The sequence below is a fragment of the Delphinapterus leucas genome, chromosome 3 (assembly GCF_059928025.1).
Source record: "Delphinapterus leucas isolate spDelLeu-1000000601 "Yukka" chromosome 3, BTC_Dleu_Yukka2, whole genome shotgun sequence".
NCBI classification, from domain to species: domain Eukaryota; kingdom Metazoa; phylum Chordata; class Mammalia; order Artiodactyla; family Monodontidae; genus Delphinapterus; species Delphinapterus leucas.
Window position 1 is genome coordinate 113,553,599 of NC_143131.1, and position 272,594 is coordinate 113,826,192.

At 47.9% G+C, this 272,594-nt stretch overlaps 4 protein-coding genes, 2 long non-coding RNA genes and 2 pseudogenes across 14 annotated transcripts; 3 read left to right on the forward strand and 5 right to left on the reverse strand.

Moving 5' to 3' along the window:
• The first annotated feature begins 6,789 nt into the window (after nt 1–6,789).
• TXNDC15 (thioredoxin domain containing 15) lies at nt 6,790–29,021 on the forward strand. Of its 3 annotated transcripts, none has more exons than XM_089908468.1 (5): nt 6,790–6,994; nt 15,116–15,603; nt 24,132–24,295; nt 26,231–26,361; nt 28,259–29,021. In XM_089908468.1, exons 1-5 carry the CDS (start codon nt 6,805–6,807, stop codon nt 28,453–28,455), a joined length of 1,170 nt encoding a protein of 389 aa, XP_089764594.1. In that variant the 5' UTR covers nt 6,790–6,804; the 3' UTR covers nt 28,456–29,021. The 3 variants fall into 3 exon arrangements, with proteins under 3 accessions (XP_089764594.1, XP_089764595.1, XP_030618601.1); XM_089908469.1 differs by lacking the exon at nt 28,259–29,021 and adding an exon at nt 27,765–28,252 and having other exon boundaries at nt 6,794–7,037; XM_030762741.2 differs by having other exon boundaries at nt 6,823–7,037.
• A 115-nt stretch (nt 29,022–29,136) lies between these two features.
• Nucleotides 29,137–82,029, forward strand: PCBD2 (pterin-4 alpha-carbinolamine dehydratase 2). Its single transcript, XM_022588841.3, has 4 exons — nt 29,137–32,682; nt 35,499–35,630; nt 80,499–80,579; nt 81,771–82,029. The coding sequence occupies exons 1-4, from the start codon at nt 32,599–32,601 to the stop codon at nt 81,864–81,866; spliced, it is 393 nt and encodes a 130-aa protein (XP_022444549.1). The 5' UTR covers nt 29,137–32,598; the 3' UTR covers nt 81,867–82,029.
• Nucleotides 48,274–48,696, reverse strand: LOC149749645 (small ribosomal subunit protein uS8 pseudogene; annotated as a pseudogene).
• An 89-nt stretch (nt 82,030–82,118) lies between the features above and the next one.
• CATSPER3 (cation channel sperm associated 3) lies at nt 82,119–126,408 on the forward strand. Its single transcript, XM_022588845.3, has 8 exons — nt 82,119–87,647; nt 89,270–89,423; nt 108,700–108,939; nt 120,788–120,970; nt 121,673–121,813; nt 122,170–122,289; nt 123,186–123,343; nt 124,185–126,408. Exons 1-8 carry the CDS (start codon nt 87,547–87,549, stop codon nt 124,285–124,287), a joined length of 1,200 nt encoding a protein of 399 aa, XP_022444553.1. The 5' UTR covers nt 82,119–87,546; the 3' UTR covers nt 124,288–126,408.
• On the reverse strand, nt 105,111–107,327 carry LOC111182337 (proteolipid protein 2 pseudogene; annotated as a pseudogene).
• Nucleotides 126,409–139,664: 13,256 nt separating the features above from the next.
• On the reverse strand, nt 139,665–146,295 carry PITX1 (paired like homeodomain 1). Its single transcript, XM_022589006.3, has 3 exons — nt 145,769–146,295; nt 143,212–143,444; nt 139,665–141,182 (listed from the first exon to the last, which is right to left on the reverse strand). The coding sequence occupies exons 1-3, from the start codon at nt 145,935–145,937 to the stop codon at nt 140,640–140,642; spliced, it is 945 nt and encodes a 314-aa protein (XP_022444714.1). The 5' UTR covers nt 145,938–146,295; the 3' UTR covers nt 139,665–140,639.
• Nucleotides 146,296–150,870: 4,575 nt separating this feature from the next.
• LOC149749646 (uncharacterized) lies at nt 150,871–153,366 on the reverse strand. Its single transcript, XR_016392475.1, has 2 exons — nt 151,621–153,366; nt 150,871–151,069 (listed from the first exon to the last, which is right to left on the reverse strand). It is a non-coding gene; the product is annotated as an uncharacterized LOC149749646 (long non-coding RNA).
• An 8,274-nt stretch (nt 153,367–161,640) lies between these two features.
• On the reverse strand, nt 161,641–179,669 carry LOC149749647 (uncharacterized). 7 transcript variants are annotated; one of them, XR_016392468.1, is made up of 4 exons: nt 178,816–179,053; nt 177,604–177,758; nt 176,036–176,886; nt 161,641–173,835 (listed from the first exon to the last, which is right to left on the reverse strand). It is a non-coding gene; the product is annotated as an uncharacterized LOC149749647 (long non-coding RNA). The 7 variants fall into 7 exon arrangements; XR_016392469.1 differs by having other exon boundaries at nt 161,642–176,394; nt 176,720–176,886; nt 178,816–179,517; XR_016392467.1 differs by having other exon boundaries at nt 161,643–168,957; nt 170,449–176,886; nt 178,816–179,669.
• Between the last annotated feature and the right edge of the window lie 92,925 nt (nt 179,670–272,594).

Below are 272,594 nucleotides of genomic sequence, written 5' to 3' on the forward strand. Positions count from 1 at the left end.
GAGTCACGCAGGCTCAGTAGTTGTGGCTTGCGGGCTCTAGAGTGCAGGCTCAGTAGTCGTGGCGCATGGGCTTAGTTGCACTGCAGCATGTGGGATCTTCCTGGACCAGGGCTCGAACCCGTGTCCCCTGCATTGGCAGGCGGATTCTTAACCACTGTGCCACCAGGGAAGTCTCTGGGATCTTTTTTAGTTGCGGTGTGCGGGATCTTTAGTTGTGGCATGCTGGATCTTAGTTGTGGCATGCTGGATCTTAGTCGTGGCATGTGGGATCTAATTCCCTGACCAGGGATTGCACCTGGGCCCCCTGCATTGGGAGCTCGGAGTCCTAGCCACTGGACCATGAGGGTAGTCCCTGCGCAGTTATTCTTGCTTGGAAGACTTGACTGTAAGGATACTTCCAAGACTTGAATGATTTTATTTGCCTTCTTAAGAATTGCATGTACTGTTTTTTTGTTTACTTGTTAAAAGACTGAGATATAGTTGACGTACAGTATTATATAAGTTACAGGTGTACAACACAGTAATTCACAATTTTTAAAGGTTATATACCATTTATAGTTATAAAATACTGGCTATCTTCCCTATATTGTATAATATATCCTTGTAGCTTGTTTATTTTATACATAATAGTTTGTACCTCTTAATGCCCTACCCCTGTCGTGCCCCTCCCCCTTCCCTCTCCCCACTGATAACCACTAGTTTGTTCTCTGTATCTGTGAATCTGTTTCCTTTTTGTTATATTCACTAGTTTGTTTTATTTTTTAGATTCCACTTATAAGTGATATTATACAATATTTGTCTTTCTCTGTATGACATATTTCACTTACCATAATACCCTCCAAGTCCATCCATGTTGTTGCAAATGGCAAAAAATCTTTTTTATGGCTGAGTAGTATTCCATTGTATATATATACACCATATCTTCTTTATCCATTTGTCTGCTGATGGACACTTAGGCTGCTTCCATATCTTGGCAACTGTAAATAATGCTGCTGTAAACATTGAGGTGCATGTATCTTTTCAAATTAGTGTTTTTGTTTTTTTCAGATATATACCCGGGAGTGGAAGTGCTGGGTCATATGGTAGTTCTGTTTTTAGTTTTCTGGGAAACATACTGTTTTCCACAGTGGTTGCTCCAGTTTACGTTCCCACCAACAGTGTATGAGAGTTCTTTTCTCCATATCCTTGCCAACATTTGTTACTTGTGGTCTCTTTGATGACAGCCATCCTGTCAGGTGTGAGGTGATATCTCATTGTAGTTTTAATTTGCAATTCTCTGATGATTAATGACATTGAGCATCTTTTCATGTGCCTGTTGGTCATCAGTATGTCTTCTCTGAAATGTCTATTCATGTCTTCTGCTCACTTTTTAATTGGGTTGTTTGTTTCCTGATGTTGAGTTCTATTAGCTGTTTATATATTTTGGATATTAATCCCTTATCAGTCATATCATACACAAATATTTTCTCCCATTCAGTAGGTTGTTGATGATTTCCTTTGCTCTGCAAAAGCTTTTAAGTCTGATTAGCCCCACTTGTTTATTTTGCTTTTATTTCCTTTGCTTTAAGAAATAGACCCAAAAAATATTGCTATAATTTATGTCAAAGAGTATTCTAGCATGTGCTAGAAAGCATGTTTTAGTTTTTAAAACAAAAGATATATAGCCTATTGTCCTTTTGGGTTTTTTTGGCCATGCCGGGGCTTGTGGAATCTTAGTTCCCTGACCAGGGATTGAACCCCAGGCCATGGTAGTGAAAGCCCTGAGTCCTAACCCCTGGACCACCAGGGAACTCCCTGTCCTTTTTTATAGTCACCATTTTGATGTCAGTTTTAATATTTTGAAGGTGGGATTAGTGAATCAGTAACTCCAAATGCTATGTTGGTTATACTATCAAACACAGTAAGTTGAATCATAATTTATGGATTTCTTTATTGCTTGAGGATTTGGCATTTCCTAAACAGAACTTCTCGAATTTGTTGTAAACTCAAGTACATCTCAAAAAAATCAGATTCAGTGAATTGAATAGGGGAGGAAGAACATATTAGGTAAGTAGGTAATTGACCATTAGGTAATGGCTTGGATAAGTAATTTTTATGTTATTTTCTTCTTATTATAACATCATCAAGTATTAATACTATAGGTATTCAAATCTTATTACTCAGTTGTGGTAAGCCAGCCCCATATGGCTCCTAGTGATCCTCACCTCCCAGTATTATGTCCTTGTGTTGTCCCCTCCTACATGATAAAATGTGTAGCCAATAGGATATTGCAGAAATGATGATGTGTGATTTCTTTTTTAAAATTTATTTTATTTATTTATTTTTGGCTGTGTTGGGTCTTTGTTGCTGTGTGTGGGCTTTCTCTAGTTGTGGCGCACAGGCTTCTCATTGTGGTGGCTTCTCTCGTTGCGGAGCACAGGCTCTAGGCACATGGGCTTCAGTAGTTGTGGCATGCGGGCTCAGTAGTTGTGGCTCGCGGGGTCAGTAGTTGTGGCACACGGGATTACTTGCTCTGTGGCATATGGGATCTTCCTGGACCAGGGATCGAACCCATGTGCCCTGCATTGGCAGGCAGATTCTTAACCACTGCACCACCAGCGAAGTCCCGATGTGTGATTTTTGAGTCTAGGACATAATGGACTGCATTTAGCGTTGCTCCCTTGGATCACTTGGTCTGGGGGAAGCCATCTGTCATATCATTAGAACACAGAAACTCTCCTATGGAGAGATCCACATGGTTAAGAACTGAGCCATCCTACCAACAGTCAGTGTCAACTTGCCATCTTGGAAGCAGATCTTCCAGCCCCAGTCAAGCCTACAAATAACTGCAGCCCAAGCCAACGTCTTGATTGCAATCGCATGAGAGATCCTGAGCTAGAACCACCCAGCTAAGCCATTTCTGAATTCCTTACCCACATAAATGGTGTGAGATAATAAATGATTATTACTATTTTAAGACAGAGTTTTGGGTAATTTGTTATGCAACACTAGATAATCAATACACTGATTGTACATGATTGTTAGGTTATACTAAGTACTCATGTACCTAAGGAATAACCAACTCATAAGATTTCCCTTTCAAAATGATGTTAAGACACAACTATACCGATAAGGACATTAGCAACTACCATTATCTTCAACTAACTCCCTCCTACCCCCCCGCCGCGGACTTTCCATCATGCAAGCCTGGCAAAACACTAACTCTGGGCTAATTTTGGTTCCCTTTTACTCCAGAGCTGCTAAATGCTATTGGAGAAAAATGCTTAACTGTGCCATTTGCCACTATAAATTCCTGCTTTGCAACCACAGCTGGATCCTCAACACTATCTCAGTAGTATCCTTAGTCAGCTCTCATGCCATTCTTTATTCAGGTTATTTCAGATTTCCAGTCTCCACTCTCCTTAGATACTTAGATCACCACATGCTCTCTCTCAGCAGACCACCTTTCTTCTTGACAGAGAAAATAGCTTATCTGCATTCATTCTTTCCTCCTATTACAATGGAGGAAATATTCCTCTTACTGTCTCTAGTTTATCCCTCTTTGGATCCCACCGTACTTTTTCCTCAGAAATTATCCTCTCTCCTGTGTCTGAAACCTCTCTCAGTAGGATCCTTCTCATTAGCTTTTAAACACAATCAATTTAGTTAAATCTAATATTTATTACACAAGCTATTATGAAGTATTGGTTAACAGTGTGATAACATTTGAAACGGGTTACTGGTTGTATATCAGTGTAAAAAGTTTTGAATTCAGATTGATATTGTAGCTTCAGCTCTGTCAGAAACTCCCTATGTGACACTGAGCCATTTTCTCTGGCTTTAGTTTCCTAATGAGTCAAATAAGGATGGTATCTCTGGGAGAAAGCCATCTGAGTGAAATCATAAATGCCAAAGGCTTAATACCCAGATCAGAAATGTAGAGGTCGGGCTTCCCTGGTGGAGCAGTGGTTAAGAATCTGCCTGCCAGTGCAGGGGACAGGGGTTCGAGCCCTGGTCCAGGAAGATCCCACATGCCGCGGAGCAACTAAGCCCCTGCGCCACCCACAACTACTGAGCCTGCGCTCTAGAGCCCGTGCTCCGCAACACGAGAAGCCACTGCAATGAGAAGCCCGCGCACCGCAACGAAGAGTAGCCCCTGCTCTTCGCAACTAGAGAAAGCCCGCGCACAGCAACGAAGACCCAGTGCAGCCAAAAAAAATAAATAAATTAAAAAAAAAAGTTAAAAAAAATAAAGAAATGCAGAGGTCTCCTTGTTTTACAGTTGAGGTTTATACTTGTGATTATACCAGGTAGCATCTCATGTACATCAAAGTAAAGCATGGTTTTGATTAGGAATGAAACTTAGGGTATGACCTGTGATTTTTTTAGAGTTTTCTTAACTACTATACATTGCCTGATCTACCTTGTGCTTCAGGACACAAGTCTCTTAAATATCTTGGGAGGCTACTTAATTATTGAAGGAGCTTAGTTTAATCTCCTTTTGTTATAACTGCAAAGCATATCCAGTATTGATGAAATAATAATGAGTACATTGGGTCATCTTAAGTCCATCAAAATACAAAATTAAAATGATAAAGACAGGAAAGGAGCTTGGAAGAATAACTATGTGAATACATGCCCAAAGTATTGATTTATTAAATTAATTAAATATCCTCTTCAGATTAAAGGTATTACATTACAGAATAACACAATCCAGTTATCTATTCTATTTAAAAAATCACCAAAAACTTAGTGACTTAAAATAGCAATTTTTTTCAACATCTTTATTGGAGTATAATTGCTCTACAATGGTGCGTTAGCTTCTGCTTTATAAGAAAGTGAATCAGCCATACATATACACATATCCCCATATCCCCTTCTCTCTTGTGTCTCCCTCCCACCCCTCTAGGTGGACACAAAGCGCCGACCTGATCTCCCTGTGCTATGCGGCTGCTTCCCACTAGCTATCTATTTTACATTTGGTAGTATATATAAGTCCATGCCACTCTCTCACTTCGTCCCAGCTTACCCTTCCCCCTCCCTTTGTCCTCAAGTCCATTCTCTACGTCTGCATGTTTATTCCTGTCCTGCCCCTATGTTCTTCAGAACCATTTTTAAAATGACATTTAAAAAATTTCTGTTTCTGTGGGTCAGGAATTTGGAAACAGCTCAAGCTGTGCATCTCTGGCTATGGACTCTCAGGCAGTAGTAGTCCAATGGTTGCCGAAGCTGCAACAGAATGGGGCCAGGCTCAGCTGGTGATGGTGGGCATCTCTCTTCTTGAAGTGTCACGGCTTCCCTATGCAAGCTAGTTTGAACTTCCTCAGAGCATACAGCCTCAGGACAGTCCATGTACTTACTTCGTGGCTCAGAACGCCTGTGCAAACCTTCCAGCAAAAAAGGATAAAGCTGTGTCGCCTCAGAAGTCATACAGGATCATTTCATACACTGCCACATTCTCTTGGTTATATGTGAATCACAGGACCACCCAGATTCAAGGGGAGGGGAATTAGATTCTACCTATTGATGGGCCAGTGGCAAAATTACGTTGCACAGCAGCATGTGGGATGGGGAATATTTTTGTGGCAAGCTTTGGAAAATACACTTTGCCACAGTGATCTAAATGAAAGTAAATACTTGTCTGTTGAGAGAGAGGGAGGGAGAGAGACAAAGAGGTCCTCATGACTCAATAGATTAAAAAAATTTATGCAAACCTATCAGGGGAGACAAAAACCAGGAGTGCAGGTGTGTAGCTGTGAAGAACAATTCCAATTATTATCAGCTTCTTGTATGAACAATCCCCGGGCTGTATGGTGTTGGTGCATAGAGTTCATCTCAGCCAAAGGAAGAGGATGATGTCAACTTTTTTACCCCCTAGAAACGAAAGTAAAATCAAAGTTTCAAACCTGAATGCAATTTTCTCACTGCAAATAAGTGCATGTGCCACCTGGTGGCGAGACAGTCAAATTCGCATTCTATTCTGTTGGCTGTATTGAGTTTCCATCAGAGTGTATATATAGTATTTATCGAAAGGCAACAGTCTAACATCTGTAAGTGCATCTGTCCAAACAACCAACCAAAACACAAACACAGAGAGGGAAAAGGACATAACAAAAAGGAAGGAATTGTAACCACAGAGCATCCACGTTGGAGTGTCCAGATGAGTCAAATCAGCCTCCTTTTCATTAAGCCTAAATCCCCTTAATCCTCTGCCCCATTGGCTTTATCATGACCTTCAAAACCAGTATGGAGGGTATGGGAGAGAATAATTTAAAGAAGAAAATATTTGCTACTACACTGTTGGGGGAGAGGGAGGTTGTTGGCCAAAAGATGAATGTGGTGATCAAGAACGTGGGCTCTTTCCACCCATGTTGTCCACTGTGTCAGATCCTCCTGGAACCACTAGAAAATTTACTATAGCAAAACTGCCGCAGCCCAGCCTCGGTCGGTCTCTTATAGTAAAAATTATTCGTTGTTTATGTGAAATTCAAATTTAACTGGGCATCCTGTGTTTTATCTGGCAACCTGGGAAGGATAATATGGATGAGGAAAGGGATCTGACCCTGGATGGGGCACTCCAGGAGGACGCTTCCGGGCCTTTCTGGCCCGGGAACGAAGCGCTGGGCGGGCGCAGGGCTTGCTGCCGGCCGCCCGGCCCCGACTGCCGGGTGAAGAAAGAGGGCAACAGGCCTCTGCCGGAACCTCGCCCAGGACCTGAGGGTCAGGAAACTTCGAAACGATCTGAGATGGCGGGCGCTTGGCTCCCAAACAGCCCCGAGTCCCACGGCACAGGTCAGAGACGAGAGGCGGCCGCCCGGCTCCAAAATGGCGCCCGCGGCAGCTGCCAGCTGCCAAGATGGCGGCGCGGGGCCGCGCCCCGCGCTCCCGAGCTCTCCTCCTCAAGCTTTCCTCCGGCAAGGAGCGCGACTCGCGTCGCTGTACGCCGGTTGCCCTTCGGCCTGGGTGGTGCGGCCGCTGCCCGCCGCGCACCATGCGGCTCCTTGGCTGGTGGCAGGTACTGCTGTGGGTGCTGGGGCCTCCCGCCCGCGGCCAGGAGGGTGAGTGCGGGCTGGGGCCGTGGGCGGCGGCGCGGGCGGCTGTGCGTGTAATGACCGGCGAGGTGGCTGTCTACCCGGGCGACGCTCTTTTACCTGCGCGAAGGCCCGCGCTGCGCGCCTCACCTCTTCCTGGCGCCCCCTAGAGCGCGTCTCCCCGGGTTATCCCGACCTCCTTCCCCCGGTGGTCCCCGCTCGCGGTCCGGGGTAGGGGCCGGCGGGGCGGGATGCCCGGGCCATGTTCAGGCCCCTGAGCAGGTGACTCAGTGGAGAGGAACCGTGTATTAGCGTTTACTGAGGCATACCCCCATGTGCTGAGCACTTCATTATTAATGATAATCATCATAACGAATAGCCGACCTCTATGGTGCCCTTATTAGGAGCCAGGAACTGTGCACAGTGCTATCATTATCTTATTTAGCCCTCCCACCGATTCTGTGAGATAGATTCCGTGAGCATCCGTGTTTTACAGATGAAGATGTTGAGCTCAGAGAGGCTAAGTAATCTGCCTACGTTTGCGATTCTGGTAATTGGCAGAGCCTGTATCTCTGACTGCAAAGCCCACGCTTTACTTTGCACCCTGCTGGACCACTTTCGTAAGAAGGTCACTCTTGCTCAGGTGCCTGTGAAGGACAGATGAGAAAAACACAGCAGATCCCAGGGTAACTTGCTGCTTGCCAGAGCATGCTCTCAGGGTCCCTCCGTGGGGAAGGCAGCCACCTGGAGGCATGGCTGGGCCCAGGAGTGGAGGCCTTATTCCCATTGTTTCTTCGCCCTACTGCGCAGAGCCCTATTAAAGTCCAGACCCTTTGGCCTTTCTTGTCATTCAAAACTTAACAGGAATACACAGATCTTTCCTTTCCCTGCCGTGTCCTGGAAAGAGGCAGGGCAGCCAGCTTGCTGAGTAATGAAAAGTAATGAAAACACTCATTATCTGCCAGGCAGTGTGCTTAGTGCTTTTTGAGCATCATCTTATTTAGTCTTTAAATGCTTATGAAATGTATGTTGTTATTGTCCCCATTTGATAGATGAGTAAACTGAGACTCAGCATCCCCTAAGTCTTTTACCAAGGTCCAACAGCAGAAGTTGAGAAGCTACAATTCAAGCCTCTGTCTGCCTGACCTCACAGTCAAAGCTCTGTACTACACTTCTCTGTCGCTACACTTAACCACCAGCCTCAGAGAGGGGACATGTCTCTCAGATCATTCTTCAGCCTTCTCCACCCTGCTCTGTGCCCTGAGTAGCTGTCCTGTATGGAATAAACAACTGGCTCTTCTGTCTTCTGGCTTCTGTTGTGTTGGCATGAAGGGAGAGTGAGGTCAGGTTATTGATTCTCTAAGCTCCCTCCCTTGGGGATATCGCAGTTTGGCTGTGTCCCTCCACTGAAAGTTAGGGCTTCTAGAAGGTTGTACTCTCTGTTTCAAGGCTTCTGCCTCTGGACTCTTAAGGTCTATGAGTGGTAACTGGCTCCCCCTCTGCTGTTATTGACCCTGGGATTCCTTACCATTGCTTTTGGTTTCTCTACACCCAGCTCACATGTTGGAGGTACCTTTATTAAGTTCTCCTCCAATTGTCCAAGTTGCACGTGCTGTTTCCTGGCAGAACACTGGCTGATTCGGCAGTCAGTGTGAGCCTTCCTGGCAGGGAGGGTCACGTCATACAGACCTGAGGGTAACACCAGCCATGGGGTGGGTCACTGGTCATCATGGCCAGGCCATGAATGGGGTGAGGACTGAGGAATCTTCACCAGCTGGTTCCTTTTGGGGGTGGCTGAAAATCCAAGGCTTTTTCTCTGCAGAGGATACCACTGGCAAATTAGCAACTGGAGGTGGCAGTGCTGTCCAGGTGTCAAGGAACGGGTGCCAACCCTGGACTTCAACACCCCACACCTGTCTTCACTAGACAGTCAACTAGCAGATTCTGACTGAGCACCTGTCATATGCCATATGCTCTGTTAGGCACTCTGGGTGCAGTGGAGAGCAAGTAGAGAAATACGCCCACCCTCCTGTCTGATGGGGAAGGCAGGCATTAAATGACCACAAATAATTAAGTAAATTTTCCACAAGAGTGGAAAATGCTTCAAGGAGAGTCCCAGGGCATTATGGAATGCTGTAATGGGAGACCCTTCTGGTATGAGGGTCTAGGAGGGTGAAGTTCACCTTCCAGAGGTGAAGTTTAGGGTGAGATCTGAAGGATGTGTCAGATTAGCCAGAAGAAGAGAGGGAGTGGAGGGAGGGCTCTTGGCAGAGAAACAGCCCTCAGGACAGTTCTGAGGTAGGGGGAGGAGGGTGTGAGTGATCAGGGACCAGAGATGTCTAGTGGCACCTGTTGGGAGTATGGACAGAGGCCTTATCACCTGTGGCCTGGTAGTCATGCTACAGAGCATGGATTCATGCACAGCGTAGGGGGAAGCCATTGAAAGGGTTTTAGCAGGGGAGTGACATGATCACATTTGCCTTTGACTTTCAGTTTCACTTGGATGCTGTGAGGAGGGTTTGGAGAGGGGTAGAGGGCCAACCAGGAAGACCATTTTGGTGGTTGCAGCAGTTGTCCAAGTGAGAGATGACTGTGGCCTGGGCTGAGGGGTGTGAGTGGGTTGGGAGAAGTGGATGGACCCAGAGTGTATTTAGCAGAGGAATTAATAGGACCTAGTTGTGGTTTCCGTCCATCTCTTTGAATTGTAAGCGTCAGTCATAACCATTATCATCATCACCACCATCACTGTAGCCATTTATGGAGTGCTTACCATGTGCCAGGGACCATATACGTCTTTTCTCATTTAATCTGCATGGTAGCCCTATGAGTGTCTGCATTTCAGTGGTATTTTCTCCATTTGTTAGATGCACACACTGAAAATTTCCTATGGAAAGTACGGGTTGCTGCCCCTCTAACCCCCAGCTGTTTTTGGTCCTCCCCAGTTGGCTCCCCTGACACAGAAGCCATTATGAACAAAAACCTGTGGCTGGTAGAGAGTCTTCTGAGAACAACTGGAAGGGTATGAAGGAGCTCCTTGGCAGAGTTGGAGTGGTGCCCTCGCCCCTGTTCTCCAAACATATTCCTTGCTGCCAGTAGTGCAGTAATTTCCACTTTATGCATGGCTCAAACTATAATCAGATTATTGACATTGAGAAGCAATCTTTTTTAAAAGGCGCATTACCATGGGAGGGTTCAGTGGCTCTCACACGGTAGGTCATTTCTTAGAGTGGAATAATTCAATGTTTCCTTTCTTCCCAATGCTTAAATGAAAAAAATGGTACCTGAGGGTGTGAGAATTTTTGTTTTGTTCCCAATTTGTCCTACTTAAATATCTTCACAGGAGGGAAAAACAACACTCCTGACTCAAAATTCTAGCTCTCTGCATCACTCAGACTTCCTTTTGATTTTCTGTAAGGGACATCTATCCAGTTTTACATAAAGGTGATCAGAAGAACCAGATTCTATTTTGTGCGCTGACTTTTTTCTCTTGAGATTCTTTTAGGATATTGGCATTCTCCATTTACTTTAGAGGACCTAGAATGTTGATTAGGTTCAGAGAGAGAAGATCTCTGCAGAACTGGTGCATTTGGGAGTAGAGTTGGTTCCCAAATCTGGCACCCTTTGTTCTTCTCCAGACTTTTAGCCTCTCTGGCTTCATTTTCTGCTCTGTCTTGAGAACGATCTAGTAAACATGTTTGTTTGTTTTTACTTATGATTATACAAGTAGTACATGTTTATCAACCAAAGGCTACAGAAGGACTGCCATCCGCACCCCATTGACAGAGCTCCTTGCCCAGGCACCCAGCCCCTTTTCTAGGTCATAGGCAAAGAAGTGCTTGACCCTCTTCTGTCAAGGACCTATCTTGCTTCTCAAGCCCTGTACTCTGCCCTCTCTAACCTGTATTGTCACCTCTCCCTGCTTACTCACTTTCCCATGAGCTTTATATATCCTTAAATTTCTCCTGTGTCCTGAAAACCAAAACGAAAATTTCTCTTAGCCCCCTGCCTGCCCGTAACAACTACCGGGTCTTTCTTTTCCCCTTCAGAGCTAGACTTTCAGAAAGAATTGTATATATTTATTTATGTAGTTACCATTTCTGGTGCTCTTCATTCTTTTGTGTGGATCCACATTTCCATCTGGTATCATTTTTCTATTGCCCGAAGAAGTTCATTTCAGATTCTTGTCATGTAGGTCTGCTGGTTATGAATTGTTTCAGCTTTTGTGTGTCTGAAAACGTATTTATTTTGCCTTTGATTTTGAAAGACATTTTTGCTGGGTATAGAATTCTAGGTTTATAGTTTTTTTCCTTTCAGTCCCTTAAAGATGCTGTTCTTCTTGCTTGCATTGTTTCCAATGAGAAATCTGCTGTCATCCTTATCTTTGTTCCTCTATACATAGCATGTCTTTTTTCTCCGTCTGCTTTTAAGAGTTTTTCTCTGTCACTGGTTTTGATCAGTTTGATTATGATGTATCTTGGTGTAGTTTGTTGAGCTTCTTGGATCTATGGATTTATAGTTTTCATCAGGTTTGTAAAGTTTTCGGTGATTGTTTCTTCAATTACTTTTTGTGTTTTCCCCCATTTACTTCTCTCTTTTGGGTACTCCAATTATCTGTACATGAGACCACTTGAAATTGCCCCACAGCTCACTGTCACTCTTCATTTGGGGGGGGATTCGTTTTCTCATTGTGTGTTTCATTTTGTATGGGTTCTATTGCTATGCCTTAAGTTAACTACTCTTTTCTTCTGTAATGTCTAATCTACTATGAATCCCATCCAGTGCAGTTTTCATCTCTGACCTTGTAATTTTCATTGCTAGAAGTATAATTTGGGTCTTTTAAAAAATTATTATTGAGATATAATTTATATATAACATTATAGTAGTTTCAGTTGTACAACACAATCATCTGATGTATATATATTGTAAAATGATCACCACAATAAGTCTGGTTAAAATCCATCATCACACACAGTTATAAAATTCTTTTCTTTGGATGAGACCTTTTAAGGTTTACTACCCTCTTAGCAACTTTCAGATATACAATATAGTATAATTAACTATAGTTACCATGCTGTGCATTATATCCCCATGACTCACTTATTTTATAACTGGAAGTTTGTACTTTTTGACCATCTTCACCCATTTTGCCCACCCCCTACCCACCACCTCTGTCAACCACCAAGCTGTTTTCTGTATGAGCTTGTGGAGTTTTTGTTGTTGTTGTTGTTGTTTTTTGCGGTATGCGGGCCTCTCACTGTTGGGGCCTCTCCCGTTGTGGAGCACAGGCTCCGGACGCGCAGGCTCAGCGGCCATGGCTCACGGGCCTAGCCGCTCCGCGGCATGTGGGATGTTCCCAGACTGGGGCATGAACCCATGTCCCCTGCATTGACAGGTGGACTCTCAACCACTGCGCCACTAGGGAAGCCCTGTTTGTTTGTTTTTAGATTCCACATTTAAGTGAGATAATACAGTATTTGTCCTTCTCTGATTTATTTCACTTAGCATAATGCCCTCAAGGTCTGTCCATGTTGTCGTAAATGGCAAGATTTCCTGTTTTTAAATGGCCGAATAATACTTTTTATATATATATACATATATATACACATATACATATATACATATATATATACACACATATACATATACAAATATATGTATATATCTCACATTTTCTTTATCTATGCATCCATCAATTGCTTCCATGTCTTGACTTATGTAAATAATGCTGCAGTGAACATGGGGGTACATGTACCTTTTCAAGTGAGTGTTTTCATTTTCTTTGGATAAATGCCCAGAAGTGGAATTGCTGGATCATATGGTAGTTCTATTTTTTATTTTTTGAGGAACTTCCATACTGTTTTCCTTAGTGGCTGCACCAATTTACATTTTCACTGATAGTGCACAAGGGTTCCCCTTTGTCTGCATGCATACCAACATTTGTCATTTCTTGTCTTTTTGATAATAGCCATTCTAACATGTGTGAGGTGATATCTCATTGTGGTTTTGATTTGCATTTTGATTTGGGTCTCTTTTTATGTCTTATGTTCTCTATATCTACTTAACTTTTTAAACATATATGATGCAGTTATTGCTGTTTTGACAGCCTCATCTAATGATTCTGAAATCTGTGCAAGTTCTGGGTCAGGTTTGGTTGCTTATTCTCGTTATGGATAATGAGGAGAATTTCCCTGCTTCTTTGCATGCCTGGTAATCTTTGATTGGATGCCAGAAGTAAATTTTACCTGGTTGAGTGCTAGATATTTTAGTATTCCTGTAAATATTCTTGAGCTTTGTTCTGGGATACAGTTAAGTTACTTGAACACAGTGTGATTCTCACTTTTAAGGATTGCTAGATGGAAGCAGAGCTGTATTTACTTTAGGGTTAATTGGGCCCCACTGCTGAGGCAAGTCCCTTTCGCGTACTCTCCCCAGTACCCTGTGACTTAGGAGGTTTCCCAGGCTAGTGGGTGGGGACAGGTACTATTCCCAGCTTTCTGTGGCTGTTGGGTACTGTTACCGCTAATCCCTTTGAGTGGTTCTTTCCCTGGCTTGGGGTAGTTCACTTACAGGCATATGCTGACCAGTATACTCAAGGCGGGGCCCCCTCCACAGATCTCCAGAGTCCTCTTTCTGCAGCTCTCCCATCTCCAGTATTCTGTCCTGCAAACTCTAGCTTCTTGGTCTTTCTGGACCCTCAGTTCCATCTCAACTGGAGAAGTCAGCTGGGCCCTTCCTGAGACAGGGCAGGAACTCTCTCAGGCAGTAAGCTAGAGCATTTGTAGGGCTCTTCTCATCTGCTTCCTGTTCACTGTCCTTCGTTGTCTCATTGCTAGTCTCCTGAAACTGTTGTTTCACATATTTGGCTGTTTTTTGGGTTGTTTCAGGAGGGAGAATAAATCTGGTTCCCATTATTCCACTTAGCCTGAAGCAAATTCCCAGAGAGTGTTTTTGAATTGCTGAATGAATCTGCAAACATCTGTGGAGATATTCTTTGAGACGTTATACAAATGTGCATACCTTAGGAAGTTCCCAGATCCCTCCCCGGCTTTGAAGCCAGTTGGTCATTCACACTCTGCTAGACACGCTGTTTGCATGCAGAGCTCATTATACAGCTGGTGGCTCCCCAGCCATATGGTGGGCTTGTCTGAGTGCAGCTGGGCCCATTCGTTTCCCCTGGTCAGTGCCTGGCCCGGAGTCTGGCGGCTGTCGTTGAGGTCATGAGAGGTGGAGGGCAGGAGTCATTGTACAGAGGTGAGTGGAGCTTGCTGGATGGATGTATGAGACTGCCCAGGACTCTCCCCTTGCCTGAACCTTTGGCCCAAGCCGCATCTAATGGCTCCAAAGTGAGAGGAAAATCCTCCTCCTCTTCTCCCTGCTGCTGCCCCTGCTCTGCTTGGTGCACCGTTAGCACTCCTGAGGGCAGTAGCCCAAGGGCAGCAGGCAGGAGAGCAGAGGCCAGCTGTAGAGGCCACCCCGGGAAGGAGCTGGCTCTAGTAGCATTCTTCGGGCAGCGTTGCCCAGCAGCCCTCCGAGGTATCACGTGGGGAGGGTAAGGCCCGCTCTGGAGTAGCAGTCAGTAGACTTCGCTCTTAGACGTGGCTCTGCTGCTTACTGGCTGTGTGCCATTGGGCATTACACTGAACCTCTCTGTACCTCATCTATTAAGTCGGGATGATAACCCTTGTGCTGCCCATCTCACAGAGCTGTTATAATGGGTGCAAAGATGCTTTGCCATGGTAGAATCTTCCATAAAGCCGTCATTATTTTCTTGGATAGTCTCATCAAAGAAACTAAATTGTTAAAGTGTTTGTATTATATTTTCCTAATTGGATGTCTGCAGTGGAATGTTTTTGCTTGTAATCCGCATGACAAGCAGCAGGTTTTGCATGAAGCTATGTGTTTGTCCACTTCCTGGCATTCATTAATCTAGTATCTCCTTGTGATCTTCTTCATGACCTGGAGAATGATGGGTGGCTCTGTGATAGTTTAATGGGAAGGTAACTTTTTACTCTGGAGGGGAAAATTTCATATTTGAGAACTGTAATTCTTTGGGATTCATTTATTTTGAAGTTAGATGTGACTGTGAACATAGTGGCATGTTTTAGTTGCAGAGAAAAGAGGTCACTTATGGTCAGAGGAGCAGCCTGCTTACCCATTCCAGGTGGGGGCTGGGTACATGAGTGAGGAGGTGCCTTCCCGTGACCCAGTGGGCCAGGACCTGGCTGCAGAAGAGGCCGAGGCAGTGCTGGGGCTGGACGCTGATGGTGAACACATGGTAATGTTGTCTGTGATTCCTGGGGAAGCCGAGGACAAACTGAGCCCAGAGCCCAGCAGCGGCACCTGCGGGGCTGGAGGGGAGGAGGACTCGAGGTGCAACCCCCGGGAGAGCCTCTTCTCTCTGGACAGCGCTGGAGCCAGCTTCCCGGAGAGAGAAGAGGAGTACTACGCAGAGCCTGAAGTGGTGGAGTCTGACCCCCCGCCGACAGAGGGTGCCAACACCACCGAAAGTCTGAAATCCCCGAAGGTGAACTGCGAGGAGAGAAATGTGACAGGATTAGAAAATTTCACTCTGAAAATTTTAAATATGTCACAGGTAAGACAAAAGTATTTAGTGCTTTTCTCCTTTTCCGCACATTTCATTTTACAATTTAATACTCTATCAACTTTCAAATGAGGAGTCATAATCTTTATCATATTGTAAGTGGGATAGCATTTAATGGCTGCATCAGTGAAAATTCATCTGGCTTTCTGTGATGTTTGTAGGAAAAGGAGGAGATATAACTAGTGTCGAATATGCTTTTTAGGAGGCCTAAACCTAGTCAGCCTTGGGTTAATCTCACCACCAAGTCTCATGATAAAAATCCCAGTGGACAGATAGGTGCTTGGTATCAGAATCATAGCATTCTTCTTCTTCTAAATGAGGTATTTGTTATGGAGGCATAAAAATAAAATATCTGAATTACTAAAATTGTAATTTAGCATTGTTTAGACTAGTCATGTCCCTGAGAAGTATGTTTTATACATATATATGTATATATATATATTTTTAACATCTTTACTGGAGTATAATTGCTTTACAATGTTGTGTTAGTTTCTGCTGTATAACAAAGTGAATCAGCTATATGTATACATATATCCCCATATCTCCTCCCTCTTGCATCCCCCTCCCACCCTCCCTATCCTACCCCTCTAGGTGGTCACAAAGCTGATCTCCCTGTGCTATGCGGCTGCTTCCCACTAGCTATCTATTTTACATTTGGTAGTGTATATGTGTCAGTGCTGTTCTCACTTCGTCCCAGCTTCCCCTTCCCCCTCCCGTGTCCTCAAGTCCATTCTCTACGTCTGTGTCTTTATACCTGCCCTGCCCCTAGGTTCTTCAGACCCATTTTTTTTTTTTTAGATTCCATATATATGTGTTAGCATATGATATTTGTTTTTCTCTTTCTGACTTACTTCACTCTGTATGACAGACTCTAGGTCCATCCACCTCACTACAAATAACTCAATTTCGTTCCTCTTTATGGCTGAGTAATATTCCATTGTATATATGTGCCACATCTTATTTATCCATTCATCTGTCGATGGACACTTAGGTTGCAAAGTATGTTTTTTTTGGTTTGTTTATTTTATTAAAAAAATTTTTTTTTATACAGCAGCTTCTTATTAGTCATCAGTTTTATACACATCAGTGTATACATGTCAATCCCAATCCACATCTCAACAAATGACCCAATTTCATTCCTTTTTATGGCTGAGTAATATTCCATTGTATATATGTACCACACCTTCTTTATCCATTCATCTGTCGATGGGCATTTAGGTTGCTTCCATGACCTGGCTGTTGTAAATAGTGCTGCAGTGAACATTGGGGTGCATGTGTCTTTTTGAATTATGATGTTCTCTGGGTATATGCCCAGTAGTGGGATTGCTGGATCATATGGTAATTCTATTTTTAGTTTTTTAAGGAACCTCCATACTGTTCTCCATAGTGGCTGTATCAATTTACATTCCCACCAACAGTGCAAGAAGGTTCCCCTTTCTCCACACCCTCTCCAGCATTTGTTGTTTGTAGATTTTCTGATGATTCCCATTCTAACTGGTGTGAGGTGATACCTCATTGTAGTTTTGATTTGCATTTCTCTAGTAATTAGTGATGTTGAGCAGCTTTTCATGTGCTTCTTGGCCATCTGTATGTCTTCATTAGAGAAATGTCTATTTAGGTCTTCTGCCCATTTTTGTTTGTTTGTTTGTTTTTGCGGTACGCGGGCCTCTCACTGCTGTGGCCTCTCCCGTTGCGGAGCACAGGCTCTGGACACGCAGGCTTAGCGGCCATGGCTCACGGGCCCAGCCGCTCCGCGCCACGTGGGATCTTCCTAGACCGGGGCACGAACGTGCATCCCCTGCATCGGCAGGAGGACTCTCAACCACTGCGCCACCAGGGAAGCCCCCTTCTACCCATTTTTGGATTCGGTTGTTTGTTTTTTTAATATTGAGCTGCATGAGCTGTTTATATATTTTGGAGATTAATCCTTTGTCCGTTGATTCATTTGCAAATATTTTCCCCCATTCTGAGGGTTGTCTTTTCATCTTGTTTATGGTTTCCTTTGCTGTGCAAAAGCTTTGAAATTTCATTAGGTCCCATTTGTTTATTTTTGTTTTTATTTCCATTACTCTAGGAGGTGGATCAAAAAAGACCTTGCTGTGATTTATGTCAAAGAGTGTTCTTCCTATGTTTTCCTCTAAGAGTTTTATAGTGTCCGGTCTTACATTTAGGTCTCTAATCCATTTTGAGTTTATTTTTGTGTACGGTGTTAGGGAGTGTTCTAATTTCATTCTTTTACATGTAACTGTCCAGTTTTCCCAGCACCACTTATTGAAGAGACCATCTTTCTCCATTGTATATCCTTGCCTCCTTTGTCATAGATTAGTTGACCATAGGTGTATGGGTTTATCTCTGTGCTTTCTATCTTGTTCCATTGATCTTTGTTTCTCTTTTTGTGCCAGTACCATATTGTCTTGATTATTGTAGCTTTGTAGTATAGTCTGAAGTCAGGGAGTCTGATTCCTCCAGCTCGGTTTCTTCCCCTCAAGGCTGCTTTGGCTATTTGGGGTCTTTTGTGTCTCCATACAGATTTTAAGATTTTTTGTTTTAGTTCCATTAAAAATGCCATTGGTAATTTGATAGGGATTGCATTGAATCTGTAGATTGCTTTGGGTGGTATAGTCATTTTCACAATATTGATTCTTCCAATCCAAGAACATGGTATATCTCTCCATCTGTTGATATCATTAATTTCTTTCATCAGTGTCTTACAGTTTTCTGCATACAGGTCTTTTGTCTCCCTAGGTAGGTTTATTCCTAGGTATTTTATTCTTTTTGTTGCAGTGGTAAATGGGAGTGTTTCCTTAATTTCTCCTTAAGATTTTTCATCATTAGTGTATAGGAATGCAAGAGACTTCTGTGCATTAATTTTGTATCCTGCAACTTTACCAAATTCACTGATTAGCCCTAGTAGTTTTCTGGTGGCATCTTTAGGATTCTCCCTGTATATATCATTTCATCTGCAAACAGTGACAGTTTTACTTCTTCTTTTCCAATTTGTATTCCTTTTACTTCTTTTTCTTCTCTGATTGCCGTGGCTAGGACTTCCAAAACTATGTTGAATAATAGTGGTGAGATAGGACATACTTCTGTTTTCCTAATCTTAGAGGAAATGCTTTCAGTTTTTCACCACTGAGAATGATGTTTGCTGTGGGTTTGTCGTATATGGCCTTTATGATGTTGAGGTAGTTTCCCTCTATACCCATTTTCTGGAGAGTTTTTATCATGAATGGGTGTTGAATTTTGTCGAAAGCTTCTTCTGCATCTATTGAGATGATCATATGGTTTTTCTCTTTCAGTTTGTTAAAATGATGTATCACATTGATTGATTTGTGTATATTGAAGAATCCTTGCATCCCTGGGATAAATCCCACTTGATCATGCTGTATGATCCTTTTAATGTGTTGTTGGATTCTGTTTGCTAGTATTTTTTGAGGATTTTTGCATCTATGTTCATCAGTGATATTGGTCTGTAATTTTCTTTTTTTGTAGTATCTTTGTCTGGTTTTGGTGTCAGGGTGATGGTGGCCTCATAGAATGAGTTTGGGAGTGTTCCTTCCTCTGCAGTTTTTTGGAAGAGTTTGAGAAGGATGGGTGTTAGCTGTTCTCTAAATGTTTGATAAAATTCACCTGTGAAGTCCTGGACTTTTGTTTGTTGGAAGATTTTTAATCAGTTTCAATTTCATTACTTGTGATTGGTCTGTTCATATTTTCTATTTCTACCTGGTTCAGTCTTGGAGGGTTAATACCTTTCTAAGAATTTGTCCATTTCTTCCAGGTTGTGCATTTTATTGGCATAGAGTTGCTTGTAGTAGTCTCTTAGGATGCTTTGTATTTCTGTGGTGTCTGTTGTAACTTCTCCTTTTTCATTTCTAATTTTATTGATTTGAGTCCTCTCCCTCTTTTTCTTGATGAGTCTGGCTAATGGTTTATCAATTTTGTTTATCTTCTCAAAGAACCAGCTTTTAGTTTTATTGATTTTGCTATTGTTTTGTTTGTTTCTATTTCATTTATTTTTGCTCTGATCTTTATGATTTCTTTCCTTTTGCTAACTTTGGGTTTTGTTTGTTCTTCTTTCTCTAGTTCCTTTTTTTTTTTTTTTTTTTCTGTACGCGGGCCTCTCACTGTTGTGGCCTCTCCCGTTGCGGAGCACAGGCTCTGGACGCGCAGGCTCAGCGGCCATGGCTCACGGGCCCAGCTGCTCTGCGGCATGTGGGATCTTCCCGGACTGGGGCACGAACCCGTGTCCCCTGCATCGGCAGGCGGACTCTCAACCACTGCGCCACCAGGGAAGCCCTTGGGTTTGTTTTTGTAGGTCCTTTTCTTGTGTTTCCCACTTAGAGAAGTTCCTTTAGCATTTGCTGTAGTGCTGGTTTGGTAGTGCTGAATTCTCTTAGCTTTTGCTTTTCTGTAAAGCTTTTGATTTCTCCATCAGTCTGAATGAGATCCTTGCTGGGTAGAGTAATCTTGGCTGTAGGTTCTTCCCTTTCATCACTTTAAGTATATCATGCCACTCCCTTCTGGCTTGTAGAGTTTCTGCTGAGAAATCAGCTGTTAACCTTATGGGAGTTCCTTTGTATGTTATTTGTCATTTTTCCCTTGCTGCTTTAAATAATTTTTCTTTGTCTTTAATTTTTGCCAATTTGATTGCTATGTGTCTCGGCATGTTTCTCCTTGGGTTTATCCTGTATGGGAGTCTCTGTGCTTCCTGGACTTGGGTGGCTATTTCCTTTCCCATGTTAGGGAAGTTTTCGACGATAATCTCTTCAAATATTTTCTTGGGTCCTTTCTCTCTCTCTTCTCCTTCTAGGACCCGTATAATGCGAATGTTGTTGCATTTAATGTTGTCCCAGAGGTCTCTTAGGCTGTCTTCATTTCTTTTCATTCTTTTTTCTTTATTCTGTTCCACAGCAGTGAATTCCACCATTCTGTCTTCCAGGTCACTTATCCGTTCTTCTGTCTCAGTTATTCTGCTATTGATTCCTTCTAGTGTAGTTTTCATTTCAGTTATTGTATTGTTCATCTCTGTTTGTTTGTTCTTTAATTCTTCTAGGTCTTTGTTAAACATTTCTTGCATCTTCTCGATCTTTTCTTCCATTCTTTTTTCAAGGTCCTGGATCTCCTTCACTATCATTATTCTGAATTCTTTTTCTGGAAGGTTGCCTATCTCCACTTCACTTAGTTGTTTTTCTGGGGTTTTATCTTGTTCCTTCATCTGGTACATATCCCTCTGCCTTTTCATATTGTCTATCTTTCTGTGAATGTGGTTTTTGTTCCACAGACTGCAGGATTGCAGTTCTTCTTGCTTCTGCTGTCTGCCCTCTGGTGGATGAGGCTATCTAAGAGGCTTGAGCAACTTTCCTGATGGGAGGGCCTGGTGGTGGGTAGAGCTGGGTGTTGCTCTGGTGGGCAGAGCTCAGTAACACTTTAATCTGCTTGTCTGCTGATGGGTGGGGCTTGGTTCCCTCCCTGTTGGTTGTTTGGTCTGAGGTGACCCAACACTGGAGCCTACCCTGCTCTTTGGTGGGGCTAATGGCGGATTCTGGGAAGGCTCACGCCAAGGAGTACTTTCCAGAACTTCTGCTGCCAGTGTCCTTGTCCCCATGGTGAGCCACAGCCACCCCCCCCCTCTGCCTGAGACCCTCCAGCACTAGCAGGTAGGTCTGGTTCAGTCTCCCCTGGGGTCACTGTGCCTTCCCCTGGGTCCCGATCCACACACTACTTTGTGTGTGCCCTCCAAGAGTGGAGGCTCTGTTTCCCCCAGTCCTGTCGAAGTCCTGCAATCAAATCCCACTAGCCATCAAAGCCTGATTCTCTAGGAATTCCTCCTCCTACTGCTGGACCCCCAGGTTGGGAAGCCTGACGTGGGGCTCAGAACCTTCACTCCGGTGAGTGGACTTCTGTGGTATAAGTGTTCTCCAGTTTGTGAGTCACCCACCCAGGAGTTATGGGATTTGATTTTACTGTGATTGCGCCCCTCCTACTGTCTCACTGTGGCTTCTCCTTTGTCTTTGGATGTGAGGTATCTTTTTTGATGAGTTCCAGTGTCTTCCTGTCGATGATTGTCCAGCAGTTAGTTGTGATTCTGGTGTTCTTACAAGAGGGAGTGAGAGCACATCCTTGTACTCCACCATCTTGGTTCTATACCTCCGTGAAGTATGTTATATTGATGAAAAGGTTTTTTTCCTCCAAAGAGTGTGAATCTAGTGTTTACTCTGGACTGAGAGCTGACCAATTTGTCCAGCCCAGGCATGCTTTTCCAGCTAGTTGGCTAAATGGTGATTCTAAAGGGAATACTGGGATACTGACCGACATTTTCTGTAAGATTGTTAAAGCCAGAGAGCAGAATGAATTCAGGCTGCTTATGTAAGAGAAGAATCCTAGCTCTGAGAGGTGTGATTGCTTATTCCAAATGAGGGTACATATGGTATGTTGAGCGCCCCTCCGAGGCAGGTGTCAGCACTGGCCTTGCACCGTCCCCTCAGTGCCTGGTGAATGCTGTGCCTCAGCTCTGTGGCCTTTTAATGGGTGTCACACACACGACCAGGAGCAAGCGGTTTGAGCAGTCTGGGTTTTGGTGGCGGCAGGGATGGTGCACCCTCACACTGAACTAACCTTTGCTCAGACACATGGACCTGACTGCTTAGCACAGGCTTGGAGCTGCTCAGATGACAGCTTGGGCCTGAGACCACAGTGCTTTAATAACGTTGTTAGATTGTACGAGATGCAGAGTTCCAAAGCTGGGACCGTGGCCTGTACCCTGTGAGTACTTAGTATATGAATTGATGAATTATGAAAAATATTAAAATTGCTCTATAGTAATATTAAAGCTTAGAGGAGGACCCCTCCTACACTCTTGGTGGGAATGTAAATTGGTGCAGCCACTATGGAGAACAGTATGGAGGTTCCTCAAAAACCTAAAAATAGAGCTACCATATGACCCAGCAATCCCACTACTGGGCACATACCCTGAGAAAACCATAATTCAAAAAGAGTCATGTACCACAGTGTTCATTGCAGCTCTATTTACAATAGCCAGGACATGGAAGCAACCTAAGTGTCCATCGACAGATGAATGGATACAGAAGATGTGGCACATATATACAATGGAATATTACTCAGCCATAAAAAGAAATGAAATTGAGCTATTTGTAAGGAGGTGGATGGACCTAGAGTCTGTCATACAGAGTGAAGTAAGTCAGAAAGAGAAAGACAAATACCGTATGCTAACACATATATATGGAATTTAAGAAAAAAATATCATGAAGAACCTAGGGGTAAGACAGGAATAAAGACACAGACCTACTAGAGAATGGACTTGAGGATATGGGGAGGGGGAAGGGTAAGCTGTGACAAAGCGAGAGAGAGGCATGAACATATATACACTACCAAACGTAAGGTAGATAGCTAGTGGGAAGCAGGGAGATCAGCTTGGTGCTCTGTGACCGCCTGGAGGGGTGGGATAGGGAGGGTGGGAGGGAGGGAGACGCAAGAGGGAAGCGATATGGGAGCATATGTATATGTATAACTGATTCACTTTGTTATAAAGCAGAAACTAACACACCATTGTAAAGCAATTATACTCCAATAAAGATGTAAAAAAAAAACAAAAAAAAACCATGCTGGGACTTCCCTGGCAGTCCAGTGGTTAAGACTCCACGCTTCCACTGCAGGGGGCACAGGTTCAATTCATGGTCAGGGAACTAAGATCCTGGATGCCGCACAGTGCAGCCAAAAAAAAAAAAAAAGAACATACATGCACCCCTATGTTCATAGCACCACTATTTACAATAGCCAAGACATGGAAACAGCCTAAATGTCCACCGACAGAGGGATGGATAAAGAAGATGTGGTACATATATACAATGGAATACTACTCAGCCATAAAAAGGAATGAAATAATGCCATTTGCAGCAATATAGATGGACCTAGAGATTATTATACTAAGTGAAGTAAGTCAGAAAGAGAAAGACAAATAGCATATGATATCACTTATGTGTTGAATCTCAAATACGACACAAATGAACCTATCCAGGAAACAGAAACAGACTCACAGACATAGGGGACAGACTTGTGGTTGCCAAGGAAGAAGGGGGTGGGGAAGGGATAGACTGGGAGTTTGTGATTAGTAGACACAAACTATCACATAGAGAGTGGATAAACAACAATGTCCTGCTGTATAGCACAGGAAACTGTATTTAATATCCTCTGATAAACCGTAATGGAAAAGAAATTAACACAACATTGTAAATCAACTATATACTTCAATTAAAAGAAAAAAAGAAACCTTGGAGGAAAGTTTATAACATGTCATTTGCTAGTACTTTTCTGCTGACCCATGGATCCCTATGGTTCCAATACAGAAGGTTCTTCGGGAGCTGCACTACTGTCTCCCTCCCGTCCCTGCCCCTACCCCCTCTCCCTTGACGGCAGCAGTGGTTCCTGTTTTTTGTGTATCCTTCCAGAAAAAGTGCACATCCTGTACTGCTGACTTTAACACTTTGTTTCTTTTGCCACAGGACCTTATGGATTTTCTCAACCCAAACGGTAGTGACTGCACTCTAGTCCTGTTTTACACCCCTTGGTGCCGATTTTCTGCCAGTTTGGCCCCTCATTTTAACTCTCTGCCCCGGGCGTTTCCAGCTCTTCACTTTTTGGCACTGGATGCATCTCAGCACAGCAGGTATCTTCCCTTGGTGGGGTTTCTGCCTCATCTTGTTGGATGATGGTTGCAGTTACTTGGAGGTCGTAATCAGTTAAGTTAGGAGCAGAGGAGGTAGGTTTGAGCTTGAGCTTTGAAATGGAACTGAGGGAGGGAGAAACAAGTGTGACTAGTGAGGACTGTCACATTCCCGAGGGAGACTTTCTGGAGGCCGCTTGAGAAGGAAAGACTGTTCTCTGCGTGGTGGAATTCATTGATGGCTCTGCCTGATGGCAGGGGTGGGGGCAGAGGACGTTTTAGGGTCCGGCCCAGACTGAATTAGCAAAATTAGCATCCTAAGTAGGGCGTTCCTTTGTGGCTTTCATCTGCAGCTGAGGTTCCCAGCCTGGCAGCCTAAGTCTCGGCACCCGTTTTATGTCTACTAAGGATTTCTTTCTTTCCTTTTTAGTTTTTTCTTTCCTTCTTTCCCTCCTTCCTTTTCTTTCTTCACGCTCACATTTATTCTTGCATGCGTGTTCTTAGTAGACATTCGATAAATTTGACGAATTATTTTAGACCTTCGAAATACATTTACCCTTGCTAAATTTATGTTCCTTCATATTGTTCAGTGGGGTTTTGTCTCTTCTGAATGTTCAGTAAGGTAAGTTACAAAGAACTTTGTGCAGATGTTGTATACTTCCCCTGTGACCGTGCCTGGGGTTATAAACTGTGTACTCCCCTCCTCCTCTAAGTCAGATGCTGCTTGTTAGCAGGTCACAAGGAGGTTGTGTGTGAATAAATTTGGAAAGTCTGGAAGATAGTCAAGTTGGTGGTGAAAATGAGGCACTGATTTTCAGGGTGGGTAATGGGACTGCCAGTGTTTACCTGAAATTGTTTATGAATAAAGAAATTGCCCAACAAATTCCCACAAAGCCTTCAGGGAGAGATCTCAGTGGCCAGGCTCAAGGTTACAGACTGATTGGAAGGACATCCAGGGTCATTGTCCAGCTCTGACTGGGCTCTCCACTGCCCCCAAGCCAGCAGGGCTGGCTCCAAGCACCTGCTTCGTGCTGTTTGGTCATGGGTCTGATACTAACCCCCATGCTGCCCCCCAATCCCTGCAGGCTTTTATCATCTCCTCTGTTCCTTCTTCATCACCATGCATCCTTCTCAGTGCCTGGTATGGTGCTTCAATTATGGAGAATAGAGGATACTCGCTCTTACTGTATGGCGTGGGACATGTGTTTGCCTCATATGTTAATATTTATGTTACAGCATGTTTACAGAAGAAAAAATCCTGATCATACGATATTACCATTTTACTTCTGGGGGTAACTGAGGCTTAAAAAGGTTAAATAATCTGCCCAAAGCTCACACAGCTGGTTCAGTGGCAGAACTGAGGCTTGAACCCTGAGCATTTTGACTCTGGAGCTTATACCACTACTCTGTATTCTGTAAAAGTGAAACAGTACTGCTCAGGTCCTATTACTTCTGAATTGTCCTGCCTTAATTGTGAACTTCCTGGTGTGTTTGTTAGGTTGTAGATTCCTTTGCACCGACTCACTAACCTAAACGCTTAAGTTGAACCTTTTATGAGGGTTGGAGATGGGCATTCTGCAGAGTCTGAAATTTCTTCTGTTAGGTAAATTGACATAGTGTGCTTCATTCATAAATTAGAATTTTCTGGTCTGATCTGTTTTGGCTGTTAAAAACAGAACTAGTGGAATAATTGTGTCATGGGCAGCTCCATGTTGTAACAGAAAGCAACTCAGAGAACAGAACACGAAGGCCCCCAACCATGACCCACGAGGAAGGCTGTCAGGAGCAACTACAAGCCTGTTGTTTCAGTATCAGGAGCCTCCATAGGTCACAGGAAACTGAGCCTTCCTCATTTATTTCCATCCATTCTGATATGATAATTGCGTGAGGAAGCCCACTGTTAATTCAGGTTTTCTGACTGACTTCTCTCTCTTGTAGCCTTTCTACGAGGTTTGGCACTGTAGCTGTTCCTAACATCTTGTTATTTCAAGGGGCTAAACCAATGGCTAGATTTAATCATACAGACCGAACATTGGAAACGCTGAAAATCTTCATTTTTAACCAGACAGGTATGTAGAACACTGTAGAAGAAGACATGTTATTGCTGGAGGAATGTGCCTTCTGTGGGTTCGGATCTGCTACAGTATTGTCCTTAAGTGAAGGATTCAAGATTGGCTTTAGGATATAAAACTTCTTTTCTAATGAAATGTTAAGATCCTGTTAAATGTCTCCTGGTCAGTGGCAAGCTTAACATGAATAGGTAATACTAATATGATTATAGATACCTTTAAAAAATATAACAGCTTTATTGAGATAAAATTCACATACTATATACCTCTAGATACTGTTTTACATACATTTTTCATTTAAGTATAATATTTACACAAAAATATGCATCAATCACTAGGGTACGTGGCACTGAATTTTCACAGAGTGAACACCCTGAGTAACCAGTACGCAGAAAGAGATCACCAGTCCCCTTTCAGCACTCACTCCTGTCCTCCCCAAGGATAACCACCATCTTCACTACTAACACCATAGTGTACTGTTCCTTGTTTTTTTGTGTTTTTTTTGCGATACGCGGGCCTCTTACTGTTGTGGTCTCTCCCGTTGCGGAGCACAGGCTCCAGATGCGCAGGCTCAGCGGCCATGGCTCACGGGCCCAGCCGCTCCGCGGCACATGGGATCTTCCCGGACCGGGCCACGAACCCGTGTCCCCTGCATCGGCAGGTGGACTCTCAACCACTGCGCCACCAGGGAAGCCCCAGTGTTCCTTGTTTTTGACTTTTATATTAATGGAGACATATAGTATGGATCCTTCCACGTCTGGCTGATTTCACTGACCATTATGTTTGTGGGATGTATCTGCATTGTTGTGTATGGTTGTGTTTTATTCATGTTTGTTGCTGTATAGAGTTCTATTTATTAATTCATTTGTAGATGCTATTTTAATTCCTTAATATTTGCCAAAACATAGGGCCTTATTTTTATCCTGTAAAAATTTGAGCACTGTACATTGATGAAACTTCCTTTGTTGGAAAATTCATTCCTCAAAAGCTTTAATGCCTCAGTTATGAGCACCCCTCTCCTTCCTGAAATATATTCACTGGAAGTAAATAAAAATTATAACATACCTTCCATATATTCTTAGCTGCATGTAATGACTTATATCTAACACAGAAGAACAAAGAACTGAGTTACCTCATAGGAGTGAAAGGCTTCTTACCAGGTAGTTATTCCAAGTCTTGTCCTGGACCCCTGGTTGTCGTTTAGATTGATACGGACAGGGGGAGCCATTTTGCTCAGTGCTCTCAGAAAACTTAGAACCAAATGAAATCTAGCAGTCATAGCATCTTTGGTAATCACTGATCCCAGTGGTGGTTAGTTGTTCTAACAATTCTTCTTTTTTCTTTTTTTAAATGAGCTCAGCTTAACTCTTTTTTTTTTTTTGGCCGTGCCACATGGCATGTAGGATCTTAGTTCCCTGACCAGGGAATGAACCCGCACCCTGCAGTGGAAGTGTGGAGTCTTAACCACTGGACTGCCAGGAAAGTCCCCTAACAATTCTTTCAGTAAATTATTTAAAAGCATTGTGAATTTAGCATTACTTACCCTGTGAAAACATTCTGTAGACTCCTGAGAATAGCTTTACTAGTTGTTGAACATTGGTCTTGAAAGAGAACAAAAGACAACTCATACAGTGCACTAAGAGCTTTCTGGTGAGTTCACTGAAATTCTAGTGTTTTAGCTTTGAACAGCTGAATGGATTCCTGCTCCTTTGATGTGGTGGGGAGAAGGGCAAGTTACAGATTACATTGACAGGCAAGTGAAACCCATCCCAGATATACTAGCTGTGGTGTTTATTTTAAGGCTGCATATCATTTTGCATACCATGCAGAATACTTAAGAAAATTCTGTAGCGGGTATGTTTTCTATCTCATTTGAAACGACTGATTTCTCTTTCAGGTATAGAAGCCAAGAAAAATGTGGTGGTAACTCAAGCTGACCAAATAGGTCCTCTTCCCAGCACTCTGATAAAAAATGTAGACTGGTTGCTTGTATTTTCCTTATTCTTTTTAATTAGTTTTATTATGTATGCTACCGTTCGAACTGAGAGTATTCGATGGCTAATTCCAGGACAAGAGCAGGAACATGCGGAGTAGTGATAGACTCAAAGGAGAGTTGGAAAGAAGAATTTCAATCCTTCATTTCAGAAATTAATGCTGCAATTTCATACATTTTCTCCAGCGAAGCGCTGACTTACAACTTCAGTCAGATTGAAAGAATCATGTGTTTGTTGAACTGTTGAATGTGTAAAAAATTATAAACTGGTGTTTCTAACTAGTATTGTAATAAGCAAATGCAAAAATATTCCATAACATTCAGTAAAAATTCTTGTTTTTACTACTTGAACATTACCCAGTACTTAAGGGAGTAATCCAGTTTGACATGTGAAGATGTATTTTGGTGGAATAGTGAGTAGAATGACAGTATGCTTACTATATAGAGGCAGAAATAGGACTTTCAGGTTATAGTTTTAGAAAACTCTTGATTTCTTGTATATGTCTGAGAAAGTTGGTTTTCTGTTCATTTGCCATTCCTCTCCCAGAGTCAGTAAGCAGGAAAGTGTTCTTTTATGGGAAGAATAATTAGGATCGATAAGTGTGCCCTTTCAGGTAGCAACCAATGGGAAAATAAAGTCAAATACCTTGGTGTTCAAGATCTCTGATTTCACTGAAAGCGTCTGAAGTGGTTTAAGAAGTTGTTTCTGGGTGAGGCAGATGTTAATCGGCACGTACTGGTTAAACCTTGACATGGTCTTGGAATTGTGCTAGGTTTAGTGAGAGTCGAAAGAAATATAAAGTACTGTGCTTGCCCACAAGTTGATTCTAGTCTAGTTTAGGATACGTGTAGAAAAGAGATAACATGTAATTTACATAAACTTTTTGAAAAGCTGTTTCTAAAAGATCCCTTAAATTCAGATATGACAGCTGACTACATAATGATAAACTACTTTTATACGGATCATTTCCAGAGCTTTAGATAGAATAGTTCATAAGGCGTCCTAAATTCTATGAAAATAGAACCTTAGATGAGTCTCCTTCTGAGTGTAACATTGGTTGAGCGTTTACAGTGTTATGTGTCATGCTGTGGACAGCTCTGGCTGGGGTAGTCACTGGCAGGAGGGGACCATAGCTCAGAACAGTACCATTATTACTTCCACTTTACAAATGAGCAAACGGGCATACTGAGGTTAAATAAGTTACCTAGGTTACATACACAGTACATTGATGAAGCTGGGATTTGAACCTTCACGTGTATGTTTATCTGTACGTATAAGAAGAGAAACCTCTAGTTATTCCATCTCTTATAATAATAACCAACATTTGAATATTACTGCGTGTGCCAGCTACTGTTTGAGGTGCCTGACGTACACCGTTTCATTTATCTGTACAATGGCCCTCTGAGATTGACACCACTCTAAAATGAGTAAATGAGGCCCTAAATAACTTGCTCTTGGTTATACAGCTTCCAGTGGTGGAACCCAGCTTCAAACCTAAGCATTCTGACTCCAGAGCCTCTATGTGGCTTGGTAGCCAGTCCTGCCTCTCTGCCATGGCTCAGGCAACCATCATATGCCTATCACTCCGGTCTTTCTCTTATGTGTGTTTCCCATACTTGTAGTCACGATATAGCGTTTTTCTTCTTTTGCTTAACAAATGATAAATATTTCACTGTTGGTAATAGTTTTCCTAACCGTGGCTACATAATAGGCCTTTGAATAGATTCAGCATTACTTATCTAACCTGTGCTCTTTTGCTGGATTTATGGTTGTGTATATAGTCTTATTTCCTTGGGGGCAGATTCCAAGAGTGGGCGTTATCCTATCAAGGATACAGGAATTTTCATATTGTTTGATATGTAACGGGGTCCTATTCTAGTCTGGAGGGTGAGGAAAGGCTCCCAGGATGACCAACAGATCCATGGCTTTGCTTCTGACACTTAGCTCAGATAAGCTACAGAGCTTCCCCTGGAGGGAAATGTGGAGCAGGGCTGCTCCCTGGAGGGGAGGTGCAAGTGTGGAGGGTCAGCCGGAAGCACTGATGTTGAGGGACAGGGAAGCAGATGGGGGGAAGGAAGTGGTCCAAGACCAGCTAAACCACCCCAAGCCAAACATGTCTGTCGAGAACACCATGTACCAGGAACCAATGCCAGAAGGGGACTGCAACTACATGGAGGATAGCAAGGATCATCACAATGCCAGCCACCAGGGATATAAGTCCAAACACTTCTGTCCATGACTTCTTGGTATCAGAGTTGCCAAGGAAAAACAACATGGTCACGCACTGGATGGAAGTGTTTTTATCACTTAGAGACAGCAAGGTCAGTCACAGCACTGTGCAGAGTGGCTCATGGTGTCCCTCACCCCCAGCCTATGGCTAAAGAGCACCCCTCTAGTGCCATAGCATTGTGTGCCCCAAGGTCATTGACATCCATGCTTAAGCAGAACAAAGGAGCACACATTCAGCCTGAAACAGGGAAGGGTACCTTCACAGGCTGATAAGCCTGGCACAGTGTGTGTGGGCTCTTTTTTGGTAAGGAAGTGTCCCAGGTCCAAGGCCTATTCTTATGTGACAGACTGTGAGCAGGAGACTGCTTTTCTTAAGTGTTCATTACAGACGATGTGCCCAGTAAATCTTTGCTGAGGGACTTAAATCCTGCTAAGAGACCTACATGTGAGGGCCAGGCATTCACAGCCCCTCCTGGTGGACATCACTTCCCCTGGGCCCTAACTAGCACTAGCATCCTGCTGCTGCTTTCATGACTAGAGCTGACATGCCACAGTCTCTTACAGTGGTGTTAGGGAAGGAAAATGATGAAAGCAAACTACTGAAAATGATGAGGGGTCTCCAACTTGTTACCTCACAACTACCAGTTCATTTCTCAGTTCTCACTTTAATGAGCAAGTTTCTATAGCATTTTTCATGATCCTAAAAACCCAAAGTAAATATTGGAAATACAATTTTTAATTCCAACCCCTGCCTCTGTCCACCTAAGGCATCAGGCAAAGGAAACTAGAATGTCTTAGATAAATGCCTTGAGATCAGTGACATCTGATGAAGGTCTACAGCAAGATTGCTCTGCTGAGTTTTCATCAAGTGGGCAAAAGGGAAGAAGATGGGCTGGGTCATGAGTCTGAATTTTAGACTATTTTGGGTAAAAAGGCTTTATATTTTCCAAGTCCACATGAGAAATAAAGCCAAATGCTAGCAACTGCTAAGTTGAACTTAAAATGGACTCGTTTTAAAAAAAATATTCGCGTGTATTGCTATGTCCTCTGCAAAACTGCTTATATTATTAATTTGCTTAAACTATTTAGTAAAAAAAGTGCATATACTAAAAACCACTGAATTGTACACTTTAAAGGGTGAATTTTATGGTATGTGAATTACACCTCAAAAAGAAAAAAAGGCAAAAAAAGGAGGAATGATAAGAGAATAAAATACTAATACAAATATAAAAAAGAAGGAATACTCCTTTTATCGAAAACTAAATATATAAAAAAAATTTATCTAAATCTGTCCACATGTATCTCCGAGGTGCCTGTGTACCGTGCGTGTGCTACCTTCTAGAGAGCACTATGAGCTAGGTTTTCCAAATTATTTTATCTAGGCAAAGACAGATGAGCCAGTTTGCCCAGGGCATTGGCAGCTAAGTAATAACAGAGCAGAGCTCACTTTCCAACCGGCGGCTCCCTGCCTTATAAGGCCCTTATGCGGATCACTATGGTTCACTCAACCGCGAGCAGAGGGGAGTGGTCCCCAATCACCCCCCGCCCCTCTGCAGCTCATCTGTTCCTGCCCCTGCCCGCGACGTCCTCCCGCCTGCGCGGACTGTTCGCCCCATCGCCCAGAAGGGAGCCCAGTGCGGTCAGACGGTCGGCGACAACCCGAGGCCCGGACACCGAAGAGCTAAGCGGAGGTCCATCCTCATCGCCTCGCCAGCACGCCTACCGCTCTCGCACAGGCGGGAAACCCGGCACCGGGCCGCAGAGCCGGGGTTGACAGCATCTGGGCCTGCGGAGGCCTGCCGGGGGCCTGCGGCGCGTCCGCCTAGATGCCAGCAACGTCGCCGGCCATTGTAGCATCTGGGGGCCTTCCGGGGCAGGTCCGCGTCTGGGCCTGCGCGGCGCGGGGCCGGGTTGTGCGGCAAGTCCTGGGCCGTGGCTGGGAGTTGCCGGCTCGGCCCCTGACTTCGGGCAGGGGCGGTCAGGCAGCGCGCCGGGCAGCCCTCGGCCAGAGATTATGGCTGCGGCGCTGGGGGCGCGAGGGGCGACGCGGCGTTGGTTCGCGGCGCTGCGGGGCAGGAGCCAGAGCCTCGCGGCCATGGTGAGTGCCGAGGGCTCGCGGTGCGGGAGGAGGGCGAGGCCCCGCCGTGCCGGCCGAGGGGCGGAGGGACCGGCGCAGGCCCCGAAGTGGGCCGGGCCTTCGGGCTGGGACTTTGGGTAGGCACGTTTGGGCACCTGGCACCTGCCCGACGCGCTGGTCTGAGACAAGGGTGGCCGCAGCATCTGACAGTTTTCCCTTGGCCTAGAATTCCGTCGTAGCCTACGAAATTGCCAACCGGAAAACAAACCAGGACGACTTTCGTTAAAAAAAAGAAAGTGAATACGAAAAGTAGTTGTGAAAATAATTCACGGTTAGGGACTCTTTATGTGATTAAGGTGGCGTTGGGTCCTCTAGATTGTGCGCTCGGTGAGAGCAGGCACCGTCTCCGTCTCGGCTCTGAACGGGGCACTGAATGTTGAATTAACTCATTTACCTTGGTGTTAATTTTTTTGAGGAATTACCAATAAATTATATTTTTGGTTGCACATTGATTCTTTCCTCTTCCGAGGGGCGTCCCGTCCGTTTCCCCGCTTTAGAAGTTAACATATTGGGGTGAAGTTAACTTGAGGGAAAGTTTTAACTTGCAGCACCACCTAGTGGGAAAATACTGCATTAAACTCACCATTTCATTTTCTTAGACTGCTTGCCAGAGCCCATTTGGCAGTTTGAAATTCTGTCATAGAAGAAATGTAAAATAACTCGATGACGGAGAAGATGAGCATTCTCTTTTGTGGCCATTAAGGTGAGAACGCAAGATGAGTGCTTACTGTCACCTAGGCGTGTCCCAAGGCATGCCTGTGTCTAGGGTGCTGGTGATCAAGTAAAATTGTGGGGTTTGGGGAGGGATGAATAAACAGCCGCGATTGGAGTGGCTGCCACATGCCAGACTCTCTGCTGGGTACCTTCACGCTTAAGATCTCTTTAAACCTTTAAAAAAATCTGGGCAGGTGGATACTGTAACATCCCCACTGTAGAACGCTGCTACTCAGTGAGAGGCTAAGTGATTTATTCAGCACCCACAGCTGAAAGTAACAAAGCTAGGCTTCGAATCAAGGTTGCTCTCCAAATCCTATGCTTTCCCCTGTCGCTCCCCACACCTCCCACAGGAAAAAAAAAGAAAGTCCACCACAAAGGGTTCTGCAGAGGGTATGTCCCCAAGGGGACCATTTGTGTTACGTAGGTGAAGTGACTCCATTTCACAGTCCTGAACACGGTCCCTATTCCTAGGCAGACATCTGTGGTGAGCACACATTGACCTCACTGGGGATGTGGATGGTGGAGAGGGTGGAGGAAAACAGCTCAGTGTGCTCCACAGACTCCGGGTGACTGCTGCATTGCCCACAACATGGTTAATAGTTTTCTTTGCAGCTACTCAGTGATTCCAAAATAGTTTGAGTTGAGTTAAAATATTTATTTAATAAAAATTTTAGCTTGTTTCCTGTAGCAGGTCTTTATGTGAAATTTTTCAGAGCTGTCATTGTAAAGCTAATTGATACATTGGTTCTTAAATGGTTTTTGATAACAAGCCTTTAAATGTTTTTATTTAAGAGGTATTCTCACTTTCTCTTTTGTTGTAGGGAAGGGTAGCTGGCCTAGCAAGGAAGAGAAACTAGAAAATTGACTCATTAGCATCCTTTTGTCCTCCTTGTAGAATAAGTTGTCTTTAAGGTTACTTTGCCTTCTTAATTACATTGATGTCAATGATAAAGGGTTGTAGGATTTCTGAAGTGGGAATGAGTTGAAGTTTCATGGCAGAGGATACAGCTCAGCCCCCAGTTGCCCTTTGATAAGGAGCCCTCACATTAGTTCAGTCTTTCTGGGTGCCAGTCCCTCCCTCATCTGAGATGATAGTAACCCTGCATATAGGGAAGACAGGAGGTACTGGTGGGCACTTATGCCAGAGCGAGAGCATAGCTCTTCTGACTTCTCCTACAGTGTCGTTATCTTCTGTCTGACATGCTGCTTAGAGTTCTTTCAGTTAAAAAACAAATAGCATGGAAAGTGTGGGCCTGTTAACCAATAGAATTCCGGATTTGGGAATGTCATCACCAGGATGAGTAGGAACAAGGTGGACAGTTGCGCACAAGTGCTTCCGACTGGGCAGCACTCTGGCCAGACAGTTGAGGGAGTTTGTCTTACCAGTGTTTCTGAGAAAACTCGTTCCGCTAAAGCAGGGGCTTTTTGCCTGTAGTCCAGAGGGTCTGTGGACACCCATAAGTTATTATACAAAATCCCCTGTAAATGTGCATTTGATTTTTCCTCTTTGAGGATTGGTTTTCATTACAATTGAAAGGGGATGGTGAACCCAGATAGTTGAGACTCATGTGAGTAAGGACTGAAGGCTACTAAGGTGCTGTGGGACCATCCAAAGAGCAGTAGACCAGGAGTTTAGAGCCCTGGGTTCCAATCCTGGTTCTGCCGATGGACTTGCAGGGTTTCCTTGGGTGGGTGTGTTTGCCGCAGTTTCCCAAGTCCTGGAGTGCTGGCCTTTGGTGATGATCTTTGGTAAGATGGACAAATGGTTGATCTCAGCTGTGTCTGTAATAAACCAGAGAAGCTGAATTGTAAAGTTTGAGGCATATGTAAGGGGTGATAAACCCACATACAATGGAGACAGCTGATTCTGTACAGAGCTAGCCTTGTTTTTGTCTGTTTTTTGAGAATTTTATATTTTGAGAATAAAGTAATCAAAGATGGTTAGAAGTTGTTGCCCTTAAGACTTTTTTCCACCTCTCTACATAAGGTAAAGAGCAGTAAATTTATTTGAATTTAACCAAACCTCTACACTTCAGGTATTAAATGTGTTCTTTTCATAGTCAGCAGATGCTCACTGGTTGACAGCAGAGGAGAGGAACCAAGTTATACTTGACCTTAAAGCAGCAGGATGGTCGGAATTAAGTGAGAGAGATGCCATCTACAAAGAGTTCTCGTTCAAAAATTTTAATCAGGTAATTATTACATATTCCTGCTTGTGCCATGGTCTATTTTTGTCACCTTAGGCTGTAACTCTTTCTAATACTACTGGTTGTCTGGTGCCCTGTGGGTCCAAGATCCAAATCCTTTCTTCCTTAAGAATTCAGTGATAGTTACTCCTTCCTTGTTGACAGCTGCTACCACCCAACTGGGTGAGTCTCAGCCCTAGGGGAAGAGGGTGATTTGTGTGATTTGGAAAATCAGATTCTGAAACCACTATTGCTCTGATTTGGTGTTGGTTAGGAGATTTAATTTCCTTTCAAATCTTGAATAACATTAACAGAGAGTGTGAGCTTTTTATACTGATCAGAAGGGGACATGAGTAAAAGCGGTTGAGAAACATACACCTGCTTGACTGATTTCCCCTACTTTTCTTGGATGGTTGTCAAGTTTTCTTTCTCCTTATAGTTGCATTTCTGTCTCTAAATCATCTCCCAAGCTGCACCCTCTTCTCAGATTGGCTCATTTTCTGCAAGCCCAATAGCCAGCCCTTGAAGCTTTTCTTTCTTTCTTTTTTCTTTTTAATAAATTTATTTATTTATTTATTTATTTATTTATTTATGGCTGTGTTGGGTCTTCGTTGCTGCGCACGGGCTTTCTCTAGTTGTGGTGAGCAGGGGCTACTCTTCGTTGCGATGCGCGGGCTTCTCATTGCATGGCTTCTCTTGTTGCGGAGCATGGGCTCTAGGCGCATGGGCTTCAGTAGTTGTGGCTCACAGGCTCTAGAGCGCAGGCTCAGTAGTTGTGGCGCACGGGCTTAGTTACTCAGTGGCCTGTGGGATCTTTCCAGACCAGGGCTCGAACCTATGTCCCCTGCATTGGCAGGCGGATTCTTAACCACTGCGCCACCAGGGAAGTCCTGAAGCTTTTCTTAAAAGCTGGTCCCTGCCTTGGAGATTCAGCCTTAACAGGGGAACTGTTCCATTAGGGCCCCACCCTGTTTAGAGAGTCATCTCCCATCAGTTCTTACTCCATTGCATTTATATAAGGTCAGTGCTTTAGACTATTCCATGTTTGTTCAGTTAGTTTGATAATCCTCTGGACAGATTTATTGTTTTTATTTATATTAGGTGTCAGCATCTAGAAGGCAGAGATCCTGTTGGCTTAAATAACTGTCTTTTGTACATAACACAGTTCTGGGTACAAACAAGCATTTGATAAATGCAGACATTGATTACAGTGTTTGCTTGTTTCTGGAAGGGTGTCTGAGGACCAGATTTCCACCAAAGAAACCTTGACATGTTTTCCTAGTAAATGCCGTTGGCTCCACTGTGCCGCATGCCCTATTCTGGTCTCCATCCATCTGGCTACCAGCCTTCTGCTGTGTCTCCAACTCCTGAGGAAACCTGGACCAAGCCGACTCCTTGTCCCTGCTGCCCCACATGCTCAGTGGCTCTTGTCAGGGGCTTAGCACTCTGTGGCTGGTGGCAGGGAATCCCATTGGTACAGTAAGCTTGTGCATAAGCTCTAGGTAGCATTTTCCAAGCTTATTAAAATTCTTACATTTGTACAGCCTGACTTCTTTAAGCCTGGGCTAATTTATTGGACTTAAACATGTGGCTTAAAGTACTTGAGTAGTGTTGCCTCAGACTCCGCCCATGAGTCAGTCATCCAGCCCCACTCTAACCTTGTGCTCAGGGTGCTTTCGGAAATGGTGGGGGGAAGGGAAGCTGCGCAGGGTGTCCTTCATTAATTGTAACGTTATTCACCAGGACATTTAATTTTCTTGGCTTCCCCCCCCACCCCACCCCCTTCACTCACCTTTTAGGAGAAAGAGGCAGACGACAAGAAGATCAGCTGATGTCAGGGAATGTATTCAGAGAACCGGCACTGGTATTATGTCCTGCGGTTGGTTTTCTAGCCAGGCTCCTATGACTTCTGCACGTAATGGCCTGTAGTGGCAACTGATGTCATGACAAGTGTCAGTGCCCACCAGCCAAAGACCACCAGGAACATACCAGTAGCTGAACAAGTTAGGCTTATTGCTTGTGGCGGTGAGGAAGAGTGCACGCCATAGGGAACCGTGGGGCATCTCAGGAAGACGGTGTTGGAAAGACTTACTACTGGATTTGGGCTGGTGTTTGTGATTTTGGAGTCTTTAAGGATCAGAGCTTTGCTCTGGGTTGGATGCTGTCTGCAAATGGGCTCTTCTACGATTCACTATTTTAATAAATCTTACCTAGAGGGAGAATGGACTAAAGTGGGGCCAAAGCTGAAACTGGTAAAGAAGCAGCAGTCACTCATTAGCCAAGAGAGGCGGGTGCTTGGTGTTTTGTGATTTGGACAATGTTCACGTTTTGTTTGTGTTGAGATATCATTGCAGAGTGATATCTGTGATACTCCACATTACATTATTGTCATGATTATAACAATCATTAGAAGAGTGGTTATATTTTTGTCCTAATCCTTCATGGTCACAGAGTGGCCTTGTCTGATGTTGCTGTTGCTGTTCAGCACCAAGGCCTAGGTTTGGGTTTGGCTCCTAGCAACTTGGAGGCCTAGGTGGCAGTCCAGGCCAGCTCCCAGGTGTCAGGGCTGCTTTTCCCTTTTTTGCAACTAATGTTTAGAGTGATGACCCTCTGGCATTGATGGATCCTCACTTATCTTTCATTTATTTTTCAATACAGAAAAGTTATTTTTTAAAATTATAAAGCAATGATATAAAACATTAAAATACGATGGGAAATAAAAATAAAAATTTTCCCATTGCAACTACTTCCATCTTTTTACCTATTCTCTTCTAGTCTTTCTCCATATGTATAGTTTATTCACAATGTGGCAATTGTACAAGCAGTTAAATTTTTTTAAAGTAGTTTAATTTTTATTGTAAAAGCAATATTCATTACCAGATATTTATTAAGCCCCTTCTCTGTGCCAGGCACTCTTCTAAGCTCATGTAGCTCCCTTTCTAGCAGAGAAGATAGACAATAAACAAATGAACAAATAATATAGTTTCACGTAGTGATGAAGTCATGAGGGAGAATAAAGTAGGATATTGGGATGGGGAGTGACGGAGGGGTGAGCACACTATTTAAGATGGAGGGGGCTGGAAAGGCCTCTCTGGGGAGGGGACATCTGAGGCCTGAGTAATGTGAGGGAGCTGAGCATGTGAAGACCGAAGGAAGAGCATTTCTGGTGGAGAGACAGCAAGTACCAAATTCCTGGAGCAGGAGTGATCTTGGTGTGATTGAGGAAGAGCCAGGGGGCCAGTTTCTGGAGCGGACAGAAAGGAGAAGAGGCTGAAGAGAGGGAGAGGCCAGAGCACTGGAGCCTTGTTGCCGTGCGGGGAGTTTGGATTTTATTCTGTGAAGGAAAGCCCTTGGAGGATTTCAGGCAGAGAAGTGCCATTATTCAGTTTATGTTCTAAAAAGATCACCCTGGCTGTTCTGCTGTGAACAGATGGTAGAAGGGCAAGAGTGGCAGCAGGCAGAATGTGTACGTTGCCATGTGATAGGCTAGGCAAGAGGTGGTGAGAGACTATGGGGGAAGCAGTGGTATGTGGAGAGAAACGCAGGATTTCTTATTTATTTTAAAGATAGAACAGTCCAGACTTGCTGTTAGATTGGATGTGGGGGAAGGAGAGGGTCAAGGATGATCCCAAGGTTTTGGTTCAAGCTGTAGGGTAAAGGGTGGTGCCACTGGTACCATTTACTTGGCTGGGCAAAATGGAGTGGAGAGCAGGGTAGGGAATTAAGAATTCCATTTTGGACATGTCAGGTTTGAGATACTTACTGGTCACCCAAGTGGCAATATTGGATCAGCAGTTGGTGATATGAGGTCAGAGTTCAGGCTTGGGATAACAGTTTGAGAGCCGTCAGAGGGGATAATTGTCCTGGATCGGCAAAAGAGGGCAGGTGGAGGTGCAGGCATGGTACCTCCATTGTGATAGGAAAGAAGGCTGAGTGTATGTGTACAGATGCAGGTAGGTTGCCACGTTCGCCTTGGGAAGAAGAGGTAGTTTTCTCTTCTGATTGCTTCTATTTTTTTAGTGAAGCCATCAGTTGAGAATGAGTCGGCGTGGGAGAGAGGAGTGTTGGAGATCTGGAAAAATAGGAAAAGGCATGAAATAGTCCTCTTAGAGACTAAGACAGTGAAGGAACTGTGAAATGTGGTCAGTTGCTGGGCAGTTCTCAGTGTCACTGGAGATTTATGGGCAAACATTTAAGGTGAAGATCCTGTGTGTTTTGTCCAGCCATGTTCAGCTGCTTGGGCACAGGCTTGGAGTAGGTGCAGGGTTGGGCTTAACAAGGGCTGAACTTTTTCTTTTTTTAATTTATTTTATTGAAGTATAGTTGATTTACAATGTTGTGTTAATTTCTGCTGTATGGTGGTTCAGCTATATACATGCGTGCATGTGCACACACACACACACACATTCTTTTTCATATTCTTTTCTATTATGGTTTATCACAGGATATCCCTGTGCTGTACAGTAGGACCTTGTTGTTTATCCACTCTCTATGTAATAGTTTGCGTCTACTAAACACAAACTCCCAGTCTATCCCTCCCCCACCCCCTTCTTCCTTGGCAACCACAAGTCTGTCCTCTATGTCTGTGAGTCTTTTTCTGTTTCGTGGATAGGTTCATTTATGTTGTATTTTAGATTCCACATATAAGTGATAGCATATGCTATTTGTCTTTCTCTGTCTGACTTACTTCACTTAGTATAATAATCTCTAGGTCCATCCATGTTGTTGCAAATGGCATTATTTAATTCTTTCTTATGGCTGAGTAATTTTCCATTGTATGTATGTACCACATCTTCTTTATCCATTCATCTGTCAGTGGACATTTAGGCTGTTTCCATGTCTTGGCCATGTATTGTAAATAGAGCTGCAGTGAACATTGGGGGAGGCATGTGTCTTTCTGAATTATAGTTTTGTCCTGATATATGCTCAGGAGTGGGATTGCTGGATCATATGGCAGCTCTATTTTTAGTTTTTTTGAGGAACCTCCAAACTGTTTTCCATAGTGGCTGCACCAATTTACATTCCCACTAACAGTGTAAGGAGGTTTCATTTTCTCCACAGCCTCTCCAGCATTTGTTATTTGTAGGCTTTTTCATGGTGGCCATTCTTAACTGGTGTGAGGTGGTACCTCATTGTAGTTTTGATTTGCATTTCTCTAATAATTAGTGATGTTGAGCATATTTCATGTGCCTGTTGGCCATCCGTATGTCTTCTTTGGAGAAAGGTCTATTTAGGTCTTCAGCCCAGTTTTTGAATGGGTTGTTTGTTTTTTTTGTTATTGAGTTGTATGAGCTGTTAACAAGGGCTGAACTTTTGCCAGATGAGTGCAGTGGAGGAACAGGGGGCAAGGAAACTAAGGATGTGTGCAAGGGAGGGTCAAAACATTGGACTTTGGAGTCTAAGCTGGTGAGGAGGGAAGTGTAGTTGTGATGTGGGAGATGGAAAGTGAAGAGGTCGGAGTGTCAAGTAATATAACCTTTTTGGAGAGCAATTGGGTGATGTCTGTCAACTTTTAAAGTACCCATTGTCCAATACCCATCGTACGAATCTAGAAATTTATCTTCTAGGTACAGTCCCCCGTGTATGCCAGATGGGTATGAGAGGATGTCCACTCTAGCCTGTGGACCTGTAACTTTTTATTGTGAGCAGGCATTTCCGCATGCTTGTGTATGCCTTGCTAAGACCATGTCTCCCTCACTGCAGCCCTGCCCTTAGCAGGAATTAGGGGAGGCCCACTGTGCTGCATGTGATAGCACCTCTCCTGGCCTCAGCTTTACACGCTGGAGGGAGCCGTGGTCAGAGCTGAAGACCCCCATCTCCCCTAATCACACTGGGTATTAGCATGTATTTTTTTTTAGTCTTTGCTGAATATATAGGTAAAAAATGTTCTGTTTTTTTGCTCAATAGGGTATGAACATTTTCCAGTTCTTCTTTTTTTTTTTTTTTTTCCGTACGGGGGCCTCTCACTGTTGTGGCCTCTCCCGTTGCAGAGCATAGGCTCCAGACGCGCAGGCTCAGCGGCCATGGCTTACAGGCCCAGCCACTCCACGGCATGTGGGATCTTCCTGGACCGGGGCATGAACCCGTGTCCCCTGCATTGGCAGGCGGACTCTCAACCACTGCGCCACCAGGGAAGCCCTCATTTTCCAGTTCTTTACATAGTCTTGTCTTTTTACTTACAATAAATCTTCAGGAGTAAGATTACGCTTGTTGGGTGTTACTTTTTTTTTTTTTGGCTGTGCCTTGCAGGGTGTGGGATGTTAGTTCTCGACCAGGGTTGGAACCCGTGCCCCCTGCAGTGGAAGTGCGGAATCTCAACCACTGGACCACCAGGGAAGTCCCGGGTGTTACAGTTTTTAAGTGGTTTGCTTATGTAGCGTGTGTGAAATGGTATTATAAGTTTGCTTTAGAATCCATTTCTTTTATTACTGTAGAAATTGAACCATACATTTTAGAAACCTTTTCATTGACCCTGGATGGAAAAGCTACTTCTCAAAGCTTTGGTTTATTCTAGGTTTTACCATAAGAAGTAGCTAGTAAAATATATTTGGACTTTTTTCCTCTTAGAGGTTTTATTCCAAGATATGGTTAGTTCCAAAGAGTCCACATGCATTTGATAGCTCAGATCGGCGCAAATACTTAGCGAATAAAGATGTGAAAATTCCCGAGGGATCCTAATGGCGTAGGTGGATGAAGTGGCCGTGGGTTTTGGTTGCTGTTAGCCCACTGTCTTTCCTCGGTGGTGGTGCAAAGGTAATGGTGAGACTCCATGGGTATTCCGAGCATGGCAGTGCCAGGGCCGAGGCAGGAAGTTTCGACACTTGGAGTACTTGGACTTAGGGTGGGGTTGGCATTTGTAAAGGAGTTTTGCTTTTTTTTCTGTTCATGTAGACATAAGGAGGGAGAGGTCTCTGAGTGACATGTAAACGTATTCTTAGCTGTTTGGCAACTGCAGGGTGATAGTGTTGAAAGAACAAAATGTCAGTTAGAAATGTGGGTGTGAGCCTTCCATAAAGATACATTTTGTTAGGCATTGTCATGTAGGGACAAGTGGGAAGCTTATAAAATCAGAGGAAATGGGTTTCCATGGTGGCACAGTGGTTAAGAATCCGCCTGCCAATGCAGGGGACAGGACACGGGTTTGAGCCCTGGTCCGGGAAGATCCCACATACTGCAGAGCAACTAAGCCTGTGCGCCACAACTACTGAGCCTGCGCTCTAGAGCCCGCGAGCCACAACTACTGAAGCCCGTGCCTGCCGCAACTACTGAAGCCCACGCGCCTAGAGCCCGTGCTCCGCAACAAGAGAAGCCACCGCCATGAGAAGTCCGCTCACTGCAATAAGGTAGCCCCCACTCACCGCAACTAGAGAAAGCCCACGCGCAGCAACGAAGACCCAACGCAGCCAAAAATTAAAAAAAAAAAAATCAGAGGAAATTTTATGCTTTGGAAGCAGGTTTAGAAGATGAGGATTTGAACCCAGGCAACAGCTACTCCAGATGCCAGCAGGTGGAGCCCTCCAGGGCAGGAGCCCAGGTGGGCCAGGCGGCATCACAGCCCCCTGGGAAGGCTGTCCCCAGTCTCTCCTTCTTGGATACTGGACCACCCCTGTTCAGTGCAGAAACAAACTTAGTATCAGGAATAGGTAAGAGTGGGGGTGCGTCAGCTGACCTAGTTTGGTACCTTTTGGGTGAATGAAGAGTTCTGGCTGGAGGAGATAAGGATTTTCCACTTGGTAATGGAGAGCAGGTTTGATTCATGAGAGAGGGACTGAGCTTTGTGAAAAAGAACTGTAATTCTCTGCGTTCCAGGAGGAGCTCCTGTACCTCATCTGTGCTTTATTAGGTGGGCCTGCCTGCAGGGTATTCGATTTTGTTAGATGGAATCTTACGAACTGGCTGATATTCAGCCAGATTTGACCTACAAAAATGGCTCTTTTACATGGTTCAGTCAAATAACTTGTCCAAGTTGAGTATCTCTCACAGGGCAGGGTCCAAGCTCTATTTGTGCTTTGTCTTGTTCATCACATTTTGGTTAATGTAACTGCTGCTGTTAAAAGATTTCTGGCACTGGAGTAGGGAGGGGGCTTCTGAATGGCCTCGGCGGTGGTGGCGATGGTGGAGGAGTGGGGTTCTGTGTGTCTAGCAGCAGTAACACCCACCATATGTAAGTTTGGGGTTTGTAAAATGGTTTCTATTCCTGTCCTGGAGCTCCTGCTGTAGAGCAGTTGAAAGTTACTGTTGGTGACTTACTCTGTAAAGATGTTTTATTGAGGAATTTGATAATAGGCTTATGGTTAACATTCTGAAACACTTAGTGAAGTCAAAGGCTTGTTGATACCAGAAGACAGACAACTGTTAATGAAAATCTTAACGATCCTGGCAGGACATGGGTGGAGGTCTCAGGCACTCTCCTTGTGAACGAATTAGTTCAGTTTTTATTGTTCATTAAGTTATGAGTCAGTAATTCAGTAATATAAATGTCACATCTGAGTACTCTTGAAAGTGGATATTCACTGCCTGGTGAGGGTAAAGAAACACTCTCAGTGAGGATGTTCTTAAGGCTTCGGCATCATATAGGTTAGAAAATGTCATTTTGCTTTTAAAGTTTAGGCTATTATCTGTGTGTCTGGGAGCTAGGGAAAGTGAAAACTTGTCTGATTATCACACCAGTTGCTTGCTCTTAACATGTGCCCACTGATGGGCTTTTTTAGCCAACTAGAAACCTGAGAAAGTGTTCACAGTTGTCATTGGAGTAGAGAGTAGAGACGCTACCTTTTAGTAAACTTTACCTAAAATTTGGGAAGCTGGTAAGAATATCTGCTTGGTGTTTTCATGTTGGTTTTCACTTTGAAGTTATTCCTGGAGTCCCGGGGAGTCCCGGGCAGGACACGCTGATGTTGTCAGGTGGTGGCTGGGACGTTGGTTTGGTGTCCACCAGGGTAGGGAAGTTAGAGCCTAAAATGTTATCATTTGGAGTCTTGCTTCTGCTGTTTGTGTCATAGAAGAGGTTTAGAGCTGATGTGTATTTGTAAAAACACATGTGATAGATAGACGAAGGGAAATGTAAAACAGGTGTAAAAAATGCAGATATGACACCACACTGCAGTGTGAAAATGTTGTGGTGATTACACCGTCCTTTAATAAAAATGGACTTTTAGCTGCATCGTGTTTTCTTAGTAGTATAGTAAACCTTCCGTTTACACAACTTCGCCTGAGTATTTTGTAAAAGCCAAACAGCCAAGAAATATAATTTCCTCAAAAGTCTTTGTCTTGCCCTTTTACAGATGGCGTAAAATCAGGTGTGTAAAACATAAAACGCAGCTTGAGCTGACGTGGAAGGTATTGCAGATTCATGCCTTGCAGATGGTGTTGGTGTGATTAATGCATTCATTACTTTTTCTTTATTGCTTTTCACAGATAATGTACATGATGCATGGAAAATGTTGTGGGTTTAAATCTTTGCCAGGTTTAGACTGTGACTATCAACAGATGTTATCATATAAGTACTATAATTATTATAAAATAAAAAATTTGTCATGAAATGCATTGACATAAATTTCATTTATGTAAATTGCTTTCATTAGTATAAAACCTTAGCGTCGCTGTTAGGGTTTGTGAAGCACTTTAGATGAGATTAACTTGGTATAATGTGGTCACAAATGGGCTGCTTTAAATTTAACTGACAAGAAAATAACACTCAAAAGTTAGGAAATTACTGAGGCATTTGTTTTCAGCCTGTGTTGCTGGTACCGCTTAAATAGGCTGAATATGAATTAATAACAATGGACTGCTGGCTCGATAATTACGGAAAATAATTTAAAGGAGACCTTAATTCATCACTTAAAAGTATTTTGGTCTTGTTTTCTGTTCTGTTTCTGTTTTTCTTTGGCATGCCACTCCATTGTTTCAGTACAGCCATTATCAATAGTGTTTAGGTTTGCACAGCAAGAGTTTTGTCAATAGAGTTTTGGTGCATTAGGGCCATGACATAGAAACTTGCACTCAGCTGTTTTGAAATACGGACCTTGGGTGCCTGATGAAGAGGCTTTATCAACTCTTTATCAGCTCTTCCAAGCAGTAACTACAACGCTGCACTCATGCTTCTGTGGCCAGGTGGTGACCAGTGGCTTTCTCACCTCAGGAGGCACGTGGCCTACCAGAGCTCACCTTGGCTCTGAGCTCTCTGTGTGTTGCTCTTTTCTCTACATCCTTTTAAACAAAACAAAGCAATGCATCCTCTTCCCTGTTTTGCAGATAATTTACCATCATATTGCCCTTCTGATCCAGGCTGGAATGGGCCATTCTAACTAATTCACTAAAATTAGTCCTCTGAATTTTACAGAAGGACACTGAACCAGACTGTGATCATGGACTTGCTGTGGTCACACGGGGTCATGTCACAGTTAGTAGGCGCCAGACTCATCTCTGGTTCCCACAGCAACATTTTTAGATCCTACTGTGATATAGAAAGGTGTTTTGTGTTTATTTTTTTATTTCTTCTGGGAGATATCTTGCTTTCCAAGGACTGCTTGTTGGATTACTTTTCTGCCTTAGATGGGTTTGACAATACTTCCCTGAGAAAGGGGCTGTTCACCAGCTAGGACAAACAGAGCTCTGCTTGTGTGGGAGCAACCCAGGTATCACTGTTGAGCAATCAGACATTATTTAATTGTATCGTTAAAATCAGTCTTATCAAAACAGCAAACGCCACTAATGAATCAGTTTGCTCCTGTGCTCTCAGCCAGTAAGGCAAGATTGTGGCCTTCTACCATATCATTCATCAAACTGACTTCAAATGCCCTGTCCTTGCCACTGCAGCCCTGGCCATGGACATGCACCAGGTGTCTGGAGCAGACCCAGTTGGGGCTGGGCTGGGAGCCACATGGTCTCCCCACTGAGAGCCAGAGGGCCTGGCTCTGTCAGGATTAGAGAGCGTAGCGAGGTCCTTGAGCCGGCAACCACTGAGGGGCTGGCACTGCTCTGGGCCCAAGGCGTGGAAGGAGGAAGATGCAAAAGAAGCAACTGATTCCGTTCCTGCCCAGAAGAATTCCCAGTTTTGTTGGGGAGGTGGAACATCTGCCTTGTATAAGATATTGATAGTTGATTTTTAAAAATATTTATTTATTTATTTATTTCGGTGGTGCTGGGTCTTAGTGGCGGCATGCGGGATCTTTACTTGTGGCACGCAGACTTCTTAGTTGCGGCATGCATGCGGGATCTAGTTCCCTGACCAGGGATCAAACCCGGGCCCCCTGAATTGGGAGCACGGAGTCTTACCCACTGGACCACCAGGGAAGTCCTGATAGTTGATTTTTAAAATTGTCATGCTAACTGGGCACTAAAATCTGAAATACTAAGAAGCTGAAAGGTGTAATCCAGGAAGTCTGCCTGGAGAGGGGGAGTTTTGCTAGATCTGATAGGTTTTCTTGAAGGAAGGAGGTATGGGGGAGGGGTTGGCAGGTGGCACAGGTCAGGGACAGGGAGAAAGAGGGCACATCTTATTTGTAATGTGTGGGGCAAGTGAGGACCCTAAGATTGGTTCAGCGAGCTGGGCTGAAGATTGGCATGGAGGGTCCTTGTGCTGCTCTCTCCCTCGTTTAGTGTTGCCTCAGGTTTAAGGTATCTGAAAGCAAACTCTTATTGTCTTTCTGTCTTCCCTACAAGAAAGTTTCCTAAAAGAAACTTGTTTGTTTGTCTCAGGACCACCATTCTCTCAAGCACCCAGACAAGAAACTGAAGAATTATCTTGGTCATCAGTCACCAGGAACTGGTCAGTGACTGTGCTTGGTCTGGGTGCGCCTCTCCTCCCCCCAGCGCTCCGGTAGGAGCTTCGTCATGGCTTTTTAACTCTAGGCCCTCTCTGCCTTCATTGGCCTGCATGCTGTTTTATTGTGACCAAGTTGGTATCTGCTCAGAAAATCCCAGTTCCTTTCTGTTACATCTTACAAGACATCATCTTCTCAGAGTTTTTCAAAGCTGCCCACAGTCTCTAACCTTACCTCTCATTACTTCTCTGTAAGAGGCCTCTTTAGTCTGTTAGAGATTAGAACTGTAAGGTACCCGAGAGGTCACCTAGTCATCCCTTTCACTGAAGAAGTGGGGAAGCCAAGGACAGGGGGGCAAAAAACATTAGTGGCCATACTGGAACTGGAGCTAACACTTACAGTATAGTAGGGGAGGGAGAGCATAAACAAAGAAAATAGCGCATGTTTAATTGCCAGTTATGGTAAGTGCCATGAAGAAACATCCTAATAGCTAATGCTTGATGAACACTCCAACTTTGGGCCAGGCACTATGTTGTAAGGACTTTACATGTATTTATTCATTTAATCCTCACAAAACCCTGTCTTCCAGAGAATATTTACCTCATTTTACAGATAAGGGTACCAGAGTTTAGATTAAGTGACTTACCCGGGGCCCCACAGTGGAGTTGGGATTTGACCCGGGCAATCCCTTCCATTTGCCAGTGTGGATACTGCCTCTCCAGCAGAAGAGACGGTTGAGAGAGAGAAAATGGGAAAACCGAATTCAGTTGGAGGAGAGCTGTCAGGGAAGACCTCTCCAAGGAGCTGATAAGCTGATGCATTTTCTTTTTCTTTTATTTCCTTTGTCCATTGAGGCATTTCATTTGCACGTGTGTACTACATCCCTAGGAAAAGGATCCCAGGATTTTCTTTCCTGTGTTTTGTTTTGCTGCTTCTTTGTCCATGATGCCAGCTGAGGTTGTCAGTATAATGAAACCAAATGGGCAATCTGCCATTTTTTTAGATCTTTGAGTTGCACATCAAATCTGGGACTGATCACTACACACTTGTTTAACCTGCCCATGAGGTTCACAACAATTTTCCCAGCTCTGTGGTCATCAGTGATTTCAAATTCGCCAATGTAACCATTCTTCGTTATTACTGTTAGAAACTGGATGATGACTTTGGAGCACAGTCTAGTAAGAACCTGGTGTTTGCATCTCTTTGGCATCATTGATGTTCTTGAGAGCATCAGCCAGGACATTCACATGCACCAATATGGCGGCCCAGAAGGGTGACAGGAAGAGGACAGGAGGGGTGAGGACATGGTGTTATGGGAAGTGGGCAGGCTGTCTGAGGACTTAGAGGATGAAGTGGAGGTGGGAGGGGGCAAAACATTACATGAGGAGAATAGTAAGGAGGCTGTTGCATTCATCCAGGTGAGACATCATCACTAGGTGGACACAGCAGGAGATTCTGGACTGGATAGTGACAAAGGAGAAGCAGAGAGGTATAGAGGTTGGAGCTGCTTTTAGTAGTTTACATGAGCAGGAACCAATGATGCCACACATAACACTTACAGGGAATAAAAATATCAAGAGAAAACCCAAGTTTCTCTACAAGGGAGGAGTGGTGATGGGTGGTGAGGAAGAAGAGCAGGGAGTGTTAAGTATGACTTTCAGGTTTAGGACCTGAGGAACTGGGTGGTTGGGAGTGACATTTACTGAGCTGGGGAAGTGTGGGAAAGGAACAGGATTGGTGTGCAGGGATCAAGGATCCTGGATCCTGGTGTGCAGGATCAAGGGATCCTGGTGTGGATATTGTTAAATGTGCATTGCTACGAGACATCCCAGTGTCAACCCTAAGAAGGTAGTTTTGTGTCTGTGTTGTAGATAATTGGGGAGACATAGATGTGTATGGAACCAAGCCAATGTAATAGATGAGGTTACCCAGGCAGAAATTATAGTGTGAGAAGAGAAGAGGGCTCAGAAATCAGTCCATTTAGGGGTAGGATAGAACAGGAGGTGTTGGCAGAAGACTGAGAAAGACTTTATAGTGAAATAGGAAGAAAATCAGGCCAGTGTTGTACACAGAATCCAGAAGAAGATGATGTTTTAAAAGGGAGAGAGGGGGCTTTCCTGGTGGCGCAGTGGTTTAAGAATCCGCCTACCAATGCAGGGGACATGGGTTCGAGCCTTGGTCCGGGAAGATCCCACATGTCGCGGAGCAACTAAGCCCATGCACCACAACTACTGAGCCTGTGCTCTAGAGCCCATGAGCCACAATTACTGAGCCCATGAGCCACAACTACTGAGCCCACGTGCCACAACTACTGAAGCCTGTGAGCCTAGAGCCCGTGCTCTGCAACAAGAGAAGCCATTGCCATGAGAAGCCCGCACACTGCAACGAAAGGGCAGCCCCCGCTCGCTGCAACTAGAGAAAGCCTGTGCGCAGCAACGAAAATCCAATGCAGCCAAAAATAAATAAATTAAATAAATAATTTTTTTTAAAAAGGGAGAGAGGAATCAGTTCTGCTGACGCTCCAAGTAAGATGAGTACCAAAAGATGATCACGCATTAAGCAACATGGAGGTCATCAGTGGCCGTAGGAAGGATCGTTTGTGTGGGATGGGGGTGCAGGGCAGACTGGAGAGGAAGTGGAGCTCATGTGCCTTACATAGATCTTTGTAGCCACAGACATTAGCCTCTTGTCTGTTCTTTCTGTTTGTAATTCAGCCCTTGCATTATCCTATTTGTTAGTGGTTTTCTTTCAGCCTTGTTTTGATTTTAAACCTGTGAACATTAGTGCTAGGACGGATGAGGCTATTGAGGCCCTGTGGTGAAGTTGACAGTGAACCAGTGGTGGGATTAGGATGTGAGTAAGTGCAGCTTAAGTCATGCAACAGAGGAGTGTGACCACTTACTTCTGTCTCTCTGCATCGAACATATAAGTGCCTTGAGGGTGAAGACTTGGGTTGTGCTTGTGTACCTCTCCCACAGTGCCCTCCCAGTGTTACCTAGGTATTTTGAATACACGAAGCCCCTTGATTGGGCTCACATAGGTGATCCTAGTCAGTGCCCTTAGCCCCAGGGGAACATGGTGCTTTTGTCTCCTACAGGTTACTACCTAAAACCCTTTCTCACCAGGGACTTCTCCTTTCTCTCATTTCCTTACTCCTAAACACAGATGTTTCCTAACAGTGACCAACTTACTTGGCTGCTAAGTTGGTACGTATGATGGGATGGTCTTTAAGGCCGTGGCACCCTGCCCAGAAGAACAGCATTGATCGTGCCTCTGTTCTGCAGGCAGTTTTGGAGTGTCAGAGAAAGAAATGGGCCACTTGTGGCATCTCTAGTAAATCACCTCCAACAAGGAGAGGCTGAGGTTGGCACTTACTCGATATTGTGGCTTCACGGCTTCAGCCACCCACACTCAGTCTTTTGTAAATCTTGGTGTCCTGAGGGACCACGGCAGGTTCTGCCAGGACTCCACAGAGCATCACACTGCTGCAGGCCTTCTACCTGTTATCCATTAGTCACTCATTTTTGTTTCATGACAGTTCTTTTAATGTCAGATTCCTTTCCTTTTCTGTGACCACTGGTCCAGCCCTCTTGGCTGATTTTCTTTTCTTTCTCTTTTTAAAATCATAACTTGGTGGCGTTCCAGATAGAAAAGTTTTAAAAGTTTATTTGATACATTTTTTTAGGAATTATTTAAAAAGTTTTTGTTGTAAAAATGTTGCCTTAAGGTCACTCTGTAATACAGGTTTTTAAGGTCATACCTGTAATACAGGTAACTCTTTAATGTTGCATTATTTACCAGAAATGCAGCCAAGTCAGTTTTCTTTCTGACAGTTTGGAGAGTCACGAAGTATTTTATGAACTATTGAGTGTTTTCCAGGCGTTAGTAGCTCATTGTTGGGTGACCTGGGAAATAATGTAGGTGGTTTCATTGAAGCTTTCCAGCAGCCTTGCGGGGTTGGGTATTAGGAAGCCTAGGTTACTAATGGTAAGAAGGAACCTGCTCAAACGTACAGATGAAGCAGTGAGGCGCCGTCCTTCCAAGGCCAGGCTTCCCACTTATTCTGAGGCCACAGCTCTTCTCTGACCCAAGTCTATATTTTGAAGGGTTGTGGGGTAATTCAGGATATGGAATGCTGTTCTATTTAGGAATGTCCTAGACCTTTGAATGAACAACTCTGCTGTTCAAAATTGAGTCTGTTTCTTTGTTCTGTTTAGGAAACAGTGTTTATTTTGGAGGGCTTAAAAGAGGCAATGTGTTCTTCGCATATTTTGAAGAAAAGGATAGCCAGCTACTGATAGGAATTTGACCTGTAAATTGCTACATGGTTCCCATGCCCTGCCCTGAAAGCATTAGTTTATAATACTTGATTGGTCAGTTATTTGTCCTAAGTCAGCTACAGATTGGAGGTCAACTTCTACCTGGAGGGGGAAGTCTCTTCCAGATAGAAGGTCTGCAAAGAGCAGCTAAAAACTTAACTTGGCAAATTAGAACTCGGTGTAGAGAAGATAAACTTCTGCACTGAGAGACCCCAGCTTTCTGAGCCACTGACCATACAATTGTGGATACAGGTGTGTAGAAGAGCGGGCCATTGTAATTCTAAATGCCTTAAACTGTGATTCTGTTATGTAAGCTTGAGAATGAGCCTCTTTCCATCTTCCTATTTGTTTAAAACTGCAAGGTTTAAATAGAAGGGTTTAACGTTTATGGATTACTCATACCCCACAGAGATCAGCCTGGCCTCTCTCTCTTACGGGAATGATAGCACCCTGTTTCATTTGTGTGGTCTGTTTAGCTTGTTAATAGATACATTTTTTTTTCCTTACTGCATAGTATGTTTTATAATTAGGAAGACACAGAAGAGTACAAAGAAGAAAAATATATCTTATGCCCGCTTAAAAAGCAGTATGTGTGAATGTGTATTTTGTGAGTATGTATGTATGTACATATGTTTGTATACATATTTGGAGTCATATGGTAGATGCTTTTTTGCTCAGTTGCATCTTCTCACTTTATGTATGGTGACCATTTTTCGCTGTCAGTAAAGTATTTTACTTCATGGTTTTTAATGGTGGGATATATAGAGGATTCCACTGAAAGGAAAGGCCACATGTAATTTAACCAATGCCTTTCTATCATAACTAACCACAGATGAGACTTTGTGAGCCTACCTTTCCTAAATGCTCCATATAAATGCTGTCCATTGATCACAAAAGTATCCGGGAATCATACCAGGTTCTTCTTGCTAAAGACACTCAGGATCTTGATGCCCATTGAGATCAGGCATAGATCCAGTTACTTGTTAAAGTAAATAGAAATCATCATCTAGATTGAATTGATCTGTTGAAGCTAAAAAATCAAGCCCTTCAAGTTACTTGAGAAGGTCAGAAGGAAAATGTTATGTTATAGGGCTTTGTAGCTACCGTTCTTACAGCGTAGGGCAATGGTGTAGGGAATATTTTCATAGAAATATTTCTCTTTTAGAGATTTTTTTCAGATAACGAAGGCTTGTTTAATTTGGGAAGAGTTATTTCATAGGAAATTCAATCTTTGTAAATCCTCTATCACATTTCCACACTTGCCAGTTCTCTAGCAAATGATGGGTTTTGAGTGGTTCAGAAAGGGTTTCTTTTTTTTTTTTTTTTTTTTTATGTGGTACGCGGGCCTCTCACTGCAGTGGCCTCTCCCCTTGCGGAGCACAGGCTCTGGACGCGCAGGCTCGACGGCCACGGCTTACGGACCCAGCCGCTCTGCGGCATGTGGGATCTTCCCTGACCGGGGCACGAACCCGTGTCCCCTGCATTGGCAGGCGGACTCTCAACCACTGCGCCACCAGGGAAGCCCAGAAAGGGTTTCTTAAAAGGAAACAATTGTACATTTTATACATATTCTTCTTTTTATTTTTGAATTGGGTAAGTAAGAGAAACTTGTGTTTTCTCTTTGTATTTGTCTGTGGTGATATTGCTGGTTCTCAGACTTAGAATGGTGATTACTTGTAATGATTTTTTAAAAATTTCACCTTATGAGAATGTTTTCTTGGGCGTGATGAATGGCTCCAAAGAACTTTAAAAACCCAACCAGTGATGTTGGCCTGGCGCTGGAGAGTTGCTGCTTAGAGATCAGTAATTGTTACATCTTGGTTTGGTATGCTTGGTGGTATCTAATCATGTTTTGTGCTTGGGAACCATGAAAGAATTTTCTTTTCAAGTCTTAGTGCATCATTTTTCCCGACATTGATCAAAGGATGGAAAACTAGTATTATATACGTAGCCAGGGTATTCATAACTGACTTACATTCTTAATCTTTTGGCTGTTTGGTTGAAGTATATCTACGCCTCTTAAATATTGAAAGCATAATATCTTTTAACCTACAACTGCAGTTAAAATGAATTTTATGTGAAATATTTAGTTGTGGACCACATCTTCAGCTTTTTATATGCCACAGTGGTCTTGATTTTTCCCTTCCATTGTCTGATAGTGAGGTCATTTTCAGTCCTCTGAGAAATTCTATTCCCAGCCAGATGTGGCTCATATATTAAAAGTAGCACCTGTGGCTAATATCACAGCAGCTTACCATAAATTTACATGGTAACTAGGATTATATCTGTCAAGACTGTTAAAAAACATCTAGATTTAATTTGATTTCCAGTATTGTAGAAGCTATCCAACATTTTGCTTCATAACTATATTTTAAAAGTTAAAAATCACTCCATTGTTAAGTTTTATAGCACTCCTAGTGCCCATTAAGTTGATTTGTTCAATAGAGGTCAGAGTAAAGCAACTTGGCTACATTAAGATCGGAAACCAACCCATTTGTGACAAATTTAGTCCTTTCGTGTGAATCTTCTCAATGTCTCTGCACTGATTGGACTCAGGTGTAGCTTATGTCAGTAGCATTTAACCTCAAAAGAATGAGCAGTGTGATTGGGTTGTTGTAAATTATGGAGCATTTTGCCTTTGCTTGTTTAAATGTAACTGTTGACTCTGCTGCCCATGCCTGACTGCTCGACTGCGTCTGCCTCTAAACGAGTAGTTTGGTTTTAAAGACATCTTGGAAAGTTGCCGTATGTGCCCTCGCTCCTTTCCCTTCTTTATGTGACCCTTCCTAAACTGTTTTATTCCCCATTATCCTTTGAGTCATCTCCCACATGTTATGATTTGCACACCTGCAGTTATAAAATTATTTTGGGGTGTCATTATATCATGTTGTTCACCAACTCTTCAGCATTTATGAATACAATAATGATTCACCGTAAATCAAAATAATTTACAGGTTACAGAGAATCTGCTCCTACAAATAAGAATTCAATGATGAATTTCTTAGGTGTCCTCCCATTTGAACATGGGTCCTTAAAAAGAAACCGGTAACAACATATTTCTTTGTATTTGTGAAAACTTAGCTCACAGTCCAGAACTGAATTAAAGTATAAGTTCAACCTTCTGGACATCTGTTTTTAAGACATGTAAACAAATATAAACCAATTAAGAAATAGCAGCATCTCTTTCGTGGTCAGTAGTCGTAATTGCCTTAGCAATAATCTTGCTCCTGAGTGAGAGAATCCTAAGTGTTGGCACTGAGTGTGGGGCACATGCACCTCAGCACAGGGTCCCTAACCCTGAGTGGGCATGCCCATTTTAAGTTGGAACTCAGTGTGGGGCACTTCCCACTCTGTCGGTAATCTTTCTGGAGGGAAGTTCGTAAGCTTCTTTGAGCCTGAGCCTCACGAAGGAGGTGGAATGGTGGCCAAGAATTATTATGCTGAAAAGGTTGTGGTGATGGAAAAAACGATTAGGAGTGAAGCTAAAATTATATACACTTAGTGTTACCAGGTATAATCAGTCACTTAGCAGTATAAGAAAATACCTTACTGACCAATTTGGAACCTTCTAAAATATTTTTTTGGGTGAATTACACATCTCTTCTTTACTCATGTACCTAGGATAAATTTAGCTCCTATGGGAAATTAGGTGCTCTACTGGTGAATCTGGATTGCTATTGCATCTGTGGAGAAGAGGGGTGAAAATATAAGATGGATATGCCCAGCACCACTTGCGCACACAGCCTCTCTTGCTTGCCTCCTCTCTACCTCCTTTACTTCTTGCCAGGTCTTCATGGCTGATTATCTGCCCTCTCCTACCGCGCTGTAAGCTGCTTGAAGGTCAGGGGCTGTGTCCTAGGGCTTAGAGACCAGGAAGGTGGTTGGTAAATGTGTACATTCCATACTTTCAGAAGCAGACTGTTAGGGAGATTCTGAATCTTCCAAATATGCTGAAGGTTTTGTTTTCAGATCCTGTATGGAAAGCAGAAACATGAGAAATTGGTAACTTGTTTTGCCGACCTTGATTCTTTTTTCTCCTCAGCCTTGCATTGCAGTTAGTAGCACATGTGTGATTTTGTTCCTAAAGGTGTCAGTGGACATTCTGAAGGGGATAGGAATCATGAGATTGCTGGCAATGAGGCTACCCTTGCCATGTAGCCACCTTCAAGATTTCTGTATTTAGCCTGCGAAGGGCCCAGGAGCTACATCTGCCCAGCGGCCAGAGATACAACCTTAGAAGGCTGATTTTGAGAATAGAAGTAAAACTTATTGTAGAAGATCTGCTTATTTTCAGAGAGAAGTATTATTTCCCCTCAACTCAGAAATGAGTTAAATCCTGAAATAATCATGGAAGTGCACAGTGCCAGCTTTTATCACTCATTAATGCCATATTACCTCAAGTGGTTTAGATATGGGAGAAATGACTTATTTAAAGCCAAATGAACCGATTTTATAGCACTAAATTTGTATAAAGCACTTTTGCATGCATTGGCTTATAAGGCAATATTTAGCTTGGTCCTTTCATAAGTTTCATTGAAAAATGAAAGCTGGTATTAACAGCATTTTTATTTAGAATTTTGTTTTAAGCCATGCAAAATAGTATTGTGTAATTAGTTTTTCATATTATAATATGTGAGTAAATTATACGTTTCTTGTAATGAAATTCTCATTTGGCAAATTTTGGCTTTTATAATACAGTTGCTATTGGTGAACAAATGTATTCATTTTACATGAAAAAGTTTTTCATTCATTATATCAACAAACATTTTTAAAATACATGTAACTTTTCCTGCACCAAATTATTAAAAATAAGTTTCATTTCAAAAACAAGGACTTTCTTATAATGAGGCCGTGTTATAAATCTAACATTGTAATATTCTGGAACTCTAATTAAGAATGGGTTCTGCTGGTAAATGTTGGGAAGAGGCAAGGAAGAAAGTTACAATACATTGCCTATTTACAAATTAACCATTACCTGCCAAAAGCACATCAGACCCACACAGCGGACATCCGCTAATCCAGTGGTTAGCCGTTCCGGGCTCTAATGCACACTGTTTTACACGTTAACGGTTTTGAAGTTCCAGGCCAAAGCTGACCTTTCACATGTGCTTCGTTCACAGTAGGAATCTCCACTCACTGCTTCCTGTCAAAATGGATTATGGTGACACAGCCCAGGGCTCACTTTGGCTGCAATTAAGTTTTTGATCAGAATTATTTCGTTCACAAACAATCACATTTGTTAAAATGTTACATCTGCCCTGAAAACCACTGGCAGCCTCTCAGTTTATCAGTGTGATGTGAGTGTAATTCTTCATTTGTTTTTCATAAAATGGCAAGCCATCTTATATATGTTATTTAATTTTTTTTTTTTTCGTTTGCTGGTTTCTGCCTTTCATTTCATTGGGTTTGGAAGGAAACTATGTCTTGAAATTAGTACGAATCTGCTCATAGGCTTTGGGAATTTGAATGGAATTGGTTTTGGTGCAGAACAAAATTATCCAGTTGAGCCAAGATTCAAATATTATTGCCAAAAATTGTTAGTGGTAGTTCTCTTCCTCACATGAGGAAACATTTTAGCCCTGTGAGTGTGGGGTTCGAGGTTTTGATTCTGGTCTGCAGTTCCTGGAGTCTTCATGCCTGTGATGTTGCTACCTTTCAGTGTTGATCGTCACGCATGTTTGGGGATCCATCACTGCTGCCATAGTCTCTGGGTGCCAGAAGTGAAACCAGCAGTGGCTCTGTTAGCCTTACCTCTCATGGTTCTTTGACTAGCTTTTAAAAGTCGTTTTCTCACTAAGAATTGGCAGTAGAGATATACTGAAGTAGTTTTTTCGCTGACTAACCATTTTATGTCTAGAGTATGGTGTGGGTATCAGTGGAATTTTTGAGTTTTATAGCTGATTTTCACTATTTGTCGAGTGTTGTCACCCTTTTACGAAATTCCCACTTTGGAGAAGACTGCATGGTAGTTTTGTGTGTTGGGTGGGGTACTTTGGGAGCACAGGATTAGAGTTTGATTTAGAATGGAAATTAACCTTTGACTTACTTCTTTGTGAGAGTGGAGGCTGGGAAGTGGTGCTGAGCTGAGGTAGCGTGGCGCGGAGCGGGGGAAGGAATAGAGTTAGGAGGTTGTCAAGTTAGGAATGCTTGAATTCTGTCTGAAATTCAAACATTATGTTTGGAAATTTTAATTACTTTAAAAAATATATATTTAGAGTGCTGTAAAGGAGCTTATTACGAGCTTTTAAAAAATTGCATCAAAACCCAAACCATTTCCCATTTGTTTTGATGTAACCAAAGTCATTTATTACTAACCCATAAAATTATAAGTGGCAAAAGAAAGGTGTTGCACCAAAAAGAAGAAAAAAATCTCTTTATTTAGCGTTAATTTTTGAAAATTTTAAAGTAAAATAGAGCCTACCTCTACTTCTAAAATCAAAAAACTTTATTTAAATGGAATGATATAAATGCTGGCTATAATAATTTAACCTTCATTTTCTCTATTGTCGGATTTGTGAGCAGATTTTTCTTAAATCCATTATTATAAGTATGCTTTTAGTCTTGAAAAAAAATCTTATTTGGAATATACCTGACCATATTTGATGTTTAAAGGAAATATATTGGAAGAAAATACTGAATAGTATTGAATTTTGAGAGAAAACACCAACCTTGAACCTTCTAAAAAGGCATATGTGTGTCTTTTAGTTGTCATTATTCAGTATGGCCCTGCCTTCTTAGAAAGTGGTACACAATAAGAAGGTGGCCAGATAGAATTTCTAACTTTATTACATGCTTATATTAATGTAGTCATGATTTTCTTATATTCAGGTTTTGCATTTTGTTTCTGTTTGTTTTTTGAGATTCTGGAATTTTTAGAACCTTGTATCCCTAACCTGTTAATGCCTGTGTGTAATATGTAAGGGGTATCTTCTGGGTCATAGGAACCTTCATCATTTTTGACGGGGGTTTTTCCAAAATCTGAGGCAGTCAGGAGAAAGGGTGATGCAGAGTGCCCCAGTCTATGCCAAAACGCAGAGACCACTTAAATCCCGTGCAGCGTCTATCATGTGAAGACACAATCTCTAGGCCTAAAACCTCTGATGCATCTAAAGAAGGAAACAAACACATAAGAAAAACACATAAGGTGGTTCACAAGTGCTCTCTGTGAAAGGCTGAGGCAGACATTTGTGACTTGGGGTCTGCTCTCACAACATGTGAAACTGAAAGATAAATTGGACACCTAACTACCTTAAAGTTCTACTGGAGCTTGTAAAAACACTTCTGAGGTCCCAAGTAGGTCATTTATGCCAGACAGAGAACTCTAGGTTCTTTCCTAACTACCATGAAGAAACAAACTCTCACTTCCTAAACAATATGGTTGCCGGCTTAGGAAAACCCCAGTCCGTGCAATAAGAAGAATCTTTTTTGTTTTTTTTTAATCACCAGAGAACACAGCACTTATCTCCTTATGCTGGTCGTCAGGTCACACAGTGGGAGGAGCCCTGCCATCACTGGAATACCCTCTGAGGCCAGGGCTGAGAGGGAGGAGTAACTATCCAAGGTGGGAGTTCTCACTTTCCCTTCTGGGCCTTTCTGTATCACAGGACTTTTGGGGCACTTTTCCATATCATACTGCATGAGTCCAGAGAGATTTAAAGTTAAAGCAGCACACCTTTTTTTGTAAAGAAAACAAATTCAAACTAAAAATCGTAAGGCATGCTTTTCTGAGCCTTGGGGATTTGGGCTACAGTCCTTGCCAGTTCCGACCCTGTTGGTCTCGTGAAACATGGCTCTCTGGATTGTGCATTTCTTTCAGAACCACCCCCAATTTATTTCTGACCTCATGCCCACTCCCCGTATTTACAGATCAGCATATTTTTTGTTTTATTATAACCCGGGATTTGCAGCTGGCCGTAACTCTCAAGGTTTCCATGAAGAATACATGTCAGAAACCAGGGTAGGCATGGCCTCAAGTTTTCACTGGGTGCTTGAGGGAGATTAGGCAAACCAAGAGGGTAATGGAGACTTTGACTTCATTATGAAACTCTGCCAATATCATAATTTTGAAAACTTAAGATGCAGATCATTTCAGAGCAGTACTCTGTTCTCTAAGCATTAAAGACGAAAACAGAGCTCTTTTGTATCCTGACTCCTGGGCCTTCTCTCTGCCCCTCAGTGAGTAGTCCTCTCCTGGGCAAATTGGGGAGCTCAGTGTGAAAGTCGGGTGGTGGGAATTTCCCACCAGCAGATAGTCCAGCAGGTAGTGCTCCGCGCTGTCACTGCCGAGGGCCCGGGTTCGATCCCTGGTTGGGGAACTAGGATCTCATAAGCCACGTGGCGCAGCCAAAAAAAGGGAAAAAAGAAAGTTGGGTGGTGTGCCCACAGTCACATGTGGCTGGGAGAGATATTTGAGGATAAGAACTCAGGTCCCAGAGAAGGCTACTCTGGGGATCTTTCCACAGGGCACACTGCCTGCACACTGGAGGATTTGATGACCCTGCCATTCCCAGTTTGGTGGGTGGAGTATTTGTTCTAACAGTTTCAGTTGTCATGGTTTTGGCACAGCAGACAGTTAATACCTGAACTAATCGGTTGCTTTAATAAGCGCTCAGTTAAAGAAGACTTTATTATGCAGTCTAATGTTCTCACTGGACTTCGAAAAAAAGGATTTAAAAAAAAGGCTTCTCATTTGTTCCATAAACCCCCAGTTATACAGTTGTTCCTCAGTTTTACCTCTGAAATTCCACAATGTGCATTGGTAGAGAATTCAAAGAATCTTTTCAATATCTTGTAATAACCTATAATGGAAAAGAATCTGAAAAAGAATATATATATACACACACAACTGAATCACTTTGCTGTACACGTGAAACATAAATAAACTACTTCAGTTAAAAAAAAGAATCTGTGTTCAGAAGGCTTGGCTTAAAAAGACATATTTGTATGCATGTCTCTCTTCTACATGATTGAACTATTTACGTGAAATAGTTTCTATAAGAGAAAGTTATCCATTCTATACAGCTTCAAAAAATAAGTAAAGAAGACCATGGAGCCGCATGGAAAATGGGTAGGATGTTTTAGTGTAATAAGACGGTTAAGGATCCACAGTAAAAGAATATTATCATGACAGTTGTGGGAAAAAGGGCACAGGGAAAAAATAAAAACAAAATATATAATAGTTTTTTACTTCTTTCTCTAAACCTTCTATAATGCTTTATTTTTCTCTTGTAATTAAGTTTTTAGGAGAAAAATTACAGGAAACTTAGTTTTGCTATAATTAGCTTTTAGGTAAAAGGAAGAAATGGAAAAAGTATAATCTGACATGAGAGATTTGTCCTGAACCCACACAGAGGCTTTGGAGTTGGGCATACTTGAATTCGAATCCCAGCCTCACTTTTTGTTAGGTGGTTGACTCCTCTTGGAGCCTCAGTTCTCTCCTATGCAAAACAGGAATGGTCAGCCTGATGGTGGGGTTGTGTGAACGCCTGGCGTGGAGTGGTTGTTTTTTTAAATGCCTTTTGGGTTTTCCCCTTTCCTTCTTTATCCAGAATGGAACAGTGAGAATCAGTGATATTTCAGCCCCTGAGATAGACTATGATCCATACATAGTCAGCAAGAATTAATTATGTTCAGAGGGTGCTACTTAATCAGAAAGGAGTCTACTCAGGTGTATCCAAGTAAATGATAAAACAATTTATGGTTAATGCTGAAATAATCAGGAAGTAATCAGAGGTAAATTGTTCCTTGTGTCTATTAGGTGGTGCTATTATTATTGTTATCATTTAAAAATTTATTGAAGTATAGTTGTTTACATTGTGTTAATTTTGGCTATACAGCAAAGTGATTCAGCTATACATATATGTGTACATTCTTTTTCATATTCTTTTCCATCATGGTTTATCACAGGATATTGAATATAGTTCCCTGTGCTATACAGTAGGACCTTGTTGTGTGTCCATTCTCTATATAATAGTTTACATCTGCTCACTACAAACTCCCATTCCATCCTTCCCCACCCACCTTCCTTGTTGGCGAGCACAAGTCTGTTCTTTATGTCTGTGACTCCGTTTCTGTTTCGTAGATAAGTTCCTTTGTGACATATTTTATTTTATTATTATTTGTGTCATATTTTAGATTCCACATGTAAGTGATAGCATATGGTATTTGTTTTTCTCTTTCTGACTTACTTCACTTAGTATGATAATCTCTAGGTCCATCCATGTTGTTGCTGCACATGGCATTATTTCATTATTTTTTATGGCTGTGTAGTTATTGCATTGTATGCTGCTACTATTCTTATTAGCTAATATTCTTTTTCATTGAACTTTACTGTGTGTGTGAGGGCACTGTGCTATGCAGTTGGTACACATCATCTCCCTATGCCCAGATGGGAATCTCAACCTAGCCAAGACATGTAGCTTGCTCAAGGACCCAGGTTTTGGATTCTTGGACTGATAGTCTTTTTTTTTTTTTGCGGTACGCGGGCCTCTCACTGTTGTGGCCTCTTCCGTTGCGGAGCACAGGCTCCGGACGCGCAGGCTCAGCGGCCATGGCCCACGGGCCTAGCCGCTCCGCGGCATGTGGGATCTTCCCAGACTGGGGCACGAACCCATGTCCCCTGCTCCGGCAGGCGGACTCTCAACCACTGCGCCACCAGGGCAGCCCTGGACTGATAGTCTTTACATCTCATTGTATGCTTCTGTTACAGTACATGTCTTTTGTTTTTTTAAAAATTTTTTTAGTTTTTAAAATTTGTTAATTTATTTTTTTCGATGTGTTTTTTAAATGTTCTTTTCCTCTGCAAATCAATTTAAAAATTAAATGTTACCCACAGGTGATCTATTTCCCTATTGATGGATATTTGTTCTTTCTGATGTTCATTACTACAGTAAGTTTTGTAACATGCGTCCTTATATTTCCTTGTGGACAGGTGTGAGAGTGTCCTTAAGGTATAGATCTAAAAATGGAATTGCTGGGATAACCTTCTGGTATACAGATTAATAAACAAGGTTCAGGATTGTGCAAAGGTCAGGGCTTGGGGACAGTCACATAGTAGCCCAGTGACAAGGCTCTTTGTCCTTAGAGAACCCCTGTCCATGCATGAAGCCAGTGAAACCCATGGTGACCTAAACCCTTGTGACTTCAGAGCAGCGTGAGCTGATTTTGAAGTGGTTCTGGAAATCTGCGAGGGTTTCATAAGGTGCAAAGATGGAGTGCAAGTGGGGCCTCAGTGCAGGTAGTGAGTACTTTAGGGCAGAAAAGATCTACTTTTTACCACAATTCACTGTTAGCACTGATAGCACTTACTTGGAATGTCACCCATGATACTGCAGATTTGTAATTTATTACCTTAAATTTTTATGAATGTGCAATAGTGTTCAGACCTAAGTTATTTTATGTCTATTGCCTGAAAAAGGATATTCCAAAATGGTATTTTCCCTTTAATTTCCCAAATCAAAAAAGCTCCAGATTGTGATAGAAATGTAACTACTTGCTGTCTCCTTTCCTCTGCAGATACAGGTGAGACTGAAAAATGGTGCTAGTCAAGTTGGCTTAGCTTCTGTGCATTCAGGGACTGGTGGACTTGAGTTAGGATGTTGTAGTGTGGACTTCAGTGGAGCTGGGGTTGGGATGCAGTTGCCTAGTATCTGCTAGTTCTGTCTCATCCACTTGTGTTTAAGTAATCTCATTGCTTTCAGTGGAGGAATCCTATTTTACACTGGTCTTCATGGGCAAAGATAATTAAATATATTTGCCTGGGTAAGCAAATCGATAAACTTGTAATAAAGTGTATCAGACCGTTTCTTTGGCTGGACCAACCAGAACAGCTTGTGAAGCAGAGCTGTTTCCAATGGAGCATGAAAAGCTTTGAAAATTCTCAGTAATAGCAGAAAGCAATATTTGAAACCACCCTTATACAATTGTTTGTTTTCCTCTTCCCCAACCAAGTTTATAAAAATTTGGTCAGACAGGCATTTTGTTTTGATTTAAAATATTTTCAGTGAATTGTTATCTGCTGAATGCACATGTGTTCCTGCACTTTTTCTTTCACGATTGAAACTTTAAACCTTCCCTTAAGTCCCCCTGAAAACTTCCCTCTGCCCAGTAAGGTTTGCACATGGGAGGAGGGCGAAGGGATTTGGGCCCTGGAGAAAGCCCACAAGTTGAAATCTGCCTGTGCAGTCGTGCACCAGAAATGGCCATGGTTAGTGCCCTATGGGTTCTTTGTCTTTCTCGTCTACCAAGTTTCCTCACCCCCAAAATACGTTGGTTAATTTGGGCATTTCAGTTTGGTTAATCAGATCATGAGTGCCTGTGAGCATGGCAAGAGGCATGATTGAAGCATTTATAAAAATTTGGCTCATAGTAAGCCCCATAATTTGTTTTAAAGAATTACCTCTCCAGTGACATTATAAAAAAATAAAAGCCCAAAGATTGTGGTTTATAACACCACACCTGGTCCGGATTGTACTGGATGAATCCATATTTGCTTCACTGTAAATGATTTTGAGGGTGGAATTCTTGGATTGTTTTCTGTCTTGTAAGCCCTTGACATTGTACTGGTACCTGTGTGCGCACAAACCTCCTGACATGGGAAAGGCCAGCTCAGCCTCCCACTGAAATGCAGGTTGGCTGCATTTATTCTGCATGTTCCTAGAATGAGGAAATGATATGACAATAAACAGAAATGCCCTTGCTGAAGAGAGAAGGGAAGCTGGTGTTTATCTGGTCAGGTGGTTTAGATTAGCCATGATGCGGCTCTGTATTATGTTACTTTAAATCATTGTGTCCCAACAGGACATAAATTATGAAGATTGTTACAGTATGTTTCATCCTATGTAAGATCAACAAATTGGAATAATTTTTTTATAGGAAAATCACAGTGCTTTTGGCAAGGCTATTGAAGCCTTTAATTTGACTTGAGTATTTCTCAAATATTATTGCCTAATATATAAAGTATGATTTGCATAGGTATGAAATAATAAACTTATAAAAACAAAAGGGAAGAATTTCTCTTTAGCAGTTGCATCAAATGGCAAAGCACTCTCACTCCATCAGGATCTGTATGCTTTCTTTGTCCTAGGGTTTTAGAGCTAGTTGTGTTCTTTTCCTCTGATGGGATTGTAAGTGAGCTGTGCAGGTCTTGGTGCGGAGATGGAGCTTTGCTGTGTGCTGCCTGCCCGTCAGCCCTCACCTGCACAGAGAAGGCAACTGCTCTGTGGTGGAACCATATGGGAGCCTGCTCTAAGGAGGAGAAAAACTTTCCCATTTACATACGCCCAGGAAAACAAACCGTTTTTTTTTTTTTTTCTTTCAGGATTTTGTGAGTTGTTTTAAAAAAAGCAAAAAACCCAAACCCCAAAACCCTACTTGATCAACAGCTGAAGTTAAGGTAATTTATGTAAGAATATTACAAAAAGAATTGATTTAAGTAACCATTTATTCTTTTAAATGTTTCCTCTGTTCATTACTGTCTTCTGAGTTATTAGAGTTATTTGTGAATTTTAAACACAGAGAGTTTTTCATTTGTTTTCAGGATGCATCTAAATTTATTTGGCTACACAGAGCAAATTTTCTAGATTAAGAAAATGGAGTAAAATTGCTTTGTGTAGGATTCAAGCAAATTGGAACCTTTTCAGTGTTCCACAGTAGCACATTTTTGTGCAAAGCACTCTGCGTGTTCTTATGAGACCTCCGTACACTTCCAGTGAACTTAAGAAGTAGTAGAGCCTCCGATTTACAAAGGCTGGGAGAAGTGAGACAGATTTAGGATTTGCTTAAGGCCATAGAATGAGGCAGAGCTGGGATTAGAACTTTTCGGGATACGATGACACCCCCCACCAGACCTTGTGATCTTTTGATACCAAAAATAGGGTAAGTGCTGAGCTTTTTTTACTCTCTTTGTGCCTCAAGCCCTGATATTTTTCTTCTGATTCTTTAGTAATACTGTTTAGAACACAAGACCAAAAAAGTACCTAGTTTCAATCAGTAAGGGTAGGAAGAGAGCTCTCCTTAAGCCTCATCATAACAGATTGAGGATAAATTCAGAATATATTTGTGGTTTGCTTCAGCTCAGTGTCTGAAGACTGACAGGTTCAGGGACCTTTCCAAGTTCATAGCCTGTGTGTGCACTTTGAAACAAATAAATACAGACGACTTATGGGATGGTGTGTTTCCACACCGGGCTTCTTCTGGATTGGCATCGTTTTCTGAGAAGCGGGTCTGGCAGGCTGTTTTCTTCCAGTGATGCATTGCAGCCGTCTATCACTGGATGTCCTCTGTGGAATGATCAGGATGTCTGATGGGGCTTGAATATTTGGGTGATGTATTTTTCCTACAGAAAATATTGGCAAATGTTGCTAAAACCGTACCTAAAAACTCTTACAAGGAGACTTGATTCTTGTTTAAAAATAAGTAAAAGAAAGGATAAGTATGAATTCACCAATGTGCAGACCTTTTTATACCATCGGATATTTTGTGAAGTGGAATGAGACTGTTTTACAAAATGTGTACCGCTTGTAGAAAATGTATTTACTGCACCATTAAGCCAGATCAGATACTGCTTTGTTTCTTTAAAATGCCTTTTGAGTGTCCCCACACCCAGATGGTAGGGGAGTGGGTGTTCTTTTTGCCCTGAGCCCTTGTTTTCTTCCTCCACCCTTTTGGTTATTGTTACCGGATCTTGACTTTCAGTTTAATATAACACATCCCAGTTTGGGCAGAAAGAAACCATTTTGTCTTTTCTCTCTTTCTCTTTTTAAAATTAGGTGCATATACAACCTTATATATATAATAAGGCAAGGCAGTTTCCCGTCAGATATAAACTGGAATTATATAGTGTATGTACTAGTTGCATCTCTTAAAAGGAACCAGTTGATTATAAAGAAGAAAAGATAGGGAGTAGACTGCCATTTTGCATATTATTCCATTTTTTAAATTCCATTTTTAAAAATGTATTTGGCCGTATACTCCATATATCGTAGTGGTTTGGATGCATGAAGTTGAAGCCTAGGGATATTTTTCTATATAAATTTGAATTTTTATAAACCTCATAATGATCACAATATGAAGGAGTGTAAATTGTAATTCTTACAGGGTGGCTAAAACAGAACAAACAAAAAGCCTTGGTAGTCTTTGCCATACCTCTCCCCCGTAAGACTCCTGAAAGCTAACAAATATGGATTATCAGCAGGTTAGGAAAGAAAGCCTCCAACAGGACTTTTCTGAGGCAACCGATTGGCAGTAATGAATTAGCAGCAGTGGACAGTGAGGCATCAGAAGTTATTTTGACATTAGGGAAATCGGCGTTAATGGCTTCTCTGGTGGATTCCTCTCGGGTGATTTTGAAACCGTTGTTTTGGTCTGCTTTAGGGGGAAAGGATGGATAGAAAGCTGGTGAAATGTGCTGATTCCAAGAAGCAAAACTAAAGGATTGTGAGAAATCCTAGAAAGAGCTATAACCAGATTTAGCTGTCGGTCTGCCCAGCAGTAGCTGATGATGATACGGGGAAATGTAATTTAAATATATGTGCAGAGGAATTCGGAAATGAGTGGTAAAGGTGTTCCCAGCTTGTGGTCATCCTGGTCAGAACGTCCTTTTGGCACAGAAAGCTGTGTGAAACTTAGCTAGTTAGAGAACTGTCACTGAAAATGGAACAAAAACGAAGGACTCTTAGGTAAAATTGTGTGTACAGGTGTTCATGTTGCTTAACTCTGCTGCCTTGAGAAGAGTGGATTCATAGTAGTAGACCTTTATCAAACAGTGGTCTCCCTAGGAATTCAGGAGGAGTTTACTAATGTAATTATAAATCCTGGTTCTGCAAAGAAAACTGTTTGCACCTTGCTTTTTCATTTAACAGTATACATTGAAGGTAGTACCATGTAACTAGCTAAAAGAGCTGCCTTATTTTTCGAAATGGCCTAATTAGGATATTATGATTATTGCAAAAAAAATGGTGACTTAGGAACTTCTTTTAACGGCTCTAAAATATTACGGTTCTGTGCGTACAGCTTTTGAAAGTAATGTTTAGAAGTGAGTGTGCTATCTCACAGGTGGTGTACTTATTGCCACAACTGTGGGGGCACTAATTCAGCCTAAGGCACAGCAGAGCGGGCTGCTCTTTCAGTAGGCTGTGGACATTGTCTCAAGTGCCTGGGGAAGCCAGTTTTAGCTTCAGAGTTGGGTATTCTTGGCCTGAGTTGTTGGAAATGTTGGGCTCTGCAGTAGAGCGCGTAGAAGGCAGGTAGCCTAGGGCCCCTGGATCGGCCGGGGTTGTCTGCCCAGACTCACACACACACACGCCGGACTGCCTAGGGGATGGTCTGCAGGCAAGGCCTTTAGTTTGGCTTCTCAGGGAGATGTGAGTCACCTGTTTGGTTAAGAAGCTCACTGACAGATTGCAAGTTCCACTGGAAATCTTCTTCTGAGGATACATCGAGAAACCGTTCTAAATATGTTTCTGGTTTTCTCAGCCTTGCATAGGTGGATTTCTTTGGCCTTCCTATTGTTTTTGTACTAGGTTTGGAAAGGAATTCTTCCTTTCCAGGCCATAGACACTATAATGTTAAAGGGTTGATGATGATAATAAACAGTAGCATTAACTGAGTGCCTAATAGAATGCCTGTCATACTGTAAAATTTGTTACATGAATTATCCCCTTTAAACATATGAGGAAACTGAGACTCACTTCAAATGTTAAGTAATTTCTTTGAGGTCACATAGCTAGTGAATAGCAGAGCCAGGACTTGAACCTAGGTCTCTGACCCTAAAGTCTCTGCAATTGACCACTGTGTCAAAATACCAGTGACAGTTTGGAGAAAAAAAAGCATGATCAAATACATCTTTGGTTGGATCTGCTCCTCACATTTCTCGTGTTGCAAGTTGAGAATATGCGTCTGTTGCCTGCAGATTAAGATCTGATGTTCCCTTTGCAGTGGCTAGAACAGTTGAGTGTTTTTCAGAGAAAGTCATCGTGAGGCATGTAATCATATTCTGGGGGCAAAGAATGCCTTTCCTTGGTGCACCAAGCAATGTTTATGTGATGGATCAGTCACCAACACCAAGGGAAGGTCCTGTCCTGTGACATGTGCGTGCTTGGCAATGATCTTGCTGTGCATTTTGCTTAATAATTTTCATTATTTTTAATTAAAGTTGAAGAAGTGCAGACTCTAGCTGAAATTAAGGTAGGTTGTGTTGCCGGAATTTGGTAATTACTTTAATTGATCACAAGATAGTTTCCTTGATCACCAATTAGACTAAATTGCCGATCATGTTTCAAGACGTGAAGAAATGCCCAAACTGATTTATGTAATAGTGTTTTCATTTCTAATCAGACATAAATATCGTTTCCTTCCATAGCAATTGTATTTTATAAAAGAAGGGTTATAGGCCTACAAACATAAAGGTGATTCATAAACAATAGAGTTCTAATTCATTGAATTAGTAAAGGAAGTATTTAGAGGCTTAATGGAGATTGTACTGGGGAAATTACTTTGGAGTTGCTGGTGCTCATTTTCTTAGTGGGAGATATGTTCTTTTTTAGTGCATAATTAAAATAGTCTATAATCAAAATATAAAAGGCAGCTGATTTAAAGAACATATCAAAGAGAATTGCTCTGAGTAATGACAGATTCATATTGTAAATATGTGCTAGAAGTTAAGTCTTAGAACTTTAATAAATCATGTTATTTGGACTGAAGCTGCGTTTTGAATTCAGGGTGCTGTTAAACATTTCACAGATCAATACAGGATTTTTGTTTGTTTCGGTTTTGTGCATCTGATAGTCTTTCATATTTTCATGGAATAAACTGAAACAAAAGGAACTTTAAGAAAATTAGAGTTCCCAAAGAATACTTGATTTGGGGTTCATGGAAAAATCTTTTTAATTGCTGATGGTTTGGAGATTTCCAAATGACAAACTTCATTGGCCCAATTTACTGTGATTGTAATGCTTACATTCCATAAAATGGCAGAGTGACTTAAAAAGTCATACTTCATCATGCATTCATGGACTTGTTCATAAAACGTTTGTAATTTGCAATAGAGGAAAGACTGAAACCATTATCAGCCATTATATGCTATTTGTTGGACATATGTTTGTTTGAAATGGCCGTGGCTCAACAGAACATGGCTCATAGACAAACTATGCTATAAATTGGCACTAAAAACCCACCTAAACAGGTAGGCATATGTTAAGAAGTTAATGTGAGCCAAAATATTTTAATATGAACCAGGTTACATACATCACAGGATCCCAGCTCCCTTTACAGGGAGACCTTCATTTGCATGGCTTCTTCATTTTTTCCCAAGCTAGCTAACTTTTAAAGTAGATCATATATATATATTTGTTCAAAAGTCAAAAGGTACCAAGGAGTATAGTAAGCCTCTTCCTGTTCCTGATTCTCAACCACCCAGTTCTCCCTCTCCACCCCCCATCATTCACTATTCCCAGATCCTTATATATCATTCCAGAGATATTAATGCACATACTTTCTTTTCTTTTCTTTTTATATAATTTATAGACTATTGTTATGCATTTTTTCCCATTTAGTAATATATGTTGGAGGTATTTCTAGTCAGAGGATAAAGAGTTTTCTCTTTCTTCTTAATGGCTACATAGTATTCCAGTGAATAAATGTACCGTAATACATTTTAATCAGCTCTCTATTGATGGACATTTGGCTCTTTCAAGCCTGTCGCTGTTACAGGCTGTGCTGCAGTGACCATTCTTGTAATTTATGTGTGAGTATGTCCGCAGGACAAATTCCTAGAAGTGGAATTGCTTGGCCGAAAGACGTAATCATATTTTTTCCTAAGGGCATAGGCATTTTTAATTTTGATAAATGTTGTTGTATTCTCTTCCATAGTGATTATTATATCAATTTATTTTCACCAAAAATATGAGAGTGCCTTTTCTCCTGTATCTTCACCAACAGAATATTATCAAACTTTTTGATCTTTGCCAAACTGATAGGTTTAACTTAGTTCCCCCCACCCCGATTTATTGAGATAAAATTGACATATAACTTAGTTTTAATTTGTACGCCTCTTATGTATGAGATGGAGCAGTTTTTACGTTTAAGAACCATTTGATTTCTTTTCTCTGTTATCTATTATGTCCTTTGCCCCCTTAAAAAAAATTGGGTGTTTGGTCTTTTTCTTATTAATTTATATAAGATCTCTTGATATGCTAAGGAAATGTGTACTGCAAATACAGTTTGTTGTCTTTTAATTTGTTGACTTTATTGTCATACAGAAAAAAATTTAGTAAGATTTATCTATTTTTAAAAAATTTATTTATTTATTTATTTTAATTTTTGGCTGCATTAGGTCTTCGTTGCTGCACGCGGGCTTTCTCTAGTTGTGGTGAGCAGGGGCTACCCTTCGTTGCGGTGCGCGGGCTTCTCATTGTGGTGGCTTTTCTTGTTGTGGAGCATGGGCTCCAGGCGCACGGGCTTTAGTAGTTGTGGCACGTGGGCTCAGTAGTTGTGGCTCACGGGCTCTAGAGCGCAGGCTCAGTAGTTGTGGTGCACAGGCTTAGTTGCTCCGTGGCATGTGGGATCTTCCCGGACCAGGGCTCAAACTCATGTCCCCTACAATGGCAGGCGGAATCTTAACCACCACTCCACCATCTGTTGTTTAGTAGTGGTTTAAAGTTTTTTGTATGTAGAATTTATGCATTTCTTATTAAGGTTACTCCTAGATAATTTTTGGTGCCATTTTAGATGGGAACTTTTCTTCCAGTGTATTTTCTAATTCATTGTGTTTATAAGAAGCCTATTGACATGTTTTTGGCTTCTTTTATTCTTGACTTAAATGGGAATTCTTCCAGTCTTTCCCCATTAAGAAACGTGTTGCCTTTTTTTTTTTTTTTGCGGTACGCAGGCCCCTCACTGTTGTGGCCTCTCCCGTTGCGGAGCACAGGCTCCGGACGCGCAGGCTCGGCGGCCATGGCTCACGGGCCTAGCTGCTCCGCGGCATGTGGGATCTTCCCGGACCAGGGCACGAACCCGTGTCCCCTGCATCGGCAGGCGGACTCTCAACCGCTGTGCCACCAGTGACCCCTTTCTGTTTGTTTTTACAGGAAGCAACCAATTTTCTATTATATAATTCTTCCAGATACAGCTTCTGGATTCAGTAGTTATACCATTTTTTTCTCTTTCCTAATTAATTTACATTTGCTTTTCCCTTTATTTATATTCATTCCTGCTCTCCTCCCTAAATTTATTTTCTTGTTATTTATCTACTTTCTTGATTGGATATTTAATTAATTTATTTTAATTCTTTAAAGTTCATTAATTTAAGATAATTTAAGTATTTAAAGATGTTTATTCTGATTATTGCTTTAGATGTATCCATATGTAATGCTTACATTATTAATTTCTATTAATTAATATAAATAATAATTAATAATAATTATTTTCTCTTTAGTATTGATTTCATTTTTGATCCGAGTTTTTCTATTTTTGTTTTTTTGTTTTGTTTCGTTTTTCTGATTTTTTTCCGCTACTTTAATTTAAAAAAAAATTTTTTTTTACATCTTTATTGGAGTATAATTGCTTTACAATGGTGTGTTAGTTTCTGCTTTATAACAAAGTGAATCAGTTATACATATGTCCCCATATTTCTTCCATCTTGCATCTCCCTCCCACCCTCCCTTTCTCACCCCTCCAGGCGGCCACAAAGCACTGAGCTGATCTCCCTATGCTATGCGGCTGCTTCCCACTAGCTATCTACCTTACGTTTGGTAGTGTATATATGTCCATGCCTCTCTCTTACTTTGTCACAGCTTACCCTTCCCCCTCCCCATATCCTCAAGCCCATTCTCTAGTAGGTCTATGTCTTTATTCCTGTCTTACCGCTAGGTTCTTTATGACATTTTTTTTCTTAAATTCCATATATATGTGTTAGCATACGGTATTTGTCTTTCTCTTTCTGACTTACTTCACTCTGTATGACAGACTCTAGGTCCATCCACCTCATTACAAATAGCTCAATTTCGTTTCTTTTTATGGCTGAGTAATATTCTGTTGTATATATGTGCCACATCTTCTTTATCCATTCATCTGATGATGGACACCTAGGTTGTTTCCATCTCCTGGCTATTGTAAATAGAGCTGCAGTGAACATTGTGGTACATGACTCTTTTTGAATTATGGTTTTCTCAGTGTATATGCCCAGTAGTGGAATTGCTGGGTCATATGGTAGTTCTATTTTTGGTTTTTTAAGGAACCTCCATACTGTTCTCCATAGTGGCTGTACCAATTCACATTCCCACCAGCAGTGCAAGAGTGTTCCCTTTTCTTCACACCCTCTCCAGCATTTATTGTTTCTAGATTTTTTGATGATGGCCATTCTGACTGGTGTGAGATGATATCTCATTGTATTTTTGATTTGCATTTCACTAATGGTTAATGATGTTGAGCATTCTGTCATGTGTTTGTTGGCAGTCTGTATATCTTCTTTGGAGAAATGTCTACCTAGGCCTTCTGCCCATTTTTGGATTGGGTTGTTTGTTTTTTTGCTATTGAGCTGCATGAGCTACTTATAAATTTTGGAGATTAATCCTTTGTCAGTTGCTTCATTTGCCAATATTTTCTCCCATTCTGAGGATTGTCTTTTGGTCTTGTTTATGGTTTCCTTTGCTGTGCAAAAGCTTTGAAGTTTCATTAGGTCCCATTTGTTTATTTTTGTTTTTATTTGCATTTCTCTAGGAGGTGGATCAAAAAGGATCTTGCTGTGATTTATGTCATAGAGTGTTCTGCCTATGTTTTCCTCTAAGAGTTTGATAGTTTCTGGCCTTACATTTAGGTCTTTAATCCATTTTGAGCTTATTTTTGTGTATGGTGTTAGGGAGTGATCTAATCTCATACTTTTACATGTACCTGTCCAGTTTTTCCAGCACCACTTATTGAAGAGGCTGTCCTTTCTCCACTGTACATTCCTGCCTCCTTTATCAAAGATAAGGTGACCATATGTGCGTGGGTTTATCTCTGGGCTTTCTATCCTGTTCCATTGATCTATCTTTCTGTTTTTGTGCCAGTACCATACTGTCTTGATTACTGTAGCTTTGTAGTATAGTCTGAAGTCAGGGAGCCTGATTCCTCCAGCTCTGTTTTTCGTTCTCAAGATTGCTTTGGCTATTTGGGGTCTTTTGTGTTTCCATACAAATTGTGAAATTTTTTGTTCTAGTTCTGTGAAAAATCCTTATTGGAGTATAATTGCTTCACAGTACCATGTTAGTTTCTGTTGCACAACAAAGTGAATCAGCCATATGCATACACATGCCGCATATCCCCTCCCTCTTGAGCCTCCCTCCCATCCTCCCTATCCCACCCCTCTAGGTCATCACAAAGCACAGAACCGATCTCCCTGTGCTTTGCTGCTGCTTCCCACCAGCCAACTATTTTACATTCGGTAGTGTATATATGTCGATGGTACTCTCACTTCGCCCCAGCTTCACCCTCCCACCCCATGTCCTCAAGTCCATTCTCTATGTCTGACTCTTTATTCCTGCCCTGCAACTAGGTTCATCAGTACCATTTTTTTTAAGATTCCATATGTATGCGTTAGCATATGGTATGTGTTTTTCTCTTTCTGACTTACTTCACTCTGTATGACAGACTCTAGGTCCATCCACCTCACTACAAATAACTCAGTTTTGCTTCTTTTTATGTCTGAGTAATATTCCATTGTATATATGTGCCATATCTTCTTTATCCATTCTTCTGTTGATGGATATTTAGGTTGTTTCCATGTCCTGGCTATTGTAAATAGTGCTGCAATGAACATTGACCCAAGAGTTTTAAAAGAAGGATTTAAAATTGTTTCTGGTAGTACTTTTTGCTACATTAGTGTCCTGATTTTGTTTTTAATTTTATTGGAGAATGTTATCAGTACTCTTTCTACTTTTTGATTATTGAGATTTTCTTTGTGGGGTAGTATATATTCGGTCTCTGTGCATGTTCCAAATATATTTTAAAAGCTATATTCTCAAGTTTTAGAGTTTAAAATACATCGATTACATCTACCTTTTAAATTATGTTTTTAAGTAGTCCATATCCTTACTTTTATTCACTTAATCTGCCATGGCTTAAGAGATGTGAATTAAAGTCTCCAACTACAAATATTTCTCTTTGGCCCATGAGCCCTGTCATTTCTGTCTTACTGATTTTGATGCTATGTTATTGCAATATAGATATTCACAGTTACTCAGTCTTCATCCTCATTGTGGATATACTTTATAATTTAAATTACCCTTATGATTTCTTAAAAGAAGTTACATTTGCCTATGTCCTTTTATTTCTAGTGGTTGAGTTTTGCTTTGTGACCCATTGTAACGTTCTCTCTTCTTAATTTTAACTGGTTGGATTTAGGCTCTTTACATTTATTGATTGGAAAGGTGTTTGGTCTTATAAAACCTGACAGAACCAATATACTCTTTTCTCCCTTATCTTAAATCATTATATGGATTGTAGGATTTTTTTTGTTGCATTTTAATTGTGTTTTCCTTTACTTAATTGTGAATTAAGTTGTTTTGTTCTTGTTTTCTTCTAAATTTCGTTCTTCTTGTGGATACTATTAAATCTATAGTTTTACATAGCAAATGTAATCCTGCATTTCTTTAGATAGCATTTAGCTAGCATTTCTTTAGATAGTGGTCTCCCCACTAAGCAATGTCAAAATTACACTTCTACTTTTTCCTACTTTCCTTTTAGGAACTAAAATTTTAGTTCATATTGTTTTTTAGTTCTAGTGCTTATGTTTTATACTTTTAAGTATATCTTTAACACTTGATCTTTCAGCTTTTAAAGATTTTTTTTAACTTTCATCTACCTTCCCTATTTTTATTATCTTCAACCCTTTTAATAGTTTATAACATTTACATTTTATTCTGCAACTATAATCCCCACAGTTGTTTAAAATGTATTTCTAGAGCTGAATGAATTTATTACTCACTGTCAATACCTTTGGTATAGTTTCCGCATTCATCTCTTAGTTACTTATATTTCATCCTTTAATAAAAATTTCCTCAAAAAGTGTGAATGGAAATTATTCCCTGAGTTACTGCATTTAAAAAACATATGTCTCTTGCATTAATTTTGAACAACAGTTTAGCTGGGTATAAAATTCTTTTTTATTTTTTAAATTATTTATTTATTTTTGGCTGCGTTGGGTCTTCGTTGCTATGCATGGGCTTTCTCTAGTTGCGGCAAGCGGGGGCTACTCTTCGTTGCGGTGCGCAGGCTTCTCACTGCGGTGGCTTCTCTTGTTGCAGAGCACTGGCTGTAGGCACACAGGCTTCAGTAGTTGTGGCACGCGGGCTCAGTAGTTGTGGCTCATGGGCTCTAGAGTGCAGGCTCAGTAGTTTTGGCTCATGGGCCTAGTTGCTCCACTGCATGTGGGATCTTCCTGGACCAGAGCTCGAACCTGTGTCCCCTACACTGGCAGGCGTATTCTTAACCACTGAACCACCAGGGAAGCCTATGGGTATAAAATTCTTAGCATTTTCATTTCCTAAAGTCTTTATAGGCATTGCTCCTCTAACTTATATGTTGAATGTTGATATGTGGAAGTTTGAAGTCAGCCAGATTCTTTTCAACATTATAGGTGAGTTGATTTTATTTGACTAGATGCCAAAAGAATTTTTTTATCTTCATAGTTCACTGACTTCACTAGAATGTGTAGACATGGCTGAATTCTTACAATCTATAGACTTAAATCTTTTGTTTCTGGAAATTTTTCTTGAATTACATGTCCAGTTTTTTTCTTTCTTCTGTTTTTTTTTTTAAAGTTCTCTTATTGGCAACAGTTATCTATATGTTAGATGTATTTCGTTTTCTGTATTTGTTATTTTCTAATTATTTTAAACTCGTGTTGATTTCTACTTCATTTGTCCATTTTCTCAGTCCTGTTCTCTAAGCTTCTTACTGGGTTGCTGGTATCTATTTTGCCTTGGGCTGTTAGCAGATTTCTTTGATGGAATGGTTTAGAAAGCCTGCACTTTTAGCTAGCTCAAGGCTTTTAGATTCCAGCTGGCATCCTGGTAACAAGTAGCTAGGGCTATAAAAATAAATCTTTGAAAGAAGGGACAGATGTTTTTCACTGTCTGCCAAGTTTGCTGTTTAGTCATATTCCTTCTTTATTGTATTCCATATAATCAAAATTCCCCTTTGAGGTTTTGCTTTTTCCCTCTCCTACCTACTCATCTAACTTCCTTGCAGAAGTTCTTTTACTTTAATTTGAATGTGTATTGTTATGGATGTTGTTAATTTGTGGATTTAGAAATAAATGTTTGGGGCTTCCCGGGTGGTGCAGTGGTTAAGAATCTGCCTGCCAATGCAGGGGACACAGGTTCGAGCCCTGGTCTGGGAAGATCCCACATGCCACGGAGCACCTAAGCCCGTGTGCCACAACTACTGAGCCTGTGCTCTAGAGCATGCAAGACACAATGACCGAGCCTGTATGCCACAACTACTGAAGCCTGCGCACCTAAAGCCTGTGCTCTGCAACAAGAGAAGCCACCTCAATGAGAAGCCCGCGCACAGCAACAAAGGATAGCCCCCTCTCGCCGCAACTAGAGAAAGCCTGCGCGCAGCAACGAAGAAACAGCACAGCCAAAAAATAATAATAATAAAATAAATTAACTAAATAAATTTATTTAAAAAGTTAAATGTTTGGAGGATTAATTTGTTCTGTTATATGGAAGAAGGATTTGGAATGATCTTTTTGCTCCCATAACAGATAGAGTATTCTTTCCCTAAGGAAGAATTAGGATCCTGTGTAAATTGTTTATCAGGCTTTTTGATATTTTATTAAATGTAAATATTAGGTGACAGTTGAAGGAAATCTGCAAAACTGAGGAAAATACAAATTTGGAGGGTGTTTAGATGTACTTTTTCTTTTTTAACATTGTATGTAGATAGGGTAGATGCTTTTTCTTTGATCAATGTACCTCTTAGGATATGGATGTTCTCTTTTAAGTCATTTGTGATGGAATAGATTTTACTACTACGCTGATAGCATTCTGGTGGTCAGAGATTTGAGGAGCACTTCTGATCATTTCAGATCATCCATTCAGTAGATCCATTTGGCTCTTGGGCAATGTTAAAGGATTCTAAGCATCACTTTGGACCTTTTAGGATAGCTTGGTTCAAAGAAATTGTGGCTACAGGGCTTAAGAACTTAGACAGTGACTGTGCCCACCTGATTTCTTGTTATTCAGCTGTTTTCCCCAGTCAGTCTGCATCAAAGTGTTACTCCACCGTATATTATCTTTGTTTAGTATACGTGTGTCAGTCTCTGTTTATCGCACATGGGAAAAGGAGAGAGCCATTCTTCTGAGAGAAAGCAACTGGAATCTTAGATTCTCAAGTCTGTGGGAGGGCTTTTCATTTACCATTATGTTTTGTGAAGTTTACAGTATGTCGTTTGGCCAGAAGCAGTAGTGGTAGCAATATGTGCATTCTGTGCCAGGTGCTGTGCTAAGTGTTCTTATATCCCCATCTCTCTCTCTCTTTTTTTTTTTTTTAACATCTTTATTGGGGTATAATTGCTTTACAATGGTGTGTTAGTTTCTGCTTTATAACAAAGTGAATCAGTTATACATATACATATGTTCCCATATCTCTTCCCTCTTGTGTCTCCCTCCCTCCCACCCTCTCTCTTTTTTTTTTAATAAAAATAATTACATGACCGTTTTATTATTATCATCATTTTACTGATAAGAAAATTGAGGCTCAGAGTTAGATCACATGACAGTTGAGTAGTAGAATTGGGATTTGAATCCCTGGCTCAGAAATCCATGTCCTTGGGACTTCCCTGGTGGTCCAGTGGTTAAAACTCCACAGTCCCGGGGCTTCCCTGGTGGCGCAGTGGTTGAGAGTCCGCCTGCCGATGCAGGGGACACGGATTCATGCCCCGGTCCGGGAAGATCCCACATGCCGCGGAGCGGCTGGGCCCGTGAGCCATGGCCGCTAAGCCTGCGCGTCCGGAGCCTGTGCTCCGCAATGGGAGAGGCCACAACAGTGAGAGGCCTGCGTACGGCAAAAAACCAAAAAACAAACAAACAAAAATAAACTCCACACTCCCAATGCAGGGAGCCTGGGTTCAATCTGTGGTCAGGGAACTAGAACCTGCATACTGCAACTAAGAGCCTGCATGCCGCAACTAAAGATTCCACATGCTGCAACTAAAAGATCCCGCGTGCTGCAACTAAAGATACTGCATGCCACAACTAAAAGATCCTGCGTGCTGCAACTAAAGATCCCGCATGCTGCAACTAAAGACCCTGTGCAGCCAAATAAATAAATATTTTTTTTTAAAAAAGAAAGAAATCCATGTCTTTAATGTCTCTCGGGGTGGTGATGAAATTGTAAATCTTCTAAAGCTAAATGAGAATAAGGCATTATAGGCAAACAGGGTAAAAATTCTCATAATAATTTAATACAGGTTAACTCTGTGTTTGAATAATTAAAACAAACTTTCTCATTTGACTTGTTCCTTCCCCTCACATAGAAAATCAAATTGTGAAATGAGAAGGGGTGGGAGAGTGAATATTGTTTTCCTACTGATAACTCCATACATAGTTAAATGGATTTTTCTTGAACTTCCTTCCTTTTCCTAATAGGGAAGACTCTTCTTCAGGCATTAAGTGTCAAAATGGAAATCTTTATCCTGAATAAAATCGATTCTGAGATAGGAACCATTATGAATGACAGAATTGTTTGAAAATGGCATCTTCCATATTTCTGTTAACTTGGAAATGCACTCTTATGTCATTTGGTGATCCAAAAAACATAGCGCAACTAACATCAGATTGTTTTTTCTGGATAGGGGTAAAGAAGTTAAATATTTATTTATGTGGCTGTAATGGGTAATGCCTGTGAATTCCACTGTAACTTTGTAATTAATGTACCACTTCCTTACAGTCTTACCAAGTATTTCTGCCTTATGGACACGGAAGAGACAAACTCTTCTACTGTTTGCAATTACCCTCATAAAAATTTGAAAGCAAGCAAAAAAATGGTTTTTTTCCTCTCAGGACAAGTTTGCCTTCTGCTTAACAAAATTAGGTTTGCACTTTCCCTGTGGTATGAAGACAGTGCCCTACAGGCCCCCACTTATGCCTGTGGCTGGCTCTGCAGCCCTCTGCCCCAAGGCGGAGTGCTTTCTCCTCGAAATGGCAGTGCTGGGCAGTAGCAAGAAGACCCTGAGTGGGCAAGCCCATCTTTTCTGTTCCACTCTGGATGTCAATGAAAACAGTCTCTCATCCCTTTCTGTCCTGCCTGGCGGATGGGATGGTTGTTCATGTCTACCGGAGCTTTGGCTTAAGACACACTCACAAGACATTTTCCCATAGTCTTTGTGGTCGATGCCTTAGTTAGCAACCCAGTCACTAAAAACAAAAGGAGCAGTGCTGCAAGAAAAGTGACTTCTAAGATTTGGGGCCAGGTAGTGAGATCCAGGACACTGAATTAAAGGGAAATTATTCCTTCTTTTGGAGAGTCTCGTCCTGAGGAAAATTAAACAGCCCAGACAGGTCACTGGGTGAGACCAATTTCCCGGTTTGTTTATTTGAGCCTGATTGTTTTTCACCATCCAGCAGCAGGTCACAGTCCTGCTACACTGCTTCCCCAGCTCTGTGGAGAGCATTCGCTTTCATATTTGATTCTCCAGGCTTCCCTAAGGATTCTAGCCATGTTTTTTCTGGTCGGGTTGCTCTGGTATCTCTCTCAGATCCAGGGCAGGGGGCACTGTCAGTCATCACTTTCGACTTCATCTTATGCAGGCATTTGGCTTTATGTCCCGAGTTGCCCTACAAGCAGAGAAGATGAATCATCACCCGGAGTGGTTCAATGTGTACAACAAGGTAACTGAATTGCCTGATTTTGGAATCACCATAATTATGGAGTTTAAGAAACTTCTTCCTTCCTTTCTTGCTTGTCATCCTGTGCAGCTAAGTGTCATTGTGCTTAGGAAAATATTCTCTTATTCTTTCTCTCAGAATCCCTGTGTATTACTGCAAATTAGTAAAAAAATGTTCAGATCTACTCAAGACAACAGTGACTGAGTTCTTTATTTTCATGCTTATCTTCTACAGACACTAGTATGGAAAAGTTGGGCCAAATTAGACTCCTGAATTAAACTTGAATATCTGTCATGTAGATAAATTTTTAAACCCTCTTAAGGTAAATTATTGAAAGAGATGGTAGCAAATAAAGATACGGCCTTATTTAATAAATTTGCTCAAGAACTATTTATTAAATTCTCTATTCTCAGTGGGAACTGACCTTCCTAAGAGAAAGAGCAGACTGAAGACTTCATCAAGGAGTTTTAAGGGGGCACAGTGAAAAGAATAACACTTGCCCAAAAAGTGTCCTTGCCTTGGTGATCATGCCATGTAGAATTTCTTATCATTTAGATTTCTGTGAGATTTCTATTATCTCTTTGAAAGTCCTCTTTGAAAAAAGATGATTTCACATTTTTGTGATTTAATTGCAATAATTCAGAGCATACAGGTACCAGCATAAACTTTTATTTCCTAGTTGCCTCTCTTTGCCCATAATTTTGTTTCTGCTTTTTAATTGATTTGTCAAGAGGCAACAGTCTGTTCCTCCACCCCACCCCCACTTCCCTAATTTGGAAATGGGCTTTTTTTTAACATGGTTGCTAAGATATTACATTTGATAGCTTAGTTTTTCTCAGTGGCCTGAAAATAGTTGGTGTAATTAAAGTAATGGGAGTTAAAGTGGTACCTCAGTCTCTCTCTCTCTCTCTTTTTTTTTTTTTTTTCCCGAAGAGTCAAGATTTGAGATCCTGGTAGCTTATTTGCCCTTCTTATGAGAGAACCTTTTTATCCCTAGGAGGCTGCTGGGCCCAGCCTGGAGTTTACTGGGTTTTAGAAATGCATTGCTTATTCATAATGCAGTATTTTCTAAATCATTTAATCTCCTCAGTTCTCAAAGATAAATATTGAGTAATAGATTGATTTCTGAACTACCAAAGGAGAGCATCATGAATTGCAACTCAGGGTTTTCAAAGCTGCTTCTCTCTTCCTTAGGTTCAGATAACTCTCACATCACATGACTGTGGAGGACTGACCAAAAGAGATGTGAAACTGGCCAAGTTTATTGAAAAAGCAGCTGCTTCTGTGTGATTTCTTCCAAAACGCATGTAAAATCTTATATACGCATCTAGCTCCAATGTATTTTGAAGGCAGTTTATCAACACATGAACAAATTAAGCCGTAAATTTAGTTCACCTTTTGAACGATCACATTTTGTAAAATCAGTGCTTAAATAAAAATGATTTAAACTTGAGCCTGAGGTATTTTTCATTATATCTAATCACATATATAAGGTAAATCAACCCAGGTAATTCTATTAATAATATTAAAAAAGAGAAATAACATTTTTAAAGACCAGAAATGGGTATGGGGGAGCATTCACACATTTTTATAACCCAGAAATTCAAGTGATTATGGTGACTTTACAAATGCATTGTGTTGGAGAGCAATTGTAAGGTAGAAAAAGAATGATGAACTCTATAGGTAAAGGGTTTAACTGTATGTAACGATTCTTATGATGCTAAAGTTGATTTGGATTTTAGCTGTTGTTACTACTTAAGTAGTTACTTAATTTACAGAGATCTCAAAAATTGGGTGAGCTGTCTAGTTTTTTATCCTTCCTTTTCAGACAGGGAGAAAGAAGAAGACAAGTGTCTTGTGCAAGGCTTCCAGCAAGGTGAGGCAATAAAAGGATTCACTGTCACAGTGACCAACTTGCCAGGTCATTATTTGACATACTGAGGGGAGGAGGAACCAAGGATCATTTTTTCCCATCATTTGTATGTTGTGACCCCTGAACTGAGGGTATGTAGCCACTGAGCTAGAAGCTACTTGGGTATTATCCAGTAATGAGCTCTGTTTACTCCATGTGTCACTGACATGAGTAAAATGGAATATAAAGTAAGCTATTATTTAAAAATTGCAGTAACTGTTCTTTGAGGGAACTCAGGAATGTAGTTATTAATGAGATTAAAAGGTAGATTAAAAGAATGTGTATGTATCTATCCAAGGAACATGCCTTATAGTAGTAGGATTTAACAAGGATCATCTTTATTCCCTGCCTTACATCAGAGGCCAGAAAAATCACTCTGTGTTACAATAAGCAAAGCTGCTCATCCCCCCCACTCCCCACCAACCCTGGCCTCTAGTCTGAGAAGTCATATGGGAATATGATAAGGAGGCTGAGCTCTCTGAAGCCAGTTTTCGGCTGGTTCTGTTGGCCTGGCAGGTATAGTCATTTTGCCCTGCGGGTGTGGAGTATACATGGGGGGTGGGGGAAAGAGAGAGAAGAGTCACCCCAGACTCTGTGGCTGCTGGGAGATCCAGAGCCTGGACACTAGAACTTGTACTTCTTTGAAACTTTTAACAGGGAAAGGCAGGGACTTCCCTGGTGGCACAGTGGTTAAGAATCTACCTGCCGGGCTTCCCTGGTGGTGCAGTGGTTGAGAGTCCGCCTGCCGATGCAGGGGACACGGGTTCGTGCCCTGGTCCAGGAAGATCCCACATGCCGCGGAGCAACTAAGCCCGTGCACCACAATTACTGAGCCTGTGCTCTAGAGCCCGCGTGCTGCAACTACTGAGCCCACGCGCTGCAACTACTGAAGCCCACACGACTAGAGCCTGTGCTCTGCAATGGGAAAGCCATCGCAATGAGAAGCCCGTGCACTGCAACGAAGAGTCGCCCCTGCTCACTGCAACTAGAGAAAGCCCACGTGCAGCAATGAAGACCCGACGCAGCCAAAAGTAAATAAGTAAATTAATTAATTAAATATTTTTTTAAAAAGAGGAAAAAGCAAAGCCATGTGTTTTTATAAACTTTTTCCCATATTATAGATTTGGGAGTTTTTATACATTTTATTACCAAAGATTTCTAACTCAGTGCTTCAAAGTTTTCTACATGAATTTTTAAACATGAAAAAGTGTAGACATATTTTAAAATAGAGTAAAATAGGGCATTCAACCCTTATGTACTGATCACCCAGATTTAACAGTTACCAAGATCTTGCCAGTTACATCATATAATCTCCCATTTCCTTTTTCTTTGCTAAAGTATTTAAAAGCAAATCCCAGATAGCATGTCATTTTGCCCCTACATCCTCCAGTAAACATCTCTAGAAAATATGGTCATTTTCTTGTAGAAACCAAAATGCCATTATCACACCAAACAAAATAAACTATGATTTCTTGGTATCACCTAATACCAAATCAAATTGTTCTGAAGGTCAAGAATGTCTGTGGACAGTAATTTTGTTCTAATCAGTGATCCACATGAAGTCCACCCATCGCATCTGGTTGTTGTGTCTCTTTAAGCTTTCAGTCTAGAGCGAGCAAGCCTCCTGCCCTCATTCCCTCTTTCTCTCCATATCAGTGACTTACTGTAAAAACCGAGTCCTGTAGAATATTCCACCTTCTGGATTTGTTTGTTTGCTCCCTTGTGGTGTCACTTAAATTGTTTCATTGTACCTTGAATGGAAACCTTTCCCTCTATTTTGAATGTAAGTCTGAGAGGCTTAGAAACTATTAACCTGTACTGTGTATGGCACCGTGGAGAGAGCAGGGTACAGCTAATAATTGCAGTTGTCAGGACCTGAGAATGTAGCTACTAATTAGCATCTATGTGAGAATTTGACATAAGGTCCATGTTAAGGGGTGTCGCATCTGCTGGAACTCATGAACTTTAGAGAATCAAAGATCCCGTATCAGAAGTCTGTGGTAATACTCCTTGTGGTACATTCCAACAGAATGACTCCCCAGACTTGCTCTAAGTAACTGACATTTCAACTTAAAAGAGACATTGCCAAAGTTGGAGGCCCCAACTTTCCTTCTGTTCCAAATCTTTGTGATGACAGTGGTTTCTCTGATGTGGCAAGCTTTGGTTTCCCTCTTTTTTCCTTTTAAATGATCACTGGAGTAGAGGGGGTTTAAATAGCTATGACCTATGACCCTTTGCATGACCTCTATAGATAATAAATCAGGGCAGCACGTTTGACAGTGTCCTTTTCTAAAATGAAGTTAGCGAAAGTTCTGAAAATTGTGGTTACTCTCTGACGATAGAATTTAGGAAATCTTTAGATAAATAGAATAAGCATGATTCTTTATGTTTTTGCTTGAGACAAAAAGCAGCAGCATGTATGTTGCACATGGACACACACCTGACCTTCGGCAGTGTGCTGAGGTATTGGACTACTAGTGTTAATGTGGAGCAGTCTGTATATGTTCTAATCCAGAGTTTAAAAATATACTAGTTGAACTCTATAACTTTCAGTTTTGTAAAATTTCTGCAAAACAGCAAGAGGTGTAATAGGGTTTGGATATAATATGTGAACTTTGTGTTTCAATTCTAGTTACATGTAACTAGGAATGACTCTTGGTCAGAAGACTAGAGTCACCAAGCTGCCGTGCCTACTGACTGTGTGCAGCGGCTAAGGTGGTGCTGCTCAAGTCAGGGAGAGTGTAAGTTGCTGCTAACAGGGCAGAAGAGGTGGCCCTTTAGCTTCTCACCCAGGGTGCTTGTCCCGCCCACCTAGCCACAAGAAGATGCGGGTGATTTCAGTAGGCCTGGATAAGCTGGTTACTTCTGAGTCCACTCATCAGCTGGAGTTCCAGCCCCAGAATAGATTTCTTCATCAGTGACTTCAGAAAACACATTCAGGGGCTTCCCTGGTGGCGCAGTGGTTAAGAATCTGCCTGCCAATGCAGGGCACACGGGTTCGAGCCCTGGTCTGGGAGGATCCCACATGCTGCAGAGCAGCTAAGCCCGTGCACCACAACTACTGAGCCTGTGCTCTAGAGCCTGTGAGCCACAACTACTGAGCCCATGAGCTACAACTACTGAGCCCCGTGCCACAACTACTGAAGCCCGCACACCTAGAGCCCGTGCTCCGCAACAAGAGAAGCCACCGCAATGAGAAGCCTGCACATTGCAACGAAGAGTAGCCCCTGCTCGCCACAACTAGAGAAAGCCCGCCTGCATCAACAAAGACCCAACGCAGCCAAAAATAAATAAACAAACAAATAAAAAGAAAACACATTCAGCTGTGGTTGGCTGTGCTGATACTGTACACCAAGAACAGCTGGTCTCTTCTTGACTGCTTCCAGCTAGCCATCTTTCCTCACCCCTCCAAGCATCTTGAAAGAATTTTTTACATTCTTAATCTCTTCATTTCTCCCCAAAAGTGTGCTTTGGAGCTTAAGGAGTGGAATCATAGTAGTGTATCCTTGGGATTCCTGGAAATAGAATCCCACTAGGCTCAGCTACTTGAGTGAGCGTAAGGATCCCTGAGGTACATTCACATAGCACAGATTTACCGAGGGCCTCCTATATGGCCCGGCGGGATTAGGCACATTGTTGAATTGGGGCGGGTGGAAACAGAGATGGAGAACTGATTCAGGCTCTCTCTGAGCAGCTGCTCCAGGAGGCCACTGTCAGGGTGTGGGCAGGAGCCCAGAAGGTGTCAGGGGGCATATGACCAAAGGAGGCAGTAGGAGGAGCTTGATCCCTGAGGGAAAGAATATAGACTAAGACAGTGAGGCCAAGGTTTGAAGCCTGGGGACATTAATCAAAGTGTTTCTTAAAGCTTTGCTGTTGATGATTTTAAGTGGAGAGATTGGTAAGATGTTATTTCCCAGTTCAGTATACCGCTTGCCTACAAGAGTGTTTTTCTTTGTGAGATGGTCGTGTTCACTTGTTTCAGAATGCCTGGGGCAGTGGAGGTGGTGACGTGGTCACCTCCTTTTATTATGGCCCAAGGAATTTGACCAATTTGGCCAACTAAACATTTAATTCAACACAGGGCTACCCAGAAGCCTCTGTCTTGATTTGCCTTGGAAGCCAAAGGGGCTAGGAGAAGGAGAACGAGAGAATATATTAATCCCAAGAATTGAACAGAGCAAAAATCCCTATTGCTCTTGTACCTAAAACATCTCTACCCCAAGGCTCGTCCCTTACACTCTCTTTAGGTGGTTCGTATATGCACATTCTGTGTCTCCAATTAGCCAGTGCTGGGCATGGATAACTTCTTTTTTGTTTTTTTTTTGCGGTATGCGGGCCTCTCACTGTTGTGGCCTCTCCCGTTGCGGAGCACAGGCTCTAGACGTGCAGGCTCAGCGGCCACGGCTCACGGGCCCAGCCGCTCCGCGGCATGTGGGATCCTCCTGGACCGGGGCACGAACCTGCGTCCCCTGCATCGGCAGGTGGACTCTCAACCACTGCGCCACCAGGGAAGCCCCAGGCATGGATAACTTCTGCTCCTCCTGTTTCTTGGGTTCTAGCCCCAAAGCCATCAAAATCTTTCCTTGTCCTTACGGGTGTCTCCAGTGCTGTGCCCTGGCTGTGTGCTCTTGCTCTTAGAAGCCCAGAGAATTTTGCTTTCCCCTCTTCTATGACCCTTAACCTATTCTAACACATTATTAAGGGCCTCTGTCTGTCAGTTGGGGGCACTTCCTGAAGGAGGGGCTTTTGTCTGGCCTGTCTCTCAGCTTTAGCCCGGAGCATCACAATTGCAGGGTGCTTGTGACTCTTTTGCTGAACAGAGGTGCTCGGTCTCCTTGGGAAGAGAGGATCTGTGGGTAGACCAATGGGGAGCTCTCCTCTCCAGGGGCCTGCCGGCTAGTAACATACCAGAATGTCCAAGAGTGACTTCATAAAGCAACGATGCCCTCTGTGGACACTCCTCTGAGGCCTCTTGGAATCTAGATGCTGAGGAGATTCCTAAGCAGAGATTTTCTGTTGGATGGTAAAAGCAAGGAATAAAAATTGAAAATTTGGAAAATGTCTCAACACTTTTATCACCAGAACCACACAAGAGTCATTTCTAGCTCACTGTTTGAGAATGTGTCGCTGCTGTTCTATGAGACGTTATGGAAATTTCAGTAAATACTCTTTATTTCTCTTTCTTGTTTATAAGTGTGCAAATGGCAGTGTTGGGTCTCGTAGCCTCTTCCCACAGGCACTCATCCACTTCCCAGACTGAGGGGCTCGTCCTGGATAATCTGATTTCTGCAACTGGTGAGGCTGGTGAAGTCTCAGCCAAACAGTTGTTTCCTCGGCTTTCATATCACAATTGGCTGTTAATCAAACATTCAGTCACACTCTTAATTTGACCTGTAGACTGAATGACTAGTTTGACTCCATTTTGTCCTTTTTTATTCCCTACTATGTTAGATAATTTGAAGCCTTTTTTTGGGTAATAGACCTGATTTCAAATCAGATAATGAAAATTATATATCTTGTTTTTAATAGGTTATAAAAGTATATAAATCTATATTTTTTTTACTGTGTGAGACTGGGTTCGCTTGTTACATATAATGGGGAAAAAGTAATGCATACGCTGAGAAAAATTGGAAAGCACAGATAAACGTAAATAAACAGGAAAAAGAATTACCTATAACCTCACTATCCGTAGGCAGACAATAGCAACATTTTGGCTTACTTCATGCCGAATTTTTTTCTACCTATTTTGCACAATTAAGATAATTTTGAGTAGAGAATTTTTATCTTGCTTTGTTTCTATTTTGCTATCCAGTGGCTCATAAACATTTTTCTAAATCATGAAAAATGCATAGACATGTTGTAGTGTCTGTATAATATTCCATGAAATGGATATGCCATGATTTACTTAACCTGTCCTTTTTGGTTACACTTTTAAATTGTTTCCAAATTCTCACAGCAAATATTCCTGGGATAAACATGTTTGGCTAAAGTCACTGTTTGCATTTCAGATTGTATTCTCTTGGGGTAGATTCCTTGGGTCTGAGGATACAAACAGAACTAAGGCTTTTCAGAAAAGTTGGTCAGTTTACATTCCCCTGGCAGTTTATGAGACTGCTCCGTTGCACTACACTCTTGCCAGCACTAAATGTTATCACATTTAAGCCTTTGCTAATTTTATAAGCAAAATCACTGGTTTTACTTAATTTGTACCTCCCCGATCATGCCATTGTATTTCTTTAATGAGTTGACTGTGTGTTTGCCCATTTTTTCTTAGGGTGGTCAGTTTTTTATAATTGATTTGTAAGCACTTGTATGGCTGATTATTTGATTAGCAGTTTTCCCTACTAGACTGACAATATTTAGTTTTGCTTACCTGTATCCCAAGTGCCTACTGTATAGCCTGGCATGTAGTAGTCATTCAATAAAAACTTGTTGAATGAATAAATGAGTGAGTTGAACAGTAGTTACTTAATAAAAATTTGTTGAACGAGTAAATGAAGATGGTGCTTTGTTTTGCTTGAGGCGGAGTGGTAACCATTCTTTTTCACAGGTCTAGAGAGGAGGAACTGAGCAACTGAGTGGGGACAGACCCACCCAGTAATCGTCATACATATTTCAGTGGTCATTAAGTCAGCATTGCATTGCAATTTTAAAGTATATGTAGATTTATAGTCACAGAAGGGGGAAAGCAGACCCTAGTCCCTAAAAAAAAGTGTGCATTGTGCATTACCTTACAACAGAGCTATAAGATAATCATACCTCTTATTCAAATTTTTGACAGGAGGAAAGATACTCAGTGTCAGGCATTTGTGAAGAGAGTTATAATGAGTCGTCTCTTTAAGATAATTATGATTAGCACCGTCTCAACGAATGCCTTTTTTATGGTCTTGTGGACTGATTATAAAACAAGATACAACTTGTTCAGACTTTTTGAGGTAAGCAGACAAAATGGGTCCATTTTCTTCTGTTTTACCTGTTTTATTTCTGAAAATGTTATAAGATTTTTAAGGCATTTTGTTCAAAAAGTTTTTCTGTAGAAAGATTCTAAGGACTATTAAAATATACTCTAATATCTGGGAAGATGGTGGCAGCAGTAGTAGCAGTGACATGGTTTTTTAATCTCCCTGAATCCCCTCTTAAAAAAACAGAGCAACTAGATAGCAAAACCAAAAACCCACGGACAGGATTTATATCAAAACTAGTTAACAAGAGATCCTTACCAAGAGCCACACTGCATAGTATTAGCATCTGTAGGAGAGGAAGCAGAGGGAAGTCAGTAAGTATTCATTGGAAAGTATGATGGGCTGATGTGAGAACAGCAGTTGATATTAGGAAGGGTGTTACCTAATCAAATACTGGGATAGCACAAGAGGTTCCCGAAATTTATGAAGGGGCTAGAACAGTCCAGACCCTATAAACTTTTAAAACTGACTCTCCACAGCTCCTTTCAAGGACAGTGCTCCACATTTAGGAGAAGTATTGGGAGTGGAATGAAAATTGAACAGGTTAGAGACCCAAAGATGAAGGAAGAGAGGTTCTGATAAAATTGGAAGAGGGGAACAGCACCAGGAAACCTTAAAAATCAAGCAACCACATTTTAAATCAAGAGGGAATATTTGAAGTTAGAATCACATTTTCTCAAAGTCCAAGAAAACTAATTTCACATAAAAAAGTGCAATAGGAAAAGATTGAGGTAAAATCCCATACAAAATTATTATAAGAAAAAAGAGAGTAAAGTGGAAAATAATATCATTGTAGATAATGAAAGCCCGCCACAAAGACATGTTCACAAACCAGATAAAAACTGTACCGTATTATTTCAGAAGAAGGTAAATGTTTAAGAAAATGATGTTAGATAGGAAAGAAAAGAGTGAGGTGACAAAAGTCAGGAAATAATTAGAAATAAAAGAAACTCATTTCAAAAATGAAGACTGAATTAGACTAAGAACAATTAGATATAGCAGGTAATAGCTTAAGAGAAATTAAGAGAAATATAAGATTAAGTGGGGGAAATTCTTAAACATCAGTAAGAAATGAAGAGATAAGGATTCAAGAGAAAATGATGAAAATTGAAAATTGGGGAAAAATGATCCAACTTAAGGGTAATAGGAGTCCCTGAATTTGAAACAGAAACAGAAACAAAGTAAAGGAACAGAATAAACACTAAAATCTAGGGACTTCCCTGGTGGTCCAGCGGTAAAGAATCCACCTTCCAATGCAGGGGACGTGGGTTTGATCCCTGGTCAGGGAACTAAGATCCCACACGCCACAGCACAACTAAGCCTGAGCTCATGCACCTCAACGGGAGAGCCTGCATGACGCAAACTACAGAACCCATGTGCCCTGGAGCCTGCATACCACACTAGAGAGAAAGCCCACGTGCCACAACTAAGACCAACATAGCCAAAAAAAAAAAATCTAAAATCTAAGAAAAGTTACCTGAAATAAAAGAATTGAAACTATATTTTGAAAGTTGCATATTGAGAATATGGACTTATACAACAAACACCAGAACATATTCTACTAAAATGATTGGACTTTAAAGGAAAGAGGTGTGGGGGAAATTATAAGCATCTAGGCAAAGTGGCTTATAAGGAAAAGAAAATTAATTATTATCAGACTTTGCTATAGTAATACTTTATGCTAAAAGAAAATGGAGTAAAACATTTAAGATACTTCAGGAAAGAAAATGTGAACCAAGAGTTCTAGATCCAGCAAAACTGACTTTCAAGTATAAAGGACATAGACAAACTGTCATCAACGTTAAAAAGCTTCGCTAATATTGTTCCCATGAGCCCTTCCTTATGAATCTAGTAAAGAATAAGTTTCAGCCAACCAAAATGACTAAAGAAGTATCAACATTAGGACTGGCAATGGACATTTAAAAATATGATTATTTATAGAACTAATCATAATTATGGGTGAACAAGGAGATAATGTAGCACCTAATGAATATATCCACTGACAGTGAAGATATAGTATTGATTAAAAATGGGTAAGAATGGGGAGAGTCAATGCAAAAACTATTTTTAACCATTTTCGGAAATCAGCTTTGTGGTGATGCTATTAGTAGTATTATTCTGAGACTGCTGTGTGTGTAACACAAGGATAAAGCAGATGGGTAATTATGGGACAGTTTAATTCTGTTATCCTCTGTGTTCTTGAGAACCAGGTTATTCATGGAAGGAAGGAGATATGGATGTAATATAGACAAAGTTAAGTGAAAGCCCTGTAGTTCTGCATTTAAACTGGAAATATCAATATAAACTACTGAAGTATTTTACCTTTATCCATTGAAAAATCTAGAACAATGACCAACTTAACAGTTATGCATCCTTAGTGCCCATAATGTGATTGTTTTTTAAATTAATTAATTAATTAATTAATTAATTTTTGGCTGCGTTGGGTTTTCGTTGCTGCATGCGGACTTTCTGTAGTTGTGTCGAGCGGGGGCTACTCTTCTTTGAGGTACGCGGGCTTCTCATTGCAGTGGTTTCTCTTACTGCAGAGCACGGGCTCTAGGTGCGTGGGCTTCAGTAGTTGCGGAGCGTGGGCTCAGTAGTGGCACACGGGCTTAGTTGCTCCGTGGCATGTGGGATCTTTCTGGACTAGGGATCGAACCCGTGTCCCCTGCATTGGCAGGCGGATTCTTAACCACCGCACCACCACAGAAGTCCCATAATATGATGTTGAAATACTATTTCTCACTAAAAGAAGCTAGGAATTCTTAGAGAAATGGCTGATTGTAGGTCTAGGGTAGAAAATATACCAGATGAGCTAGGAATATCTTGTTGTACACATAGCAAGGAAGCTATCAAAGATTACTGGGGTCATGTCAAAAGGGCTCAGGGGACAGCTTGAAGAGGCTCCTACTGGCCAAAGATGGGAAACTTTGAGCTCAATAAGGATAATAATTACAGTAGATTTTGAAATTCATCAAATAATCTGTAAGCTTATAATTATACTAAAAAAGCTAACAGGTCACTTTTGGATGGTGACAAGGACCTAATACTTTATCTCAAAAATTGTTGAATTAAGGGAAAAAATCAAGTATTACTGACCTTTCTTATATGAACTGTATTACTGAGTAACCACATAGTAGGTAAGGGGAAGCATGTCTTTATAGAAATATCCTAGTTAATAAATGAAAATGAAATGACAGAATGTTACAATTTTTCAACCCCCAATGAGTTATAGGACTTAGGCATTTTGACCATTAGTGACTGCTTCCCTCATAAAAGAGACAACCAGACATTATATGCCTGCTATGAAAGAACAGAACCTATAACTTTTTTTTTAAATTTATTTTATTTTTGGCTTTGTTGGGTCTTCATTGGTGCACACAGGCTTTCTCTAGTTGCGGCGAGCAGGGGCTACTCTTCGTTGCGGTGCAAGGGCTTCTCATTGCGATGGCTTCTCTTGTTGTGGAGCACAGGCTCTAGGCATGCAGGCTTCAATTGTTGCAGCACGTGGGCTCAGTAGTGTGGCCCGCGGGCTCTAGAGCGCAGGCTCAGTAGTTGTGGCGCATGGGCTTAGTTACTCTGCAGCATGTGGGATCTTTCCAGACCAGGGCTCAAACCCATGTCCCCTGCATTGGCAGGCGGATTCTTAACCACTGTGCCACCAGGGAAGTCTCAGAACCTATAATCTTGCCAAAAAGATCAAACCTGAATCTGATCAAGGCTTTTCATCCAGCTGCCTATTTTCAGGCAACAGAGGACAGAGGAACATGAGTGTGCAGTCAACACGATCCAGACTGGGAAATTCTGCAAGTCAAGAAAAGTTTCTATTGATAGCTTTTTTTCTTGTGTAAAGACCATACATTCTTGTTTCTCTGCATGTCTCATGATTTCTTTTTTGGGGGGTTGAAAATTGGACACTTTAAATCATATAAGATTGGAAACTCTGGAAACCAGATACTCCCCCCTCCCTAGGGTTTTATTTTTGTTGCCATTCCTTTTTTTTTTTTTTAAGTGACTTTCCTGAACTAATTCGATAAAGTGTATATTCTTTGTCATGTGTGGCCACCAAAGTCTCTGCTCAGTTAGCTTAATGGTCTGCTAATGATTGAACAGAGTATTCCTTAAATGCCTGGAACAAATAAGTCTCCCAGTCTTTGCCAAGGCATGTATTTAATGCGTCAGCAGTTTACAAGTCCGCCTTAGCCTTCATTCGCTGCTTGCAAAGAATCTTAAGATTAGTTAGAGGTGACAGATCAGGGCCTTCTCAGTACTTTCCTGGTACCTTCATCGGGATCCCTAAGAGTCTTAATAACTTCTCAGTTTTATAGTTAGCCAGGGGCTTTCATACATGTTATTTTCAATGATCTCAACAGCCACCCTGGAAGGTGTGTATTAATAACACTATTTTACAAATGTTGTAAGGAAGCCCATCTGTTGGACTTAGGATTTCAAAAAAAAAACCCCAAATCTAAAGAACTAAAGGAAAGTAGGAGAGCAGTGTCTCACCAAATAGAGAATATGAGTAAAGAGAAATTATTAAAAAGAGCCAAGCAGGGCTTCCCTGGTGGCGCAGTGGTTGAGAATCTGCCTGCCGATGCAGGGGATACGGGTTCGTGTCCCGGTCCAGGAAGATTCCACATGCCGCAGAGCGGCTGGGCCCATGAGCCATGGCCGCTGAGCCTGGGCATCCGGAGCCTGTGCTCCGCAATGGGAGAGTCCACAGCAGTGAAAGGCCTGTGTACCGCAAAAAAAAAAAAAAAAAAGAATTCATGAGAGGACTTCAACAGCAGGTTTGAGCTAGTGGAAGAAAGAATTAAAGAACAGAAAGATAGGTCAACTGAGATTTCCAGTGTGAGGAACAGAAAGTAAAATGAATTAATAAAAATGAGCAGAGACCCATGAAACACCATCAAACATACAAACATGCATGCAACAGGTGTCACAGAAGGAGAGGAGAGAAAGGGTAGAAAGAATATGTGAAGAAATAATGGCCAAAAACTCCCCGAGTTTTATGAAAAACATTAATCTGCACATGCAATAAGATCAACAAACTCCTAGTAGGATAAACACAGAGATCCACCTAGACACACTGTAAACGATTTGTTGAAAGACAAAGACCAAGGGAGAATTTGAGACCATCAATAGAGAAGTGATTCATTACATAAAAAGGATCCTCAATAAAATGAATAGCTGATTTCTCATCTGAAGCCACAGGGGCCAGAAGGCAAGGGATGTCATATTCAAAGTGCTGAAAGAAAGACTGTCAGACAAGAATTCAATACCTGGAAAAAACTGTCCTTCAGAAATGGAGAGGAGAAAAAGAAAACTGGAGAGGAGTAATGTCAGTGAAAATGCAGAGTAGGTAGCTCCAAGAGGCCACCTGTCCACAGAAACACCTAAAAAGAGGGCAAAACTGTCAGAACTCTGGAAAATAGCCAAAGGCTTATAGTAACTGAGTGAACACTGAATCAGGAAAGGGGCAACTTAAAAAAGGTAGGAAAACTTGGTAGCATTTTTACTTGTCTTTGGCCCACACCCCTCCTCAGCATGGTGATGGTTCTGAAGGTGGCAGCCTGTGTTCCCCACGTGGGACACTAGTCCCTGGGTCCAGAAACAACAGAGAAGATTTTGTTCTTAAAGAATTGTTTGTCTGTTTTGACCTATCTGAGGGGGCTGCCTGAAGGACTGATCCAAAGCTATTCTCTGTTTTGGATAATCTGGAACTTTCTCAGGACAGAAAGGTGGCTATGCAGAGGGCATTTCTCAAAACCACTGAAAGGCAAATGAATGACCCACTGCCACCTGGAACAAAAAAATAACACTTGAGACAAACAATAGATATGCTGAAAGCCTGAGAGGAAAATCCAGGGAGAGAGATTCTTTGGAAAAAGAGGACATTGAAAAATTCCCATGTGTGCCATACATTCACAGGACAAGACACATGCTTAGGAAATAACTGAGAACATCCCACACTTTCACTGTGACTGATCTTTAGGCTCAACACAAGCCCAAAGTGAATGCCAATGTACAGTTGTAAGTGGCCTGGCTCAGCATTGAAGGAGTTCCTCAACACAGAGCCCATCTGCAAAGACTAAGAGAGTTTTTCTTCTCCCTCTCTTCCTCTCTCCTTTTCTCTTCCTTCCTTCTTTCCTTCCTTACTTTCTTTCTCTCTTTCTTCTTTCTCCTTCCCTCCCTTCCCTCTTTTTCCTGAGGCATTTAAGAAAATCTCTGTTTACTAGCTGACCAGAAACTACAGAGGAAGAGACTTCAGAGACCATGCATTACAAAGAATACAGTCTTTACAAAAATTGTTTAGACAAGTCACTAAACAAACAGCTACTACCCACAAAAAGCAACAAAAACAAACCCTGAGGAGAGGGAAGAATTTGATTTCCAGAGTTACCACATTGTACAATTTAAAATGTCCAGTTTTCAAAAAAAATTATGAAGCATGCAAAGCAAAAAGAAAGGATGGCTTTTACACAGGAGAAATGAACAGAAACTGTCCCTGAGGAACCACAGACATGGGAATTACTAGACAGAGACTTAAAGTCAACTATGTAAAATATGCTCAGAGACCTAAAGGAAACCACAGGCAAAGACCTAAAGGTAACCAGGAGAACAGTGTTTCAGGAAATAGAATATGTCAGTAAATAGAAATTATAAAAAGGAATGAAACAAATTCTGGAGCTGAAAATATAATAATTAAAAAATTCACTAGAGGGTTCAAGAGCAGATTTGAGCAGCCAGAAGAAATAATCAGTGAACTTGAAGACAAATCACTTGGACTTATTCAGCCTGAGGAGCAGAAAGAAAAAGGAATGATGAAAATGAACAGAGTCTAAGAAACTTGAGGGGCGCCATCAAGCATATCAACATACACACGCATTCCAGAAGGAGAGGAGAGAGAAAGAGGAAGAACGAATATTTGATGAAATAATGGCCCAAAACCTTGCAAATTTGTTAAAGAATATATACATCCAAGAAGCTCAGTGAATTCCAAGAAGGAGAAACAAAGAGATCCACACTGAGACACATTATTATCAAGCTATCAAAAGTCAAAGACAGAATCCTGAAAGCAGCAAGAGAGAAGCAACTTGTTACATACAAGGAATCCTCCATAAGATTAACAGCTGATTTCTCCTCAGAAACTATGAGGACAGTGGCAGTGAAATGACATATTTAAAGTACTGAAAGAAAAATATTGTCAACCAAGAATTCTATATCTAGCAAAACTATGCTTCAAAAAATGACGACGAAATTAAGATATTTCCAGATAAACAAAAGCTGAGGGAGTTTGCTTCTGGTAGACCTGTGCTACAAGAAATGCTAAAGATAGTCCTTTAGGTGGAAATGAAACTAGATAGTAACTTAAGCCCTATGACAAAATAAAGAACACTGATAAATGTAACTACACAGGTGAATATAAAAGCCAGTATTGTATTTTGGGTTTGTAGCTCCTTTCTTTGTCTGTATGGTTTAAAATATGAATGCATAAAATAATAATTCTATAGTTAATGGGCACTCAGTGTATTCAGATGTATTTTGTGACAACAGAAACATGAAGAGGGGGATGGAGCTGTGTAGGAACAGAATTGTTAATATACTATTGAAGCTAAGGTTGTATTAGTTAAAAATGGATTGTTGTACATTTAAGAGGTTGATTGTAATCTCAAGGATAACCACCAAGAAAATAACTTTAAAAATGCAGAAAAAGAAATCAAAGAATCAAAATGGTACACTACAAAAAAAAACCCCAAAACACCAAAGAAAGCAGTAATGGAGGAACTGAGGAACAAAAAAGATGTGACATATATTAAACAAACAGCAAAATGGCAGAAGTAGTTTCTTCCTTATCAGTAATTACTTTAAATGTAAATGAATTAAACTGTCCAATTAAGACAGAATTGATTCTTAAAAAATTCCAAATGTATGCTGTCTACAAGAGATTCACTTGAGATCCAGATACAAATAGGTTGAAAGTGAAAAATGCAAGAAGGTATTCCATGCAAATAGAAACCAAAAGAGAGCTGGGTTGGGTATACTCATATCAGACAAAATAGACATTAAAGTAAAATGTTACAAGAGACAAAGGAGGACATTATGTATTGACAATAGGGTCAGTTCATCAATAAGATATAATAGTTTTTCTCAAGTACCTATGGAGCATTCTACAGGATAGACCATATGTTAGGCAACAAAACAAGTCTCAGTAAATTAAAAACTATTGAAATCATACAGAGTATTTTTTCTGGCAACTATGGAGTAAAACTAAAAATCAGCAACAGCAGGAAAACTGGAAAATTTCCAAATATATGGAAATTAAACAACACATTCTTAAATAACCAATAGGTCAAAGAAGAAATCACAAAGGAATTTAGAAAATACTTTAAGACAAATGAACATGAAAATACAACATAATGAAACTTATAGGTTGCAACAGAAGCAGTGCTCAGAGTGATATTTATACTTGTAAGTGCCTGCATTAGAAAAGAAGAAAGATCTCAAATTAATAACCTAATTTTACACCTTAAGGAACTAGAAAAAGAGGAACAAACTATACCCAAAACTAGCAGAAGAAAGGAAACGAAAAAGATTAGAGTGAGAAACAAAATAGAGAAATAATAGAGAAAAGTCAATAAAATAAAAATTCAGTTCTTTGAAAAGATCAACAAAATTCATAAGCCTTTAGCTAGATTGACTAAGAAAAAGAAGACTTAAATTACTAATAACAGAAATGAAAGTTGGGACATTACAAATGACCTTATAGAGAAGAAAAGTTTTATAGAAGAATACTTTGAACACTTTGTACACCAACAAATTAGATAACCTAGGTGAAATGGACAAAATCCTGGAAACATACCAACTACCAAACTGACTCAAGAAGAAATAGAAAACAGACATACTGAAACAGACCTATAAATAAAGGGATAGAATCACTAATCAAAAAAACCTCCCAACAAAACAATGCACAGGAGCAGATGTCTTCACTAGTTAATTTTACCCTGCATTTAAAAAAGATTGAATGCCAATCCTTCTCAAACTCTTCCAAAAATAGAAAAGGAGGGAATATTTCTGAATTCATTCCGTGAGGCCAACATTACCCTGAGACCAAACCCAAAGACATCACAAGAAAACTAGAGACCAACATCCCTTATGAATATAGGTGCAATAATACTTGAGATACTTACGTCTGAACCCAGCAGCATGCTTAAAAAGATTATACACCATGACCAAGTGGGATTTATCCCAGGAATGCAAGGGTGGTTCAACATAGAAAAAAATCAACGAATGTAATACATCAATAGAATGAAGGAAACAATTGATACAGTTATCTCAGTAGATGCTGAAAAAGCATTTGGCAAAATCCAGCACCCTTTCATGATTCAAAAACCAACCAAACAAACAATTTGAACTAGAAATAGAGGGAAAATTTCTTGACTTGATAATGGGTAATTATGAAGAAATCCACAACTAACATCATACCCAGTGGTGAAAGACTGAAAATCTTTCCCCTAAGATAAGGAATAAGACAGATGCCTGCTTTCACCATTATTCAACATTGTACTGGAAGTTCTAGCCAGAGCATTTAGGCAAGAAAAAGAGCTAAAATTTATCCAAATTGGAAAGGAAGAACCGAAATTATCTTTATTTGTAGATGACTTGATCTTATGACTTGATCTTAGAAAATCCTAAAGAATACACACATATACAAACTCAACTATTAGAGCTATTAAATGAATTCAGCACAGTTGCAGGATACAAGATTAACAACAAAAATTAGTTGTATTTCTATACACTAATATGAACAATCTGAAAAGGAAATTAAGAGAATTCCATTTATAATAACATTCAAAATAATAAAATACCTAGGAATAAATTTAGCCAAGGAGATGAGAGATGTGTATACTGAAAATTATACAACTTTGCTGAAAGAAATTAAATAAGACCTAAATAAATGGAACGACATCCTATATTCATGGATTACAAAACTTGTTAAGAGGACTATCCAAAGTGATCTACAAATTCAATTCAATCCCTATCAAAATTTCAACAGCCTTTACAAAAAAGAAATTGAAAAGCACATCCTTAAATTCATATGAATGTGAATAGCCAAGACAACATTGAAAATGAAGAACAAAGTTGGAGGACTTGCACTTTCTGACTTCAAAACTTACTACAAAGATACAATAATGAAAAGAGTGTGGTTCTCACATAAGGACAGACATAGACCTATGGAATAGAATTGAGATTCTAGAAATAAATCCAAATATCTATGGCCAATTGACTTTTGACAAGGGTGCCAAGACTTTTCAGGGGGAGAAAAATAATCTTTTCATCAAATGGTGGTAGGACAACTTGATATCCACATGCAAAAGAGTAAAGTTAGACCCCTGCCTCACACCATATATAAAAATTAACTTGGGACTTCCCTGGTGCAGTGGTTAAGAATCTGCCTGCCAATGCAGGGGACACAGGTTCAATCCCTGGTCCAGGAAGATCCCACATGCCGTGGAGCAAGTAAGCCCGTGCACCACAACTACAGAGCCTGCTCTCTAGAGCCCGCAAGCCACAACTACTGAGCCCATGTGCCACATCTACTGAAGCCTGCGTGCCTGGAGCCCGTGCTTCACAACAAGAGAAGCCACTGCAATGAGAAGCCCTCAGACTGCAATGAAGAGTAGTCCCCGTTTGCCGCAAGTAGAGAAAGCCCATGTGCAGCAATGAAGACCCAACGCAGCCACACCCACACAAAAATTAACTGAAAACGGATCAAAATCCAAAATATATAAGCTAGAAGAAACTCTTAGAAGAAAACATAGAGGTAAATCTTTATGACCTTGGATTTGGCAATGGATTCTTAGATATGACATTAAAAGCACAGGAAACAAAAGAAAAAATAGATAAATCGGACTTCATCAAAATTAAAAACATTTGTGAATCTAAGGATACAATCAAGAGAGTGAACATATGACCCACAGAATAGGAGAAAATATTTGCAAATTATATATCTGGTAAGGGATTAATATCTAGAACATATAAAGAATTTCCACAACTCAACAACAACAACAAAAACCCAATTCAAAAACAGGCAAAGGACTTGAATAGACATTTCTCCAAAGCAGATATACAAATGACCAGTAAGCGCATGAAAAGATGTTCAACATCACTAGTCATCAGAATGCAAAATGCAAATCAAAACCACAATGAGATACAACTTCACACCCATTAGGACAGCTAGTATAAAAACAAACAAAACCCCTCTCCCCATAAAATGGAAAATAGGACTTCCCAGGTGGCGCAGTGGTTGAGAGTCTGCCTGCTGATGCAGGGGATGTGGGTTCGTGCCCCAGTCCGGGAAGATCCCACATACCGCGGAGCAGCTGGGCCTGTGAGCCATGGCCGTTGGGCCTGCGCGTCCGGAGCCTGTGCTCCGCAACAGGAGAGGCCACAACAGCGAGAGGCCCGCGTACCGAAAAAAAAAAAAAAAAAGGAAAATAACAGGTGTTGATGAGGATGTGGAGAAATTAGAACCTTTGTGCATTGCTGATTGGAATGTGAAATCATACAGCCACTATAGAAAATATTTTGGTATTTCCTCAAAAAGTTAATCATAGAATTACCATATGATCCAGCAATTCCACTTCCAGGTGTATACCCCCAAAAATCAAAAATAGGGACTCATATAGATAGTCACACAGAAATGTTCATAGCAGCATTATTCTCAATAGCCAAAAGGTGGGAGCAACCCACGTATCCATCAACCAGTGAATGGATAAAGAGGATTTGGTATATTCATAAAATGGAATATTATTCAGCCCTAAAAAGGAATGAAATTGTGATACATGCTACAATGAGGGTGAACCTTGAAAGCATCATGCTGAGTGATATATAAACCAGACACACAAAGGGCAAAAATTATATGGTTGCACTTATATGAAGTACCTAGAATAGGCAAATTCATACATACAAAAGTAAATTCATACAGAAAGTAGAATAGAGCTTACTATGAGATGGCTAGAGAGGAGAATGGGAATTATTGTTTATTAGATACAGAGTTTTTGTTTAGGATAGTGAAATAGTTCTTGGAGTGGATAGTGGGGATAATTGTGTAATAATGTGAATACTTAATACTACTGAATTAATTGTATACCTAAAAATGCTTTAAAATGATCAATTTCATGGTATGTATATTTTACCACAATCAAAACCTAAAGATAATAAATACTCAAAATGAACCCCCTCCCTACTGAATTCTACACTTTAAAATGATGAATTTTATGGTACATGAATTATATCTCAATTTTAAAAATTATTGAGCCGACCTGTTGGAAAAGAGCAACAGAATAAAATCCAAAGGGAGAAAAAGGAAGGAAAAGTAAAGGAAAAAATCAAAAAAGGAAAGTAGAAAAAAGGAAATAGGTAAGAGCAAAAATTAATGAAATGGAAAACAAAGATTCAACACAAAGGGATCAACAAAGCCAAAAGTTAGATCTTAGAAAATAATTATAAAATAACTTTCTTGATGAGACAATCATGATAAGTTGTCAGTGAAGCCCTGAATCATGTTAGGGATTAAAAAGAGAAATTGCATTTCCCACTATTTACAATAGATGTCAGAAATCTAATAATTTTATGGCAATAAATTTGAAAACCTAGCTGAAATAAGATAATTTTCTAGAAAAAAATTACAAAACTCTCAATAAAAAAGGAAATACTTGAAAAAATATGTGTTCATATGTGTCCTTTAGTGTTTATAAAGCATTGGATTAGTAGTGAAAATTTTCCATCTCCTAAAACAAAAAAAAAGTAACTTGAACCAGATGGTTTTACATTCATGGAAGATATAATTCCAAACATATAAAACGCTTTTAGTGATTAGATAAATGAGCATATCTGCCCCGCCCACAGACAGTTCATTTCGTTAAGCCAGTACCGTTGGCCCTGTGTATCGTGGTTTCCAAATCCATGGATTCAACCAACCAGGGATCAAAAGTATTCTAAGAAAAAAATTACAGAAAATTTCAAAAAGCAAAATTTGAATTTGCTGCTTGCCTGGCAACTATTTACATAGAATTTACATTGTATTTACCACTATTTAGATAGCATTTATGTTGTATTAGTATTAGCTTACTATATATAATCTAGATCGCTTCTCGACCTTTTGGCTAAGGTCAAGTATAGTACTACAAGTAATCTAGAGATGATTTAAAGTACGTGGGGAGGATGTGCATAGGTTATATCCAAATACTATGCCTTTTTATATAAGGGACTTCAGCATCCTGGGATTTTGGTATCCATGGCGGGTGAGGTCCTGGAACCAATCCCCTGGGAATACCAAGGGACAACTGTATATCCGTCATGCCAAAACAAAACTAGACAATGACCATATGAAAAAGGAAAATTACACCCAGTATCATGAGCTTGGACATAAAAATCCCAAACAGAATATTAGGAAACTGAAATTTAAAAAATATATGAAGAAGGTAATATAGCATTGCCAAGTTGGGGTTTTCCAGGAATGTGAATATTAGAAAAATCTAGAAATTTTATTAACCAGCTTAAAATATTAAATGAGTAAAAAACCCCAATAAAATCACTTTAAGAGATGTAGAAAAAAGTTTATCATGAGTATCTTTCATGATAAAAATTTAGCAAACTAGGAGTAGAAAGGATTTGTTTTAAGTGATTAAGAGTACCTATGAAAAACCTACATCAAAATTCACACTCAGTGGTGAAACTGTAACAGTATTCCCTTTAAAGGTGTAGGCCAGTTATTATTGACAAGATTTGTATTAGCGTCTTAGCCAATGTATTATACAAGGAAAAGGAATAAAAAACGTTAAGGATTAGAAAGAAAGTTTTAAAAGACTGTCATTATTCACAGGTGTTATGATTCCTGTATAGAAATCCCAAAAGAATCTGGAAGAATTATTAATTAATAAAGTTAATACAATTAATAAAGTTAATAAATATTAAAGTCCAGCAAACTTGGTGGATATGTGATTAATAAATAAAATATATTTAATATGTCAGCAACAAAAATGATAGCACTTCTAATAAAATACAAAAAGTACTTAGAGGCAAAGCTAATAAAATCTTGGGTGATTTTTAAGGAGGAAAAAGATCTATAAAGGTCATTAAAGAAGACAAAGAAATGGAAGGGTATATCAGATCATGCATAGAAAGACTTAGTTTCTTCAAGATGCAATCTTGCCTAATTAAGCTATTATATCAATGAAATTCCAATAAGAAATCTGGCAGGATTTTTTTATGGGTCGCCAAAAGCTGATGCTAAAATTTAGATAAAAGAATGAAATATAAAAAACCAAGATGGTTTTGAAAGTGAAAAGGGGAGAAGTCTCGACTTACCAGGTAATAAGACTTCCTATAATGCTGCAGTAATTAAAGCAGGGTGATGATGCGCGGATAGACAGATAGACCAATGGAACAGGATAGAGTGCTCAGAAACAGACCTGGCTTGTATGAAAACCTGGCCCCTGTCAGATGGCATTGCAAATGAGTGGTGGAAGAGAAATTCTTCATTAAACAGTACATGTGGAAAGAAAAAACACAATTGGATCTCTACCTTCCAGCATATACAGCTAAAGACCTAACTTGAAAAGTGAAACTTTAAATTTTTAGAAGAAAATATAGATTTATATGATCTCAGAAGGGAAAGGTATCTTAAGGTATGAAATAAATAAGCCATGGAGAAAAAGTTTGGTTAATTTGATTCCATTAAAACTTTAAATTTCTATTCATCAAAAGATCATTAAAGAGGTGAAAGGATAAGTCACTGTAGGAGATGCTATTTGAAACACATATAACAGGTAAAGGCTTAGGATTCAAAGTATGTGATATATTGTCTTCCAAATCAATAAGAAAAAGACAAAACAATCTAGCAGAAAATTTGGCAACAGATTAGGAACAGGCAATTCACAATTTAAACATATAAAAAGATGCCCAACTTCATTAATAATTAGAGAAATGACAAACTGAAAAATAAGATACCATTTCATATTCATCAGATTGACAAAAATTAAGAAGTCCAACAGTAGGGAGTATTGGTAAGGATGTTAAAAAAAAATAAAGCATTGTTCAGAAGTAAGTCAGAAAGAGAAAAACAAATATCGTATAATATCGCTTACATGTGGAATCTAGAAAAATGGTACAAATGAACTTATTTGCAAAGCAGAAATAGAGACACAGATGTAGAGAACAAACTTATGGATACCAAGGCGGGGAGGGTGGTGGTGGAATGAATTGGGAGATTGGGATAGACATATATATACTACTATGTATAAAATAGGTAACTAATGAGAATCTACTGTATAGCACAGGGAACTCTACTCAGTGCTCTGTGGTGACCTAAATGGGAAGGAATTCTAAAAAAGAGGGGATATATGTATACATATAACATTCATTTTGCTGTACAGCAGAAACTAACATAACATTGTGAAACAACTATACTCCAATAGAAATAAAAAATAAGGAGCATCGTTGGTATTAAAGTAAGTTAGTACAATAGCTTCAGAAAACAATTTGGCAAAATCCAGTGAAGCTGAAGATGCTCATATTCTACAATCAGGTAATTCCACTCCTAGGTGTGTAACAGAGAAAAACTACACATGTGTACAGTAAAACATGGGGCTATGAGTTGGTTGGGAGTGTTGTAAGGGCAGGGAGTTATTTCGATGGAGGTGTTATTTGCAGGTTTCAGAGAGAAATGAAGGGAGTTCAACTACAGCTGGCCGTCTGCAGGGTTAGTGGGGCAGCTGTGTCTGCTGCCGCAAGGGGAAGGTAACGTGGGCATCATGGCCATGTAGGCACCCAGCGATTAGACCCAGTACTCCTGTGATGATTTTGGAGTGGTTTCTTCTCTCAACAAGGACAACGGTTGAGGTGATCAGGTAGAGGATGACCACTATGTGGGTTTGGAAGAAATCACTCCAAGGCCAGCTGATAGCCTATATATCTCAGTGTGCAGGTAACACACATAGATGATAAAGAATATAGCAGCAAAGATCATCTCAATCAGCAATCAAGGCAGGTCAGAATCACCAGGCACAATAGAATCTTAGCAAACAGGAGAATTCCCTTTCCGGTGCTCCAGAAGTTGGTGCTGGTGGCCCAGCAGCTGGGAGCCCAAGGGGTGCTCAGAATCTGCTGTGGCAGGGACTGGGGTCCCTAGGGACACGGAGGAACTGATCATGGGCTTGAGGATGCTGCACACCCAGCCATCTTGCCCACGATCTGGCTGGGGAGAGGGCCCAGGGGCAAAGGACCTTAAGTCCACTTTTTAAATGGCCCTGCAACCTGACTCAAACTTTTTGTACTTTTATACTCTTTGCAGTAGTAAAAAATGGGTAACTGGATAAAGAAATTATAGTATTTTCATAAGTGGAATTGCTAAATAGTGGTGAAACACTAAACTAGGTTTACATATATCAACATGGATGAATCTTATAATTTTAAATGAAAAAAAATCACCCAAAGAATACTGTAATGTATATGCAATTTATGTAGTGTATAAAAAATGCAAAACCATACTATGTACTTTTAGGGATGCATATGTGGTAAAAGTATAAAACACACGAGCAAGACATACTCCAGATTTAAAATAGGATTACTTTTGTGGGAAGGGAAGGGGATCTGATCAATGTGAGGCTCTGCCTGTAATGGTAATATTTTATTTCTTAAGCTGGGTGGTGGTATATGGTTGTTCATTATATTATTCTTTATACCTTTTTGTGTATATTAAATGTTTCATTGTAGTTAACAAACATAAAAGTGTATTAAATGGTTGCCATGTGGTGACCACAAATATAAGTATACAGGACAAATAACACCACCAGCTGCCCTAATGTTTTCCAAATGGATAGTTGTGGCTTGAGTTACAATTTCCAGTGACAGCATCTGACATATTTAAAAGGTGGTGTATCTCAAAACCTTTTCTATTTCCCTCTAGAAATGGAAATAGAAACTCTCTCTAGCCCCCCTTCACCCCACCCCAAACTCATCTCAGTTAAAGGTATCGGCATTTACCCAGTTGCTCTGTGTGAAGCACTAGAGTCTTCCTTGCCTTCTCTCTACCCTGTGCATCCCTGAGTCCATCAGCAAGTCCTGTCATCACTGTCCACAAAATACTTCCGGAATCTGTCCTCTTCTCTTCAGCTCCACACTGTCCCCCACTCCAATACAATCTAACCTCGTCTCTTGCCTGGATGATGGTTCTTCTACTATCTAGCACCTCCTCCCTAACTTGCCTCCCAGTTGCTACTCCTGCCGGTTCCCCCACGGTCTCTTTTCCACGGAGATCTCTTTAAAATGTATATCAGTTCACATCACTCCCTTGCTCAAACTCCTCCAAGGCTGAGGTTAAAGTTCACAGCCCTCACCAGGCCTACAAGACCCTCCCTACATGGCCCGCCCCTCCAACTGCATCTCCTGCTCTGCTCACCCCTTTCTGTTTTGCCACGCTAGCTTTGCTGTTCCTTTCTCCCCTTAAGGCCCTTGTACTCGCCATTGGGGAGTAGTCTCCCAGTTTTTATTATGGCTCCATCCCTGGCTTTAGCAAGGCCTCCACTCAGCACCTTTTCTAAAGTAGCTGCCATGCCTGCCCCTCCCCACCCTGGCCAGCCCCTCTCTCCCCTTTGGCTGTTTCATGTTCCTTCCTGTCTGATGTTATGTATGTATTTGTCTAAACATTCATTTCCGTCTCCCCTACTAGACCGTCAGCTTCCTGGGCGTGCTGTGGTGATCTATCCTGCAGACCCTCATTCTCGTAGCCATTGGCGTTGGGCAGATGCGACACCCCAAGAGCTTCTTGGAAGCCAAGAAGCTGGTGTAGCCGTCCCAGGCTTCCCAGGCCATCCTTCCTCCCTGGCTGGGGAAGCAAGGGCCTCCTGGACTCATTTCTCTCTGGCGGGAGGCCTGGTCCCCAGCCATGGGTGTCTACAGGGGAGAGGGGCCACAGCACAAGCTGAGGGCAGCAGCTTGGCTGGCTAATACTGAACAGGTGGCAGGGTAAATGCCTGCCCCCTCCCCTGGGCCCTTTGCAGTAATCTGGTGAAGCCACTGGGAGCCCTACTGACACCTCAGAATCACAGTGTTACTGATCAGGGATGTGAGCCTGTTGTCTGGGGGGACTGAGGGGAGGGGAGTGGGTGGGCAAGCCAGTCTCCCTTCTGTCTTCCTTTCCTAACTCGGGATTTTGACCAGGTTGGGGCGGGATTCCCTGCCACCCAGGAAACCTCACCATTCCCTCCTTGGGCCTAGACCCAGCCTGCTGATCCGGGGTGTGTGTGTCACTTGAGGGTGGGGTAGAGGGAGTTGCAGTGTGTGCCCTGAGGTTGACCCCAGGTTCTTCACATGGTTGTTCTTTTGGGGACAAGAGAAACTGGGGTTAGGCCAAACAGAGGCCTTTGTGCTGGTTGGGGATGGGGCCTGCAGAGTCTTAGTTACTGATTTCATTTTCAATAAGTTTAGGTTTGTTACCTTGGTTTCCCAATAAAAAAAAATTAACTTCTAAAAAAAAAAAAAATGAGACTGTCTCATTGTTTCATTTCCCTGTGCCTGAAACAGTGCTTGCTTGGCATGTGGTAGATGCTTAATCAAAGCTTCCTCAATGAATGAATTCATTGATGATAAGGAAAAACTTAGATGACTCAAAAAGTACCTTTTGGTAAAATCAAAGCCACTGGAGTTGTAGATGCATGAGAAGAATTTGAATAAGATTGTTTCATAAAGTATAAAAGTGGGAAGAAAAAGCAGAATGTTCTTCAGAAGCAGATTAATTAACTGATTTTAAGTATGTGTGATAATAGAGTAAATAAAGTAGATGTGTGAGTAGTTCATCTCCGTTCCCAAAAGTCTGGGTATTCAGGTTGGCCAGAAGGCTCTTGGGATCTTCTCTTTGGAAATCCGGGCTGCCTGACACGCACCTCCCACCGGGCCTCAATAGTCATTCTGTCCATTGGTCAGTCAGTCATTCCCAAGCCATCTGGGTCAAACCCAGCCCTAAGCTCGGGGCCACAGGGTAGGCAAGACACAGAAAGAGAAGGGCATCAGGCACATTGTGTCCACTGTGTGCCAGGGACTCTGCCTGGGTTTCTCTGTCTTGTGGCTGACTTAGGAGCACCCGCTCCCACCCTCGCCCCGCCAACACACACACCTGATTGGGTGGCCCAGGCAGGGGTAAGGTCTGCAGCTTGGTCTGACCCTCCTACCCTTACCACCCCTGTAGGTCTCAGAGCTCATCTTTGTGTCCATCTATAGCTCCGAGTTCTGCATGAAGCTCTACGTGGACCCCATCAACTACTGGAAGGATGGCTACAACCTGCTAGATGTGACCATTGTCATCATCATCTTCATCCCCTACAGTCTCCGCAAGATCAAGGGCAAGCACTACCCTTACCTCAACATCGCCGATGGCGTACAGTCCCTGCGCATTCTCAAGCTTATCCCCTATAGCCGCGGCATCCGAGTGAGTGACATGGGATGCCGTGGCTCTGGGAGTGCAGGTGATAGGGCCCATCTGCCCGTCAGCCCCTGATGAAATGATAATTCTGCTACTCTCATGCAGTGACGGAGTCCTCTTGTGCGACAGGTTGATGTTTACCTGTGTTATCTCATTTAATCTTAAAAGGATTCTAGGAAAGGTATTAGCTCCATTTTACAGATGAAGAAATTGAGACCCAAGGTCACTCAGCAGTTAGATGCTGGAGCTGAGCTTTGGAAGGTGTGTCTGACTCAAGACCATCTGATCTTTTCCCCTCTCCCATGTTGCAAAGTGACTGATTTTCTTATGGTCCAGACCCTTTGGACTACATGCCCAGGAGTCTCCAGCTTTTTGGCGGCTTCAGCCACTCACTGCTTTCCCCGAACGATTGAAAAATCTGCTGCTTCTCTTGATGGGAATGGTCTCATGACTTGTTCAGGCAGCTCTGGAAGTGCTGCTCCTGCCGAGAGGGCAGAGGGTGGCCAGTCTTTACTTAGCTCAGAGGTTCCAGAACAAACTTCAGAGGTCCCCCAAACGTGCCCTCAGGTGTTCATCCTGGACATGGTATGTTTGCCCTGGCTCTGGTCAGTACCCGTGCTTCTCCAGGAAGGGGCTGATTTGGACCTATTCGACAAGTTAGGGTGTGTCAGCCTGTTCTGCTGAGAGGTTGCCCCTAGGCCAGCCTGGTGTCTGTCTGTCTAGGGCTTAGGTCTGACACTCAGGGAGCCCAAGGGAGCCCCAAGCCTGAGTGGAGAATAGGCGCATGTTAAAGAGCTCCCCCTCCTGCAGACCCTGTGCATTCAGGTCTTGCTCTCACGTGGTCACATACCCATGTGTGTCCCCTCCCAGGATGGGAGCATGGTCCCATCCTCCTGCTTCTCTTCACGGCAAGGCTCCTGGAAGAGGTGTCTGTTCTCCCAGTCCCTCTTCCTTACCTGTCATTTGTGTCCGGGCTTCCTCCCTCCTCTCCCCTGTAACTAGCCCCTCTGAGGCTGCCAGCAGCCTCCTGTCACTGCTTTCTCCTGGTTTCCCTCCAGCCTCTTAGGCATAACTTCTCAGGTGCGCGTTTTCTTTGCCTTGCCCATGAGTGTGGTTTTCTCAGGACTGTGTCCTGAGCTCTCTTCTCTTCTCACTCTATATTCTCTTTGGGTGACCTTTTGCACTTGTCAGGGGTCTTCACCTGCCCATGCCACTTTCTTTGAACTTCAGACCTAACTGCTTCCTGGATAGCTCACATACTCCTCAAACTCAACGTGTCTAAACCGGAAGTCTTCACTCTCCTCCCACCCCCACCCTCCAATCCCAAGACCTGGCTCCTCCTCCTGTATTTTGTCTGTTGGGGATGGGTGCCTCCTGTCAAGTCAACTGCCAAGTCATAAGTTTGAGTGTCGGCTTTGAGCTCTCTCTCTCAAAGTCCTATAGCCTGGCCTCCTAGATAGTTCTTGGCTTGTTCACATCTTTTCACTCCAACAGCCATCATTTTTTCTCCATCACCATTCACCTTTCCATGGGTTCCTGCAGTGGCTTCCCACACTATTGAGAGCCCTGGAGCAGAAATGCCTCAGCAGCTGGAGGAATCTCTAAAGTGCACCTCGAGTCATGGCACCACTCCTTTTACACTTGAGAGTGACTCCCCTTGTTCGTGGGCTAGAGGCAGACCCTATAATGTGTCCTAGAAGTGGGGAAGGGAGTGTCTGAGGTGCTGGCCTACGGAGGCTATGTCAGGGAGGGATGAGAGTAAGGTAGGTGGACAGGAAAGAAGACTGGAGCTCTTTGGGAGGTGAGTGCCAGGTGGCGGGCACCTCGGAGTGAGGGAGTAATCAGACAGTGGGGGCTGTGCCCATTTTTTTGGGTATGGGGCACCAAGGGAGCGGGGGCCTAAAGTGATTCAAGGGTCGCTGGAGATGAGGAAGTCAAGGGACGAAGAGGCTTCGTCCTCTTGGGGATTGGTGGATGTCCACAGAGATGCTGAAGGCCCCCAGGATGACAGCAGGGTGGGGTGGAGCCATTCCAAGATGCAACAGGGTGTGGGAAGGTGGAAGGTTGGCCCTGCCCAGAGGCAGGGGCTTTGCCCATGGAGGCTGGGGCTCCGAGGATAAAGTAGGGGATGGCCTCCTGAATCAGGTGAGTGGGGGATGAGCAGCCTCCCTCTAGAGGGCTGCTGGGGAGCGATGTCCTCAGGCAAGGGAGGGTTTACAGGGAAGGCCAGGAGAGAGATCACTGTGGAATGAAGGTGCCAGAGACCTGCAGGAGTCATGAGAGGAAGGTGGTGATGGTGGTGGGCTGAGGGAAAGGAAGTCCAGGGCTGTGCAGGGAGGAGGAAGCAGAAAGGACTGGTGGCAGGAGGGGCTTCCATCTTGGGGAATGGGGGGAGGGGCAGTGATCCAGATTGTCCCTTGTGAGGCTGAGGACACGAGCCACCTGCTGAGTGCATTGTGTTGTGGCAGCCTGGTCAGCGGGGAAGGCCTGGAGGTGCCAGGGTCTTGGTGCCCGGCAGGGATAGCCCAGGGATCCAGTGAAGGGCACACAGCCCTCCCCACTGGCCAAGGCCTATCCCAGAGCTCAGCCTGGCTTGCTTGGTGACCGAAGGCCTCTGCGTGGCCTTTGGTCCACGTGGTCACGCAGACACCCAAGGGCACGCAAACACAGCATGTTCATATGCATACAGTCCATGTTTGACCCCAAGGTCTTTCTGTCATTAAGCAGAGCCTTGTATCCAAAAGTTGTTCCCTGGGGAACCATCAGACCCTCCTGGTTGTAGCTCTTCTATGGGTTTGGGGATGTCCCTGGACCCCCAGAGTGACTCTGGATTACATGCCCTCTGTACACCAGCCTGGCCAGCTGGCCAGGGGAGCTGGAGGTGCCAACGGTGGAGCCTTGCACCTCTGTGCTGATTTATATTCATTGAGGTCTAGATGAGGCTCTAACAGAGCTGCAGCTCAGTGCCCAGAGCTGGCACTCTGGCACATTCTTGACTCCTGTTCCCTGATGAATTAAGATGACATTCTGCTTTCCACCTCATGGCAATAAACCTGCACCATGAAGAAATAGTTCCTTGCTGTTTTGCACACAGAGAAGCTCTGTTAGCTGGGCAACCAAGGGCCACACTGCCCTTGTTCATCTGCATTTCAGCCTGAAGAACCACCTTCAGACACTGGGCTGCAAGTGAGAGCGTCAGCCTCGCCTCCCTCCCTGCCTGCTCCTCTTTGCGGTGCATCACTTGCCACCCATCAGAGCGGCAGGGCCCGAGTACCTGCCCTGACAAGAGGTCCTCTCCATGCCCATGATGCCCCAAGGCCAGGAGGGCAGCCCTAGCGTGATTCAGAGCCCAGGACAGCTGAACTGGGGGCTAGGAGTTGCTTCCCCAAAGAATTTGGGAATTCAGAATCAGGCACCTACTGGGGGCCAGGCTGTAGGTCTAGAAAGTGCAGGACTTCCTCAGGGAAGGAGCTACCAGCCTATGGGGATTTGGGTAAACATCCATGGGACTAGATTTCTTTTTTTTTTTTTTTATACATCTTTATTAGAGTATAACTGCTTTACAATGTTGTGTTAGTTTCTGCTGTACAACAAAGCGAATCAACTATATGAATACATATATCCCCATATCCCCTCCCTCTTGTGCCTCCCTCCCACCCTCCCTACCCCACCCCTTTAGGTGGTCACAAAGCACCGAGCTGATCTCCCTGTGCTATGCAGCTGCTTCCCACTAGCTATCTATTATACATTTGGTAGTGTATATATGTCCATGCTACTCTCTCACTACATCCCAGCCTCCCTTTCCCCCACTGTGTCCTCAAGTCCGTTCTCTACATCTGCATCTTTATTCCTGCCCTGCCACTAGGTTCATCAGAACCTTTTTTTTTTTTTTTTTAGATTCCATATATATGTGTTAGGATATGGTACTTGTTTTTCTCTTTCTGACTTACTTCACTCTGTATGACAGACTCTAGGTCCATCCACCTCAGTACAAATAACTCAATTTCGTTTCTTTTTATGGCTGAGTAATATTCCATTTTATATATGTGCCACATCTTCTTTATCCATTCATCTGTCGATGGACACTTAGGTTGCTTCCATGTCCTGGTTATTGTAATTAGAGCTGCAGTGAACATTGTGGTACATGACTCTTTTTGAATTATGGTTTTCTCAGGGTATATGCCCAGCAGTGGGATTGCTGGGTTATATGGTAGTTCTATTTTTAGTTTTTTAGAAAATTTTACTCTATTTATTTATTTTTTATACAGCAGGTTCTTATTAGTTATCTATTTTTTACATATTCGTTTATATATGTCAATCCCAATCTCCCAATTCATCCCACCACAACCGCCCCCTCACTTTCCCCCCTTAGTGTCCATACACTTGTTCTCTACATCTGTGTCTCCATCTGCCTTGCGAACCGGTTCATCTATACTATTTTTCTAGATTCCACATATATGCATTAATATACAATATTTGTTTTTCTCTTTTTGACTTGTTTCACTCTGTATGACAGTCTCTAGGTCCATCCGCATCTCTACAAATGACCCAGTTTCGTTCCTTTTTATGGCTGAGTAATATTCCATTATATATATGTACCACATCTTCTTTATCCATTCATCTGTCAATAGGCATTTAGGTTGCTTCCATGACCTGGCTATTGTAAATAGTGCTGTAATGAACATTGGGGTGCATGTGACTTTTTGAATTATGGTTTTCTCAGGGTATATGCCCAGTAGTGGGATTGCTGGGTCATATGGTAGTTCTATTTTTAGTTTTTTAAGGCACCTCCATACTGTTCTCCATAGTGGCTGTAGCAATTTACGTTCTCACCAACAATGCAAGAGGGTTCCCTTTTCTCCACACCCTCTCCAGCGTTTGTTGTTCATAGATTTTCTAATGATGCCTGTTCTGACCGGTGTGAGGTGATACCTTATTGTAGTTTTGATTTGCATTTCTCTAATAATTAGTGATGTTGAGCAGCTTTTCATGTGCCTCTTGGCCATGTGTATGTCTTCTTTGGAGAGATGTCTGTTTAGGTCTTCTGCCCACTTTTTGATTGGGTTGTTTGTTTTTTTAATATTGAGCTGCATGAGCTGTTTATATATTTTGGAGATTAATCTTTTGTCTGTTAATTCATTTGCAAATATTTTCTCCCATTCTGAGGGTTGTCTTTTCATCCTGTTTATAGTTTCCTTTGCTGTGCAAAAGCTTTGAAGTTTCATTAGGTCCCATTTGTTTACTTTCATTTTTATTTCCATTACTCTAGAGGTGGGTCAAAAAAAGATCTTGTTGTGATTTATGTCAAAGAGTGTTCTTCCTATGTTTTCCTCTAAGAGTTTTATAATGTCCAGTCTTACATTTAGGTCTTTAATCCATTTTGAGTTTATTTTGTGCATGGTGTTAGGGAGTGTTCTAATTTCATTCTTTTACATGTAGCTGTCCAGTTTTCCCAGCACCACTTATTGAAGAGACTGTCTTTTCTCCATTGTATATCCTTTCCTCCTTGTCATAGATTAGTTGACCATAGGTATGTGAGTTTATCTCTGGGCCTTCTATCCTGTTCCATTGATCTATATTCCTATTTTTGTGCCTTGTTGTCTTGATTACTGTAGCTTTGTAGTATAGTCTGAAATCAGGGAGTCTGATTCTTCCAGCTCCATTTTTTTTTCCCTCAAGATTGCTTTGGCCATTCGGGATGTTTCGTGTCTCCCTACAAATTTTTTTTTTTTTTTTTTGCAGTACATGGGCCTCTCTCTGTTGTGGCCTCTTCCGTTGTGGAGCACAGGCTCTGGACTGTGCAGGCTGAGAGGCCATGGCTCATGGGCACAGCCGCTCCGTGGCATGTGGGATCTTCCCAGACCAGGGCACGAACCCGTGTCCCCTGCATCGGCAGGTGGACTCTCAACCACTGCGCCACCAGGGAAGCCCTCCATACATATTTTAAGATTTTTTTTCTAGTTCTGTAAAAAATGCCATGGATAATTTGATAGGGATTGCATTAATCTGTAGATTGCTTTGGGCATTATAGTCATTTTCACAATATTGATTCTTCCAATCTAAGAACATGGTATATCTCTCCATCTGTTTGTGTCATTTTTGATTTCTTTCATCAGTGTCTTATAGGTTTCTGAGTACAGGTCTTTTACCTCCTTAGGTAGGTTTTTTCCTAGGTATTTTATTCTTTTTGTTGCAATGGTGAATGGGTTGTTTCCTTAATTTCTCTTTCTGATCTTTCGTTGTCAGTGTATAGGAATGCAGGAGATTTCTGTGCATTAATTTTGTTTCCTGCAACTTCACCAAATTCATTGATTAGCTCTAGTAGTTTTCTGGTGTCATCGTTAGGATTCTCTATGTATAGTATCATGTCATCTGCAAACAGTGACAGTTTTACTCCTTCTTTTCTGATTTGTATTCCTTTTATTTCTTTTTCTTCTCCTATTGCCTTGGCCATTACTTCCAAAACTATGTTGAATAATAGTGGTGAGAGTGGACATCCTTGTCTTGTTCTTGATCTTATAGGAAATGCTTTCAGTTTCTCACCATTGAGAATGATGTTTGCTGTGGGTTTGTCGTATGTGACCTTTATTATGTTGAGATAGGTTCCCTCTATGCCCACTTTCTGGAGAGTTTTTGTCATAAATCAGTGTTGAATTTTGTCAAAAGCTTTTTTCTGCATCTATTGAGATGATCATATGGTTTTTATTCTTCAGTTTGTTAATATGGTGTATCACATTGATTGACTTGCATATATTGAAGAATCCTTGCATCTCTGGGATAAATCCCACTTGATCATGGTGTATGATCCTTTTAATGTATTGTTGGCTTCTGTTTGCTAGTATTCTGTTGAGGATTTTTGCATCTATATTCATCAGTGATATTGGTCTTTAATTTTCTTTTTTTTGTAGTGTCTCTGTCTGGTTTGGGTATCAGGGTGACGGTGGTCTCATAGAATGAGTTTGGGAGTATTTTGGAAGAGTTTTAGAAGGATACGTGTTAGCTCTTCTCTAAATGCTTGATAGAATTCACCTGTGAAGCCATCTGGCCCTGGGCTTTTGTTTGTTGGAGGATTTTTTTTTTTTTTTTTTTTTTGTGGTACGTGGGCCTCTCACTGTTGTGGCCTCTCCTGTTGCGGAGCACAGGCTCCGGACGCGCAGGCTCAGCGGCCATGGCTCATGGGCCCAGCCGCTCCGCGGCATGTGGGATCTTCCCAGACTGGGGCATGAGCCTGCGTCCCCTGCATCAGCAGGCGGACTCTCAACCACTGCGCCACCAGGGAAGCCCTGTTGGAGGATTTTTAATCACAGTTTCAATTTCAGTGCTCCTGATTGGTCTGTTCATATTTTGTATTTCTTCCTGATTCAGTCTTGGAAGGTTGTACTTTTCTAAGAATTTGTCCATTTCTTCCAGGTTGTCCATTTTACTGGCATATAGTTGCTTATAGTAGTCTCTCACAATCCTTTGTATTTCTGCAGTGTCAGTTGTTACTTCTCCTTTTTCATTTCTAATTATTTTGATTTGAGTGTTCTCTCTTTTTTTCCTGATAAGTCTGGCTAATGGTTTATCCATTTTGTTTATCTTCCAAAGAACCAGCTTTTAGTTTTATTAATCTTTGCTATTGTTTCCTTCATTTCTTTTTGATTTATTTCTGATCTGATTTATGATTTCTTTCTTTCTGCTAGCTTTGGGGTTTTTTTTTTCTTCTTTCTCTAACTGCTTTAGGTGTAAGGTTATGTTGTTTATTTGAGATTTTTCTTGTTTCTTTTTCTTTCCTTTTTTTTTTTGGCTGTTTTGGGTCTTCATTGCTGCACGTGGGCTTTATGTAGTTGCAGCGAGCAGGGGCTACTCTTCATTGCAGTGCACGGGCTTCTCATGGCAGTGGCTTCTCTTGTTGTGGAGCATGGGCTGTATCTAGGCACACGGGCTTCAGTAGTTGTGGCCCAAGGGCTTAGTAGTTGTGGCTTGCGTGGCACAGGGGCTTAGTTGCTCCGTGGCATGTGGGATCTTCCCGGACCAGGGATCAAACTCGTGTCCCCTGCATTGGCAGGTGGATTCTTAACCACTGTTTCACCAGGGAAGTCCCTCTTGTTTCTTGAGGTAGGATTGTATTGCTGTCAACTTCCCTCTTAGAACTGCTTTTGCTGCATCCCGTAAGTTTTGCGTCATTATGTTTTCATTGTCATTTGTTTCTAGGTAGTTTTTGATTTCCTGCTTGATTTCTTCAGTGATCTCTTGGTTATTTAGTAGCATGCTGTTTAACCTCCATGTGTTTGTATTTTTTACAGTTTTTTTCCCTGTAATTGATATCTAGTCTCATAGCGTTGTGGTCGGAAAAGATGCTTGATACAATTTCAATTTTCTTAAATTTACCAAGGCTTGATTTGTGACCCAAGATGTGATCTGTCCTGGAGAACGTTCCATGTGCACTTGAGAAGAAAGTGTATTCTATTGTTTCTGGATGGAATGTCCTATAAATATCAGTTAAGTCCATCTGATCTAATGTATCATTTAAAGCTTGTGTTTCCTTATTTATTTTCTGTTTAGATGATCTGTCTATTGGTATAAGTGAGGTGTTAAAGTCCCCTGCTATTATTGTGTTACTATTGATTTCCACTTTTATGGCTCTTAGCATTTGCCTTATGTATTGAGGTGCTCCTATGTTGGGTGCATAAAGATTTACAATTGTTATATCTTCTTCTTGGATTGATCCCGTGATCATTATGTAGCATCCTTCCTTGTCTCTTGTAATAATGTTTATTTTAAAGTCTCTTTTGTCTGATATGAGTATTGCTACTCCAGCTTTCTTTTGATTTCCATTTGCATGGAATATCTTTTTCCATCCCCTCACTTTCAGTCTGTATGTGTCCCTTGGTCTGAAGTGGGTCTTTTGTAGACAGCGTATAAACGGGTCTTGTTTTTATATCCATTCAGCCAGTGTATGTCTTTTGGTGGGGGCATTTAATCCATTTACATTTAAGGTAGTTATTGCTATGTATGTTCCTATTATCATTTTCTTAATTGTTTTGGGTTTGTTATTGTATGTCTTTTCCTTCTCTTGTGTTTCCTGCCTAGAGAAGTTCCTTTAGCATTTGTTGTAGAGCTGGTTTGGTGGTGCTTAGTTTTCTTAACTTTTGCTTGTCTGTAAATGTTTTAATTTCTCCTTCAAATCTGAATGAGATCCTTGCTGGGTAGAGTAATCTTGGTTGTAGGTTCTTCCCTTTCATCATTTTAAATATGTCCTGCCACACTCCCTTCTGGCTTGCGGAGTTTCTGCTAAAAGATCAGCTGGTTAACCTCATGTGGATTCCCTTGTATGTTATTTGTTGCTTTTCCCTTGCTGCTTTTAATATTTTTTCTTTGTATTTAATTTTTGACAGTTTGATTAATATGTGTCTTGGCGTGTTTCTCCTTGGGTTTATCCTGTAAGGGACTCTCTGCGCTTCCTGGATTTGATTGACTATTTCCTTTCCCATGTTGTGGAAGTTTTCGACTGTAATCTCTTCAAGTATTTTCTTAGACCCTTTCTTTCTCTCTTCTTCTTCTTGGACCCCTATACTTCGAATGTTGGTGCATTTAATGTTGTCCCCGAGGTCTCTGAGACTGTTCTCAATTCTTTTCATTCTTTTTTCTTTATTCTGCCCTGTGGCAGTTATTTCCACCATTTTATCTTCCAGCTCACTCATCCGTTCTTCTCTCTCAGTTATTCTGCTATTGATTCCTTCTAGAGTATTTTTAATTTCAATTGCTGTGTTGTTCATCACTGTTTGTTTGCTCTTTAGTTCTAGCTCCTTGTTAAACGTTTCTTGTGTTTTCTCCATTCTATTTCCAAGACTTTGGATCATCTTTACTATCATTACTCTGAATTCTTTTTCAGGTAGACTGCCTGTCTCCTCTTCATTTGTTAGGTCTGATGGGTTTTTACCTTGCTCCTCATCTGATGCATATTTCTCTGTCTTCTCATTTTGTTTAACTTACTGTGTTTGGGGTCTCCTTTATGCAGGCTGCAGGATCGTAATTCCTCTTACTTCTGTTGTCTGCCCCCAGTGGGTGAGGTTGGTTCAGTGGCTTGTGTAGGCTTCCTGGTGGGGGCGACTGGTGCTTGTGTTCTGGTGGGTGGGGCTGTATCTTGCCCCTCCGATGGGCAGTGCTGCATCTGGTGGTGTGTTTTGGGGTGTCTGTGAGCTTAGTATGACTTTAGGCAGCCCGACTGCTAGTGGGTGGGGTTGTGTTCCTGTCTTGCCAGTTGTTTGGCATGAGGCGTCCAGCACTGGAGCTTGCTGGCCCTTGGGTGGAGTCGGGTCGTAGTGTTGGGATGGAGACCTCTGGGAGAGCTCTCACCGATTAATATTCCATGGGGCTGGGAGTTCTCTGGTGGTCCAACATCCTGGACTCAGCTCTCCCACCTTGGAGGCTCATTCCCGGGACTAGATTTCTGAACCTTCTAGACTGCAGAATAATGGGGCCTGTCTGGATAGTGCTTGAAGAACGTGGCCAAGATCAGCGGTCAGGAGTCAGTCCCACACAGGCTTCCGGGGAGCGTGACTTTTTCTGCACGGCTGTTCTCGAGGCTGCTTGGCTTTGACCTTGGGTGGCACTGGGCCTGTGCACTAGCCTGGAAGTGGGAGACCCAACCGGGGCCTCTCCCTCATCCTTCCAAGGTACCTCAGGTTCTTCTACATGGCCCTGCCCCTCCGCACCCTGAAGATGTCACCTGCAGACTGTGTCCCATTGCAGCCTTTTTCATGAGTTCTTACCTCTTCAGTCTTAGCAGTCTTGGGAAAGAAGTTCTGTCTCTCTTGCAGGATTGGAGGCAATTTTTTTACAGCTCAGTTCTTTTGGAATTAATTCCTTAACACTGATTTTTCTTCCCCCAAGGAGGGGAGGGGGGCGTCAGGTGTGCATTCACCCTTGCAGGCAGCTGCCAAAGTGGTCCACATACAGGGCAGCCCCAGTGCTCCTGGGTTGTCTCTCTGTTTTGCACTTTACCCCAGACTATCAAAACTTCACTGTCCTGTGTCCCAGCTCCACCAGTACCTCCTTTCCTACTGCTAAGTCAATAAATAGTATCTTGGCTTAGAAAGAGGTGCTTTTGTGGTTGACTGTGGTGGCACAAGGCAAGGGGCTGGAGAATGTGTTCCCGCTCTGCCGTTCTAGCAGAGTGTGACTGTGACCAAGGCATTTTGCTTCTTTGAGCCTCAGATCCTGCATCTTGAAATGGGAACATCTTCCTACCTTGACATGGTATCTGTGACAGTATCAAGGTAGCTGAACATGTATATGCAAGACTCCAGGGCATGGAGAAGGAACGATGAGGCATGGGAAATAAGACAAACACCCATCTCATGGGGGAAGACTAAGGTCACAAGGTGGAGACCTGCCTGTGAAATGGGGCCCAGAAGAATTGAGAAGTCCTATTCCTCTCAGCCTTCTTCATTCCCACTCCCAGGGTAGTTCCCATACTCCTCCTCGGCCTGGAAGAGCATTCAGGGCTGGCGCCCAGCTGAGGGCACCTTAGGATGACCACAGAGGCAGGCTGGGGTTCAAGTGGAGTGCTTAGTGGTGCTGACAGGGAGGCTGCACGAGACCTGGGACACCACAGGCGATACACCCATGGGCAACTGAGCGTGGAGGCCAGGCATCGATGAACCACTCTTAGGTTGGTCCAGCCCTCAGTCTGGGCACAGTTCCCATTCACTCACTCATTCATTCATCCAACCATTTATGGAGCATCTGCCATGTGCCAGGCAAGGCACTGGATTCTGGGGCAGCTGGTGTCGGGACGGGCTGGACCCCTGTCCTCTGAGTCCAGCCCAGCCTTGCAGCCTGGCCTAGCCCCAGTGCCTGTGCCTTGCAGACACTCGTCAGCGCCATGAGGCAGACAGCCTGCACCGTGGCCTCCGTGCTCGTCCTGCTCTTCGTCCTGATGTACGTCTTCGCTGTCCTGGGCTTCTGCCTATTTGGAGTTCCAGAGAGTGCTGACCTGAATAACTGGGGGAACCTGGCTCTGGCCTTCTTTACCCTCTTCAGCTTGGCCACGGTACCGTGTTTGGGAGCAGTGGTAGGGGCAGGGGACTTGAGAAGGGACTGGCAGCTGGTGTGGGCGTGTGGACATGCTGGGCCTCACTTGGGGGCCTTTCCCATGTTCAGACACTTAGCTGGTCTGGGGAAGCTGGGGGCTGGCCTCCTAGGACTAAGGATAGGCCAGTGCCCTGGCCACAAGATTATCTCTAATCTTGTGACTCCTTAGAGCATTCTTATTTGTCCCACAGGGGTGTAAAACTTTCAAAAAGTTTTCAAAAGACAATTCATTCAGATTAAGTTTAATTTAGAAGGGAAACCCATGTCACAGAGCCTTTTTGGGAACAGGCTGTCACAAAGCCACCCAGAAGAAGCCTGCAAAGCCCAAGTCTCAAAGTCTAGATTCTGTTGGACTCTGGAAAGATTGGGGTCTCTCCAAAGGAGGGCCTGGCAGAGAGGCATTGTCTTTTGGGGAGGGATGGAAGGCCTTTTGGAGGAGAGCCCTTAGGGCACCTTGATCAGCAGTGCCCCCACCCAGTGGTGCCATGCAGCTCCAGGCCAGCATGTATGCCCTGGAGTCAGAGGATTAGGGGCTGTCGCAGGGCTGATGTGGAAGGAAGCCGGCCTGCTCCTCGGTGGGGCTGGGGCTCCCCACGGTGGGTGAGAGGAGGCCTGCCGCTCTGGGCCTAGGTGCTGAGCATACCCTGCCTTGCCTGAGCAGGTCGATGGCTGGACAGACCTGCAGCAGCAGCTGGATGCCCGGAATTTTACTCTGAGCCGTTCATTCACCATCATCTTCATCTTGCTTGCCTCCTTCGTCTTCCTTAGCATGTTCGTGGGTGTGATGATCATTCACACTGAGGTGAGGTGGTGCTTGTAAGGATGGGGGAGTGGTAAGTGTGGCAGGTGGATGGGCCAAGCCTCAAGGGAGGACACTGAACTATCTCCCTCCTGAAGTGGAGGGGGGGTGACCAGGCTCTACCGCAGCCTGACTCTTTGCCCTGAGCCCTGCATTTTCCCTCCCTCATGATGCTGGCGTGCAGGGTAGGTGCTTAGGAAGTCACTGCAGCTACAGTTGGCAGCTTGAGCTGGGGGCTGGCCTGTGAGGGGATCCTCCTGCTGAGGGGCCTGAGCAGCAGTGGGAGACTGGGGAAGAAGGAAGACGGGAGTGGTGCGCACTGAGAGCCCATATCTTACCTCCATCCTCCCACCCTCTAGGACTCTGTCAAAAAGTTTGAGCGGGAGCTGATGCTAGAGAGACACATGACACTCATGGAAGAAAAGCATGTGATTTTGAAGCGGCAGCAGGAGGAGATCAGCAAGCTGATGCAGACGCAGGTAGGTGGTCTCCACGGGCCGGCGGACAAGCAGAGGGACAGTCAGGGCTGAAGGAATGGTCAGGAAGACGGGCCTTGGGGCCTGCGTGGAGGGCGGGTGGCCTTAGGCATTTGTGGCATTTGGTAAGTCAGCTACTCACCCCCCCCTGTACTTTGCAGAGTCAGACGTTATTCTCTGTATTTTTATGTTTCTCTGGACCTCTTCAAGTGTTGAGTGTTGTGGTTATCGTATTTCCCTCCTTCATGGGCAAAACTCCATTGCTGGGCCCTTTGCCTGGAGCACTCTTGCTCCTGAGGACTCGCTGGGTGCCAAGCAGGCTTTGTCCCCGTCCGCTGAGCGGGCGAGGCCGTGGAGGCCCTGACAGGTGTTACTAACCTCAGTTTTTCTAAACTGGATCAAGAGTGAGCACAGTGGGCTGGAGATTTTCCCTCAAGCATGATGCAACTGTGAGGGGCTGGAGGAGAGTCCTCTCTTTTCGGCCGAAGTGCTCTGAGCTGCCGGGGTGCTCGGCCGGGTCGTGAACAGCATGCTGCCCCTTTCTCGGCCAAGTGGCTGGTGCCTTCCTCCTCAGCCTCCTCTCTGAGGTGGAGATGCCCGCCTGTCTCGGTATGCCCAAGGTTCGTCCAGAACAGGGTGAAATGCTGAGCCACGCTCAGGCTCTCACCGATTCCTTCCCGTGTCACCTGTCCTCATGTCAGGGATGGTGGCTCACCAGGTGACCTCAGTCAGGGGGGTCCAGGCCCAGAAGGGGTTGGGGTGAACTGTGATTGGACTCAGGATTCATCCTGGGGCCAGGGTCAGGCCTCTGCCTGGGCCCCACGTGGAGGGTCCCCAGGTCTCTGTGCAGCCCGGTCACTACCTCCTCATCCTTGCTCTCTTTATGCTTCCCTCTCTAGAAGAATGTTGACGACAAAAGTTTCACTGAGCTGGTGGAGAAGTTTAAGAAGACCCTGCGGCACACTGACCCCATGGTCTTGGATGATTTTGGCACTAGCCTACCCTTCATTGATGTCTACTTGTCCACGCTGGACAACCAGGATGCTACCATCTACAAGTCAGTCCCAGCCCCGCTGACCCGGCCCCAGGCCCAGGGGGGCAATGGCTGATGTGCAGGGCGGGTAGGGCGAGGCCCTTCCTGGCGGTGTGCAGGGGCTGGGCTGCTGTGCGGATGGGCCTGTGGCTGGGGGAGACTCCACCCACTGGCCTCCCCAGCCCACCCTGACCTGTTTTTAAATACTGGCTCCTCTGACTCTCCAAGACCCTCCTCACCAAGCACTTTTCAGAGGGCCGAGAGAACGCTGCTGGCTGGCAAGTCAGAAGCTGAAGCCCCTGGCTTGGTGCTGTGTGACTCTGGCAAAGTCTTTGTCCCTTTCCTACCCGGCACAGGATGGGTTGACTATGGAAGCAATGTGTGTGAAGCTCTGAGCTTGGCCTGGCCCAGGGCTGTGCTCAGTGTGAGTTAGCTGGGGTCCTTCTGGCCGTTACTTGCAGGAAGGGGAGGTGCACGATTAGCCTGGTTTCTCAACAAAAGCTGCCTTGAGGGCTTCGCAGACAGGAGGAACTAAAAGGAGGGGATCTAGGAATGACCAGTGTTGGCCCAGGCGTGGACCAGGCAGCGTCTGGGCACCTCCACGGGCTCACCTCGCTCCGAGCCCAGGAGTCTGTTGCCTCCCACCTGACACATGTGGTGAAATGACTTTACTCCTGGGGCCACAGGTAGAGTGGCACAGCCGGGCTCCCAGCCCAGCCCCATGTGGCTCTGAAGCCCTTGCTCTTCCGTGACCCCACATCTACCAGGAGTGGTGAACGTGCGGGTGCGAGAGTGCCGTGGGCAGGGCCAGGGCGGCATGGAGCCCACTCGTGAGCTCAGGCCTCCTCTCCTCCTCCACTTCCAGGCTTCAGGAGCTGTACTACGAGATCGTGCACGTGCTGAGCCTGATGCTTGAAGACTTGCCCCAGAAGAAGCAGTCCCAGTCCTTGGAGAAGGTCGAGAAGTAGTGGATGTGGGCACCCAGGCACCGAGGGCCTCGCAGGCTGTGACACCCTGTCCCGCCAACTAAACACAGGTTTTCTGAGTTGGCCTCTTCACGGTTGCTGTGATCATGGCATTTCTCCACCTTTGGGAATTGGGCCTGAGTAGATGCCCATGAAGTCTGATTCCTCCCTCACATGACACAGCCAGACCTTGGGAGTAGGGAGTGGGGAGAGGGAGGCTCAAGGCCCACTCTGACCAGAAGACACACCTAGGGTCCACACTGGCTCTCTCCTCCTTTGACCCCAGCATCAAGGACCCACCGGGTTCCTGGGAAAGCCACCTGAGGACCCCGGACCGAGAAGGGCTTCCAGCCGCCCCATAAGAGTGCGTGGCTCCTTTGAGCTGGTGTGGCCCTACTGATCCTGGAAGCTCTGCTGCCCTCATCTTTGTGTGTGTGCCCACACCTGGCAGAGCTACAGCTCTCTCTGTGCACCCAGAGCCCTGGAGGCCCCTCTTTGGGGTTCTACTCTGCTTCTCCCTGGCTCACAGTGATGGTGGTGCCCCAGGGGTGCAGCCGTGACTGGAAGGATACTGTTGTGTGGTGTGCAGCTCAGGGGGGCACCTCATGCAGGGGCCAGAGGAGTGGCAGCATCGGGCGCTTTGGGCTGCTCCCTCCCCTTAAGTTAGTTAGAACTCTTTACTCGAAAGGTGGCATTTTCTGTGTCATCCCTGGCTAAATGACTGCCACAGTTGGCAAGGTCCTGGCACCACCCCGGTCCAGCCATCATGGAGCCATCTGAAGGCCCAGGTGGGGCAGGGTGGCTGGCACCCCTTGCTCCCAACTGGCCAGACCAGAGGCCCGGCAGTGCCCCCTCTGCTCCCATTTCTGGGGAGTGTTCTTGAGGCCTGTCACCTTGGCGGTGCCCTATTCTTAGAGGAGAAATGAGTTCTGGGTTGAGCTGTGGGTGGGAAGCCAGCATCTGTAGCTGGGTGCCCAGGCCCACCCTGGGGAGTCAGGTCAGTAGAAAACATGTAGAATTGAGAATGGCTGGACAAGGGTCCCATGCGGGGCCCGTGGGCTCCAGGCCTGGATGACGGCACCCCTGAAGCCAGAGGACAAGGGCTGGTGGAAGCCTTTACTTGTGGTTTCATTCACCCGACTACTATTTACTGAGCTGTGCAGGGTGCTGGGGGTTCTGTGACGAGAAAGCCACAGTCTCGTCCTGGCCCTCTTGGTGCCCACGGTTATCTAGGGGAGACAGTCATCCGGCCAGAACGGATGAGAGAAAAGTTCCCTGAGGAAGTGACAATAATTGTTTGAATGCAGAGAGCATGTGTCTTCTAAGATACTCAGATCATTTCCATTTGCAAATGATCGCACTCAGGACCAAACTGAGAACTGTGTGAAAAGGTGCCAAGAAGGATCGCTCTGGAGCGTGAGACCCATCGCCGTGCAGTGGGGGAGCCCTGTGAGGGCAGGGCGTCTGGCCTCGCTCCTTCCTCGGGTGGAGAGAACTTCGTGCCAGTGCCCTGGGAGGTGGCCCTGAAGTAAGCGGGGTGTGCACCCAGTACCTAACTGTGAAGGGGGCGACTCTTGGCTGGGGGCTTCCGGGGGGGCTCTGGTGGGTGCAGCCCAGTCAGCCCAGGATACAGGCCTCAGGCAGTGGCTCCGATTCAGGGCTGGGATAAAGCAGACGTTGCCAACTGCCCACACTGGATGTTTCAGTGTTGCATGGGGGAATGTGGAAACATCTCCGCCTGCTGTCACTAGGAATCGTGGGAGTTGCCCTAGGCCTCTGGGAGTGAACAAAAGATATAAAAACTTCTGCAGGGAGGCAAGTTAGTGAGTACCATGGTTTTAGAGTCAGGAAACTTGGATTCCTTAATCAGGTGACCTCGGGCAAGGTGTCTGGTCTTTTGAAACCTCAGCTATTTCCTCTGAGAAATAGGCTGATAAAACTGATAAAACTGTTCAGCTATAAAGATCAAATAAAATACATGTGACAGTGTAAAAAAAAAAAGAGACACAGTCAACTATGGTTCGTGCTTCCTGGCTGTCAGATGTGCCTCTGCTGTGAGGCCAGCTGCCGTGGGCTTTCCTGATCAGGGGCTGAGAGGGACTGGGCCAATGACGAGGTGGCTGGGGCAGGGGGGTGGGAGTGGTGAAAGCATGGAGCTGAGAGCAGGAAGCAGAGATCAGGAACCTGGGGGTGGGTGGGGGAGAATGCGTGTCCAGGTGGAGCTGGTACGGGGTGGCCGGTTGCACCAGCAGGGCCCGGTCCCAGCAGGGAAGCCCAGGCACAGGCTGTGGGGCTGTGGTGTGGGAGGGCAAGCTTCCTTTAAGGGCACAAGCAGAAGGCTTTCCCAGAGCAGGGAGCTGGGAGAGGGTGATGTGCAGAGGGCTGGCTCAGCACTGCTGGCAGAACAAGTCACTGGATATTTGGTGTAAAGTCCCAGAGCAGCATTTCTGTTTGGCTCTCTTTGCCTGCAGAGCAAACACTGGCAGATTGGAATTCCCACTTGGGCTCTCACCAACTCAAACAGGCTTGGCCAAGGCTTTCAATTGATTTGCTTGGGGCAGAAGTGGCTCTGCTTGCCCAGGCCTGGCTGTGGAAAGCAGGACCCTCCTCCTCCTCCTTCCCCCAGCGTCAGGATCCAGCAGAGCTGTCCCCAAATGGCTCGCCCATCTCCATCCTGCCAGCTGGGTAGTTTGGGGCTGCAGTGGGATACCCGGGACCTGGGTCTGAGTCTTCTGGTCACACCCAGGCCCTCCCCCAGCTCTTGTAAGAAGGGTATGGAATCCAAGGCTAGAGGTGTTTGGAAGGTGGCTGGATTTTGGGGTTTTTTTTAAACTGCTTGTTGATTCCACCAGCAGGAAGCAGTCTCTATAATATGGAAATCCAGGCAGGACTGAGACTATAAGTGCTCCTCTTCAGTCCAACAGCCCCTAAAAATCCAATACTGAGATGCTGGAAACTGCACATCTTGATGTTTTCCCCAAATGTGGGTGAGACAGGACACCTTGTAAAATGAACTGCCCTTCCCCAGGTCAGGAGAAGACGGCTCTGAATTCCTAACTAGGCTACTCAGAGAGGAGAGGTAATTGTTGCTGATTCTAGTCACAGGGGTTGGGAAATTAGGAGAAAGGAGCTCAGTGTGATGTGGTGAGAGTTACCAACACACGAGCACCCTACTCTTCCCCACACTCTGCACCAAGAATTTCGTCTGCTTGGTCAGCCACGTGCCGCACCTTCCCCAAGTTCTAGCTCTGATTTCACTTAAGGCTTGGTGTGATGCAGCCCTAGGGGGACGGGGGAGGCAGGGCTGGAGAGCTGGAAGGAAAGGGGAGCATCTGTGCTTTCTCGGTTGGCTCCTGGCTTCTCCTTCACTGTGGAGAAGCAGGGTAATGGGCAAGGCTCATCGGACCTACACGATAGGAGCCAGGACATGGAGGAGGAAGGAAGTAAAAGCCAAGGCTGGGAGTCAGAGACTTTGGACAGAGGCTCCGACCCAGCTGGAGGGTGAGAATGGAAAGGGGACAAATGGAGACAGCAAGTATCCTTGTAGGGTGACAGCTGGATCCCCACTGATGTTCCTTGAGAGAGGCAAATAATGATGGAAATTATTTAGGGATGATTTTTGGTTGCTGAACTGTGTCTTTATTTATTTGTTTTTATTTTTAAAAATTAATTAATTTATTTGTGGCTGCGTTGGGTCTTTGTTGCTGCGTAAGGGCTCTCTCTAGTTGCGGCGAGCGGATGCTAATCTTCATTGTGGTGCACGGGCTTCTCATTGCAGTGGCTCCTCTTGTTGCGGAGCACAGGCTCTAGGCACTCGGGCTTCAGTTGTTGTGGCACACGGGCTCAGTAGTTGTGGCGCACGGGCTTAGTTGCTCCGCGGCATGTGGGATCTTCCCAGACCAGGGCTCGAACCCGTATCCCCTGCGTTGGCAGACGGATTCTTAACCACTGCGCCACCAGGGAAGCCCTGAACTGTGTCTTTTAAAAATGGAGCCCTATGAAGAGATTCAACCACTTGGGGTCTGCATCATGTTTGGGTGACGTAAAGGTGGCGGTGTGTAATAAGGACCTCTTAGGCTAAAATTGGGATATGTTTAGAGGGCTTTACGAACCACTGACTGAGCTCCCAGCTGTGATCTGAGGCCTCTAGGTGAAGTACCCCTGAGGGTGGTGGCACCAAATTTGACTGGCATTTTGCAAAATGAAACTGAGGTCTCAAAAGGAAGTGTGGAAGAGGCCATAGGGGGATGAAGAGTCTGCTCTAAAACTCTGAGGAAACTGGAGGTTGACCCCAACTTTTGTAAACTGGTGATGGGGCAATGACCTTTCACAGCAGAGGCACCCCACTGCCCAGAGCTCAGTGTCCTGAGAGCACAGCTGCCCCTTGACTCCCTTCTTCCCCACTGGGGCCTTGATGCCTGGGATTGGGGCATGAGATGAAAAGACTCTTCAAAACATGCTGCTGGGCCAGCGAAGGAGGAGTCCAAGCAGAGGTCAGGCCGAGGCTCCAAAGGTATGGCCTGTTCTCTTTGGCTGTGGAAAATACCACCTTCTGTTTTATCAGTAGTTCTGTTTAAGACACTTTGACATACATGATTTGAATCTCATAACAACACTTAGGTACTTTCATTATCCCCATTAAACAGGTGGCAAAACTGAGGTTCGAAGAGGCAATTAACCTACCCAAGGCTGTATAACTAAGGGGGGAGAACCAAGCGTGTCTGACTCTAACTGCGCTGCTATAATATGGTGCAACGTCCTCTAGGGAATTGTTATCCTCATCTTATAGGTGGGCAAGCAGCGCCCAGAGACTGTTACTTGGCAAGATCATCACTGGAGGGCAGAGTTAGTATCTGAACGCAGACCACACGTGTCCCCCTCTGCTCTACTGTCTCACAGCAACCTTGTTTTTTCTTATCAAAGCTATTTTTTGAACCTTAAGAATCAAGCCCTAATTCCCTCCTGAGCAGGGCCTGCCTCTGGGAGGAGGGAAGGTGGTCTCTCAAACGGGTCTCATTTAGCCAGTTTCCTGGCACCTTCTTGCTGCCTGGTGGAAGCTCTGAAGTCTGCTGGTCCAGCGGCTCCTGGCTCGGGAGCCCTGGGAGCTCCAGAGATGGAAAGGGCAGCAGGAAGCAATCAGTGTGTGGCACCTAATCAGGAAATTATAGCTTGGGCAGAAGAGGGGTTTGGCTTAGAAGTCACCCTTCCCTGGGTTTCAGTCAAGCAGGCCCACAGGCAGGCTTGGCCAGCCGATGGGATGTGCTGAGCAGGCGTGAGCTCAGCAGGCAGGATAAGCCAGCCTCGTCATTGCTGCCCAGGAGGCTGGCTTCCTAGGTGGGGATGATGTATTCCAACCTTTCTGGCCCCCTGCCTGCTGCTGTACCCACTGATACCTCATCAGCAAGGGGAGAAGCTGTGGGCATCAGAGGGGGTACTTTGGGAGGTTCTTGACCTGAGTCGGTGACTTTTTACCTGATTCTTGAATAAGCAAGTGGAAAAGGTGTGAAAGAAGTGTCAGGTGGAAAAAGCCAGGTGCAGAACTGTACATACGTGACACCATTTGTATTTAAAAAAAAAAGAAAGTGAGAAATAAATAAAACCACACACACAGTGGCAGTGAGATACTCTTTCAGGTGGCAAGGATGATAGACGAAACCTAGTATTGGCCAGGGTATGGAGGTGGCACCCCTGTTCACTTTGGCAGTGCAGATAGGTGTGGCTTTTTCAGAAGGCAATGTGGTTTAGATTTTATGCATGTGTTCCTATGGCCCAACAGTTCTGCTTATGAAATTATCCTGAAGAGCCAAATGACAAATGCACAGAGATGCAGGGATAAGGATGTTTACTGTGGCCTGTTGTGATAGAAACACAGCAAAAGAAATCAAGGAATTACTTAATGCCCATTGGTGAGCCGACTGGTTGAATTAGTATGAGTCCGTACATGTGGCCCCTAAAATAGTGATGTGTTGATAAGAATAGATGTTCTTGATATTATATGATTGAAAAAGTGGCTTCTAAAGTAGCATGTGATCTGACGTCCTTTATGTAACACTGAGTGAGTGAGTGTCTGTAGCATATGTGTACATGCACGTGTGTGTGCTGAGCGATGTCTGGAAGGATAATCATATTAGTAGTGGTTTGGTGGTCTTGACTTTGTCCTCACACTTTTCTGAACTTTTTGAATTTTAAGAATCAATATGTATTTTACAATCAGGAGAAACAATACAATTTTCATCTTGAAAAAAAATGCTGGGAATTCCCTGGCGGGTCAGTGGTTAGAACTCTGCGCTTTCACTACCGGGGCCCGCATTTGATCCCTGGTCGGGAACTAAGATCCTGCATGCTACACGGTGTGGCCAAAAAAAAAAAAAAAAAGTTAAGCAGTGTGCGTGGGCGTGTGTGCATGTGCGTGTGTGTGCATGCACAGCTGTGCCTGTGGTAGGTGGAAGGGCATTCCAGGCAGAAGGAACCACAGGCACAAAAGAAAGAGGGTGGGAGCTGCAAAGCTGGTGTGGCCACAGCCTGCAGTATGGGCGAGGTGGTGGGGAGATTGGGGAAGTACATTGAGTATGATCCTGAGTACCGCAGCTTGGCAATTTGGAAGCAGGGCAGTGACCTGGCCAGATTTGATTCTTGCTTCCTCTCTGAGAATGACCTGCTCCCCCTCACCTGGCATTTAAGACTTCTCTATTCTGTCTCCCCCTTCCTCTCCCCATAGCTTCCAGGGCTCCCCTTTTCCCAGCTCATTCTCACCTCCACTCCTGCATACCCATTCCCATCTGCCTGTCCTTCAAGACTCAGCATTAGGCCCCCTCTAACAGGAAGCCTTCCCAGATTCCTCAGGTTAGCCTTGATATCTCCTTTTTCATACTCTCACCCTTGAACTTTCATAACTGACCTTAAATCAGACCATAATTCTTCTAGAACCAGGACGAGGGCCGTGGACTGAGAGGTTATGCTGTAATACCTGGATGCCAGTGATGGATAGACTGACATCTGCCAGCATTAGAGTCCTGATGGGGGAGGGAGAGAGCAGGCAGCAGAGGCCCAGGAGTTATTTTGAGCCTATCATGTCACAGGCACAGTGCCAAACATTGCACATAGCTTTTCACATTTATCCCCATTGTACAGATGAGGAAACTGAGGCTTAGAGAGGTTATGTGGCAGTAAGTGGTACGGCTCTGAGTAGAACCCAGGCTCTGTCTTAACTCTAGAGCCCACACTCTTAACCTCTGTGACCTACTTGTCTCTGGTTCTCATCCCCCCAGAGGTTGGCAGGGCTGGGCCTGTTGTGGGGCCTTCTTGTGCCTTGCTGCCCCAGACCCAGTGGAAATGGATTTCAGGGTGGGAGGGTGATGCCATCTCACTCAAGTGGTAGCTCCTGACCCAGTGGAGGATCTGGGGCAGTGCAGCATCCCTGCTGAGGCCTTGGGAGTGCCACTGTCCCCAGTGACATAAAGCGAGATATTTCCCTGTGGGCCAGCTGGCAGGGGCATTGTGGGGGAATCTGGAGGGGAGGAGGCTGGGCATGTTGACCAAGGAAGAGCTTTCCCACTCAGAGATTCTCCAGTAGCAGGAGGTCAGTGAGATGATAAAGGACAATTTTGTGCCTCTGAAGCAACAGCACACCTGAAAGCCTTACATACTGTTTGCGTCCATGTTCTCTTCAAACCCTGACAGCAACCCCCAAGAGGCAAGCAGGCAGACCCAGTGCCCACTGACAGAAGAGGAAACTTGGGCTCCGGGAAGGGACAGCCAGGCCCCGGGGAGGAGCCCAGCCCAGGGGCTAGAATCCAGAGGAGCCCTAGCCTCTCCCGGGCACCTCCCCCAGCCTAGGCTCAGTGGGTATCCTTGCCTCGATGGGCTGGGCCAGTCTCTGTGAGCCTGGGGGGCTGCCCGGGGGTGGCCTCAGTGGAGACTGAGGAAGAAGCAAGAAGCTTTGGAGGCGTGGGCACCAAGCTCAGGAGAAGCCATGAACTGTGTGTGCCTGTACTCAGGACCAGCTTCCGAGACTCAGCAGGAGTGCTAGTTTGGGAGATGGAGGGAGGGTCCTTGGCCATACTGTCTTGTGTGAGTGTGTGTGTGTGTGTGTGTGTGTGTGTGTGTGTGTGTGTGTGTGTTTTGTCCAAATATAGCCTTTATTAGATCATGTCTACTCAGAGGAAGAGAGGTGTGTGCATGAAAAGGCTGGAGTAAGGGTGGGGATCAGCATCCATTCCAGTGTGTCCGGGAAAGTTCCCAGTGAGGCCACAGCGGGAACGGTTTGGGGAAACCCTTGCTGGCCCCGCCACCACCTGGCAAACGGCAAAGTGGCCGGCTGCTTTGTGGCTGCAGTGTCTTGGAGGGTTTGCCAAGCACTTTCTGTGAAGTCACTGGGGCGTTAAGCCCTTTGTTCAATTAAATGGGTTAATGTGCTTTGTCTGATTCTGATGAATACTAATAATATAATGTGATAATGGCGGTAATGGTGCTATCACACGTGCCGCACTGTCCCAGGCACAGAGGGAGGTGCAGCTCACATTCCCGCACACTCAGGCCTCATTTTCCACTCATAAAACCCCATTCTTCAAAGCTTTTCCAGCCCAACTCCCTATATCCATTTTCGGGACAAATTACCAACACTTAAAAAAAATTGGTCCATTTTGCGTAAAAGCCAAGTCCAAATTACTGTTACTTTCCCCTCTATGTTTTGAAATTTCAAAAAGAGAAGGGTGGGAGCTGAGGGGGACACAGGGGATGGAGAGAGGAGGCAGAAAGGGAAAGAGGGAGAAGACTGTATGAACAGGGAAGGAAAAATCAAGCTTTCTTGTTTCAGTAAAAACTTATTTCTGGAATGATGTTTCAGTTTACTCAGGCAGAAAAATCAGAAATGGTGTGCTTATTAAACAGGCTAAGTAAGCATGACTATTTTTAGTAGTGCAGTAAAACCTTGGTAATTTGGACCTCTTTAATAAAGATTCCATGATCACGCTGGCTGGCAGGCACACACAGTGTGTGTGTGTGCGCGTGTGGGTGCACGTGTGTGTGCGAAAGCAAGGTAAGAGTGTAAATAGGTTGCTGAGCTGGAGGATTAGGAGGGCGGGGCTGGGGGATGCAGCGAGGGGACAAAGGGGGCAGGGATGGGCACCCTTACTGCTTACGAGAGCCGTTTTTAAACTGAGTTCTCTCTGCTTTGCAATATACAAGAGCATTACAAATTCTTCTTCTCTCTGAACACTCCTCTTGGCACCTACTAATTTGGCATCTGTTTAAAGAAGAAAGTATTTGAAAACAAAAATTTCACTTCTATAAAAATCTGTAAAGGTTTACTTGACACCACCTGTCACACTGGCCTGCCCCCAGCACGAGGCTGAATCCTGGGGGTTGACACATCATCCCAGGGAGGTGATGAATGACCCCTCTGGGGTGAGGACAGGGACCTGTAGGCAGAAGGCCACTCCCTGTCCTGCAGATCACAGTTCTTTGCATTTTTAAAATAATATTTGATGTTTCTTTCCATCATGACAAAAGTAATACATGCTTAGTGCAAAAAACTTGGAAAGGAAAAATGAAAAAAAAAATCCCTTATTTCCCACCACCCAGAGGTAGCTGGTGTTAACACTTTGTTAACACATCCAGAAATTTCTCTGTACATGTGTAAAAATAAAAATGGTACCGTGCTTATATAATGTTCTGTAGCTTGCCTTGTTTAGTGTTTTGACAAAGAAACTCAGTTTTTAAAAAAAGGCAATGGCAAACCTATTTAATTTTATGCTGAACTTATAGAGAAGTCATCGGCCCCATTTACTTTCCCTTGGCCATATAGTAGACACTCAGTAGGGGACGTGTCCTTAATGGGGTCCCACTGCTATGCTGCACAGAGGGATGGAGGATGGGGTGAGGGCCACAAGGGGGTTCAGCTGTAACTGGGGCCTCAAAGGGTACCAGTTGAAGAGGGCGGCAAGGAAAGGTTTTCCAGCAAGCACCACCCCAGCTCTGGTAGTGGGTTCAGCCCCCAGGAGTCCTGGGCACCAGTCTGTGAATGCCTCGCTGGATAAGGTAGAGGCATAGACACAGATATACATTTTTTTTTAAGTGTGATAAAATGCACATAACATGAAATTTACCATTTTAACCTTTTTTAAAGTGCACAGTTCAGTGACATTAAGCACATGCAACCATCACCACCATCCATCTCCAGGACTCCTTCATCTTGTAAAATTGAAGCTCTGTACCCATTAAACACTAGCTCCCCATCCCCCTCTCCTCCCTTCCCCTGGCAACCACCATCCTACTTTCTCTCTGTATGAGTTTGCCTATTCCAGGTACCTCATATAAGTGCAATCATACAATGTTTGTTCTTTTGTGTCTGGCCAATTTCATGTAGCATAATGTCTTCAAGGTTCATCCATGTAGTAGGGTCTGTCAGAATTTCCTTCTGTTTCAAGGCTGAATGTACATAACCACATTTTGTTTATTCATCTGTTGATGGGCATGGGTTGCTCCTACCTTTAGGCTATTGTCAATGATGCTGCTATGAACATGGGTGTACAAATATGTGTTTGAGTCCCTGCTTTTGTTTCTTTTCGGTATGTACCCAGAAGTGGAATTTCTGGATAATACAATAATTCTGTTTATTTTTTTTTAGGGAATCACCATACTGTTTTCCGCAGCGGCACCATTTTACATTCCTACCAGCAATGCACAAGGGTTCTAATTTCTCCACATCCTTACCAACACTTGTTATTTTCTGCTTTTTTGGTAAGAGCCGTCGTAATGGATGTGTAGCGGTATCTCATTGTGGTTTTGACTTGCATTTCCCTAACGACTAGTGATGTTGAGCATCTTTTCGTGTGTTTATTGGCCATTTGTCTTCTTTGGGGAAATGTCTGTTCAAAGTCCTTTGCCCATTTTTGAATTTTTGTTGTTGTTGTTCAGATACACTTTTAAAAGCAGCGCCAGGAGCTGCCAGTGCTGAGAGGGGGGAGGGAGGGAGTGAGAGGAGGAGGGAAAGAAGCAAGAGAAGAGAGACAGGGGCAGCGAGAGGGAGGAAGGCCAGGGTATGTCTTGTGGAGTGAGGTATAAAGGGAGGCAGCCCTTCACTTCATTTATTCAGCAGATCGTTACTGAGCACCGACTGTGTGCAGACACTCTCCACACATTGCTGTCCACACCTGTTTGCTGCTCCATCCTGGCTCTCAGGAGCTGCAGTGACCCTGCCTGCGGGAGGCCGTGCCCACAGAAGTTAAGCCACAGGCTCTGCCTGCAGTCAGACAGGCTGGGATCCAAGGCTCTAAAGCTGCGTGCCTTTGGACAGGTCACATGACACCCCCAGCCTTAGCTTCCTCATCTAGAAAACACGTACAGTGCACAGCAGGGGAAGGCGCATAGTGAGGCGTGTGGCCACGTGACCCGATCACCCAGAGACGCTTTCATCCATCCTGCCCTCTGCCTCCACCCTGCTCCAAATGCAGCTTCCTGCACCCTGACCTGCTCCTCGGCAGCGTCCTGATTCACGGGATCACAGGCTCCCCAACCTGGCTGAGCGCTGGCACTGTGTCTCCTGGGTGCTCTGCAGCCTCTCGATCAGTGGGCGCCGGCTCTGGGTTACACAGCCAGCTGGGAGGCAAGGCCCAGGGCCCTGCGAAGGCAACACAGGAGTGTGAAGACTGGGGTTCCCGTGGGGAGAGGGGCAAGGAGGCAGATTGGCAAGGGCTGAGAGAAAGCCTGGGAGGCAGATTGGAAGCGCCCATCTAGGAAACGAGAAGCTCGTAACACTGAACAAGACAGGAGTTTGGATTTCATGGTTGATATTCCAGGGCCCTGCCTTCACCAGGAAGCTTCTCTGTGTCCCCGCCTGCCCACCTCATTCTGCTGCCCACACCGAGGGCTTCCTCAGTCCCAGCTGTCACCTGTGTCCTCCGCTCCTCTCCCACCTAGCCAAATGAGTTTGGCAAAGGCAAATCCCGGGGCCTGGGGTCTTTTTCCTCTCTCCCAGAGCACAGCTGAGTCCAGCCTCTGGACACGAATTACAATTATCTCCCCCGCCACCCCCACTCCCTAGCCCAACACTAATGTGATTCCCATCAGGAGAGTTACAGGGGGCCCAAGTCTAGGATGGTTCCAGGGCTGGGATGGAGTGGGGAAGGTAAGGCAGGTGGGGAAATCAGCAGGACTGTCAATCATGACTCACATTCATGGCACCCAGCAAAGCTGGAGGGAAATCCAAGGTGGGCCCCAAATGACATTTTCAGAAATGACCTGTTGAGAATCTTAAGAGATGCCCTATTAATGTGGAAAGTGGGGGACAGGGCCCTCAGGAGGAGAGGCAGGACATCTCACTTTAATAATAATAACATTAACAGTAACAATTCCAACATCAATAACAATTTATTGAGCACTTACTATATGCCAGCACTTTATGTGCGTTATCTCATTTAATCCTTTAGACAGCTGTGTGAAGTGATTGTCGTCATTCCCTTTTACTGAAGAACAGGCCCAGAGACCTTAGTGAAGCCTCTTGTCCAGGGCAACTCAGGGGGAGTGCCAGAACTCAAACTCTCGCTCTCAAAGACCACAGCAAAAGTTCCTGTGGATGCCAGAGCCAAGTAACTGGCCCAGGAGATGGGGAGGTCCCTGGGCAGAAAACCACCCTCACTCTCATTTCCCAGACTGGCCCTCTTGGTGACTGAGGTCCCACTGCTATTTCCTGGGGCAGCAGCAGGCTGAGGCATGTGGAGCTGAAGGGCCACCCAGAGCCACCTCTAGGGCTTGGACTCCCCAGGCCATTGCCCCGCTGCGAGGCAGCTTTTCCAGCTGTGATTTCCCCCTCCCCCTCCAGGTGACTCTGGTGGCCCAGAGGGAGGGCCATAAAGCTAGGGGAGGTGACTTGGCTCCTCTCCCTCAATGACCAGGCACTACAGGGGTTGCACACAGTGGCTCACCCCATCCTCCTTTGGTGCCCACAGTGCCTGCAAACCAGTGCTGGGCACCAGCCTCTTGCCCTCTTGTCCCTAATTCACGGCCCCTCTAAATCTGCAGCGGCCCTTTGGGGGTCACTTTGTCAGTACCAAGTAAGAACAAATCTGCTTTTCTATTTCCTGCAGGCCAGTCCTGTGTGGCCAGCAGAAATTATGATCTCTTCAAGGTCAGACACCCTCCCCTGCCATGTTGCCCACGATGCTTGGCATGGGGCAGCCCAGTGCGGAAGGTAGAGAGTGACTGGGTTTGAATCCATTCCATCACTTCCTGCTGTGTGGCTTCTTTAAGCCTCAGGGGCCTCATCAGGGAAAGGGGATAAGGAGGATCATCTCATAGGGCTGCGGTGCAGGTAAAAGGGGCTCATCTATGAGAAGCGTGCACTTAGCAGAGGGCCCTGGACACTGAATGGGCTCAGTATATGATACCGCTTGCCACTGAAGACGGAGATGGCGCCACCTCCTCCCGAACAGCCTTGCCTGGCTATCCTGTTTGAAGCAGGACTTTCATTTTTTCTTACTCACAGCACCATGTTTTCTCCAAAAGCACTCAGCCCAGTTTGTAATTATACGTGTTTGTTTACTTGTCCATGAGAGCAGGGACTGTGTCTGTTTCCCACTTCTCCATCCCCAGCACCAAGGGCAGAAGCACAGTAAATGAAGCCTCCCCAGTCTTCTTCAGGCAGAGCAGGACTAGGACCTTCTGCCTCTTCTCAGAGGACTTGCCTTTCAGAACCCCGTGTGTTCCTCATCCCCCCTCCACAGATGACCCTGCAGCTGGTGTAGCTGGGGAGGGCTGGGTACTATCTGCAGGCACAGAATAGATGGGGGGGCCCAAGGCTGGGTCCTGCACTCGCCTTGGTGGCCGTGGGCCTTGATGGATGATGGGGTCATTCTGGACTGCTTCTGCCTTTCCTCCTGGCTGCAGCTGTTCGGCCTGTGGCCCCACCTCCACACTAAGTCTCTACCAGAGCTCTTCTTCGGCCCTCCTCTCACCTGAGACGGGGCCTGACTTTCAGAGAGGCCTCTCTGCCTCCCTCTTCTCTCCAGTCCCACCTCCTTCTAGGTCTCCCCTGCCTCCTGCTCTCAGCTGAGACCAGGGCCCCCTGGCCTTGGCAGATGTGTGAGGCTGGGGGAGGCACTCTGAGTCCAGATGTGATTGTGTTTATGTTTCCAGAGAGTGAGGGGTCGGAGCTCTGGACTCCAGCCGTTGGGGGAGGGGTGGTCGGGCTCCAGCCCCCTGCCCCAACCTTCCCTCCCCCCTCCTCCCTCCTCCAGCCTGTGTATCTGGCCCGGTCCTTCTCAGAACCCTTCACTCCAAGTCCTACATCATCAGGCTGAGCCATCCTCCAGCAAGGACCCCTCCTCACTCCTCATCTGAAGGTGAGAAGACCGGTGGAAAGATGCCTGGCTTTGGAATCCGTGTGACCTTGGCCCAGTGCAGAGTGTGATGGAGCCTTGGTTCCATCATCTGTATAATAGGGACAGCACTCCTGACCTCAGAGGCCGTGCTGACCTGGTTTAGGAATGTGTGCACAGGGCTCTCCAGCTATTAGCTCATGACTAAGCCCATGGCTGTGCCCCACTCCCATCTAGCGCTTGCCTGGGTCCAGCTCCAGGGCAGTGACAATCACAAGGTGATTCTAAAGCAGAATACCAACCCCTCCTTCCTCCCCTGCTACAGCTGCAGACATTTTGTTTTGCCGTTAGAAGTGACTTACTTAAGGGAAGCAGAATTTTACAGGCAGTTTACAGGCTGGTCTTGTTCAGTAGTTTCCAAAAGTAGGGGGAGGTGGCGGCGGGAGCGACCGATAACTTGGGATGTAAGGTAAGTGAGAAGTGAGTTCTGTGTGATGGATGGACACTTTCACCGGAACAGCCATATGCCCCTGGGTGGGATTTCGATGTGGAGGCCCTGGCTCGACTCTGGCAGATCCAGCACCCTCGGTCCTCCTGGAACAACCAGAGCAGGGCTCAAGGTGGGGGCACCGGGCCTATTGGAGAACAGGCAACCCCAGGTCTAAAGAGGCTCTCAGCGGCTCCCACCGCCAAGCTCCCAGCAGACAAAGGCCGCGAAGGACCCTAAAAGCCTGGAGCGTCACTGCAGACCCAGTCTGGGAAGAGCCTGCAGAATCCGGCGGTCGGGTAGGGCGGGTGGTCCAGGCTAGAGCGGCCCGCGCGCGGCGCCGGGAAGCTGAGCCGCACCGCCGATCAGTATCGGCGCGCGGAAAGGGAACTCGGAGCGCTGGGCTGCGCCCTCAAGGGAGCCGGGTTGAACTGGTCTGGAATGGTGGTGGGGAAGTGGGCGTAGGGTCCTCTGGCAGGGTCGGCTTCGGCTCTTTTCTCCTACTCGCAGGGCCCACGGGGGTGCAGTTACCTTTCTACCCGCCTTCCCTCCAAGACCGAATGAAGCAGTCAGGGCTCTGCAGTGGTTAGCACGCTCGTACTATGGTTTTAATGGATGTACATGGACAAGTCGATATAGACAGATTTATAATTCTATACAGTCAGTCCGACATACACAAGGACGCTGTAAACTGGGGCGCGGGCCGGAGAGCGGGTGTGCAAAGTGGGCACGGCGTGGGGCCCTGGCCGCTCCCCGAGCTCTCCCGGCTCGACTCTTGCACGGCGGGCGGTGAGGAGGCGGCTCCTCGCCGGACAGGCGGGCCACCTTCTAGCCGGGAGCTGAGGGGAGGGCCTGGGCTTGCGGCGAAGCTTGGGGGCTGGGATGCTCTGAGACGAGCATTCCGCACGCTCCCGCCTCGTCCGCACCGCCAGCTGCGGCTCGTTGGCCTTAAAGTAATCCTGCGGGGCAGGCAAGGGCTCTTCGAGGCGCGCCGGGGCCATTAGTACGGGTCCACGGCGAGATCCCGACCCTGGACTGGGTACCGTCATCTCTGGCCCAGCGCCCCTCCAACTTGGATCCGGATCGAGCTAAGGTATGCTTGGCCGGGCCTAGCTCGGAGGGGGCGTCTTGGTTCGCACCGGGCCGGGGCCCAGGCTTGCCGGCGGTCCGCGCTCCAGTTCGCAGGCGGGAACGCGGGCTACGGGGCGTCTCCTCCCGGCCGCCGGCCTCGGCGCTCGCCTCCCGCGCCGCGTCCCCTCCGCAGAGTGGCCCACCGGGCCCCGAGCGAGCGAGCGAGCACGCACCACCCGCGCCATCCCGAGGAAAATTGCAACTCATCCGTTTTTTCGCGTCACTTTTCTCCGACGTCTTTTTGCTTTGTCTCGTTTTGGAGGGCAGAGTGGGGTCCAGGAAAGCAAACACAAAACCAAGCCGGAGGTGGGGAGGTGGGGAGCAGGGGGCCGCGCAGGCGCCAGGTCCTCCGCGCCCGCACCCGACCCAGTCCCGGCCCCGGCGCTGTGCCGGCCGCCTGCCCGCGTGGCCCGGCTGGGCGGTCAGCTGTTGTACTGGCACGCATTGAGGCCCGAGGCCGGGCCCTGCAGGCCGCCGTAGCCGAACGACGAGTGCTGCTTGGACTTGAGCCGCAGGCTGGCTAGGCTCGAGTTGCACGTGTCCCGGTAGACGCTGTAGGGCGAGGCGGGTGTGCCGTACGGGCAGCCGCCCGGTGACATGGCCGAGTTAAGCGAGGAGCCGGTGAGGTTGTTGATGTTGTTGAGGCCCGAGTTGGGCATGCCGGGCACAGCGCCCGGGCCCATGCTCGACGGCATGGTCATGGAGGAGATGGAGCTGGGGGCCGAGAACATGGACTGCGACGACAGCGGGCTCATGGAGTTGAAGAAGGTGAAGCTCTTGGTGGAGAGCGGCGCTGGTGCCAGGCTCTTAGCGGCCCAGTTGTTGTAGGAGTAGCCAGCGGCGTACACGTCCTCGTAGGGCTGCACCAAGCCGCTGAACTGCGGAACGTAGCCGCCCTTGCACAGGTCCAGCTGCTGGTTACGCTCGCGCTTCCGCCACTTGGCTCGCCGGTTCTTGAACCAGACCTAGGGGAGGGGGACAGGAGAAAGGTCAGGGCTGCCGAGGGCGGGAAGATGCCTCCACCTCCCCCGCCCCACCCGAGGCCTCCGCCCGCTTCCTTCTCTCCGAATACCGTTTCTTTCTTCGATATTTCCACCCCTGCCTTCTCTCCATAATGGTTCCCTTCCTGTCTCCAGAAAATATTAGTCTTTTCCTTTTTCTGATCTTTATCCTCTTCCCCCAATTAAATCCGGTTTCTTCTCCTAATACGGATCCTCTTTTTTCTTTTTTTTTTTTTAACAAATATTTGTTTTCTTTCTTCCTCTCTCAACCAGGTCATCTTCTGCCTTCTCCCGCAAACGGTTCCCCATCTACCTCCTAAATACTCCATCCATTTTCTTCTTCCTCGAATATAAAAGGTAGTTTTCTTTCCTGAAATATACGACCTTGCGACTCCTCTCATTCTTCAGTCTATTTTTCATTCCTCAGATAGTCTGTTTCCATCTTTATTGGTAATATTTGATATTATCATTTCTGCCTCAAATGTTTATTTTCGTTCCGTCCACCCCACTATCTGAACCACTTTCTTCTCCCTCAAACAGTCCATTTTTCTTCGTTATCCCCCATTTTTGATCCTTTTGATTCTTCTGCAAATATTTAGTTTGTTTTCTTCTTTCCAAATATCTGACCTTCACTGTTTCTCTTAAATGGTTGATTCTTTAGTCTTCTCAAATACTTGATCCTTTTGCTTCTCCCTTAAATACTTAATTTCTTTCCTGCTACCTAAATATACGCCAAATATGTTTTTCTGCAAATATTTAATTTCCTTTCACTTCTTACAAGTTTCTCTCTACTCTCCCCCTCCACTTTTCCTCACAAAATTCCGTTAGAACCTCTTCTTTCCCAACTCCCAGTGCTTGCCGATCCTCATCTAGTCCCAGTCCTTTGCCCTCCGCAGCCCTCGACCAGCCCCGGGCTGTATCCCGACCTCTCTTGCCGGACCCCTGCATCTCAGCCTTCTCCATCCCCAGCACTAACGTTGCCTGATTCCACCCCCACCCCACCCCACCCGTACCACCGTAAACCCGAGGCAGGCTTAGTGAGTTCAGGATTACCGAATGCTGTCTTCACTCTCTATCCCACTGGGCTGGCCAGCCTGACTGGGGAGGGGTGAGAGCTGGGGTTATAGCAGGGAGTCTGTGGCCCAGGTGGGACTTTGGTTTAGCTTGGAACATGCTCCCAATATCTGATTAAATATTTGCAGGACCCTGAGAAGAAGTGATTCTCTTGCTGCTCTGGCAGGACAGCCATGTTTTCACTGGGAACCAAGGGGTGAGAAGAGGGAGGGTGCAGTCCTGTCTTGAGTTGGAGACCTTACATCTCCAAAGGGATTTGGCCTGAGGCTCACTCATCCACCAGAGCTGCCCCCTCCTCACCTGAACCCAGCCCTACGGGAAAGGGCATTAGGGAAAGGGTTCAGCTAAGACTGGCCAAACGGCTGAGAAAGAGTTGGGTGGAGAATATCCTGAGATTTTGGAGAAGCATCGTACGGGTGGGACCACTGCCCTAGGAAGTTTTGAGACCCCCCCAAGCCTACACTCTTATCAGGCCTCTCTCAGGCTGCCAGGCAGGATCTGCCTTTCCCTTTCGTTTTCGCGGGAAGGTGCCAGCGGCTCAGAGGTCCCCAGCAGCGGGGAATCCTCTGCTCAGTCTAGGGGGTAACAGCCGAGCGGGTTCTGGGCTCTGCAGGGCAGGGGAACGTCCCTTGGGGACACAGGTCTTTGGGTGGGGGCTGCGGTAGAGCCAGAGGGTCAGGTAGGATGTGGGTCAGAGGGATCCGAGGTGGCAGCAGCCGAGGGGGGCTAGCACCAAACGGCTCTGCAGCAGCTGGGTAGACCGGGGCCTAAGGTGGAATCGCCTCCGGTGGAGGGAGGGAGCCGGTCTGAGTGTGCGAAAGAGTGATAGTCTGAGCGCGGCTCTAAGCTTTCAAGGGCTGCGCTGGGCCGGCTGGCAGCCTTCTGCGCGGGTCCCCTTAGGCGCGCACCCCACGCTCACCCTCACGCGTGGCTCGGTGAGGTTGGTCCACACGGCGATCTCCTCCCGCATGCTCATGTCCGGGTAGCGGTTCCTCTGGAACGTGGCCTCCAGCTCTTGCAATTGCTGGCTTGTGAAGTGCGTGCGTTGCCGCCGCTGCTTCTTCTTCTTGGCGGGGTCCTCCACACCGCCGCAGCCTGCGCCGCCCGCACTGCTGTCCTCGGGCCCCTTGGGTTCCCCGCTGCGCTCCTTCTCTGAAGCAGGCAGGGCAGGGCGCCAGTCACCTCGGGCTTATGCCCTTTTGCACCCCATCCCGGCTCCACCGAAGCGCTCGTGGTCAGCCCTGGTGGGGCCCGCCCTCCCGCCAGGGCCCCTGGAATTGTACCCATTGGAAAGAGCCCGCCTGTACCGGGTAGGGTAGGCAGTAGTCACCTCTGATCAGGCTCGTCTGGGAGAAGAGCCCAGGAGTCGGAGACGTGGGCCTAGGTTCCTAGCTGCGCAGGGCCTGCTCTCACAGCTCGGCTCATGCTGGGGCTCTGCTGTTGATGTCACCCGAAAATGTACATTTTTTAGGGCTCTTGGGGTTCTAAATCAGAGGGGATCTCTGCTTTTCTGAACTAGGATCAAATCTTTCTAGCCTGAAGCTGGGGGGTGGGTGGAGCAAGAGCCAGGCAGTGGCCTGCAGCCCCTCCAATTTCTTCTCCCCAGGGCCGTGTGGGAGCCCCACCGGGCAGGCACAACACAGCCGGGTTCTCGGCCTTAGCTCCAGGCCTCAAGTCCCAAGGCACAGAAAATCCCTCTGGCAGCAGCCAGGCAGCCCAGACTCACAGACTCTGTCTAGGTGACCTGGGGGCTCTAGCCTCTCTCTCTTTGAAGCTACACAAACAACATGCAGTTATAGAAACATTGAAACATAAAGAAAAAGAATTTAAAAACAAAACACAGAAGCCCAGAAAAGCTCACAGCTCTATGCCTAAAAACATAGAAAGGGTCACAAATTCTTAAAAATAGGCAGGTAGAAACACAGCAAATGCAGATTAAGAAGCCAGAAACCTCCGTGCAAACACACCCCTAACTAAATACAGTGCTGTTAAGTGTATAAACTCCAGGCAGACACAGGCATTTATTTATCTGGGATTTAAAAAAAAATCAATGTACTGTTGTAGATAGATTTTTTTAACCCCTTCCCAATAATGCCCTTCTAGAAATAATTTTTAAATCCCAGGGAAATACAACACTATAGTTAGATAACTTAAATTCCCCAAATAACATCACTGTAAACGGATTTTGAGAAAACCCCGGAGAAAAGCGCCATTTTGGATTGACTTTTTAAAATCTCCCGAAGAATAATGTTGCATGTAGATATGTTAAATTCCAGAGAAATATATCTAGTATAGCAATTCTTTCTATAACGAAAAATACAGTTAATTTAAAAAATTTATTCTCATAGACTTGGCTTTTTAAAGCAATCTATGACTATGTATTTCTCTGGGTTTTAAAAATAAAAACCAACCAAAGGCCACGGTTAAAACTTTTGAAAACAGAAGTACCGTCCAGCGTTGATTGTTTTTTTAACCAAGCAAACAGAACCTCTCAGAGAAAGTCACTTAGGGATGCAAAACAGAAATAAATAGAGATTAAAAACTCGTAGAGAAACACTCAGCGGTGGATTAAGAAATGAACGCAGAAGAGGCGCCCACGGCCGGGGGAGTGGGAAGCTCGGCGGCGGCGCTGAACTAGAACCTCGAGCGCGGGAGCCGTTCGGAGACCCTGGAGCCCGGGCAGGGCCGGGTATTGGCCTCATCACTGCCCGCGCCGCCCACCCGCCGGCCCAGTAGCTGGCGTGGGGAAAACAGCTTGAGCTCGGGCAGAAAGGCAGCGCGTAAGGAGACTTGTCCGAGCAGAGTCGGAGCCCTGGACCCGCGGCCTGGCGGCTCCGGGCTCTGGCGGAGCACGTGAGGCACGGATCCCTCTTTTAGGCGGTTCTGACTGGAGCCGGGTCGCCCCTCTTGGCCCACTCGCCCTCGCTGTCCTCTCTTTTCCCTTTACTTAAGGTTGTTTTTCTTCCCCCCCAGTTTGCTTTTCCGACTTTTCCCGCCACCTTCTCTTAGGTCTCTCCCTCTCAGTCAGTCGCCCACAGTCTGTCGGGGTGTCTGTACTCTCTCTCTCTGGGCACTTTCTCTCGCCCGCCGCCCATTCCTTTCTGATCTGCTCCTCTCTTTCGGTCCAAGCGGCCCTTCGACAACCATTTGCACAAGTCTAACTGTTCTCCCCGTTCTATTTGCTCCCGATCAAGAGGGGCTGTCATTCCGACCCTTCGGTTGTAGGTTCGTGCATTTGCAGGTCACTTGGCGCGTGGGCACCGCGTGGAAGTGCCTTCGAAAAGCACTAAATTTCCGCTTCATAAAGCGCCTACTTGTCCGTGTTCACCGTCAGGTGGAGAATGGGAAAAGGAAAGGTCCTGAGGCCTCCTGGGGCGTAGAGCGAGCGTGACTGTGCGGAGCGGGCGCCAGGCCCTGCTCCCGGCTCCCTGCACCCGGGTAGGCTCCGTGCGCGCCTCGCGGGGAGCCGAGCTTACCTGGCAGCTCCGTGTCGGACGACTCGCTGGCGGAGTTCTCGAGCGGTTCGCGGGGATCGGCGGCGCGGGCTAGGTGGAAGGCGGGCCCCATGTCGTGCGGCGGCGGCGGCGGCGGCCGGAGCCCCTCCGGCAGCCGCTCCAGGCTCATGCCCCCCTTGAAGGCGTCCATGGAGGCGGGGACCGCGGCGGGCGCTCCAGGGGCCGGAGCTGGGCGCGCCCGGCAGCCCTGGCTGCGACCTGTGAGGACAAGAGCGCAGCGCCTAAGCGGCCGCCCCGCAGGGCTGCCCGCGCCCGAAACGACGCCGCGCCCGCCCCATGGACCGCCCGGGGCTGCGGGGCCAGGCGGGCGGCAGCGGCAGCGGTTTCCCGCGACCGGGAGCCCGGCTTCGCGCTCCGCGCTGCCCTCCCGCCGCTCGGGCCTCAGCCGCCCGCCCGGCCCCGGTTCCGGCTCCTGATCCGGGGCCGGTTTCTAAGGCTCCGGACGGCGCCGGCAGAGTCTGTCTTAAAGCGACAGCGCGCACGCCAGGTTCCAGCAGTCCCTGCGCCAGGGGTGGTGGGTGGGGTGGGCCTGGGTGGGAGGGGGCTGGGAGGGAAGGAGGGAGCGAACGAGCGAGCGAGGGAGCGCAGGCGGAATCCAGCCGCGAGCCGCCCGCGCAGCCGCGCCCTCTCTGCCGCCCTCCCTCCTTCCCTCCCTCACTGCCTCGCCCGCGCCCTCCCCCCTCCGCAGCCACCTTCCCGCCGCCTCCCCCCTCCCGCGGCCTCGCCGCGCCTCACCCTCCTTCCCCGGTGACACACTGAGTTCTCCCGCGGCCGCACAAAAGAAACGCATCTGGCCTGCAAGTCCCGCGCGGCTCGTGCCCACCTCAAGCCCCAAATGACTTGTTTCGCTCAGAATCAACTCCTGTCTGGGCCGCCTCGAAGTCCCGAGCCCCCGGCAAGAACAGCCCAGGATGAGTGAATATTCACCAAGGAGGATCGCACCGACCGGGCGCCTGCGAGCCAGCGCCAGGGTGGGGGCAGAGCCCGGGGCTCGTTCTGGCAGCTCCCAGCGGCGTCCTCGTCGAGGGGCCGCGGCCCCTCCTTACCCGGCCTCGTCTCCCGGGACCTGAGCCAGGCTGAGTGACAGCAGCCTGCGCTCTAATGGGCCCCCGGATGCTGCCTCCTAATTAGCTTGGACCCTCTCCCCCAAGGCTTCTTCTCAGGCCTCCCCCTCTGCACCGCAGTCAATTTTCCGGGATTGGGATAGAGCTGATGGCTTCTAATCAGATGAAGCGTTTCTGTTGGCTCCAGGCCGCTGGCGAGTGCAGCAGGAGACCCCAAGAGCCCTGCCAGGCCCCAGAGCCTCTTCAGTAGGGCTGTCTCCCCTTGTTTTGCACCTTCAATGGTCTGACCAAATCCGCCAGGCCCCGGCCTCGGTTGCCACACGATGGGGCTCTGCCCCCTTCAGGGCACGTTCGCAGGGCCTGGGGCCTCACTTTGGCTTCCCAGAGCTTCAGGCACAGGCCTGGCGGGCCAGGTGACTGGAGTTTTCAAGCCTAGGCCAGCAGCCCAGGAAGCCCAGGACCGTCTTTGAGCTTCTCTCCCACACAGTGGTAGCTAAGCTGCAGCACCAGTGGGCACTCTATGAGCACAGGCAAAGACATTCCCCTTCCCACCCCTAAGAATGAGTCCCTCGTTGAATCCTCCTACTTGAGTAAAGTTTGTTGAAGGATTTTGCTTAACTGGTCTTGAGACATCAGAGTCCTGAGCTAATAGGTGACAGCTCGGGTGGTAGGGTGTGACCCTGACCTGTTCCTCTAGCCACAGCTGGACCCCAGGCTGCCCTCTGCCCCTCATCTGTCTGCTCCACCAGACAGAAGTGGCACTGGGCAGGACAGCGGCCTCGGGGGGAAGCACTGTGGTAATCTCCAGGCCCAGTACCTCACCCTGGGGCCTAGTGCATCCTCATGTCCTCCTGGGGTCTCTGCTTGGGACTGACTGTGCAAGCTGTCAGGGTCTGGGACCCTCTTCAGTCCCTGCCCTCACCTGGCTCCTTATCAGAGGAAGGCACCCCCGCTGAGCTCCTTGGTAAGGATTATGAGGGCAGGGGCGTGGGCAGGGTGGAACCAGGCCTGCCTCTTGCTCCCTTGGCCTCAGCCCAAGGCCCCCAGCTCTGGGCCCTGGGGAAAAGGCACAGTTCCTTAGGGCTGGCCCACTCTCACTGGGTGCCTGAGGCCACAGGGGCCAAGGTCTGAGGCTGGGGCCAGAGGGAGGATGCATCCCAGGAGTTTGGGTTGGGGGAGGGCCTCAGTAACTCCAGCCTTTTCCTCCCAAAGGGACATTTCTCCAAGTTGAGACCCCCAGGGTGAAAACAGACTTGGTGTGTACTGGGATGGTGGGAGGGGTACACGGGGGGTATGATTTCCTAGCATTTGCCCTCAGCCCCATCTTTTACCACATTTTTTAGCTGAATCTCCTGAAGCAGCAGATACCTCCTTTCAAGGAGGTATTCAGGTGCTGCAGCATGCCAGGGAGTGCCCCTTCACACTCCATCTTCCGTTTAGCCACCTTACCCCGACTGGACAGTGTGCCACCCACGCTGCCTGGATACAGACAGGTCACAAAAGCATGCATGTACTCATACGTACTGCATACCCATACAGGTGTGCTGTGTGCACACAGACACACACACACTGCGCCCACACGGGACTGCGGTGTACAGTCACATATGTGTACACACAGCCAGGCCTCTGGGTCCCAGAACACTGATGCTATTTGCTGCAAAACCTGGCTGACGGGGGTGTGTTCTAAGCCCACCAAGTGTCGGGCCAAGATGGGAAACACAGTGCCCCTCTGGATGGGGGCATGGAATGAATGGTCTGCCTACGGGCATCCAGAGGCTGAGGGTCACAGGCCCCCACTCCCCAAAGGGGCTAAAGAGTCAGGCGTTGCATGGATGGGGACTGTTTTGTGACTCTGCAGCTCTAGCTATTCAGTCTGAGGGGCTTGTATCTCACTGTGGATGCATTTAATGCAGTGATTGAGCACCTGCTGTGTGCCCCTCTGGATCCAAGCCTCTGGCAGTGCTCCAGGCAGTCACCATAATCCCTATGTTTGGAAATCTTAATGCCTGCTGTGTGGATGGAAAGGTGCTCAGACTATTGCCGGTGAAGCTCCACATCCCAGGGGCCCTGAGCCCTAGAGAGGGGCTGAGACTAGTGGGGGCTGCCCAGGGGAGTCTTTTCTGCTAGACCTGGACGGGGCTGAATGAGCAGGGGTGAGGAAGTGATTGATCTAGAGGAGGCCCTGGCCTGATTCTGGGTGTTGGCTGGAGACGGGACCTGGGCGCTTTCTTTTCTTCCTCAGCCACTCGCTCCGCTGGCTGCTATCCCAGGCAGAGTAGGGGCTTCTTGCACACTCATATCACACACACACACACACACACACACACACACGCACACGAGACAGGAGGCAGCTGTCTTTCAGGAGTAAGAGCAGGGGTTCAGTGTTCCCCTGGCTTTGCTGTCTGACCTTAGACAAGGCTTGACCTGCACTGTGTGCCAGTTCCCATCTATGACGTGGGACACAGCGATCCTTGACTGCTGCTTCAGCCTCCACCTCACCTGATGATGTGACATGAAGAGAGAAGGGAAGGGGGCTTCCTGGAGCTGGAACCATGTGCCCCATCCCTCCAGGACACACAGAGCTAGCAATGATTCTGTGACTTTCAGGAAATTTGGGGCTTAGAGTCCTGGCTGGGCTCAGCAGAGAAGCCTGGGCTGTTGTCGGGTTGAAATAATCACCATAGGGGCTCTTCCTGAGACTGGGCTTACAGAAAACAGACTCTGTGCCCAAGAATGGCTTAGTAATTTTATTTGGGAAGGGTGGTTGGAGGGTCCTCACGGAGGGCATCCTTCTACCCGCTCACAGAGGTACCTTGTCCTAATCTTTGCACCAGAATCAAGGGATTTTAGGAGAAGGAAAGGAATGTGCCATGGCTTGCCCCAGGGGCCATCCATGACTCTCTGGGACATTCCAGCCCTAAGCCTCTTAGGCCGTGGAGAAGTTCAAACTAGAAAACCCAGTTTTGGGAGTGCAGCCCGGACCACCTACCTCCTCTGCCAGATCTAACACCCCCTCCCCAATAAAAACTCTTGTTTCTTTGACTGCAAGCAATCTCTGAGTGATGGGGAAAGGGGTGCTCAGGTAGGGGCTGGGAATGATCTCACTGGATCCTTTAGGCTTTTAGGTCCCCAGCCTGTGACTTCCTTTCAGTCGGGATTCCCCAGCCTGTCCTGGTGGGAAGAGCTGAGATGTATTCAGGCAGTATGGCTCAGTGGGGTGCTGATGGGAGCATGAAACTCAGAACTCTCCGTAAGCAGCTGGTAGGGCCCATCGCTCTCCAGGCTCATGGCTCACCGGAGCCCACTGGTCGCTGTATAGTTCCTGAGAATGGCTGAGCCAGGGGAAGAGAAGGCTAGGAAAGTGGCAACGGCTGGTCCCACAACTGGGAAGCAGAGGGTCAGCTTCTGCTGTACACAGCCTCCTCTTTCCAGCAGCTGCTTTCCTGATAGAAGGGCACCCTGAACCTGGCCTGAAGGTCAGCAAAAGCCACCTCTACATCCTAGCGTCCAGGCAGCCGGGTCTGTATGCTCCAGTCCACTTCTTTTCCTTTTCTGAGCAGAGGTGAGGAGTTCGAAAGCAGTCTGAGGAAAAGGCAGGAGGCCAGCAAGTCCGCCTCCTGTGCTGCCCCTGCTGCCTGTAGCTTCTGTCATTACCCTAGACCTGTAGCCTCTGCCAAGTGGACAGCAACCTGAGGTTGCCTCCCTCTGGCCCTGGTGGCTGTCAGAGGCCACTGGGCTGCCAAGAGAATGCCTGAGCCTTGGTTTCTCAGAAAAGTGGATTCAAGTATTTTGATTAAGGGAGTCCCTAAATCGGAAAACCTTGGAACCTGGATTCCGGCCTGGGGCTCCCATTTCTGCGACCCCGGCCACTGGGCCCTCACTTGACTGCGGTGGAATCGGCTGAGGTTTAGGAGGCTGGTCAATTTCAGAATTCCGAGACCCGGTTCTAGAGAAGCGGCTGTGTGCTCCGGAACCCAGAGTCAACAACCAAACCCTGGAGAAGCGGCGGGAATGTCTTTATTGGATTTTGCGAAGAGCATTTGGGGTTTCTCTCAGGGTAAGGAAAAGCCTGACCGGTGGCGGCTCCGACAGGCCGCTTTGGGCTGGGGGCGCCTCCAAGCACTGCGGCGGGACGTCGGGGTGCGCGGCGAAGACAGCCGGGGCTCCGGCCGACGTCTGTTGCTTTCCTGCGGCACAGCTGCCCGAACAAACGAACGAACGAACGAATGAGGCGGTTTCGTTTAGGAAAAATACCCTCTTGACGCGAAGCTTAGGCCGAAGTCCCCGCGCGTGCAGAGGGGCCAGCGCTTCCGCTCGTTCTGGGGCCCCCATTCCTGGGTGCTGCGGGGAGCGGCGGGCGGCCCTCTCGCTTGCCCTTTCTCCCAGAGGTCCCCAGCGGTCCGCGCCACCACGAGGGGCTGCGAAGGGCGTCCAGGGCTGTGCCCTTCGCAGGGCTGGGGCCCGCACCCCCGAAACTCTTGCCCTCTTAGGGTGCTCAGGGCTAAAGCATGGCGTGGGTCCACCGGTTAGGTGAGGTAGCGCCTGACGATGGCAGTTGTGATTGTGCGCTGGGCGCAGGAATGAACTCCTGGAGCTGCCTTGATGGCGCCTGGCCTTCGCGATGTGCTCAGTCCCGCGCCACCGGCTGGACCCCACCTACTCCCGGAGCAAACAGCGCGCAACTCGGCCACCACCTCCTTGCGCCCCAACACTGCGGGGACCCAGCGCCCCTAGCCCAAAGACTCTTACCTGACCCGGACTGCGCGGCGCGTGCGGCTCCTCGGCTCCGGGCTCGCTCGCCACGGACTCTGGCTTAGGTTTGGACTCTGGCTAGGGCTCCGGATCCAGCTGCGTCTCCGGCTTTGCGCGCAGCTTCGGCCCCTTCTGGTTCGCTACATCCCAGCGTGCAAGGACGCGGCTGCCGCAGCTCGGCCCGCTCCTCCCGCTGCCCCGCCGCCGCCCGTCGCCCGCGGGGAAGGCGGGGACACTAGCTGGGGAGGCGGGAATGGGGGAGGGGAAGCGAGGCTTTCGCAGGGACCAGCGCGGAGGGGACGGCGCGCAGTCCCGCCGGCTAGGGGTCCCGGCCTCCCTCGGGGCGCAGGCAGGGGTCTACGCGGCTCGTGGCCCGGGCCCTAGGCCGTTGAGCGCGCCCCGGGACTGCGCGCGCGGAGGCGGGGCCTGGCCGCATGCGGACGAAGTCTCTGCGAGTCCCGGCCTGGCCCCCGGAGGCTTTCTCTCCCCGGGCTCAGTTTCCCACCTGACACGTGAGGGGCTGAGCCCGATCTCGGTTTAGTCGGGGTCTGGTCGGAGTTTCCCCACGTCCCGCTAGGTGACGGTTGAGCCGGGGTTGTGAGAGTCGACCTTTCCTCCTTTCTGCTCAGCCTGCGGGAGGGAGCTGCTCTTGCATATTGACAGGGGGAGTCCGCTGCGCAGAGCTTGGCAACCAAGGGAAGTTGAGGACAGACTCTAGAGTTTCTCTGTGTATTGGGGGGGGGGGGGTTACTAGGGAGGGACAACCTCCCGATCTGCTCTGCTTGGAGGATTCCCACCCCCACCCCTTCCTCCTCAGGGGTTGGGCTGTTGAGGAAAGGAGAGACCAACCCCACAAGGACAGACTTCTGAGGCCCCTTGTCCAGCCCCTTGCCTGCACACCCTCCAGCAGTCGTCCTGCTTGGCCTTTCCACAGGGGAGGACTCAACCTATGTGACCTGGTTGGTGGCTATCCCTGGCTGGTGGCTCCTGGGAGATGGACCGGACTGAGGGGAACTGGGTTCCAACCGCAGACGCCTGGGTTCTTCACCCATGGCCAGATATCCCGCGTGAAGCCTTGTGCCGGAAACCAATTGGACAAACAGGCTCCCGCTTCCCCCAAGTGCCCAGTCTGAGCCTGCTGCTGCTGGGGCCACGGGATGGGGTACAGCGTCGGGCGGGCAGTCGGTCTGGGACTACCCCGGGGGACAGGAGCACCTGAGCCTGCCCCCGACGGCCAAGGGACTCAGGGCTGCCGCTTTGGCTCAAGGTGCCGGGAGATGGCAGTGCGGTGGCCGGGCATCAATGTTTCATGAGGTGCCATCACCGGCTGCGCCTCCCTGCCTGGTTCTCTCTGACAGCTGCTGCAGGAGAGGCCACGGCCCCCTGCGCCCGCCCTGGCACCCTCTGGCCCTCGCTTCCAAGGCTACCCGGCCGGCAACGCGGAGACCCCGGACGCCCTCCTAACACCCAAAGCCGGAAGCCTGCCGGACCAAGGCTCGCAGAGGCCGCGGCACTCGGGCCCTCAAGGCGGCCCCTGCACCCTGTCCTGCTGTTGCGGGAATCCACAGCCTCCCCTCGACCCTCAACAGCGGGAGCACCTCTTTGGTGGGTGTGTGGGGCTCGGTGCACACAGGATCGTAAGGGTGAAGGCTGAGTCCCTGACACCCCCGATTTCAGACTTGGAACTCAGTCTCAAGGCTTGGACCCTGCCCTTCAGGAATTCTAGCTTCTGCTTCTCCCGCTGCCACGAGTTTGTCTGTTTTATGTGTGAAACTGGTTTGTTGGCCAGTCTGGGCCCGTGGGCTGCTAACCTGAGATGCTACCGACCTTGTCTCAGGCAGCCTCCTTCCACACCCTGGGCGCCTGGGCATCTTTGGGCATAAATGTAACCGCTGGGCCCTTACTACGTATGGAGGGCCAGACATTTGTCTAGCTGCGGTGGCATTCACTCTGGTGCTTGCGCTGGGAAATCAAACCTTTCTTCTCCTGCACAGCAGTGATTTTCTGCGTTTTGTTCTCAGTGGTGATTAGGCCCATGAATGTGATTCTCTGTAAGTCCTTGTTCCCAGGCGGAGCCTGTGGTGTCAAAAAGCTGCCTCTGAGACCCGATGGTCAGAGTTGGAGTCTTGTCTGTCTTTTACTAACTGTGTGGCCTTGGGCAAATCACATAACATCTCCCGGCTTCAGCTTCCCTACCTGTGAAATGGGAGAATAATAAGAGTTTTCACTTCATCGATAAATCTAGGAGATGGTGGAGTTGAGGGGTGTGGTCTGGTGTAAGGGTGGACAGCAGGCTCAAAGTGGTGATACCTGCCGGCTAGCTTTGCTCTTTAAAAGAGTTTGCTCTCATTTTTGTTTCCTTCTTTCCCCAGGGTGGTCACGTTGGTTGAATCAGGCAAGAGGAGGTTCATTCTCTGATTTAGCAGACCTGCTTCTCATCCCCTGCTTAGCTGCTTGGAAGTTTTGGATCAGGGAAGCTGAGCAGGCAGGTCAGGTGGGGTGGAGTGGGATCAGGGCCTGAAAGCCCAGAAGTTCTTGGTGAACTGAAGTAGGTTAAAAATGTTTTTTATGATCATATTTTCACTTCTTCCAAAAAGAATTTTTCACATTTTCCCTTTAGATTTTGACATCTTGGGGGCATACATATTTCTACTTTAAAGGCAGAGGAATCAGGCATCAGAGAGAGGAAGGTTAGAGTTGGATCCACCAGGAACAGAAGTGACACAATCCTTGTACCTTAGTATCAGTTTAGCTTTAAGCTTCCGGGTACCTAACCAAAAAAGGTCAACAGAATTGTCTGATGCATTTGCTTTGTCTTTCCTTCCAAACTGACATGCTTCTTCTAGTCCAAAGTTTTTCTCCGTAGTACAAAACTCTGAGCTGAATTTGTCACATGAATTCACACTAAACATAATGGACAAATGTCTTCCGCCACAGTTATGCAGAAAGGCATAACGATTCTTCAAGCAGTATTTCTTCTTTCAATATCTAGTAAAAGCAGGGAGAATGTCCTTTCCCTTCATAGCTCTTATTTCAATAGTATTGAAATCAGTATTTATGTAATGATTGATTAAAACCTATTGCCCCTACCACCTGTAAGCTCCTCGAGAGCAGGGCTGAGCCTCTCTTGCCAACCACAGGACCCTCCCTAGGGGCGGGGCAAAGGAATTTGGCTATGCTGATTGGCTGGGTGCAGCTTGCAAGCTCACTGCTGAACCAATCAATTTGTGGGGAAGAGTGGGTCAGGGCTGTGGCTGGCCAGGCTAGGGTCACAGGCTCCACCCCAGAAGGATGGGACAGGGCGCACCACCGTGTTAGGGACTACTCATCATACTCCCTCCAAAATACTGGCTGCTGTCCTGCAACAAGTCCTCTGAGGTGCAAGTGGAGGGGAATGGGTTAGTTCCCAAAGAAGTCCCTGCCCTGTGAAGGTTCTCAGAGGGCTGCTGATGGTGTTGGTAAGAAGTTCACTCCAGTGTGGTGGGGAGGCACTGGCTTTGTTGAGAGTCTGAAGTCCATCAAGATTGTTCCTGCATTCATCTATGGGAAGAGGTAGAGGGCTACCAGAAAGTCTGAGGGCAGGCTCAGAGTCTACTGACCCACATATAGGGATGGATCATTAGATCAAGGAAGGGCATCTATTTGCACTCCCTTTTTCATCTGTGAGGAGGGAATTAGAGGCTCTAAAGGTAGAGAGGAACCCCTAGGATCAGGTAAGAGATTAATTACTTTGAGCATTATTATATTGCACTTTGAGCTTCCTGGCAGCCAAAGCAAAAATAGGAACCATTTGGGCATCTCAAGTATTTTTTTCACTGAAGACCTATCAGCATTTATATGGAATAATGGAAAGAGCCCTGGTCTGGAACCTTCCTGTTAAGTCAGCAAAAGTTTAGAGAGCACATATTCTGTGCCTGTGATTGCACACACACAAAGACTGATATCTCCTGCTCATTTGGGTTGAGCCAACGAGGCAGACACAGCCACCCATAACCATATTTGGAGCACAGTGCTGGAGAGGAAACCTGCCTGGTGTTGAAGGGCCCTGAATGACATACAGGCTTTGAGTTTGCCTGGAACAGTTCTCCCCCTCTCCCCTCCTACTGTGGAATAGCACTGGAACAGGTGGTAAAGCATAGAATGGGGGAAGAGGAAGTTGGAGGATTAAGTGGGAAGCAGATACCACAGGGCTTCACAATCCTTGTTAGGAGGATGGGATGTTCTCCTGAAGGCAAACAGGAGCAGGTGAAGAGTTTAAACAGTGAGAGATCTGGTCAGATTTATATTAGAAAGATCACTCCCTCTGGGGAGTGGAGGATGGATCTGAGGAGGTGATATAGGAGCAGAATACTGCAATAGCATTCACTCGGCCACTTCATCCATCTCTTTCTTGGTCCACCAGTCTATCCATCTGCCTGGAGCACAGGAGGCTACAGCTTGGCTTGGGAAATATGAAGGTGAGAAGTTGAGGCCCCTGCTTTCTGGAGCTGCCCTTTAGAGGGCCTCAGTTTACCCTTCTGTATGCCTGGTCTGTGTCTCTCATCCTCACAGGCTCTGTGGCTTGTGCTTCAGGAGCCTTCCAGGTGTCTGCTGCTGCTGGGGAGACAGGGCGTTCAGGGCCCGAAGGGGCACAGCCACTGCCGCAAACAGACCATCTGGGGAACCAGCGCAGTGAGCAGCCCTGTCGGAAGCTTTTAAAATAATTACCCCTGCCTCCTCTGGCTGACTGGCTGAGGGCAGCCTATTAGCCCTGAGTTGGAAATTCTGAATCGTTTCATGGCGATTGAAAACTTGATTGGAGGCCAGGAGGGAGCTGCCCATGAAATATTGATGCTCCCTCAGTGTTGCGGGGCTGCCCGCCTCAGGTGGGAACCTTGGATGCATAGAGCTGGTGGCTGCAAAGTGACTGCCATTTCCCCTGGGCTCCTCAGGCTGACTGCCCCGTGGGGAGACGGGAGTGTGTTTTGGTGCAGAGTCGTGATGGTTGTTTGGGGACCTGCACCTCTAATTCTTCTCTCTAAGCTATGGCCCCCAGCACTCCAGCCCCACTTCCAGGGCTGAGCGGGTTAGAACCTGGGGACTTGAGATATCTTGTGTGTTCACTTTTGGCCCAGGTTCTCCTCGGCACTCAAGGCTCATCTGGAGGCAGAGTGGGTGGGAATCCCAGTTCTGCCCCCTTATCATTGTGAGCCTCACTTTCTCAGCCGCTCAATGGGAGATGCCTAGCAGGGCTGTGATGTGTAGGGATGGCCACATGTGCAGGGCCTGGCCTCAGCCACAGGCTCGTGAGCTCATCAGGAGCAGCCCTTGGTAGGTCCTGGAGTCAGCTCAGGGCTGGCTACAGGAGCCCCTGCTGGATCCCCAGGGCTTTGTGGTCCCTTCTCCCCTGTGGAGTGCTTTGAAGCATTTTGTGTTTCCCCCCTCTGCAAAGCCTATGTAAATACTAGTGCTGAGAAGGTGCGTGCTGGCCTGGCAGGCACCTCTGATGGGTGAGGTGCCCTGAGGTCTTGGTGCGGGACCCCGCATGGCCAGCCCAGGCCTCTGCTCATTGAGGTGAACCTCTGCCATGGCAGAGGAACCTGGTGATAATGCCTGGCTGCCTGCCCTCAGAACCGCCCAGGGCAGCAGGAGAAAGACTTCTGCTGTTTGAGACCTTGACTTGCCAGTCATTATTCTCATTGTGGGAGGTGGTATTCACCCATTTTACAGATTAGGACAGTGGAGGCTGTACGCCATTCCATTTGTCAACAGGCAATTCATCGGGCAATTTCAATAATACCCACTCCATGTGCTGGCACTGTTTGGGGTGCTGGGGACTCAGGGGTCATAGACAGTCTTGGTGCAATCCTTCATGAGGGATTGGATCTAAAGATGAATGCATCTTTAGAAGTGGGGCAGGTTAGGGGCTGTGGGAGACAGAACAGGGGCAGCAAACCTAACCTAGGGGTCAGGGCAGGCTTCCTGGAGAAAGTGAACTTCCCCCTGAGGTGTGGGTGTAGCAGGAGTTTGCCCTGGAGCTGGGATAGGGGCAGGGACGTGACAAAGCTAGTGAAGGGCAGGCTCAGCCTGGATGTTCTTATCCACCTGAGGAAGGGGCACAGCCCCCTGTATCCCTCTTGCCCCACTTGCCATGAGGAGCGGCATAAAGAGCTACCAAAAGGGCCTCCACGACTCCAAAGTGCTGGGTTCCTGGCCCCTTGGGACTCTCTGGGCTTTATTTTCTTCATGTGAAAAACAAGAAGTTGAATTACTTCTAGCAGAAGGGTGCATTTTTCAGATGAAACTTTACCAGGACTCCTAAATAGATGAATGCAGTGCTGCTCTGATTGAGGGTAGGTGTAGAAGTGGGCTCATGTGCCCTCCCCCCATGTTCCTTTCTGGCCCTACAGGCACCTCGAGGAGCCCCAGGGCTCCCTGGGCCACAGTTTGCAAGCTGCAGAGTAAGGAGCCTCTCCACGAGGCTTTCCAGCCCGTCTCCGAGGGTCCTGGACCCTGGGGGTACCGAGGTGTAGCCTTCCATCCTGATGGAAGAACCTCCATGGGTCAGCTGTTCCTTGCTCCTTTAAAATTTCCTGTTAGCTGTTTGTGATTCAAGCCAGCAAGCACCAATTAAATACCTACTGGATCCACGTAGAGGGCATGCTGCTTTTTTAACACCAGCTGGATGCTAGGCCTGTGTGGGGCTCTTTGTGTCAGGGCGTTTCCTCATCACAACCAGCTGTCAGCCCGCTTTATAGATGAGGGAGAGGAGAACTTGGAAGAGGCTCCGCGACTTGCCCAAGATGACGAGTGATAGTAGCAGTAACACCAGCTCCTGTGGATTAAGGCCCAGGTGTGTGCCGGGGCTTTGCCAACATCTCTCTGTGCATGAGCCCCTTTTGTTCTCAGAGCAAATCTGTAAAGCAGGCACTGCTTCCATCCCCAGAAATCAAACAAGTGCAGGCCTAGAGAGGCGAAGGATGTGGGCCTGGGCCCTGGACTCTCCCCCGAGCCTCCCCCTCTGTCCTGCCCTGCGCCGTGGGGTCTGAAGTAGCTTCCTGTGTGGCTCCAGGCTGATGAGCTCTCTCCCTCGGGGTTCCCACTGTGCGTATAGGGAAACCGAGGCCTAGAGACTCAGTCTGCTCAGAACCTCTCTGTCCTCTGGGCCCTCCATCTGGCACAGGCCTCCATCTGTCTGCTCCCTGGCACTGACTGTGAAATCTGAGGCTGGCCTCTCTGCAGAGTACCTGCCTTTTTGGAGGCTGCCTGCCCAGCTGGCGGCTTTGATCAGGGCACACTGGCCTCGGCTGGCTGGGTGGCACCGTCTTGAGTTCAGGACACGCGGAGGCGGTAAGCCAGTGGCAGCTGCCGCCTCTCCTTCCCTCTCCTTGCGTTGGGCTCTGGCTCACACTCAGCCTCCTCAAGGCAAACCTGGAGTCCTCACAGGCTCCCCCTGCCGCCCTCTCCCAGACACCTCAAACTCACTGCCACTAGGTGTGACTGTCTGACTGACAGGGCCCACACGCGGTTCCTGCCCTGGGGGGCACGCATGAGACTGAGGATGGGGTGGCATTTCAGGCAGGGTGGCACGAGGCTGGACCTTCGGTGGACGGAGAGACTCCATCCCGGTACGCTTGCAGCTGGGGCCTCGGGGCTGCAGAACGTGGGGACCCCCGCCGAGCCCCAGGGGTGACGCTTGTCTGCGCACAGAGCCCAGATCCCCGCCGCGGAGGCAAACACAAAGTGAGGGACGAGTCCTGACAAATGTTTGCCAAGTCCCTGGCTGACTTGGAAGTCAGGAGTGAGCTTGTTTGGCAGAACAAAGGGGAAAGCAGCCTCCAGAGGGCCATAAATAGGAAGGAGGAGCAGTGCAGCCTGACGGCTCCACGGGACCTTGTCCCGGCTGTGTTCTCCACCGACGGAGACCTCCATTCTCGCACGCTTTGGACCGGTTGGCCAGGGCCTGGACCATTGGTGGCAGCCTTCTTGCCCCCTGAGCTGCGTCTCCCTGGGAACCCCTAGGTGCTGGGTCATCTGAGAGGGCCTGGGTAGGCTGGGAGGTCAGTGTGACTGGCACATCTCAAGGTCCCCCTTCCTCTAGGAACCAGGAAGTTTGGCTATAGTCAACAGTGGTAAGGCTTCCAAGGAGGCAGAGCTGGTCTGGCACTAGACTCTGGGAGCTTGTGGTACTGGGATATACCCAGGCTGGAGGGGGTCCAGCCCTCTCCCCGCCTCCAGGAGCGTGCAAGGTGACCTCCCTCTCTCTGCCCACAGTCTTCAAAGGAGGAGGGCAGAAGCAAAGAGGTACAGGGCGGCCAGGCAAGGCACTTCCCCTACTTGGGCCTCAGGTTCCTCAGCTTACTGTGGGATCCTTATACTTGGCCAGCCCCGCACCCCTGGGTCACTGTGGCCGACAGGTGAAGTAGAGCGGGCCTGCGGATCAGAGAAGGCTCTCTAGAGCAGCTAATTTTTGTACTGGCTCTTGAGACATGGGCAAGATTTCCTCCAGAGCAGATGGGGAAGCTGTATGGGCAAGTGGACAGGATAGGTGAACACATGCAGGCAGGGGATGTGGGGAGCGTTTGGGAAGCTGTAAGTTTGGTTTAGTTGAGGGTGGCCGAGCCTGAGTGCTTATGGGGCTGTGATGGGAGCTGGGCTCTGAATGCCAGCACAAGGGATCCCCCAGGGGAAGGGGGCGCCCCTGAGGGTGACTGAGCTGGGAAGAGGCCAGAGCAGGGCTCTGCTCTAGGATGGTGGGCAGGGGGCAAGAGACAGTTGAGTCAGGTCTGAGTGAGGGGTGGGAGATGGACTACAGAGGGCCCTGGCTTTCTTCTCTGGGCTGGGGAAGGAGGTGCTGGAATTGGGGTGGGGGGGAGGCCAAACCCCTGCCTTCACTCCAGTGATCTGGCTGACTTCACAGTACTGAGCTCCTTTCTGAGTGGAGGCAGCTCGGGAGCCCTGGGCCCTGGATCCCTGGGGTCTGGATCCCTGGGCCCTGGATCCCTGGACCCTGGATCCCTGGGCTCTGGATCCCTGGGCTCTGGATCCCTGGGCCTTGGATCCCTGGGCTCTGGATCCCTGGGCTCTGGATCCCTGGGCCCTGGATCCCTGGGCTCTGGATCCCTGGACCCTGGATCCTTGGGCTCTGGATCCCTGGGCTCTGGATCCCTGGGCCATGGATCCCTGGGCTCTGGATCCCTGGGCCCTGGATCCCTGAGCTCTGGATCCCTGGACCCTGAATCCCTGGGCTCTGGATCCCTGGGCCCTCGATCGCTGGGCTCTGGATCTCTGGACCCTGGATCCCTGGGCCGTGGATCCCTGGGCCCTGGATCCCTGGCCTCTGGATCCCTGGGCTCTGGATCCCTGGACCCTGGATCCCTGGGCTCTGGATCCCTGGGTCCTGGATCCCTGGGCTCTGGATCCCTGGGCCCTCGATCGCTGGGCTCTGGATCCCTGGGCTCTGGATCCCTGGACCCTTGATCCCTGGACTCTGGATCCCTGGGTCCTGGATCCCTGGGCTCTGGATCCCTGGGCCCTCGATCGCTGGGCTCTGGATCCCTGGACCCTGGATCCCTGGGCTCTGGATCCCTGGACCCTTGATCCCTGGGCTCTGGATCCCTGGGTCCTGGATCCCTGGGCTCTGGATCCCTGGGCCCTCGATCACTGGGCTCTGGATCCCTGGGCTCTGGATCCCCGGGCCCTGGATCCCTGGGCTCTGGATCCCTGGACCCTGGATCCCTGGGCTCTGGATCCCCGGGCTCTGGATCCCTGGGCCATGGATCCCTGGCCTCTGGATCCCTGGGCTCTGGATCCCTGGACCCTGGATCCCTGGGCTCTGGATCCCTGGGCCCTGGATCCCTGGCCTCTGGATCCCTGGGCTCTGGATCCCTGGGTCCTGGATCCCTGGGCTCTGGATCCCTGGGCCCTCGATCGCTGGGCTCTGGATCCCTGGACCCTGGACCCTCGATCCCTGGGCTCTGGATCCCTGGACCCTGGATCCCTGGACCCTGGATCCCTGGGCTCTGGATCCCTGGACCCTGAATCCCTGGATCCCTGGGCTCTGGATCCCTGGGCACTGGATCCCTGGGCTCTGGATCCCTGGGCCCTCGATTGCTGGGCTCTGGATCCCTGGACTCTGGATCCCTGGACCCTGAATCCCTGGGCTCTGGATCCCTGGGCTCTGTATCCCTGGACCCTGGATCCCTGGGCTCTGGATCCCTGGACCCTGAATCCCTGGGCTGTGGATCCCTGGACCCTGAATCCCTGGGCTCTGGATCCCTGGGCTCTGGATCCCTGGGCCCTGGATCCCTGGACCCTCGATCCCTGGGCCCCACACCAGAGGGCTGGCCTGAGCTCCAAGTGCCTCCCTCTGCCTCTCCACGCCCATTGAGTTTGTAGCCCCTGTACCCAACATTCTCCAAGGATCCCACACCAGGGGCCCTCAGGAAGGGGAGAGGTGGCCATGAGGCCTGGTGGATGAAATCTAGATGCTAACCCCCTTCCTGGGTTCTTTCACAGGCCCACCCAGAGTTATCATCCAAACTTCCCTGGCTGTGCTTCTACCTTACTTTGGGGTTGGGGCCGGGGGCCTCAGGGCCTAAGAGGGGAAGGGACTCACCAGAGTCATATATGCTCCTTCATTCAGCAACCTGTGGGGCCCCTACCTGGCCAGGGGTCCCTCTGTGGCAATGGTGAGGCAATGGAGAAGCCCCCTTCAGCCTTCAAGGAGGGGAAGAAGGGACTTGGGTGGTAGCTGGGCTGCAGCGGGTAGGGGAGCTGCCTTGGTTCACTGAAGGCTGTTGGCTCACCCTGTTGGGGGCATGGAGAAATGCAGGGCCCTGGCCTTTCTGGATTGGGGCTCTGGGTCCATGTGTCTGGGTCCCTCGCTGCCCTTTCACGCTTCTGTTTCTCCCTCCACTCTCTGGCGGCCCTGGGGCAGGGCCATGCGGCAGGAGAGTGGGAAGAGGGAAACAAGGTTCCTTTTACCCCACCTGACTCTTTGCTCCAGTGTGGACTGTTTGACTAGTGCGTCTGATGCTAAATCTCTTGACTTCAGTCTCCATTCCCCACCCGGATTTGGTTTTTTTATAAAAGTTTTATCGTATGTATTTTAAATTAAAAAAAAAAAGGCCATCTCAAAGGTTGGGCTGATGGAACGGTTCAGTATTTTGATTTTGGTGGTGATTTCATGAATCTACACATGCGAGAAAATGAGAACTACACATGCTTTATAGCAGTGTTAGTTTCCTAGTGTTGGTGTTGCACTATAGTAATGTAAGATGCAACCATGGGGGAACGGGGAGGGGCTCACAGGCCTGTCTGTACTATCTGGGCAACTTCCAGCGAATCTGTATTATTCCAAAATATAATGTTTTAAAAAAAGAAGCCAGGTTGGGGTTCTACTTGGGGGTGGGTGGAGGGTATGTCCCTGCAGAGCACACAGCTGTTGGGGGACCCTTGGAAAGGATGGAGGGCGAGGGTCCAGGGCGTTGGAAGGGGAGATAAGAGTTGCTGGGCCAGGAAACTAGGAGTGCACTCTGAACCATGCTGGAGCCCATCCAGGGCTGTGGCTGATGGACCCACAGGCTTCGGGTGGCTGCAAGCATGGTCTTAGGGGAGCCTGGTGCAGCTGGGCTGAGCTGGGAGCAGGGAGGAAAAAGCACGTAGTTTTGCCTCCAAAGTACCTCGGAAGCAAGGGCCTGGGTGTCGTCTGAGAAGAGGAGAGGCACATATGGGGTGTCTGTGCTGTGAGGTGCCTGGGTTGCCCAGCAGTGGGTGACTGCCTCCAGGCCTGGGGTGGCTGTGGCACCAGCGGGGCTCTGGAGATGCCAGGGCTGCATTCGGGCACCTGGTTCTGATCTCTTGGACGCCTTTGAGAAGCAGGTCTGCGGTGGGCATAATGGTCTGGCCACATGGATCTACTGGAGGGCAGGCTCTCTGGTTCCACGGGGGCAGCTCTGAGTGAGCCAGATTCTTGGGCATTCACCCTGCTGTACCCTCATCACCTGCTTTCTTGTTCAGTCTCCTCCAAGACCCTATTCTCCCTGTCGTCCTCTGCTGTGATCCAAGAGCATTTCCCCCAAAGCAGTCTAAACTGATGTTGTTACCTGGCCCACACCCTTTACCTGCCCTGGGCCGCACCTTTGGCACCTTTAGCACTAGGCTGGGGCTGCCCAGCCGCCATTCAAGGCTCTTCTAAGTGGAGGCTGGTCCACGTTTCCTCTCAGCCTCTGCTGCTTGGGCCCGGCTGTCCTTGCCGCCCCTCCATGGGGCTCACCTGCTACGAATTACCAGCCATTAATTGACTAGGGAATGGTTTCCTTCTCCTTCTCTTTCTCTTGGCAAACTCCTACTCACTTCTTCAGGCCCAGCCCAGAGACCCATCTTCTGAGTAGCTCCTCCAGCCCCGCTCCCCGACCATGCCTGTATCTACTGTCCTGCTCCCTTGGCACCATCTCCGAGTTTTGCACTTCACATATCCTGAATCTGTAGGCTTGTTTTTGGCCACAGACTGTGGACTCCCTGGGTGTCACGACTATATCTTTCTCCATTTCTGTAACACTGTCCCCTAGCCCCAAGCACAGTGGCTCATGTTAGGAGCCCAGTAAGGTTTGCCATACATATGGGGCCGGGGCTTGGGCCACCATCATTCAGGTGAGGCTGACATGAAGGTTTCAGGCTTCCAGAGCATGGCCAGTCTAGGAAAATGAGCCGTGAACACTGGCATCTTGACTACTTTTGCTGCTGGGACGTCCAGACACCCAGTTTGAAGACTCTTCCTATCTGCTGCGCTCCTTCTACGTGTCCCGTCCTGCAAGGTTAGGGACTGATTGCACCGGCCATTTAACAGATGAGAAAACCAAGGCCCAGAGAGGGTTACCGCCCCAGGTAGCAAGGGGAGGAGCTGGGATTCAGAACTGGTTGCTTGACGGAACAGTCTTTCTCTACCCCATATTTTTAACCATTACATAATGCTGGAAAGTTCAGGGTGGTGAGAATGGTGGATCCCCAGCCTCAACCTGGGTGTGAGTCTGGGAAGCTGTCCTAGCCCCAGGCCCAGCAGGAAGCACCAGGTTATGCTGGGGGAGGAACCCCAAGACACCCCTCCTGATGTCAGTGGGTTTTGGGATAAGGGATCCAGAGTGTCCTGATGGGGCTACCTAGTGGTCTCAGGAGAAGCCCAGTCCCAGCACTGTTGTCGTGTGGCTGCAGCACAGTCAGGGCTGCCCAAGGGCCTGGCTCTTCAAATTTACTGCCGGGCTCAGGAATTCCTTGTCCACCCCAGATCTGGGCGTCTGGGGCACAGCTGCCTGGACTGGGAGGCACACTGGGGTTATCTTGATCTCCAGAGGAGGTGGGATCTGCTCGTGGAGTTGCCAGGGAAGGCTTTTTGTCTTGCCTGCTCTCTCCTTCCGGCCCCTGATAAAGGGTCCCAAACACAGGGCCGTAAAGGTAGCCATAAAAGCAGAAGAAATGCTGGCGCAGCTGGCTTATCAAAGCTCATCTCAGACACCAGCCAGGTTTCCCTACTTCAAGTTTATTTCTCCTCCTCTGCTTTCTCTCAGAAGGTGTCTCGTAAACAGCTAAGAGGGTCATTTATAAATGTCTCCTGCCTTCCCCGCTCGGCACAGACGCTGCCGCTTTGCCCTTTCTATTCCTCCAGGTGGTAAAGGGATGGTCCCGGCACTCCCTTCTCCCAGGGGCCGGCAGAGATGAGAAGTGGAAGACTGAGGGATCCCCGCATCCCCGGATAGGGGTTAGGCTCCCAAAGGTGAGTGATGGTGACGTCTTTGACCCTGGTTCTGCCAACACCTCCTCTGCGACTCCCATCAAATTGATGGGGGAGGGGTCGAGCTGACCTCTGGGAAGGGGCACCTTGCCGTGGGCTGGCCTCGGTAGTCGACCCCCATCACGGAATCCATCCTATGGCATCAGAGCTGAAGGGACTTTCGAGACTGCCTTGTATAAGTCCCTCCCGATTCCAGTGAGGCCCAGGGAGGGGTGGCACTTCCCTGGGGTCTCAGAGCAGTTAGAGGTGGAGCCAGGGGCGGGATGTGGGTCTCTGCCTCCTGGTCGATGTAGGGGAAGCACAGCCTTCTAACCACAGCAGCCATCATCCCTTCTGCTTGTGGACGTGTTTCAAGATGCAGAAGGCTTCGATGGTCCCCACTTTGTCTGATCGTGGCAGTGACTCTTTGGGCAGAGAGCATAATTCCCATTTTACAGATCGGTACTGGGTGACTAGCTTGCCTGGAGCTCTGTTAACCACAACACAGCTGTGTTCTCTCTTTGCCCCTTCCATTTCGCCCAGGGGTTTCCTTGTTGAGTTTCTTCTCATTCATTTCCCAGAGAGGTTCATGGTCATTAAAACACAGCCCTTAACACCCCAGTCCTCCCATTCTAACCTCCTGTCAAGCCCCCAGCTTCATAGCCCTGAGACGAAGCAGAGGCAGTCTCCTAAGCCTTTTCCCCTTCCTCACTGGGGGTGCTTGGCTTCCTGCCAGCTGGGGGGCTTGCGAGTGGGCTTGGGTGAAGCCCCCCAGATGGTGAAAGGCACTGAAGACCCTGGGCCATGGCTGAGAGGCCCCCAGCTGTTGAAGGTACGTAGGTAGGTGGGTGGGTAGTTAGGTAGGTGGGGGTGGTCCGAGGGGGTGTGAGAGGAGCCTTGGCGGTGGGAGCACGAATCTCGTCTGAGTTCCTGTCTCCCTGGCGGCAGCGCAGGGCTTGGCATGCAGCAGGCTGATTGCACAAATTAGCCCAGCCTCAGGTGGCCAGGGTAACTGCACCCGTCTTGGCCAGAGCTGGGCTGTCTCTGTGCTGTATCCTTCTTTTTTTTAAAGGATTTTTTAAAAATGCAATTTTATTAATTAATTAATTTGTTTATTTATTTTTGGCTGTCTTTGTCTTTGTTGCTGCATGTGGGCTTTCTCTAATTACGATGAATGGGGGCAACTCTTCGTTGTGGTGCCCGGGCTTCTCATCATGGTGGCCTCTCTTGTTGCGGAGCACGGGCTCTAGGCGCACGGGCTTCAGTAGCTGTGGCACATGGGCTCAGTAGTTGTGGCTTGCGGCCTCTAGAGTGCAGGCTCAGTAGTTGTGGCACACAGGCTTAGTTGCTCCACGGCATGTGGGATCTTCCTGGACCAGGGCTCGAACCCGTGCCCCCTGCACTGGCAGGCAGATTCCCAGCCACTGCGCCACCAGGGAAGCCCTGTGCTGTATCCCTTTCTGTGAAAAGGTAGCTGTGTATTATGTCATATCTGTTTGGAGCCCAACCCGGCCCCAGTCAGGTCAGGGTGTCTCCACGTTGGTTGCTCCTCAACACAGCAGCACTTGGAGGGTTTTGCTTTCTGCTCATCCATCTCTTGTACGGCACTGGGAGCTGATTCTGCATTTCTGCTCTTCCTGGGTTATCACTGTCCAGAGCTGATTCCTTCATGTGGCCTGATGTGATACATGAGCAGTCCTCTGAAAATAGGGACTCGATGTTTCAGGAGACTAGGTACTTCCTTCGTTCAGGAGAAGACAGAGGCTTCCCGTGCTTGGGTGACTTTGCTGGGGTGGCCCAGAGGGCTGGCAGCAGTGCCAGGGTTCTAATCCTGGCCTCAGTGTCTCTTCTTTCCCCCTGTTTCTTGTTCTTTCCTGGTAAGACTTGCTGAGTGTTGAGGGGAATGGGCAGCATGCAGGCTGCCACGGTGGAAACCCTTGTGAGGCCTGGGGGAGGCCCGGGAGCAGAGGTAGGGGCCCTTGTGTCTGCCTGGTGCCTGTAATATATTTGAATTATCTCCGCAGATGAGCCCTGATTTAGCAAACAGTCTAGAGTAAACCTCAGCTGGAAGACAAATACAATTGACACTGGGTTTGAGTGGTTCAAAGGTTATTGACACAAAACTGTCGGTTTTGTTTAGCCAAGGGACTGTATTTATGACGGGTGATACGGCAGTGCCATCTATAACTTGCCAGCAGTGAGGCTGACGTCGGACCAGAGACAGCCTATTTACACTGAGCCTGGAGTTTAGTTTCCCTGCTGGGAAATGCAAAGGCACTTTGATTCTTGGCCAAGTTGCTTTATGGGTTGCCGTCTTAGGTCTGGTGTCATAATTTGGGTTATCAGTTAACCTTGTTGGGGATGGACAGCATCACTGAAGAGAATTGTTTCCTGGGTGTGTGCAGCTGGGTGAGCTGGGGTAGGAGAGGTCGCTGGGGCTCTTTGGAAGGACCAGATCAACGGGTTTCACTTTGACCCCTAATTTAAGGCCCACATACACAGGAGTAGCTACTCTGAGTCCCTGATTACTTCCTGCGTCTCCTGGATGCTGTGGTTAGTTTAGGAAAAAGGAACTGCCGCTCAGTGTTGCACTGAACAGATGCTTTTGTCTGCAGTGTTAGACAAGCAAGCGTTACAGACACAAACTTCCTTGAAGAGAAATGATCCCAGGAATGAGCAAACTGTGGAAGGAAGGAGCCGTGGCCAGAGCTGACAGAGGAATGTGTGGGGAGGCTTTTTGGAAAGGAGGAGGCAGTCTGTATCAAGAGCCTGAACATATGCTTCTCTTGTGACCCATTCATTCCACTGCTGGCAATCCATCCTGAGGAGATCAGCATAGATGTGGAGAAACATTCATGTGCCTAGGTGTTTACTGCAGTGTTTTTTTATAACAGCGCGAAAGGGGAAATAACTTCAACAATAGGGGATTTCTTTGGCATGTTAATAAAATGGAATACTGTACGTTGATTCAAATTGATGCATATAAAGAATTTTTAATGACTTGTCAAAATGATTCTAGGTAGAGGAAGGGAACATTTTATAAGTTGTAAAGCGTGTTTTCTGTTGTGTAAAACAGTCTGCAAAGAAGGAGGGAGATATATTAGAATAAGTGGAACTTAGCTCAGGGGATGGGATTGTGGTTTTCAAATTCTCATCTCTTCATGGAATATATTTTAAATTTCTACTAGGGGGATGTATTACTGTTCACCCTCAAGGACAATTCCTAAAGGAATAAATAAAACTCCAAGTTCTCAGCCCTTCAGTGATTCCTGCTCTTCTCCAGGCCTCAGTTTCCCCGGGCGTGAAAGGACACTGGGCCGCTCTTGTTCTGCCTCGGGTCCTGGGCTGGGAGGAGTGACCCTCTGGGCAGCTTTGGTAGCCTGCCCGTGATCACCATGTCCTGGGTCTGACGGGTCACCTAATTTTAGTGCCTGCTGGGGCAGCTGCCTAAGTGTGGCCCCAGCCTCCGGGCAGATGGTCAGGATGGTGTTGGCAGTGCTGGCAGCATCTCTGCCAGGTTGGTGAGGTAGGAGCACAGCTTGATCCATGGAGGGTTCTCAAGTGTCCGTGACGCATAACGTCACAACCTGCATTTAGGAAGAAATGTACTAGCCAGGATAAGCTGGACTGAGCGGAAAGGAAGGGGGCACCTAGGATGGGGGAGGGAGAAGTAAGAGCCACAGGCCCTAAGTGCTGAAAAGTCAGTTCCCTGGAATTCCAGAAGCCAGCCTGCCATAGGTTTTTCCAATGTATGGAAACATTGTCTCTCAGCCAGTTCCATCTGTCAGCTGGGGACTTGCATGGAGACGTGAATATTCCCCCGAAAGGTCTTGGCTGAGGGCCCCTTCTGATAGCAGGCAGCTGTGGGCACCATGTCCTTAACCAGAATAGCTGGGAGTGTGGGGTCTCTAGGGGTGTGAACTTGAGAACATCTCTACCAGGAAGAAAGTTCAAGGGCAAGTGGAGAGCAGGGCTCAGTTGATGAGTGAAGACAGGGCTGCCATGACCTCCTCCCTGGTCTGCTGTCTTCAGTCTTGTGTCACCTGCTTTGCAAATCAAGCCATTTTTCTAAACCCACCTCTGATTTGTCACTTCTCCTCTGACATGGCCCTGTAGAGCCTGGAATAAAGCCAAGACCCCTGAGTATGGCATTCAAGACCTTTCCCCAACTTGGCCTCAACTTATTTTTCTGCTTGTAAACTTCCTGCTCTGGCTAAACTATGTCCTGTCACTTCTCTATCCTTGAACACACTGTAAATCCTCAGTTCCCTTGGGCTGGAATGCCCTTCACCTACTCTGCCTCATTTAAGTGCTAGCTATTTATGGAACACCTGCTTTGGACAGGGTAAGATTCAACTGATAAACTCCTATTCAGCCCTCAAAGCCCAAATGTCTTATCGTCTGATATACCTGCACCAGCATGATTTCCCAGATCACTCTTTCTCCACTGATGATGATGTCTTGTGTTTCATATTCTTAGAGTGTTGTATCTGCTTTTCCCACTGGGCCTTGGTAGCTTTCCTTTGTATTCCTGGCACAAGGCTTAATTCTCTGTAAATAGCTGTTGAGTATTGTCATACAGAGAAAAGCCATTAGTGAATGCCAAGCAAAGCAAGTGGGAGGATCTATTCCCTGGAGTTGTAAGGATATGGAATAATGAAAGCAAATAGTGTCAGCTTATACTTACCAAGCACGTACCATGTACCAGGCACTGTACTGAGTGCTTACCATGTATTAGCCCATTGAATCCTCCCACAATCTAAGAGATAGGTGTGGTTACCCCTTCCTCTTACAGGTGAGGAAACTGAGGCACGGGAAAGGTAAATCACTCGTTCAGGGTCATACAGCCAGTAAGCAGGCAAGCTAGGATTTGAACCTATGCAGACAGGCTCTCAAGCTCTACATGCTTGCTTCCTGCGTGGCCTCACAGCCCTGAGAAGGCCTCTTGGGAGAGGCAATATGATCAAAGATGACTGAGGGGGTGGGAAGCTTTTCCTCTTAGAATTGTAAATGGCATCTGTGGAGGAATCCTTTTAAGGGATGAAAGCAGTTTTTAAAAAGACATTAATCTCACTCACTTCCTTCTGATGGCTGGAGATGAGTGACAAGCCTCGTAATTGAAGATGGTCGTGCTGATAACTTAGCGGTAGCCTGGGGAGGGATGTCTCCGGCTGTGAATCACTGCACACTACACAGATCCGAGTGTCTCTCTGATGGTATCTCCCAGGACCTTGGAGCCTCTTGCTGGCGCATAAAGACACACATGCATGTGAAGGCTTGAGTTGAGCTGGTTGTCAGGATGCCCAGATGCAGCTTCCTGGCCCAGGGAAGTTTTCTGGGGAGCAACTGCTGCAGCAGGCAGGAGAATTGAGTGCCTACTGTGCATGGGCACTGTGCCAGGGGCTGGACAGAGAATGCCTGGTGCATAGTAGGTGTTTGATAGATGTCTGTTGAATGGGAGCATGGAAAGATGAGGGTAGGAGCCTCAGACACTTAGAACAAACCCACACGAGCCCCCCACCTCTGCCCAGTGCTTTCCTCATTGCCCCTCACAGTGGCTTAGAGGGTGCAAGCAGCTCTGAGCTCATGGGGGATCCTTTGCCCAGGATGGTGCTGGGGGTGTGTGGGGACCTAGGGGAGACCTTTCTGTTGTAAATGCCCGTGGCCCCATGCTTGTGCTACTGTATTTGGATCCCCTACCCTGAGCTGAACCTGTGGGCTGAAAGAGAATGCTTTGACAGCAGTCAGATGGGCAGGTAGCAGAGAGCAGAGAGGAAGCTGAGGACGGGCTTACAGACACACAGACACTGGGGTGCCCCTGACCTGCACCCCACCCCACTCATTGGCTTTGGTGGCCGATGCCTGGTAGGTGTTGCTAGCACCTCGGACAGGTCCAGCCCTGAGCTGGGCAGGATCTGAGCAGAGGAGATGAGTGAGAGCCTCTTCACTCCACTCCTCCCCAAGCACTTCCAGTGTGGGTGTCAAGGGGCCCTAGAAAGTGTGGATCTCAGAGGTGTGCTATGGGCAGTGTGCTGAGAGGCTAAGGAGGTGATCTGGGGCTACTCGGTGTGTGTGTGTGTGTGTGTGTGTGTGTGTGTGTGTGTGTGTGTAGGTAGGAAGTATTCAGTCATTCAATTATCCATTCAAAAGTGCCGGTCACCATGTTTGATTCTGGGGTTCCGAGGTGGGAACAAAACTGACATGATCCCCTCTGTCATGGAGCTCACAGCCTATAGAGGGGGACAGATGTGATTCCCACAATCACACCGATAGATGCAAAGGTACTGATGCTGCTGGGGGAGGTGAGGCATGAGGGGAGGGGACTCTGTGCTGAGTTTTGTCACTGGTTTGTGACATTTTCCTGCATGCCACCATATTTACACCTCTTCTCTATATGAAGACCCCTTTGTTGAAGTGACTCTTGCTTGTACACGACTGTAGAACAGCCGGGGACCTTTCTGATCCCCATTCACCTGCTCTTCAGGCCGTCCCCAGCGCCTTCCCCAGGGGCCTCAGGGTTCTGAGAAACACAGTTTGTATGTCGCTGCTCTAGGCCTTGGGGAGCTAGAGAAAGTCTTGCAGCAGGGCAGTGAGGTGTTGAAATTGCTGTTTCAGGAAGATACACGTGGCAGGGTGATCTGAGATGAACTGTGCCCGTGATGAGAGGCTGGGTGGTCCAGACCCCTGTGACTGGGCCCGGGCCCATGCCAGATATGAGGAGACTGAGCTGGCTGATGGGAGAAGGTTCTGCTGTGGAGCATGGGCCTGTCGGGGCCCCTGGGGAAAGGGTGGGAGGCTGGGGCTACCTGTGGGCTTGGACTGCTCTAAGCATAGGCTTAGGTGCTTACTCAGAGAGCAGGCTGCAGCAGCCACAGAGCTGAGCTCTTTCAGTGGCTTCTCATGGGGAGGCCCTTTTGTCGACAAACATGAGGAGGTGGAAGGGCAGGGCGGCTGAGGGCTCTGGGGCAGTATTAGTTTTCTATTGTTGCTGTAATACATTACGACAGATTCAGGGGCTTAAAGCAACACAAATTTATCATCTTACAGTTCTGTAAATCAGAGGCTGACAAGGTCTCACTGTGTTAAGATCAAGGTGTTGGCAGGGCTGTGCTCCATCTGGAGGCTCTAGGGGATAGTCTGTGTTCCTGCCTTTTCCAGCTTCCAGAGGCTGCTTGCATTTCTTGGCTGGTGGCCCCTTCCTCCACCTTCAAAGCCAGCAACGCTGCATTTCTCTGACAGTCCTTTCATCACCACTGTTCTCTCTCACCACAGCTGGGAGATGCTCCCCACTTTTAAGGACTGGTGTCATTAGATTGGGTCCCACTAGGCAATCCAGGATAATTTCCCCATTTCAAGACCGTTGAACTTAATCATATTTGCAGAAGCCCCCCTTTGCCATGTAATTTACATAATAGAAGGTTCTGGGGATTAGGATATGGGCATCTTTGGGGCAGGTGGCGGGGTCGGGGGTGGGTGTTCATCGCTGTGCCCACCACAGAGTCCCAGGGATCTCCATAGCCAGAAACAAAGGAGTGTGGGTTTCTCTTTGGCTTCCAAGGTGGAGGTCCCCACAAGACTTGCAGCCATGGAAACTCTGCTAACCAGAAACGGGTGTGGAGAAGCCTCTTCTCAGGTGGCCACCTTACTATGCCTCACCTGCCTCCCCCATGTCTGGACCCTGGTACCTGCAGTTCCCTAAACGTGCCGGGCTCCCTCTTGGTTCTGGAAGCCCCTCTCCTTTCCATCCTACCCTCACCCCAAACTGGTGAAAACCTGCTTGTCCCTGGTTAAGCCCCTGGAAGGCCTCCCTGCCCCCCTGCCTGCCCTCCCCGCTGCTTCTGGCTGGATTAGGTGGCTCCCTTCCCCCCTTGCTGTGGCCTCAAGGCCTGAGCTTGTCTTCACCTCCTTGCATCTGACTGTGAGCTTCCGAAGATGGAGCAGGACTGTTCCATCTCTGAGGCCAGCCTGGGGTCTGGCCCTGAGACTGTGAACATGACCCTTGTGAAAGAAATGAGTAAGAGAATGATTCAGCTGAGGGGAAAGAAAGGCCTGGAATGAGGCCAGGGTGTCCAGAATGATGATGGGGAAATGTGGGTGGGTCCCCCCAGCTGCCCAGGTCAGGGCCAATGGCTGGTTCACGAGTGGTCCTTCCAGATGCATGAGGCTGGGCACCCATATGTGAGTGGGGGAGAAGCATAGGTGCTCCAAGGTACATCTTCTCCTTATCCCACCCCTGGATACTGATAGGCTCCACTGACCTCTGAATACTTCTTTCTCCAGGAAGACCCTCAGGGATGGACGATGACCTTCTCTGTGAGTCCTCACTCGGGGAGACATTGCTAAGGGGTGACGGAGATTCCTCCAGTGCAGAGGATGGGCTGGGGGAGCCACCTCCCACCCCCCACCCCCGACAACCCCGGTCCAAGTGGCCTTCTTAGCAATGCCGTGTCGAGCCATATTGGAACCTAAGGCAAAGGAAAAATCAGCAGTACTGATCTTGTATTTACTTAGAATATTGGTATTATATTCATCATGGATTTTGGCCTTAATTTATTTTTACTTGACCTTGATTTTGATTTTTAAAAATATTGCGTGGAGGAGATTGATTCAAGATGGTGGAGTAGAGGGATGTGCGCTCACTCCCTCTTACGAGAGCACTGGAATCACAGCTAACTGCTAAACAATCATCAACAGGAAGACACTGGAACTCACCAAAAAAGATACCCCACATCCAAAGACAAAGGAGGAACCACAATGAGATGGTAGGAGGGGCGCAACCACAGTAAAATCAAATCCCGTAACTCCTGGGTGGATGACTCACAAACTGGAGAACACTTATACCACAGAAGTCCACCCAATGGAGTGAAGGTTCTGAGCCCCACGTCAGGCTTCCCAACCTTCCCAACCTGACGGGGGTCCGGCAATGGGAGGAGGGATTCCTAGAGAATCAGACTTTGATGGCTAGTGGGATTTGATTGTAGGACTTCGACAGGACTGGGGGAAACAGAGACTCCACTCTTGGAGGACACACACAAAGTAGTGTGCGCATCGGGACCCAGGGGAGGGAGCAGTGATCCCAGGGGAAACTGAACCAGACCTTCCTGCTAGTGTTGGAGAGTCTCCTGTAGAGGCAGGGGGGCAGCTGAGGCTCACCATGGGGACAAGGACACTGGCAGCAGAAGTTCTGGGAAGTACTCCTTGGCGTGAGCCCTCCCGGAATCCACCATTAGCCCGACCAAAGACCCAGGTAGGCTCCAGTGCTGGGTTGCCTCAGGCCAAACCACCAACAGGGAGGGAACCCAGCCCCACCCATCAGCAGACAAGCGGATTAAAGTGTTACTGAGCTCTGCCCACCAGAGCACCAGCCAGCTCTACCCACCACCAGGCCCTCCCATCAGGAAGCTTGCACAAGCCTCTTAGATAGCCTCATCCACCAGAGGGCAGACAGCAGAAGCAAGAACTACAGTTCTGCAGCCTGTGGAACGAAGACCACGTTCACAGAAAGACAGACAAAATGAAAAGGCAGAGGACTATGTACCAGATGAAGGAACAAGATAAAACCCCAGAAAAACAGCTAAATGAAAAATATTGCATGGAAACATTGTTAAGCTTGATTGCTGAGTTTTTTGGGGCCCGCTTACATTTTGTGCCCCTAAAAGTTTGGGCCTCACTCACCTCCCCTTAGTCCTGGCCCTGCTTCTAGGACAGGGCCCTGGGGTTCTCCCTGTCCCCGGGAGCTCACTCTGGCCTCTAGTCCTCTCTTCTGAGGAAGAAGGGGAGAGTGAGCTGGGTGCTCAGGAGAGAAGGGGCTGGTGCCATTGGCCATCTTGGGTTTTTAGGATCGCTACCAGCAGGTGCGAGTACGGGCTAAGCCGAGGAGGCCCTGCCGGCAGGGCTTTCTCCTGGGTCTGCCCCAGCCCCGCCCTGAGCAAATCCTCCCCCAACCTCGTGGGGTTGGAGGCCCAGCCCCTGGAATGTCTGGCTGCCCAGACTAAAGGTGTCGTCCTCCTGGGATGTGTGAGAGGCCCGGGGGCATGGACTGCTGCGGCTGAGGACAGGAGAGGAGGGTCTCGGAGGCTGGGTCCCCAGCAGCCAGCCCCAGCAGCTGGGTGTGTATCTTGGTGGCGGAGGAACCGTGTCATGCAGGCTGTCTGACTGTAAGCCATGTTGGCAGGGCCTGGGCTCCCAGACCTGATGCTCAGCGTGCTGTCAGCACTCAGCAAATAATAAATAATAATAATATCTCCAGCATGTGGGGAGAGCTGAAGGAGAGAAGGAACACAGGAAACATGTGTTCTCTCTCATGGCAGGGGCTGGGAAGCCAAAGTCTGTTCAGTGCCTCTCTTTGAACGGGATTTGGGGGGAGCCATCCTCACGTCCCCCACGGCTTAGCATGGGTAGAGGGTGAGCAAGCAGCTGGGGCCTGCGCTGGGACCTGGGAGCTCAGGGAGACTTCTCTGGGGGGTCTCCCTGAATTGCCCTTTGTAAAGAGCCCAGACTGTCCTCAGATGTCCTCTGGGATTTAGAGATGATCAGACTTGGGTTTAAATCCTGCATCTACCACTTCAGGATTTTCTCACTTGGTTTTCTCACTTGTAAAATGGGATGGTTACAGCAACTGTTAGGTGGGGATCAGGGGAGCGAGAGTGGCTACAAAGTGCTTACGTGGGGACGGCAGCGGATCAGTGGGGAACGTTGTTGGTGTTCTAGGTCCGTCGGCCGTGTCTCTGGTCCTCAGTGTGAGGCCTGAGTTTGGTCCCATCGGGGGAGACCTGGGCACCCTGGGAACTGCGGGGCTGAGTGGGTGGTGTGGAGGATGCTCCAGACCCTGTGTCTGCGGCAGGTTTGCTCCAGCACGCGAGCACCCATTACTGTTTGTTGGCAGATTGTGAGCTTTTGTGGGGCAGGGGCTGGAGGTCGAGTGCTTGGTGTTGAAGCCTGCCAGGGACTGGGTGGCAGGGATGCAGTCCCCGCGGCAGCCCCTGCATGTGGGGCTCAATGCCGACGTCTTGAGTTGCAGCTCCCTGGGGTGTGGGAAAGTTGAGTTGGGCTGAGTCAGTGGGGCTGGAGAAGGCCCTGGGCACAGACCCCCACGACCCCCGTTGTCTCCGTGGCCTGCTTCCTCGGGAGGTGGGGAGGTGTAGGAGTGGGAGGAAGCGGGCTGCTGCGTCTCTCCACCTGCTCAGGCCTCTCCCAGAGGGTGCCTCGCCGCGCCCCGCATCTGCCGTCCGGCTGCTGCACCGGATGAGGGAGTCTCAGGGGAGCAGACATCCAATGACCCGCCCAGCCTCCCCCTCTCCAGGGCCCTTGTGGGACCTCTTCTCCCAAACAGGACGTTGCCCTCCTTACCGCAGACTCCTGCTTCCTGCCCTGGGTGAGGGCTCCTTCCAGGTGGCCCCGCGAGGCCCAGCCACGTCCCCCTTGGCCTGGCTCAGTGTGGTGCCGCAGGGGAACGGGCCACTTGTCAAATGCTCTTGTTTAATTTTTCTCGCTCAGAATCTGCTTGTTCCAACACCCTGCAATGACACGGGTGTTAACCGAACACCGGGGACTATAATTATAGGGGTTGAGAGACAAGAATCTCCTGTTGGTGTAGCTGCTGCAGACGGGAGCACCGCCTGACCTGTCCCCGGGGAGGAGCTGCTCCAACCTGACTTGTGTCTGAGGGGCTGCTGTGTTCGCGCCCTTCACCCTCCAGCTTGTCTGTCTGTGGCCCCGCAGGGATTTCTCCCCCGTAGGTCCCCACGGCCTCGCGGTGGGGCCGACGCGTGTATGTTATTGGGTCGAGTGTGGCTGGGAGTGTCTGAGTGGGGCCTTGTTGATGGGCCGGTGAGGCTGCTGGGCTGGGAAGGGGCAGCGCTCGACCACATGGGTGCTGAGGAGGCCGGGTGGGCACCCTGGGGCCACAGCTAGTGAGCGGGACTTTACCTGGGGTAAGTGCGGAGCGCTGTGTTTAGGCTCGGGAGATCAGTTTTTGAACTCTGTCCGCAGCAGAGATTCTGGCTACAAAGCTGGCGTCAACTCGTGTCACGTTTTATGGCTGCTTGATCAACACCTCTGAAGGCCACCTCCAAACGCGTGAATAGACGTTTAGTGTCCTGATTGGTTGAGGGGACAGCGGGTCCTCCTGGGGGTGGTGCCTCATTGTAAGAGGCCTGGGCAGCCTGGTGCCGTGAGGAGATGGGCACCTCGCTGTATGGGGATGCTCTGGGATCTGGGGAAAGGGTACTTACCTGTGTTCAGGTGTGCGAAGGGCACACGTGAGGTGGAAGCAGCAGGTCGCAGGGCTTGGCTCTGGAGAGGAAGGTTTGGGCTCAGCATTCATTGTGGTGACCCAGGATGGAGAGGGTTGGATTGTCAGGGATGGAGTCCGCATTCATCGGGGTCCCTGGTAGGCAGAGGTAGGGTGGCTGCTGTTGACGTGTGGAGAGAACAACTCCTGCCTGGGGAGGGCAGAGCCTCAGGCTGAGTCTCATTCCCTGACCATGGGGTCTCTAGCCCTGAGGCTAAGCTTCGCTCTGCCACTAACTGGTACCCACTCTCTGGGTTTGTTTCTTCCCTTCTCTGTGCCTCTGTGCTCCTGCCTGGGACAGAAGCAAGGTCCTGCTTCCCCTTGGCTTTGTCCTGTGCATGGTGTCAGGGGGATGTGGGCAGCGGGGTGCTGACGGGGGCACTGGGAGCTTTCGTGGGCACACTGGGCCAGGGTGCCGCAGAGCCATGGAGGTCAGGGTTTGTGGATGGAACACTTTCTCCTAAGACTTGTGGTTCCCCAGCGAGACCTCGGGATGCTGTGGCCTTGGGAACACGATGGTCCATCATGAGTCTGTACCGTCGGGGCTGGCGTCGGGACCCGGGACTGGGAGAGCTGTCAGAGGCCGCGGGGTCGGGGAGGAGGAAGCCCTCATCAGGTCTCCTCTTGGCCAAGATCCCATGAGCGCTGGCGTTGGCCGGGCGCATAGTAGGCCCTTTCTCGCTTCGCCTGTTCAGTGGGCTCTACCAGTGGCATAGCCCTCTCTGCTGACAGGTGAGCCTAACTTCTGGGAGCCAGAGATGGGCTTGCTGAGCGTCCCCGGGCTTCTGGGCTTGCTCCGAGGTCAGAGGATGGGGTCTGGGGAGGAAGGAGAAGCTGGAGCTCCCAGGGAGCATCAAAGGGCTGTTGTGAGGTTTATTGGGGCCTTTACTGTCCTAGTTTTCATTATTTACACCCTGTTGATTCTCGGAGTTCCCATTAAACATATAGTAAATATAAAAATATTTTACAGGCCAGTGAAAACTCCACAGCAAAACTAACTCTATAAAGGGGGATTTTGCCCTGCTCTGCCCACTGCCGAATTCTGTGTGGCATTCCTCTGAGCCTGTTGGCTGGCCGCAGGGCGATGAGGTGGCTGGGGTTCCTGGTCCTGGGGGCTGGGGGCGTGGGCCGGGTGTTTAATTATCCCCTTTACCAGCCTGTGAATGAAGTCGCTCCTCCCTGGGCTGAGCCTGCCAGCTCCCAGGTGGTGGTGGGTGAGAGTGGGCTGGAGTGGAGCCTGGGTCCTAGGTTGGGCCGTGGCAGTCTGGGGAGCCGAGGGGAGGAGGAAGGGAGCCAGTTAAAGCTGTTCTCCTGGCACCTCCCTGCCCTCCTAGACAGTTTGAGATGTAGCCAAGGGGATAGGTGGAAAGGGTGGGGCTGAGAAGGCAGTGTAGAGCAGCGATTAGGAGCAAGGGCTCTGGGGTCAGACTGCCTGAGTTCCAATCCCATTTCTACCACCTAGTAGCTGTGTGAGCTTGGGCAGATGACTTGCCCTCTCTGTGCCTCAGTTTTCTCCTTTGTAAAATCCTATCTCACATGATTATTGTGAGGCACGTGCCTGGTCATAGGAAGGACCCAATAAAAGACCATAATTAGTATCCTTATGCTCGATAATTATAATTATTTTTAATAAAGAGCAAGGCATTCACATTTTCTTTTTTTTTGCGGTACGCGGGCCTCTCACTGTTGTGGCCTCTCCCGTTGCGGAGCACAGGCTCCGGACGTGCAGGCTCAGCAGCCATGGCTCACGGGCCCAGCCGCTCCGCAGCATGTGGGATCCTCCTGGACCGGGGCACGAACCCGCGTCCCCTGCATCGGCAGGCGGACTCTCAACCACTGCGCCACCAGGGAAGCCCAGGCATTCACAGTTTTAAACTTGGAAAATCAGGTGTAAGGAGGAGGATGCCTGCTGCTTCTGTCAGGCCGGCACTACCGTTCAGTAGCCACTAGCCACCTGATGGCCACTGAGCGCTTGAGATGTAGCTGGTCCAGGTTGAGATGTACAGTGAGATATACCCAGACTTCCAAATACTTGGTGTGAAACAAAAGCTCTAAAATATCTCATTAATAATTTAAAAATATTGATTATATGTTGACTTGGTATGCTCTGTATCTTGGGTTCAATGAGATATATTATTAAATTTAATTTCACAAGTTTCTTTTTACTTTTTTTTTTTTAAACGTGGCTAGTAGGAAATGTAAAATTACATATGTGGCTTGTATTGGTGGCCTGTGTTGTATTTCAGTTGGACAACTCTGCCTTTCTCTGGGCTGGGCAGGCCTGAAGCCCTTGGACTCTCATGTCCTATCCCAGTACAGCCACCCTTGTTCTAGAAAGGGAGTTACAAGCTACAGAGGGCAGTGACATCCCTGAAATCACCACTGTTTGGGGTCAAAGCTCCTTCACAACCCAAGACGCTTTGGATCTCGGAGACATGGTGACTGTTTGCCTTGCTCCTTCCTTCCTCTGGTTGTTGGGAAAATTAGATCCAGGGAGTTCTGACAAATGTGTGTTTGCAGCTTTGTTAAATGACGTCTGTGGTGTTCGGTGAATTCCAGGCATGTTTAGGGGCACACAGCTGCACGATGCGGACTGAGAGAAAGATGCAGGTGGCTCGTTGGCCTGATGGAGCACAGATGGACTGGTGCTGCCTCCTGGAGGTGCCCCGCCTCCCTGAGAGCCCACTGCTGCTTGGGTACGAGGCAGGGTAGTCGGAGAGAAGTTTCTGAGTAGTGGTGAGACCCCGCATTTACTGCACACTGACACATGCTAGGCCTGTAAGGTTTTCTAAACCTCATAACAGCCCCACAAGAGCTTGGGACGAGAGCATCTCTACTTTAGAGGGGAGGAAACGGAGAGCTAGTAGGTGGCGGACTTAAAATTTAGGTCTCAATCTGTTTAGTTTTAAGGCTTGTGCTTGGATCTCAGCTCATGCTAACCTACTGTCTGTCTCGCCCACTCACCTGCTGAGGGCCCCTTGCCCTTCTGGGCCTCATGGCTACAGTGAGGGAAGGGCTGGCCTAGGTGGTCCAGGTGGCCTTGGTGGCCTTGGTACAGACTCTGGAGTCAGGGTGTTGCCACTTCTTGGCTGTGTGACTCAGGGTAATTCACTTCACCTCTCTGAGCCTTGTCTTCTTTCTTTGTAAAATGAGGGTAATACTAATACCTGCCTTCTTGTGCTAGCTAAATGAGATGATGTGCTCCTGGCACATAGTGAGCACTTAATAAATAGTTGTGGCCCAGCGATGATGTTGATGTCAGCAATTTGGCGAGGACCACATAGCATGGACATCCTCTTAAAAGATGGTCTTCAGAGTGGAAACAGATTAGAATTTTCTTTGAATTCACTTTAGAAGTGTGTCTCACGTTTGCTCTTGGCCCATCAGGTGGAGGGACCACATGGTCCAGAGCCATCCTCAAGAGGCTGGCCAGTGGGGCCTGAGGGCTGTTTCTGAGCATGGCTGTGGCCTCACGATCATTCCCAGTGCTTGCTGAGCCTTGGCTCTGAATGGCTGGTCACTCTTCTTCTCTCCCCAGTTTCTCTGCTGGGCTCCTGCGTCCATTCTGCGCTGCTTGAAGAGCTGGGGCAGGACTGGAGCCTTCACTCCTGCAGCTCTGCTCAGGGGACCTGGCCTCAGCTGGTGCCCAGGCCACCAGTGGCTGCAGAGAAATGGCCCTGTAGTCGGGATGCTGACCGGGTGGGTCTCAAGGTCTTTGCTACTTGTCACCTCCTTTGATATGATCTACTGCCCTGGGGGAGGGGATAAAGAGTGGCTGTAGCCCCATTTTGTAGATGAGGAAACTGAGGCCTGGGGTAGAACTGTTTCTGGGGTCTGTTTAGGGTGGAGTCTTCAGCTGGGAAACTCAGGACCTTTCCTTTAGGACAGCTGCTTCCTGGCTGGGCAGAGGGACTCAGGGATATGCTTGGGTGCTGCTCTAACTCGGGACAACCCCACCTTGGGACTGTGGATTCTTTTCCCACCGGCCTTGGCCCCCTCTGTTGAAGTCCCCCAGAACCCTGGACCTGCTACCATTTGGACAGGGACAATTCTAGGACTCTCACATGTGACTGGGTTTCGTCTCTGTTTTCTCTGACTTCCCTGCCTCTGCCCGTCCTAACCCTCAAAAGAGCCGTGTGCGGGGATTGGTTAGGATTGGGGGTGGGGTAGTGAAGAGTGGAGACAGCACCTTCAACCCCACCTGACAGTGGGGCTACGCCCCTAGGCCCAGGGGTGGGGTGGAAAGAGGACTGCAGAGTGCCAGCCTCCCTGTGGCCACCCCGTGAAGGCTGGCTGTCCCAGCACAGGCCCTTCTGTGGGTAGAGTAGGGATGCTGGGATAGGGAGGCTATGTGACAGCCAGCATGCACTGGGCTGGGCATGAGCCAGGCTCTATGCCACAGCCTTTACACACTCTCCCTTTACACACATACAACTCAGAGAGGCAGGTGCTATTGTGATTCCCATTTTAGAGATGTGAACATTGAGGCAGGGAGGTTTGGTAACTTGTAGCAGGGAAGCTGTGGGACTGAAATTTGAAGCCAGGTGGTCTGAGCCTAGACCAGGCTCCTTATCATAGGGCTGCTTGCCCGTCTGCTGGTGAGGTGGAAGCTACCCCACACCCGGAAGTGCAGCTTCAGGGCTGTTTTCCCCGGTGCTCCGCCCTTCCCAGGAGTGACCAAGCCTCCCACTATCCCTACTCCTCTAATGCTCTACCTTTTCCTTGCCACCCAGGAAAGCAAATTGGAAAGCCAGTGATGAAAGGGATGTTATAGGAACTTCCTTAACTCTGCTCTAAATCTACAGAAACAGTAAGTTCCCAAATTTGGGTACTTAATCTTAGCCACAGGCTGGACACACATCCATGAGAATCAGAGCCTACTAATAAGAAGGAGCCCCAGAGGGAGAGCCGCACGTGTATTCTGAGCAGTGTGCTCTCACTCCCCTGCACTGTCTCTTCCTTTCCCTTTGAGGTGGGGGTTATAGCTGTGACCATTTCACAGGTGAGGAAACTGAGGCCCTGAGGACGTTATTTTATTGCTGTTGTTACAACAGGTGGAATGATGCTTTGCCATGCTCTCCAACGGATGGAGCTAATTTGGTGTTTCTGGTGTTTCCTTGGCTCTCAGCGTGGCCTGGACCCCAGGCAACAGGTTGCCAGCCCAGAGCTCCCCTCCCTGCTGTGGTATCCACCAGCAGGGCTAGCTGTGTAGACGCTAGGGCAGTGAGAAGTGCTGGCTGTGTAGTCCTGGCGAGTCCCTGCCCCTTGGGCTTGGTGTGCCCATCACAGCCTGAGGGGGTCTGGCTGGGGGCACCTACCAGGCACTGACTACCGGGACAGACGGTACAGGTGCAGTGCTGGGACCTCAGCAGGGCCAGGAATGCAGAGGGTCTCAGGGCTGCTGTGTTGGCGGGTACATCAAAGGCGGCATGGCGAGGGCCTCAAGTAGGGCTTAGGGGCTGAGGGGTCTTGGCCCCCTCAACATGGGGGTGCTCCCCTGCCACTGGTCCAGAGGCCCCTTGCTCAAGTCTGCAGTCTAGGCTGTGCTGCTCTCCATCCTTGAGGCCGGTGGGTGTGCAGGCCCACCAGGTTTGTAGGGGCTGCAGGACAGGGTGGATGGGATGTGTGTCAGACCCTGCATCTTCCCGGCCTAATCTGCTTCTTCATGGTAGGGCAGGGGCAAAGCTGGGAGACCCTTCCCCCTGGCAGACCCTTCCTTGACTCGTCCTGTTCTGCTCCCTCCCTTCTGCTAGCCCACGGCTTTGGAACCACCCATTTCAGTCGGAGAAACTGTGCTTCTAGTGTTGTGAATCTTGGCCATGAATCTTTTTTTTTGTTTTTGAACATCTTTATTGGGGTATAATTGCTTTACAATGGTGTGTTAGTTTCTGCTTTATAACAAAGTGAATCATATGTTCCCATATCTCTTCTCTCTTGCAATCTTAACTCCCAAAGTAGGCCAGATCCTGGGAAGCCGGGACCCCTGTCTTTCCCTCTACACACGTGGGCTGGGATTGGGGGGCATTCTAGAACATTGGGCTGAAATTGCCCAAACAGAATACCTGGTCCATAGTAACAATAGCCTTTGCCAGCTCCCCTTCCCCGGGGCCGGCGCACACCTTAGCAGAAGCAGTTCTGGGGCTTGCCCTGGGATTCTCTGAGGCTCGCTGCCCGGTATCTTTAGGAGGTGATCATGGGTTTTTCCAGATGTGGTTTGGGAGGGCCATGACAGGGGCGGGGGTGGGGATGATTGGCTCTAGGGTGAGAGGCACCCCCATCAGGTCGTGGTCTCAGGCAGAGGCACAGATGAGACCCCTTTGGTTCACCACTCCTGGCTCTGCCTCCGCCATCTCAGCCAGGTGGCTTGCTCTGCCCAGGTGAGCGGGCCTTTGCTGCAGAGAAGATGGTAACGTGAGGTGTGTGACTGCCTCCTGGGACGGTGGCCACCGTGTAAGATGGCTTGAGTAGGCAAGAGGATGGCAGGTGCTGGGACCGTCTGGAGGTCCGGCTTCTTCTTGGTACTAGATGGCCTTCCTCGTTGCAAGGCGCTGTGCAGTAGACTCAGAATTTCTCGCAGGTCCTGGCTGCCGAGTACCTGGCCACCTCTTCTCGCGGGGGGCCTCTGGAGGAGCGCTCCTCCCGGCCCTGGGTGTGGCTTGTGGCGGCCTCCACTTTCAGGACGCAGACTTGGCCTCGCTGGCCTGTGTCAGGCAGTCTTTAATCCCTCTTTTGTGTAGTCACAGGCTGACATGAGAGTTCACAAGAGAAGAGAGTATCTGGGCTATGTAATTAAGTTGTACACTTGGCACGGAGACCCAGTTTTAATGCATGTATCCCATTTGCTGGCTTTTCCAGTCCTTTGTCCCTGGCCCAGGCCCACGGACTAATTACAAGGTGTGGGCTCTGGGACGGTTCGGTGGCCTGGCCGGCCGTGCTGAGTCGTGCCCGCTCCTGGGCACTGTGCTGGCTGTGCTGGGAGGGGCCGTGGCCCACCTGCTGGGGGCGACCTCCGGGATGGACGTGTGGATCTGCCCTGGGGAGGGGGGTGTGGGAGCTCAGGTTGGGGGGTCATCGCTGGGGGAGATGTATGAATTCTCCCACGCACGAGCTGGTCGGGCTGGCCTGTGGGGTGGGCTGCAGCAGTCCAAGGGGAAGAAGGAGGGCAGAGCAGGGGCAGAGCTCCTGCCAGGGCGCTGGGGATGTGAGGAAGTACATCCTGGGGAGGCGGGCTCGCCGGTGGCCATGGGGTGGTTCCCAGAAGTGACCCTGCCCTGGCTGAGCCTCTCTGTTTGGGGCTTTGTGGAGGGGACTCCTTTCTTCCCAGAGGCAGGCGCAGAGCGGGTAGAGCATTGGACTCACGATCACAGCATATCGCGGGGAAGAGTCCATCCAGCCCCTGTCATGGTGAATCCCAGGAGTCGATCAAACACAGGGAGCCTGGGTACTGTGAGCGCACGGGGCCCCAAGAACAGTTCCCCCGGCTCCTGGACTTGGTTCTGAATGAATACTAGTTGTCACATGCATTATACTCCACATTCCCTACTGTCTTACTTGCCTTAGATTTTAGAATAGACTTGAGGGATGGTCTGCCTGGCTCAAGTCTCAAATAAAGTGTCCATAAAATTTGAATGAAATGTTTTCCTCCCAGAGCTGCCCCACCAATAAGCGAGACACATTCATGGTTGTCTCTATTGGTTCCTGAGTGTGCCTGGAGTGGGGGCAGATAAGCAGTGCTGCTTGGGGGGCCCATGACATTCTCCACTGGCATTTTGCCCCCTGAGAAGTACTGGAGTAATAACAGCTAACACTACTGAGAGCCAGGACCTCCTGGGCTCTCGACGTTCCTTATTTTAATCCTCAGACAACATCTTGAGGTGGGGCTATCAGGCGAGGCAGCTGAGGCACAGAGAGGGTAAGTGACATGCCTCAGATCACATAGTAAGGAAACAGTGGTCCAGGATTGGGAGGTGGGCTGTCAGTTGCCAGATGGTCTCCACAAGGCAGGGCTGAGCAACATCCTTACCTAGCTTATCCTGGTTCCCCGAGCTCCACGGAAGCGAGCTCCAGGATGGCTGTCGGCGGCCACACTGACAAAGGCCCAAGCAGAGACCCTTGCACGGTCTGTATACCTCTGTGCCCTGAGATCCTCGAGTGACCAGGCCCAGCTCTCCTGTCCTGCCCCTGGCTGCCTGCCTCTTACAAAACCAGGTGCAGGAGGACAGTTCACCTATTCTGAGAAAGGCTTTAGACTAGAAACTGACTGTGCTTTAAAAGTATGAATGCAAACCTCAATCCAACAGAGCACAGCTGGACCCTTACAGGTGCAGCGGGTACTCCTGCTTATGGCGCAGCCGGCCCCTGTGCCAGGCGACACAGCCACAGTGGGCAGCTGTGTGTGTGGCAGGGAAGAGCTGTCCAGGCAGAGGGCCGGACCCACCAGGGAGCCCCCTGAGCTCTGGGCCCGCAGCCTGAACACCTTGGCTGAAGCAGGTAGGCTCTGCCCGAGTCCCGTGGTCAGGGTGGGGACTCTGGGATTCCTGAGCCAGGCAGAGGATCTAATTCAGTTTGTGTGCCCCATGGGACCCAGCCCAGAGCTGCCTTGGGCCTCAGTAAGCACTTGTTTCTAGATGTTTATTTTGGTTTTTTTTTTTTTAATTTTTTTAAAAGATTTTTTTGATGTGGACCATTTTTTAAAATTAATTAATTAATTAATATTTATTTTTGGCTGTGTTGGGTCTTCGTTTCTGTGCAAGGGCTTTCTTCAGTTGCGGCAAGCCGGGGCCACTCTTCATTGCGGTGCGCGGGCCTCTCACTGTTGCGGCCTCTCCCATTGAGGAGCACAGGCTCCAGACGCACAGGCTCAGTAGTTTTGGCTCACGGGCTTAGTTGCTCCGTGGCATGTGGGATCTTCCCAGACCAGGACTCGAACTCGTGTCCCCTAGCATTGGCAGGCAGATTCTTAACCACTGCGCCACCAGGGAAGCCCTATTTCGGGGTTTAATGAAAAGCAAACTAGATAATCCCTGCACTTGTATAGGGGCCAAGTTCTCAGTGCCCTTTGGTGGGCAGATCGTCTTCATCCTCACAGGGGTCCAGCGAGAGTGCCTCAACTTACACGCCCCTCACCAGCTCCTCAGACCTCTGCACCTTTGCACACGCCATTCCCTCTGCCTGGACTGCCTTCCCATCCCCGCTTCTTGACCTGGGCTGGTTATCACCTACCTGGCCTTCAGGTCTCAACTGGGGTGTCTCTTCCTCCCAGGGCTTTCTCTGATCCCACTAAGTCTGGATCGGGCCCCTCCCCTGGGCTCTCAAGGACCCAGTGCTCACACTGTGCAAAGCCTAAGTGGGCGGTTCCCCCCTCTAGGTGACAAGGACTGTCTCGTCTTCACTGTTGGATCCCGAGTTTGTCGTGACAGTTGCAACAATAACGCACTCCATCACACTCCGTAAACGTCAGCTCTGTGCCAGGCGCTTTTCTCAGCGTTTGACAGATGTTTACTTCTCACATCACCCCCAGGAGGCAGGTACTCTTCTTATCTCCATTTGGCACATAAGGAAACAGGCGTGAAGTCTCTAACTTGCCCACGGTGGTACAGCTAGTAAGGACTGGAGCTGGGATCCAAACCCATGACTACTGTCCTCTTAACCACATGCCAGGCTGCCTCCCATGGGTGACATCTGGAGACATTTGATCAATATCTCATCATTCAACAGAATAGTTCTGTCCACCTCTCCAGATAAGGGCTGAGGCTCAGGGTGAAGGGGTTTGGCTAAGATCATGTTACTGGCAGTGAACAGCAGGGTAACTCCAGCCCACCCTAGACCACAAGCTCCTGAGGGCAGGAACTCAGACCACTTTCTCCTTCTATGTGTCACCAGCTCTGGCTTGGAGTCTGGGGCATAGAAGGGGCTCATCTCTAGGGACGACAACCTGTCAGTTACATCTGTACTCCCAGCACTGGGAAGTGGGCCTCCCGATTGGGAGCCCCTGCAAAGAGGTGTTTTGGGCCAAAGGCTGTCGGATGAATGGCCTTGGCCTTGGCAGGCAGGCAGGGGCCACGGTGCAGGGGTTTGAGGTGGAGGGAAGACCCACACTCCTGCTTCCGGCCTTGTGCAGGGCTTTCCTTCTGGCGGGGCCTGAGTTCACCTTTGTCCGAGAGCATCGCCATCTGGGAATGCCCGCAGGGATCTGGGGCTGGAGACTATCTTAGCAGCCCCCAGCAGGAAAGGAGGTGGCTGTCTCAGAAGGTAAGGTTTTGTTTTCCGAGTAGCCTGGAGTGAAGAGACATTTGTGAGCTCCCCATAGGCCTGGAGGCCCCTCCCGCTGGCGGTGAGCAAACACGGGCGCTGCAGGTAGACGCGTGGTGGTGTGGTCTTTTGTTGGGCACACCTGGCTCAAACATCTCACAGTATGGGAGTGACTCTGTCAGTCCCTCTGCCCTGCATAGCAGCACGGAGTCATTTCAGACATTCTCGTCTGGGCTTTGACAGCTGTGTCAGCTTCTGGCCTCACTCAGAGGTGAAAGGCACATCGAAAACGAGGTTTCAACCTGCAGCCTGCAGCCTTCCTGCCTGTCCGAGTCCTGCTGCCCCTGCCCCTGCCTCATGTCTGTCCTCTCTGCTTGCCTTAGCACTGGTGTCCAAGGCCCAGCCCATCACACGTTCCTTGATAGGCCCCAAAGAATAACCTCGTGTGTCATGCACTCTTTTCTCCACAGAAGTCCAGAGCCCTCTTTAAACAGGAATTGAAAAGTTAGTGTCACCAGGTTAAATCATTATACCAAATGCCCTGCAAGGGACACTGACCACAGTCAGGTTGGATTTCCTCATCATGCATGCCGAGGTCAGCAGCAAGCCAGAAAAAGGGCAGATTAAATGTTGTTCTCGCACGCCCTTGAGCCGAGAATTGAGAAATCTGTAATTAGGCTGTTCAATAAAATCATTTTTGATAATTCTCTTTTGTACTAATAAGCCACGTCATCACCTGCCGAAAACTCAAGCTTTGCTCACCTTAGGCTTATTATTATAATAATAACTGGAGGGATCTCCTCTTTGTAAACTAGCAGCACAATGGCTGTTAAATCAAAAAGAGAGCTGTAATTTACTTTAAGATTCAGGGATTTTGTATGTGCAAGTAGGCTGCAATTATGAAACAAATACTATAATTATAACCACTCTAGAAAAGTGAATGAGGCAGTTACTAGCTGAGATGTATTCCTTGGTTAGAAAATACATTATCTCAGTTCTGAGCAAACTCTGCTGGGCCTCCTGTCCCTGGGTTCTTGGGAGCTGAATCCAAGAACGATTAAAAGTCTGAAAGGCTCCATCTCCACCTGGTTTTCTGAGGGAGCAAGAGGCTGACACTTTCATGGATGAGCAGGGATGTCCCCCGGAAGTCAGGCAGGTGAGGGGCTGAAAGACGGAGCCAAAGCCAGCAGGGAGGCAGTTACCTGCTCTGCCCTCCAATTGCCTCTCCTCCACCTGCGCCCCACAGGAGGGCCAGGTGTGTACCCTGCCCCCATCCCTGCTGAACTGGTTGAGTTTTGTCCTTGAGTGTCAGAGCTGCCCTGCGTTTGGAGCCTCCATTGGGCTCTGCCAGATCAGATCTCCTGCTGCTGACATATGCCCAGGGGAGCATGGCACTCCTTTCTTGTTTCCCCTTTTGGAATATACTCTAGAACCCACAATTAGAGCCCACAAAATGAGTTATCTTTATCCAGGGATGTGTTTTTCTAAGAGACAGTTTCAACTCCTGGTACAACTTTTTTGAGGGCATCACCGAAACATCTCAGGACTTGCTAGCTGTTTTGGGACCTCTCTGGATTCTCGGTCGGTGGTCTGACACTCAAAGTTTTCCCACGGCCGGATGGTAGGAATTCAGAAATGTTGAACATAGACTGACATCTGATCTGCCTGGGGTAACACAGAGACAGAAGATAGGACCCGGTGTTAGAATTCATGGGTCACTTTTCTCATTATAGATCCAAATTCAGGATCATGTGGCTTTTTTAATAGATGTATTGATTGGAACCAAGGTTTAAGTATTTGAGAAAAATCAGACTCTTGACAAAAGTGTGAAGTTAAAAGGACTTTGCCACCTTGATTAAGAAACAAATCAGCAAAAGCAAAATTCCTTATTAGAATGTGAGCTCTGTGAGGTTAAGGACATGCCTGTTCTGTCTGTCCACTGCTGCTTCTCCAGCCCTTGGAACAGTATTTAGATCGTATAAATGCTTAATAAATAAGAATGAACATCCTTAAGAATAACTGGGCTTACTTTAAGTCTTCCCTGTCAGAATGAGACGTGCAGCATGGATACACATTTGTGGTTAGGGTCCAAGGTCCCTTCCTTTGGAGGGAAAGAGAAAGGACCGAAGTGCCTGTGCTCACCAAGTGGACCTTCCAGGTCTTGTCGCCCAGGAATCGCAGAAGCAACAGCTGTTGATTTTTAAGGGTGCTGCTTTAGTGAGAACCACGCTGCAGATTTTTGTTTAACACTTCCCAGCCTCTTTGGGTAGTGTTAGTATCAGTTGTCTTACGTTAACCTCAGCCAGAGTTTGTACCGTAGTCATGTATGTCTAAATATGTCTGTATTTATTTATGTACATAGATAGCAAAGATCAACATAGGCTGAGAATTGAAAGCATGAATTTTATAAGTATCATAGTAGATTGTGTTGTACTGTCTGCTCATCTGAGCTCATGTCAAATATGTAACTGAGTAAATATAACTCGTTTTCAGGGATGCAAATGGAGCTTGCCTGTTGTTTGTTGCTCTGTGAGGCCAAGGCATCGGATCACACATCTGTAAGTCATACCCTTGAATCCAGGCTACGGTGTGCGTGTGCAGTTGCACCCTTCTTGCCCCATGGGGCTTGTGCTCTGAGGCTGCAAATGAATATGTGTGTATGTTTCTTTTTTAAATGGACTTCTAGAGAAGAATTTCTGTTTGAGGGTTCAGTAAATGACTTGGCATTGATCGGGACAGACTAGGTCTTCTGTGGGTGTGGCTGACCCTAGGTGTGGACCTGGGAGTCTCTGAGAGGCTTTGAGCCAGCCTCCCCGATCCTCACATTCACCAGGGGGGCAGCTTGAAGCGAGCTGGGAGCTGCTGACCCTGGGTTCTTAGGGTCTCACTACCCCATGTACCCACGGAGCAGAGTTAAGGCCCCCAGCCTTCTCCCACTTTGAGGTTCTTGCTCTGGACTGGCATGGGTGCTTCCTGCAAGGATATCTCAAGACCCCTGGCTCTCTTCTCTCCAGGGCAGACATGCTGGCAGAGGGCTGGTTTCTGAACCCCCAGGCTTTGGTTGGGCCGATTGATCAGAATAAACACCCAACACATCCTATCAGTCAGTGGGACCCTTTTCCTCTCCCTCTGAATGCTAAGGATTTCATCTGCATTAATACAGCTATTGTGGGCCTGATAAATGGGAAAGAGGCACCAGCAGGCTGAAAGGTCTCGTGGTGACAGAAGCTGCCTGCAGGATGCACAGCTTGGGTGGAGTGTACACAGTGAGGGTTCGGGCCCAGGTGAATCAGCGCCAGCCCGGGAAATGCAGCGGCATTGATGGATGGCCAGGGTTCTCGGATGCACCCCTGACACTATTTGCGCAAACAGGGAACTCAAATGAATGGGGTTTTCACGAGCTTATGTAAGTCAGTTGGCAACGCACAGTGCCCCAGCTGTGTGGCGTGACAGGACAGGGCCTTGCGTTCCTGTTCAGAGACAGGTGAGTTTAAGAACCAGTTTGCCTGTGTCAGGACTTGAAATGGTTTGCTCTGCCCTTCTGTTGTCATAACCCCCCTTTTCTCTTTGCCTTTCTCTTTGTCAAAACTTTCTTTGCAAAGGGATTCTTATAACTGGGACAGTAGGGCTACTGTTGCTTCCAGCAGCTACCCAAGAGGTTTGCTTTTCTCTGGGACACTGACTTCCTTGAAAGACGTGTCAGGGAGGGGACAGCAGGTGTGTGTGGCTGAGTGCTCTGAGAGGTGGTGGTGGCGGGATGGGTGCAGGGTGGGGCTGGGCTGGAAACCCACCTCGGTGCATTCCTGGGATCATCTCCAGCTGTCTGTCTTGGCTCCGTGAGTCGGGCGTGGAATCCACAGGGAATAAACTCATGCTCACACAACACTCCCCCAGTGCCTGGCACGTGGTAGGCCTCTCATATGCTCCTTCCATCAGCCTATTGTAAGGTAGGCAGGGCAGGAGTTATTGTCACGTGTAAAGATAACAGAGTCGGAGAGGGGATGTGACCCTTGCAAGTTCCCCCGGCCTGCCAGAGCAGGACTGGCCTGGAATCCTGGTCCAGGGCATTTCAAGGCCATGCCCCTGCTGCCACCTTCCTGGCCTGGCATGTGGCCCTCTGCCCTACTGGCCTCCTGGAGACCCAGGGACAGAGAGAGAGGGACTCCTGAGATGCGGAGCCTGTTATTTTGAGAACACATCCATGTGTGGGCAAGCCCCTTTGTTAAAGCTAGGGCATCATCCCGTCCCTTGGTGCTTTGGAACATGCATATAGTAATTCAAATCTGACTGCATTCCACAACTGAGTCTTTTTTTTTTTTTTTTTTTATAAATCCATGCTATATTATTGCTTTATTTTACCTTGTTCAGGAAATTCCTTAAGCTGTCTTAGTTCAGAAGCAGACTGAGTGATTTATACAGCCTCAGGTTTTTGTTAGATAACAATAAGCATCTTACAGACAGGCAAATTCAGTATTATTTATTTACTTTTATTTTTTTATTTTTGGCTGTGTCGGGTCTTAGTTGCAGCACGTGGGATCTTTCGTTGCAGTGCGTGGGCTTCTCTCTAGTTGTGGCATGCGGGTTTTCTCTTCTCTAGTTGTGGCGAGGGCTCCGGAGTGCATGGGCTCTGTAGTTTGCCGCACACGGGCTCTAGCTGAGGCGCGAGCTCAGTCACAGTGGTTGTGGCGCACAGGCTTAGTTGCCCCGCAGCACGTGGGATCTTAGTTCCCTGACCAGGGATCGAATCTGCATCCCCTGCATGGGAAGGCTGATTCTTAACCACTGGACCACCAGGGAAGTCCCATGACTGAGTCTTTTTATCACTACTGAGATTACGGAAACCATTAGTTTTATACAGAGGCAAGCATCTCTTCCAAGACTTTGTCCTAAATTTATCATTTATGTGTAAGAAAAAACTGATTTTTTTCCTTATTAAAAAGCAGTAGAGGATTATTGTGGAAAGTCAGAAAATTCAGAGGGAGAAAAATTTTTAGCGATCGCACCACCTTGGTATATAAGATGAGATCATGCTAACTACGTGACCTGGATTTTCCTCTTATTTAATTGTGAACGTTTGTGACCGCCATTGGATATTCCCGAACATCTTCTCTAGGGCTGCAGACCATCCTCTCATTGGTTGGAACCGTATTTTGTGGATGGACACGTGTAGGCTGCTTTTACGTTTGTGCTCGCAGCATGAGTGAGCATCCTTATGGCTGAGGATGGTTAAGTCTCTGCTTACACTTATTATTCAACAAATATTTGTTGAGAGCAAGACACATTTTTTTTGTTGTTGAGATAAATTCTTAGAAGTGGGTTTTCTGGGTTAAATCATATGAGTGCTTTTATTTATTTATATTTATTTTTTTATGAGTGAAAAGTTTAAAGAGTGCAAGAAGGAATAGAGTGAAAACTTGAAGACCCTCAACCTCTGCTCTCTAAAAATAACCACTGTTAACAGTTTCTAGGTATCTTTGTGTGTGTATGTGGTATCCTTTTTAATATAAATTGATTAATTACTTTTATAACAGCATGAACAGTGACTGTTCTACTTAATAATGTGTCCTGGGCAACTTCACAGCATGACATCAGCACGGCAGCTTCATGGCATAGCTGGATCAGTCTCTTATCAATGGACTTTTTTTTTTTTTTTTTAAGTACAGAGCATGCCTCAGTGAACATCCTTATGTCTTGGTTTAGTTGTGCAAGTATAACTGTAGGAGAAATGCCAGAAGTAGAATTGCTGCGTTGGAGAGCTATGCCTATTTATAATTTTTATAGCTGTTGCTAAATCAATGCGCATGTTTGAAATTGTCACATGTATTGCTAATCATTTTCCAGAAAGGCTCTATCTGTTTACACTCTCACCAGCAGAGTCTAAGAATGTCTGTTTCCCAACATCTTTCACTAACTGTGGATTATCAATTTAAAAAATGTCTATTTATCTGGTAGAAAAGAGGGGATTTAATATTAGTACATTGATTTGTATTCCTCCGTTATTAGCATGACGTCTTCCTTATAGCTGAGATAGTGCTTCAGGGCAAACTTTTTTTTTTTTTTAAAGGCGAAATTCATTTGCTAACTGGGTAGCTTGGGGCAAATTACACTGAACGTCAGTTTCCTTATCTGCAAAATGGGGATAATGATATCTACCCCTCAGGGTCACGGAGCAAACATCTTGTGAATGCTTCATCCTGCCTTCCTGCCAGGAAGGGTCACCTTGTGCAGTCCAAGGAATGGTCCCCACTTCTACATGTAAGCCTGTGGTTTGCCTCTGCCTTTGGAAGGTCATCCTGGTAAGAGCCCTGTGCCTTTCTGGTGAGGTGCCTTCTGGTGTTGTGTTTTTTACCTGACGTTGTCATTCTTTCAAGTGGTCAGCTCCTCCAATCACCTCCACACCCTCCCTGGCCTCCCCCCTCCCCTGGTGCCTGAGGCCCCAGGATCACTTTAGCTTTGGCTCGTTTTGAAGGGAGGTGGGGACATGAGCTGCCTTGTGGTGGGCAAGTCTTAGGACCCCTTTCTGAAAACAGGATAGGGCTTTGCTGAGCGCCTACCAGGCACTGGGCACTGTGCTGGCGACTTAACGTGGCTTATTCCAATGACTCCTTCTGGAAGGCCTGCCATGAGGACGTTATCATCTTCGTTCACAGAGGTTTAGAGTGGTCTCGGACTTTCCCAGAGTCACACAGCTAGTTGGCAGCGGAGCCCAGAGCCTGTGCTCCTTCAGTCACCACACGCTGCTGAGGACCAGTCGGTCCCCAGCTTATGCCTATTAGGAGTCTGGAGCCCCACCACCGGGGAGCTCTGTTAGTCAAGACTGGAAGAGCGCTTGGGCCTCATGCAGGCTGCAAAGGACAGGTCCCAGGCAAGGGACAGAACTCCCCCACTTAACTGCAGTGGTGACCATCACCCCGGCCTCACTAGGTCCAGGCCAGCTAGGTCCCTCTCCAGGGCCCAGCCAAGTGTTCCAAAGTGGGCCTCTGGGGTGCAGTCACGTGGTGCCAGGGAGACAGAGTCCTGCTCCCAACGGGACAGACACTTCAGGGCCAGCACAGCCTGCCAGCGACTGTGGCCAAGGCTCCCAGCTCAGGAAGCAGGGAGAGGGATCCACTCACATGCTCCCAGCTTTCTGGAGTGGTCCTTCCCTAGCCCGTGTTGACTGGGCCATACACTTCTATATTCTCTGGATGATATTTTATTTCTAAAAATGAAAACAAGTTTGAATGAATTATATTAGTATTTATTTTTTCTTATTTCTAAATCTTTGTTTTTTTCTGCTGATAGTATAAAAAGTCCAAACAATAGAGTACATAACATATTTAGGTGTTCAATAAACACTTGAAGAACAAATGAATGTAATATAGAAAGTGTAAGTTGCCTTGATCTCTCTCCCAGAAACAACCATTGACAGTAGCTGGTTGAATAAAATTCAACATTTTTTCTAGGATATATTATACATACTTGTTATTTACACAGAATGGACTCATATGACACATATTGTTCCGCATTCATTTGGTAACATCTTGGGCATCTTTCTACATTATCTGTACACAGAGCTCCACCTCCTTGCAGATATCTGCTTTGTGTTTCGCTGTGTGGATGGCTTACAATATATTTAAGTCCTTTATTGATGAACTTAGGGATGTTTCCAACTTTTCATTTTTTCAAACAATGTTGCAAGTGGTATAATATTTTGAATAGAAAAATTCTGGAGCATGTTAACTCTCTACTAGAAGTGATTGATCACCTGCTTTTCAGAAGCCTTTGCTGATCCAGCCACTCGGAATTCAGTCCCTTTCTCCTGGGTCCCACTGCCCATGACTTGCTTCTTTACGCTCTACTTGTTCCACAGCCTGGCATGGCTAGGCGTCTGAGCTGTCAACAGTGGCAAGCTCGCTGCTTTCTCTATCTTTCTTTTCCTTTTTTAGTGGTGGTGGTGGAATTTGTTTTTGCTTTTTAAATTTAGTTTTCATTTGTTACTGAAGCTCAACATGAATTAAATACTTACACAACACTTGTTATGAAAAAGAAGCTCCCCTTACCCTACATACTCATCTGTCCTCATTTCCACTTCCTAGGGACAACCAATTTCAACCTTTTGTCTGATTTTTTTGGATGTTGACTTCCGTAACTCTACCAAACATGTTTGTATTGCTACTTTAAGTTTTTTTGGTTTTAAGCTTTGTCTATTGACTTCTCACCGTGGAAGGTGAGCATTTATACTGCTTGTTTACTTGTCACACACGTGTCCTCTCATAGTGCCCCACATGCTCCCAGGGGAGTTACATTGTATGTTTGATAGATCAGCATTCAGTGTTTACATTATTTGGCCTATGTCATATGAAACCATGAGTATTTTCCTTTGGCTGCACAATGTTTTGTGTTTCACCACAATTAATAATTGTTGTTTTTATTTGTGTAATTTTCTATGCCTTCATCACTATTTTGTCTGTACACTCTACCCTAGTTATGTAAATCTCCTTAGTATATTCAGACACGTGAGTATTTTACGAGGTTCATCTCCCTGAGAAAGTCTCCCCTGGAGCCTTCTGACTTGCCGTGGTCTGGACTGGCTCTCCTCTGTGTTTGATATACATCCTGAGCTTTTCCTTCACCATCAGCATGGGAATTGGTTGCACTTCTCTTCTAAGTAGGATTTCCTGTCTCTCGTAACCCGTGCCTTTGGCAAAGCACAGTCTCTGTGGCTTCCTGGTAAAGGGTGTGGTGGAGGTAAGGTTTTTAAAATCTTGTACATGTTACAAACTCTTTATTTTCCCTTCACACTTAGCTTGATAGTTTGGCTGGGTATAGAACTCTAATTTGGAAATAATTTTCCTTAAGAATTTTGAAGCCTTTGTCCATTGCCTTTTAGCTTCTGAGGTTGCTGTTGAAAATTCTGATGCCATTTTGGTGCTCCACATCTTTCGTGTGAAACCTGTTGCTATTTCCTCTCTAGATGCTTCTAGGAACTTTTTTTTTAAAATAAATAAATAAATTTATTTATTTATTTATGGCTGCATTGGGTCTTTGTTGCTGTGCGTGGGCTTTCTCTAGTTGCAGCGAGTGGGGGCTACTCTTTGTTGCAGTGCGTGGGCTTCTCATTGTGGTGGCTTCTCTTGTTGCAGAGCACGGGCTCTAGGCGTGCAGTCTTCAGTAGTTGTGGCATGTGAGCTCAGTAGTTGTGGCTCGTGGACTCTAGAGTCAGGCTCAGCAGTTGTGGTGCACGGGCTTAGTTGCTCCACGGCATGTGGGATCTTCCCGGACCAGGGCTCGAACCCATGTCCCCTGCATTGGCAGTCGGATTCTTAACCACTGTGCTACCAGGGAAGTCCCAGAACTTCTTTTTTTTTTTTTTAAGTTATTTATTTATTTATTTGGTGTTGGGTCTTTGTTGTGGCACGTGGGATCTTCGTTGCTGCGTGTGGGATCTGCATTGTGGCATGCGGGATCTTTAGTTGCGGCATGTGGGATCTTTTTTTTTTAGTTGTGGCATGCGGGATCTTTAGTTGAGGCATGCAGGGTCTTTAGTTGCGGCATGTGGGATCTAGTTCCCTGACCAGGGATTGAACCCAGGCCCCCTGCATTGGGAGTGTGGAGTCTTAGCCATTGGACCACCAGGGGAGTCCCTAGGAACTTTTGGTTCCCAGTGATTTGAAATTGATATTTGTGGTGATTTTTGGTATGCTTCTATTTCCTTTCATCTGCTGGATGCTCAGTGGGCTATTCAATCTAGAAACTTTTGTCCTTTACTTTTAGGAAATCTATGAGAATTATTTATTTTATGATATCTTCCTATCCTTTCTATTTTCTGATTCTTTTTTTTTTTTTTGATGTCTTATGTGGTCAGTTGCAGAAATAGCTTCTTCCTTGTATCCATGTCCCTTGCCATGTAACTTTGTGGTTCTTGCTTCTCTGATTCTGGGCTGAGACATAGGGCTTACTTTGGGCCAGTGGGATGATGGTAATCATGATACAGACAAAGGACTGAAAGCCATTTGTGGGATTGAGATTGCTTGCTTTTGCTTGCTGCCATCACCATGAGAAGAACACACCCAGGTTAGCCACTGGTTCCAGGAGGAGGATGAGAGACATGTGGAGCAGAGCCAACCCTCAGCTAACATCAGCAACCATCCCAGGTGCATGAGCAATAAATGCTTATTCTTGTGGGCTACTGAGGTATCACAGTTGTTTATTATTGAGTGTTGTTGTGGTAATAACTGATACATCTGATTATTTAGATGCTGAACCTCTTAGTGTAGCCCTTTACTTTTCTTTTTACTGTTCTTTCTGGGAGATTCTCTCAACAACGTCTCTCATCCCTTCTACTGAGTTTTTCATTTCTGCTGTCATATTTTTAATTTCCAGGAACTCTTTTGTTCTCTGCATGCTGTTGCTTTGTTGCATCCTATTCTGGTTTCATGGAAGCATCATTTCTTACTGCATTAATTCTTATTCTTTAAAGTTTTACTCGCATTGTCTCTCTCCTCCAAGTTGCTTTTTTATTCTGTTTATTTCATCCTCTATCTTTTCTTTTAAAATAAATCTATTTATTTATGTATTTATTTTTGGCTGCGTTGGGTCTTCGTTGCTGCGTGCGGGCTTTCTCTAGTTGTGGCGAGAGAGAGCTACTCTTCGTTGTGGTGCACGGGCTTCTCATTGCGGTGGCTTCCCTTGTTGTGGAACTCTAGGGCTCTAGGTGCGTGGACTTCAGTAGTTGTGGTGTGTGGGCTCAATAGTTGTGACTCGTGCGGTCTAGAGCGCAGGCTCAGTAGTTGTGGCGCATGGGCTTAGTTGCTCCGTGGCATGTGGGATCTTTCCAGACCAGGGCTCGAACCCGTGTCCCCTGCATTGGCAGGTGGATTCTTAACCACTACACCACCAGGGAAGTCCCTGTCCTCTATCTTTGATAGCAGAGAATTTCCTCTGATGTCTCATAATCCTTGCTTGTCCACTCATATTCACTAAAAAGCTGGTTGGAAGCTGTGTACATGTGTTGTTCACAGAACAGCAGTCCTTTTGTAGAACTTCTGACTCTTTTCTCTAGAGCTAGAGGGATGACTCAGGGAAGCCACCTCCATTCTGCAGCTTGGCGGATGTCTGCCAGGCTCCCAGCATTCTGGGAATCTGATGGGGGAAGAAGGGTCTCAACCTTCAGAGTGTAAACTGCCACTTAATTCCTCTGTTTTTGGTATGGTACCTCTGCTCTCACCCGTGCTTGGTGTCCCTCAGCCAGAGTCCCTGTGCTAAACCCTTCACAGAAAAGAATCCCCCCGTCTTCTGCCAGCAAGGAGAGTGCAGTCACCTGGCTGCAGGGAGTTGGAGAGGGGATCTGTACACCCAAAAGCGGGTTATAAGGGCTTTCAGCCAACCATCCTACTCTCAGCCCTACCTTTCACAGGCTCCTGGTGCCTCTAATTCCTAAGGCTTTGTATAATTCTAGGGTGAACATCAGTTAGCTTTTTGGCTTTCTTCACTGCTAACGTAGGATTTACTTTACTTAGGTCTGTGAAGTCAGTTCCCCTCATCCATGTGCTTTCTAGTTTCCAAAATTTTGTTGCTGTCGTTTCTTCTCTTGTTCTTCCTGTCCACGGGGATGTAGGCCTGTTTTTTCTTACATAGTGCTTTATTGGAATGGGATATCGTTATTACCTCTTTGATAATACATAATTGTTATAAAAATTTAAAGCAATCCAAAGTCAGCGAAACTCCCTCATAGTCTGCCTTCTCCATCCATAGCTGCTCAAGCATTTATCCTTCCAATAGTTTTGCCTATTATTATGCCTAGAATCATGCGTGTATGTATGCCAAAATACTCACACGTATAAACACACACACACTTCACATATACGTGAAACCATGCTATACTGTACTATTCTATGACCCGTCCTTCCCCCCTTACTAGATCCTGGACATCTTTCACTCATAAATTAGGAGCTACTGCTTTCTCTTTACCAAGCTGCATCGTGTCTGTTATACTATAACTTATAAATCCAGGCCCTTATTAATGGACGGTTAGGATGTTTCCAATTTTTTGTTACTGTAAAGAGAGCTGCTCTGAATATCAGTGCACCCAAATCTTTGCCTGTCTTTTTGTCTCCTTAGGTATTTCCTTGAAATGAATTTGCCAAATGGACGTGCACTGATAAGATACGGGCAGGTAGTGCCAGATTGCCCTCCAGAGGCATGTGCAATTTATACTCCTCTCCTAGATAAGTGAGGGACTTTTTTCCTTTGCCTCTTTACCTGCTGCTGTCTTATCATCCTTTAATTGTTGCCAGTAGGTTGGGTGAAAAGGGTATCTTATTGCTGCTTTGATTTGCATTTCTTTGAAGAGTAAGGCTGAGCCTTTCTGTGTGTCTGTGGCCATTGTGTGAACTGCGTGCTTTCTGTGTGGTGTTTTATTTTCTCTTCTGAAGGAAGTCCTCAGGGCCCAGTTCATCTCCAGTTTTGCTACCTGGACGTCGTGGGTTCCCGGGGTCCAGAGGCTGGCAGGCTGTGTGGCGGTGGTCCAGAGAGCAGTGTGCCCTCCCCAGGTTCTCCCCTCTCCCCCCACAAAAGCACTTGATTGGAGATGGGCACAGCCTTGTCCCCCATCAGCACAGGCCTGCCGCTGACACGTCCCAGGGGCAGCGTGACCCTCTGGGCTGCCTGACTCATGGGGCTGCTCTGCACAGGGCCCGGTTAGCAGCCGAATCCTGGGTGGTGATTCTGGCACCGGTCTGAGGTTTGGCATTCGCCAGGGTTTACATTCCACAAAGACGGTTACCTTCTCTTTTCTTTTTTTAATCTTTAAGACATTGTGAAATGCAACACATATAGAAAATATTCAGTTTAACAAATTATTGTAAAGCAAACAGCCATGTACACCTCCCTGGGAGACAGTTGACTTTTAACAACACTGTGGTAACTGGAGCTGGCACCTTGCCCCTCGACTGTTGGGCTGTCCGTTCCCCTCCGGCCCACCCCAGGTCTCGGGGCCAGGGCGAGGCTGCCCCTGGTCGTCGGAGGACCACTCAGGTGTGGCAGCTCTGGAGTAGGGTGCTGGGGTCTGGCCGGTGGGGGGAGGATGCGTCTGTGACTTGTGTTTCCTCTCTCAGCTCCCCATCACTGACCTGTGTCCTGACATACTCAGGGAACATTCAGACCTCAGGAATTTGGGTGGAACCCACGGAGCAACGGGAGTCCAGAGATCCGGAGTGTGAAGCCCTGGGCAGGCCTGAAGGCCAGGTCTGGCTGGCTCGGTGTTTGGGGTCTAGCCACGAAGCATTGACCCTCCGCGGCGGAGCCTGGCCCTGCTGCCTAGCCTGACAGGGAGAGAGGCCGGGTAGTGTGGGTGTAGCCTCCCTCTCACTGGGGAGGCTTTGGAGGGGATTGCCCTCCATGTGACAGATTGTCCTCCTGGATTGGACTGGGAGGGAAGATTGGCACTGTGTGCTGGGTACTCTGGGGTGGGCCAGCGGAAGAACATTCCTGTCCCTGGTGGCCGCCTTCCCTTTGCTGTACCAGCCCTGTGGTTCTTCTCTAGATGGGATATCTTCCTCCGATGACCAGCCCCCGAGTGGAAGGCCCACGTCTATTAAAGCACAGCCCTTACACACGGGAGATGGGCCTCGGCCCACTTGCCTGCCTCTACTTCTTTCCCTCTCGGCCGCCCCCTCACCTGTTCAGCCCACGTGGGGCTTCCCACTGTCTTCCAGGCACCGGGTGACAGTGAGGGGCAGGACAGACTCCGTCCCTGCCCTTGTGGGGCTGATGGTCCAGTGCAGTGCTGTCCAGTAGACTTGTCTGTGATGGAGTGTTCCCTCTGGCGCTGGGTGGTGCAGGGAGGGGACGGAGAGAAGGAAATGGGAACCTCAGGGCTGTTGGGGGCACAGGGCTTGGCATGGAGCAGTGCTGGCCGGGGAAGGCTTCCTGCACAAACTCGTCCTGATGGCAAGCCCAGCAGAGGGGCCAGGAAGTGAGATCAAGGTGGCGGGAACGGCACGTGCAAAGGTGTGGTGAGCAGGGGCAGTCCACACTGCTGAATGGAAGGAAGGGCAGCACCGCCGGGGCGGGGGTGGGGGTGGGGGTGCAAGGGAGGGCCCAGGAGAGGGGTGGCGGTGGGCACTGGGAGAGGTGGGCGGGGGGAGAACCGGTGAGTCACACAGAGGGCTTTACCTGCACGGGCATTTGGTTACGGACCTGGCAGGGGCAGATCTGCATTTTAAGAAGAGCGCCCTGGCCGCTGTGGGGAAGGAGAAGGGTCTGGAAGGAGGGACCATTTAGGAAGCTGCTGTGGTCATCCTGGCGGGAGGCAGTGGCAGCAGTAGGAGGGACAGAACTGGAGGCGGAATCGGCAGGACTTGCTGATGGAGTGGATGCTGGGGGGGCGGGTGGGGAAAGAGAGGACGTGAGCTTGACTCCCTCAAGCTTCTTGCTTGCCAACATGGGTGAGGAGGAACCACCCCTGGAGCTGGGAAGTCCTGCTGGAGGGGCAGGTGTGGAGGGGAAAATGTTGAGTTCCATTTGGGTGAGCTGGGCTTGAGGTTCCTGAGGGTCACCCGGTAGGCCTTTGGATGGAGGAGTCTGGGGCTAGTGGAGACTTCTGGGCTGGGGACAGAACTGAGAGCATCACCAGCCTGGGTTCCACCATCATGGGTCTGCTCATCTCTGGTTCTGCCCCCAAAGCTGTTGCTCTCAAGGTGCTCTGGACCAGCCCAGCCTGGTGAAAGTGTGGTCCTGACCAGGGTGCGGCCATAGCTCACTGATGTCCACTTGGGATGTGTCTGTGTGGGCGTCTGTGTGTACCTGTGTGTAGTGGGGGCTTTTGCATACAAATTAGGGTGAAGGGGGCTGGGGGTAGAGGAGGGAGGAGCAAGGAGGTGCAATGTGCAACTTGTCCCGGAAAGATGAATTTTGCTGTGCGGGGTTAGGCTCCCCTCATGGATGCCAGCTGATCTGGCTGATGGGAGAAGAGTTGTGTCAGCCCCTACACTCTGCCTCCTGACCGGATTGTGTGACAGACTCATTTTCTTGGGGATTATGCTCTGACCACCAGCCCGTGAGTTGCCTAATTATACCAGTGTCCCTGGGGGACCAGGACCTTGGCATACAAACTGAAATTCAGTACATGCCAAACCCAATTTGAGCTATTTAGGTATGGATGGTGTTCTTGGGCCCTATAGGGGCCAACCTAGCTATCCCCCACTGCCAGCCCCTCCTCCTTGCCAATCTGTGGGCAGTCTGGACTTGGCTCCTGCTTTTGGTAGGGAACGCATGCATGCATTTGGTATTCAGAGGTACAGAAACTGGCCATGTGATACCAGGCTAGCATGTTCTATTGAGTCTCTTGGATGGGACTCTGGGCTAAGATTTTAGACTCATTTTGTCCTGATCTTCAGCAGTGACAGCTGGAGAGTCCACACTGATGGTGAGAACCCAGCCCACAGGGGGAGCTGTAGGGGGATCAATAATCTTGGTCCGTGGCCTTATGCTGGGCAACCAGCCAGGGCCCCTGACTTGGCCAGGTACATAGTGGAGTCAGATGCATGAGCACGGCTGCCTCAGGAAATCTAGCCCCAGGGTCAGGTTTGCTTAGGTTGCTTGTGGTTTCCTCTCTCTGCATCCATAACCCAGGTCTATAGACTCTGCCTCTATACTTTCTCCCAGATGTGTCTACTTCTCTCCCCCTGAGCCACTGCCACTGCTCTAGTTCAAGCCTTCATCATCTCTCACAAATCTCTACTTTCTCTGATCCGGCTGAAGCTCCTTGGCAGCTGGACCTGATCCTGTGACTCTTATCTTGGACCTCTTTGGAGATTCTGTTTCCTTTACCTAGAATGTTCCCATCCCTCTACCTCACTCCTCTCTGCATGGCCAATTTCTGGGCATTCAATGCCTGGCATGTATTGGTTATTCATATGTTTCTCAAATGAATAAATAAAATTAATGTGAATTGAATTAGTTTGCTCTTGACTGTCATTTCATAAGGAAGTCTTCTCTTACTCCCCTTCTTATTTTATGGTGCACCCACACTCTGTGTTAGTGAGCGTAAATATGTGTTCATTTGGCCAGACTCTGTATCCCAGGGTTGTGGGGAACAGCATCTGTCACATGCTGTATGTCGGCAAATATTGTTGAATTAAGTTGAGTAACGTTATCTTTCCATACTGAGAAAAACCAGTGAACCTCTATTAGAGCCTTCTTATTGGACACTCTTCCTGATTTTTGGATTCTTCTGATGGTGAGATTTTGTGTTTTGATTTTCAGTCTCTGGTTTCATGGAGAAGGTGGCTTGTGAACCTAGAGGATGGGAAGGTGTGATCCTGAGAAGATAAAGTAGAGAAGGTCATTTCAGGCAGAGAGAAAGTCTTGAGCTAATGTGAGAAGGTGAGATGTATTCTTCTTCAACTCAGCCCATAAGTCATCATCCCAGTATCCAATTTGATGGCTCTAAATTGTCAGTAGTCTGACTTCAAACTTCTTGCTTGAGCTTAGGTCCCTCTGAATGTAACCTGGCTCCCCACGTTCATTTTCTGCTACTTCTTGCCTCCGACTTTGCTTGGATTGCTGCCCTTGCCCAGGGTGCTGTTTGTCAGGGCACATGTCTTGAAAGCCTGAACCTTTCCACCTTCCACTGGGATCGTGATTTTTAGCACCTGCACATTTTGCATCTTTCGTACTATTCCTCAGCTGCGTGTATCTTGCAATTCAAGCGACTTCATGCTCCATCCGTCCACACAATGTCCTTTAGTTGTTTGTTTATTTATGAGTCTAACAAACAACTAAAGTCCTTGTTGCTGCCAGGGTCTATGGAGGAGTCGAGTGCATAAGACCTGGTCTCTGACCTCGTAAGGTTCATGGTCTACCTGAGGAGTGGAGACATGGGAGGAAAGGCTCCTCATGGTATTATACACGTCAGAAAGGGAGCAATTGACCATGGCTTCTAGCTGGGAGCATCGGGCAGGGCTTCTTGGAGGGGGGAGCCTATGGGTTGAGTCATGGCATATGAGGAAGGGATTTGGTCTTATAAAGTTGGGGTAGAGAAGACTTCCAGGTGGGACAGTCTTGAGCAAATTTAACAAGACAGGAGAGTAGGGGTGTGTAGAGGGAGTGTGGGTGTTCAGCTGATGCATGGAAGTGAGATAGGAGACTATGTCTGGAAAAGTAGTCAGGGTCTGGGTCTTGAGGGAATGGAAGAACTCCCTCTGGGGATGGAGAACACTTGCTGGTATTGAGCAAGTGAGGTGTGTTGCTAATTTTGATAAGTCAACATAAAAAAGTTAAAGAAAGGTGATCAGGCACCATAAGGAAGATAGTTTGGGGTGGAGAGGAGTGACAGTGGGGGGCCAGGCAGAGACATTTTGGTGTTGAGGAGAGTGGCACTGAGGGCCCCCAGCACCTGGTGACCCCTGCCTGGGTCTCAGGAATCACAGATGGAATGAAATTGTGGGAGCTGTACCCAGTGACTTCAAAGGAACCAGCAGAGTGTTGCAGACTATGGGGTCTCCCGAGAAGAGGAGAGGGTGTCACCCCATCTACCCAGGCTGGGATCAGGCTTCCCTGTTTTACTTTAGACACATTTCTATCATTTGAAATTTTTACAAAAAATACATACCTACCAATTAAAATGATGAACACTTTGTTCTAACTCAAAACAAGAAAGGACAGGATGCCTGAAGTAATCTGAGTGGTGATGGGATCCAGGGAGCTGACCTCTATGAAATAGTTTTGAACTGTAGTGGGTCAAGGGTATCTGGTTGCAGGGTGAGATGAGGTGTCTTTAGAAAACCACTGCACCCGGTCAGTGCCTGGTTGGAAAAGGAGTGTCAGGTTGTGATACAAGACAAACTGTCATCATGGATTAAAACACTTCTGCAATCCAAGAGTAACAGTCGTTTCTTGGAACATTTGCTAATCTTTAAAAAATTTTACCAATGCGAAACAGATCAACTGCTTGAGACTGGCTTCTTAAAGGTTAGGTATTCATTTGTGTATTCACTTAACTGATACGTCATTGATTCATTGAACTGATCTACTGACAGTAACCCCCCCAGAACCAGAAGGCAAGGTAGAGAAGGTGGGTCCCCAAGAAAGTGGGAGCTAAAAAGTTTCACTTTTTAACCCATGTGGATTAAGATGCTGTAGCTCCTGGGAGTTTGAAAAGCATCTTGAAGTGCAGGTTTATTCTTATGTTTATTATTGTCAGATTAATGTGAAAAACACTAAAAAAATGCCACTTATAAAGGAAGAGTCACAGTTGTGTGGCGTTTTATGGGAACCCCCACATTTTATGGGGGCTGCATGTCTTGGGCTCACGTATACAGAGGAGGAAGAGGCGGGAGGTGGGATCAAAGATGTGAGGTGGGAGGGGCAGGGGAGAAACCAGCAGGCATTGTCCTCCGACAGTGATGCCATCGTAAAATCCGGGGTGCTGGTGAAGCATGCAGGTTGAATGCCCACCTCCAGAGATTCACATCCGGAAACCTGGTCTGGAGCCCCGCAGCCCACAGGTTTAACCAAGTTGTCCACCCAGGAGGTTCTGAGGAGGAGCCATGACCCAGAGAAGGCAGCCCCAGTCTTGCACTTTCCAAAGATGCCTAGTGGGGCATGAGTCTCTTCTGTTTCAGGGCCACACTGGATTCGTCCACTTGGGAGGATGGAGCTTTCAGACCCCACCATCCAATCCCACAGTCATTCCTTCAGCTTTGTATGTTCTAGGTGTCAAATTCCAGAGGCCTGGGAGTCAAAGGCAGGCTTGTGAGGGCCAGACAGCAGGCCGTGGACATGCTGTGGGCTCTGCAGGGCAGAATGTCTCCTGGAGGGGAAGGCCTTGAAGGGCTGGCAAAATCCTGGGGGCCAAGAGGCACTGAGCAGGGAGGAGTGAGACTGTTCTCAGTTCCAGATGGGTGGCAGAGGTCCCATGCTGCTCCACACTGCTGCCTCAGGACTCTGCAGGGGGCTGTGGCCCCACGCACCCATCACCCTTCGTCTATTCCGGACCTTGACCAAAGGGTACGTTGGAAGGTTCTGATACCCTGTAACAGAACAAGTGCTGATGTGAGAGTTGGAGGGGGTTAAGAAATCGTTTTATCAGCCATCTCAGGTACAGAGGGGTAAACCAAAGCCTAGAGAGGAGAGCTGACCCATGGGGAACTGAAAGGAAAATGGGCTATGAAATCAGACAGAAATGGGTCCTTCTCCACCTCTGCCATCCCAGCTGGATGACCTTGAACAGACTATGTGGCCTCTCTATGCCGCACTCCACTCCCCTGTATGATGGAATAATAATGCTCACACCTTAGGCTTTGTTATCAGGGTTCAGCATGACTTTTTTCAGAGCTTGGCACCCAGTAGGCATTACTGTTGTTGATGCCCAGAGCCTGGGTCAGTGGTGGCTAGACTGGGACAGGCTCCCCGACCCCCAGTCCAGTGTTCTGGCCTGCGGCCTGCTGCTGCTGGGGCCCCCTGATGCTCTCAGCCTGGTCAGGCCCTTGCTCCAGTGACGACAGTTGGGGTTGGGATGTGAGTGAGCGGGCTCTGTTTGCTAACTTTGTATATTGCTTAATAAGGAAAACATGGCTTGTCCTGGCAATCCGTGGATCCGGCCATATATGGGGAAAAGGAGTAACTTGGATGTGGTCAAGGACGCAATTCTGAGTTCTTATTTAAAACAAAATCAAAGACAATATGGAATTGCCACTCTTCTTTTTCCAGTTCGGTTATGGAGTGATTTCTGCTTATAAATAGGCAACATCTTGCAGGGTGAGCTTTAGAAATAGCTGCGAACTGTTTGGGGAGCAAATCCTTTCCATACTTGAAAGAACTTGGCATAGAGCAAGAGTCCCCATGCATGGAGAGAAAGCACTGTTTTTCAGGCATGCAGAGCAGATTGAGGCCTTCTGTGGCCCAGCCATCCCCGGACTGAACACCAGGCCCTGTGGGCTGGGACAGGCTGTGGTGACAGCTTCTCATCAGTTCTAAATCTGGGGCCCTTCTGGCCTCTCTGCAGTGGGGCACCCACTCTGTTTCCTGCAACTGTCTGCTTCTTGGTGTCTGCATCACCTCCATTCCTCAGGTATCACTTACTCATTCGTTCATTGACTCACTCAAGCTCCTACTGAGTGCTCACCCTGCCAGGCAGTGCCCCTGACTCCCTCCTCTGCTCCTTTTTCCTCCTCACTGGTGGCTTTGCTCTCCTGGCTGCTTCTGGTTCATGGCTATTGCCCTGGGCTCTGTCCTTGGTCCTTTTCTTTTCTCCCTCTGTGCACTCTCCTGTCTCCTCTTGGCCTATTTTCACAGCATTGTGGTTAAGAGGGACCAGTCTGCCTGGGGCCAGTCTTGGCTCTAAAATTTCCAAGCTGTGTGACCTTTAACAAGTCACTCAACTTCTCTGAGACATAGTTTCCTCACCTGTAAACTGGGGATGATAATGGTGCTTTCTTCTAGGGTGGTTATGAGGACCGACTGAGTTAATCTCTATAAAGCTCCTTGAACACTGCCCAACAGCAGGTCAGTGCTCAGAGAGCTTAGGCACTGCCATTGTTCGCTGATGGCACCCAGTTCTCTCACTAGATGCCATCTTTGCCCTGACCACCATTCCTGACAGGAACGAGTCAGGCTGAGCTCCTACTGTGGGCCTTCACTTGCTTGGCACTCAGCAGGGGAGGTGGCGTTGAGGAAGATGTAGTCCAGGACATGACCAGCCACTGCAGTGTGTGTCCTGCCAGGTAGCTGGTGCCCCCCAACCCCACACTCAGGCTGACACCCTCTTTCCAGGTCTGCTGCCTCTTCCATGGACAGTGCCCTCATGGGGGTTAATTAGGCCAAGGGCATGAGAAAGAGACAAGAAACGTCCAGGTTTCCAGCCTGGGTGGAGGATGCTGCCACCCATTCTGCTTCTGAAGTATTTCTTGATTCTTTATCTCCTCTCCATGGCCACGGCCCCTGCCTGGGTCTGGCCTCACCACGGTTCCTCTACCCCTGTGATCTCTCTGTAAAGCCTCTTCCACTTCCTCTAACTCATCCTCTGGCCTCACCTGGTTAAAGTCAGGCCAGGCCTGGGTAAAGCTCTTCAGAGGTTTCCCATCACCTGCGGCCAGGTCTTACTGTGCTCCTGCACAGTAAGATGGCCCCAAGCGCGAGCCCTGTGACTCTTGACCTCCTTTCCTCCTGTTTGCCGAGAGCCCAGCCCCACAGGATCCTAGAGTACCTGGTGCTGCCTCCTGGGGAGGGAAGGCTGAAGGGTGCAGAGGCTGCCACGGGACGTGGGCTGAGTGACCCTCCGTGTTCCAGCCCTGGCTTTCACCAGGCAGAGCAAAATTACTAAATGATTATCTCCTTAAGTTCTTGGCGGCCCCCCGGGTCTGTCCCTGCTCCCTTTCACACACTCTTTCCATCACCGCTCATGTTCTGGCCGGAACAGACTCAGACACCTCTTGGCAGGGACCTCTTCTTGGGCTTGTCCTATGGGTGTTTCTTCTCTGGATTCCAAGGTTGACTTTACCTGTTTCCCAGATTGGACGTTCAGACCTTCCTGAACTGGCTGCAGCCCCCGTCCCAGGCGCCACTCTGACCTGCCTCTGTGGAGTCCCTTCTCCCCACCTGGCCGTGTGCTTCTGGAGGGCAGGACTCTCTCTCCTCCCCATCTCCTCTCAGAGAGGAGCAAGCACAGAGCTGGCACACAGCCCTCGGCCCCTGAGCCTTCCTGCCCGTGCAGCTGCCTCCTTAGGGGTGGGCACGTGTCTCTTCTACCTGGGGTTCCATTTTTTTTTTTTTTTTTTTGCGGTACTTGGGCCTCTCACTGTTGTGGCCTCTCCTGTTGCGGAGCACAGGCTCCGGACGCGCAGGCTCAGCAGCCATGGCTCACGGGCCCAGCTGCTCCGCGGCATGTGGGATCTTCCCGGACCGGGGCACGAACCCGTGTCCCCTGCATCGGCAGGCAGACTCTCAACCACTGCGCCACCAGAAAAGCCCCTGGGGTTCCATTTGAACCTTTGTTTGAGCAGAGATTTCTATGCTAAGACCTTCTTCAGGGAAGACCTGAGAACCTCTGGGCTAGTTGATCTGATCTCTCAAATTGCCTTATCAGATTCTCCTATGCCCTGGGTACTTCTTGCCCTTCCTTCTCCCTGACCTGCATGTGGCCCCTAGTTTTGATGCCTCGTGACCCATGTCCATGTGCACATCGGGGGTGGATTCTGAACCGAAGCCTGGACTCTAGATCTTAGGTACGGCCAATCTACCAGGTGGACCCTGCATGTGTTGGGACCAGCGTGTGGGTCCTGGACGGAGAACTCTGCCCAGGGGTTGGCCTGGCTCCTGAGCTATCATATCTCCACCCAGATGCTGGGGCCTCCATGCCCACCTGTTAACATGGGGGGCCTTCCTGCCTGAGATGTTGGAGGAAATCACAGTATAGCCACCCTCTCCTCTCCCCACCCTGCGGAGGGGAGGTGGCCAGGGTGTGAGTCACAAGCCCCCTGCCCTCCATCCCAGAGCATGAAGGTCATCTCTTCTGGATGTGTGCAGCCTCTTCTCTGGATTGGTCCTCAGGACCCCAGCCATATCACCCCGTCCCTCACACAGTGGGCAAGGTGGAGCCATTCCATTGTTTCCCAGGGGCCGTGCTCAACTGCATCCGCACCTCCCAGATGACATCTTGCTGCCACTCTTGTGACATTTGCTGATGGAACCTTGAGCTTTCCAGCTCTCTGGCTGGTTTGCATAGTTACAGAGTGTTCTGTGGCTATCATAACTTATGTGGCTAGTCTTCCCTTCATGTATATTTGGGTTGCTGTTTCCAATTTTTCTTTATTATAAATAAACTTCAAGGAACATCTTTGTAGGTCTATGTCTTTGTAGGGCCAACGGGTATGCACATTTATTATATTGATACATGATGCCAAATTGTCCCTCTCAAAGGACACTCATACTGCATGAGAATGTGTTTCCCGACACCCCAGACAACCTCAGTTTTGTTCGTGTTTTCATTTTTTGCCTATATGGAAGTAGAAAAATTATACATTGTGCCTGTTTGCATTTATTTGATTCTTAGTGGCTGTTTTGTATTTCTTTCTTTTTAAAAAAATTTAGCTATAGTTGATTTACAATATTGTGTTAGTTCAGGTGTACTGCTTCAGATTCTTTTCCATTATAGGTTATTACAAGATATTGAATATAGTTCCCTGTGCTATATAGTAAATCCTTACTGGTTATCTATTTTATATATAGTAGTGTGTATCTGCGAATCTCATGCTCCTAATTAATCCCTCCCCCTCCCCTTTCCCCTTTGGTAACCGTAAGTTTGTTTTCTCTGTCTGTGAGTCTGTGTCTGTTTTGTAAATAAGTTGGTTTGTATTATATTTTTAGATTCCACATATAAGTGTCATCATATAATATTTGTCTGACTTACGTCACTTCGTATGATAATCTCTAGGTCCATCCATGTTGCTGCAGATGGCAATATTTCATCCTCTTTTATGGCTTCTTTTACAAATTGCTTTTTCATGTCCTTTGCTCATATTTCTCCTGGAGGCTCATTTTAAAGAACTGAATGGTGAGAGCCCTTTGTTAGAAATGCAGCAACTGGTACTCAGTAGACGAGTTCATAAAAGTTTGTTGACAAGTAACTCTTTGTTGTATATCTTGAAAAGATCTTATTTAACCATACATTTTTTTAAATTAGAAGTTTTAGGTTTTCATGTGGTTGAACTTTTCTCCTTTATGACTTTTAATTTTTCACATAACATGCTTAGAAAGCATCCCTCCCCCTTGCAAGATTTAAAAACTATTCACCCATGTTTTCTTCTAGAACTTATAAGATTTTATCATTTACATCTGAATCTATGTTTCATCTAGAATTTGTTATAGTTTAGGGAGAAAGGTATGGATTTGACTATTCCTTCCCTTGCCACCAACAAAAATTAGCAATCAGTTGTCCTGACACCGTTTACTGAATAATCCATTTCAACCCGACTACGTGGAAATGCTACCTGTATCATATACTAAATTTCCATATGTGCTTGTGTCTGTTTATGGAGTTTTCTACTGTTCCATTGGTCTGCTTGTATTCCTGGTTTTAAAAGTGCTTTAGATAATAACTACCAATCATTGAGTTCTTGCTATGTTTCAGGTACTTGACATACTTGATCTCCAGTCTTTCCCAACACCCTGCAGAGTGCAGGTACGATGTTCCTAGTGCAGCCAAGGCTTGCAGGATAAATGAGCCACACAAGGTGAACAAGGTAGTAAGTGGCTCAGCCAGGAATCAGACCGAGGAATGCTCGCCTCTAAGCCTGGCCCTTCCCACCATCCTGTCCTGCTCCAGGTGACCCTACTCCCCACCCTTCGGGGCATGTGGGAGAGGCAGCTTAGAGACTAGCAGCTGGAAGGTCACTGCCCTCACTTCATATCACTGAAAATGGAGGCCGTGGGGAGTGGAGGCTCGTCCCAAACCCAGGCCTGGTTAGAGGGAGCCGGGTCTGGGACTCTCAGCTCACTGACCTTGTATCCCCAAACCAGTGTCATAACAGAGCTGACCTGTTGGCACGGCCATGGGATTCTCTGTGCCCGTGCCCCACCCCGCTGCAAGCTGTTAAACACAAGATTCCACTGGAGACACAGCTGGTGGGCGGTCTCCCTTGTAGAAGTAAGTGGGTCAAGCGGTGCCCACGGGAACTCTGGCACAATGCTGAACAGATGGGAATTACGTGATTCCTTTGCATCTTAGAGTTGTAGACTAGAGGGGTCCTAAGAAGTCACACAGTCCACCCCTGCCATGTTTAGATCAAGAAACTGATGCCCAGAGAAGGGACAGAACTTGCCCAAAGTCCCCATGCATGGACATCTTGGGCACATTCCGAAATCCACACCCTGTGATGAGGCCTGGTGAGGAAGAACTGCAGCTGGAACAGCTCTTGGCTCTCAGGGACAGTGGTTGGAAGCTGTCAAGTCAAACCCCAGCCTCATCTCCTGGAAGCCTGGGATGGCCCTGAAGACAGGCCTCGGTAAACCCTGTAGAAGTGTTGCAGGGTGGTGTGCAGGGGCCCCAGTCAGGCCTTCCCTGATCCTATGGTCTTCAAGGCTGACGCCAGGGGAGTTGTACAAGAGCATGGTAAGCATCGCTGCTGAGATTGGCACCTCCTGGTAGTGCTTTCCATGCCCTAAGTATTGCCTGCTGGCTGCTTCCCATGGGAGAAGTTGCCCAGCTTCAGATTTGCATAATCACCTTGGCCAGAGATGCAGTGTGTGCATGGGCACACACACACACACACACACACACACACACACACACACACTCACACACATATACAAATATGTACACAGAGATGTTAGTCTTTGGAATGATTGTGTCCCCACAGTGCTGTCTGGGCCAAATCCCAGTGTCCCTTGTCCAGGGTCTGTGGGTACAATTTTCCATCGGAGTCTTGGGCAGTCCTCTCTTTAGTGCTTTGGCCTTGGCCCCTCTGCCCAGCCGTACTGATGTCTCCTTTTCATCCACGTACCAAAACTCTGCTTGGGCTTTAAGGCTCAGCTGAGATCTTTCTCTGGCTCTTCTGTGAAGTGTTCCGTCCCCAGCCTCATCCACAGTTCTGGCACTCTCCCTCTTCTGAATGCTGGTAGCGTTCTTCTGTGTCACTCACATGGTACTGGAGCACTAACTGCTCTGGGACACCGCTTCTCTAGAACTTTTCCTTACAGCTTGTGTTGTTATAAGTTTTCATGAGATGAAATCTTGTTGATCCAATGAGGCAGTAATCTTGTATTTCACACACATTTTGTATTCTCATCAGTGTCTGGCACATAGTAGGCCCTCAGGAAATGTTGGTTGCCTGGTGGGTCGGGAATGAGCCAGTATGTAAACACAAACGGAGGTGCTTTCAGGCCTCAGTGGGTGTTAGGTACTTACCCGCACTTGCTGGCTGCCAGTCGAAGGAGTGAAACGGGCTCGTTCAGTCCTGCGGGAGGTTGTAATCCAACAGAGAGCTGTGGTGAGAGACGTGCTGAGATCTACTGGTTAGGGTGATAATACAGATCTGTTGTTAAAAGTCTGGCAGTGCTTTAGTCTCCTGTGAAGTGGGAAAAGGGCATTTGGGCAGCAGGTGAGAGGGGAGGGTGTGGGAGTGCACCTCAAACAAAGCATAGTCAGGAGAACCTAACTGCTCTCTACCTGGTAGGTTCCTAGCAGAGGCGGGTGAGGAGTTTGGAATGCGGTGGTGGGATGTAGTTCATTCTCAAACACTCCCTTTGGGCCCAAATCTTCCTCCTGGCCAGTCCTGGGGGCTCTCAGAAGACTGTCCTGAGCGCAGGAGAAAATTTCCCCTTAGATCCTAAAGGGATACTAACTGCTAATTGAGAGCACGTGTTTTGAGAGCGAAGTATAATTATTTGCCATTCATTCATTCATTCATGTATTATTGAATGAGTGTATTATTCATTCAATAATACATTCATTATTGTATTGTAACAAAAACAATAATGTATTTGTTTACTCATTTTGTGCTGGGCCTGATGATGTGATGCTGATCTGATAAAAGGTCTGAATGGGGCTCCCCTGCTTACAACGCTGAAGCAGCTGGCGACTGTCTCCTGCATGGGGGAGAAGTTAAGGTCATGCTCTCTGTCATCCAAGATAACACCCAGGCTCCTCAGGCTGGCATGTCGTGGCCTCCTTACCCAGCTCTGCAGACTGCTCTGGCTCTTGGCTCTATGTTCTCTAGAACTTTCTTCAGCCCTGCTGCCCTCTCCCAATTCCCAGACACACTGGCTGCCTCACGCCACTGTGCTTCTGCTCGTGCTGATTCCTCTGCTTGGACCCTCCAGGCCTCCTCCACCGTCAGTATGAATGAGCCCCGGGCACCCTAAACAGAGCCCTGAGTAGAAGCCTGTAGGGGAAAGAGCTTGGGCTTTGGAGTCATCTAGAGGTGGATTCAAATCCTGCCTTCACCTTCCTGGCTCTGCACGTTACTTCCCTGGGTCTGTTTACTATATGCTTAATAGCACTGAACTCACAGCATTGCTGGGAGGGCTAAATCAAGGGAGGATGTGCCTGCCCTTTCTTCCCTCCCTGCTTCTCCCACCATTCTCAGTGCTAGGCCTGTAGATGCCTCGTCCCCCTGGTTGTTGGTCTCAGTAAAGCCCTTTTATTCAACAAATAGCTACTGAACACCACTGTGGGCCAAGTGCGGGGCACTTGGAGTAATTTTTGTTTGGTCATCTGCTACCAAGGAGTTGTGAGAGCCCATACTGAGTTCCCCGGGGGAAATGACATTTGATCTGAACGCTGGAGGCTAAGGGAGAGGTAACTTGGAGGAGACAGGAGGGAAGAGAGTTCTAGGCAGAGGGAGGCAACGGGGTGAGTGGGATCCAATTAGTCATGAGCTGTACGAGGTATTTATCGTAAGAGTAGTAGGAAGGATTCTATGCCAAACTGGGACTTGGTCACTTTTGCATCCCCCAAAGCAAAAGATGGACAGAGGAGGACCAGAGAGGAAGCTGGGAGACCAGTGAGGATGGGCAAGGGAGAGACGTGGCTGGTTGGGGTGGAGGCCGTGGCCATGGAGATATTCTGGAGGTCAAGTTAGTAGGTGTGGCATTGGGTGGGACATGGGCGGCGAGGGAGGGGAGGAAACAGTGACTCCCACGTTTCTGGCTCTTCTGACCGGATGTGTGTATGTATGGAGAGTAGGTTGGTGGCCAAGGGAAGATCAGCCCTCAGCTTGTTTCCCTCCAGATGTGTAAGCTCCCTGCAGCAGGGATGGGCCCTCGGACTCTAGGTCTCTCCCACGGCCCCTTAGTGCCCAAGAAGATTTCAGAAGGCTTGTTCCTGGTCGGGGTTAGAAAATTAGCCCCTAACCACCATCGGTCAGCAGACTTGACCATGGTCACATCCCCTTGGACTCCAAGGCTCTCTGTGCTGAGGAGTCGGCCCTGGCCTCATCTGCTGGAGGGGGCCCAGATCCTCCTGGGGGCTCCATGCTGGGGCTGGTGTGCCTGGCCTCCTTGCTCTCAGCAGGGCCAGCTGCGGTGGGTCTCCCATCGCCTCACTGAGGCAGGCCTGGGTTTGGCCGCCCTCCTGGTTGTGTTGTATCCAGTGGGAAACATTTTGAATATGTGAATGTAAGTGGCTGCTGGAGAGAAATCTACAATTTCTCCTCTTATTGGGAAAGAGCTAGGCTACCAGAGGCTACCAGATGTTCTGTGTCATATAATGTATGTTTTATGGCAAATGAAGATATATATAAAATCTGTATCCAGAGAGTTCCCTACTTGCCGAAAGGGGGCTGGATCCTTCTTTTTACTCTTTTCAAATTTTAGCAAGAATTCCCTTCTGGGCAACGAACTTATCTGCCAAGTTAGGGCCCAGAGGGAACCCTTATGGGGGACTCGTAAACCCCGTCTTTTGAGGAAATCTTAGGGCTGAGGCCACATTCAGGCCCACGTGTTTACACAATACTCTCGGCTCTGAGGGGCCATTAGAGTTAATTGGGTGAATAACCGTGTTTAGAAAGTCCCCAAAGGGCTTCCCTGGTGGCGCAGTGGTTGAGAATCTGCCTGCTAATGCAGGGGACACGGGGTTGAGCCCTGGTCTGGGAGGATCCCACATGCCGCGGAGCAACTAGGCCCATAAGCCACAACTACTGAGGCTGCGCGTCTGGAGCCTGTGCTCCGCAACAAGAGAGGCTGTGATAATGAGAGGCCTGCGCACCGCGATGAAGAGTGGCCCCCGCTTGCTGCAACTAGAGAAAGCCCTCGCGCGGAAACGAAGACCCAACAGAGTGAAAATAAATTAATTAATAAACTCCTACCCCCAACATCTTCTTTAAAAAAAAAAAAGTCCCCAAATTTGTATTTACATAATCCACTTTTTTGCCCAAGCCTGATCAAGCCTATTTGTGGGATCTGGAGTGAATCTGGGCTGAGGATCTTCCTCCTGTGTTTCTAGAGCAGCTTCTCCTGTTGGTGACCATCCTTTAGTCAGGACAGGGAGAGGCAGGCTTCCCTTCTGCCTGATGTCATGGCAGGACCTGTTAGCATGGGGTCTTCTTGAGCCTTTGCCAAACACGTGTTGTGGATTGCTGGTCCTGAGAGGTACTATATGGGGAAGAGTTTCCAGGGTCTAATAAGTTTGGGAAGGACTGCCTCTTATCTCTTCTCCTGGAGATGCCCTATGCTCATTATTCCACCGAGACTCCAAGAAGTCCTACAGTAAAGAGACGGTTTTAGCTTTGTCTAATCCAGCTTTCTTCAGATGTATCTGATCTAAGCACCTCTGTCCCTAATCCTGATGAATAGCCCAAAGAGCTAGAATTCTGTAGAAGCACGTTGGGAAACAGCAATTTCACTCCCTTTTTTTTTTTTCAGGGGGCAGTTTGGGTTTTGGCCACCCACCTAGACATTGTGTGTGCTGCTTTTGGTCAAGGCCCCTGTGTACAGTCATGTTGGCTGTGTACACACAACCCCCAAGAATGCTTTTCACATGACCACAGCCTTGCTGGTTCTTGGAGCAGGAAAGAGCTCAGGCATTAGAGGCAGGCACGGGGGGACTGCAAGGAGACACGGCATTCCGGGTCGGGGAGCCCTTACAGCCTGCCCAGTCCTGTGCCCCATTTGCTGCTGGAATCCCTTCTGTAACATGGTCTCTGTGGGTCACTCCAGCCACAGGAATTCTCTGGGCCGGGAACTTCCGGCATCAGGAAGGATGCATTCAAATGTGGTCTGAGGCCAAGGCTGCTTGGAACAAAAGCTGAGCACTCACACTTTGTGCTCAGCTGCTACTTTGAGTAGCCCTGCTTATCAGTCCTCACTGGTTCTCAATCTTGCCTGCACCGAGAATCACCTGGAGAGATTTAAAAAAATTCTGATGCTGAGTCAGCACCCTGAATTTGTTAAATCAGAATCTTGGGTGGAGACGAGACCTGGCTTCAATAGATGGTCAAGCTCCGCAGGTGATTCCAATGTGCCGCCACCACGGAGGTGGAGAGCAGCCATGCTGGAGCCTCCTCAGGAGAGCTGGTGGGGTAGGAAGAGAGGTAGGAGTTCACGGTTCTACTCTGGGCTCAACCACGACTGCACCAAGAACCAGACGGCCACCCAGTCCTGCGCAGGCAGCCCTTAGCAGTGTGGCAAGTCCCTGGGTGAGGAAGAGGAGGCATCCCGTTGTGTTTACATCAGAGACGTCTTTGTCCGGTGGACGATGAGGAGGATATCGCCAACATTACAGAGCATCCGCTGTGGGCCAGGTACTGTACCGCGCGTTGCCTCAGTTAGCCATCGCGCTCCCCATGAGCTACGATTCCTATTTATAGATGTGGAAACGAAGGCAGAGTGGTTATGAAAGGCGCCCACGGTCACACAGGTGTTCTGAAGTGATGGAGCAAGGATTTGTATCATCCGAGGTGAAGAGTCCTTGGTGCGGCGCTGGTGAAAAGCCTTCTTGTAGTTCACTCAGGCAGGAGCAGTGAGAGGGGTGGTATGACTGGAGCTGGGGGAAGAGGCTGTGTGTGTTCACTGAATTCAGGGTTGGAAGTGTTTTCCCTTGGGCTGAGGGGAAAGGGATGAGCCTGTGGAGGAGCTGAATCAGCGGGGTGCTGGAGCCAGGTCGCACGAGCCTCACAGCCGGCTGTGCTGACTTCTGCCCAACTGAGTTCAGTGACATCCCGTTGGAAGCTTAAAATCAGCCAGTGTGAGTATTTACACCATAGAAATTGACAAACACTACAAATCAGGTTTTTATTTATTTATTTTCTGGGAGAGCTGGCTGTTATACATTTGCCAGCTCCCCACTGGATAGAACCCAACTTCTTAAACCCAGCGCCATTGGATTAAGGATAAGGGGAGAAGCTAGAGGCTTAGATTAAGGCTGAGGGAGAAGCTAGAGGCCAGAGAGGGAGAAGTGGAGGCGAAGCTGTTTGCGCAATGGAGTAAGTAGTTCCATCAAGGGAAATGAAACGACAGAGGCAAACGTGCTTCCCTGACTTAGGGCAACACGGTGGAGAAGCATGGTGAGTGCTGAGTAAATGTTAATTTCTCTTAAAATTGGGATTCTTCTTATATTTTTTTGGCTGCGCCACGGGGCATACAGGATCTTAGTTCCCCGACCAGGGATTGAACCCACACTCCCTGCAGTGGAAGTGCGGAGTCTTTTTTTTTTGCAGTACGCGGGCCTCTCACTGTTGTGGCCTCTCCTGTTGCGGAGTACAGGCTCCGGACGCACAGGCTCAGCGGCCGTGGCTCACGGGCCCAGCCGCTCTGCGGCATGTGGGATCTTCCCAGACCGGGGCACAAACCCGTCCGTGTCCCCTGCATCGGCAGGCGGACTCTCAACCACTGCGCCACCAGGGAAGCCCGGAAGTGCGGAGTCTTAACCACTAAACCACCAGGGAAGTCCCCTAAAATTGGGATTATTGGAAAAAAAAAAAATAGCACAGACTGAGACGGAGATGAGAGAAAGGCAGGGACCATTCTTGAAATGTCTGCAGACTGATTGGGAAGTTTTGACCCACCATGCTGGTTATGAGCTCAGAGAACCAAGGGTGCAGCTTGCAGTCCTGGGCCGGACCGTGTCGTTTCCTGAGTCTGCCTTTGGGAGGGGGCAGACAGGGGCTCCAGCAGTGAGACGGTTAAATCAGAATAACAAGGGGTGATTTCTCTCACAGCCCCCACATTCCCTTGCTCACTGCTCCTGCTGCCCCTGCTAATGCTCCTGAGTTGCAAATCTACCTATTTGTCAAGTCCCTCTCCACAGCCTGGCTGTCTTTGGCCGCTTGCGTGCTTTATTAAAGAGGCGTTTGCTACCTGTCATCTCAAACGGCCTCCTTTATCCAAAACAGAATAATAGAGATATCTCCCTCCAGGGACGCGGGATGCAAATGCCTGAGGACAGGTTGCCAATTTGCTGCGTGTATTAGGGGAAGGAAGCTGTCAAGGGAAACGGCCGGGATCCAGGCTCTTCTAACAAGCTCATTTCTGGGTTGAGGGGAGACCTGGGCCGCTCGAGTTTAGATTACTTGGGCACGTGCCTCCGCTTTCCTATGGACAGCTGTCAGCAGCAATCGGTTCTCCCCGGGAAACAAAATTGGCTTTTCTTCCTGCTTCCCCTCCCCCAGCTCGTCCTCCGGTAGCGGGGACCCTGCCAATAACTGTCAAGAAGCCGTCCAGCGGCGGAGCTGTACCCACACAAGTGAAGCTGTGGGCAGCGCGCCTGCTCTGTGGCAGGTTGGCCCCGCTTTGCAGGCTGGGGAAGTCGGTCCTGGCTGGTGCAACTGTGTTTGCTGTGACCCAGGGGAGAGGGGTCATTGCCTCCCCAAAGGGAATTTAGTCAAAGTGGGAACCTGTCTTGGGGGCACGGGGTAGAGATGATTCCCCACCCCACCCCAGCCCTCATCCTAGAGAGAGCCATGGGTCTCCTTCCTGCCCAGGAATCTCCCCACACTTGGCTCCCACCGTTAGGGATCCCATAAGGGTCCTTAGTTTGACTCTTGTTTACCCTACAAAGGGGAACTGCCCTTGCTCTGGGACCATTCAGTGTGACACTTGGTGTCCTGGGGCTTTCTGCCCCCCGGGAAGACTCTAGGCGGTAAGAGGACTCGAGTGCAGAAGGGACCCCACCAGAAGCTCCCTTCAGCTCCTCATTCCTCTGAGCGCCCCTCCCCCCAACTTCACAGGTGAGGAAGCTGTGGCCCAGGGCCTCCCTGACAGCTGGCAAGGGCCGGACTTTGAACTTGAACCTGGGACAGGACTGTGGCATTTCCTGCATGGCTCAGCTTGGGACCATGCCGGGTAGAGGATTCACAGGCAGGGAGAAGTAGCTTTCATCTCCTCTGGGCTGCTCCCCAGTGTCACACCCCTGTGGACCCAGGCTGTCGAGCCACCTCGAGGGGCCTGCCCTGACTCCTGACCGGGGTGTGGGAGTCTTACTTGGGTGTGTATGTGAGGCTGCCGGGTCCCCAAGAGTTCTCGTGATCAGCAGGCTCCCTGTTCCCCACCGTGTCCTCACCTCCACTGCACCCCCCACGCTGCCTCAAGACTGTGGGACCCCAGAGCAGGGCCTGGAGTGCACAGAAGTGTCCCACGAGGGTGGTGGCAGGAGTTTGTCCTTGAGCTGGGCAGAGGTGACTCCGGTACATGGAGACACCTGCTGGACCTGTGCTATGGCCTGGAGGTCAGAACTGGCCAAGGAGGGCAGAGGTCAAGGGCCTTCCTTGACTGGGAGCCAGATCATGCCTTGGGGTCTTGGAAATAAACCTCAGGGTAGGAGTCAAGGCCCTGCGGGGACAGGTTGGGCAGCTGTCTACGGCAGGGAGGCCCCACTGAGCTGGGGGTGCCACAGGGCTGGACGTTGCTTTTTGCATGTTTGGTGGCTCCCCTGTCCTCTCACATGTTTTGGGTGGGTGCTCAATTCAAGCTTGCTGGTAGCCTGCCCCGTACCTTTCTGTTCCCTGGCGTCATCCTCACCCCTTTGGGACCTCTCTTAGACACCTACCAATGCTGATGGGGCACCGAGTGTGTGCCAATACCATGCCTCGTTGGCAGGTCCAACCCTCCACGTGCTTAGCCCCTATTTCCTTCCTCGCCTGTTGCAGTCAGCTCCTCTCTGAGTCTGTTTGGCTAACTCAGCCCTACCTGCCCCATTAGTATCCTCATTTTACAAGCGAGGAAACTGACTCTCAGAGAGGTTAAGGTCAGAGCAGGATTTGCACCCGGGCATTCTGACTCCAAAGTCAGTGTTTTTACTCTTGGAAGGGCTGTGTGTTGGTGGTGGCAGAAGTTTGGGCTTAGAGGTCTTGCCAAACTTGGGAGTCCGCATCACTCAGCTGTTCTGGGTGTGGACTCTTCTGTGAAGAGGGTCTAAGATGCCTCATCTGGCCACGGCTCAGAGCTGCCTTGGGATAGGGTGAGAGGACAGACAGGAGGAGGAGGAGGAGGGCCTTCAGAGCAGGGGTGGGGGGGCTCCCATCTTTTGAGGGGGCGGGGCTTGCTGCTCTTGCCTCAGCCTGTAAGGATGCTGGGCTGGGGCTGGGTTTGCCCGCTGACAGGGCTCCAGGCTGTGGCTATGAGCCGGCCTATGGAGTCGCCAGTGCCTAATATGCAATGCCCTGCAGGGGCTGTGCCACCGTTTCTGGCCCAGCTTCACATCAGGGAAACCTGCTGCGGATCCCTCTGTGCTGCGTGGCAGGATAGCATCCCCTCTGCCGGCCCAGACGCAGCCGGCCATGGAGGCCAGCTGAGGCCAGACAGCTGGAGTTCCTTGTACGTAATCCATGCTTCCTAGAACACGCCATCAAAAAGGCAGCCTCTACGGTGAGGGATGCCAAGACCAGAAAGAAAAAAATGGAATATTTGTGGGATTCTTCCCACAAATGCCATTGGTATGTTGAGGTTGTTCTCCATCTTGAAGTGGGACCTTGGGCACCTCACCGATTCTCTCTGAGCCCCAGCTGTCTCATTCAGTGCCCGACACGTGGTGAGCAATCATACTTGTCAAATGGGAATGATAATAGTTCCTATCTCAGAGGCTCGTCGGGGGTGGAATGAGATGAAGTGTGGAAAGCACGTGGTATGCAGTAGGCACTAACTAAGTGCTCGAAGCTCTTCTTTTTGTAGGTGGGGTTGGGGGAGCTTGGTACCTGGCTGCTCTCATGGTGCCTCTTGTTTGTTCTAGCTTCCTCTCTCTCATCTGCTTTTCCTCTGCTCTGGAACTCTGAGGCCTTGCTCTAGAACACAAGACATTGTAATCTCTCTAGGGGAGATTCCCCAGGAGCAAACATCATGGAAGTCTTTGAGTAGCTGTCTGAATGCCAGAGCTGGATAGGTCCCTAGAAGCATCATGGAACCGCAGAATGGCACAGATGGAGAGCTCTACTGCCTACTAGCTGTGTGGCCTTTGGCAGCCCACCTCCTCCTCTCTCTAGCCTCCACAATAATTCCTGTCTTTGGGGGCTCTTGTGAGGCCAGAATGAAGGGTCTTTGCAGAGTGAGGAGCTGTATGTGTGTTTATTATTAACATGGGAATGGTGTTAGGAAAAGCTGTGTCACTCATGATCTTGTCCAGTCTTCTTATTCTGCTGAGGGGGCACCTGGGGCTCAGAAAGGGACGGAGCTCACGTGTTGTCGCACAGTGAGGGGGAGAGAGCTGGGCCTTGGGCTGAGAGGCAAGCCCCGGGTGCTCTCTTGCCTCCGTCCTCAGGAAGCACCACGCGGTAGAAGGCAAAGGTGTGGCCACAGCTGTCAGTCGGCATCCCTGGCTTCCGACATCCTGTCCCTGCCAGTGGTGAATAGGTCCTCTTGGTCTGCGGGAGCTGGTCTGCCAGAGCCGGGCCTACATGGAGGTCCTCTCGGGAGCAGACACCCCAGAGGGGAATGAACCCTCCCTGCCAGCCTGCTGCCTTCCTCAGGGCCTGGAAAGCCCAGGCTGGCTGACGCCCTCTGTCGGGGCCTAGGGAGCCAGGCCTGGCTTAGGGAGAAGGCATTGTGGCAGGGTTTGTGCATTAGGGGAAAATCAGCCCAAATAACTCCCAGATTCAGGCCCGAGCTGCACAGGTGAAGAAGGCAGGTAGGAAATTACAGCCACTTGAGGCTTTCTCTCCCAGGGACTTGATTAAAGCTGAGGAGTGTTGGAGCCAAAATAGCTGGGAAAAGTGCCCTTTGATATGTTCATTTGGTTTTAATTTGGGGGGACACAGGGCAGCCCCAGCTTGTTTTATTTCTGCTTCCTTTTAGCGGCTTTCACTTGGCTCCTCTCCCCCACTGCCACCCCCTCCCCTGCTGGAGATCGTGCATTTCAAGGTCAGCTGAAAGTCAAGCTTTACCATGTTGGTGATGAAATGCAAGCAGATGTGGCTGGTTTGGCTGATGGCGGCCACACCCTGAGAGCCGTGCTTAATCCCGTGGGTGATGCCTGGCAAAATTAACAAAGTCTGATCGCTTACAACCCTGGGTTTCCATCGCTGAGATTCAGATTTCAAAGTGAGGGCCAATCAGGCGTGTGTTTACCTGGGGGAGTTGAGAGAAGTGATGCCCGCTGAGGAGGGTGTGGCTGCCTCATCCCCCATGCCAGTGACTGAGAGACGGTGGATGGGTGCCTGGGTGTGCGGTTGGCCTTTGTCACGTGGTGCTGGCTTTGCTGGGGACCTTGTCCGCTGGCCCTCCTTGCCTGAGGAAGGGACTGGTGGATTTTCCAATGCTGGTCACATCACGTGCCCATCCAGTTGCCCTTGCCCCCTTTGAAGTGGGTTAAGCCACTGGCAAATCCTTGCCATGTGACCATCACTGTGTAGGCAGTGACCTCAGGGAAAAGGTCAGTTTTCGGCTTGGCTTCCTGGCCTCACCCACACCCCTGTGACTCAGAAAGCAGCCCAGCCGGCTGCCTCCTGCTGCAGATTGGATGGTACAGAGAGGGGTGAGTTTCTGATGTCCCAGCTGCTTCCCAGACACTGCCCCTCAGGCTCCACGGGAGGTCTTGCGTTACTCCCCGACATGGGTTCTGTTGATGGACTGTGGCAGCTTCGTCCCTGGCACACTTGGGAATCCACCCTCCCAGTAACATGCCAGGACCGGCTTACCAGGAAAGTGGGGAGACCCAGCAGACTTGGGTTTCTTTCTCTGTGCTCACCAGTTCTTCCCAGCCCTGCTCCCTGCACCACTGCCTCCCAAAGCCCAGGCATGGGACAGAGCACATGGAAGTACAGCCTGTGAGGCAGGAGGGCAGAAGGATAGGTGTTTGGCAGCCAGCACTGTGTTGGAAACCCAGCTCCATCAGGGGTCAGCTGTGACACCTCAACTCACTTTCTAGTCCTTCAAGTCTCTGTTTCTTTGTCTGTAAGAGGGGATAAAGGTGCCCTCCTCAGAGTTGCTGTGAGAATGAAATGGTGCATGTAAAGTGCCTGGCACAGTGCCTGGTGCTCAGTAATGTTTGCTATTATAGCTATTGTCCAAATCCGGCGAGAGCCATTGGAGAAAGCATTGTAGGGAGGAACCTGCCTCTCCTGAGGGCTGCTGTGGGCTCTCCCCTGTGGGCTGCTGGCTTTTCGTAGCTGCAGAGCCCAATTACCCAGCCTTCCCCTCAGCCGAGGAGCACAGCCTCTTCCCCAGGGTCCTCACCCCAGCTCAGCGAGGAGCAGAGGCAGATGTGAATGGGGAGTTAGCCTGAAATCACCCTCTCCTCCCTGCCTCTTTGAGTGGCAGTGCACTGCAGAGAAGTGACGCGTAAAGAAATGTCCCTTCAATTCAGGAGTTGTCCAAAATGGGGCTGGTTTTCACGGCACAGTCATTTTTGGATAAGAAGGCCTGGAATGAGAGAATTCTGAATGCAGAACGAAGCAGAAGAGACTGACACAACAGCCCGTGTGAGTCAACCCACAGCGCCTCGCAAACAGCCTGCCTTGTTAAAATCAGTCCCTTGGTGCGGGGCGGATTAGCGCTCTGCAAACTTGCCATCCCAGGCCTGTCTGCATCCTTACTTTCCCTGCTGCACATCTCCTGCTGATCTTCCTCCCTTTGTTCTCCGGGGGGATTTCCCACACATAATGGAGGCCACTTCCATTGCTACAGTGACGGAGACATTTTTCTTTGCTTTGTGCAGAAAAATAGTAACTTGGAAGTATTAAAAAATAGGAACACAGAGAGGCAGAGACACTCTCTGGAACAACTCCGTGTGCCTGGTGCCCCGCCCTGTGTGGCGTGGGAAGGTGCCCTGGTGAAGGGCCCTCTCGAGGTAATTGTGTGGGAGTCCCATGGGGCATTCCTTTCCTCCTCCTCCTCCAGGAAGTCCTGCCTGGTTTACTTACTCTGCAGAGTTGGGGCCTCCACTCTGGGGCTTCCAGTAGCAGACACAACTATTCACACATGGCACTCCAGGGGTTGTGTCATGTGCGGACCTGCTGACTGCCCACCGGCCAGGTCACTACCTGCCAGTGTGGCCTGTGGTCTATGAGAAGCTTGTCCAGGATGGAGCAGCGAGGCCACACCCAGGAGAAGGTTCCGTTCGTCCCTGCCCCACGGCTTCCTGCCACTGTGGCTTAGCTGGAGAAAGACTGGCCGGCTGGCCTGGGTTCCGGAGCAAAGCCCTTTCCCTCACCCTGTTTGCTGAGCCTCCCCATGCTTTGGCCTCTCATTATCTCTCCACTGGCGGGCAAGTGGGAGAGGTCGCACCAAGGGGAGGGCCAATTACCGGGGCCTCACTGCCACGCACCGCCTTGGATGTGTTTTCTCAAGTGGTGAAGCCCTCTTCGGGGAGAGGCAATTTGTGGGGAGCTCAGGGCAGCATAATTCATGGGCCCCCTCTAGCCCGGGTAAGAGTGAGGTGGCTGTGGCTTAATTTAATTAGCTGGGTGTAAGCCGAGCACATCACCAGAATGGGCCCGGAGTCCTGGTCACTGAGGCTCATTTCTCTTCTGTGTGAAGCACCGCCAAAGAGGAAAAGGTCTAAAGTTACTTCATTCATTGGATCCCTTGGTTAGAGATGTCTTCCAGTTTGAAATATAAACCCACTTTCTTTTCTTACCAAGAATCCAGTCCACCAGCTACAGTGTTCTGCTCATGCATTTAATAGGAATAACTGAATGGAGTTCAAATTATCATAACCTAATGCTCTCTGAGGCAGATCCAACCGCGTCATATTTTTCCTACCAGGAAGCAAGTATGTGAGGCAGGGCTGGGGGGAGGCTGCCAGCCTCAAGGGCTGTACGTTCCCAGCTCTGCTCTGCAGTGCCTCTCGTTGGTTGAGTTTCTGGGGGTGATGGCTACTGGGCTGGGACCTTGAGGAGTTTTGAGGGGAAGGGCACCGGGGTAGTAGGTGCTCCCTAGGTGATGCGCAGCTCTCAGCTGGGCATGGCTCTATGAATAATTTTAAAGGATGATCAGGGTAAGAAAGCTAGAGCTGGAAGAGCCCATGGAGTGCTAATACTTTTGGTGGTAGCAGCAATCCTAATGATGATTGTGGACATAATTAAACATAATGATGATCATGGATAGATAAGGATGCCCCCTTATTGTACGGTTGAGGGAACTGAGGTCCTGAGGTTATAAGGACCTGGTGCTGATGACAGACCCTCGAACCAGTTTTTCAGAGCTCCTAGAGCACAGAGGAAAGTTCCAATGATGCGATTCATAGACACAGATCCCTTCAACAGATACGATGCACAGACTCTGGAGGGTGCATGAGGAGCTATCCCTTACCTGATCTTGGGTAAGCCTCTCTCAGCCTCAGTTTCCACATCTGTAAAATGGGGCTCTTACCACCTGCCATGATTCCCTCATAGCACTGGTGTATGGCACCTGTGAGAAGTAGTCCAGGGGAGGGGGCTCAGCAAAGTGCGGCCAGGTTCTTTGAATCGTCACCCCCAGAGTGCCCTCACCTGCAGAGGGAGAAGCTTCCTGACCCAACCCAGGCATCATTTTGAGCTTGAAATGACCAGAATGACTGGAATTGCCAGAACCAGGGGTGGGCTGCTGACTGTGGGTGGCCTGGATTTGAGCCCTGTGGCTTTCCCCAGATATGGCCCTTGTGAAGATCGTGTGTGGCAGAGAGGAGTGTGCTGCATTTCTGAGCTGTCCCCTTGCTTTGGTCAGCCCACAGAGGCAGGCCTTTCAGGTGAACCACCTGTGGAGGAGCAGGGGCGTGTGAACAGAGGGCCAGTGCTTTTCCAGCCAACGTGGCCCCCTTAGGAATCGGAGAGGGGTCTGATTCCCAGGGGCGTGTGTGAGCCCTCCCTTGTCTCCCTCCCTTTCCTCCTTCCTCTTTCTTGCTTTTTCTTTCCAGGGCTCCATGTAAGGTCATCAGGAAACCTGGGCTGGGTGTGGTGATGGTGCTGGGGCTTCACCTGTACCTCGAAGCTAGTCGTGGCAGGTGCCGGGCACACCACGACCACAATCATCCTCTCAGGGCCAGGTTCAGGGGCTCAGGGGATTTGCCCAATGCCAACAGAGAAACTGTGCCAGTCTATCGTCAGCAGATAAAAGAGTCACAAAGGCAGTGAGAAGGTTCTAGGAGGCTGTCGTGATCCCTTTCCCCCCAAGAGCCTTGCTCGTTAGCCTTTTGTTACTTAACAAAGCAAACGGTGCCTTGGCTGTTCCATCACGAATTGTGATGTTGACTACTTCAAAAAAGCAGAGCGAATATGATTCCAATATTTATCTTAGCACAAAACTAACATTTCAGGGCCTGTGCCCATAATTCAAATGTTGATGGGGAACACATTGTGTGAATGTGATGCAAACATATACAAGGGGGAAATTGCTTATATTTAACAGGGAAACATGAAGTAAACATTTTTGAATAAAATGGCAAAGACTTGGGTTCTAGTTGCAGTTTCTCGGTTGAACATATTTAACTGGCATGTCTGAGGGCTCGGCAGGGTTAAGGTCAAGTTCTTGTTACCAGGGATGCCTCTCAGAACCCTAGCCCACGGAGTCCATGTTTCTGGCATTGCCGGGCGCTCCCTGATCTAGATGCTGGTCTGTGGCTCTGGGAAGTTCAGTGCAGCTCCTTTTTCTCTCTCCATCTTTGCTTCTACTCCGGTGCTCGTTAGCGGCAGGAGCCCTTATAAAGGCACGCGGGAAGGGAAGCGAGGCTCCTCGTTAAGGGCGGTTGCTGCTTTACAAGAGTCTCACTCAGTCCAAAGGCTCACCCTCCCCGTGGCATCCCCTGTGTGGACAAGGGAGGCGCAGGCCCTGCGCTTTCACTCTAGGAATTCTTAGGCAGTGGAAACCCCGGGTGCTGCTGGCATCTGACATCAAGCAAGAAGGGCTTGCAGGCCTTACGTAAACACCCAGGTGCCTGTCTGTGCAAATGTGGGGCCTTGACACTGGCAGGCTCCATTTGTGTCACCACTGCAGGGTGTGGCCATGTGGGCGCTCGCCGTTCCTTCTGGAATTCTCCAGCCTGTGTATCTGGTTGGGGAAGCAGTTCTGGGGGTGACGCCTGCACAGCCCCAGCCCTAGCCCCATGCCCCTGGGGTGATTCGTCAGGTCTGTAGAGGTGGAGGACCTTTGTGATGCTGTATATGTTGGTTCCTGGGGCTTTAGTTTCCCTTCTGTATATGTCTTTCCTGCCATCTATATAGGAGACAGCCACGGGACTTCTACAGGTGAAGAAAGGACACCTTGGACTTGTCCCCCTGGCTCTGTTCATGGTCACCATCCCGTTTCCCAAAGTTTCATTTTCTTACTGGCTGTGCTTTGTATGGGCCTCCCGAGAAGGCAGGACCATATAAGCCTTTGTGCTCCACTTTCCAGGGGACAGAGATTAGTGACACCCAGAAGAAGTTCATGGGCAGGGGGCCTAGGGGGAGACCTGGAATCTCATTGGTTCAATTCAGCAGACGCTGACCAGGCACCGGCTGTGTGCCCGGAGCTGTGTGATGTGCTGGGCGGGGGTAGCGGGGCAGAGAGAGAGGGAGGCAAAGCTAGATCATCTGTGATTCCTAAGGTGCCACATGAGTAGGACAGAAGTTGGGACTTTACTTCGGAAATTCGGAGGCCATTTGTTTCAGGGGCTCTGCTCTGCGAGCTAGTGGTAGTGATAATTAAATTGAAAATTAAAAATGATAGAGCTGATAAAAGTGCTTATACATATGCCCAAAACTGTTTTAGGTGCCTTATGGATGTTAATTCATTTAACCCTCACGACCGGTCTCTGAGATGGATATTATTAACCACGTTTTAGCTGTGGGTAGTAACACCTCATCCAGGGTGCAACAGCCAGAGTTGGGGTGCTGGGTCCTGGCCCCAGGCCATCCAACTCCGGGGCGTGTGCCTTTAGCCACGTGCAAGTGGAAAGAAGCAGGCACTGGGGCTGAGCGTACTTCTGCTGCAGCCTTTTCCCTGGGGACTTGGTGTTTGGCTGATGACCCTGACCTGGATGTTTTCTATCTGTGCCCAGGGATGGGCAGGATGCGGCCTGGTGCTGAGAGGAGCGAGCGGGTCAGGATGTGTCTGCCCACTGTCCAAACCCAGGGCTTCACAGCCTTCTCGCTCTCGTAGAGTCCGGGACTCCGAGCGTTGCTGTTGTTCAGTTCCGCTTGCCAGCTGAGGAGAGGGTAGCACCGACTCTGCCCTCCGAAGCTGAGAGCCTGATCCCAAGGTGACTGAGCTCAGGCCGCGCCGGGCCTCCCCTCCTGGCTGTTTCCAGGGGCTACTTCCCAGGAAGGAAACACCATAGAACATTCCTCCCCAGCCTGCTGACTCCGCTGTCAAACACGGCAAGGCTTTCACATGTGTCAGGCTCTTACCTGGCACCCCTGCCACTACCATTATCATTATCTACTCCCGCCTTGAAAGCAGACAACAATATGGCTGATTTGGGTCTGAGAAGCAATGGGTTGAAAACCCTTTGGGCACACTGGCTGCATGTGTGGTGTGAGATCCCAGCGAGCAAGACAGAATGGATCCCCAGGCCCGACGGGGGTAGGGGAGGGGGACGGATGGCTGTGGAGGTGTGTGATGGAGGAAGAAGTGGTGGTGGTGCTGTTCAGGCGAGACACCTGTTTGGAGCATCTTCTACTTTAAGGCATCGCCCAGGAGACTTGTAGATCTTTAGAAGGTGTGTGGTGTGGGAACCATTTGGCCAAAGTGGACTGATTCCTTCATGGTCTGGGAACATTCGGCCTGGGGGGCCGGGGCTGCAGGAAGGGATGTTGGGGAAACCGAGTCCTTGTGAGAACCGGTGTGTAGAGCGCTTCGGGAGCAAGGCTTTCCCTGGGCATGTTGAGTGACAGCAGCGGTCGAAGCCGAAGACTACAGCATCACACGAGGCCCTTGGAGTGTCCAGGGATGATGGAAACGGTAGAGCTTTATGCAAAATGTTATCCACCTCTGGTACATTCTCCTACTTCTTGATGGGGTTTTGGTCTCTAGGAGCAGCCCAATATGTGTCATGTGTCCGGTAGCTCCCTGCCACCTAAGGAATGACTGGAGGGACCACCCAGTGCCGTTTCCGAGCTGGGAAACAGTGGGGGAGGAAGAAAAAGCAGGAGTGTTGGCTGAAGTGTCCCATATCTTGTTTCCCTGAAATGGACCCATTGGTGTTGCCATGTTGGAGCTGGGGAAGGACATAGGCGGTGTCTTTCGTGGTGTGAAGTGACACCATGTCTCAGCTGTGGGGGTGGAGAGGTCTGTTTGGGTGATGTGGTGACTGGCCTTCAAGGCTTGAACAATACCTGGATAAAGGCAGGGAGTGTCCTGTTGTAGGTGACTTTTGAGAGAAAGAAAAGTAGTTTTTTGTTTACCAAGAGAATCATCTTCTGTTGCTATGGAAAGAGCTAGAAGGAAGGGGTGAATTGGCTGGAGGGGAGGGTGTGTGGAGGGTGTGTGGTGACGGGGACTTCCTCTGGGGGAGGTGCCAAGGGAGGAGCTGAAGGGTGGCCCTGTCATCTCTGATCCCTCTGTACTGTTTCCGGGACTTGGCCTCTGCAGGGCCAGTCCCCCTTGGGCCCCGATGGGGCAGAACACACCGGGTGTGGAGTGTGAATGCCTTGATGACCTGCTTTCCTTCTGAGCTATGGGTCCAAGCTCCACCATCTCCGCCTCCTCTGGGTGGCCCTGGATCCCCAAGCCTCAGGCTATTGTCCACCCAGAGTCAGAGCGATGGGGGCTCTGGGATAGCTGCGGACCTTTCAGGTCCTTGTTCTCTTACCTGGGCCCTCTCCTCCCCAAGACAGGGTTTCCTGGAGTGCGGTCCGTACACAACCAGTGGTACTCACAATGACTCTAGAAGGCCCCTTGGGGTACTTTTTTTGAAGTGGATAGTTACGGCTGTGTTTGATGTGTATTAGAAAATGTTCGCCGACATATGTGATTTCAGATACCGGATTTCTCAGGTGTGAGAACCAGAAGCCTGTGGGCGGTGGCAGAGCACACTGGTAAGAGTGGGGCTTTGGGGCCGGACTGCCTGGTTCAAATCCTGGCTCTGCCCCATACAGGCTGTGAGACCTTGGACTTTTGTTCAGTCTTCCTGTCTAATTGGGATATCCTAATAGACCCTCCCTCTAGGGTTGTTATGAGAATTAAGTGAGTTAATGCATGTGAAGCATTTAGAAAGTGCTCAACAGATAATACATACTCTGTTGGTGTTCATATTATTTAAAGAAATAATATTGAACAGGTAATAGTGAAGGTGGTATGCAAACAGCCAACCCCAAAGTCAACGTTCTTTCTGTGTAGACAATCCTGGATTCCTATTTCAGCTCTGCACTTGCTCTCTATGTGTCCTGGGGAAGATATTGTAACTCTCCAACTCCTCAGTTGATTCTTCAGTACAATGGGGAATGAAATGCTTACCTTGCAGAGTTGTGAGGTTAAAAATAGGAGACCTCTCTGGCATAGTGACTGGCACACAGGAGGCACTCAGCTCAGAGATGATGCCATTGGCATTGTTTGTGCTGCTACAACTACCCCATGAGCCCCTGAGGGAAGGGACCGTACTTGGTCATCGTGGGTGCTAGATGTGCCCAGCATGGGGAAGATGCTAAACAGACTCAACAGGGATCTGTTCTGAGCTGAGGAACTGGCACCTAACGGGGAGTGCAAGGCAGCGGGGAGCTGCTGCCTGAGGAGCTCAGGTTGCTTCAGGGAGAGACACCCAAGGGCGGACCAGGAGAAGGATGACGTTGGGATTTCAGGCTGCATGGAGCCTGAGGCTGCCTGTTCGGGGGAAAGCGTGGAAAGAGACAAGGCAAGGAGGGTGTTTGAACGTGACTGAGGCCCCTCCCTACCCCTACTGGGCCACGAAGTTTGCGCCCTGCCCTCCCGGGGCCTGGTGACATGTGATCTGTGAATCTCCGCAGGGCCTGCCCAGGGCCTCGCAGCTGAGTTCTTTGTTCCCAGTGGGACCAGGGTGGCTTCGGTCTGTCCTCCTCCAGCCACTGGAGTCACCTGGGCTGTGATGGCCCTCAGTAGGAGTCTCCAGGAGGCTGGCACCATGGCCAACCAGGCCTGAGTTCTAGAAGGCTGACAGGAGAAAGGGGAAGCTCCTGAAGGCCCGTTGGGGAAAAAACTACCAGGTCTCCTGACCCTTGGCCTGAGGGAATGTGGGCTGTAGGGTTGGGGGCAACTGAGGGGATGGTTACACTCTGGTGTCCTAGAGCTGGTGGCCTTGGGACTCTACGGACCTGAGCGTGTTGAGAGGCTGCTTTTGAGTAGTCCAGAGCCCCCCTCACAGGCGGAGAAAGTGAGGGTTCCGACCCCTGCCTTGAGACTGCTGATGGCAGAGGTCCCCGTATGGCTGTGCAGGAAAACCCAAGAAGGGGCCAGGCCACCCTGTTGTAGCCATCACTCTGGGGCTCTGTGGGGTCCACGGGCTGTGCTTGTGAAATTATACTTTTTGCGCTCACAGTGTGCTTTGTGGGAGGGGATTATTCTAGACCCTGATACTTTTCTTGTTTTCATTTAGTGTGTCCCCAGTTTTATCCCAGTATATTCTCTCAAGTGGATGGAGAGTGGCCATCTCTATGTGGGAATAGTAGTAATGAAAGGATGGTATTGCTAGTTGTATTACTACTACTACTGTTAATTCAACATTTACTAAACTCTCCCCTGTGCTTTACTTGTGCTACCTGTGAGCCATGGCAGGTAGGTGCCAGCTCCATTTTACAGATGAGGAAACTGAGTTGCAGAAGCCCTAACTGACTTTTTTATTAGTTGTTGATATTATTTAAAGGAACCGTAATATACAGCTTAGTAAATGGACTCAAACTCAGGACTTTCTGATTCCAAAGTCCATCTCTTAATCTCTTTTAATAGTTTTTCTTTTGGTCTTCATCATATCGTGGTGAAACAAAGGCAGGGAGGATTAAATTTCATTTTTATTCTGGACCTGATTGTCCTCAGCGCGAGGACAGTGTGTCGGGATGATTCTGGCACTTACCCCTTCCCCTCGGGTCAGTGGCCACAAACCTGTTGCCATCCTCGTAGGCCAGGTCAAATGCAGCGGCTGGCCAGGGCTCTGCTGAAGCTTTCCCTCTGCCGACGGGACCCCCGTGATGATAAAAGCCCTGCCCGGAACCTGGCCTGGGTCTGTGATGAGGTGTCTAGAAAGGCTGCTGTTGTGGCAGCGGGCACTCAGGGCTGTCTCCCTGGCCAGCAGCGTGGCCTAATGTGATTCCCTGCGGCACCTTCCTGAGAGACCCCAGACAGCCTCTGGGGGCATATGGCTGGCCTTTGTCCCTTTGATACCGACTCTGGAGTCCTGTACAGTCATCAAGTCAGAGAGGATGTTGTGACGTATGTGATAGAGTGAAGTTTGGTTCTCCTCTCTGATGAGCCCCAAACTTCCTGTGTGAGGCTGAACCGGTCATTCCTACACCCCCATTTCTTGGGTGTCTGCCTCTTTCTCTGTAAAGTGGGGATGGCGATCCCTGTCCAGCCACGGACACAGGGTCACTTTGAGAACTACTGAGGTTAGTTAGTGAAGGGTTTGTCTGCTCTAAATCTAAGAGGGTATGTGGTTGCCTTTAGATACCCCCCTGGGAAGCCTTCCTTGACCCACCCATTGGGTTAGAGGCTATGTGTCCCCAGCCCCCATATGTTCTCTGTTAGAATTATCATCACACTGCAGCAAAACTGCCAATCTGTGAGGTTGTGTCCCCCCAGTCTGAGAGTTCTTGAGGGAAGGGGCTGTGCCTCGTTCACCACTGATGGCACAGAGCTGGCACTCGGTAAATATTTGTAGAATCAATAGATGATTGAATGAATCCATTTCCAACTGGGGGAATTGGCTGGATATGCTTGTGAGTCTGTTCTGTTCTCTCAGTTGGCAAAGATCTTCTTCAAAGAAAGATTAGGAAAGTGAGGAATCAATCAGATGTGATGTTTCCTTAATATTCTCTGAGTAGTCTATGGGTAGATCATGTGTGGCTTGATCCAGCACCCAGACTGTCTCCGTGACAGGGGTTCTTCCTCCCCATTCCTTGGTTCCTTTCCGTGAAGCTAGTCCTATTCTCAGGCCCCACATGGTGAAAAGATGACTGCAGCAGCTCTTTCCCCACATCCTCTCTTACTTGGTCCAGTGGGAGAGATGGGGAATCTTTGTCCCAGCATTCCTAGGAGGTCCTGGGGCTCAGAACTCTGGTCGGACTGGCTTCAGTCATGTGCCCTCTCCTGAACCAGTTACTGGCCAGGGGAAGGCCATGCACTGATTAGCTTAGATGGGACTTTTGCTCCACCCTAGGTGGAATGAGAGTGTGGGAAGGATGGATCCTCCAATAAAATTAAGGCTGTTGCTGGCAGAAGGGGAAATGGATATGGGGGAAATAGAAGGTATTTTCATCATAGGTAGCATCTTATGTTTAAAAAAAAAATCATGGGCTTCCCTGGTGGCGCAGTGGTTGAGAGTCCGCCTGCCGATGCAGGGGACATGGGTTTGTGCCCCGGTCTGGGAAGATCCCACATGCCGCGGAGCGGCTGGGCCCGTGAGCCATGGCCGTTGAGCCTGCGCGTCCGGAGCCTGTGCTCCGCGACGGGAGAGGCCACAACAGTGAGAGGCCCGCGTACCACAAAAAAAAAAAAAAAAAAAAAATCTGTGCATTAGTGCATCAATTTTGGGCCCCTTCAAGCTGAAAAGATGTTTTCCTCTTCAGTTATCTGCATCAGCCCCTGCAGTCCCGTGTGTACGTATTTATCAAGGGCCCAGTTGCCCCATAGACGCCGGCTCCCCGGCTTAGCTGGGGACTGGCTGTCGGCACTGGGCTCTTGTGTGCTTTCTGACTTAAATGTCTCTCAATCTGCATGTCTCACTCATGGGATGTCGACTGGGTGGGACCCTAGAGGTCTTTGTTCCAAACTGCCAGATGAGAAGACCAAAGCCCAGAGAGGTGAAGGCATAGCTTAGCCAGTGTCAAAGCCAGGATCAGAACCAGCTGTCCTGGCCCCATCTGAGCTTTCTTCCTTACACCCTCCTTCCATTCCCCCAGATAGCATTTCTACTTTGAGATGAGATTTTAGGGCCATAAATGCAGGAGAGACTCAGGCAGGAGTCTAGACGACTCATTATAGGAGGTTGAGTGCCAGAACAACGCCCTGTAGCACAGCCCCGTCTCCAGATGCAGCCCTGAGCCTGCCTGCCCTCGGGTCCCCAACCCTGGGTCTGCAGCTGGCCTCCAGTCTCCAGAAAGTCAGCAGTTATGTTGGCAGCCTTTGCGTTTGTCATCTCTGAGCTGAGTGATTAGGGTCTCTAAGAGTAACCATTATCTGTGTGCCTTGGGAATGCATGTTTTTCACACATGCAGCCCTTCCAGAAAGCTTTAGCCTGGGGAAGAAGCAGACGGGCTCTACACTGAGGGCAGATACCAGTCATTTTTACAATTGTTTGCAACAGGAGAGGAAACATGAGCTTAACAGTTCTGTTGTGGATGGATTTGGGGGAGAAAGACGAATGAATTGTCAACAGGATGGCTTCTGCTTTTATCCTGGGATTTGCTGCCGTTCCCTGTGCTCCGGCTGCCCTGTGCAGAGCCCCAGGATTTACAGACATTCCTCGCAGGTGTGGGCCTCATTGTGCGATGAGGTCCCAGGGGCTGGGCCGGCATCTGTGGAAGAGAATCTGTCAGGTGTGTCAGGGAGGGAGCACAGTCCTCAGAGGGGAATTTGGAGCAGCTCCCACACTTCCTCGTTTGGGGGAGGATCCCCAGCCAGGGGCTCAGACCTGAGCGAGCACCCACCAACCTTCTGAGTTGTTTTGAGCCCCTGTAATGTTTCCAAAAGTCCTAGATAGCAGCAACCAAGAGAAACAGCCTTTTCAGCCTCCCGCCAGGAAAAAAAAAAAAGATCCTGCTCAGAAATGCACTTGCAGGAAGTTTGAAGTTTGAAGCCCTCCAGCTGCAGCCTGGCGGCCTGGGTGGTCGAGCGGGTGGGACGGGTGTCCTCGAGTGGAAGGAGAGTGGAGCACGGCCAGGAAGGTAGCAGTTGCATTTAACAGCAGTGGTGGATTTGCCATCTGGCAGACCTGGGTTCAAGTCTTGCCTCTCGTTCTGAGCCAGCTGCAAGGACAACTTGGGCAAGTTACTTAGCCTTTCTAAATCTCGGTTTACTTATCTATAAAATGGACATAATACCTAATTGGATATTAAGAGAATTAAGTGAGAAGTTGTATGTGAAGCTCTTGGCACAGTGCTTTGGTAGCATCAACAGAAGTGTGTTTTTGGTCTTTTTTTTTGCGGTACGCGGGCCTCTCACTGTTGTGGCCTCTCCCGTTGCGGAGCATAGGCTCCGGACACGCAGGCTCAGCGGCCATGGCTCACGGGCCCAGCCACTCTGCGGCATGTGGGATCTTTCCGGACCGGGGCACGAACCCGTGTCCCCTGCATCGGCAGGCGGACTCTCAACCACTGCGCCACCAGGGAAGCCCCGGAAGTGTTTTTTGTTGTTACTATTAACAACAGTGTTGGTGTTGAGAGTGCCCCGCCTCCATCAGCACCTCCCAAAAGACCCCAAATAAACACAAAATCTATGTAAAAATACTGTGTTTCTAGACGAGTTCCTAGCCCCCTCCCCCTTCTAAGCAGGTGGTCGCCTTTAAGCTCCTGTTTGGTAGAAATTCTGACTAATATTGATACAGGTAATAGTTTAAGAAGACTTGCCACTTTCCAAATATTAGGCAGCTCTGGGTGTGAAAGGACCCTGGACCCAGGGTGCATGATTCCTGGTTCAGAGAGTAGGCACGCACACCTGGGATGGTAAAATGTGGGACAGGTGGCAAGACGGGTAGAGAGAAGCAGAGATTGGGGCCCAGGCTGGTTTCCCATACCATACCCCAATAATGATCAGAAAAGGAAGACAGGGTTCTGGAAGTCACCACTGGTCAGCCTCAGGGGTCTGTGTGCCTGTCTTTTCGTCTCTGTGACATGGTGGCAGGGTCTCTGCTGACAGTTTGACTCCATCTTACAGAAAATGTAGCTTGGTCATTCATCCTGCATCTCACAGCCAGGAGAAGCAGAGCTGAGACTCAAATGCAGGCCTGTGCCCCACCCTCCCCAAATATGCTCTTTTAGAAACATGCCCTTGTCAGTTTCCAGGAGCACAAGGTAAATGGGGAGGAGGATGTGACCTCTTGACATTCAGGCACTGAGAATGGTGGTCTGGGTCTTCTGCAAATGTCACCACGACCTGTCTCTGAAGCAAAGTGCCTGGGGAATTGGGGGTCCCACATGGTCTCAGGGTCCCGTGTGTCTGTTCACGCTTGTTACCCCCACTGCAGCAGGCAGTGCCCTGGAGGCACAATTTCTCGGGGAAGTTCTCCCAGCCAACACCCTACCCCACCTGGTGGCTGGTGAGACCGCTGAGTGGGTGGTCTTCTGTGGTGGAAGGGTGGTGCCAGTGCCCATGTTGGGGAAGCCCAGGGAGAGTGGGGCTGGGAGAAGTCACCCCGGACCCCTGCTCACTGTAGTGTCTGGGTCCCTGACCTCCCAGTTGGGGACATGTTCCACTATTATCATTCCCTTGCCTCTGCGGGCCTCTTCATGGCACTTACTGTGATTGCAGTATTGCTTCTAATTGTTTATTTGGTTAACAGCCATCCTGGCACCAGAACCTGCATTTGTTCAGTACTGTATCCTAAGCACCTAGCACCGTACTTAGTATTCAGTATTTCATTTGGTTCTTGTTTTATGCCAGGCACTGTGCTAGGACTGGGGTGCATCAGGGACTACTACAGATGAGTCCTCACTCCCCCGAAGCCTGCAGTCCAGTAATGAAAACTTGGTGCTCAACACATGCTGGCTGGACAGGTGATTGAGTGAATGGTCCAGGAGGCCTCCTGGCCAGGACAGGGTCGCGGGCTCTGTTGGCTTCTCTGGACACTGGGTGGCAGGACTCCAGGGCTCCCCGTCCCGAAGGTGGTCAGGACCAGAGCGCTGATCTCTTTTGATGAAAGGGGCTGGCGGGGAGCCCAGGACTCGCTTGCCCAACCTGTTGGGGTTTCAGATTTGTTCCATCTGAGCAGTCAATTAATTAGTAATTGGAGCTACCCATCACCCCGGGCTCTTGCGAGAGTTGCCGGGTGCCCCTCCTTCCCCCTTTCCATTCGCTCAAATTGAGCAGCCCAGTCCTGTGATATCATTTGAAACCCTGCCAAGAAGCAATTATCATGCTGTTTGCTGACAAGGATTTGCTGCTGCTCCAGGAGCAGGGGCTGGAGATGGGAAGGCCAGCGCAGGGGAGCCGAGATGCGAGAGCAAACAGAGGTGCGGGTGGAGGTGCTGCTACTGGTCTTTGCAAAGCACCAAGGTCAGGAAGGAGCGCCCTTCCTCTCCTTGGACCTCCTCTTGCCCCTCCCTGCCCAGACCTACATATGCTGCAGGGAAGGCCCTGGGAGGTAGAACAGAATGGATTTCCTGGGAATTCTGATGGCAGTGGCCAGTTACTGAGCTCTTAGCATGTGCTAAGTACACTGGGCTTAAGAGCCCATTCAGTCCTCATAACAACCCTGAGAGGGGGGTGTCAGGAGCCCATATTACAGGTAAGGAAACTGAGGCACCAGAAACAAAAGGGCTGGCCCCAGATGACCCAGGCAGTAAGCGGTGTGGTAGAATCTGAGTGTCTGGAAAAGCCTGCCTGTTCAGGCGGGTACCCAGTGGGGTAAGAAGGGTCAGCCCCTGGGCCCTCTGCCAGGTCACGGTGACTTGCTGCGGGACACGGGGGCTTGATAAATGGTGGTGTTGCGTAATCTGTGGTTGCCTCTGCAGGGTGGTTAGGTGGAGTCTGGTGGAATGGGCTTGCCCAGCCCAGCTGATGGATCAGAGACCCACTGCAGTGAGGGGCCTGGCTGGGTGCTGCTGAGGGGCAGGGCCCCTTCCCCATCCTGGGCAGTCGACCCTGTGGCAGGGCCCGGGGGACCCTCACGGAAGCAAGGTCCATACCTGCAGGTGGAGGTATCCTGATCTGAGGGGACTGGGGGGCCTCTCTCAGTGTCTGAACTCCCCATGCTCTGCCTTCCCACCTTCTCAACAGGTTTGGGGCCGGCCTGTGGGGACTCCTGTCTGCCCTGTTGTTGACTCATCCTGGGTGGAATTATGTACAGAAATTAGTCAACGGAGGCCATTCCCCGGGCCACACGCAGCTTGCTGCGGGTGCTCTGCAGGGGCCTTGCCTGCCTCAAGGGTCCTTCCAGGATACAGAGCACTGGCTTCATGGATGTGTTTTTGGGGGAGCAATACAGTTGGAGGCTGATGGCCCGGTCCACTGCCCAACGGCCTCCCCCCATCCTCCTGACAGAGGAGAGCAAGCTCTGGCCTCTGCTGGCTTCCAGGAAGAGATGGAGATCCTGGAACTGGAGGGGCCGGCGCTCAACCCTTTTGCTGAGCACCCCGTGCGCTGGGCATAGTGTCAGGCACTGAGGATTTGGTGAAAACAGCACATGGGTACAGTTGTGTGAGATCTCTTGGGGTAGGGGTGGGAAATCTAACATAGATGGGTGTAGGCATGAGAAATGCTATCCCATAAGAGGGTTCCTTGTTGATTTCCTTAAGGTAATATGGACACTGGGTGATACTCGTGTAGGGTATATGGTGCAAAAGGGTAGACAGCGATATCTGCATCCCTCTGCCTGTTTCCAGCCATCAGTTCCCTTCCCCAGAGGCAACCAGTGTTTCCAGGGCATCCTTTATGCCCTCCCAGAGGTGTGCTCAGTCAAGCATGCGGGGTCAGTGCTTGTGCATGTATCTGATACCTCCAAACTTGTTCTTTTTGTGAATAGCAGTGTACTCCATACGCCAAGCTGCCTGATAGCTTTTTTTCCTTTTAATACTTGGCATATCTCAACACTCATCCTGTATCAGCTCACACAGAGCTGCCTCATTCTTTTTACTGGCTGCATATTATTCCATTATGTAGCCAGACCATATATTCTTGGACCAGTGCCCCGTGGATGGGCTTTGTGGCTGCTTCCTCTCTTTGCTATAATAAGAGATGCTGCTACAGCCAATGTCTTAGTTAACATGTGCACCTGCAGGAGAAATCCCTACAGAGGATGTGCTGATCGAAGCAGATATGCATTTTTAAGTTTGCTTGATTCTGCCATGTTGCCCCGTCCCACTTTCCCATCTTGCCAACGAGGTGTGAGTGGCTTGCTTCCCCATATCTCCACCTACGTGGAGCAGTATCAATTGTGCTGATCTTTGCCAATCCGATTGATGAAAAGTGGTATCTCATTGCAGTTTTGATCTGCATTGATATGGTTGTGGATGACTGAGCTCTTTTGCATGTGTTGAAAGCCACGCGCGTGTAGCTCCCGGGCAGGTTTAAGCAGAGGGCCATGTGAGTGGTGGCATGTCTGTCCCTTCACTGGCAGGTTGGCTCTCTCCAGAGCCCATTAACCAATGCTCGCTCAGTGACACACACCAGTCGGGAAGGGGCAAAGGGGACCTGGGACGGGGTTGGCAGGGCCACTCTGCCAAGGGTTGGGTGAGGAGGGGGCTGCCTGTCTGGAGTACTGGGGGGACAGGGCATTGATTTCATTTCTCTCTGGTGATGGAGAAGATAACTTAGACTCTTTAGACCAAGGGAAGAGTCGGGGGCAGCCCTCTCCCTATCAGGCCTGGTGGCCAGTCCCATCCATCAGGAGGCAGGGAGGCAGATGCTATGTTGTGCCGAGAGCTTTCCCACCCTTGGGATTTAGAGCCAGGGCAGCTGCTGTGGGACACCCTGCTCCTCGCCGAGCTGTCAGGCTCCAGGCCAGGGCATCCTTGCTGCCCGGAGCTTTCTGTACTGCAGGGCCTACATGGTGGGTGAGCCCCGCACGTGTCCGTCTAGTGTGTGGACCTGCTCCCACCCCCTGCCCTTGTGAGTTTTTGGTTTTTAAGGCCTGTTCTCCACGCTCTGCCTTCTCCCCTCCGTGCCTCGGGCCCCAGCGCAAGGGCGGCCCCTCCGTACTTCTCGCCTGGCTCCCGCCTGACTCCGGTCTCTCCCCCATTCTCTGTCTTGACCACTGTGGTTCCTTAGCAAACTCTCTCCCCTTCATGGCAGTTCTGGGTGTGGCACTGCTCGCCTAGAAGCCTCCATGGATAAGAACAAAGTCCCCTCTGACCGGCCCTGGCCTCCAGCTCTCCTCTCCAAACTCCATCTCCATCCAGATTTGCCAACCCACCCTCCCCAGACACACGCTGTGCCTTTTGGCCTCTGTCAGATCTACTCCTCGGGCCTGGGATCGTCTTGCTTCTTTACTCCACACACTCACATCCCCTGAGACTGAGGGCAAAGGTGCCGCCCAGGAGACATTCTCCGGCCATGGCGACCGGCTCTCTCTGCCCAAGGGCCACTTTGGGGTCAGTCTCCAGGGTCCAAGGGACTAGAGTGGCAGTGGTAGTTGTGGTAATAATCACAGCCCACACGCACAGTGGGTAGCAGGCGTGAGACTTGAGGTTGTGGGTCTGAGTGCAGAGCTCGTGCCCTTGGACGCTGGAGGTCTAGCCTTGCCCTGGAGAGCGAGAGCTGCCTCCTCAGCTAGGACACAAGCATTGTCGTCTTGCCGGTCGCTGCAGCCCCGGCTCCCGGCACAGTGCCCAGCACGTGGTGGGCGCCCCGTAACTGGTGAGTGAGTGGGTAAGGGGATGAGAACCACTGAAGGTTCTGAGCAGGAGAGTGACAGAGCCGCCTGGTCACGTGTCAATGGACTGAAAAGAGGAGACAATTCCAAAGGCGTCTCCAAAGGCCGTTTGGGAGTCTGAGGTGATGAGAGCCTGGGTCAGGGAGGACAGGGGCTGGGAAGGGACCCCCACTCTGTCGGAAGCCTTCGGGAGCTCTCTCTATGAGCCGGGCACAGGTCTGCCCACCAGGCTGGGCCCTCTGGAGAGCAGGCACGGCTGCTTCCTCCTTGCATGTCTCTGGCAGGTCCTCGCACGTGGCTAGCACGCAGTAGGTGCCCACTGGGGAGGCGCTGGCTGAGGTTGGACCTGGACCCCTGAATCCTGGTGCAATCTAGGTGGAGAGGCATGGGCTCTCTGTTACCCTTTCTTCTTTACAACCAGGGATGAGGGCCAGACAGAGCAAGACGTAGATGATGGCTTCGGCTTCCGCGGCTTCTTGCATGGTGACGAAGGCAAGCTGTTTAACTGGTCTAATGTGATGAAGAGGAGGGTTGCCACGGAGGCTCACTGTCTGGAAAGAGCCTAGCGCAGGGTCTGGGTATGGCAGGTGCTTAGCCAGGGGAGCCATTGTGATGGTGGCGACGGTGGTGGTAGAAGCCAGGCTGAGAGAGGGCTTGGGTCTCGGAACCCCGCAGGAGGCAGATCAGAATGAGGGCGACACGCTGGATCAGCCCCCTGGGGACTGTTGTGTGGCCTGCAACACCCGGCTGTGGGAGCAGAAGGCTGACCCTGCCGCCGTTGTCTGCGGCCTCTCAGGTGACGGGCTCAGATGGTTATTCCTGTGCCCTCCTGGCCTGTCTGAATAGATGACTGTGCGGTGCTGCCCTCAAGCCTGTCCTGACCCCCTGCGGCTCTGACTATTGGTGGACAGGTTGGCTCAAGGCTGGCATGGGGAGTGGAGGGAAACCACTGACAATCTGGGGACCTGGTGCTTGGCCAGGACCTGCACTCAGCCCCGTGCAAGGCTGATGTCACCGAGTGTGAGTCCCGTCACCAGGCACAGGGGTGATGAGGGGGAAGGAAGGTCTTGGGAGTCCAGGCAGTCGTTCTTGGCTGGCTTACCTGGATTAGTCTTTTCATGTGAAGGGAAGAAAGGAATCTGCTTTGTCGCAACTGGGGCATCAGGCTGGAAACACAGTTGGTGTTCCTGGCAATCCCTGGCACTCTCCAAAGCTTATCTGTTGCTTTTCCAAGACACTTCCGGGTGCTCTCTGTTATGATAACAAGTGATGACAGAGTTAGCTTGAAATGAGATAAACAAACAGTCTAAAAATGAATGGATTTGGGGCAGCTTGGCATGGGATCCCCGACCCCCGGAGTCATGGGGGAGCTGGGGTTGGGTGTGGCTGGGTCCCTCTCCCATCCCCACTTCCGCCGCCATGGAGCTGCGGGCTGCTGGAGGGGAGGTGCCAGACGGTGCCTGAGGCCCAGAGGAGGGGCGGGGTGGGCCCGGATGTGAGCAAGGAGGTTTATGCCTGTGTGGAGGAAGCTGGGCCAATGTTTGGACATCTTTATGGTTTTGGGAGTTTCTTGGCCTCACCCAGAGGAGCCATGGTTGCATCAGAACTGGAGGTCCTTTCCTCGGTGGCCCATGCAGTGGGAGAGATGAGCAAAGGGAGCGAATCTGGAGTCGGAGGAAGAATGGGGGAAATAAGACCCCTTTCTAATTCCAGGCTGCTGCTTCAGACCACCTTCTGCCCCATGAAGGGATTTACATGATGTGTCTGGACGCTGCTCTGGGCGAGGAGGGGTGGGGGGCAGGAGGACGTGAGTCTCACCTGTGCGGGGCTGCATAGGTGGGCACTCATGATGGGTGTACACCTAGCAGGAGACCTGGTCAGAGGAAAGACCCACTGCAGGGCACAGAGAGAAGAGATGCCTGGTGTAGGACCCTCTTCCTCTGCCGTTGCCAAAATGAGTCTTTGCTTTCCCGAGCGACATTGCCACCTGTCCGTCAGTGACGATGCTCTTAGAGATCACAGGCCTGTTTCAGCATTGACCCCAGCATTCCAACCAGTGAACAAGCATTTGCCCTGGTAGTCCTAGGTCCTGCCTTCCACGTTTCTGTTTCTCCTCCTGGCCACGGGGTAGGACTGGGCTTCCCTGTCCCCTAATGTTCAGGGTGACCACGTAGAAACCTGGCAGGTGATTAGTCTTACTTTCTCCTTCCCTCTGGCACAGAATTCCAGAGAGTAGCTGGTCTTTTCTCAGGCCCCAGAGTGAAGACAAGGCAGGGCAGAAACCCCAGCTGACCAGCAGTGGGTGTGTAGTGTAAAGGAAGAAATTACTGCAGCACAACCTAGCCCATCCCGATGGTACTAAAGGGGGAAAGTGAAGGGAGAAACCCCGGGCCTAACCTAGAATCAAAACCTAAGAGCTTATAAAGGTAGTAAATGGCTTTTCAGAGCTCCTCTTTGCTCACTAAGCACCAACAGTGCTGGCCTTTCTGTTACTGGAACAGTAACCTCAGGGCCTTTGCACTTCCTGTTTCCTCTGATGGAAGCACTCTTTCCCCAGATTTTTTGCTTGGAAAAGCTCCTTGTCATTCAGGTCTCAGCGCAGACATCACCTCTCAGAGAGATATTTCCTGACGTCCAATCTAAAGCGTTCCCCACCCCCACTCTCACTTTATTACATCACCGTATTTATCTTCATAACACTTATCCTGTCTGTTTACTTGTTTATTATCTGTCTCCCCTCTAGGAGTCAGCTTGGTGAAGGCCAGGACCCTAACCCTCAGGTTTATATCTGTGTAGCCAGTGTGTACAGTGGTGCTGGTCCGGGATGGCAGGCCCATACATATTCGATGAGTCCATGGATTGGGAGGTCTGAGGGGTGCAGGGATTCATGGTGGTGACCTAATGGTGGAAACTTTTAAATATACTTGTTCTGTGTTGACAGAGGAATAGGAGCTTGATGAATATTTGCTGAGTGAATGAGCTCTGGTAGGGAGGGGGTGCGGGGTTGCCGTTTCAGAATCTGGGAGAAGACTCTGAGCTCTCCCCCTTGGGTCACCCCCTGCCACCCATCTCAGTTCACCTGGTACCAGTCCAGTGAGCTGAGGGAGGAGTATGAGTGGCTGGACAAGCCTCCCAGGCTGCAAAGCTGAGCCTTGTGACGGTTCTAGCAGGAGAGAGATTGTGAGTGAATGAATGAATGCTGGGCTCCACCAGGGCCACCTTTGCGAGCTCTCTACCCCAGTGGGTCCTCTGCTGCTCAGGAGGCTGGGAGAAGCCAGGAGCCCTGGAGAAGGGCCAGGAGCTTGGAGCAGGTGACTTGGTGGGGGTGGTAGTAGGGGAGCGGCTCCCAGGCCTGTCCTAGTCTGGCCTCTGGCCTTTGTGTTTCTCAGAACCCACCAGCCCTGGGCCTTGCTGGGCACCTGCTCTTCTCTGTACCTGGGACGTTCTTTCCCACGTGGTGACCGGAGGTCCACTCTGAGCATGGCCTCCTCTGTGAAGCCTTCTGTGACTGCTGAGAGGTGGCGGCACCCCCCCATGTGCTTGCACAGTTCTTGGCTCACCTCTGTGAGAGCTGCCTCCCCCACCAGATGGCAGGGCAGGGCTCTCATCTTACTTCTCTGTCTCCTCGCTCGCTGCCTGGCACGTGGCCACCACCCTGTCAGTGATTATTAATGATGAGGGACGTGGCATCTTTAGGTAGCTGACGGGCCGTATGATGGCATGCCCTCGGTGGGCAGGACTGAGGCTGGGCCACAGAAGTCACAGACAGGTGTCAGCTCACTAGGAGGAGGAACTTCCTATCAGAGTCGTCATTTAGGGGCCCAGCCACCTTGAGGCCACGTCCCATCTCTGGAGGCGTGTGAGCAGAGGTAGCATGACCCTCACCCCTTTCCATTCCAGAAAAGAAGTGGAAACATTAGATTTTCCAGCTCCCTGTCAGAGATCTTACTGGCCCTGCAGTTTGGGGTCTGGAGCAGATGTGTCATCTGAGGCTGAGTTGAAGTGTTTTGGTCCCAGGTGTTTCCCAGGTGACAAGGGTGTGGTCTAAGGGTCCCAGCCCTGCTGGATGCACATTGCCTGACCTCATTGAAAGGTGGGGCTGAGCAGCTTTGTCAAACTGCCTGGAGCACTGGAGAGGGAAGAGGAAGGGTGCCCGGCCCACGCTATGTGTGACAACCCTTGTTCCATGGCCTCTGCAGCAGGTCAGGTAACCTGGGTGGGGCTGTGCCATCCCTGACCCCACGCCCTTCGGATTCTTCACTCTCCTGTGTCCTGGTGGGGTTTCCTGAGGGAAGCACCACGCTGTTCTCCTCAAAGAGCTCAGGGTCCCCTCTGGCAGAAGGATGACGTCTTATACCTGGCCCTGGGTTTCCGAGTGGTCCCTAGGGCAGGAGGAGGAAGAGGCATCCGCAGATGGCAGGTTTCTGGTATATAATGGGGAGCCTTTGGCCAAGTGTCTCCATGAGCCACATGCCTCCAGCTTTACGGGAAGGCTGCTCTTCTTGGTCCCGGGGGCTCTCCTGCCTATGGCTTCAGGAAAGAGCGTTCCCCTCTCACGTGCTGTCCCTGACTGTTCTTTCTGGCTCCTGCTGGATGCATGTGTCCTGACCCACCATGCCCAGCTCAGCCCTCATCAGTATCATTAAGCCTCGGCCCCAGGATCTCCGTCTCCTGCCTCAACCCTTCCTGGCTTTTGTTCCTCCTCCCCCGCAGCCTGGCCGCCTCCGCCCCCTAACGATGGCCCTCTTTTCGCCTGTGAGCTTTTGCTCACTCAGGGCGCTTGCAACAGACCCTTGCTGCGCACGACTGCTCCTCGCAGAGGGGACCCTGTGATAGCGATCTAGGGCGTGTGCGGGGGATGTTTGCAGAAGGCGCGTGTCGCCCTCCCCCCTATGATGACAGGGCCAGTGCCGCTCTGACCCCATGCCAACTGATCGGCTCAGCCTCAGGCCAAGCACGCAGTACGAGGCCCGTCACACACCCTGGGCTCGACAGACCTGTCTGGCCCTGCAGGAGGTGAGCCATGGATGGGTCATGGTGTCTCCCTTGGGACAGGATGTACACCAGTGCGACCTCTGGGTGACCTCACTGCCCCTCTGTGGGCTCGGCTGCTGGATGGGGCCAGTGGGTCTGGCCCAGGACCCTGGTGGCTGAGACGTGGTGAGCTGAAGGGCTGTCTGGGCTGGTTGTTGATGTGAGCGCAAGTCCCAGCAGAGCAGGAGATGGAGAGGCGCTGGAGGAGTCCCTTGCCCTATCTGAGCGTTACAGTCAATCTGGGCAAATGGGGTTCCTTCCCTCTGGCTCCGGGGCTGGGCGCGTGGGGAGGTGGGTCTGTTCTGGGGGCTGGGCAGCACTTGCAGCATCTCCTGAGTCCTGCTTAGTTCCTTCGGCCTTTCAGAGCACCTGCTGGGTGCTGGTCGCTGTGCTGGACACATGAGGTCCCGGCCCTCATGGGGGGTCGTGCACACTCGGTCTGAGGAGGGGCAGGGGGGCTTGGGTGGCAGGGGTAGGGACGGGAGAGGTATAATTATCTGTGTGGTGAGCCTAGAAGTCATCCCTGATAGCGAAGTGGCAGCAGCAAAGCCCCGGAGATCCTGGCCACTCCCATGAGGCTGCCTAGGCTTTTGGTTTTGCAGGTACCTCACAGTTCAGGGAGCCCAGCTGTGGTGTGCTGCAGGATAATACTGCATCATACATATAATTATACATTATAGTGTGTAATTCTTAATGTGTAACTATAGTATACTATTACAATAGACACATTTTCTAGCTCTGTGGTGCTCCTATGTGTGTGATCTGGCCTCTCCCTAACCCTCACTCTGAACTAGCCGCCCCCAGCACTCCTGTAGCCCTGTCTCATTGTGGCAGGCTATGGCACTCTGTATTATCTGAGATTTAAGTTCATTCATTACTTGCTGCTGGAATGGAACCACCATGAGGGTGTGGATGATTCTGGTCAGTGTTGTGTCTCCTGTGCTCAGGGCAGGCCCGGCACAGGGTAGGGGACTTGCTATTTGATCAGTGATTGAATGAATGAATAAAATGCAAATTGGATTTCACACAAGCCAGGTGAATTAGGCGTTGTTGCTCTCCCATGTTCCAGAGGAAGGGGATAAGCCTCGATGAGATGAAGTGATGGGCCCATATTACTCAGCGGGTGGGTGCCAGGGGTTGGGATTTGGACCCCCATGCCTTCCCAGTTTGGGTGGGTATGGGCGTGCCCTGGTTGCAGCGTGTGTGGGTAGACCCTGACATGCGTAAGGGCCGTGTGCGAGCGGCAGTCATTTTATAGCGTGTGGCATGTCGAGATGGAAAGGCTTTGCAGGAATTTTGCTTTATGGGTAATAAAGGCCTTTATGTGCCTATGATGTGGACGTGGGTCCAAAGAAGACTCTACTTTGCTTTCTGCCAAGGGGTTTGGCGGAGACCCCTGTGGAGGCTGGAGCTGCTGGCCGTGCTATGAGCAGGCTGGACCCCAGGGAGGAGGAGATGCTGGCTCTGGGCACGGCCTGGGGCTCGCCTGGCGCAGGGTGGTGTCCATGGGGCAGGATGGAGTGGCAGCATCCCTGGGGTGAAATGCAGGTTTAAGCTGCCTCAGTGGGAAATGTGATGTTGGGTAGCTCATTAAATCCTACAGGAGCACCGAGGAGCGCTGCTTCCAGTTATCAGGATGAAAATTAATGGAATAAAACCTCTAGCCAGGCTGCCCAATGGTGGACCAGGGAAAGCTTTTGCTGCATGGTCAGGATTGGCCAGGAAGTGTTGGGGCAGTCACACGGCAAGCCAAGGGGGGAAGTATGGGCTGTCTGCAAATGCTTGGGCTGGGACTGGGGGTCCTTGCTAATCCTCACAGCTTGGTCCCCTTAGCCCGGACCAGGAAGGGAAATGGGGCTGAGCAGGAGGCTGGACAAGGCTGGGTTTGCAGAGCCCTGATACAGGAGGAGGCCCCTTGGTGCCCTGGTCAGCCTCCAGAGCTGAAGGGGATGTTGGATTTGGCCTCCTGTAGAGGTGACGTGGAGCAGTGGGCTGCCCCTGAGCTTCAGACCTGGGGCAAAGCTGGGATGGAACTTGGGCTCACTTGAGCATTTCCCTGAAAACCTTGTCCTCAGGTGACTTGGCAAAGCTCAGGCACTGTGACTGCGAAGGGGAGCCCCGAATGGACTTGACTCCTTTCTCCCATGGGTCCTGAGGATAGGTGCAGGCCCTAGTGATGATTATACCAACCATCCCTGCTACTCCGAGGGGGTGGTGTTGGCTCGAGCTGAGAGCCACGGCTGAGTCTGGCCCTCCGGGTGGGTCAGGGCCCATTTGTGCGAGACAGCAGGTCTGGCTCGTGGCAGCATTCCACCCAGCCATTCTCTGCAGGTCTCTCCTGTTGGGACTCACTTTCACAAATGCTGCCTGAGTACCGTCTGCCACCATCCAGCCAGTGTGCACTCAAGGGAGTGACCCACTCAGCCAGGTCCACAGTCCAGTCTCAGGAGACCTCACCTGGCTGCCCTTTGGCTTAGGCTAGTAAATGCTCAATCTGTGTTAATGATCAGTAACAGCCTAGGAGATTGAGACTATATCATCTCCATCTTATTGGAAAGGAAGCTGAGGCTCAGAGAGGTGAAGTGACTTCCCCAAGGACACACAGCCAGGAGGTGGTGGACTGAAACTGGACAGTGTGACTCACATCAGAGCCGGTGCTCTGAGGTGCAGCATTATGCTGCCTTCTTGGATAGGTGAAGCAGGCTTCCTTCGAGGACTCTCAAGCCTTCCCCTGAAGCATTTCAGGACTTCCCACATCATTCTTTGCAGGTGGGGAGGGTCAGACATTCTCAGCCTCACTTTACCAGTGAGGAAACTGCTGGTGGCTGGTAGGGCTCACACTTACTTGACGCCCTTTTATGGAACGCGCCAGGATGATGGGTGTGTTTGGTTGAAGTCATTAAAGTCCTTGGATACCAGTAGTGTATCGTGGGGCCTCTTGCCTGGAGTTCCCTTGGTCTTGGGGAGCTGGTTGTTCACATTAGTGGTTCCCTAGGCTCATGGCTTTCTTTCTGGGGCTTCTCTTTGCTGGGGACTGCCCTTGCTGATGGACCACCCAGAGTGTTGGCTGGCAGGGTCTCGTGGGTTAGTGCAAGCAGCCCTGGACAGAGCGGGCAGTGGGATGCTTGGGGCTCGGTCGGCCAAACTGGACTGTTTCCTAGGATTGTTGTGTTATATTTATTCCCACTAATCCACTTCTCTTGCCTGTTTATACAATGAAAAGATCTAATAAAATGTATTTGAGGCTACAGCAAATGAAGAACATTTTGGAAAGAAGTATAAAAGGAACACTGTCTTGGGATACCTAGCTAATCTGAGTTGCTCTCTCGGCGCTGAGGCCGGCCTTTGAAAACTCCGTTTCTCCTCCTTCCCTGTAAAAGTGAGACGCTGGTGTACTGCCTTTGAGGTGGGCTTTGCACATGTGCGGATTGAGAGCAGGAAGCTCTTCCCAGTTGGAGGATGCTGGCATTGTAGCTCTTCCATCTAAGGATCCCTGTGGAAAAGCGGGCTGATTTCACCACTTACGTGCCAGGACCCCGGATGCCGAGGCAGGGGAATGCTGCAATCTAAACATTTACATTCTGAAAAATGGGAAATCATCCACTTAGATATAAATTAGCCAGGGCTTGACGGGTTTATTACATCTTGGAATGCTTTCATGAGGCTTTCAGAGGGGTCCATGTTGCAGGCCCAGGTCTCCAGCTGGGCTTGCCTGTGGCATGCTCCTAGGGGGACCCCGCTGGAATACACAGGCTGGGCTGACTTGTCCTTAAATTTCCATGGGCCCTGATTCATATGCGACGTGGGGAACAGGGGAACACAGTACTGCACCCTGAACAGTGAGGCGCCCTGAGCCGCGAGCCTCTTAAAGGTGATGGGGTGAGGCTAGTCAGGGAAAAGGAGAGGGAGGGGCCAGATGTGGAGGCCCAATTAGCGGCGCTGGATGATAGGGAGGCAGGAGAAATGTGCTGAAATGTGTACATTTCATAACGTATGTGATATGACTCTCGTTGAGCACGAAGAGGGTAAGGAAGGAAGCAAGAAATGTGCAGGAAGGAAGGGACTGTATGTCCTTAGGAGTTTTCAGACAAGTCTTGGACCATAAGTCCCGGAGGCTGGGCTGGGTGTGAACTCTCAGCCGATGGTGGCTGGCTTAGCTCCCGGCTCCGCTCAGCGAGAGCGGTCTGAACAACCCTGAGGGCAAAATCCAGGGAAAGCTGAGTCCCATGCTCAGCACGTTGAGAGGATCCTAGGGAGAAGGTGGGAAAAACACACAAACATAAACACACACACACGTAATTGTAGTAAGTTATATGAGATCATTTATATTTCCCCCTTTTCTTCTATAATTTTATATACTTACATATCCGTGAAGGTATCTTAGATATATGTAGAACAGACGCTGAATAAATGATTCTGGAGGAGTTTGATGTTAATCGTGAGTGATCGATGACATCAGCTATCTTTTTCTCATTCAGAGGAAGAAGCCTGCTTTGTATAGGGATTTTAATTTGGGGGATTTTATCCCAAGCAGTGGTTCTCAAACTAGCTTGTGTCAGAATCACCTGCATAGCTTGATACAAGAGATTTCTGGGTCCCACCGACCTTTAGAGTTGGACTCATTAGGTCTGGGGTGGGTCCTAGAAATTGGCATTTTTAACAAGTGCCCCTGTGCTGCTGCTACTGTTAACTGGGGGACCACACTTTGAGGAACACTGGTCTAGAGAGAGAAGGGTATGGGCTTTGGTGGGAGATGATGGATTCTTTATAGAACTGCCTCGGGTCTGAGAACTTAACATGTATGCCTTTTGATGGAATGAAAGAAGACTCGTGGATATCCATGGAACCATTTCCTTGCTTTTAGAAAGAGGCCAGAACCTCCTATATTGTGGGTGGAGCCAGCTTGCTGCCACACAGAGCAGCGACTGGCTTTGTGGGTTTACGGATTCTTTCAGCAGGGATTCACCAGTGTCCACTCTACGGCCAGCCCTGTGTGTGACCTGTCATCAGTATCCGGAAAGACTCGGGCAGGATGTTGCCAGTACAGTTCAATCTAACAAATGTCGGGGGGAGAACACTTCCTTGTGCCCAGCTGGGCTGCCCTATTGGGAGCTGGAGGAGAGATGATGTAGTAATTGCTGTGGGGATGCTTGTCATCCTCTATGCCCTCCCCATGCCCTTGGCTCCATTTTGGTCCCCAGTAACAGCTCTGGACCCCTCTGGGAAGCCAAGTATTTTCCTTAAAGGCTGTGGGTCACTTTGACATCCGGATGTGTCTCTATTCTCTTGGGCTTCCCAGCAGACACCCAGACCTGAATGTCTTGGCACCTGGACCTCAGCCCTGTCACCCCCCCACTCCTCTAGCCAAGCCCCACCGTGTTCTGACCTCTTCTCTTGAGAACACACCAGGTGTCATTGTGTCTGTTTTGCATCCACTTGCCAGCATTTTCACTGAAGAGTAAACGCAAAGCTGGACTGAGGAAACCCATGAATAGCTCTTCCTGCTTACAAATAGGCCAACTCCAAAGCTTGAATGAGGACAAGGGAGGGGCCTGCTGGCAGTATAGCTGAAGGGGTACGAGAAGGTGAGTCAGGCCACCTGGGCTCCTGTTGTGTGACTTCAGGGCGGCCCCTTCTTCCCCCTGGTCTCAGTTTCCTCCTCCATCAGATGAGGTGTGATAATGCCTGTCCTGCCACCTCTCCTCTCGTAGTGATATCGCCACTTTCCCCAAACATGTGCAAATTATTGAGCATATCAGGGGTGATAGGCCGACCTGTAAAACTGTCCTGAGGGGAGCAGGTGACCCTCTTGAGGTTTGGGGGGGCGGTGTGGAAGCCTCACCGGTGAGGGGCAAAGGTTAGCTTGGAAGTACAGCGTGGGTTTCAGAGACAAACCGAGCACCTAGATTCACATCCCCCTCGGCAATTTACTAACCCTAGGGAGTAGGCCCTGCCTCTTAGGCTGTTTGACCTTCAGCCTCACCTGGAAAAAAGGAGATAAATAAGAGTGTGTAGCTTACCGGGTGATGTTATGCTCTGTACTAAGGTCCAGTGAATGGTGCTGACCATGACAGGGCTTACTGGGGTGGCTTCAGTGTCAGCCACAGGAGAGCGAGGGAACATCTTTGGATTTCCTGTACCCCCAAATCATGCCATGCTTGCTAATCACAGCTGGCTGGCCTGTGGTTATGGGGTAAAGGCAAATAAAAATTCAAGGAATGTTTATGAATGAGACTATGAAGAGGAGAGTTTGGCTCTTCTGGTGCCTGGGTAATTTTTTAATTTGACTTTTATTTTTATTAAAGGAATACATATTCATAGCCAAGCAGTAATAAGCTTATAATGAAAAGCAGCCCACTGCCCCCTACCTCTGGTTTCTGCTTTCTAGAAGTAACTGTTTTTAATTCTTTTAGTTGTTTCTTTTGGTAGTTACCATATTTCTAGATAATGTGCTTATGTTACCTTTTTCTTGATTTTTTTTTTTAGTTATTATTTTTGATTTTCAATTATGGAAGATGGGGGTTAAGATTTCCTGCATCAGTTCTCCTCTGATCAAATAGATGCACGTTAGCTTCCCTTTCCCCGGTCTTTACGAAACATGGCAGCACCCAGGTTATGATGGTGTTAATACCCAGCGTGGTGTAAATATCCATGTAATGTACTGTGATCGCTTTTCTCCTGATAGACTTTCTGTTTTCCTTGAAATTAGGTACATAGTAACCAACATGCTTTTTCATTTGCTTGGTTTTCTATTACCGTTTATCCTCCAGTTCTCTGATTAAACTCTAAGTATTTTCTGAATATGTTCAAATGCATCAGTTCATCTGTTTTGTTTTTTCCTTCAGTCTGGATAGTGGCTCTGTAGGCACCACTGCTAATCTGAGTTCACCCTCTACCCTCATGCAGGGCCTCCTGCTGGATCGCTTGTCTCCTGAGTTCCATGCCTTTCTCTTTCTCCATTTACTCTCTAACTTTCAAGGAGCATACCTTCCAGTATCCTCCTGAGAAAGGGCACATGGGAGGCAAAAACTTGGAGGCTTTGCATGTCTGAAAGTATTTTTTTTTTTTTTGCGGTACGCGGGCCTCTTACCGTTGTGGCCTCTCCCGTTGCAGAGCACAGGTTCCGGACGCGCAGGCTGAGCGACCATGGCTCACGGGCCCAGCCGCTCCGCGGCATGTGGGATCTTCCCGGATCAGGGCATGAACCCGTGTCCCCTGCATCGGCAGGCGGACTCGCAACCACTGCGCCACCAGGGAAGCCCTGGAAGTATCTTTGTTTGACTTTTATAGTTGATGAGTAGTTTGGCTGAATATAAAATTCTATGTTGAAATTGCTTTTCCTTAGAAACTTGGAGGTAGTGTTGCATTGTCTTCTAGCTTCCCATTTCTCCTGAGAAGTCCCATGCTATTCTGTGTCCCCATCCTTAGAAGGTGACCGTTTCTCACCACTCCTTCCTTCTCCTCCCCTTCCCTCCACCCAGAAGCTTTGAGACTCGTCCCTTTATCACCAGGGTCCAGAAATGTCACATTTCCATCGCTTCATATGAATTTTAAAAAATACATTGTTTTGGGCACTTGCTGGATACTTTTAGATCTAGAAACTTTAGCTGTAGGGATTTGCCTTGTATGATTTATTTGATAAAAATTTCCACCCTCCATTCATTTTCTCCTTTCTGGAATTTTTTTTTTCTTTTAATGTTGAATCTCCTGAACTGATCCACTGATTAACCTTTTCTCCTAATTTCCATTTAATTGTTTTACATTCTAGAGCAGTAGTTCTCAAACCTTTTGGCCTCAGATTCCCTTTTTAGTCTCAGGATCTATTTGCAGTCGTAAAGATCATTGAGAATCACAAAGACCTTTTATTTACATAGATTATACCTATTGATATTCACCATATTAGAACTTAAAAAAGAAATTAAAAAATATTAATTCATTGGGCTTCCCTGGTGGCGCAGTGGTTGGGAGTCCGCCTGCCGATGCAGGGGACACGGGTTCGTGCCCTGGTCGGGGAGGATCCCGCGTGCCGCGGGGTGGCTGTGCCCGTGAGCCGTGGCCGCTGGGTCTGCGTGTCTGGAGCCTGTGCTCCGCAACAGGAAAGGCCACAGCAGTGAGAGGCCCGCGTACCGCAAAAAAAAAAAAAAAAAATTAATTAATTCATATAAATAAACCCATTTACATGTTAACATAAATAGCATAATTTATGAAAATATAAATACATTTTTCAAAGCAAAAATTTTAGTGAAAAGAGTGACATTGTTTCATATTTTTGCCATTCTTTCAAATATATGGCTTAATAGCGATAGCTATATTCTCACCTGTTTCTTCATTGGATCTGTTGTGATATGTTTTTTGACTGAAGTATATGAAGAAAGTCTGGTTTCATTCAGATATGTACTGGAAAAGAGAAGATTTCTAATTGCCCTTTCGGATAATTGCGGATATCTTCTTTGATATTACAACAAAACTACCATGGTGAGTTCTCAAAGGTTAGTGTCAGTGTGGAATCTGAAACCTTATCAGTAAACTTCTTGTTCTCTGTTACATTAGAATCCATTGGTCTGTCTCGAACGTGGAGTGGATTTTCCCTATGCCTGATTTTGAAACCTTATTCATTGATCATTTGGCAAATACTGGTGCACTGAATTATAGATTTTTGAAATGTTGACACATTGCTTTATACAATATCAAACATTTCGATCTGTAAATGTCACTGATCGCAACAGAAAAGTATGCTCTCGAGCTTATGGTATTAGATGAGCTTCCTAAAATTCTAATTTTGCTTGAAAGCTCAAATTTTAAACAAATATTACCAGTTGTTTTCCTTGAATTGAAAGACTTACTTTGTTAATTTTCGAGAAAAGATTTCTCGACATTAAGATTTTACTTTGAGTGTGTGGCAGTGAAGAATAGGGTGACTACTAGTACAGTTTGCTGCCACCCGCTTGATTTCTGTTAAGACCCCAGGAGTTTTACCCACAATTGCTCTTGTACCATCAGTGTAAACGTCAGCTCAGTGGAAAAGGTGAATAATGGCTGAGTATTATCATAAAAATAATTTTGGTTTCATGGACCCCTTGAAAGGGCTGCAGGAACCCTTAGGTATCTGAGGACCACACTTTGAGAGCTGCTGCTCTAAGCTGTATGTTTTCAACTTTATCTTCCAAACATCTACTGGATTTTTTTACTCTTGCTTTCCTTTTTAAACTTACTTAGAGCTCTTGCTTTGTACGTCTTTATAGCTTTCAATTTTTACTTTATATGTGCTTTATGTTCTCTTCTTTCACTGAGGGTATTAATTGTATGTTTCTCTGGAGTTTTCCTTTGCTGTTTATACTGTATTTTTTCTCTGGGTTACTTCTGTTTCCTTTCGGTTGTCCTGTCTTTCTGGTGATTGTTGGCTCATATTTAAGATGAGGCACGAACATGATGGTTGGAAGTCCTCTGGGCATGGAGACCCTCAAATAGTGGTATCTTTGGGAGTTTTTTTTTTCGTGGGCTGGTTAGTTTCAAGGGGGAATTTTCCAGCCTGATACATGTGACTCTTGGAGCCAAAAGGAGAAAGGGCACTGGAGGATTTTGCTATTTTGTACATTAATTTTCATAGGATCCCCATTTTCAGAATGGCACCTCACCACTTTCCTCAGTTTTGCTTTGTGTCCCTGAATTCAGAGGATAGACCTACTGTGTTCTGAAAGTTTGGAAGAGAGATGGTTACGTGGATGATGAGGATCAAGGAGGGCATATCTGTTTGCTGCTTTTAAAGACTTTAACCGGTCTGTGTGCTTTCAGAGGCACCTGTCGCCTCTAAGTCGCTTGCATTTCTGAGGTTCTGTCCGCAGCAGCTTGCTTCTGAAGGCTGGCCCGGACTGCCTTAGCTTAGCGGACTGTGGAATGCTGCAGCCTTTGTCCACATCACTCATCCATTTATTTGCTGGCTTCCAAAATAGCGTTGACATTGCTCTTCTGTTGTTTTCTTTTCTTTTCTCTTGGTCCTCTTGGATTGATGCAATAAAAAAAATACTTTGCTTTGTGTTAGGCACACTATATAATGGTTCTATTTATCTCCTCCTCCTGGTACTCATGTCTTATTCCGTCCCCCCAGCCTTGAGTGTGGTCGGGACCTGTGACTTCCTTCTAACTAGTAGAATGTGGTAAAGGTGAGGGGACGTCACGTCTGTATCTTATATAAGATTGTAACATCAGTCTTGCTTGAAGGCTCTCTCCCTAGCTGGCTTTGATGAAGTGATGTGGGAGCTGAGGGCAGTCTCCAGCCAACAACCACCTAGGAACTGAGGGTGGCCTCTGGCTGCAAGCCAGCAAGAAACCCCTAGTCCTGCAGGCTGCACGGACCTGAATTATGCCAGCAGCCACATAAGACTGGAAGAGCTCAGTCCTTCCCCATTTGAGCCTTGAGATGAAATTGCAGTCCCGGTGGACACCTTTTTTGTAGCTTTGTGATGGGGTTATGCACCGCAGTAACTAACGCAGGCAGTCTTCGAGCTGCTATGTTGAACGGGAAGTTTAGCTCCTGTGCTTTGGCCTCATGGTCTGGTAGCTGTGAGTAGCTGAGTATTCAGCCTCGGGTGGCTGGAGCTCCAGGTCAGGATGCCGTTGCCTAAAGGCTCCATGTACATTTCCTACTGGTGGTTATAGAATTCAGAAGACTGGACAAGAAGAGGGTCTCATAGATTCGGGGGGGGGGGGTCTCCTTCCTCCTCATGTGAGCCCATTCTTCCTGCATTGCGGGGTTGCTGAGGCCTTTGCACCCAACTCATGGACTATGTCGAGCTTGGAAGGGGTCTGCAGCCCAGCTGTCTATGATCTTCTGGGTCAGTGGTTGCGGAACGCTTTGCAAAATTTAACTTGAAACACTGGAATTTAAATTCCACCGTTGGATAATAAGCACTGTGAAATGCAGGATGGGCTGTTTTCGTGAATGTCGTGGAGTGGGGCTGAGGACAGCAACGTGAGCTGTGGCAGCCACTTAGTACCTGAGCCTGGCTGCTCATCTTTGCTTGGTCCTCGCCGGCTGGGTCACCTTGTACAGGTGACGTAACCTTTCTGCCCTGGGCTCCTTCACCATTAAGTCGCGAACTCCTTTACCCAGCATTTAATGAGCGCTGCTTGTGCGCCAGGCTCTGTGCTGGCTGCTTGGTCTCCAGAGAACGTGATGTGGTTCTTGCTCTCAAGGGGCTTCATTGGAGGTGGGATAGAGGGGCCCCCGAACAGACAAATCCAGGACAGCAGAGCTTGCAGACGGATGCCTTTGCTTGGTTCATCCAGTGTTTAAATTGTTGGCATTCGTTGCTGATATTTGAAAATTGAGGGCTTTTCCCTAAAAATCTGGATTTCAGACTTCTCTAGAGCAACAGGCATATGTGGCAGTAGTTACCGGGAGCTTCGCTTTTTAAATGAGTAAGGACCCAGGTCTCTGTTTAGAAAGAGAGAGCGCTGGGAGGACCGTCTTTTCAGAAAAATTAGAGAGCGCGCAGGTAGGATCTGTCTTCTCCTGTTGAGGTGCAGTCTGGGGGCTCCTGAGTTTGTGACCTCTGCCGCTCAGGATGCAAATACTGAATGGGGCCATGGGATCCAGAGGATTAAGGGCATGCCATATAGATCCAGGGTCCTAGGCGCCCTCTCTACTTCTTAGGGTTGTTATAAAGAGCGGAGGGTCTGGCCGACACCTGTGGAAGCCTCTTAGTCCTTTGTAGCAGACAGGGCATTCATGCATCAGTGTTGAGGGCCAGCCATTCTATTGGTGAGTTGCTTTATACCACAATCTCCATCCTGTGCATGGCTCCTGGAGTGCAGGAATTATGTCTGAACGTGAGCAGAATGTGGTTATGGAAATGGCTGTGGGGTCCACGTGGCATGAATCTCCTCGCTCAAACCTCCTGGCCAAACACCAGGTCCCTCCAGGACCTGGAATCCCCCACCTCCTCCCCTACTGCCATGCTGCTGCCATCTTGTAGCCCCAGGGACCTCATCGTCCTGTGGGGCCTTGGGGACTACCTCTTCGTGGAGGGTCCTGTCAAAGGAGACTCTTAGGAATGGCATCCTGGTGGGCTTGAGCTGACTGAGTGCCCGCACCCTAGACCCGCCTGAGGCAGCTCTGGGGAGGGCCGGGGAGTCTGGCCACTTATCTCACACCATTAGGCTTATGGCTGTGCTGCTAGCAGACAAAGGCTGGAAGGGGATTAGGGGTAATTACCTGGCCAGCTCTTTATTCCCAAGGTTTAATGGACCCAGCCACTGTAATTGTACCTGCTGGTGTCAGGCTGCTCCCCCCCCCCCGTCCAAAGGCCAGGCCTTGGGCTGGCGTGTGGATACCAGAGGGCAGGCCCTGTTGCTTGCCCACCTACCCACCCAGTGCTGGCTGGTAATTGGAGTGTCCAGTGGCTATAGGTAAATTCAGTGCGGTGTGGCAGCCTGGCAGCTCATCATGGAGAAAGCAGGGAGCCCGTTGTGTGCTAGGACCTTCTGATGGGGGCCATGAGGGCCTCCCCACCTTATCAGTACCTGAGCAGCCCCAGGAATGTCTATCCTTCTTGTGGAGGTTCTCTGTGGCCCGTGGGTGCTGCGAGTGTGCCCAGAAAGTCTGGGCGTTACGGAAGACAGGGTAGTTGAGGATCTTAGTCTTGTAAGGTAAGACCTGCCTTAGGGATGAGGGAGGGATGGGGCTTTGGCTCTGGGTGGCTTTTTAATGAATGCGGGAGCCTTTGCACCCTGAGTGCTCTAGGGGATGGGGGCACTCAGAGAGTCCTGGCTGTGGCTGAGGGCACAGGGTGGAGGGCCCTAGGATTCTAGCTGATAGAGCTCACACCAAAGCCACAGGGGAACCACTCTCTTGTCCAGGGAATCCCTGCACGGTCCCTCTCCCCCTAGGGAGCCTTTGCAAGGAGAGTTCAGCAGAGGGCATTTGAAAATTCAAACTATGCATCCTTTTAATCCTTTCAGGGAGCCTGTAAGGCGATATTGATGGCAATGTTTTTATTCCTTAGAATTATTTTTCCAGTCATTCACGTGAACTCAGAGCGTCATATCGGTTTTCCACCTTAAGTAAGAGGATTAAAAGCATTGCATAATGCAGGACCCGAGTTAAGTGCTAAGGTCCCAGCGCCTTGTCACATCGTGTAATTGGGAGTAATTACCAGTGTGGGGTTGGAGAAAGGTACTCATTTGGGAGGTGGGGGGGGCTGGGGGCCCCGTTTGAACCATTGCTCCTAGGAGGCAGAGCAGGCTGAGCCAAGGGGCGCCTTCATGCGGACAGGAGGGGTGTGTCCTGAGCATCTTTACCTGGGCATCTTCTGAGGGGGAACTTGGGGTTGCTTTGAGGGTGCTGCAGGTGTTGAGGGAGATGGGGGCAAAGCTGACTCTCTGGAGACAGCAAGGCTCGGCGTCACAGACCTCTTGGTCCCTTCTACTCCCTGGCTGCCGCCGCTTCACTTTCGGGGCAGGGGGTCCGACCACGCCCCTCATTCCCTCTGAGCCGCCTGCTGAGATAGCTTTGGTCAGGTGAGACTGAAGTTCCCTGCTGGGCAGGCTGGGGAGTAGTTGGTGTAGGAGGGCTCACCTTCCACATGGGGTGTAGCTCTTCCAACCAGCACTCCTTGATTTCAAACCAAACCACGCTCCGGATCCTGTGCATTCCAGCTGCCACTGCACAAACGCCCTTCAGACCACACTCGCGCTCATCAGTGGGGACCCGGGGTACAGGGAGGGAGACCCTCAGCCCCGCGGGAAGTGAAGGGCCACGTGGCACTGGAGGCATCTTGGGAACACTGTGTTGTGGCCGCTGGGCAAGCTGCTCCCACGTCTTCTTCCTGCTCAATCACTGTTTGGCCACAGATGTTACCTGCTTTCCTGGGTTTGGACGCCTCCTTCCTGGGGTGGGTGGTTTGAGGTGGGAAAGCAAGAAGGAACTTGGTTCTTCTTCCAGAGGTCGTGGCTGAGTGGTTTGTGGAGGCTCCCTGGGGGAATAGGTAGAGCAGGAGAGAGTACGGGGATGAGGCCCAGTTGGGAAGAGTGGAAAGTCTCCCAGGATTTTGTGCGCAGTGCTGCCGGCTTCTCTGTGCTCCCGGCCGTGGGCTGAGAAGGGAGAGGCAGCCTTGACTCCCTCTCCCTAGACTCCTGTCAGTCCTTCCTTGTCTTCATGGTCATCACTATCCCCAGGGAGGGAGAAGAGATTCGGCCCCATCACAGCCATGGTCCTGTGGCCACCCAGACTCATTTTCAGTTGAGGGTCCTTTAGGCAGGCAGAAACAGCTGCCCACGTGGATGGCCAGAAAGCAGAGACTGAGGACGTTGTCCGCCTGCTGCGCTTCACTGCCCCAGCTCACCTGGTGCTAAGCCCTGTGTGGCCCCCTGCTCCCAGGTCAGCTGCTGCAGGCGGCTCTCTGTAGCCCCGCCGCACACGTTGGCCCAGCGGATGTTGCACTCGAGGCCTCATGCTCCTGCCCAGGGGGTCAGAGAGTGGCCCCTGCTCCTCAGGAACTTGCTGGTCAGTGGGGAGAGGACACACATACCTGAGCCCCTTCCTGAGGCGGAGCGGGCTGGGGCCTGCAGGACGGCTCCAGCCCACTGCGAACACTTCCTTTACAGATGGGGCCCCTGTAGCACAGAGGACAGGTGGAGAGACACAGGCCACACAGCCACTGAGGCAGAGCCTGGGCTCACGGCTCCCAGGTGGAGGCTCCAGGATGGACGACGTGAGGGTGTGGCTGACCAGACACCAAAGACCTCTCAGGGATCCTCCCTCTGGCTCCATTGCTGAGGACAGGCTAAAATGGAGTGTGTGGGGGAGGGAGGGGGGAGGGAGAAGGGGCAGGGGAGAGAGAGAGTCTGGGGGAGGGGCAGAGAGAGAGAGAGAGACAGAGAATGTGTGTGAGTGTGTGTGGTTGTGTGCCCTGACCCATTTGCTGGTACCATTTACATTTCTGGACCTGTGATCATGTGTTTTCTGGGCCCAAGATGGTTAGGGAGGAAGAAGGGACCCTTGGTTTCTAAGGCCCCAAGTTAGATGGTTCTCTGCCGGATTCTGAAGTTTCCAGGTTCTTCTTGACCTCTTCCCTTGTATCTCCTCCCCTAGATCAGAAGGCCCCATGGGAATGAAGCTCCCTAAAGTGTAAGCTGGGAATTCCCTAAAGAAGAAAATTTTAGAACTGTTTTTGGTGGTGTGACCCGTTTTACAAGTGAAAGTAGACTGTCTCTTTAAAATTGAGATGCTGCTTAAGGAAGCTGCGTTGATTAAAATGGGGGAGGGGACAAGCACCTTATCCTTCTACTTGCTTTGGTGGCTCCCCAGGTAACACCATGCAACTCTAGGGCTCTTTGAAAAATGCTTTATAAGCCACTTTCCCAAGCAAGGTCCCCTCTAGGTGGCGTGAAGGTGAATGTAATGAGCTCTAAAATCAGGCTGCCTGGGTTCATTCTTGCATCTGCCACTTGCTAGCTATTGTGACCTTGGGCATGTTTCTTAACCTAAGTGTCCTTTCCTCATCTGTAAAATGGGCGTATACGAAGAATGTACTCACAGGTTTGTTGTACGGATTAAATTAGTTAATCCATGTAGAGTGTTTAAAAGAATGACCAGCACGTGTACTAAAACAATGAACAGTTATTAAATGGGAATTCTTGAGCTCCAGCATCCAAAAAAATTCACTCTAATGGTGAGAACTGGAGCTATGACAAACGTTGGGAGAGAGATTTTTTGGGTGGAGCGAGGGCCTGCCTTCAAACCCTCAGGGTCGCCTCCAGGTTAGACCAGCCCTGGTCTTGTGGATAGTGACCTTGTTGCAGGTGAATCACAACGGAGACCTGCCTCTTTGCCCCAACTCTGCTCGCATAGAAATTGAGCAGGACTAATCAGGGTGTTGAGTTGTGTCATTCTCCTGCCTCCTGCTGGGGTGGGAGGGGTGACTTGCTGTCAGCTCCGGCTGTGGCACAGCTCTGGTGAGAGGAGGCGGTGGTGGCCCAGCTGGGAAACCTCTGTAGAGCAGCTATGGATTGACGTGATGACAGATTTGAGAAGCCTTCCTAAGGAAGGGACCCTTGCCCCTTGCTCCCCCTCCTTCCTTTGTAGGAGGAACTGAACAATCATAATAAGGGGATCTCTTTTGTTAGGGCCTCCTCTTATCCGCTCTTGGAGATATCCAGGGCAGCTCCTTGTATCCCCATCCTACGCATGGGATGCCTGAAGCCTAGAGAGGTGAAGCTGCTTGCATGGCTGACTCAGGGTCAGAGCCCATGGTCTCCTGACTGTGCTGAGGTCTCACAGATCTTCCTCAGGTTGGCCTTAGCGGGGGTCATGGCCATGATGGAGAGCAACGCCAGAGGGCTGGAGGAGGCACAGCCTGAGAGTGTCCCATTTCCAGTGGAAAGGCCTCTGCCTGCCCGCACTGAGCTGGGAGCTCCTCTGGTTCCATGCTCAGCGAGCACTTAGGAGAAGTTCACTGAACAAGGGGACGGTGCTGGGAGGTATTTCTTAAACGTGATGGAACTGCTCAATGGACGTGGAACTGCGTCATGACTGAGCTGCACAACCGGTAGAGCCGTGTGTTCTGCCGTAGTGTGAAAATGGTTAAATGTCCATCAGGTTAGAAAATAAAGACGAGTACTATCGATTGAGGCATCTTACGATGGGACCTACCGCGGCTACTCCCAGGTAATCTACGCCAACCCTGGAGGATCTCACCCTACCTTGCCTCTGTAGATCGTTATCTTTGAATTTCTTGTCTCTCTGTCCCAGGGAAGAAATCCTGACTTAGAAAGTATCTGGCCTTCCAGAATGTTCTTCACTGCAACTGCAGAGCAGACTACTACCGCTGTCCTCCTCTGGGCACTGTTCTTGGTGTCAGCCTGGTATTCAGAGTACCGTGGGCTGGGAGGATGTGCCCTCTGAAGGACCCCCTGGATCAAAGGGTCAGCGGCCACAATTCTGTAGCTTTCCGCATGCTCTTCCGCAATTTGCTGTGGGAGCTGCCGGAGCACCTGCTCCTTGCAGTGAAAAAGAAAGCTGCTTCAGTTTCTCTGGGCCTGTGCCTCTCATAGACCTGTTCTACATGTGTAGACCTGGTCATGGGTCAAAGCTGTGTAGTCTGTGGAGCTCAGAGGTCTTCCTTAGCAATACTTTTGTTCAACTGGTAAAGCTTTTCAGAGGGAGGAAACCATGGGCTGACTTCACTTGAGAGGTAAACTGAGGCACTAGGCACCTGAAGGGCTTTTAGAATTACAGTGTCAGGATGGCAAGAGCATCACATATTCATTCATTGGGTACTGCCGTGTGCCAGACACAGGACTCTGGGACATGAGCAGCCTTGTCTGCTACCCAGCGTGAGCTGCCTTCTGCCAGCAGAGCTCTCCCTGGGCAGAGCCCCACACTGTGCCAGCCTGTCCTTCTGACAGGCCATAGGGTAGGGCCCGTGGAGCCAGCCCCCAGGGTCACGAGAACGGGAGACTGGTTGGCACATCCTGTGCCCGTGTTCAAGGTGTCAACTCATCCAAATCAGATTTGGTTTTATCTTGAGGAAATTTCAAAATTGAATGAGATTTCAAAATACTTCTTTCACCGATGTTTCAAGATTAGAAGACCCAGGGCTTCCCTGGTGGCACAGTGGTTGAGAGTCCGCCTGCCGATGCAGGGGACACGGGTTCGTGCCCCGGTCCGGGAAGATCCCACATGCCGCGGAGCGGCTGGGCCCGTGAGCCATGGCCGCTGAGCCTGCGCGTCCGGAGCCTGTGCTCCGCGACGGGAGAGGCCACAACAGTGAGAGGCCCGCGTACCGCAAAAAACAAAAGTAAAAACAAAATTAGAAGACCCAAAACCTATACTGTTAACCTCTCCTGACCTGGGCTAGGCCAGGCCACTGCTCAGCGCCTCACTCCTGACCCTCTCCCCAGCCTCTTGCTACAGCTCTGTGGGACTGGGCTCCAGGGATGAAACCTTGCCTGATCTTGGGAAGGCATCACTGGCTGCACGGAATAGTGTGTCGTGAGAGAGAGCCCAGGGTGTATTGGTGCAGCGTCCTTTGGTGGTGGCAGGGACACGCCTTGGAGCCAACCGAGCCTTGGACACTGGTTCCCACTTGGCTGACTGCTCTTGGAGAAGTGCCTTTCCCCACAGGCCTCGGTCTCTGAGCAGTAGTGGTGGCTGGTGGCTTATGCCAGGAGGTCTCCACTGGTCTGTGGGTCCAGGCTGAATGTCCTCACACGGCACTGTGCTCCTCCCATCCAGTTTATTAAGGCGTTATTCTTCCTGGATGGCACCTGGCTAAATTGGAACAAACCTAACTTCCCTGGTGAGTCTGCCTGCCTCGTCCACTTAGACACACTGGGCTCTCCCTTCCCCAGGGCCCCCGCTGACCCATTCACTGGGGACATACCCTGCCTGTGCTACAATCTGTGTGTGTGTGTGTGTGTGTGTGTGTGTGTGTGTGTCCCCCTCTAGACTAGGGGCTCACTAGGAATGGACCTCAACACTTTCCCTTCTTGTATCTTTCCCATGGCCTTGGCCATGATCTGTGGATTTTTTTTGAGACCACAAATAAGACATAACTCAGCAGAATCACGGTGACCTATGGAGTGCAATTTCCCACGGATCACATATTTTCTAACAGCTTTCCTTGGGACCCAGCATTAAGTGAGTTTCAGGAATCTTTGTCATGCCCTGGCAATTGTGTGGTCTTTTCCATCCATGGATTGTCATGGGGTAGTTGTCCTCTATCCTGAGGTCCACTGGGACTAGCGAAGGGCAGGAATGGGGATGGAGGCCACTGGGGGCTCACTGCATAGTTTCCCATGGTGCCCATTGTGTCTCAGTCTTTCCCAGAAACAGGTTTGGGGTGGGTCTGAAGGGGATGGGGACAGCTCAGCCAGTGCTATGGTTCCAGGATGCTGGCTGGGCCCACGGATGCACAGATTATGGAGACGTGGCCCTTTTCTTCCCATGCTGGAAATGGGCCCCAGAAAGCTACCACTGGCCTCTTCTGTTGGGAGGGCAGGAGGAAGCATGCACCGCAGATACTGTGAAGTCTGCAGGTTTCACTCAGCTGGGATTTGTCATCTGGCAAACAGTCAAGTATCTGCCATCCCTGTCCATGTCGCTGCAGCCTCCACGGCCCATCCGCATGATGAAGTACCCAGTCAAGTTTTGGCAATGTTGAAGGTGTGGCAATCTTGGTTCTTGCAAGGGGCCAGTGGGGAGCATTGCGACAGAGGCCCTTGTGCCGGGCCTGCAGGATGCCGCAGGAGGGGGGCGGAGGGCATGCTTGACAGTTGACATCTGTGTCAACAGTGCCCCATGACACAGCGGGGGGAGGACGAGCCTGCACTTGGCAGGCCAACAATGGCTGATTGATGAAATTAACTTTTCCCTCAAAGGCCCCACCACTACCAGGGCTGCCCGGGCACCTTGGGGGCTCCCCGGCAGGCTCAGAGCAGGGGACAGGAGTGCGTATTGGTCCCTGATGAGGTCACGACTTGTCCCTGAGCCTCTGGGGGCCTGCTGTGGGGGGAGGGGCAGGCTGGTGGCTCCTTGGCATGCAGGAACAAAGGCCTGGTGGCCTGGGGGTGATGAATGCTGTATGGGGGGAGTGGCTGGGCTCTGGGTGCGTGATGTATCCACGGTGCCTCCCACCTGGCGTGAGGAGGGAGGAGCTTCATGAGCTGCTGGGGAGATTTGTTTGTCCTCCCAGAAAATGTGGCTCACTTTGTGGGAGTTGCAAATGCTCCCCTGAAACCTTAGCCACACTGCGCTTCTGAGCTCAGTTCAGCATGGAGGATGAAAATCTTGGCCCTTCTTCTTCCTCTTGCCCCATCCGCTTCTCTTACACACACACACACACACACACACACAGACACACACACACACACACACTCCCTTGCCTGCTGACGAAGCATGACTCATGTCAGCTGGGAGCTCAGACAGCCCAAGGCCATGGTGCTGGGAGACTCTTCCTACAGATGTGGACGTTGAGGCCTAGGTGATGAGACCCCAGTTGACTTTGCCAACAGGGACTACCCCACCTACTTTGTGTGTGTGTGTGTGTGTTGTATCCTCAGATGAAATGAACCCAAACAGACTTAGGTGACTCAGTAGGCCCCTCAAGACAGGCCATTGCCCCTCAGAGGGCCTCAGTGTTACCATGTTCTCACGAGGGCGGTAGTGCTGGCTCAGCGTGGATCTCATGATTGTTGTGTGCCCTCAGACAGCAAAGGGAGAAAGGATCCTTTCGGAGCTGAGCAGGAGAATAGAAGGATCTTCCAAATCCCAAGTCTGTCCATTTCACTTTCTATTTGAAACGTCTCAAGGCTCCTTCAATGGTAAATTCCAGTCGTTGTTCTCAGGATAGAGACCAAAATGCTTAGCAGAATCCAGCCTCCACCCGTCTTGGTTCTTCAACATCATACCCTGCCCTTACTGCTCATTTTCTTCCTTTCCCACAATATCTAATATACAGAGGCCTTATGGTTGGATAACGCATGGAGCCCACTGGCCCTTTTGCTGGAAATGCCTTTCCTTTCATATCCCCTCTCTCCTGCCCTTTCCACCTAGTTAACTCCTGTCAGTCCTTCAGTTCTTTGAGCGTTTGTCTTTGTAGATACTTTCCATCCTGTTTTTTATTTCTTTACTATTTACCTCGTGATCATAATTGTTATAGATGTAGATGGTGAGAGGATTCTACTATCTCAAGTGTTTGTGAATCTGTTTCAGTTGTCTGGTTCATGGTGTCTTATTTCCTTATGTGCCTGATTATTTTTGACGGTGTGCTGATCATTAACTTTGAAAATATATTTTAGGGACAATTCTTTCAGGATTTTCATTTGCTTCTGCTGGGCTTTGAGGGTACTACCAGTTAATTCAAATGAGATTCCTTGAACTCTCAGGTTATTTGAAACATAAGCTGCAGACCCACAAGAGGGCTAGTTTATTTCTGTTTTACCCTCTGAGTGAAGCTCTTTACAGACTCAGCTTACTGTAAGTGGGAATTAAATAACCTACCATGGGTGGGAACTAGGCTTTGACTTTTGTTCCTCTCATCCTAGGAGGTCACCACAGCTATAGTTCAACTTTGCATCTGTTTCTTCTAGATCAGAAATTGACTTCAGGGCAAAAGTAGCTTTGAATGTTTGCCTTGTCTTTCTATGTCCTTTCCTTTTTGTAGATTTTGACCTGGTGATTCTTCACTATTTTTTTGAGAAGATTAAAAAATATTTTATTCAGGGTTTTAATTTTGTTTTATTAATTTTTAATGAGGTATAGTTGACATACAACATTATATTAGTTTCAGGTGTATAACATATGATTTGATATTTGTATATATTGTGAAATGATCACCGTAATAAGTCCACTTGACATGCATCACCATGCATAGTTACAAAAACTTTTTTCTTGTGATGAGAACTATTAAGATCTACTCTCTTAGCAACTTTCAAATATACGATATAGCATTGGGTTGGCCAAAATTTCGTTTGGTTTTTCCCGTAAGATGGCTCCAGTAGCACTTAGTTGTCTTTAACTTCATTCAAAATAATTTTATTAGATTGTATTGTGACAGCTGTCATATCAGTGTGCATTTTACAAGAAAAACTTAGCAAAACTGGTAAATTTTTGTGTAGCCATTTTCATACTGAAGGAAGAATAAAAGCAACATTTTCCACATATTATGCTTTATTATTTCAAGAAATTTAAAAGCGCAATTGAAGCACAAAATAAGATTTGTGCAGTATATGGAGAAGGTGCTGTGACGGATTGAATGTGTCAAAAGTGGTTTGTGAAGTTTCGTGCTGGAAATTTCTTGCTGGATAACACTCCAGGGTCAGGTAGACCAGTTGAAGTTGACAGAGATCAAATTGAGACATTAATTGAGAGTAATCAACATTATACCACGCAGGAGATAGCCGACATACTCAAAATATACAAATCAAACGTTGAAAATCATTTGCACCAGCATGGTTATGTTCATCGCTCTGGTATTCAGGTTCCTCATAAGTTAAGTGAAAAAAACCTTCTTGACTATATTTCCACATGCGATTCTCTACTTATACTCAGGAAAATGTTCTGTTTTTAAAACAAATTGTGACGGGCAATGAAAAGTGGGTACTGTACAATAATGTGGAACAGAAGAGATCGTGGGGCAAGTGAAATGAACCACCACCAACCACACTAGAGGCCGGTCTTCATCCAAAGAAGGTGATGTTGTGTATATGGTGGGATTGGAAGGGAGTCCTCTATTATAAGCTTTTTCCGGAAAACCAAATGATTAATTCCAATAAGTACTGCTCCCATTTAGACCAACTGAAAGCAGCACTGAAAGAAAATCGTCTGGAATTAATCAACAGAAAACGCATAATCTTCCATCCGGGTAATTCAAGACTGCAGTTTCTTTGATGACCAGGCAAAAACTGTTACAGCTTGGCTTGGGAGTTCCGATTCATCCGCCGTATTCACCAGACACTGCACCTTAGGATTTCCATTTATTTCAGTCTTTACCAAATTCTCTTAATGGAAAAATTTTCAATTCCCTGGAAGACTGTAAAAGGCACCTGGAAGAGTTCTTTGCTCAGAAAAGGTAAAAAGTTTTGGGAAGATGGAATTATGAAGCTACCTGAAAAATGGCAGAAGGTAGGGGAACAAAACAATGGATCTATTGTTCAATAAATTTCTCGGTGAAAATGAAAAATGTGTCTTTTATTTTTACTTTAAAAACCAAAGGAACCTTTTGGCCAATCCAATATTATTATAGTCACCACGCTGTACATTACATCCCCATGACTTATCATTAGGGTTTTTAAGGTGTCCTCTGTGAGAGGTCAGTTAAAATTCAGTAGCTCTGCTTATGAGGACAGAAGTGTCCTGGTATAATTGTCATTTCTCCAAGGCAGCCTTCTCTGACTTTCAGCGTGGGCCTGGGTCCCCCATATTGTACCCTCTACTAGTACAATGAGCCTCTCTCCTCCCTAGTTCTCAAAATGGTTGTACATAGGAGTTCATTGTGTGGTTATTTGACTAACACCTCTCTCGTCTCCAGACTGTAAATCTATTCAGTCAGGAGCAGTCTGTTTTGGTTACCGCTGTATCCCCACTACCTAGAACAGTGCCTGATATGTTGCATGTTCTTAAGGACTATTTATGTTTGTAATGACTTATGACTTCTACTTCCTTCACTTGGTCCATCACGTTTGTTTGTGTGCAACTTTTTGCTGTTACTTTGAATATGCAACTCCATTATGTCCTACCTTGCCTTTTGGATCCTTCGAAGACCAGGTTGACCCTGACATGCATGTGATGATTAAGAACATAAACTTTAAATTCAGAGAATCCTGGGTTTTATCCATGTTCCTTCCTAGCTGTATGGTCTTACGTGAGTCTGTTAACTTCTCTGAGCTTCAATTTCTTCATTTGTAAATTGAGAAGAACATTTGTGTCTATTTTGTTGGGTTGCCTTGATGATGAAATGAAATGATACTTAGCATAATGGTTGACTGTGGTGGGTGAAGTAGATTGGCACTAGGCATCTATCCAACTTCCTTCTAGTGTACCTTCCTATATACAGACATTGATAAGGCAAAAACTGTATGTCTCAGATTCTCTTACAGCTAAAGTGTGGATGCAAGTAGGTGCATTTGTACAAGATTTGGAAGGCAGAGATGAAGTGGAGGTTATCTTCTTGCTGCCTTGGCAGCAAGCCTGGCAACAGCAAGCATGGCCATGTTGCTGTTGATTTTTCCATGTCAGAATTCCAGTGTCTGTTCACCAGTTTTTTTGGGTGTTAAGAGGCACTTGTGGCAGTGACAGCACTTGTACATCCCTGGATTGCAGCTATGGAAGTGTGTTCTTGAAGTCACTAGTTCCAGTGGCAGTTTCCTGATACCCTACTAAATCAACTATGAGTGAGGCTCTGGCCGTAATCCATCCTGAGGCACAGTTCCATTTCAGCTATGAACCTGTGAAATTCAATTAACAAGTCTTCTGCTCCAAAACACAGTGGTGGTACAGGCATAGGATAACAGTTCTAGAAATTTCTGTTAAGCAAGAGAGAAAATTTAAAGAAAAAAAAAGGTCACTGGTCCCAAGCAATTTTGAAATTGAGCTGGGCAAACTCCCTTTGGTTTCAAAGCCTCTTCTGTGATTCTTGGCTCCAACCTCTGGGCTCAAGGCTCTACCCTCTGAGTCATCCTTTCTTTTTCATTAAAGGTAGCATCTGAGGAGCATTTGCCTCTGAGGAGTTTGATCAGCCTGTTTCTTGTGTGGAGAGTTTTGGAGTTCATACAGCCTTCTTTCATTTTGTCTGCTCTCTTTCCCCTTCATTGCAAACTGGCAGTGTTTCTGCTGGTATAACATTCTCAAGAACTTTGTAGGTCTCCTTCTCCACAGGTCTTTGCTAGATAATCTCACCTCTATTTAGGCTTCTGCTGAGAAGGCTGAGGGGATCTATGAGTCACACACTTAATCTCTTCAAAGAGCCTTTTGTGTGACTGAATACTCTGACCTTTTGATCTTTCTGAGGTACTAGCAAAAGATTGTCCAGCCACACCCTCAGTTTTTACCCTAGAACCTGCTTTCCTGACATTGAATCTCTTAATTTTAGTGTCTTGGAATCTAGATAGGCCGAGAATTTCTCAAATTACCAAGTCCTGGTTCCTTCTCGTTTACCAGTTCTTCCTTCAGTTTACCTCTTTCCTTTTGCATTTTACCACAAGCAGCAAGCAAAACTAAACCTGGTCACACCTTAGACACTTTTCTTGGAATTCTCCTCAGCCAAATATCCAAGTTCGTCACTTGCAAGTTCTGCCTTCCACATAACTGCAGGGCATAATTCCACTAAGTTTCCTGCCACTCTATAACAAAGGACCCTCTTTCTTCCAGTTCCCATTATCATTTCCTCAGTTTCCTTCCGAGCCCTCACTTGCAGCACTTTTAACCTCCGTATTTCTACTAACAGTCTGTTCATAACAATTTAAGTATTCTCTAAGGTGGTTTAGGTTTTCCTACCATGTTTCTCATCCCTTGTGAGTCCTTACTAGTAGAGCTGTTAATGTCCATATTTCTACTAATAGTCTAGTAAAGTCAAAGCAAGCTAGGCTTTCTGTCATACTCCTCAAGATTATTCCAGTCTCTGCAACTGCCCAATTCC

Bases quoted from the DNA above. Each gene is read 5' to 3' on its own strand.
- TXNDC15 (XM_030762741.2), top strand. From the start codon at position 6,836: ATGGCGGCGCGGGGCCGCGCCCCGCGCTCCCGAGCTCTCCTCCTCAAG. The intron at 7,038-15,115 runs GTGAGTGCGGGC...GGCATGTTTTAG, and splicing joins TCCCGCCCGCGGCCAGGAGG to TTGCAGAGAAAAGAGGTCAC. The intron at 26,362-28,258 runs GTATGTAGAACA...TTTCTCTTTCAG, and splicing joins CTTCATTTTTAACCAGACAG to GTATAGAAGCCAAGAAAAAT.
- PCBD2 (XM_022588841.3), top strand. From the start codon at position 32,599: ATGGCTGCGGCGCTGGGGGCGCGAGGGGCGACGCGGCGTTGGTTCGCG. The intron at 32,683-35,498 runs GTGAGTGCCGAG...TTCTTTTCATAG, and splicing joins GCCAGAGCCTCGCGGCCATG to TCAGCAGATGCTCACTGGTT. The intron at 35,631-80,498 runs GTAATTATTACA...CATCTTATGCAG, and splicing joins CGTTCAAAAATTTTAATCAG to GCATTTGGCTTTATGTCCCG.
- CATSPER3 (XM_022588845.3), top strand. From the start codon at position 87,547: ATGTCTCAACACTTTTATCACCAGAACCACACAAGAGTCATTTCTAGC. The intron at 89,424-108,699 runs GTAAGCAGACAA...CCACCCCTGTAG, and splicing joins ACTTGTTCAGACTTTTTGAG to GTCTCAGAGCTCATCTTTGT. The intron at 108,940-120,787 runs GTGAGTGACATG...TGTGCCTTGCAG, and splicing joins CCTATAGCCGCGGCATCCGA to ACACTCGTCAGCGCCATGAG.
- PITX1 (XM_022589006.3), bottom strand. From the start codon at position 145,937: ATGGACGCCTTCAAGGGGGGCATGAGCCTGGAGCGGCTGCCGGAGGGG. The intron at 143,445-145,768 runs GTAAGCTCGGCT...TGCCTGCTTCAG, and splicing joins GTCCGACACGGAGCTGCCAG to AGAAGGAGCGCAGCGGGGAA. The intron at 141,183-143,211 runs GTGAGCGTGGGG...CCCCTCCCCTAG, and splicing joins TCACCGAGCCACGCGTGAGG to GTCTGGTTCAAGAACCGGCG.